Raw genomic sequence first — 271,477 nt, forward strand, 5'->3', positions numbered from 1 at the left:
AAGATTGGCCCTGAGCTAACATTTGTGCCCATCTTCCTCTAGTTTATATGTGGGATGCCACCACAGCGTGGCTTGATGAGTGGTGCACAGGTTCATGCCTGGGATCCGAACCGGCGAACCCCAGGCCACCAACGCAGAGTGCCCAAACTTAACTACTATGCCACTGGGCTGGCCCTATAAATCTTATATTGCCAACAGTTGTGTGAATAATGTGCAAAAAGAGTAAAAGTAAAATTAGGGTCTTTTTTTCTGTAAAAGGATTCAGTTATTCTGTGCCCAGATTGGTGGAGGTTTGTTTTTCTCACCAAAATATGTGTTTATTCTCAATGCTTTCTGATATATTCTTAAATCATTTTGAAAAGATTCCTCCCTACTTTTGAAAAAATTTAGTTCCTCTTACCATTGTTGTCTATTGCTATGTTTTTCCAAGGTTGCGCATAAATATTTCTTGTCTTTAGATACTTTTAACTTAATTCTTGTCTACTCTAACAAGTATGCTTAATTTTTGCTTTTTCTCAATTTAGGCTCCAGATTCAGAATAAACTCTCATCAGGTCTCCCCAAATGGCCATTAGGGAACAAAAAGAATTGCTCTTTTACCCTCAACATGAAAGGACAATCAACATAATTAGGTTTTTCTAGAATTGTTTAAATTTTAAAAAATTATTATGAGAAATCATTGTTTACAAAATTTAGGGATCAAACACATAGCAACAGAGATTGGATTGGTGGTTACCATGGGGGAAGGGGGGAGGGCAAAAGGGGTGATTAGGCTCACACGTGTGGTGATGGACTATAATTAGTTTTTGAGTGGTGAACATGATGTAATCTACATAGAATTTGAAATATATTACGATGTACATCTGAAAGCTATATAATGTTATAACCCAATGTTACCGCAATCAAAAAATAAAAATTAAAAAAAATTTAGGGAAAAACTGACAATGCAGAAAAGAGGTTCATCTTCTTAGGTTAGTGATACATAAACAATTTCTGTTAAGAAAAATATCTTCCTATGATTGTGTATTTTTCAAGTGAAAAGAAGCCTGTCTATCAAAATATTTTGTTTCCAGGATCCTAGATTCAAAAATCCTTTTTTGTTTTTGTTCATGAAAAGTCTGATACTTTTCATGGGGTAAAAAGCACTGGGGTTACTGACTTTTCAGAGGTTTAGTCCTTTTTCAGTCTTTCATTACATCCAGGGCACCCATCTTCCCTGAGAGCCGTAATGAACACTAGAAAAACACGTGCAAGCTTCAGGTGATTCTCCTAGGGTCTCCATTAAACCTAATGGTTCCCCAGGCCACACAGACCTTGTTATTGACCAAAACCTCTCAACACTTCTCAGCAACTTGCCTAACCTCCTACAAAATACTGTTGTTTCCCTCACACACCACTAGCCATTACTACCACAGTAAACTCAGTCACCCTCCTTCCCGTCCCACAACGAGAATCCCGTCGTTGCTCACCTCCGTTGGGAAACCGTCCATAACACACACGCGCCTCTGAGTCTCTCTTGGATGTCTCTGATTTAATTTTGTTGGTTGATGGTTCATGCATAAAAAGAATAATTAAAAATTGCCAAGAGGGCTATGCTATCACATACTGAAATTTACCTTTAAAATATAAGGCTCTCCCAGAATTATATCATTTTGGATATCTAATTTCTCTTACCTAAACTTAACAGCTGACAAAAGGTAACAGTATGTATGTATGCATTTGTAAAAATACACATTGTGTGTGTGTATATATGTATACATTACATATATATGTATATATATATATTCCAAAACATATATATATATATATGCTTTTGGATAAGTCTGTAATCTTGGAATGCTTTGAAAGCAAAGAGAACCCCCGACCTCTATCGTAACCTCTATAAAATGTTTAAAACATTTAGATGCTTTGCTATTATCTAACGATAAAGCAATTATAAAAATGGATTTTAACAAGAACGCATCATGATGTTAAACACAATAGCAGAGATAAGTTGACCACAATATGGAACCACCCCTAGCGGGGTAATTGTACAGGAATTGCTGAGGATGTTTCCATCGTGCATCCTATCAGCCAAGGACACAATCTGGGCAAGACTGTACAGGTAGGAAATGACGGAAGACCACGCCTCAAGGCCCCTTTGAACGCTGCCCAACGGATTTTACACAAATTCCTCTAGCGAAAGGCTGTAACTATGTTCAGGTTGTTGTTCGTTTATTCTCAGAATGAGCAGAGGTTTTTCCTTGCCGGGGGAGCTATGGCTTCACACCCTAACCTTCCACAAACTTTAGGAAAACTAAAGAGGATGAATGGAATCCTAAACCTAAAATTAGCAAAGCGCTCAGGAAACTTTGAACTTCTGTGACTTGTAGTATTGCCATTGGGCTTGACAGCAATAAGATTTACCTTCTCAGGGACCCACAGCTTATCCCCTCAAGAGTTAATAGCCACCTCCCTCCCCCACCCTCCCAGTGCCCCTTGCATTTGAACAATTTACTTCCAATCCTGGAATCCATCCATCACGGACTAACATGAATAAACACTACAAGTGATTACGATGCCTCCAGAATTATCACTAGCAGGTTCAGGTTGCATTTCTAAAATACCTACTTAACGGACCTTCCTGATCTTGACAAATAGAAAGGGCAAGCAATAGGATATATTGGAGTATATGAGGAAGCCATTTGGTGTAAACCTAATTCGGCCTGACTTTGTTTTTTCCAAAAACACAATTTATTCCCAAAGATGGACTGTTCGGTCACGTTATAGACTGAATATTTGTGTCCCCACCTCCCTTCACATGTTGAAATCCTAGCCCCAAGGTGATGGTGTTAGGAGTGAGGCCTTTGGGAGGTGATTAGAACCACATGAAAAAGTCCCCAGAGAACTCCTTTCCTTTTTTTTTACCACATGAGGATGCAATGTGAAGCCCAAGGTCTATGAACCAGGAAGCAGGCTCTGATCAGACAGCAAATCTGCTGGCATCTTGATCTTGGATTTCCCAGCCTCTAGAACTATGAGAAATAAATTCCTGTTGTTTATAAGCCACCTAGTCTATGGTATTTTCTTACAGCAGCTTGAATGAACTGAGATAGTCATTGTTTGTATATGAAATAGGTATCATTTGCAGGAACTGGAGTTGCTTTTCCTAATCCATCACAAAATCTTGACTTTGTTGAACTCATCTATCCATTTATTAATCTAACATTTTCTTTTCTTTTTTTTTAATGAAGATGGCCCTGAGCTAACATCTGTGCCAATCTTCCTCCATTTAGTATGTGGGATGCCGCCTCAGCATGGCTTGATGAGCAGTGTGTAGGTCCATGCCCGGCATCTGAACTCATGAACCCCAGGCCACCAAAGTGGGGTGCAAACTTAACCACTACGTCACTGGACTGGCCCCTAACATTTTCTAAGAGCCAGTAATGTGCCAAATAATGTGCTAGACACTAGGGTATGATGACACAGGTTTATTGCTCTTTAGTTTTGTAGGGTGAAGCAAGCAAGTAAACTAATAAGGGCAGTCAAGTACTATGGGGTCCTCTGATACAAGCATGAATAGAGTAGACAGTGTGGCGGATAGATAAGAAAGTAGTAAGTTCTTCATAGCGTGTGCGTTTGGGGAGAGTTTCAGGAAAATACCATACGGATGGGAACATTTGCAGAGCAGACAAAAATTCTCAAATCTAGTTGCAAAATGGCCATAGATAGTCTAGGAAATGAACCACACACTTCTGTATCTATAGCCCTCTGCAGTGCACATAACCACAATCTGATTCCTTTCAAAGCTGGTCAAGGAATTTGGTTAAGTGAATCACAAAGTTGGCTTTTTTTCCTCTCTGCTATGGTAAAAGGAATAAAAAAAACATCATGGGCCCCATAGGATATGTTTGATTTAAGGTATACAGGCCACAGCATATTGAATTTATTTACTGCTTCCAGCACAGCAAGGACCCCCTTGAGCCTTCTGAGTAAAAAGTCAAGTAATCTGAAAGCCTTCTAATTGGGACAGTTGGACTGTGTTCTCCAATCTTCCCATTAGCATCCTGGAACAGACCCATATACACGTAAACCTGGGGCTGGTCCTTAAGGCATAGCAGTTAAATTCCCAGCTCTGCTTCAGCAGCCAGGTTGGCAGTTCGGATCCCAAGCGAGGACCTACACCACTCCTCAGCCACGCTGTGGCTGGGACCCACACATATAGGGAAGGAAGACTGGCACAGATCTTAGGTCAGGGCTAATCTTCCCCAGCAAAAGGGTGGAAAAAAACCCCACATAGCCCTTTTTGCAGTTGGCAGGCAGGGAGGAAAAGGGGCCAGGATGGAAAAAGTTATCATCTAGAGAATTAAGGGGTGAGATCCAATATATATAATACATTGATTTGCTAGGTGCTCTCACTCTCATCTTATTCTCACAGTAACTCCACTTTCTCCATTAACCAACTGATGCCGTGAGAAGATATGGAACTTGACCAAGGTCAAACAGCAGCTAATAAACGTCGGTGCTCGGGACTGGTCTCCGCTGGACTCAGTCTCTTCCACTACGTGAAGCCACCAAAACCAAAAAAGCACCCCCAAACCAAACCTCTCCCCAAACCTCCTTCTAAAGGGGCTTCATGGCATCCCTACCACCTGGAGGCCATTTGCGAGGCCCAGATGGAGAGGAAACCCTAGGGCGCCGCACAGCTTTTGCCCAGCTCCATCCTCGCCCACGGAGGGACCCGAGCGCCGGGCCACCCTCGAGGCGGGCCCTGGACACGGACAGACACGCACCCTCGGGAGAGCCGCGCGTTCCTTCCGCGCAGGTGCGCGCGCACCTGTCGCCCGCCGCGTGCGCGCCGCGGGGCAGGAGGTGCGTGCCCGACGCGCGTGCGCCGGGCCGCGTCCCCGTACGTGCGCCGTACGTGGGCGCGGTGGCCGTGCGCTCCCAGTTCCGCGCCGGGAGTCGGCCCGGGGCCGAGGGGGAGGCTGGGAGGGGCGTTTTCCGGGGCGGTCTGGGCTCCCCCTGGCGGCGGCGGCCGGGCGGCGCTGGCGGCGCGCAGTCAGGCGTTCTCTGCGGGCAGCCGGCGGCGGGGCCTCGCAGGGCAGCGCGGGGTCCTCGGCGGCCTGGGTGGCTGCTGGCCCGGCTGCTGGCGTAGGCGCGGGCGGCTGCGGGTGCGGCGGCTGGGGGTTCGCGGCAGCGGCGGCGGCGGCGGCGAGGGCGCGGCGGCGGAGGCGGCGGGGGAAGGAGGAGGCCGGCGCGGCGGCGGCGCCCGGGGCCGGCGGCGGCGCGGGGGGGGAAGATGGCGGACGTGCTCAGCGTCCTGCGACAGTACAACATCCAGAAGAAGGAGATTGTGGTGAAGGGAGACGAAGTCATCTTCGGCGAGTTCTCCTGGCCCAAGAACGTGAAGACCAACTATGTGGTTTGGGGGTGAGTGCGGCCGGGCGGTGGGCTGGGGGCGGCGTGGGGCGCCCTCAGGCGACCTGGGTCCCAGCCCCTCCCCCCGGCTCCCTAGGGGACGGGGAACGACGGGTGCTTTGGGTGAAAGTTTTTCTCCGGAGCAGAAGTTAGACTTTTCGGTGAGGAGGGAAAAGGGGGGAGCAGCGTCTGGAGTGGTCCATCCCTTGAAGTCTCGGGAAGCCCCAGGGGAGGTAGCATGGGAGTTTGTGGCTTTTGGGATCACGTTCACCAGTAGGGACTGAGTGGTGGTAGTGTGTGAAGGTGCATCAAGGAGCACACCGTCCGGTCCCCGGGACGTCTCTTTTTGTTCTTTAGTTTCTCCTCTGTCTCCGAGGCTGCCCTGCCTTGTAGCTCTCTCTGCTGGGCTTTGCAGCTCCGGGTCTTGTTCCTTCTCCTTTCGTGCTTCCCTCCAGAAGAGCTGGAAGGGGAAGCACCTCGGTGGAGTTAGGACGGGAAAGAGGTCTGATCGCGTCGGGAGAGTCAACAGAATCTGTGTTAGAGGTGAAGGCAGGAGTTTCTGCAGGGAGAAAGTTGTTGTGAAATGGAGCGGGCTTTGCAGGTCTAAGTCAGAAATGGAGGGGGTGCGTGTTTGCAAGAGAAATGTTTTGGAACGTTGAGCCACGTGGGGTTTTCCGAATTGAAGTCATTAAGGAAAACGTGGAGAGAGAGGTCTGGTTGGCAATCGTTTGGGGTCTTTTTAGTGATGTCTCTCTCTCTTTGGTGTTTGGTTTGGATGATTAGAACCGAGGGCCAGAACTGCCATAGTCGTTTCGTTGGATTGGACGGGAGCAGTGGGGTTTATGAAGAGTTGATCAAAAGCAAGGGGAAATTTACTTTGTTGGTTGGCTGTTAGTTTTTTGTTTTGTGGCCTTGAGGGCTTATGATTTATTTAGCTGTGTGAAATGTTGATGAAATAACGTCATTCTGAGTTTCCTGTATTTTGTCCTTCCGAGAGAGTTGGCACAGACAGAATTACATTTGATTGGAGTCTTAACTTTTTTTTTTTCTTTCTCTTTAAAAAAATGGTTGAGTACTCCAGGTGTAGGGCAGCTCAGTTGAGAAATAGAAAAAATTGGTAGGACTCTGGTCCCTCTCTCAGAGGAGGAGAACTTAATCAGAATAGAGGTGATGAAACATAACTTGATCAGAATTGCGTTCTAGTTCTTAAGAAGAGAGCAGTCACTTCTAGCTTGGGGCATCAGGGAAGGTTTCATATAAGTGTGTTTTGCATGTCAAGATGCTACACATTTTTCTTGAATAAGTGAGAGAACAAATGAATAAGCCTTAAAGAATGGGTGGGAATTCTGAGGGTGAAATAAGGGGTTAGGTCCAGGACCAGGGAACTGTAGGCCTTAAAGGCGTGAGAGCTGGAAAGGAAATGTTTTGACAGCGGTTCAGTGAAGCCAGGAATGAAAAAGGAATGCTTAGAATAGTAGATTGCAACCTTTTAGGACAGTGTATTGCAGCAGGAAATAGGTTTTCATTTACTACTCATCCCTGTGTGCACGTGTAACCATGTACACATTCGTAACATTAAACAGCACTTACGCTTATTGCATGCAGTGCATTCTGTTATTTTGTTTTTCTATATCTTAAAAAAAAACCTGGTTGTTACCCATATGTTAGATTTCAGAGTACAATAATTGATAGTGGCGTGTGGTTTGAAATATGGTGATCTAGAGGAAAACTGGAAAGAGAGGCTAGGAAAGTAGGTTTGGGGCTGATTATACTGAGCTGTCTTCAGATGAATTCAAATACCGTGTTGATATTTGTAGATGGGAGAATGTAGTAGGCAGCATGGAATTGGACGCTAACGTTTGTTGAGCGAGTGGTAGTTTGTGCTTCTGTTACAGAGCTTGCACCCCGAGACACCATTGCTTTATCACAGGTAGAATTCCTTCTGGTTTTACACCACTGGTTTAATTATACCTCTGAAATTCATTATTATGTTTACTGTAAGAATGGTGTTAAGGATGTTGTTCTGCAGTATCTTACTTAGGAGACAGGATAAATGTCTTGTAAGCTTCGCACTGGTAATAGTGCTCTTCTCCTAAACAGGTTGATTGTCTTCTCTTATGGATCCTCTCCAGTCTGTAACATTAGGTTTCTCTCTCTGTTGACAAAGCCTAGAACCTAATTTGGGCCAAATTCTAAAAAGTGTGTAGTACCTTTGAGTATGAATATGATTTGCTTTCCTTACTTCTTGCTTTTGTTATTGTCTATGTTTGTGTTTCTTTTGCCCTAAGGACAGCTCCACTTATTAGGTTTCATACTTTGTGTGTTTTCGTCAGCCATGTTAAATCCATTGTTGGATGGTGAAGAGTATAGTTCAGTTAATACATACAATAGAGCCCAAATAGTTGAATTAGAATTGTGAGTAAAAAATTTTGCCTTCGGGGCGGGCCCTGTGGCTCAGTGGTTAAGTTCACGTGCTCAGCTTTGGTAACCCAGGGTTTCGCTGGTTCGGATCCTGGACGTGGACATGGCACCGCTCATCAGGCCATGCTGAAGCAGCATCCCACATGCCACAGCTGGAAGGACCCACAATAAAAATATTCAATTATGTACTGGGGGGATTTGGGGAGAAAAAGCAGAAAAAAAAAGAATTCCTTCAAAAAAAACTTTATGCCTTATTTCAGGACTGGAAAGGAAGGCCAACCCAGAGAGTACTACACATTGGATTCTATCTTATTTCTGCTTAACAATGTGCACCTTTCTCATCCTGTTTATGTCCGACGTGCAGCCGTAAGTAGAATCCATTTTAAAACTTTTTTGATTTGATAGTAGGTATCATTTGGCATGGATAACCTCCCTCATGGGTTTCATATTGAAGGAAGGAAAGGTTCGTCTGTATGAAAGTCTCCTGGAGGGTCAAAATTAGGCCACTGTGCCTTAGGCAGATTTTTAGTCTGTGACTTTTCCATGTAAAATCTGGGTAATGTGTACAAGAACAGAAGTTTTAACGACGTTTATAGAGATGTTTTACAAAATTATGAGCTTGTGGAAGGACCCTGATATTCAGAACTCTAGTTTAATCTCAAGAAAACTTTTTTTGTTTGGCATCAGAAAGAATCAAGATTAACAGACAACTTTTTAAAATTAATTTGCAATCAATTTAACAGAATTCTTTCATACTTTATTGATGAATTCGTTTTCAATTTTGCCTGCTTTGTGCATCTCAGTGTTTGAACACTGCTTTTCTGAACAAGAAATACATATTTAGTGTCAAATACGTATAGAAAAAATCATACCTAGGGGGAAATAGAAAAATAGTGGGATAAAATAGCAGCAGCTCGCTCTATAAAGCTGTAACTCAGATCTCTAAAAACTGAAAGAGGCAGTAATTTGGATATTTCGTTGGATATATCCATTCACTTTGGGGTGGTATAGATGATCCCGACAGTTGGTTTGGATTTAGAGATTCTCTTCTTAGGGAGTGGTTGTAGCACATGACTAGTAGCTATAACTGATACTGTGGGCCTTGGGACCCTTGGTCACATAAGATTGATCTCCTTTGCTTTTCTTAAATACATGATAGACTGAAAGGACAGAATTCTAAAATTCGAGGGTTCTACCAATTTTTTCTCCTCACTCCTTTTTGTTAGTTGCTCTTTGTTGTGGTCAGACCATTTCTGAAATAAGTTTTCCTGACCCGTAGCTCCTGTTTAGTGTGAGTAGACGTATGTCTTTTTCACTTGGCTGTAATGGGTATGGAATTCATTAGTGACTAAATGATGAAGTATGTTATCAGACTTAGAAACAGTAATTTAAAGAAAATTAATTCAAATCTTTTCACTATGATATTCCATGTAGAGTAGTTTTTAAAAACAAGTGCGAAAAACCTGTAGAGTCTTAAATGTTTATACTCATAAGCAGAAGTTAAAATTTAGCCTACGCTAAAAAAAAAAGAGTAATTTTAAGTGATTAAACATAGTTCAGGGGCTGGCCCTGTGGCCGAGTGGTGAAGTTCGCAAGCTCCACTTTGGCGGCCCAGGGTTTGGCAGGTTTGCATCCTGGACGTGGACGTGGCACCGCTCATCAGGCCATGCTGAGGCAGCATCCCACATGCCACAACTAGAAGGACCCACAACTAAAAATACACAACTATGTGCCAGGGGGCTTTCGGGAGAAGGAAAATAAAATCTTTAAAACAAAACAAAAGCATAGTTCATCTCTATCATGAGGGAGTGTGTACAGAATGGTTGGTGTGGTGCAATGTAATCAGTACTCAATATAAGATAATTAGCTAAAGATACCACGGGTTCCTATTGCTTCATTGTTTATATAAAGTGACAAAGGGATTTTGACTATTTAATTCTGCAGCACCAGTTTTTCCTGTTCTCTGTTGTTTGTTTACATTATAAAAATGATATAGGAAATTGTCGTAATTACAGGATTCATTGAATTCATGGCCTGATGATGATTTGGGGCCTCAAGTATATAGGTTTCTTTGTTTTGCACGCCACTTTACAAATAACTAGTGTGGAAGATTAAAGGAAAATTACCCATTTTACCAAAATAGATACCTTTTCTAGATTTAACTTTTTAATCTTTTTTTTCTGCTTACAGAATTTATACACACCCAAGAATAAAAACGAAATGTGTAATGTAGAAAATAAATCACCATTAACATTTTCCTGTATTATCTCCTAAATTTTTTCCCATGCTTGAACAACACATGCCTATTGTTAATTATGAAAATAGTTTTAGTGTCTATATTAGTTTATTTAAAGGGTTGAAGTAAAATATTTTGAGAAGGTCTAGTTTGTGTGAGAAAAGAAAGCACTTTGGAAGCATTGCATATGATGAGCAAGCAGTGGGACTAAAAAGATATTTGCCTCAAATATGCAAACCATCATGAGTAAAATTAAAAAATAGAGTAGGCTGAGGGAACAAAAAAGACTGGGATTGATAGTTTAAAGAGGGATAGGGTCACTGTTTTCATTTCTAATGATTATCTTTTGTATATCTTACTCGAATTTCAAGAATAAAGTTACCAAAAATTAATACGCTTAACATTTTTCAAGATTTCTGTTAGTTTCTTTTTAGCCTAGTCATTTTCTACAAATGTAATTGTAAATAAACGTTATCAAGATGTGTTGGAATACAGTTGAGACATTACATGATGTGTATCTTTACCAAGTTTCTTACAATTGTTATTGATTTGATGTTTAATTTAAAATTTTGACTGCAGACTGAAAACATTCCTGTGGTTAGAAGACCTGACCGCAAAGATCTGCTTGGATATCTCAATGGTGAAGCATGTGAGTGACTTTTGGATTGCTCCCACTCTTAAAGAGATGTTGTTTCTTTTTCTCCCCTGTAAGAAATCAGAGGCAGTGGGAAGAGAATCTGTATTCCTCCTGAAGAATGAACCCCCGTGCAGCTGTGTGCCTGTGCTCTCCTTTCCAGTTGTAGTGAATGCACTGTCTTTTCTCCTGAGGCCAGACACCCCTTCCTTGGGTCTGGCGTCCATCTCCTTTCGCACGGGCAGAGACTGTCTTTGTAAACTGTTGCTGCTTGCTTGCATCATCAGTTTTCTCCTTTCTTCTACCTTGTTCCCTTGAGGGATCTCTCGTTTAAAACAGTTTTTCGACCCAAAATTCCTACTATCTACTGCTCTGTTTGTCATTGTCTTTTCACTGCGAAATTCTTCGCAAGAGTTGTGATATCACTGCTTCCTCTTTACCTCTGCTTCTCTCTTGAATCTGCTCCACTCGGGCTGTCTGCCTCACCATCCCACCAAAATCACGCTTGTAAGGCCAGCACTGACTTAAGGATCGCTGGATCCTGTGGTCTCTCTTATCCACAGCTTACTTGACCTCTCACCAGCGTTTGGTACTGTTGATCGCTGTTTTGGAAAGCGTGTCTTCACCTGGCATTTGAGGCACCAGACTGTTGGTTCTCTTTCTACTCGTTGTCCACTTCTCGTTTTGTTTTGCTTACCTCCTTGTCTCCAATGCTGACCTGTTCCTGAGCTCCAGATTTATGAATTTACTGTCAGCATATTCCCTTGGATATTTAATAGGCAGCTGAAATTGAACATATCCAAAATAGAATGCCGATTTCCTCCTTCCCTTCTCCCTGCAAACAAAACAACAACAGTGAGTCTGTTCTCCTACTGTTCCCATCTCAGTAAATGGTATCCCATTCATGTAGTTGCTTAGGCCAAAAACCTGGAGAATTTCTCTTCTCTCATGTCCTTTTCATCAGCAGGTCCTTTTCTTTACCTTTAAAAGTCTGATAACTTGTTTACCTAGTACTCCCACCCTTCCCATCCTTCCTCTTTAGACTGTTTCGTAGCCCTCTCACAGGTCCCCACTCTGTATTTTCTACGGTGTAGTCTGCACCCATCAGTTAGAGTGACGTGTTTTTGAAAAAGCCTGTAAATTTGATCATGTCAGTCATCTGTCCAAGGCCGTCCTGTGGCTTCCCATCACACTTGGAATAAAGCCCATGCTCCTTGTGCTGACACACCTGATCCTGCTTCTGCTTAAATCTCTGTGACCTCCTCTTCTGCCAGTCTTCCTTTGCTCACAGCAGTCCAGTGTCCCTGGGTCTTTGAACTGTTCTGACGCTTAGAGCCTTTGCTCTTGCTGTTCCCTCTGTGTTCACTTCTCCTTCTCTGCATTGTCACAGGGTCACTATCATCACCTCATCCAGATCTGTGCTCAAGAATTGTTCTGTCAGAGAGGACTTACGTGACCACTCTAAAATATAAAGTAGTATTGCTGTCCCCATACTGCTTTCTGTGTGTAGTGCCATCCTGGTTTATTTTTTATCAAAACCCTTGTGTTGAGCTGAAATCTCATACTCGTTTGTGTGCATATCTATCGTCTGTCTGCCCCACTCGAGGGTAAACTCTAGGGGGCAGACAGTTGAATACCCAGCGTTGAGAACAGTGGTTGACAGTAGGTGCTCACCTGAGTAAGGGGGTCGTTGTTAATTTGCTGTCTTACGGAGTATGAGTAAATTGATGTAACAGAACTGTTGAGTCTTACCTTCCCTGGGGTGGCGTTTACTGCCTTTAAGGAATCAGTAGCGGTCTTGTCACTGTTCTGCTCCACAGTGAGATTGATTTGCCCAGAACCTCGTGCATGGTGGAAAGAGCATCGTCAGGAGTGTCTTCCTGTGCTGTCCTCATTGAGCATACAGCAGGCACTTACTGAGTGCTTATTTTCAAAGGCATCGTGTTGGGTGCTGTACAAAATGCAAAATCCCTGTCCTGGGCATGTTTCCCGTCACGCAGGGTAGACTGGTAAACTGATGGTTAGAACCCTGGGGAGGGTTCGGGAGGGGTCCTGATCCTGCTGCGAGGAGGATGGAGGTGAGGAGGATAGGCAAAGACTTTTTTTTTGAATCTCATGGTGCACTTGTTAAAACTAGATTTTTTTTTTGCTTCAGAAAATGTGTCATAGAGTTTCAGATTCTCTGTTTTTAGTGAGTATCTCAGGGGAGCCTGCTCCCTGGGCTAGTTGGGGGCACTGCTTTAGAGCAAATGGGTTTTCTTTTCCGAATCCAGAAAAAGAGTTGCCCTTTATCCATCCATGTCATTTCCTGTAGTTTCTATAGGACAAATAAGTTGTCATCAAGTACACTGCTTTGCTAATTTTTAAAAAATGGCTACTTTAATGATTTAATGAAAAAGTCAAGCAAATCTTAAGACATTCCATGTTTTTAGACAGGAGTACATAACAGCTTAAAGGTGTCAGTTCCTAACATAGTTTATACGTTTAACATGATCTCAATACAAATCCCTACAGTTTTTTCTTGAGGGAAGGGTGGAACTAGAGAAGATGGTTCTAAAATTCATTTGGTAAAAAGTTTTATAAAAATTTGGAGAAGACCAGTGAGAAAATACTAGCCATTCTAGAGTTTAGCACTTATAATAAAGCCTTCACAGTGTGAAAAATGTGAATGGATAAACTGCTGGAACAACTTTTTTATTTGTTACATGTTAAATTATGTGAATTTCACATGATTAACAAGACACGTCAAATCAGTGGGGAGAAGGTGGGATTGTTCAACTAATATGTTAAAATTGGAAAAGTTCTTCATTATATATAAAAGAAGACATGACAAGCTGGGAAAAGATTTCAACTCATGTAGTAAAAGGGCCAGTCTCACTAATATGATGAAGTGGTCCTCAAATAGATATGTAAAAGGTCTCCAACCCAATGGAATTATGACCATACAATTCACAGAAAAGGTGATAAATCATAGGAAACATGCTTAATTTCGTTTGTAAGAAGAGAATTGCAAATTTAAACTATACAGAGATAGCAAGTTTTTTTTTACCTGATAAAAAACTAGAAGTTCGGTAATACACTCCAGTGAGGCTATGAGGAAACAAATATTTTTGTGTACTGTTGATTGTAGTGTCAATTGATATAACCGCCACTGAGGAAATTTGGCAGTAACGTATCATCACAAATTTGACATGGAAATCCTACATCTGGGGCTTGTCCTAGACGTGTGTTTGGAAATGGGTGAAGCAGTGTGTATAGAAAGTTATTCATTGTGCCACTGTTTGTAGTTGCAAAAGTCTGTTTGAATTGAGCTGCTCATCCATAGGGAACTAGTAAAATAAATTGTTATTAATCCATACAGTAGAATACTGTGTAGCTGTAAAAAAAAGAAAAAAAGAGTTAATATGTAATGTGCTATCTTTTGTGTAAAAAAGGGGAAAATAAAAGTATCAGTTTGTATTTCTTGTATCTACAGAAAGACACCCTGGAAGGATATGTGTATAAAAGATTTAACAGTAGTTATCTAGAGGGGTGGCAACTAGGGGGATGAGGACAGGTACAGCCCTTTGTTATCATTTCATTATTTGAACCATTCAAAAACTAAATGGTTTTAATTTAAAAGATACGTGAAATTTTTTTTTACCAATTGTGAATAACTAAAAATTCCATTTTTAGAGTGAATGCTAACTTAAAAAAAACTTTTCCCTTATATACATATGTTTATTTTTTTTTAAAAAATTTATTTTATTTTTTTTGAGGAAGATTAGACCTGAGCTAACATCTGCTGGCAGTCCTCCTCTTTTTGCTGAGGAAGACAGGCCCTGAGCTAACATCTGCGCCCATCTTCCTCTGCTTTATATGTGGGACGCCTACCACAGTGTGGCTTGTCAAGCGGTGCCGTGTCCGCACCCGAGATCCGAACTGGCGAACCCCTGGCCGCCAAAGCGGAACCTGCGCACTTAACCGCTGTGCCACTGGGCCGGCCCTGTGTTTATGTTTAGATCCATTTTTATGTGCTTGTGTTGTGGTATTGGGGTATGCTCTTTGAAGTGACCAGTTGATTTCAGGCAGATTGTCTCAACAATTTGTAAGTTAAATTGTTAAAAACAGTTTGTCCTCTGGGCCGGCCCAGTGGCGTAGTGGTTAAGTTTGCACACCCCGCTTCAGCGGCCTGGGGTTTACTGGTTCACATCCTGTGTGTGGACCTACCCACTGCTCATCAAGCCATGCTGTGGCAGGCATCCCACATATAGAATAGAGGAAAATTGGCATAGATGTTAGCTCAGGGCCAATTTTCCTCAGCAAAAAGAGGAAGATTGGTGGTGGATGTTAGCTCCGGGCTAATCTTCCTCCAAAAACAAGAAAGTTGTCCTCTGATAGACTGTCTAATATAGATTAATCGTTTATAATAAAATGCTTTTACAAAGCTACTTTTAAAAGTTATTTTTTACCGGGGGAAATCACCATGTATAAAGTAAGAAATATAACAAATCTTGAGCATTTCACTTGTAATCATATCCAACATATGTGTTTAAATGTTGACCTTCTCACGTCAGTCTTTTTAAATCTTCAGCAACATCGGCAAGTATAGACAGAAGCGCCCCTCTAGAAATAGGTCTGCAGCGATCTACTCAAGGTATGTCTTACTCAAGGTAAAGTTGATCTACTCAGGTTTATGTTGGACTTTCAGAAACCTATGCCAAAACTGTACCTTTATTTACTTCTTTTTTCTTTCAGTCAAACGAGCTGCAGATGAGGTTTTAGCAGAAGCAAAGAAACCACGAATCGAGGTAACGGAACTTTAAAGGTGACGCGTGTTGTTACGGAAATTGGGATTGTGTAGCAGTAAGAATTCTTGCTTCGTGGTGGTCCTGGGAGCTTTTTTCTGGAAAAATTGTAGTAGAATGAAGAGTTGGTTAGTAAGTTAGCTTGGGCTGTAGTTTAAGATCTCTCACGTACAAGCTGTGTGATGCACAAATCGCTTTTTCTTTGCCTTTATATCCTTACTGATGAAAGTCTTAGGCTAGATCAGGGGTCGGAAACCTTTCTTTGTAAAGGGCCAGAGAGTAAATAGTTTAGGCTTTTCGGGCCATTTAGTCTCTGGCCAGCTCCTCCCGCCTGCTGCTGTGGTGTGACAGCAGACGCAGACAGTACATGAGTGCGCAGGTGAGGCTGGACTCAGTTCACTTGTACCACGCAGACGGCGGGCTGGGTGCGGCCTTTGGGCTGTAGTTTTCCTCCCCCTGAATAAGGTGGTGTGGGAGTTGGCTTCACTCTTAAGAGCTGTGAACATGAAGTGCTTGTTGTAATTACTGCTTAAAATATTGACATATCAGTCTACATATTTCTTGTAGCATTTTATAGCCAGCAAGTGAAATATTAATATTGGTAAATAAGGATAGTTCATGTGAAATAGAAGCCACCTAAGAAATGCAGTTACCTTTGGAAAGAAAATTTCTTGACCCATTGATGCACTGCATAAAACAGTTAAACCTTAGGTATTTTAATTGTACGATCATGATACTATTTAAATTTGTAAGAAGCTCCAGATCTGTTACATATAAAACCCCCTGAAATGGAGGACTATGCACTAGAGGCAACTGAAAATCTGAGAAATGACTAAACTGGTCACGTGTCAATTAACAATATAGGAATAACACTTGTAGTCATCACTAGTGTTAACGGTCCCATAAATCTTTTCATTTCACACTAGCATAAAAACCAAATAGGTGTACATTTGCCTGCTACCTAAATAGCAAAGCATCCACTATTAAGGACAAGAAAGGTAACTTCAAGGGACAGGCTTGGTTGGTAAGTACACACAGTAGAATCATTGACAACCATTGATACTAAAGTAATGTAATTTTAATTAAGCATACTCTGAGACATGGGCCTGAGTTTTTTTAGGTAAAGAGAATAATGGTAATGAGCTCATTGTTATTCCTCTGTGCTAGGTGAGGTTCTGTGTACTTTAACTCATGTCATCCTTACCACCTCCTGAAGTTGACAGTTGCTCATCTGTGAGCAGACGGGCTCAGACAGAATGAGCGACTTGCTGAGGTTCACACAACCAGGAGTAGAGCCCATTCTGCTACACTGGGTACAAAATTTTGTGGCAATAAACTGAACTCTCTTTGTATGAAAGGAGGTTATGACCCAGTATGAGCAAAACGAGTGAATTTATGGATACTATTTATTTGGCAAAACGTGAAATTCACAGTTTAATTATTTGAAAAAATTGAACATGTCATAAATGCTAATTTACTGGGAATTCAGTAACTTGAAAAATCAGCAGGAAATAGCATAATAAAATATCTTCTAGAGCATTTATAGAGTTAAACTGAGTTATGTAAACAGCTGTCTAAGATAAACAGGTTTCAGTTCAGCAGATACGCATTGAGAACCTGTGAGGCTCTACTGGGAGAGAGAAACCCTGAGGGCAGGGTTCCCATCTGATTAAGGTCTGGACTCCACTTGTCTGTAAAACCAGCCGTCTCCTAAGGAGCTTGAGTGATTTGTTATACTTTTATACAAAAGGCAAAAATTTAATGCGTTTGCTAAAATATTATCTTTGCCTTCGTGTCAACAATATGTCTGTTTTAAGAGTTTTACATGATAGATTAATATTAGAGCATGAATTGGAGCACATCTTTGTGGATATCTCGAATATAGTGATGCTTTTTCATGCAATTTCATATCCCATTAGTCTCAGACTCTGACTCTGATCCTCAGTTTTCTCATTTGTTGAATGTGGCATTGAACTAGATCAGAGTTACTAAGTTTGATTTTTAAGTAACCAAATGCTTTTCAGACCAAATTTTACCTGAAATTCTAATCTGCACATTCTCAAAGCTGAGCTACCAGTGTTGGATTCAGACAAGAAGTGACCCATTGAGCACTGTGTAGGAGCTCTTAATGTTCTGAGGAACGTGCTTTCAAAACCATTAAAGTTTCGTATCTTTTGTTTTGATCTCTGCTGATGGGTTCGGGACCTGGGGCAACAGATGGAAAAGATGTAGGTCCAAAAATGAAATTTTGATTGTGGTGAAGGCTTTGCATAAAATTTACTTATGCACTTTCCTGAAGAGCAGGCATTTATTTGTTGTATGATGTCTTTCTGAATAAAGATAGCCATGATATATTATGGGAAGAACATTTAATCATAGAAAAAAGTTCACTGAAGTTTTTTGGTAAGCTTATAGTCATTTCTACTCTTATGTTATCCAACATACATTTATTCTTGTTCTCTTTATGTAACTAAAAGTAATTTTAAAATTGACCCAAGGCCAGTAATGCCTGGAGCTTTATAAGTGGGAATTTATGTAAGGAAAAGTTATGTGCAGTGTTTCTTTCATTCTAAAGTTAAATAAAAATGTAAAATATTCACTAACCTCAGGATGAAGAGTGTGTGCGCCTTGATAAAGAGAGATTGGCTGCTCGCTTGGAGGGTCACAAAGAAGGGATTGTACAGACTGAACAAATTAGGTAAGATTTTCTTCAGTAGAAAGTGGGCAGTCAAGGTGTATGTAAGTGTATACGGAGCAAGCGATATTACTGTGCTGTCTACACTTAATTACCTCTTGCGCTCATGATATGCCTCTGGGCCTTAACTTCAAAAGAAGGTATGTGGGCATGTTTTATGATGGGGGATTGGAAGCCATTGTGCTCATTATACTTCTGGAAAGCTGCCCTCTTGATTCTATTACAATATTGATCTTTCCTCTTTAAAATTACTCCATAATCCAAGCCACTTCTTTATCACATAATCGTTTGTTGATTTACAGCAGAGGTCAGCAAACTTCTGTAAAGTGTCATGTGTTAAATATTTTTGGCTTTGCAGGTCAAGTTTCTTCTTTTTGCAACTATTCAAGTCTTTTGTGATAGGGAAAGCAGCCATATGCTGCTTTCATTCATAAATGAATGTGTGGCTGGATTTGGCCTGTGGTCTCTATTTTGTTGACCCCTGATTTTTACTATAATTTAGAATCACTTCATGATTTTTTTCTAGGCACAGTATATTGCTTTTGGAAGTTTTATCCAAACTTGAAAATTCAATGCAGATTTTTAAAAGCTATATTGAGGATAATTGACATGCAGTAAACTGCACATATTTAAAGTGTATAAGTTGATAAATTTTCACATATGTATATGTCTCTGAAACCATCATGATAATCAAGATAATGAATATGACATCCTCCCCATAAATTTCCTGTATGCTTTTATAATTTCACACTTCCATCCCTACATCCTTCTCTCACCAGGCAGCCAGTGATCTGCTTTACCATAGATTAGTTGTTTTTTTCTAGAGTTAAATATAAATGGAATTATGTAGTATGTACTTTTTTTTGGATCTCATTTCTTTCACTTACAATTATTTGGAGATTCATCCATGTCATTGGATGTGTCTGTAGTTCATTCCTTTTTATTGCTGAGTGCTCTTCCATTGTATGGATGTAACACTGTTTTCCCAGTCACCTGTTGATGGACCTTTCATTTGTTGTTTTTTGGCTCTTACAGCTAAAGCTATAAACATTCGTGTACACATTTTTGCATGGACATAGGTTTTTGTTTCTCTTGGGTAAATACCTAAGAGAGGAACGATTGGAACAGACAGTATTGTAGATTTAACTTTTTGAGAAATTGCCAAACTGTTTTTCAAAGGGATTGTACCAGTTTACATTTCTACCAGCAGCGTATAAGACTTCTAGTTTGCTCCCATCCCTGTCAGTGCTTGGGATGGTCAGGCTTTTTAATTTTAGCCGTTCGAGTAGCTATGAGGTGCCATCTCACTGTGGTTTTATCTTGTACTCACCTCGTGATTGATGATGTTATAAGTATCTTTTCATGTGCTTATTTGCCATCTTATATTCATCTTTGATGGAGTGTCTTCAAATTTTTGTCTTTTTTTATTGGATTTTTCTTTCATTACTGAGTTTTAGAAGTTTGTTGTATGTTCTAGATACAAGTGCTTTTTCAGACATATGCTTACAGTCATTTTTCCTGGTCTGTGACTTGCCTTTTCATTCTCCCAGCTGTGTTTTGAAGAGTGGAGTATTTTAATTTTTATGGAATTTCTCATTGTGTTCTTTTGTGAATTGCATTTTGGTATTGTATCTAAGAAATCTTTGCCTGAACAAAGTCCATAAAGATTGTCTCCTATATTTTCTTGTAGAAATTTTAGTTTCAGGTTTTACGTTTAAGTCTGTGATCTCCTTTCAGTTAGTTTTTTGTGTATGGTCTGCGGTATGGATCTAAATGCACTTATTTGTTGTGAGACAGGGATTGAAGGTCAGTCTCATGCATGTGGCCAGCCAGCTGCTTCAGCACCGTGGGTCTCCAGTGAGTTGTCTTTGCACTTGTGTGAAGAATCGGTTGTTCCTTCGTGTGTGGCTCTGTCTCTGGACTCATTCTGTACCATTGATTTGTCGTTTTGCCAGTACACACTATTTTAATTACTGTTTCTTTATAGTAAGTTTTGAAATCAGGTAATGTTAGCCTTCCGTCTCTGTTCTTCTGTTTCAAGGGTGTTTTTGCTATCTCTGGTTCTTTGCTTTTTGATATGAATTTTGGAATTAACTTGTCAGTTTCTACAACAAAGCCTGCTGGGATTTTGATTGGGATTGCATTGAGTCTGCAGACCAATTTGGGGAGCATTGACATCTTGAAAATATTGAGTCTTCTGACTTATGGACAAGGTCTATTTCTCCATTTATTAATGGAGAGAGGTTTAGGTCTTCTTTAGTTTCTTTTAACAACATTCCATAGTTTTCATTGTACAGGTCTTATACATCTTTTTGTCATATTTATTAACAAGTGATGCTACTGTTAGTGGCATTTTTAAAAAATCTCAATTCTTGATTGTTTATTGTTAATATAGAAATACAGTTGATTTTTGGGTATGGGTCTTGTGTCCTGCAATCATGCTAAACTTATTGATTCATTCTTGTAACTTTGTTTGTGGATTTCATTGGCTTTTCTACATAGCCAATCATGTTGTCAACACATAAAATATATCTTTACTTCTTTCTTCCCAACTTGGATGCCTTTTATTTCTTGCCTTGTTGCCCTGGCTGGACTCGCTGATCCAGTGTTGAATTCGGCAGTGAGAGTAGACATTCTTGTCTTACTTCATCTTAGGGGAAAGCAGTCTTTCACCAGTAAGCGTGTTAGCTTAGGTTTCTATGTAGATACTCTTTAACAGGTTGAGGCAATACCCCCCCCTTTTTATTTTTGCTGAGGTTTTATCAGGAAGGAATGTTAACTATTGCCAGATGCTTTTACTAATTCAATTGAAATGATCATATAGTTCTTCTTTTTGGTTAATGTGGTGAATTAAATTAATTTTTTGAATGTTTGCATTTCCTAGATAAATTCTCCTTGGTCCTTTTATTAGTTATGTATTTTGCTGCGTAACAAATTAACCCAAAACCTAGAGGCTTACATGACCCACGTTTGTCACCTCTCAGTCTCTGTGGGTCCGAAGTCTTGGGATGACTTAGGTGGCTTCTCTGCTTCAGGGTATCTCTCAAGGCTGCAGGTAAGGTGTTGGCCAGGACCGTGGTCTCCTGTGTAGACTGGATTGGGGAAGGATCTGCTTCCAAGCTCCCTCCTGTGGTTGCTGGCAGAGTTCAGTTCCTTACGCTCCAGTTCCTCAGATGTTACCTAGAGGACTCTGTTCGTTCTTTGTTGCATTTGGTCTCTTCATATACTATTTCACAATATTGCAGCTTGCTTCATCAGAGTGAGCAAGCAAGAAGGCAAGAGAGAGGTCAAGCAAGATAGAAGTTACGGTTTTTTATAGCCACATTTTTAGAGTGACACCCTGTCTCTTATACGGTACAGTCCTGCGTCACTTAACAACGGGCACACATTCCGAGAAATGTGTTGTTAGGTGATTTTGTTGTGTGAACATCAGAGCGTGCTTACACAAACCTGCGTGGCACAGCCTCCTACACACCTAGGCTATGTGCTGCTGATCTGAATGGGACCACCGTTACATGTGTGGTCTGCTGTTGGCTGAGATGTCAGCATGGGGCACGTGACTGTCTTCCATTCATTAGAAGCAAGGTGCAGCTCACACACACGCACGGGGAGGGGCTTACATGTGGGTGTGAATGCCGCGAGGTGGCTATCGTTAGTAATCATTTCAGAAGCTGGCTGCTACAGTGATGATGTATTACGCTTTTTACATATTATTGAATTAGATTTTAAAAAATTTATGTGGAGTATTATGAGGGATGTAGTTTTCTTAGAATGTCTTTGTCTTGTTTCATGTCACGATAATTCTGGTCTCAGAATGAGTTGGAAAGTGTTTTCTTCTCTTCAGTTTTCTGGAAGACTTTGTTTAAAATTGGTATTTTTTCTTCCAACATTTGGGAGGATTTACCACTGAAGTTATCTGTGCTGTAGTTTTGTTTTTATATATTTGTTTAAGGTAAAGTTTTTAACTACAAGTTTAATTTCTTTAATAGTTATAGGGCTATTCTCTCATAGTGCTATGGTTCTCTCTGTTTTTTGAGTGTTTCTTTGAAAGAATTTGTCCATTTCATGTAAGTTGTCAACTTTATTGGCATAAAGTTGTTTGTAATATCCTTTTATTATGTCTAGAATCTGTAGTGATGTCCCCTCTTTCATTCTTGATGCCAGTAATTTGTGTCTTTCCTGTTAGTTTCCTTATTAGTCTGCCCAAAATTGATCAATTTTATTGATCTTCTTAAAGACTCTGATTGGAGTTTTTTCCCTCAGTCTTTTTTTTTTTTCCTCTTTTTTGATTCTTTGATTTCTGCTCTGATCTTTATAATTTCCTTTCTTCTGTTTACTCTGGGTTTAATACACTATATTTTTATAATTTTTTTTTTTTAAAGATTTTTATTTTTTCCTTTTTCTCCCCAAAGACCCCTGGTACATAGTTGTATATTCTTCGTTGTGGGTCCTTCTAGTTGTGGCATGTGGGACGCTGCCTCAGCGTGATTTGATGAGCAGTGCCATGTCCGCGCGCCCAGGATTCGAACCAATGAAACACTGGGCTGCCTGCAGCGGAGTGCGCGAACTTAACCACTCAGCCACGGGGTCAGCCCCTATTTTTTTTATAGTTTTTATGGTGGAAGCTCAGGTCATTGATTTCCGTCTAAGCCCTGCTTTAATGGCATCTCATAATTTTGATATGTCGTGTTTTCATTTTCATTCACTTCAAAATTACTTTCTAATTTCCCTTGTGATTTCTTCTTTGACTCTTGGATTGTTTCAAGTGAGTTGTTTAATTTCCAAATATTTGGGGATTTTCTAGAGATCTTTCTGTTATTGGTTTCCAGTTTATTCCAAAATATGGTTATACTTTATATGACTTAAATCCTTTGAAATGTGTTGAAACTTATTTTTTGCCCCCAAATGTGATCTGTCTTGATAAATGTTCTGTATGCACTTGAAAAGAATGTGTACAGGCACACCTCATTTTATTGTGCTTCACAGATAACTGTATTTTTTACAAGACCCTCCACCAGCAAAAAGATTACAACTCACTGAGGGCTCAGGTGATGATTGGCATTTTTTAGCAATAAAGTATTTTTTAATTAAGGTATGTACCTTGTTTTTTAGACTTAATGCTATTGCACACCTTATGGACTACAGTGTATGTAAATGTAACCGTTATACGCAGTGGGAAACCAAAAAATTCGTGTGACTCACTTTATTGCCATATTTGCTTTATTGTGGTGGTCTGGAGCTGAACCCACAATATGTCTGAGGTATGCCTGTCTTCTGTTGTTTTGGAGTGTTTTACAAAGGTCAGCAAGGTCAAGTTGGTTGATAGTGTCAGTCAGTTGTCTTCTATATCCTTATTTGTTTTCTGCCTTACTTGTTTTATTAATTGTTGAGATAGGATTGTTGAAATCTCCACTCATGGATTTCTCTGTTTTTCCTTGCACTTCTGTCAGATTTTGTTCTACCTACTTTGAAGCTCTGTTATTATGTGTAAATGTTTAGGGTTTGTGGTGTTCTCTTGATGAATGAATCTTTTTATCATTATGGAATGACCTTCTTTATCCCTGGCAATATTCTTTGTTTAAAAAATCTACTTTTACTCGTGTCATTTTTGCAACTTTCTTTTGGCTTATGTTGTTAGCATAGTATGTCTTTTTCATCCTTTTACTTTTTAAAAAAAATTATGGTAAAATACACATAACCTAAAATTTACCATCCTAACCATTTTTAAGTTTACAGTTTAATAGTGTCAAGTACTTTCACATTGTTGTACAACTATCTCCAGAACTCTTTTCATCTTGAAAACTGGCGTCCTTTTACTTTTCATCTGTATGTCTTTATAGATTAAATGCTTTGCTTGTATGTTTAGATTTACACTTAATGTGTTATTGATATGGTTAATTTTAGTTGATCATTTTGCTATTTTCTATTTGTGTCTTCTGTTCCTTGTTCCTTTTTTTGGACTTTTGGATTAAATGAATATTTGTTGTAATTCCATTTTATATTTTTGTTGGCTTTGTAGTTATACCTGTTATTTCAGTTTGCCTATGGGTTTTTAGTATGCATGGTTTATGGCATGATAGTCAACCTTCAGGTGTTCCACCACTTCATAGAGAGGATAGAAACCTTACAATAGGATGCTTCCACTTCTCTCCTTTTGGCCTTTGTGATACTGTTGTCATGCGTTTTACTTACATATATGTCGTAAACACCAATATGCATTGTTCTTATTTTTGTTTGAAGTTTTGTTTGAAGTATTCTTTTTAAAGAGATTTAAATAATAAAACATTCTTATAGATGTACAGATAACATTTCCATTGCTCTTCATTCCTTTATGTAGGTCCATATACCCATTTTATTTTCCTTCTGCCCAAAAGATGGCATCTCTCTTTTTTTTTCTTTTCTTTTTTTTTCTTTTTTTTTACGGATTTTATTTTTTTTTTCCTTTTTATCCCCAAAGCCCCCTGGTACATCGTTGTATATTTTTAGTTGTGGGTCCTTCTAGTTGTGGCATGTGGGATGCTGCCTCAGCATGGCCTGATGAGTGGTGCCACGTCCGCACCCTGGATCTGAACCAGCGAAACCCTGGGCCACCGAAGCGGAGTGCATGAACTTAACCCCTCAGCCACAGGGCCGGCCCCAGCAAAAGACTTGTCTTAACTTTTTTTTTTTTTTGGTTGAGGAAGATTGGCAGTGAACTAACATTTGTTGCCGATCTTCTTCTTTTTGCTTGAGGAAGATTGTCCCTGAGCTAACAATGGTGCCAGTCTTCCTCTGTTTTATATGTGGGACACTGCCACAGGATGGCTGGGTGAGTGGTGTGTAGGTCCGCACTTGGGATCCAAACCCGCCAAATCCACCAACCCTGCATTGCTGAAGCAGAATGTGTGAACTTAACCACTCTGCTCCCAGGCCGGCCCCTAACATGTTTTTTGTGTGCAGGTCTACTGGTGATTAATTCTTTCAACTTTTTTATTTCTGAAAAAGTCTTTGTTTTGCCTTTTTTCTCTTTTGAAAGAAATTTTCACTGGGGTATAGAATTCCAAACTATATCTTTTTAAGTACTTTGAAGATGTTATTACCATTGCCTTCTTGATTGCATTGTTTCTGATGAGAAGTCTGCTGTCATCCTATTTTTGTTTCTTTTTAATGAAATGTATCTTTTTTTCCTCTGGCTGCTTTAAAAGTTTTTACTACTGCTGGTTGCGGGTCATCTAATTATCACATGACTTGGGGGAGTTTTTGTCATGGTTCTTGTGCTTGAGGTTCATTGAGGTTCTTGAGGGAATTTTTGGGTTCATAATTGTCATTGAATTTGGAAAATTTTTGGCATTGTTTCTTCAGATATTTTTTGTTTCCCTCTTTGTGGACTCCAGTTACTCCAACTCTGCTTGAAGTTGTCCAACAGCTTGCTTATGTTTGTTTCTTTTTGTGGATTCTTTTTTCTATAGTTACTATAGTTGTATAGTTCACGATATTTTCTTCTGTAACTGTATTTGCGGTATGTTTGCAGTCTCTAACATTGTATTTCTTATCTCTTGAAGTTGGTTAAATATGTAGTCCATGTCTCAACTTGTTGAACCTCTGAAATACAGTTACATTAGTTATTCTAATGTCTTTGCTAATCCTACATCTGTGTCAGTTTGCAGTTGGTTTTGATTTAGAATTCTTCTCATTCTGGCTCATATTTTCCTGCTCCTTTGACATGCCTTGTATGTTTGGATACTATGCATTTTACATTTTACCTTTTGAGTGCTAGATATTTTTGTATTTCTCTAAATTTTCTTTAGTTTTGTTTTAGCACATAGTTAAATCACTTGGAAATAGTTTGCTCCTTTTGAGTCTTGATTTTAAGACTTGATATTTCAACCATGGTACTTAGGGTAATTGTTCTGCCCCCACTGCTGAGGAGAGACTGTTTGGAGCACTCTCCCCAGTGCCCCATGAGTTTGAGGCTTTTCTTCTGGCTGGTGGCAACAGGTGCCGTTCTTCCCCTGTGTGAGCACCGGGTGTTGTTCTCTCTGATCCTCCGGGATGATTCTATACCCGGCTTTAGTTTCCTCTTGCTGGTGTGCTAATCAGTATTCTCTGGAATACTCGCAGAGGACCTTCTGTGGGGCTCTCTCTTCTCAGGTGCTCTGCCCTGTCACTCCCAGCTGCCTGGTCTTGCTGGACCCTCAGCTCCATTTTCTCGAATCAGGGAGTGCGTTGAGTTTGGCCTGAGTGCTCCTCCCTGTGCCCTGTTGGAAACTTTGAAGCAGTAAGCGGCAGCACTCATCGGGCTCATCTTACTTGGTTTTCATTTGTCAGAGATCACTGTCTTTGATCGCTTGATATCAAGCATCTAGAAAACTATTGTTTCATGTATTTTGACTGGTTGTTTCAAGGCAAGAGGATTAATTCAGTCCCACTTACCTCGTCTTGGCTGGAAGTAAAAGTCTGAGTATGAGTCCCATGTATGTTTGATTATGAATTAGAAGAGTATTTGAATTTTACTCAGGGTGTGCTGGTGTGCTTTAGATTTGGAGGGAAAGTGCACAGTATTATATAAAATGCGTCAAATACTAGATGAATGTTAAGCATCTCTTATAAAGGACTTTAATACCTAATACAAATAAACTGGTATACTATATAATACTACCACAGTTAAACCTACAGGAATTCCTGTCCTTTTTCCAGATATTGTTTAAATGTATTTCAGGATTGTCATCTTGTGATTAGAGTAATAATTTTGTCAACTGTTGTTAAGGTACCCAAACACTCTTTAACTCTTCTTCTCATTTTACATTGTGAAAAACGACAGTAAGCTTAAGATTATCGTCTTAATAAAATCTATACTTTCAGTGTTCAGTCTTTTTTTTAAAATAGTTCTTAAAGCTATTTTGCCTGTTGTTTGAAAAGCAAGTAAAGGAAAGAAAAAGAAAACTTCAAAATATGGTTTCATCTTCCAGACATTAAAAGAAGTATATATTTATGTGGCATATAAAAGTCTCTGTCACGTATAAAATTGATATATTGTGCGTTGTGACTTGTAGGTTTGAAACCTTGAAATAAATTTCAAGGAAAACCTAAACTTTGAATTCTTTACAGAATGAATTTTTCATCCTCCTTCCAGGGTGGCACGAGCACATGCATGTGTGTATGTGTGTTTGTATAATTTGCATAGATAGGACATTACCAAATAAAAGGCTCAGAAAATATGAAGACAGTGAGTTCTGAGACCATATTAATGAGCTCTGCTTTTTTGAAGGGGAAGAGATTAAAAAGCATGAAGATTTTTGTTGCATTGATCCTTCTAAGAAATTACAAGTTTGCCCATAGAGTATTGTTTCTACATGGACTCTTTTATCTGTAAAAATCTTATGTGATTATAAAATATCAAGTATGTCATTTTTGTAGGTAAAAAAACCTTAAGTATTGCCACTTAAAGTGCTTTTACCAGAAACTTATAAATGTAACAATATATTTATGTTGTGCTCAAGAGATCCTTGCTGTGAAAATTAAGAAAAAGAAATTGCTTTCAGGTCTTTGTCTGAAGCTATGTCCGTGGAGAAAATTGCTGCAATCAAAGCCAAAATTATGGCTAAGAAAAGATCTACGATCAAGACTGACTTAGATGATGATATAACCGCCCTTAAACAGAGGAGTTTCGTGGACGCTGAGGTAGATGTGACCCGGGATATTGTCAGCAGAGAGAGAGTGTGGAGGACACGAACAACTATCTTACAGAGCACAGGAAAGGTAATTAAAATATTTTACCCATTCATTAGAGATTTAACCAATCTGTGATTGGTTACAATTTGCTATTAGGAGGAGGTTTCAGATTTTATCTCTGAAAGATCAGTAATACTGTAGATTTTTCAGTGGCCACGTTTACCATTCCTTGCCAGCGTATCGTTGGTCATTGGTCTCCAGAGAAGCTGATGGAAAAGTCTGGAAGTGCAGGCTTCTTGATTTACAGCTCATCTGTCAATTCAAAGAGTCACCCAGTTTTCTCATTTATCTCATTTTTGCGTAAACCTAATAAATAGGAAATAATGATGGCAGGCTCTCTGGTCATTAATATCATTATTAATTTTTTCCCCCAAAAAGTAAAGAACTTATGAAATCCATCAGCAAACATTTATTGTGTGTGTATTTTATACATTCTAGTGTGTAGATGTAGCAATATTTATTTATTAGTTCCTTATTAATGGAAGTTTTCTTTTTTTTGTTTTTTTTGCTATAGGATTGTGGGATTTTCTTCCTTCCCTTTCTCCTCCTTTCCTTTCTCCTCTCATCTCCTTCCCTACCTTCCTATTCACGATTACAAATAATGCATTAAAAAATCCTTGCACATATACCTCTGTGCATTTATGTGTGTACAGCAAAAGGGTTAATTCCTAGAAGTGAATTGCTGTTTAAAGGAGATTTGTACTTTAAATTTTGAAAGATAATAATTTGAAAGATATTGGATGTCCGTTATCTTAATGGATCTCAGAAAGTTTGCGTGGATTCTGTTTCATTTATTTATTTTCACCTGTCTTTTCCTCCCCTCCCTCCTGATATTCTTTTAAATGTTTGTTTTCCCCCGATGCACAGTTGTTCATGGTGGGGATTTGGTAAGCAAGTTTGTAAAAGTGTGTAGGATTCCTGATGAAAGGGAACTTCAGCATTGCTTTAGGCAGACTGGGTTTGTTTGCAGATTTTGGATTCTGGCCTTAAATTTATGATGCCTTTTTAGTAGGAATAAAAGCTGCAAGGAAAGAGTGTATGAAGGAAAGAATTCTTTTTCTTTTGTACTTTGCCTTGTTTTAGAAAGTACTTGAGGTCAAGATTAAGAATTATTCTCCAGAGTAGAATTATAGAGAAATCTGAGAACATGAGTAAACTTTCATTTTTGTATTTACAATAAAGTGATCTGTTGATACTCATTTTCACTGCCTAATATAGCTACTAGTTGAATATTGTGACTTATATTGTTCTACCAGTGTTCATTGCAATTGTTGAAAAATCTGAATTTCATACTAAAGGAGTAAAAACAGGTGCTAGGCCTCACCTTACTTTTAGACCAAGCATGAAGTTTTCAGGTAACTGAGGTTGAACAATTTTCCTTGAGCTGTAGGTGGCAGGATTGTACCATCCTTTCAAAATTTAGCATTCTAATTTAATTTAGTGTTGTTTGCACCACTGTATAGTTTTAAAAGTAAGTTAAGTTAATAATTAAAGAATTGTTTGGTAGCTAGATTCGCTTCTATGAGTATTAATATTTTAAAAAATCAAAAGAACTATTTTGACTGATAGCCTCTCTGCGTACTGTTTCCACGTGCTAAACTCGAAAAACCTTTTAGGTACTCACAGCCCTAGAATGCTGTAAGATTTTAGACAGACCTTTATTATTACCAGGTATCAGGGCCTTCTTATTTTCTGAGTTTCCAGAATAAAAGGCAGGTTCAAGATCCCATGAGAAATATAAATACATCCTTTTGTAGTTATATTACTCTAGCAAGCAACCCACATAAAACAACCTGGTTTTATAGTGCCATTAAAAACACACTTTTAAGCGTATATAAATTATTATATGTTTTTAGTTGAAAAATGATAAAGAGAGATCACTAAAAGGAAGATAATCACCTGTAATTTGACCACACAAAATTAGGTAATAACATTTTGATTGATTCTTCTGGAATTTGTGTCTCTCACGCAATACTTTATTATTTTTAAAACAGTGAGATTTGATTTTCATATGTTTTCATGATAGGATTAAGACGTTGTTTGCGTGTGCCACCGCGTGGATCTTTGCGCTGCTGGTGCAGGAGCAGTGCTGGTGTAATGCCTGGCATCTTGGCCTGAATCAAGGCATTGGCACCACACTTTACTAGGAGACCTTGCATTCTTCATCCACTAATGATGTCCTTGATGAAAACAGAAATTACAAAATTTGTTAAATCTTGACTTTTGAGTAATGTCTTTCTATATTTTGTGTGGTGAAATCGGAATATATAAAGCACTTCCGCATACCAAAATCTGATGGCTGTCTCCACGAATAGCGCTTGTGCCATTGTTTAAGTTGGGTGTCAGACCAGCTGCTTATTCACAGAAAACCATTTTGTATTTGAATAACTATGTTATTCAGACTTGCATATTTGACATTTGTTTTTCTGAAAATGAAGGAAGTCTCTTCCTTCAAGGAAAACAACTGACAGTATTTCTTGCCAATAATAAAATGTTAGCTTTTATGAAAAAATTAGAATTTTGGGAAATTTCTTTTTGCTACCTTGACCTTACCAGCTTCCTAATTCTTAAAGACTTTTGTGATGAGTTCTGTGATATTAACAAATATAATTTATTGATAATTGTATAATACATGTGTTAATATTTGGAAAATCTTCATAACTCAGTGATGGGTATTTTCCAGATGACCAGGGTTTGCTGTTACAAAATCATGTGTGCATTGAAAAAATCCGTTTCAACTGCAAAAGAGACCAATGGATTTTAAAGTAACAATGCGAAAAGTTTATGGGTGTGGTCTCCGCATTGCAGTAACCTTTAAGAAACTACCACTTACTGAGTTTTAGTGTGATATCAGGGAACACCCACAGTAGTGTCTGACAAGCTTTTATAATACTCCTCCTTTTCCAGCTCTCTCTGTGAGGCTAGATTTTCTTTATATACTTTGACCCAAACAAAGTATCACAACAAATGTTGAATATAGAAGCAGATAGGAGAATACAGTTATCTTCTGTTAAGCTGGACAGTAAGGAGACTTGCAGAAATTTGAAGTAGTACCACTCTTTCATGTCATTACTTTTTGTGCAATTTGGAAATTAGTTTTTCATAAAAATATTTATTTTTACATGGGATAGTTTTTTTCTTATATTTGAAGGAATTAATACAGTCATGTATCACTTAATGATGGGGATATGTTCTGAGAAATGCACCGTTAGGCGGTTTTGTCATTGTGCAAATATCATAGAGTGTATTTACACAAACCTAGACGGTATATCCAATACACACTTAAGCTATATGGTACTAATCTTATGAGATCACTATTACATATGTGGTCCATCATTGACTGAAACGTCATTTTGTAGCGTGTGCCTGTATTTTAAAAATATCTCAGTTTTAGTTTCTAATGTGATGAATATTGTAACCTCTGTAAACCAAAGCTCTCAGTTGGGGGGGCAGTAATTTTTAAGGGTGCAAAGTGGCTCTGAGACCTTTATTTGCTGTCCTGAAGAACTATAGGAACTAGCAAGTATTGTCACTGGGGCAGTGGTAACAGTTATGTTTCAAGCTATGTCTCGTTTTGTATGCATATTTATTTGACATCTCCAAGCCAGGCCCTTCGTGGGCACTAACTGGACGTGCATTGGTTCTAGCTGTCACAGAGGTTATATTTAACAGAAGACAGAAAATTAAATAAGCAGTAATTGTGACATACGACATTGTAAGGTAGGCACCCAGCAAAGGCAGTCAACTTGGTCAAGAGTACAGGGGAGAGAGTGATAGGTAAAGAATCAAAAGGAGTGAGGTAGGTGAAGGAGTGAGGTGGGACAAAGTGGTCCAAACCGAAGAAACAGTATTCTTAACTGTCTAGAGAGAGAACTGCTGTTGCATTTGAGGTTTGTGAGGGCAGGGACCCGTGTCTCCCTTGGCCATAATTTTATCTGAGTGTCAAGCAGGGTGTTTGGCTTATAGTAATACCTATTGCTTAAAATGATAAGTAACTGATAAGCAGAATTAGAAGAGCCCCAAAGGAACTGTCAGACATTAGAGCAAAAACTAAGGGAGAGTCTGGGAGGTGTGAAGGAAGACTTTCGTGAAGAGAGGAGTAGTCAGATGAGTCAGCATTGTTGAATGTTGCTAAGACTTTTTTTTGTGGTTCATGCAAGAGTTTATTAAGTTTTTGAAAATACTTCCCAACGTATGAGTCTTTGAAAAGTGCACAGTGACTCCTAACAAATAGTATCTCAAAACTTTGAACGTCTCATAAATTGTAGCAATCTGAACTTAGCGCTGGAGTTCGTTATACCTAGAAGAGGGTGTGGTAGTTAAGAAGGCTCTTTGGACAACAGATCTGTCATTTTTATTTTACGTAAATGTTAACTGTTTCCTGGTTACGTGTTTGAATACATGCACAATATGAATAAATTTATAGCCGATTATGCAGTTTAAGTAAAATGAAAATAAATGAATAGCCCTGGGTGTATAATAATCGGTCTTTGGCTCAGTTTCCCAGTAGTAGTCGATTTTTAGTTATGTGTGTAACAGTAATGCCTCATCATGATATAGTAGGAAAGAATTAATAGGAAGAAAACTTAGTTTGAAATTGTTTATTAAGTAAACTTACTATCTTTGAGTATGTAATTTTAAGTGGGCTTAATTAAGATTCATTTATGTTTTAGAATTTTTCCAAGAATATTTTTGCAATTCTTCAATCTGTAAAAGCCAGAGAAGAAGGGCGTGCACCTGAACAGCGACCAGCCCCAAATGCAGCACCTGTGGTAAGAATTAGTACTGCTCATATAGTAATCTTGAGGGAAATGATGCTTGTTTTTCAGTAGCGTTGTTTAGAAGACATTGCATCTTAAAGTTTTGGTCAGTAGGTTCTAAACCTTTTGCTGCTTCAGCATACTTGAAAGATGTGAAAACTCTCTCCACCATTGAAAGCTCCTTACGTCAGCAGTAATTCTTAACTGGGGACATAACTGGGTCAGAATCTGCAAGAGGTTAATTAGGAAAAGCCCTCTGAGTAACTGGGTAAACTGTAGCTGGCCTTCTCATCATTGCTTAGGAGAATCTCTGACCATGGTGAGAAGTGTAAATCCCTATTACCATCCACTTCGGGGCTGTTTTTGAAATCAGTGGTGTCTGTGACTTCTTGGTGACTGTATTGTCTTTCTCCTGATCACAGGTCATTTGGTCCTTTCATTGTGCCTTAGTTTTAGCTATTTGGGGGGTTGATTGCCTCACCTTTTGAGGTGCCACTTAGGACTCTCCCAAAGTAAATTTCATGTATGGCGTATACCTCTATTTAAACTCAAACATATCCTGCAATTTTGTTGAAAATCCTTCCATTTAGTTTCATGTGATTCAACAAAGGAAAGAAACCATACATAGAATTGTTTTTATTTTATATGGAATTTAAGAAAGTATATCAAAATTTGGTAGAGTACTAACAGTCTTTGCAAAATCTAGTAGTTTTGTTTGTTCATGAAATCTTTCGTATTTAACCTTTTAGAGGTAGTGAATTTTTGCTGGTATTTAGAAAATACTTTCAGTTGACTTCCTAGCAAATGTTAAAGTGCCTAGTATTTGTCAGGCAGTGTTCTGACAAAGGTACAAGAGATACAAGAATGAAAAAGGTCCACAGTCCCCTCGCTCTTTGAGCTTACAGTCCAGTGGGATGTAGAGATGAATGAAAAGGTAGTGGGACCAGTGTTGTGATGGTAAGACACAGGGTGCTCATAATTATGAACTGGTTGACATTTTGAATAGCAGCTGGTAGGAAACTTATGTCAAATCTTAAAACAGTTTAACCATTATTATCTTTGTGACTCTGAATCTTCTCTGTATTTCCATAATCATTAAAATATTTGAGGAGTTTAATGGTTAGCCTTTGACTCTAGAAGTGTATACCTAGTGACAGTCTTGAATAACTATCTTTTATTTGGAATAACACCAGGGGTAGCATCCTGTTGTATCAAAATGAAAAGTATTTTAGTCTTCCTGAATACCACAAATTTCTCAAGCAATTTTGGAAATATTCTTTAAATGTGCTTTTTCTAGGTTATTACAGACTGTGAGTTTTGGATAAAGTATTTGTGAATTAAATTATACGTCATTAGATTGGCAACTTTTTCTAAGTATTTAAAAAAATAACACTAGTCTTACCCCGTACGTTTTCAATGGGTTTGTTGTCATAGTTGTCATATTCACTTAATTTAAGGATTAACAATTTGGAGAATGACTCAGTTTAAAAGGTTCTAAAATGTCAGCTCAATAAAGTCTGAATTAAAAGGTTATTTTTTTGTTAAAAAAATTCATAATTGGAGAGTTTATTTCATGAAGAAATTTAAGTAATCAGAATGAAATTACTAAGTACATCTGTTTTATTTCTGCAGTTCCTGAGAGTTTTGTTTTTTGCCTTGGTGTAGGTTTACTTGGGTACCTTTGCCTTCGTCCCTGATAGAGATGGTAATTTTCTAGCAGTAAACAGTGTCTTGAAAATAAGCATCAAATGACTCCCTGCTTTTGTCTACTTCCCGCTTTTGTCTTACTAACTATAGTAAGAAAAAAGCTTATGAAATAAAATCCTTCTTGTGGTTAAGTGACAATTTAAAATATTAACATGTAACTCATGAATTTTTCTACAGGATCCCACGTTGCGAACCAAACAGCCTATCCCAGCTGCCTACAACAGATACGACCAGGAAAGATTCAAAGGAAAAGAAGGCAAGTGACTTAATTTTTATCTTCCTTTTCCTGTGATTGTACTGAACTTAAGAGGCCGCGTGGCCTGATGTGTAAGAGCAGGGGGCGGCAAACGAGTGTGGGCAGGCCACACCTGGCCCACCACGTAACTGTAAATGAAGCGTTGTTGGAACACGGCCACCCTCATTCATTTGTGTATTATCTGTGGCCCCTTTGGTGCTGTGACAGTGGAATTGAGTTGTGACGGAGATTGTATGGCCTGCAAAGCCTAAAAATACTATTGGTCTTTTACAGAATAAATTTGCCAGCCCCTGGTTAACTGCATGGATTCTGGATCCTTAGTGCCTGGGTCACACTTACTTTTTGTGTGAATTTTGATAAGTTACTTTAACTGCATTCTCTCTCAACTTCCTCCTGTGTAACGTTAAAAAACTTGCAGTAGTAGTACCGGTGTCTTAGGGTTATTGTGGGGATTAAACTGGTTAATAAATACAAAGTCCCTAGAATAGTGACGTGTATATCATTAGCTATCTATGAATATTTGCTGTTATTAATATTCTGTTTCTCAAAAGTTTATTGTTGAGTGGATTTATCAAATCACATTTCCCAAATTCTGTATAAACTTGGGAAGCACAGGTTGGAGTAACCATGAGGACTTATCTTGTGAGGGCCTGCGTGGTCTACTGGCTAATGCAGTAGTGAGCCACTTCCACGTTAGCGAGGTCGTTAGTGAAGTGTGGGACTCATGTCAGTGTAACTTCTCTTATGTCTCAGCTTGAGTCATGAAAAAATGACATAGAAGCAACTGGAAGTTTAGCGTTTATGATTTTTTCTGCATAGTCTGAATTCTCCATTTAAGTTTCATTAAAGGATGTATTGCCTTGATGTAGCGAATTTTGTGTGCTGACTTCATTTACTGGTTAAAGGCATGTACTGCATACATGCCGAAGAAAGACAGCGGTCTGTTCTTTTATTCACTGCAATGTTTTTCTTGTGGAGTGAATTATATAAACTAGAGGTTGGCAGATTACAGCCCACAGACTGAACCTGACCCTCCACGGGCCAAATCAGGCTGTGTCAATTTGGTTACATGTATTATTTATCCTGCTTTTGCACTACAACTGCAAATTCAGGACTTGTGACAGAGACTTTGTGGCGTGCAATATGTAAAATGTGTGCTATATGACCCTTTACAGAAAAGCATATTTAGTATTCTGGAATTTACTGTCTGTCCTGGAACATTTATCCCTCGTGTCAGTGTTGCTTTTCTACAAATCATATAACATATGCCTGTCATTGTAATTTTGGAACACAACTTTTTATAAGTTAAGGACTTCTCATGATATTAGATGCTTTTAGTGGTACTATAATTGAGTATTAGGAGTAAATAATTTGGGGGTTATAAAATATTTTATTCAATCTAGTGTTTGATATTCACAAACAACTATATGATTATAGAACACAGTTGTAGAGATAGTCTTAACCAGCTTCTACATAGTGGGCTTGTTGGTGTGTACCAAATATATTTTTGAAACTAGTATCCCTTTAAGATTTTTCTCTTCGCAAGTATGTAATTTAACTTTAAATATGTAGTAGATTCAAGGCTTTGTTATACTTCATTGAACTGTCAGATATAATGTAGATTATTACTTGTTATTGATCGTGAAATACTTAAAATCTGATAGTACACCCTGTTTGTTTATAGAAACGGAAGGCTTCAAAATTGACACTATGGGCACCTACCATGGTATGACGCTGAAATCTGTAACGGTAAGTTCCTCTGACTGCGGAGCTGCTCTGTTCCAGGAATTTTATGTGAGTAGCAGATGTTGAAGGAAATCTCTGTTCTCTAACATTTTCTATTTCATACGTTTATCTTTAATACCCAGTTGTACTGATAGATCTGTGTGGTGGGTATTTGATTCATGGATGTACTTTTTTTAACTGAGTTGAGTGTGTGTAAATAAAATCTGTTTTGATTAACTTGCAAGTAGGATGCATGCTACTTGGTTAGGGTATTTAAAGCCAGTGAGGAGTTACAGGGCCCAGTTTGGGAGAGTTCTTTGCCATAATATCTTTGGGTCTTTAAAATGTAATGCCGTATGCTCTTTAAACAGACAGATTGCTTTGGTTGAATTTCATACTTGGCAGAACCAAGTATGTTCTTGGATGTCCATGATTATAAGCCTTTGCCTCACTTTTAGCAAACTTTCTTTTTTATTTTTTAACCCCTGACAGTTATTCCTAGATGTTCTGCTCTGACTAAGCCATATTTAACCCTTTTAATTTTTATTTAGTCGGTGATAGGACTTAGTGATTTGGAGCAGGAATTCTGTTTACTTCATTTTGCATATTTGCATTATTGGTCATTATACCTTTTGTACTTTAAAATACTTTGTGTACGCCCTAACTAGAGTACCTGTGTATTTAAAACACTAATACCAAACTGGCTTTGTCTTTGTGAAATCATCAGATCTTTGAGGACCCAGTATGACATGGAATCATTAAGTATTTGCTGTGATTTCTCAGAAGTAAGACATATCTTGCCATGCTTTCCTCATTTCCAGAAGCAAATAGCAGATAACTGTGGAGAATCTGATTTTAAAAGTTGACTTTTTTCTTTCTCTGGACTTCAAATTGGAATTGAGTATTAGATATTTTGCTGATACACTTGTTTTTAAGTTGTCATCAGATTTATTTCTGTGTTATTGAAATTGTATGTGGACTCATGAATTCATTCAACAGATGCTTATTGAGCTTGTTGTGTTAGACTCTCTTCTGGTTGCTGGCACTGCAGCCTTGAGTAACACAGACAGGGCTTCGTTAGATAGCGTAGTGAGTGGGCTCTCTGAGGCGCTGGCAGTTGAGCAGAGACGTGGCAGAAGAGCATTCCATGAAAGGCACCGCAGAGCAACAGCAGGAAGGCCAGTGTCTCCAGAGTCTAGTGAGTGAGAGGAAAGAGGTCAGAGATTAAATACACCTGTCTTATGAGAGATCTGCCTGACTTCAAAATGTAACTCACAGCTGTAAGAGTTCACTTGAATTCTTTGAAGATGTACTTATTGGCATTTTCTTGGGTTCAGAACTTGCCTCTGTCCATTCCCCAAGTGGACTGTCGTGGAACTGAGGTGGCGGTGTCCTTAGGTATCTGTCAAAGTAAGTGTTTTGTGGTTATTGTTGTTGTCATTGTTCTTTTTACTTTTGTCTCGTCTGAAATGCCATGAACTTGGTTCCATTACTGAGCTTCTGTGCGGATGATTTTACAATCGGGTGGTTTTTGTAGAGATGCTTTTTACAGAACAGTTTTTCTAAAATCCAAGGACAGCTTCTTAATTAAACAGTATGAGAATGAGATGACTCTGCTTCCTCATCAGAGACTTTGTTCCTAAGTATGCTTAAAAGAGATGAATTTAAACAGATTTATGGTGTGTGATTTTACAGAAAGAATCACAAAAAGACATTGTGTAGCAGTGCAACAGAAAGACTAAAAATGGTCAAATTGTTAGTGCTTTTAATATTTTAATACTTAGTTTGAATCATTGTGCTGCTTGTGACCTGATTCGTTTTAGCAGTTGATAGAAGAGAATGCATAGAGAAGTTTGAACTTGAAAGCTTTGAAGTAGTCCCATAATAGTTGCTTTTTAAAAGTTGAACCTCAAACTTATGCTTCTAGTTTAATGTTTTTTTCCTCTTCGTTTTTTCTTTTGGAATTAATACCTATTTGTGAACTTGTGAGTTTCACCAACTTTCTAACTTATTCTTTAATTAAGAGAGTACTTAGACGTACAGAGCAGTTAACTGTATGTTAAAGGCTTTGTTGCACAGCTGTGGCTTCCTTTCTCATTTATGTGTAGCTCATTTTTGCTACCATTGTTCTTCAGAGTTTTGATATGCCTCGTTGATACACAGTTACTCAAATTAGGATTGATCTACATATCTTTTAAGTTCAAGACACCAGAGTTCTGTTAGATGTAAGACTAAATAAATTGACTTACGCAGACAGCTAGAAAAATTTTATACAAATGAGTTTTTTTATATATGTTATAGAGAAGTGGTGTGTGTTTTGATATTTCATAAGAATCATAAGCTGTTGAAACTTACAGAAATTAAGGCCCAGGCAGGATATTTTGGTAATATTTAGTAGAAATACATTTCATAGTAAAGGTTCTAGAGGCACAAGACATGAATGTTTAAGAGTTGTTAGAGGGCTTTTCTGAGTGGTAAGCCTTTCCCCAAAATGTGTTACTTGGGTCCTATAATGTTTTAGAAATAGTAGGTTAAACAGATTTCGATGTACAGGAGTCTCATTGTTTTTAGTATGTGGATATCTGAGTTGGAAGACGAGAGTATGCCCTCTTTCCCAAGCTTGTTTACCCCCAGAGTTTGCCCTCTCCTCCCTCCTGTGGAGAACACTAGAAAAGAACTAGTGTTGTGTAGAATTACCGTAAGGGAAGCTATCTTAGGTGTTATGCATTAGAAGTAGAAACCATTCAGTATGGGGAAAACCAGAATATATTTTCCTGGGTTCCTTTTGTGAAATGGGCCATTGTAGACTAAGAAAATGCTACTTGATGATGCTTTTCAATATATAGTAAGAGGAGATGAGGAAGACCTCTCTCTGTTAGGTAGTGGCAAGGAGCTTGCCTATGGTTCCACTCGAGAGGCAGTAAGAAGATGGCATCACACTTCGCTATTGTTATTTATAAGGATTTGGTAAATAACTTTGAATTGAGAACTGTTTCATTTTAACCTCCCAGTCTAGCTTGTTCCTGTTCCGGTGGAAAGGACACATACTTGAGCCTTTATTTATTCTTTCTTCTGTTCTTATGGAATATCACTGACTCTTGATTATCTTGCTGTCTTCATTTTTGAGGAAACATTTTGCACTCTGAAATTGTACAGAATGCTTTCCTTGAAGATCATTATTTGAATCGACCCCAACAGACATTGTAGTTCCTAGAAGTCTTTTTGGGGAACCATTTTCCTGATAGTAAGTACACTTGGGTGGATTTTCAGTATCTGTTTCAGAGGTGTAATGATATCACCATCAACCTTCACTTTTCAGAAGGATCTGGAATCTCAGTCTCTCTGTGAAGTTACATTCTTAAGCAGGAATGTGTACATGAGTGACTTCCCCACCCCTGTTTTATGCAGCTTCCCTCATTCTCTTTTGGGTGTTGATGCACTTGGTCGTCTCTGCTTCCAGTGGTCTGGGAGGGCTCTGGTTGCCATAGTGCTTTGGAGTAGGGTCTAGAGCCCAGGCCAGCAGAAGATGGAGACGATGGTTAGGGCTTTCTTACTGGGACTCGCCTTCTTCCTTTCCCTCCTTCTTCCTTTAGCAAATATTCGTTGAGTGCTTGCTGTGTGCCATGCACTGGGCTAGGTGCTGCGACATCAAAGACGAACAAAGCCAGACTGTTCTCATGGACTTGATTTGTGGTCTTTTGGAGGAGAGGCATGTTGGTCAGTCACTCAGATACCAAATTGTGACTGTGCCGAGTGTGTGGAGATACATTGTGCCAAGGGAACCTAAAATTGGAGGATTTTTTGGTGGGAGGCAGAATGCTTCTTTGAGGAGGATATGCTTGCAGTCAGATCTGAACTTTGAGCAGGAGTTAACTGGAAAATTGGAGGAAAGCACGTTTCAGGAATAGAGTACAAAAAGCAGGAGTAAATGCCTGGTGAGGAGAGCATGCTGGGTAGAAAGATCTGGAAGAAGACTGGTTATTGTGTAGATTTTAAGGATGCCTCTGGGAAGATTTTGCCGCAGCCTGCCTGTTCATAATGCCATGCCTTGACATCATGTGCCTCTCTTAGCAGACTGCTAGGGTCCTTCACTGTGCCAGTCTAAATGGGGCCCAGATATATTTTCTTAGGCATCCTTTGTGATTTAAAGTTGTCTCATTTAAAATTGTATCACCAACATTAAAAAATAAGAGTGTCACATAAACAGTCTGGATTTCCAGCTTCTTTCAAGAAACTGGCGTGACTGAGTCTACAGTCTAACAGAGCAACAGCCACGTGGATCTGAGTAGTGGCTGTCTTCTTGAGATGGGATGTTTTCTCCAGGTTGCCACCGGTCTCACTGCTGTTTCTTTTATCTAGCCTTCTGCACTTATTTATACTACCTTCTTAGACTGTATTGGCTTTTCACTTTGAAATTCCTGGTCTAAATAAAGGCAGTGGTAGCTTGTTAAAGAGAAGTTAATCCGTTGGAAATACTACAGATTTGGGCCTTTGAAGTCAGTCCTGGCTTTGAATCCCAGCTCTTCCATTCATCCTGTCACTAATGAAGTTGAGAAGGTTGTTTAACCTTTCCATCAGTGATCTTGTTTTTATTTTATAATAAAGATAATAGAAGTTACATTGTAGTATTGTTGAGGATTAAAAGAGACACTGTAAAATGCCTAGCACAAAGAGGACTCAACAAGTAAATGATGGCTACTTTTATTATGGATTTATAATTTTATGTATAATCTCAATTTGACATATATAAATTTAGGCAACTATAGCTTCATTGATGTATTTAACATTTCGTGTTTAATGATGGAGTTTTCATTCAAAGTTATGAAGACTTGTTTATTTAGATATTATAGAATTTTTTTCCTCTCTAGGAATTGGGATATTTTTACTATAGCCTTATATGTTTATCTTATAGTGTAGAGTTCTTTATCCTTTGAGAGAAAATTGCTGCAGAGAAGTTACCATATAACGCGTGTGATAACTTAGCTAAGTTAGGCTTTTTCATCTACCTGTTGGGACTCAGATATAGAAAGAAATGGAATTTATTTAGATTTAAATTATTTATTTGGATCCAAAAAAGTATAGAAAGCGTTGGTATTTAATAATGTGGTCACAGAATTATCAGTAGGCATATTACTTTTATAGTTTATGATTTTCGGCATTCTGCATTTAGATTGACAAGTGAGTCTGTTTAAGAATATTGTATTAGACTTGAAATCATTTTCAAAACTTGTTCACTATCTTGATGTTTCAGGGAACAGGGTGGTTCTGTTCTGCGTCAGCCTGAGCAATAGAAAGGTGTACCCCCAACAAAGGAAACATTATTTGGTTTCTATCAGTAACCCAGTATATGTCTTAAGCTTTGAAAGTTAATTTTATATGTTTCTGTCTGTTCCATGAAGTAATAACTTGTGTTAATGTATTAATATTTTGTACACAGTTTTTTATTATATGTGCATTTTCATGAACTCTTGTAAGATTCCAGCACTAAATGGAATGGACAGTACTTTTTTGTCTGTTCTCAAAACGTCCCCTATATCCCTCTTGTAGTAGTTTTCCCCTAGGGATTTTTCCAGTCTTCTGAGGGTTTTTTTGATAATGTGCTCATAGATTTGGACCATTGCTTGATACAAGGGAGTCACAAGAGACAGCCTTCTGTTATAATTTGGTGTCCTTTTTGTTGCAGCAAATTATGCATCGGTTTTCTCCTCTGAAAAATGGGATTATAATAACTTCCTCTGGGATTTGTCTTAAGGTTTAAATGTGTACAGGTATACCTTGTTTACCATTGTTCCTTTCAGTGCTCTTTGGGTGTAGCACTGAATTAATTGTAGTTCTTGCAGAAATACTTTTATATTAAACATATTTTATAAACTTTTTTTACTGAATAATACAGAAACAGCCCCCCCCCCCCTTTTTTAGTTGGGTATTTAGTGTGAACACCTGGGTTGGTATTAATCTCCTTACACACATATCTTCTTTGTGGTGAGAAATATTAAAATCTTATTTTACCTTAATATTTTGTCAACATAATCAGCATTTTGATGCTAATATACTTCAAGAAAAGTGAATTAAAGCAATAGAACATATTAATAGGTGTCAGGGAATTTTAATTCATGTAAAGTAGAAGTTTTATCTCACTGAGATTTATTAAAAATCAATTGCAGAGGCCAGTCCTGTGGTGTAGTGGTCAAGTTCACCATGCTCTGCTTAGGCAGAGTGGGTTCGCGGGTTCAGATCCCAGGCATGGACCTACACCAGTCCTCAGCCATGCTGTGGTGGTGACACACATATAAAAAATCAGGGAATATTGCCATAGATGTTAGCTCAGGGCTGATCTTCCTCAAGCTAAAAAAGAGGAAGACTGGCAACAGATGTTACCTCAGAGCTAATCTTCCTCACCAAAAAACAAGAAAAGAAAAAATCCATTTCACAATAAATAGTACTTGTGGTGTAAGTCTGTAAATTAGACTCCATTAATTTAGCTTTGTATTTCATTGAAGAGTAGTTATTGGTTTATATGAAATATCTTAGAGATTTTAATAATGTCTGTAACATACCCTTTAGGATTAGTCTTCCAATGACCATGTTGTTAATGCCGTGATTACAAAACTCCTGAGATTTGTCTTTGAAAGAAGCGTAGATAAAGTTATTGTTGGTCATATGTCAGAAGTAATTAAGTCATTGTGTAAATTTTAATAAAAATGTTAACGTCACCTTGTTTCAAAGTATTTTCATATTGGTCATTGTAAGAACAGGAAACAAACCATTTTGGAAATATAATGGTATTTTGTTAAAAACATGGTAAAAATTTGTATAATGAAATTTCAGTTTGATTGTATATGCTCTGTTAATTGTAGTTCCATGTGTAATGCTATAGTTATGTATGACTCAGATATGCATAAAAGGTAACTTTAATTTTCTTTACATTTAATATTCTCTCTTGGACATACTACAATAAAGCTTTTTATTTCAATGTCTGTATCTTCATCAATACAACTTTAATCCATTCAGTTTTAACAAAATTAGTATCAGCATTAAATATATTTCATCACTTTTAAAATCTCACTCCTTCTTAGTATATTTTTAGACTAACCAACACTGTTCTTTAACATAGACATGATTTTATTTTATATATTTCTCTTCGTTACTTGGAGGAAACAAGATTAATATTTCCTTTAATTTCATGACAGATGATTTGAATCAATTCACTTGTGTGAAAAAACCTCCTGTAATGGGGTGTTTAGATATATTCTGGATGGGTACTTTTCTTTTGGCTGTTGTTGGCTCTTTTAGTTTGCTGTATCAGTTTCTAGGTCTTCATAAATTGGTTTAAATCTTCAGTAAATTTCCAATCTTTTATATAAATCCTACATTCAAATTTTATTTTGAGTTTAACATTTTTGTCTTAATATTCATTGGATTGTCTAGTTAGTTCATCCCCTCCCCTTGCCCGACCCTGCCAGACCTCATTTGATCTTTAATTCTAAGTTTTGGTTTCTTTTCCAGGTATTTTTCTTGATGGATGTTTCTTTTAGTGTTGTTGTTCTTGTCTTTCCTGCTTCTCAGTTCCTCTGTGAGTGACTGTTCCCATGTTTATTTTAAATATCTGTTTTTAATTAAACTCTTACTTGCTTCTGGTCTGGACAAGTCTTACTATTTAGAAACTAAGTTCTTGTTTGAAATTTCAGAATGGTGCTTTGCTGTGAATAAGTTGAAGGCATGTTCATTTGAAATGCTAAGGAATTAAAGCTGTTTAAGATTTTGATTTTTGTTTTAATTGGAGACAAAAGTTATGGAACTCAGGTAATTGTCTAACTGCTGTTCTTGTCATATTTTATGTTGTCATTCAAAAAGCATTTGTCCCTTACATTTAGACTTTTGCAGTAGTATATAGGATCAAACAGAATTATTTTAACATTTTCACAAATTACAGTTTAAGTCAGAAAGAATTGATTCAGTATTTTATCATCATCTGCAAACAGTGAATTTTGGACACTATCGACCTAATCATTTACCTCCTTAAATTTGATATTTTTAGATAGATGCGTCAGTCTTCTTGCAGTGTCTTTTTGTCATTTATGTCTTACGTGTGTTGCCATGAACATTCTGGAATTGAATTCCTTATATATTTTAATCTACCAAACTTGAGAATTAAAATTAAGCAGGACTTTGACCTTTCAGAAGAATTTAACTTCCTTTATGTAGAAGGCTTTTAGTTTTCTTTATTAAAAAACACCAAAAATTCAGCTGCTGATGTGATTAGAATATTATCATTCATCTTAAAAGGCTATCCAGAATACTTCATAGTGTCCTTCAGAATTGAGTTTTTACATAGAACTACATCATCATAGCCAACCTTCTGATAGTAAATTTGTGGGTGCAGTATAATTCATCAAGAACTTTGGTATAATCACATTTTTCCCCTATAAAAGTTACTTTAACAGGAAAAGTAAACATTAAAAGCTTAACAAATAAATTGCTTTGGGGAACATTTTCTCTTTGGATTAAATGTAATAGATATAATTGACCTAATACCTTCTAATAAATTGATAGATACCAATATTTGGGAGACCTGTAATAACCATTTGATTTATTTCTAAACTTCCAAAGGCATTATTGGTATTTTTGAAGAGTTTGTGTGATTTTCTTTTAAAGCTTTCCGTATCAGCATAAAGGTCATAGTACAGTCAATCTTATAGGAACATGCTGGAGTATGGCATACTGGTAGTATTACATTTATATTTTATATTGGAACCCTCTTGTAGATCACTGAAGACCAATCCATAGTCATACAGTCTGGTTCTAAGTGTCTGAAGAGTTTTCATCACTGTTATATAACAGATCAAAGCATAAATAACTGCTGGTCATGAGCATAGTGCAGAAGTGATGGTCCCTGGGAAAGATCAACTGAATGGATCTCAAGTTGCCTAATAGGGTGGCATTTCCTGTGGCCCAGGAGAAAGCTGAGAAACTGAGTAATATTAGTATACCATGAGAGATTGATTCATTATTTAAGCTGATGAGAGTAGCATTTGAAATGCTAAATGTTAAATACTGATTTATTAGTTTACAGTGAGAAATGTAATTGCCAAGGCCACTGGACGCTCAAATTCTCTATCTAGCACTTACGTGTTCTCCATGTAAAGAAGCTACATGAGAACTCACAGTCTGATCATATGTTTGCACAGTGAGCACATATTAAATTGTATCCTTCAAATGTTTGATGGTATTAGAGTAAGATGGCTTGATATTTGCATCTCCTCAACAAAGACAGCCCTGTTGCAAGGCCAGGGAATCTTTTGCCTTGGTCACTGCATGGACAGGGTTTGTCATCATTTGCAGCTGCGACTTCCATTCCTGATTGGCCTGGCTGAGTAATCCCTCTCCAGGTGGGTATGATGTCTTCTTCAGATGTTGTGTCAATGACTGATTCAGCTTTAGGACTAACATCTCATTCTGTTCTGTTGGATGTGTTGAAAAGTATTAGTGAGGGAACTACCTCTTTCGAGTTTAAAATTCATAGTGTAGATGTTGAAAGGATCTGGTTTGTCACTAGAGAGGAGAGGCGGTGGTAGATGACCTGGCTGGCAGTCTGAGCTGTAGGTCTAGTCCCATTTGGTTTTGTTGATTTGGAAGGGGAGACATGGGGCAAGGATTTCCTGCTGGATTCTGGAAATCACTTATTTCTGTCTTTCACTCGTTCTCACAGGTAGATAATCAAATTAATGAAGCTTACTTAAATCCCACCCTCCTGATAAATTCAGTAATTTCAATTCTACATTTGTTTGTAATTACACCTACAAACAGATTTACACTTTGTAATTACAATTGCAAACAAATTTACAGTTGTTTTCTTGACATTACAATTTGTTTTCTTGACGCTGTGTAAAAGCATTTAAGATTTAGAATGCCGTCAGAATGAGTACAGAAACAAATATAAAGTCAAATAGAGAGGTACTAATATGAGTACCATTATAGAAGACTTTGTATGTATATAAATAGATACGTAATTCTGTCTTGGGATGAACATTTTATACAGCTCAGTGCTACCTTGGCATATTTATTTGAAAGATGTGAATATGTACATAGTATAATCCAAAGTATGAGGGATTTTTTTTCATTGAGTTCATTATTGTTTACATCAATGTGAGATTTCAGTTGTATATTATTTCTTGACTATCACCACATAAGTGCTCTCCTTCACCCCTTGTGCCCACCCCGCACCCCCCTTCCCCTGGTAACCACTGAACTGTTTTCTTTGTCCATGTGTTTGTTCGTATTCCACGTATGAGTGAAATCATCTGGTGTTTGTCTTCCTCGGTCTGGCTTATTTCGCTTAGCATAATTCCCTCCAGGTTCTTCCATGTTGTTGCAAATGGGATAAATTTGTCTTTTTTTTTTTTATGGCCGAGTAGTATTCCATTGTGTGTGTATGTGTATATATATCACATCTTCTTTGTCCAATCATCATTCACTGGGCGCTTGGATTGTTTCCATGTCTTGGCTATTGTGAATAGTGCTGCAGCGAACACAGGGGTGCATATGTTACTTTGGACTGTTGATTTCCAGTTGTTTGGGTGGATACCCAGTAGTGGGATAGCTGGGTCATGTAGTAGTTCTATTTTTAGTCTTTTGAGAAATCGCCATACTGTTTTCCGTAGTGGCTGCACCAGTTTGCATTCCCACCAGCAGTGTATGAGGGTTCCCTTCTCTCTACACCCTCTCCAACATTTGTTATTTTTAGTCTTAGTGATTAAAGCCATTTTAACAGGCGTAGGGTGATATCTCAGTGTTTTGATTTGCATTTCCCTGATGATTAGTGATGTTGAACATCTTTTCTTGTGTTTATTGGCCATCTGTATATCTTTGGAAAAACTGTTTGTTCATCTCCTCTGCCCGTTTTTTGATCGGGCTGTTTGTTTTTTATTGTTCAGCTGTGTGAGTTCCTTATGTTATGGAGATTAACCCCTTGTTGGATATATGATTTGCAAATATTTTCTCCCACTTGGTGGGCTGTCTCTTTGTTTTGATCCTAGTTTCTTTTGCCTTGCAGAAGCTCTTTAGTCTGATGAAGTCCCACTTGTTTATTTTTTCTTTTGTTTCCCTTATCTGAGAAGATACAGTATTCAAAAAGATCCTTTTAAGTTCAGTGTCAAAGAGTGTAGTACCTATATTATCGTCCAGGAGTTTTATGGTTTCAGGACTTATCAAGTCTTTGATCCATTTTGAGTTTATTTTTGTTTATGGTGTGAAATAGTGGTCTACCTTCATTCTTTTGCATGTGGCTGTCCAGTCTTCCTGGTACCTTTTATTGAAGAGACTGTCTTTTCTCCATTGTATGTTCTTGGCACCTTTGTTGAAGATTAGCTGTCTGTAGACGTGCAGTTTTATTTCTGGACTTTCGGTTCTGTTCCAAAAATTCCAGTACCGTGTTGATTAAGAATGGTGATAGTGGGCATCCTTGTCTTGTTCCTCTTCTCGGGATGGCATTCAGTTTTTGCCCATTGAGTATGGTGTTGGCTGTGGGTTTGTCATATATGGCCTTTATTATATTGAGGTAATATCCTTCTATCCCCATTTTGTTATGAGTTTTTATTATAAATGGCTGTTAGATCTTTTCAGATGCTTTCTCTGCATCTGTTGAGATGATCGTGTGGTTTTTATTCCTCAATTTGTTGATGTAGTGTATCACATTGATTGATGCGTGTGTTGAACCATCTGTGTCCCTGGTATAAATCCCACTTAATCATGATGTATGATCCTTTTGATGTATTGCTGTATTCTGGTTGCCAAAATTTTCTTGAGGATTTTTGCATCTATGTTCATCAGTGATATTGGCCTGTAGTTTTCCTTTTTTGTGTTGTTGTTGTCAGGCTTTGGTATCAGAGTGATGTTGACCTTGTTGAATGTGATAGGAAGTGTTCCATCTTCCCTAATTTTTTGGAATAGCTTGAGAAGGATAGGTATTAAATCCTCTCTGAAAGTTTGGTAGAATTCCCCAGGGAGACCATCGGATCCTGGGGTTTTATTCTTTGGGATGCTTTTGATTACTGTTTCAATCTCTTTCCTTGTGATTGGTCTATTCAGATTATCTGTTTCTTCTTGATTCAGCTTTGGGAGGTTGTAAGAGTCTTAAGAATTTATCTGTTTCCTCTAGATTATCCATTTTGTTGGCATATAGTTTTTCGTAGTATTCTCTTATAATCTGTTGTATTTCTGTGGTGTCTGTTGTTATTTCTCCTCTTTCATTTCTTATTTGGTTTATCTGAGCTTTTTCTCTTATTTTCATTGTCAGTCTGGGTAGGGGTTTGTCAATTTATTTTCTCAAAGAACCAGCTCTTTGTTTCATTGATCCTTTGTACTACCTTTTTTGTTTCAATAGCATTTATTTCTGCTCTGATTTTTATTATTTCTCTCCTTCTGCTGACTTTGGGCTTTATTAAATGTTCTTTTTCTAGTTCAGTTAGGTGTAATTTGAGATTGCTTGTTTGGGATTTTTCTTGTTTGTTAAGGTGTGCCTGTATTGCGGTGAATTTCTCTCTTAATGCAGCTTTTGCTGCATCCCATATGAGTTAGTATGGTATGTTAGCATTTTCATTTGTCTCCAGATATTTTTTGATTTCTTCTTTAATTTCTTCAGTGATCCATTGCTTGTTCAATAGCATGTTTAGTCTCCACATCTTTGTCCCTTTCTCAGCTTTTTTCTTGTAATTAATTTCTAGCTTTATAGCATTGTGATTGGAAAGATGCTTGTTATTATTTCAATTTTTTAAAATTTATTGAGGCTTGCCTTGTTTCCCAGCATATGGTCTGTTCTTGAGAATGTTCTCTGTGCACTTGAGAAGAACGTGTATTCTGCTGTTTTGGGATGGAGTGTTCTATATTTGTCTTATTAAGTCCAACTGGTTTAGATTTTCATTTAATTCCACTGTTTCCTTGTTGATTTTCTGTCTGGATGATCTGTCCATTGATGTGAGTGGAGTATTAAGGTCCCCTCCTATTATTATGTTATTAATATCTTCTTTTAGGTTTGTTAATAGTTACTTTATGTACTTTGGTGCTCCTGTGTTGGGTGCATAGATATTTATAAGTGTTATTTCTTCTTGATGGAGTGTCCCTTTGATCATTATATACTGCCCCTCTTTGTCTCTCTTTAGCTGTGTTATCTTGAAGTCTGCTTTGTCTGAAATAAGTATTGGGACACCTGCTTACTTTTGTTTGCCATTAGCTTGCAGTATCAACTTCCGTCCCTTCACTCTGAGCCTGTGTTTGTCATTGGAGCTGAGATGTGTTTCCTGGAGGCAGCATATTGTTGGGTCTTGTTCTTTAATCCATCTCTCTACTCTGTGTCCTTTTATTGGAGAATTCAATCCATTTTCATTTAGTGTGATTATTGATGTATGAGAGCTTAATGCTGTCATTTTATCACTCGTTTTCCAGTTTTCCTGCATTTCCTTTGTTTCTCATCCTGTGTGTTTTGGTCTACCCATTGAATTATGTAGTTTTTTATGATGTGTTTTTTTGTTTCCTCCTTATTTATTATTTGTGTCTCTACTCTGCTTTTTTGTTTACCTTTGGTTACCTTGGGGTTTGTATTCAGAATCTTGTGTATAAGATAGTCCATTTTCTGATGGCCTCTTATTCCCTTAGTCTAAACTGATTCAGTCCCTTTCCTCCTCCCCTCCTAAGTTGTTTTTCTCTCATCTTATTCCATCTTGTGTTGGGGGTTTGTGGTTAAAATGACAGGATTATCTTTCTTTTTGCTATTTTCCTTCCCTTTAGCTTAATGCTATACTTGAGTATGTACTTCCTATTCTGATTCTGTCTACCTATTTATCACCTTACTCTGTGTTTTGTAACCCTTTTCTGCCTTTTTTTCTTTTTTCCAGTATGAGGACCTTCCTGAGGATTTCTTGTAGGGAGGGGTCTTGTGGCTACAGACTCCCTTAGCTTTTGTTTGTCTGGGAAAGTTTTTATTTCTCCCTCATATCTGAAGGATATTTTTGCTGGATAGAGTATTTTTGGCTGAAAATTTTTGTCTTTTAAAGATTTAAATATGTCATGCCATTCTTTCCTAGCTTGTAAAGTTTCTGCAGACAAATCTGCTGAAAGCCTGATAGGGGTTCCTTTGTAGGTTATTTTCTTCTGTCTTGCTGCCCTTAGTATTCTTTCTTTGTCATTCATTTTTGCCAGTTTTACTACTATATGCCTTTGCAGTAGATCTTTTTACACTGACATATCTAGGAGATCTGGAAGCCTCTTCCACACAGATTTCCCTCTCTTTCCCTAGGTTTGGGAAGTTTTCTATTATTTCTTTGAACACGCTTTCTGCTCCATTCTCCTTCTCTTCTCCTTCTGGAATACCTATAATTCTTATAATGCATTTCCTAATTGAGTCAGATATTTCTCAGAGACTTTCTTCATTTCTTTTTAGTCTTAGTTCTTTCTCCTGCTCTATCTGGAGCATTTCAACATGTCTGTCTTTGATTATGCTGATATGCTCCCCTATGATGTCCACATGAGCATTCAGGGAATCCGTATTTTGTTTTATGTCTTCCATTGTGTCTTTCATCTCTGATATTTCTGATTGATTCTTCTTTATAGTTTCAATCTCTTTTGTGAAGTAGTTCCTGAACTAATTTAATTGTTTCTCTACATTCTCTTTTACCTCGTTGTCTTTTTTGATGTTAGCTATTTTGAATTCATTGTCACTTAGATTACATATTTCTTGTCCTCAAGACTGAATTTTGGGTACTTGTCATTTTCTCCCTGGTCTGGAGATTTGATATAGTGTTTGATATTGCTAGAGGAGGTGGGGCAGATCTTAGGCATTTTGATATTATTTGTTTGCAGTTACCGCCTATCACCACTGGGTGGGGGTCAAGAGCTGCATATTCTGAGCCATCTCCCTTTAGCCGAGATCCCAGGCAGCGGAGTGGGTGTGGGGCAAGTGGGGGCTGCGGTGCTTTCTCCTGCATCCTCTCTGGACTTTCTCGCTCTGCTCTTGCCATCTCGTCTCCTGTGGTGTTGGCTTGATGAGGTCACCCCTCGCGAAAGCTCTTGCCCCGCTAGAGGTCGCTCAGCTGCAGGGGCCCTCAGGAGTCCTTTATGTTCCCATGAACGAACTTCCCCTCCCCTGTTCCTTCCCTCAAGGAGCCTCCCATGGTCACTTACTGCAGTCTTTAGGAGAGGGAGTGAAGTTCTCTCCTGCCCCGTTCCAGCTCCTCTGAGAGGGGCTCCAGCCTCTCCGCCCTCTGTCGTATGGCTGTGTGTCTCTCCGATGTTTTTATGTTGTGTTAGGATGCCCTGTGTTGGAGTATGGATGCCCCTTTTCCTTGTATGTTGGAGGGGAGAGAGTCCTGGGCAAGTTCACTCTGCCATGATGCTGATGTCACTGAGTCTGCAGTGATTTTAAAAAAGCTTAAATGTAATGATTTAAATCGACGATTGGCAGACGTTTTCTGTAAAGGACCAGGTAGTAAATATTTTAGACTTGCAGTCCTATAGGCAAAATCAAAGAAATTATATAGATACTTATGTAACAAGAGAGAAATCAGATCTCTCCAAATTTTTAATGACAAATAAAACAATAATACAAAAGTAAAATTTTTTGTAATAATGATCTGCTAATGAGAAGAATGTAATTTCTTGTGGTGGCGGGATGACATTTTGTGATTCACAGTGTTTGTTCTCTATTACCAAAATTGATTGTAAATGTCAATCTGTTAATGCTGATCTGTAATGAAATTTTATGTATTTCATCTTTGAAAAAATGTCTTTTCATGCAGATAGATACTTCCAAATACTGATATTAGTCCATGAGTGTATGATAGTAACTGAGCATCTTCATCACTTGGAATGCATTTCTAGAATTCTCTTTGGTTATTTTCTTGATGTTTATCTTTTTAGCATGTCATTACATTTCAGATTGCACTGTCATTGAAGTTTAGGTGGAAGTTCCACAGTTGCACAGTAGACTTCAGATGTTGCTGTGTGGCAGAATATGTGGCACACAACATGATGTGTTTTGCATTCATTCAGCCTATATTTGTTGTGCACCTGCCGTATGCTGGGCAGTATTGTAGGTCCTGGGGATACAATGATAAACAGGAGGGGGGACAAACAAACGGAATAACGGTGATATATGCTGTATAGAAAATTAAAATAGGGTGACCAGTATAACTGCATTCTTGTGATTTGTAGTGTGCCAGTCAGCAGTGCCAAACTGTGAGAGTGCCACATAAGGTCTCTGTCTCAAATACTTAACTCTCTGTTGTAGCCCAAAGGCAGTCATAGACAATATGTAATGAATGAGTGTGGTTACATTGCAGTAGAACTTTCCTTATGGATACTGAAATTTGAATTTCATATACTTTTTACATGTCAGGAAGTATTAGCATTTTTAAATTTGAAAAAATTTTTTTTATTTTTAATTAATTTTTTTTTTTTTGAGGAAGATTAGCCGTGGGCTAACATCTGCCACCAATCCTCCTTTTTTTGCTGAGGAAGACAGGCCCTGAGCTAACATCCGTGCCCATCTTCCCCTACTTTATATCTGGGATGTCTGCCACAGCATAGCTTGATAGACAGTGTGTAGGTCCGCATCCAGGATCTGAACCAGTGAACCCTGGGCCACCGACGCAGAACATGTGAACTTAACTGCTGTGCCACTGGGCCAGCCCCTTGATTTGTCTTTCAACCTTAAAAATGTAAAAACCAGTTTTGGCCCAGGGGACATACAAAAATAGGCAGTGGCCTGGGTTTGGCCCACATCTGTAGTTTGCTAACTTTTGGCTTAAATTTTTTTTTTTTAAAGATTTTATTTTTTCCTTTTTCTCCCCAAAGCCCCCCGGTACATAGTTGTGTATTCTTCATTGTGGGATCTTCTAGTTGTGGCATGTGGGACGCTGCCTCAGCGTGGTCTGATGAGCAGTGCCATGTCCGCATCCAGGATTCAAACCAACGAAACACTGGGCCGCCTGCAGCGGAGCGCGCGAACTTAACCACTCGGCCACGGGGCCAGCCCCTGGCTTAAATTTTTATCAACTGATATAGAAGGCAATAAATTATCTGCTAGATCAAGTGATCAATACTTGAGTTGAGGAGCTGACTCAGTGGCATAATGGTTAAGTTCGTGTGCTCTGCTCTGGCAGCCTGGGGTTTCCAGTTCAGATCCTGGGTGCGGACCTGCACACCACTTGTCAAGCCATGCTGTGGCAGTGTCTCACATAGAAGAACTAGAAGGGCTTACAACTAGCTCATCCAACTATGTACTGGGGCTGTGGAGAGAAAGAAAATACTTGAGTTGAATTTTAGGTTCTTAGGAATTGATATTTAGGTGAATTTTAGGAAGGATGCTATTTAAACACACACCTGGCATGTGCATTAAGTAAAAATCCAACTTTAACGATAAATTTGTAAGATTGGAGGTATTTGCATAATGGGTATTGTTTATGTACTGTGGTTAAAACTATTTCTATTTGTCTTAGGAAATGCAAGAATGTTAAATGGAAACTGGTAATGTTGGATTTGGATTTTAGAATAACGGCAGTGAGAAACTGTGTTACAGTATAAGATGTATTTCCTAGTACTAAGGAATTAAAATTTTATTAATAAATCTTTTATAATCAGGAATTTTCGATTGCTTAAAGCCAAATAGAATAGATTTTTGGTATTTTTTTTAAAAGGAGGATTTCTCATAATGAATAAAAGTATCGATTTTTGTCAGGTTTGTGACAACATATGCTATTTGGGAAACAAAGTGATAGGGTGTTTTGTTTGTCAGCCAGGCTGAAGAGCCATTACACGAAGACAAAGGAGAGGTTGATGGGAGTCAGCTGATTAGAAGACACTGAGGAGAGCAGGACGGTGTGACAGGCCTGGGGAAGCAGAGAGGGTTGGCCGACCCACCTTCCTGCTGGTTGCAGAGCCTTGTTGGCGTTCCCCCCTTAGATGTGGGAAGCCCGAGAGGCATAGAGCCCGCTCTAGTTACACGAATGGAAAGGGTTCCTTTTCAGGGACAGTCATGTTTTTGACAACCTGGGAACCGTCTTGTTTGGTCCAGTTGCCTAGATATGGCATCCTCTGACCCCTATCCAATTTATTTGCTTTCTACTGATTGTGAAGACTGTAGTGACCTGGCATTGCATCATTTATGTGCATTTGCAGCTACTGTGCAGCTTCCCTCCTCCTCCTTCCACCCTAGTCACCCGAATTTCCAGATCTTCCTAAGTATAAATCTAAACTGAATCAGTACTTGTTAGCTTAAGACTGTAGCATATTTTTCCTAAACGATCGCTATTTCTAATGCCAAGAGTGCTAGTTTGATCAAGGACTAATTTTCTAGGCCCAGACGGCTGATATAATGGGAATAGGTTCTTTTTCCTTTCAGGTGAGTGCCATTAGACAGAGAGCACAGGCGCATAAGATATGGCTAATACCCGAGCGGCTTCCTACTGTCTTCCCTGAACAGAATGGGGGAAAAAAGAGGAAAATCCCTATTTAGTTTCCACCCTTATCAAATCAGGTGACTTGGTCTAGGACATCATCAGCCTAGAGGAAGGGGCATCTTTCTCTCCTTTGTTCTCCAACAGACAGTACCTCTTTGTAATTTTTTTTCCTCTAGGGGACTCCTTTTTGCAAAGCAACTGCCAAATGCTTTCCCCCCTTTTCCTTCTTAATTATGAAAAATTTCAAACATAAATATAACCAGAGAAAATAGCTTATGATTTTCTATCTGCCCATCACACAGTCTAATTATCATGTTTTCACCACTCTTATTTCATCCCTTGCGCATCTCCCCTTTTCTCCCAAGTATTGTAAAGCAAAACCCAGACACTGACATTTTGTTTTGTACTTTGCACTTGTAAAAAACATGGGCTTTTTTTTTTTTTTAACCTAGCCTCAGAGGCATTATCACACATAAGAAAATAAATAATAATTTGTTGCTATCATTTAATACCCAATTCATTCTCCAGTCTCTTGAGTTTTTCTGAAAAATGTCTTTTTGTAGTTCATTTGTTGGAAATAGGATTCGAACAAGCACCAAAAGTTGCGTTTAGTTGTTAGGAATCTTAAGTTCCTTTACTTTAGGTAGAGGTTCATAATCTTTTTTTGTGCCATGGACCCATTTGGTAGACTGGTCAATCCTATGAGTTCTCTCTGAATAATCTTTTTAATGCATGAAATAAAGTATGTAAGATAAATAAAACCAACTGCATTGAAGTATAATTATCAAGGTATTTTATTTTTTCTCTCTTTTTTGTTTATTGAGGAAGATTAGCCCTGAGGTACCTGCTGCCAATACTCCTGTTTTTTTTCCTGAGGAAGACTGGCCCTGAGCTAACATCCATGCCCATCTTCCTCTACTTTATATGTGGGACGCCTACCACAGCATGGCTTTTTGCTAAGTGGTGCCATGTCCCCACCCGGGATCCGAACTGGCGAAACCCGGGCCGCCGAGAAGCGGAACGTGCGAATTTAACCACTGCACCACCGGGCCAGTCCCATCAAGATATTTTAAAAATGCAAATTTATGACATGGTAGTTTGTGCTTCTTTACTAAGCTCTAGCAATAAATCTAATAAATGCCAGAATTTTAAAGTCACGTGTCGCTTAATGACGAGGCTGTGTTCTGAGGAATGCTTCATCAGGTGACTTTGTCATTGTACGCACATCATAGCGTGCACTTACATGAAGCTCAATAGTATGGCTTACTACACGCCCAGGCCACATGGCACTAATCTCATGGGACTACCGATGGATATGCGGTCCGTCGTTGACTCCAGTGTCGTCAATGCAGCACGTGACTCTACGAGCATACACAGTATTTCAGGATATGTGTACCAGTTTTAATGTGATTTGAAAATACCTGATTTCTCTTGGTGATAGAGTCACAACAGTTGTTAACAGTACTGTTGTTTGTTGCCCTCATTCTTGAAGGAAGGAAATGTTAATTTCTCTTAGAGGTTGGTGAAAATAAATAATACGTTTTTCCCCCCATCCAAATTAAGGGCTCTCTGAATTTTATCCACAGCCCCCTGCTCTAGAGTAAAGGTGTTAAGAAAGGTCCTCACTGCAGTTCTAATTCACTGGGTCTTTTCTGTTTTTCTACACACTTGTCAAGTTCTTCTCAACCTCCTAGCCTTTGTTTTTGCAGTTCTGTTTGCTTCAATCGTCCTTTCTCTTGCTCATGATGACACTGGCTCCTCATAATTCAGATCTCCATTCAAAGGTCACTTTCAAGAAGACCTCTCAGTTTTTTCTTGTAGTAATCTTGTTTACTTTGACGATTTTCTTTGAATATGAGAGTCTGAAGGGAGGAACCACGTGTTCATTGCCCTCCGTTGTATCCCCAGTGCTGAGAACAGAGTACTGGGCATGTAGGTGTTGCTTGAAAAGTATTTATCAAATGAATGATTCTTAAGCTCATACTTTTTAGTTACTTTCCATTCTTTCATATGTGTATAGAGTAGTAGTTAACATTTATTATTATTGTTATTGATTCTTTGTAAGACATAGGCCCCCCCCAGTGCCACTTGACAGGCTTTTTATACATTTTTGATGGCTCTTTATTACTTTATCCCTGGTGAATCAGGTTCTTCTTGTATAGTGTTTCCTCTCTTGGTAAATGGTGCCGTCATCCCCTCAGTGCCCAGGCAGGATCTTAGGCTTCATCCTTGCCACTTACCTCCCTCTCCCTCACCTCCAATATCCAGATGAAGGCCTGTTGACCGTACTCCTAATGTCTCTGGAATGCCTTATCTCCATATCACTACCATCCTTCCTGGTCCAAACTGTTCTGTTGTCTTGCCTGGATTGTGGTCTCGTAATTGGTCTTCTCACATCACTCATATGTCTCTTCAGTCTGTTCTTCACATTGTAGCTAGTGTGCTTCAAACTTCAAGAAGGTAGAAGCCATTAGGCGTGAAATAGCCTCAATTTTTTTTATTTCCCAAATATTACTATATCTTGGCTTTCTGTTACTCTTAGGATTAAAAAGCATAATTCTTAATAGGCACTACAAGTCCTCCTATGGCTTTACCTTACCCTTTCTTTCTTTACCTTTCTGGCATCAGCTCATGCCAGTCTTCCTCTTTATTGTTGTGCCATGGTTTTTTCTCACCTCAGGGCCTTTGTACCTGTTGTTCCCTCTTCGTGGCATTGTTCTCCTTTTGCCTGATTAACATCTAGTTATTTCTTAGATGTTAGCTTAAACATTTCCTCAGGGGAGGCTTTTCTGACCACAGGCAACAGAGATTACCTCAGATCCCCTGTTACGTGCTTGCTAAGTACTGGGTATCTTTCCTTCATGGCAGACAGCACATTTGTCCTTTCCGTTTATTTGTATCAAGATTTGATAAATGGCTTTCTCTGTCAAAGGAGTGTTATCACAACAACTTAATGATTGTTTTTGTTCATCAGTGTATCTACAGCTCATGTCTCAATGCCTGTCAGTAAATATTTATCACATGAGTGGACTTTTGGATGTTTCTTCAACTTGTAAGGAGAACTGGGCTCAAGAATGTCGATTAGCCTAATGTTAGCATTCTAGAATTTAGAGTAGTAAAACTGATCTGTTTGGGAAATGATGGCTAGCAGTTTCATCTGTATTGATTGCGTGAGGAAGGTTAAGCCTCATTTCCTGATCTTAAGTGTCATACTCCCTGCTTAGAAATGCAGTGTAATATGAAGGACCTTAACACATATGTGGCTTTTGGTAAGTTTGATCATCAGTACTTTCGCTATTGCTTCCCTATACATGATTCAGTTCCAGTAGCTTGTTTGTAAATCTATTTTTGTATAGTCCAAGATGATTGAGAAGGATTTAAAGTTTGTGTAACTGATGATAGTTATTATTTTCAGAATACTTGTACTTTCTTTTTGTCAATGTATATTTACTTATATGTTGCTTTATTTGTGCATATCCCAATCAATGGATGAATCTTGTCACTACAGAGAAAGATTGACTTGATACCTTAAAAAAGTTTCTTTTCAAGTAAGATGAAAATGCTTTAAACCCAAAAAAGTAAGGCTCTTTTATTGAGTCAAATTTCAATTCACTGTTTTTAATCTAGGATTTTTGTTTCTTTATTGCTTTTAAAATCAATTTTGAGAAAGAGAGGGTAATTTATAGAATGAAGTAGAAGGCAGGAATGCCATCAAGTGATTGAGTAGTGAGATTAGCCTTCAGGGAAGAGAGTCATTCCTGGGCCTTGAGCTAGCGCGGGATTGCAGGGATTTTGGTATTTATTGTGTGAGCATTGGGAAGCTGTCGAAGCTGTGAGATGATGCGAATAGCTTTGTGTTTTGTAAGTACTGTTCTGGCTATAACATGGGGAACACAGTGCAGGAATTTGAAAAAACCAGCTGTAAAGGGATTGCAGCAGTTCAAGTGAGAGATCCTCATTGGAACTACTAGAGGGGTAAGGTGAAGAGAAGCAGATGGAGTCCACTGGGAATCCAGGTTTTGGGGAGAGATAGATATGGATGAGAACAAGAGAAGGAACTGGCAGAGATGACTCCTGGTATTCTGATGTGGCCGCTGACTGGAGATAGCCATTCGCTGAGACATGAAATGATGAAAAGGTCTTAAATTTGGAGATGAGAAAAGATAACTTGGGTTTAACAATATACTGTTAAATGTCTGTGTGCTTGGCAGACAAACAGACATACGAATACTTTAAATTTGGGGTTATGCATTGAACTTTGATTAAAAACTTCATTTTATTTTTTTAAAAATTAGGTTTACTTGTCTTTTTTTGCCCAGTTGTTAGCTTTCTTTCTTCATTGTAGAGGACTCCTTCATTCTTTTCCTTCTTTTACATAAATCTATCAGGAAGAAGAAGTTTGTAGCTTTTTTCCCCCCTTGTCAGGATATCTCTGATAAAGGAATGCAGTTTTAAATGGCAGATGTGAGACCTGGCGGACTAGTCCTCTCTGCTCACTGATTTCTAAGCTTGGACAACATTTTACAGCGTATCAGGCTCAGGCAGTCAGCATTTGCGGTTGCTTTGGAGACCTGTTGGCTCTCCCTCATTGTGGGGTGACTTTAGGAACACAGCTCCCAAACCCTGTTGCCCTGGTCCTCCTCAGTAATAAGGCGTTTATAGTACTCTAAGTCTCGGCTGTATTATGTTGTACGCACAAAGTCTGCGTTGTTGCTCCTCTGAGGCTTGGCCATGGATATGGATTATGAACAGCTGTGAAATTTTCAGCCTGTTTTCTTTAACAGAGAAGTTGTTCTTGGATTCCTTTGGCCTCCTGATTTGTTCGGGTGAGAGAGCACACAGAGGGCATGGTCTTCTAGAGCGTCATGGAATCATCATAAGAGCTAGGAACCGTTTTATTACTGCACAATTTGCTGGTAGTAGGTTTTCTGTCAGGATTCTTTGGTGACAAGCAAAAATTAACTAACTGAAGCAAAAAAAGAAAAAGTATTGGACAATTTGGATGAGCTCGTAAAATTGAAGAACCAAGAGGTTGAAGGGACAGGAGCCGTATCAGCTCTGGCAGTCTAGGTAGCAAGAGTTAATAGATAATTTCTTCACGGTGCTCAAGTTCAAATGAATTAGTTCCGGCTATTTTCTCTGTGAATGTGCGTGTGTACCTGTACCTGAGTGTGTGTGTGGGTGAGCGTGCCTGAGTGTTTGTGTATGTTTCCCTCAAGATTCAAATGACTAGAAGAGAGGGTCTCTGATTATCTTAGCTTGACCAGTGCAAGGCAGGGTATCTTGATTGAAAGTCTTCCTAGAATTTTTTAAATTGAGTGTAGAGTCTCTTCCCAAAGGAAAATCTGCCAGTGCTGGAAATTTTCTGGAAATTTTAAAAGATCATGATTCATTTTTTAGGAGTATGCCATCTCCAGCTGATGGAACACCAATCTTCTGTAGGAGTAGAGTTTAAGAATCACTATACACAGGAGTAACTGAAATTTGGTGTCCTCAGTTTTATCTTTTTTCTTTTTAATGACCTAAGAGGCAGCTCATCTTTAGTAAGTCTCTGCTCTGTTTTTTAGTAAGTCTTTGCTCTCTTTTTCCATCCATCTTGAGCCTAAGATTTTTGTAAGCTTGCTACTTCTTGAAAAAGAGGATTCTCTGCTTTTCTCTTGTTGAGGCATGATAGTTATCCAGATTTGAGTCTGCTGTTTTTCCTTTTCTGATGCTCAGAGTTCCCCCTAATTCTCTTCCTCTTCCTCTTCTCCCTGCTCCCCCTGCCAGCTGTGTGTGTGTGTAACCAATGCACCTGTATTCATTATTTCTTTACCCCATTGTTGGTTACATGGTGGTATTCTTGAGAATAAGTAAAACTATTCTTTTTCGGTAACTCTGGTTTTCCACATCTATTCTAGTGAAGACATAAGCACAGGGTTATAAGTGGAGAGAAAATATTTTCTTAAACAATTCAGTTCATAGCATTTCCTAACCGTATTGGCATAATTTCTTGTTTGAGCTTATATTTCAAGAATAACTTCAAAATAACAATACTAGCGTTACTATTTACCATAAGATAGTTGAATGCAATTACATAGGTTGTGGTGTGCTTTGATTTAAGCAGTGCCGTGTGGGTGGACATTTAGGTTGCTTTCTGTCTTCTGCTATTACAGATTCTTGCCTCGATTAGTTTTATATGTACCTACTTTATTTCATATCGTTATCACTGTATTTTGGGAAGAGATTCCTAGATGCAGAATTGATGAGTAAAGAGTGAATGCTTATCTAATTTTGCAGGGTGTTACCAAATTCCCCTCCATTAAGAGTTCTACCATTTGCATTCCCACTAGTATGTATGAATGTGCCTATTTCCCCGCAGATCTATCAAAAGAGTATGATGTTAGGCTTGATTTTTGGTTAATCTAATAGGTGAAGAATGGTTTCTCAGTGAAGTTTTCATTTGCATTCCTTTTATGGCCAAAGTTGATCATGTTTAGGGGTCATATCATTTCTTTTTCTGTTAAACTATTAATACTTCTTCCCCATTTTTCTGTCAGAAGTTTGATTTCCTCCTTCTCCTTCTCTATGTTTATCTTTCTCTTTTTAATATATTGAGGATATAAACTTTTATAGGTTACAAATGATCTTTTCCCAGTGTGTCATTTGTCTTCTGTTTTTGTTGATGTTGTTTCTGTTGCCATGCAAGAGTTTTGTCCCGAATTTTTATGTAATCACAGTTATAAATATCTTACTGCTTTTGGGTTTTGTTATATTTAGGAAAGTTACTTCTCCCAAGTTATAAAGGAATTCACTTTTTTCCCCCCTCTAGAACTGGTTTGTTTCATTATTTACATTTGAATCTTCGATCTGTTTGGAAATTATTCTGATATATGGTTGATCTAATTCTTTTTTCTTGTGGCTGTTGAGTTACCCAAACATCGTTTATTAAAGATAGACCATATCTTGTCTGATTATCATCATAGTGTCTATACCTGACAAATTGTAGGCTCTCAAAAAATGTTTGAATGATTGAAAAAAATTTCTCTTAAAGATCTTCTAGTTCACTTTATCAAAACTTTGATTATCATCTGTAACTCTAGAAATTCTTTAAAAATATTCGAAATTTATTAAATTTGAGTAGATTCAGTGAATATGTGCCAGTTATACAAGATATAGGGCAAACTTTGGTATGATGCTAATCAGCTTGTTAATGACTATTTTTCATTAATTGTAAACCTGGAAAAATTGTTAAAAACAGAAAACTATGAAGAAGAAAAGACCCATTATTCCATTTTCCAGAAATCACCATTTGTTTTTTATGTATTTTCTAGGATTTTTTTTTGAATGTGTCTGGTTGTGGAAAATGAACCGTGTTACGTTGTTTTGTGTCTTGATTTCTTTTTTTGGCTTAATAGAATATATGAGTGTTTTTCTGTTATTAAATAGTCTTTGAATCCAAATTTTAAATGACTATAATATTCCATTATATAATTACCACAGTTTATTTAATTTCTATTTTGAGAATTTAAAATTTTTTCCTTGTTTTGCTTCCTTGATTATTGCCTGATAATAGATTTTTAATTGAGGGTGGATGGTTGAAAGGCTCTTGTTAAATATTTTTAAGTTCTTTTTCAGAAAGGCTTTACCAATTTACACTGCCATTTGGGGTACTTTCTCATTTTCATTACCTGAATAGACTATTACTTTAAAAATTACCTTCCGATTTGAAAGATAAAGATGGGACCTGGTGCATTCTAAGTGCATTTATCTCACTACTCTTGAGGCTGAATATGTTTTATTTATTGGATAATTTCATTGTTTGTGATTTATTTATGACTTATGATTGAATTTCTTTTGGAGTATTGATGTTTTCTTCTACGAGTTCTTTATCAAGACACTTACCCTACTGTCCATTATTATAAATATTTCCTCAGTTTGTCTTTTACCTTTTGTCTTTTAATTTTGTTTATGGTAGAAGTTAATTTTACGTAGCGGTTAGTATTCTGTTTATCTTTTCCTGCTTGATTTCTTTCTCTCTCTGTTTGAATTCCTTCTTACTCTGTGATCAGTAAAATAGTCCCCTGACCCCCGCGTGATAAGTTTAATTATTAGTACAGTATTGTACTTATTTTGCTGCACCTGGAATTTATTTTTGTAATAGTATGAGGACTTAACTTGAATTCTAAAAGATTAAATCCTAGACCTTAGCCAGTTTTCCTATTGAATAATGAAATAGTAAATTCTAATTTGTTCATAATACCAGGTTACTATAAATGGTACGGTCTCTTGCAGGTCTAATTTTTTTTTTTAATTTAACTGCCTAATTCTTGTACCAGTACAAACCAAAATCATTGTTGCTTATGGAAGTTCTTTATTGTCATTTAGAATATTTTCTTAGCTACCGATACTTTTTTTCCGTATTACTTTTATAATCATTTTGTGATTTCCATTCACACACTCTAGAAACTTAAAAAACTATTTATTAAGATTTGATTGGGCTTACACTGACCCTATATATTAAAACAGCTTTTCCCCCTAGAATATTTAGAAAATGCAGATGAACAAGATATCTTAATTGGGGGAAGAATGTCCGTTTTAAAAGTAGGTATTCTTGTTACCTAAAAACAAGTCTCACCTTTAATTGTCAGAATTTTTATATCTCTCAGTAAAAGTTCAGTATTCCCCATAGAATTCCCTCTTACTTGTTGTAGTGATTATTCTTTATTTTTAAAATGTTGTTTTTGTGAGTTAATTTTTTTCCATAGTATTGTATAATGGGTTATTATGTGTAAGACTCTTGTTTTAGTGTTTTAATCTTGTTTTTGACTGATTTTCTGAGTTCTTTTTATTCTTTGAGTCATTCGCTCTGTTGGGTGTTATATAATAATTAAATATATATTTTTTTCTCTTTTCTGTAGTTATATTTCAGTTCAAGAGTCATTAAGATCTCAATTAAAAAAACAAAACAATAGAAACTCTTTTCAAATGAACTTTGACATAGAATCTTTTCATGTATCACAGAAAAGTGCAGTTGCTGTTAAAGTGAGGGCGGGACTCTAGAATGCCACTCTTGGGTTTACTAACTATTACTGAAACAGCTAAGGAAATTAGTTTGGAAACTACTGTTAAATCATAAAACAATGTCTATTTATGGCCTTAGTGAGCGTTCTTATTTCTACTCTTAACTTTTTCTGACAATTAAGTATGATTTTGGGTATGGTTTACAGTGATTTCCTTTAGTTTTAATTTTCTAATAGTATTTACTTTTTAAATCACAAGTGGGAAAAGTTTTATTAAATCCCTTGAAAGAAATTTATTGTGGTGGTTATAGTGTGATTTTATTAACTTGTTTCAAATCTTCAGTGTGTTAGAAAATTCTCATTGCTATCAGAATCCCATGTTAATTCTGTTTTTATCTATATTCTAATGTATTTTTAGTAGCATTTTAGTTATGACAATGAAGCATACAACCCTTAAACATTTCATTGAAAACTCATACAAACATGAATTTAAGATTTTGCTATAATATTTATAGCTTTCTGTTCTTTAATATTTGTTTTTTATGATGTTATTGATCCGTTTTCCTTTTTTTCAGTGTTTAGGATACTAAAGTGAGATTCAAATTTATAATCTGTAGGATTCATTTGGAAGTTGAAATAACTGGATTAATACACAGACTAAGCAACTGCCTTAGCCCCCATTGTCCTCCAGCTCCGACATTGGCTGTGGTAAGGGAGAGGAGATTCCTGTAGGTGCAGAAACGTTTGCCTGCCTCCTCTGGCAGATTGGATCTGGAACGTAGTAAGGTTTATGTTACAGCATGCTTGGAGGAGGGTGTGCACATGTGTTGATGGAGTGTACAGTGACAGGTTTCTTCCTGAAACTCAAGATGTCCCTTTTTAGTATTTGATGTACATTACCTGTCTTCTGAGAGTAATGTTTAAGTGATACACTGTTATTCTGGGAGGTATATTAGAAATGTGTAGTGGGGATCTTTTTTGGCTTCTTAAATCTTAAGTTTTGTAGTTAAGCAGTAAAAACTGAAAACAACCCCCAAAGCTTGAATCAGCTGGCTGAAAAGATTTTACCACCTTATCAACAAAACAGAAGGTGACTAACCAGAAGCACGGGTAAATACAGTGCTGCCTTTGTCTATTAACAATGATCACTTGTGCTTCAGAACAAGCACCTTTTAATAATTTCTGAGTGCCACCTGCGTCTTGTTTACAGATGTGTCTCAGAGCCCAGAGGAGCAAGAGATAAGCCGTAATTCTTAGGCTTTTCTAAGGTTTTGGCCACCAGTCATCACCAACTACAAAGGAGAAGAAAAGATAACTGAGGGATCGGATTTCCTCTCCTTCCCCTTCTCTTTATTTGCCCCTAACATCAGATGCCCCTCCAGCGTGTGAAACGGTTGTGAAGCCTGGAGGCCCTGGCAGAAGATGAAGAGTAAGTGGAGAGTAGGAGAAGAGACAGGCCATTTTTGTTGAGCTTTTTTAGACCTTACAGCAGGTGTCATGTGTGAAATATCCAGCAGAATAACATAATGGCTGAGAGCATGGTCTTTGAAATGGAACCCTGCTGCTTTCCTAGCTGTGTGATCTAGATATTCAGCCCTTTGTGTGAGTCTGTCTTCCCTGTCTCTCAGTGTTTAAGAGGATTACGTGAGATCATGTCTGTAAAGCGCTTTAACACAGTACCAGGCACACAATTATGCTCAGTCTACTGATAGCTCCTGCTGCTGCTGCTGTTATTTCTACAGGGGTTTTGGATAATAGATATTAACTAAGATTCCAGTTGAGTTATATGTGATTATGTTGTAAACTAAGGTGAGAAATTTAAATTACTTACTTGAATTAGAATTTCATCACCTATAATGTTGGTCAAGATAACCTGTTGTAAATATTGAAAGTTTTGGTATTTTTATCTTCTAAAATATCTGTTAACACTTTGAGTATAAAGATTACATAGTTGATGTTCCTATAATTTTTTCTTTGACCAAGTGCAGTGCTGTCATTTAAAATTATATTTTCATGCGTAGTAACTACATAGTAGGGCATGAAAAGGCACAATTAATACTTGGTGAGATATTTTTAAATACCATAATATTTGCTGAAGAAATCAGCTTGCATATTGTTGTAGAAGATCAAAAATAAATTAATAGAATATTTATTTTAAAATAAGGGTTTTCAGCAGTATTAAGAAACTTTATTTGATTCAGTGCTCTTTGAGACCTCTGAGTGTCATCAGATCACCATCAGTTTTCCAGATATTTTATCAGGAATATAGAAATGATTTTAAATTGATGTCTGAGATGGGAGGAATTTGTTAAGAATTCTGTTTTTCATATGTCAACTTTTTAAACTTGAATTTTTCCAGAAGGAAAGTGCTATCTTTTAAAGATCCTGCACTGGAATCGTAATTTGGACAAACAGCACCTGCATTCTGTTTCTTGTGCCTACCTGTGCTTGCACATGCGTGCACATACCCTCGCCCCCCCCCCCCCCAAGCTTCTGAAGTATAATTGAGAGCATTATTCTACACTGAGGGAAGATTCCTTCTGTCTTTCATCAGACTTGCTCATCTAATTTGATACATCCTCTAATATGTGACTTTTATTTAGTAATTGTAGTCTTTTTGTAATCATATCGAATAAATTAAGTGAAGAGCAGACTTAACCAAGAGCTGGGGATGTTATATAGCTCAGCTTTCAAAGTTACTCTGTGTAGAATAGAAAACGTAGACTGCCGAATTGAAAATGGGAGATAAATCGAGTATAAACAGAATTCAACATATTAGTAAGTACTTAAATAGTTTCTGTGATTCTGAACTTCTGCAAATGTTAAAATTATGTTTTGGTGCAATATCTCTTCAAAATAGAATCAAGGATAAAAATGATTGTCTTTAAAATTAGGATAAGTAACATCCTGACTAAATTAAATTCATAAATTTTACATACTTGTATAAAATAAAAACTATGTTAAAGTTAGTGGGTTAGTATTTCTCGATTTTAAAATATATAATGGAGCCAAACAAAATTACTGTGAAAATATTTGTACCATAACACTCAGTAAAGATTTTTCGTTTACTTTTTTTTATTAAAAACTTGATAAAAGTGCATTGTATACATTGTTCATTCTAGAATCAAGTTTTCATCAAACATTGTAGTTTTCTCCCATCCCTCCCAAAAAGGTTTTTAATTGGTGATGTGGAATATTTGTCATCTACCAAGTTAAAAACTGCAGGTTTGTAAACTTGGCACTCTGAGAAAGAAGTCGGTGCCATGAAATGATGAAGTATTGGCATGTGTACACCTGCTGTCAGGAAATAAACTTCCCATATGGTGCAGTTTGGCAGACATGCATCTTAAAAATGTATTGAATGAAACTGCTGCTTCGCTCTTTATCCCTTATCTTTTTCCAACAGTACATTCTCTTTGTGCCTGTAAGTAATCACTTCTACTTCAGTTCGAGGAACATGATACACTTTTACAGATACGCTTGAAGTGAAGTGGTGGTGCTCCTTAAGAGTGCAGTAACTGATCTAATTGGATAACTCATTGAAATACTAGCTTGGCCCTTAACACCAACAAGGAAACAAACTTTGTCTATTTTGAAACATTTAAATTTTTTTTTATAAAAACTTGAGCCTGAGACACATTGATTTTTCACATTTTATCACATCATGTCAAAATAATTTTCCCAGATATATGTGAGTATTAATAAAAGAAAATATTTCAGATGTTTTTAAAAAGTAAGGACTTAGATGAGAACTGCATTGATGAAACATCTGAACTTTATAAATGTGTTTATGATATTCAACTAAATCTTATTGCATGGAATATAGCTTTTAGAACCCTAGAATAGTCAGGTCAGAAAATTTGTCCTTTGCACAATTACAAAGTTTCCTTAAAATTGACAGTGATGTTTTATTTACATTTAATTATTTATGTGATATGAAAAACTGAATTTAAAATGAAGGGTGTTTTGAATGTCTCCATTTCTTAAATTAAAATTTATGTGGACGATATATGCAAATACATCTTGTTGGCCCCTAACATAAATCTTGAACCATTGATGTGTGCATGCTTGTTATTGCATGTTAATACACAGAATCCCTTTATACAATTTTTTTAAATAGATTCTTTTGGGATATCTTTTTGTTATATAATGTATTTTGGAGAATTACCTTCTTCAGAAATTAAAAAAATAATTTTTTGAATTCCTGTATGTGATGAGTTTTAACTAAAACTTGTCCTATGGATGTAATCAGTTTTAACTATACATGCTTTTAGCAATATTTTACAGATTGCACGTTTGAAAAAGAAAGTTGTCTTTCCTAGTGTAGTTTACGGTGGCGATACCTGCCTGCCTTTTCTTTTGCTGCGTTGGCACAAGCATTGTGCTTATTTTGTTGTAAATGGTTCCAGTATTTTATCAGTTCACTAGGCTGGAACTGATGAGAGGTAATTAGGTGGCTGTATTTACAGCTTGAATAAGAAACTCGCCAGTGGTTGAACACAAACTCATTGGGAGGGGGCACAGGATCAATTCTCAGCTTGGCAAGACAGATCCCTACATACACATCTTCCAAGTGCAAACGACGGATGCTTAAAGAAACTTTAAATATCTTCTCTGCTAGATCACCAGAGAAAACATAACCAGTCCCTGAACAGAAGACAGGGTAGCGCTCACTTGGGTAGAGTTCTGGTGGCATGTACCACTTGCTGTCTTTGTTTCGGTTGGGTGCGTATCCTCTCATTAGGTAACCAGTGAAATAGTTATGTCTGGGAGGCAGGTCTGGCTTCAGTAACTTATGTATTAAATATTCAGTGTTGACAAACATGTCACTGTCAGTTTTCATGACATATGGAATATGTGGACAGTATGTTGCAACCCAGTTCATGCCCATTAGTGTTTTAATGGTCAAATTATAGTATGTATCTAAATATTCCTGTTGAATTATATCATGATATTGTCTGCTTTCTTCCAGTATTGCACGTTGAAGGTAGCCATTTAACTTAATACTTACGCCCAACAAAAAAATCCGTGTCACTTGGATACCAGGTGCTAGACTTTCGTTGCCCCAGGTTTGCCGAATCGCTCTTCTAGCTTCTATCTGTCCAGGTTCTGCAGCTATTAGTAGTATTAAAAAAGGGCTTTTCTCCTGGCATTTTTCAGGTTCATTGATAATATATTTGAAATGGTAAGAATTTGGATGTCCAGTACCTTTCTCATTGTAGATACTTCCATTGGCACTAAGTGTGTTCTCCAGCCCTGTAACTCCTTGTGGAGACAAGTCTGTGTTATTGGAATTAATTGCTGTTTGAGGCCTCAGAGTTTGAGGGACTGTTTCTTTCCAAAGGTTCCGAAGAGAGCTGTGGTTTGTCTCACTTTTTGTAGAACGAAATCCTCGGAAAGTGTATGTTACAGGGTTTTCTTTGAATCCAGCTCTGCCTGGCAGCCAGTCGTGATGATTGAAAAACAAAAACATAGCAAAAAGAAACACTAGAGAAAGTACACCAATAAGATGGGTACGGAACAGAGACCTCTTGGCATTCCAGCTCATCTTTGCAAAGCAGCAGTGTCTTCTCCTCCACTGAAGCATGTTGTAAATATCCACTAATGAGATATGCAATATTGGTGGCTGAAAGTGTTTTCTTCTCCTGAATCAATACTGTTCTTTGGTAATCATTTTCTAATTCGGTCACATTGTTTCCCTCGCAGTCATTCTGTAAAGATGAAGCATAAAAGTTTATAAAATGGTAAATGTTACAGAACTGCCTGAAAGAGACTTTGGATGCTAGTAAAATTAGGACACATGAGAATATTTAGGCTGTGAAAATATAATAACCTGGGGACAAAGTTTATAGTTTGTTTCTTGTTGGCAACATTCCATCACTGAGAACAGGATTAATTTCATTAAAAATGTACCTTTGTCGCACAATGAGCACTTTAAAGAGAAGTGATGGATTGATTTTCTTCCACTTATTTCATTGTCTCAGCTCTGATGATCATTTATACTTTTGACCCGAGTTAAAGATTTAGTTTTATGCATGTAGAAGAGAAGAATGTTACTGGATTCCTGAGAGAGGCCGTGTAAGAAGGCCTGAGAGCAGATGGAAAATTTATTGGCATTAATTAAAATGGATTTGACATACCATTGGTGGTATGGAGCACAGTCAGTGGCCTTTTTTGTAAAATGGTCATGTATCAGTTGTGGGACAGACGGTGCAAGGTTGATGATGGCAGAGTTCTGTTAGTCACAGTACACTGCTTGGCGTGTTTCCATTGGCCCCTACTGTGTTGAGAAAGTCAATGAGAAGATGCACCTGTCAAAATTAATTTTCAGGGTCCAGTAACTTCAGTGCAGTATTTTAAGACAGTAATAAATGATGAACATTTTCAAGCACTCTTATCTAATTTTTACCTTCCATCTCAAATATGAGGTATTCAGGAGATCATTGTCCTTACTTAGACTTAAGATTGATTTTTAAAATGTGGCAGCTAGTTATCACTAGTTATCTGTGGCCTTGGCAGAGCGCTGTCATGTCTCAGTTGAGTCTCCATGTTAGAATTAAACAAAGAGTTACTTTGAACGGTCTTCAGATTTATTATAAAATTATAGGCACTAGGTACTATCATATCCAACTGTTTAAAATGGAAATTTCACAAAATGCATTTTTAAAGATTTCTTGAGTTGTGCTGTGTTCTGAATTTGCATGTAGAGAACGTGTTATTTTTAGGACTTCTGCTAGCATGACACTTAGAGCCTTAGATTTTTAAAAAGATATGAGATGTCAATATGGAAGGTTCATGATGCCACATGTTAAGAACTGGTTGTGTTATCTTTGAACAAGGTTTTTCAGTGCATAGCACAAATTTGTTCATGGTTTTCACTTCTAGGTTTTTGGATCAAGGCGTGGGGGTTGAGGTGGGCAAGGAGCTGTAGTTTTATTTCTATTGAGAGAAAAAACTTTTTGGGAAGGTGGCAAATGTGTAATTTTAATTTTTTCAACTTTTTATTGTGAAATTATTTCTTTAAGCAAAAGAAAACTAGTCAATTAAAAAATATAGGAACATTTGTTTATTTGAAATAATAATGTATACATACATACGTATCTGTTTATTTAGCCTGTGGTATTGGGAGATTTATGGTTGATACCACATTTGTTTAACTTGACATGACGTTTAATTACTTTTGGAAAATAATGGCATTTACATGCAAGTCCTCATATAATTGAATAATTGTAGACTAAAAATCACGTATATAATGTGAATTACTTTGAAAATATTGATTGAAAGTGTTAAGACATACCTATGAATGAAAGCACTACTATTCTAGTAACAGCCACTAGGAGGAGCAAGTAGATGGGAAATGGGACGAATTTCTAAAGTGTAATAGGACAGGCGCCAGCTTTTAATAATTTCTAGTATCTGAAATTATGTAGTACTTTTAGAAGTTATGGTATTTCTCAACTGTAAAAAATTATTTAATCATTTTGTGAGCTAGGAACAGGGATTTTTTTAAGTTTGGGATTTTAAAAACATAGAATCTACTTTTCTATTTATTAGAGTTTATTTACATGAATTTTAATTTCACATACTCTAATGAAGACCAAGGCGATTGACTGTATGAGTAAAACATAGTTCTGCTGTGAGCTAAGCTGAAGGTAATAGAGCTGAGTGTTCTGATGTAGAAACTCATGTTTTTCCTTCTTGCACTTATAAATAGTTTGCCATTCTGTTTGGACCAGGACACAGTTTCTAAGCTTTTATTTCAAATGAAATATTTGATAAATAGTAATGATTCTTCCTTCACCTCATAAAAAAGCCAGTAGATGTAAGGGTTATGTGTGTAAATTTAAAAGAAACAAAAACTGCTTTATAAATTGACTTGATAATGTATTTTAAACATTCCAAAGCTAAATTAAATGTATCAGCTCTCTGTTAATGTAATAGTGCTTGGAATCTGGTTGAAGTCCAATCATGTAGATCTTTTAAAAGTGTAAATTTGGTGTTAGGAAGCAGTAAATACAAGGGCAGCTGTTTGAGTGAATGTTTGAATAAAGGACTGAAGAAATGAATGAAAGTAAATACTATAGTAGTAAATTGTGATATTTTTATGAAAACAGTATACCTGAAGTGATGTCTCTAAAGTATTTCAGTGTTATAGAAAACAGCAAATTATTATATGTTGTAATCTAGCACAAATACATAGTTTATGGTCCTATGTGATTTTGTAGCAATAGGTGATAGAGATGCATCTTAATTTAAATTCATCATATTTGTGTGTTTGTAAATATTAAGCTGCTCAGGCTTGAAATCCATGTACTATTTGTTAATCTCCCATTGATAAATGAAGTGCATGTGTCTAGCCTTAAAAATTCTTTCTTAAAAGTTTCTCAGGTATTTATCATAAAATTTTGTTAAAAGGAGAGTAAACTAAAAGTAAACTGTTCCTCCTTTTATTAAATAATAAAATTATTCTCTAGTTACTGCCTGTTGTATTTAATTCTTAAAAGTAGGAACAAGACAAGAAAGTTACAGTATTTTGGTTTTCTAAATAGTTTGACTTTTACATCTCAGCATGGAAGTAGCTTTGATTTATCTCCTGAGTTTTTTATGGCAATATTTTCCAGTTATTAATGTGTATTTACATCTTATGGATTGAAGTTCATGGAGAGAGCGTTACTGTAAAATGTTCAGTGACTTCACACACACAGAGTTTTCATTATTTGGCTTCTAAAAGTGTTGATATCTTTAGTCTGTTTGAACAGTTTTAGATCTAAGTGGCGCTTGAATAAAATAATCCTATACTTTTGAGATATCTAGCTTGTAAAAATGATTGGTGACTTTAATCTGAGAGACTTGAGATTTTTTACAACCATATTTTTTTGTTTAATACCATCTGATTTCATTCTTTGGTGGAATAAAAATTCATGGTATGAGCGAGTTGATGTTGCGATGTAATAATAATAGGGCCTGATAAGCTCGTTTAATTTTAGAATGGAATGCTTACATATGTCTTAAAATTGTTTGCCTTTTGTGGTTATTAAATAAGTTATTGAGTTGTGCTGTGAAATTGAGCAAAAATCAGGATCTTTGATAGATCAGCAAGAAATACTAGAAATATCTTTGAGTTCCTGAGCCATGAGTTGCTATTCTAACTATGATTGTTGCTAAAATAGTTTATTAGGTTTATTTCTGCCCTGCACACACATAGCATGGCAGTAGTTCCTTACTACATATTAATATAGCCTGGAAGCACAGTAACTACGTTTATGTTTAATATTTTGACCTTGTATTGCTGTTCATGTATATTTTTATATCAAAGTAATTTTATACTATGTTTCTGATTTCATTTTAAAAATGTTCACCAAGAACAGCCTCATATTTGCTCATTCAGAATCAGTCTGTTGCTTAAAATAAAGGCTCACTATTTCAAATGAGGGAATCTTTTAGCAACTATTGATATTTCTTTGTTTAAAGTTGTCTTCATGGACACTGTGATCACATGCAAATCTACTGTGGTCTTGTCCTTTCCATAAACTCAGACTGCCTTATGTGATCCTCTGCAAATGCTTTCTTTTTAGTATCGTATACCTCGATAATACTTAAAATTTGTTCATACTCTCTTAGTTTGTGTTCTTTATCTTTATTTGGGGAGATACTGGAGGGAAGATTCTGTTACTAAAAGCTGTTATATATTAAGATTTTATTTTAAAAGGACTTTGAAAAAAGCTCTTAATGTTAAGATCATCTTTGATAATATTTAATGAAATTTCACTGCATTGTCTCTTTTGATAGCCATTTTTAAGAAAGCACTTTAATTTACTAGATAGGATTCAATGTGACCTAATTTGTTAGAGGATTTCTGTGTTTTCTTTAGAGGGCTACAGAGTTTTTTTTTTTTAAGTTTAATTTCTCAGAGAATCCTTTAAGCACATCTTGTTACTATTTGCTTTTTCTCTCTCTTATGTCTACTAATCCGTAACTACTCCAAGCTACATATTTACTTGAATAAACCAGTGACAGCTTGTTTTCTAAACAATGACAAATTTTAACATCATAAATTTAGAAACCCTGTCATAGTTTCAAGGACAGTGAACTGTATGAACTTGTTTATCAGATATTAGTGCCTCCAGGGCAATGAAAAGGTAACAGACATTTCACTGAATATCACACACAAGATATCGACATACCTTCCTTGGTCAGGCCATTTATGTGGAGAGGATTATGCCCACTGAAAATACTTTTGGCACGCCATCACTTCAGCAAAAAAGATGCTATCGAACATGCGCACATCCCCCAGTAGTCTGCCTCCTGCGATTGCTTTTCACAGTATCCAAAGTGTCCATCTGTCTGCTTGTCTTCAAGTTACCCCCCTTGTTCATAGGGGTCCTAGTCTTCTGAGGTTTTTCCTTTCTTTCATTTTCTTTCTCTTTGTTTAAACAAAAGAGCTGCAGTTGCTCGTTCTGTTTGGAGCACTGTTGACTCTCCCCGACAGTTGATGCATCGAGGCTTTTCACATCTGCTGTTTTCCTGGTCGGACAATGCAGTGCTGTATTCTCTTCCCAGTATCCATATTTCTAGTAATAACACTGAGCTGCAATGTAAAGCAGCCAGAGCTAGAATGTAGGGCTTCGATTGTCTTGGAAAAGAAGAGGGTTTAACTCTCGTTGTTGCCTGGCAGCTGCAGGAAGGATTTTAAGCAGTTTTACTGGGGTTTTAGTCTGTAATATGAAATCCACGGTTCCTCAGCTGCTGCACAGGCAGGCAGCAGTTTAAATGTGGGCTTGACAGATGCTCTCTCTGACAGAGCAGAATTGAACGTCACTGCTTGGCTGAATCCCACGTGATTGTTTGCATTCATTTTGACTAAAATCCTAAGGTAGGGAGAAGCTTAGAGATTCTGCTTCTATGTGATAAATTATATATATTCAGTACAAGTGCAGTGATGAGTGAATAATACAAGAAAGGGATGATTATGAAATGAATGGTTATAATTTTATTTTTTCCAGCTTATTTCCTTTTTTTTTTTTACTTTATGCTTAAGCACAGGCTTTCTAAATGTTTTCAGTGTTAGATGCTGGTTTTCATGTTTCTTACATGATTTTATAGGGCATAAGCAATTTAAGCTTTTATATGTAACTTGCTGTAATTTAACCCCTTACTGTACTCCTTCCTTGAAGTTTTTTTCCTCGCATTGCTCTGATTTTACTAATATCTAGGTAGGACTCATAGACCTTTATCTGTAACTTAGACCCTCTCTCCCACCCCCCTATTCTGGGTTTTGTAGAAACCAGCTGATGGATTGCTTTACTGACATGTGATGTGATAAAGCCCCCTCCTTGCTTTCTCTCTTAGGGTTTCTAGTGGTCTTAAAGGCAGCAAAACTTTTTTTTAAATCACTTTTTAATGTCAGCATTTATTATTTATTTATTTTCCCTTTTCTTTAAAACTTCGTGTGTGGTAGAATTCAACAAATACAGCACACTCATACAGGATCTTCTTGGTGGGTGATCATATTTACTTGTCCTAATATTTCAGGGTGCTTTAGTAACTTGCCATGAGGCAGATTTTCAGTAAGCAGTAGATACTCACCCTGAAGTATTTCTTTGTATGGTTAGTCTCCTGGGCACCTTGCTTGCTTCTCTTTTTCTAGAGAATACTGAAATGTCTCTCTCTCTTTTTTTTTTTTAGGTAGCCTGAATTATCTTTTTCCTCTGAGACTTCAGGGACATTAACTCCTAGAAATTGATCGCGTTGGAACTTAGGCTGTATGTTTGTAGTCATGTGTGCTCTTCATCCTACCTATCTTCCCCAGTAATGTCTATTTCAAGTATAGATTTACATTTTCTCTAATATTTTAAATTTTTTTGTCCTCATTATATTTTTTAATGTAGCTGATGGAATGTGCTTTGGAGTTTTAGGAGTCCTATGACTGTTTTATAGGAGTGTATGTGATTTTCCTAGAAATGTCAAAAGGAACATTAAGAATTTTATAAATGGGAAACCTTGGGCTAGAGCTTTGACTTTCCCTAGTTAAGTGTGGAGGAGAGAACTAAAACCCAGGTTTCTTGGCATTTACTACAGAAATGTCCACCCATGCTATGTGTTCACTACTCTTTTTTTTTTTTTTTTAGATTAAACTTAGGTAACAGAGTAATGCTTAAGTGCATACTTAAAATAATTTTTTTTACAAAAGTAGAAGTGGATTTTAGTAGATTAGTATTTTTCAGTAATTCGTTATATAAGATTTGGCTATGCAGCTATCAACAGAGACCATTTCTTGACTATTTATCCAAAGTCAGATTGCAGTCTAAAGCTTTTTGAGCTGTTATATAAGTGACTTTTTTTCTTCCTAATAGTTTTATCATTGTAATACCCATTTTAAAGATGAGGAACCAGTGCTTAGAGTTGTAAAATAATTATCCCAAATACCAGCTAATGAGAAAGATTCCAGCTGGGAATTAAAGCAAGATTATCCAAGTCTTTATGCTCTGTTCTTAACCATTGTGCTACATGGCACTGCTAGAGAAATTGTGGGATTTTTTTGTAGTACTGGCACAGCATACCCAGAAATCATTCATAGAAGTATATTCTATGTATGGATGTTTATATTTTCACTTTAAACTTGTTCAACAAATACATAGTGATCAACTATTGTGTGCCAACATTTGCAGTTAGGGATACAAAGATGGTTTAGACACATTCCTTACCCTTTCTCCAGGAAGGATTAAAACAGTTATTTTTGCCAGTGCTTTTGATTGAACTCTCTTTTGATGCCCCGCTGGATTTATTATGGATCTTGAATGTTAAGAGAACTCCATAGATAACCTGCTGCTTAGTGGTTCTCTCCAGTATTGGGTTGAGCCCCAGAATTCCCAGTGGGCTGTGGTCTCAGCTATGCTTGCTATGAGGCAAGTGTTTATACAGCAAGAGAGACCTCTGAAAACTAATAAAAAAGGTGCCTGTGTACTTAATCAGAATTTGCTTTAAACTTTTAGGTATACCTGCAATCTGTTTCTTAAGTTTAGGTTAAGCTGGTTAAGAATTTTACATAAAGTACAGAAAAACTGAGCAGACTTGAGAGAACAGTTCCTGTAGGGACTTTTTCTAGCAACCTACGTATTTCCAGCCAAGGGAAACTAAAAATCTTACGACAGGCAAGCTTGTAGAAGTTCTGCCTTTAGTCTAGTTTCTTTTAACATCTGAATTCTATGCTTAAACTTTCTCAGTAAATGTGACAGTTTCCTTTGTCAGATTCTGCAAACTGGCAGCTGTTGTGTTAAGTTTTATAGTTCTAACTGTCTTGTAATTTTTACTTGCATAGGTCTACCTTTAAATCTTATAACACGTTCTCGATGCGAAAGTAGGTAGTCATTACTCTGTGCCTTATGGCCAGAACTGTCCTGGCTGGCTCTAGAATTTTCTTGGGCATGTCTGAGACAGCCCTCAAGAAGCCGGAATTTGAAGACAGGTTTTGCAGCACCTCCTAACTCTTAGTTTCTACTGGGGACAAAAGTATTACTTTATTCATGTACTTAATAGTTTTGGAGTGATTATCCCAAGATGAATCAGGTATAGATTTGCTCACTGTCAAATAGTAAAGACAAGTACTTTCATGGAGTTCTAATATCATATAAATTCAACTAAACATCCTCGGTGAAAAGAATGAGGGAGACGGGTGTGGGGAGAACCCGTCAACCGTGGCAGGTGATTTCCATTCACTGAGAATGAGCAAATATTGTGAGAAGGGAGATGTGAATCTGGTTTTTGCTATGTTGGTCTCCATTCCTGTTTGTGCTTTAGTGTGAGTAGTTGGCCCCTAAGTGCAAGCCATTGATTTCAGCTAGGGCTCACCTGAAGAAAATGCTGGAGAAAAATCTTGATATTGTGGATCGGGTGTAATTCCCACCATAGTACTCTGAAGAATGCCATTTAACATAGTTGTTTAGAGACCAGTTTTAGTTTTATTGAGATCAACAACTTTGCATAGTAATGTTTGCTATATCTCTTCACTGTTTTGACTTAAAATCAGATGAAATTCTTTTCATTACGTAAAAGATTTGGATGAATGGCATATTTTTGGTTATTTACTATTAGTAGTTTTCCCTTTTTGAAGAAAAATTATTGTGTTTATTAAGAGTTTAGAATTTTCCTTTGAAGCCAGTAGATGATTTATGAACCAGTTTTACTTTTCTTTGAATTCACAAAGCAGGAATTAGCCTGGTTGCAAATTAGCAATCTCAGAATGACCACAAGTGTCAGTGTTCGCCTGCCTTATTTTTTCCCAACTTGTGCAGCAGATACTCCTATTGTTTAAGAATTTCATTTGACTTGAAAGCAGAGCTAAATTTAAGTGTCTCTTTCAGAACTAATTGTAGACACCTTTATCTATTTTAATTCATACAAACTATTAATGATCCTAAGGGAAAATGTAAGCATTTAAAATCAACAGTGATTTGGTAAATCCTTTAATAGTGTGCTTGCGTGTTCTTTGGTTTCTCAGTAGCATGACTGTTTCAGTTGAGCACAGATCAACTAGACCGTCTCAGTTGTTTGGCACACCAGGGGCTCTTGGTTAGAGCTGTGGTTCTCAGTGGGGGTGGCACTGGGGGTAATATTACTTTCTAGGAGGTGTTCTAGAAGTTTATGAGGGTGTTTTCGGTAGTTGAAACAGTTGAAGGGGATTTAGTGAGTGGGGCCAAGGAACATAGTCTGTAGTGTGTGGGACAATCTTTGAAAACAACAAAGATTAGTCCCATGTTCTGGAGGGCTTCTGAATGTCCCATTTGGATATCTGTGTGTGGGTGAAAGGCCTTCTTTATAATTAAATGAACCTAAAAGCATAATTGGAATGCCAAGTATACTTTGTAAAGTTTTAACCTGTTCTGAATTTTCCAAGTGCTGTAACTGCAGTGTACATTGAGGGAGGGTCTAGTTAATTTTGTTCTGAGCTTTGCCAGTAGTTCACCATTTGAAGAACCATGCTGCCCATGGCACTGATGCTCGTAGTAATCAAATCGCCGGTACAGTGTACCAGTCTGGACATTGGAATGGTTACATTCACTGTGATTTTATGTGTATGTGCTACTGTCTCATTACTTCCTTGTGTCTTCTGGTGTGATCAGGTCTGAGACTCACATATTGAAATGCATATTGTTATCATAAATCTCTTAAAATTTCTCCTTTGTACTTGTTAGGGTATTGATTTTCATTAAAAAAATTACATACATAGGTTGGTTATTTTATCTGTGCATTCATTCAGATTGTTGGAGGGGTCAGTGTAAAGTATTTCTTACGTAAAGCGGGGTGTGTTGAGTTTCATAGGGTTGTGCAGCCCACTAGGTCAGCATTTGAATAAGTCATCTCAGCTGCCTTACTCCGTGCTCCCCAACACACTGACAGTATTTAAGTATTTTAACACTATTAATTCATTACAGAGTATAACAGACAGTTTGTAAATACAGGTAGATGTAATATTTTGAAGCTTAAAACTCCACTAAAACTTCACAAAGAAGCATAGTTACCCACATATAAATTATTAGTATCAGAAAATGCTTCTTATTTCATTGCTTTAGTAGATAAAAGTCAAAAGTAAATAAATAGAATGTTTTTCCTAAAGGGCGTTTTAATTGTATTTTATTGAGGTTATATTGGCTTATAACACTGTAAATTTCAGGTGTACATTATCATACTTCAGTTTCTATATAGACTGCATTGTGTTCAGCGCCAACAGTCTAGTTTTTATCCATCACCATATGTACGTGCCCCTTTACCCCTTTTGCCCTCCCTGTACCCTCTTCCTCTCAGGTAACCACTAATCTGTTCTCCTTATCTGTGTGCTTGTTTATCTTCTACATGTGACTGAAATCATACGGTATTTGTCTTTCTCTGACTTATTTTGCTTAGCATAATATCCTCAAGGTCCATCCATGTTGTTGCAAATGTCAAGGTTTTCTTTTTTTATGGTGAAGTAGTATTCCATTGTGTATGTATACCACATCTTTCTTTATCCATTCATCCGTTGATGGGTGCATGGGTTGCTTCCAGGTCTTGGCTATTGTGAATAATGCTGCAGTGAACATAGGGATTTATAAATCTCTTTGAATTGTTGATTGCTTGTTCTTTGGAGAAATACCCAGTAGTGGGATAGCTGGATCATACAGTATTTCTATTTTAAAATTTTTGACAAATCTCCCTGTGTTTTCCATAGTAGCTGTACTAGTTTCCATTCCCACCAGCAGTGATGATGGTTCCCTTTTCTCCACATCCTCTCCAACTCTTGTTATTTCTTGTCTTGTTAATTATAACCATTCTGATTGTTGAGAGGTGATACCTCATTGAAGTTTTGATTTGCATGTCCCTGATAATTAGTGATGTTGAGCATCTTTGCACGTGCCATCTGTAGATCTTCTTTGGAAAAATGTCTGTTCATATCCTTTGCCCCTTTTGGTTGGATTGCTTGTTTTTTATTGTTGAGTTGTATGAGTTCTTTATATATTTTGGAAATTAGCCCCTTGTTGGATATATGATTTGCAAATATTTTCTCCCAGTTGGTGGGTTGTCTTTTGTTTTGTCGATGGTTTCCCTAAAGGGCTTTTTTAAAGAAAGCTGGGAGCATTGAGCGTGCTTGATTCTGAATTCATGTAGCTATCTTCAGAATGATTGTTTAGGTCCCATTGGAAATAGGGATATTAGTATAAAGGAAATTTGCAAAGCAGAAAAGAGGCAGGCAAAGGTTATAGGATTTAGGAAGGGGGAATGTTAGACTTTAGGATTTGAATCACCCCCCCAACTTCTTAGAGGATGCCTAAGTTATTCACTTACATTCAGATCACATTGAGCATATTATATGCAAGTTGCAAGGGCATATGAGATACATCATTAGCTTCCTTTCTTTCAAGGAATTGATAGACTTGATGGGATACCTAGATCATTTTAAAGATAGCAAAATAAGTGGAAGTCAATGTTCTATGGTTAGTATTTAAATTTTTATCCTTCATGGACAAATTGTCTAGTGCAGGTCATTGTGGGATCGTTCACCTCGCTGCTTTGATACTTTGATCTTCCCAGTTGTAGTGGGTTTGTATTACATTTCTCTCCTTTTAATTTTTCATGCATTTCTAATAGTTTTATCCTCTTTAAATAAGACGAGATCTCACAGATAATTATAGTTGCTGAGTTTTAGTGAACCAAAATTAAAAAATGAAAATTTTTATATTTGTTTGGACCCTCCACTTTTGATTATCTCCCTGATTGCTTGTTAACGTATTGAGTCTCTTTTTCATAAATATCTTCATAGTTGACTTTGAGTTTTATCTATATTTCCTTTGTAACTTTTCACAGTTAATATTTATTAATATCTCTAGAGTTTATAATGTTCCAGAACATTTCTCTTGACTGTTTCAGAGTGTGTGTGTGTGTATGTATGTGTATGTGTGTAGTTTCAAATAGTTAAGTATGTACAGGTCTTTGTTTTGTTTTAGCTTCTCCAGTCAATTTATTGAATCATATTAAATGGTAAAACATTGACTATATTCTTTCAAAGCTTACAGTATTGTTATTTCCCTTTCTACCTATTTTGCTAGTATCTATAATTCTATGATTCCCAAAACAACCAAATTAATATCTAACTCCAAACATGTATCCTTTGATAGAGCTCAGCAGCAGAATATTATGTGTTTATTCACATGGAATAAAAGAAGAGCAAATTTATATGGCTGTATCATAATCTTTGAAGAAACCCATATTGAATTATGTCTTCAAACTTAATGAGTTAATCGGACACTTCAGGTTCTATTGTAATGGCATTGTTCCTAGTGAAAAGGCATTACTCACATTAGAATAATGGGATTTCAGAGCGGAATTGGACCTTTGAGGTCATCTAAAAATCTAGTTTTCTCACTTTACAGGCAAAGTAACTAAGACCCTGAGAGGTTGTGGTTTTCTCAAAGCTCTGCTCTTACTGTGGCAGAGCCAGAACTAGAACCTAGAGCGCAAGACTTCTAAATCAAGTTTTTCGTGGTATTCATTTTTAGTCCTTGGACCCATAAGCTATGCAAAAGGGTCCTCCAGACCTTCTACCTCATCCCTGTCCCTATGCCACTCTAAAAACAGTTCTGCCAGTTTTAAATGAGAAAGGTAGTGCTTTTATTAAACCTCAGTGAGATACATAAAAGAATTGTTCATCTGCTCCAGAAGGTAAGTTATGTGATCATTTTACAGACTTTGGTATTAAATGAGATCAATGCTCATGGTTTGTTTCTCATTGCTGTCCTATGATTAAACGTTTCCTCTACGTTCACATGGAGATAATTTTTTTATCTGTAGATAAATAAATGAAAAAACCCCACCATTTTCCCAATATACAAGATTTTAAGGATTTTGTGTTCTCTCTCAGTGTCTTTTCCTCTCTTTGGATTCAAATTTTAATTGCTGTATTAGTCTGAGTTCTCCAGAAAAACAACCAATAGGATGGATGTATGGATGGATGGGTGGGTAGGTAGGTAGGTAGGTAGGTAGATTATAAGGAATTAGCACACATGGTTATGGAGTCTGAGAAGTCCCAGGATTTGCTGTCTTCTAGCTGAAGACCCGGGAGAGCTGATGGTGTTGTTCCAGTCCGAATCGGAAGCACTGAGAACCAGGAGAGCCAGTGGTGTCAAGTTCCAGTCTGAGTCTAGTCTAAAGGCAGGAGAATACCCATGTCCCACCTTGTCTACAGCCAGGCTGAGAGCGAATTCTCTTTTCTTTTTTTTTTCTTTCTTTTTTTGGAGGAAGAATAGCCCTGAGCTAACATCCACTGCCAGTCCTCCTCTTTTTGCTGAGGAAGACTGGCCCTGAGCTAACATCTGTGCCCATCTTCCTCTATTTTATATGTGAGATACCTGCCATGGCATGGCTTGATAAGCAGTGCATAGATCTGCCCCTGGGATCTGAACTGGTGAACCCCAGGCTGCCCAGGCAGAGCGTGCGAACTTAACCACTGCACCACCAACTGTGCCACTGGACCCAGCCCCTACTTTACCTTTTTGCTCTGTTCAGTCCTTCACTGGATTGGATGAGGCCTACCCACATTGGGGAGGGCAACCTGCTTTACTCAGTCTACCAATTCAAATGTTAATCTCATCCAGAAACATCCTCACAGACACATCCAGAATAACGTGTTAGCCAAATAGGCAGGCACTCCATTGCCTAGTCAAGCTGACACATAAAATTAACCATCACAGTTACCTTCATGCATCTTACATAGCTTCTGCCAGCTAGAGCAGTGTACACCCTGATTCCGTGACACATAGAACAACTGGCTTAGCGTGTTAACTGCTTTAGGATGTGTTTAGTGAATCTGTGGAGATGAGATTTTCGTGATCCCTCTATTCTTCCTTAAACGCTTGGTTTTTATTTTTGTCAAAAATTAATTTATACTTGTCTCTTTTTGTTCAATTCATTCATTTTTGAACCAGTTTAGTTTTCAGCCAAGAAAGCATTCTACAGAATGAGGAATGGAAAAGCTGGTATTTAGTTTTTAAATTAGTGAATATCATTTCTTATGTTACTCATAGCACTTGTATTCCAATTTTGTCTGTGACTATAGAGAAAATGAATGTTACATTCTCAGGTTGAAGTTTTAATTACTGTGGGTAGATTTGGGTAAGAATAGAATTTTTCTTTTTCCTTCATTGAGATTAAAATATTTACTTTAGTGTAGTCCCTTTTGGTTTCAAGTAGCAGAAGCTTACTCAAGTCGGCTTAAGCAAGTAAAGGAAATATATTATAATGGTATAGGAATATTCCTCAGAACCCAATTCTGAGAAGTATGAATTGGCCTTTAAAAGAACACAGTGAGAAATTGGAAAACTGTCAGGAATCAAGGACGCTTTTCTCTCTTTCTAGCTGATGCCACGTGATTACTTGTCGTTTTGTCTGCGTCTGCACACCAGCTCTCTGGTCTTTGTGCGCAGTCTTCCTTAAAGCCGACACCACTCCAGGTGACTGTAGCCCAGACTGCTTGGCATATCTTAGCATGGATTGCAACCTCCCAAGGAGAGGAGGTCTGAGTGGGTCTGCTTAGTTCATGTGTTTGTCCTTTGTGGGTAGTGTCCTGCTCTGATGTTGGCAGATAGGTTGTTTTCTGAGCAGCCCTCCCTCAGAGTCTGCTGCAGCTTATAATTGCACTTTGTTTATTCTTTTACAAATATTTTTTGCTTTTTAAAAAAACTTTTAAAATTGTGGTAAAATATACGTTAAATATACCATTTTAACTGTTTTTAAGTGCGTACAGTTCAGCGGTAATAAGTACATTCACAGTGCTGTGCATCCATCACTGCTGTGTATCTCCAGAACTTCTTCCTCATCCCAGACTGAAACTCTGTACCCATTAGAAAATAATTCCCCATTGCCCTCTCTCCCCAGCCCCTGGTAACTACCATTCTACTTTGTATTTTTATGAATTTGATTATTCTAGGTACCTCATGTAAGTGGAATCATACAACATTTGTCTTTTTGTGCCTAACTTATTTCGTTTAGTGTAATGTCTTCATGGTTCATCCATGTTATAGCATGTATGAGAATTTCATTCCTTTTTATTTTATTTATTTATTTATTTTTGAGGAAGATTAGCCCTGAGCTAACTGCTGCCAATCCTCTTTTCGCGGAGGAGGACTGGCCCTGAGCTAACATACGTGCCCATCTTCCTCCACTTTATACTTGGGACGCCCACGACAGCATGGATCCGAACCAGCGAACCCCGGGCCGCTGAGAAGCGGAACGTGTGCACTTAATGGCTGTACCACCGGGCCGGCCCTCATTCCTTTTTAATACTGAATGATATTCCATTGTCTGTATAAATCACATTTTGTTGCTTTTTTCCCTTCTTTTGACTGTTGTGAATAATGCTGCTGTGAACATGAGTGTACAAATGTCTAAGTCCCCGCTGTCAATTCTTTTGGGTATGCATGTACCCAGAAGCGAAATTGCAGGATCGTATACTAATTCTATGTTTAGTTTTTTGAGATACTGCCATTACTGTTTTCCACAGCATCTGCACCACTTTACATTCCCACCAGCCATGCACAAGGGTTTGAATTCCTCCACATCCTTGCCAGTACTTGTTAATTTCTATTTTTTTTTTTTGTTTATTTGATAATAGCCATCCTAATGAGTGGAAAGTGGTATCTCATTGTGGTTTTGATTTGCATTTCCCTAATGATTAGTGATGTTGAGCATATTTTCATGTGCTTATTGGCCATCTGTAGATCCGCTCCAGAGAAATGTCCACTCAAGTCCTTTGCCATTTTTGATTTGGTTGTTTTTTGATTTTTGAGTTGTAGGAGTTCTTTATATATCCAAGATATTAATCACTTTATCAGATACATGATTTGCATATATTTTCTCCAATTCTTTGGGAGAATTGCCTTCTCACTCTGTTGATAGTGTCCTTTGCTGCAGTCCAATTTATCTATTTTTTCTTTCGTTGCTTGTACTTTTTGGTGTCATGTCCACGAAATCATTGCCAATCTAATACCATGAAGCTTTTACTCTGTGTTTTTTCCTAAGCGTTTTATAGTTTTAACTTTTAAATTTAGGCTTTTGATCCATTTTGAGATAATTTTTCTATATGATATAAGATAATGGTCCACCTTCTTTCTGTTGCATGTGAATATCCAGTTTTCTCAGCCCCGTTTGTTGAAAAGACTGTCCTTTCCCCCTTGCATGGGCTTGGCACCGTTGTCAAAAATCAGTTGACCATATATGTGAGAATTTGTTTCTGGGCTCTCATTTCTGTTTCATTGGTCTATATGTCTATCTTTATGCCATACTACACTGTTTTGGTTACTGTAGCTTTGTGGTAAGTTTTGAAATCTGGAAGTTTGAGTCCCCAAAATTTGTTCCTTTGCTTTCGAGATTAGTTTGGCTGTCTGGGATCCCTTGAGATTCCATATGAATTCTAGGATGGGTTTTTCTTTCTGTAGAAACACCATTGGGATTTTTTTGGGGGGCAAGATTAGCCCTAGCTAACTCCTGCCAGTCCTCCTTGTTTTGCTGAGGAAGCCTGACCCTGAGCTAACATCCGTGCCCATCTTCCTCTACTTTATATGTGGGACACCTACCACAGCATGGCTTGCCAAGTGGTGCCATGTCCGCACCCAGGATCTCAACAGGCGAACCCCGGGCCGCTGAAGCGGAACGTGTGCACTTAACTGCTCTGCCCCCGGGCTGGCCCCACACCTTTGGGATTTTGATAGGGATTGCACTGAATCTGTAGATCGCATTGGGTGGTATTGAAATCTTAACACTATTAATTCTTCCAGTCCGTGAACTTAGATGTCTTTCCATTTATTTATGGCTTTAATTTCTTTCAGCAATATTTTACAGTTTTCAGTGTACAAGTATTTTGCTTCCTTGGTTAGATTTACTCATAAGTATTTCATTCTTTTTAATGCTATTATAAATGGAATTTTGTTAATTTCCTTTTCAGATTGCTCATTGTTAGTGTGTAGAAATGCAGCTGATTTTTGTGTGTTGATTTTGTATCCTGCAGCTTTGCTGAATTCATTCATTAGTTGTAACAGTCTTTTTGTGAAATCCTTAGGTTTTCTACATATGAATCTTGTCATCTGCAAACATAATTTTATCACTTCCTTTAAATTTGACTGCCTTTTATTTCTTTTTTCGCCAAATTGTTCTGGCTAGGACTTCAGTACTATTTTGAATAGAAGTGGTGAAAGTGGGCATCTTGTTCCTGATCTTAAGGGAAAAAGTTTCAATCTTTCATCATTGAGTATGATGTTAACTTTGAGTTTTTCATATATAGCCTTTATTATGTTGAGAAAGTTTCGTTCCATTCTTAGTTTGTTGAGTTCTTTTTTGTTTTTTAAATCATGAAAAGGTGTTGAAGTTTGTCAAATGCTTTTTCTGCATCAATTGAGATAATCATGAAGTTTCTTTCTTTTTCTTTTTGTTAATGTGATTAATTCCATTCGTTGATTTTTGTATATGTTGAACCATCCTTGCATTCCAGGAATAAATCCCAGTTAGTCCTGGTTGTACAATCTTTTTAATATGCAGCTGAATTTGGTTTGCCAGTTCTTTTCTTCTTATATAGAGAATGTTTCTTCTTGGGAAGAAGATGGTTTAACAGTTATTAGTCTCTATTTTGGGCACTGATCTGAATACACATACACATATATACATACATACATACATGTTTACAGACAAATACACATATGTGCACATTACAAATAACTAGGTTATGTTTATAATTATAACTTTTAAACTTTCATTCATTCATTCAGTGGCATCCTCTGTGAGATTGCAAACCTCATGAGAGCAGGGACCACCTTGCTCTTGTTTATAATGCTGCATTCAAATTCTTGTTTGGCACTCTGCTCTTGATGAATGTATGTGGAATGAATGAATGAATGTTGTTTAATTCTCTGAGTAATCTCTTCTGATGTTTTTACCATCTTCATTTAACAGATTAAAATAGTTTAACCAGTGTAACAGTGGTGAATCAGTAATGCTAAGGCAAGTGAATTTGTTTTAATTAATTAGTTAATGTGTATTTATTAAGCATCTACCATGCACCTGGCTCCCTATAACTGGCATTGGAGGTGTAATAGACAGTCCTTGACTTCAAGTAGTAGCTTACAGTCTGGTTGGGAGAAGTGGACAAGTAAATAGAGAATTATATAGCATAGTGAGGGATTTCATAGAGGTATCAAATCTATATATTTTATAGATATACTTTATTTTAGAAATGAGTTAACTATTTTCTGTGTTGAAAAACATTGTACACATATACCTCCAGGTTATGACAAGTCTAAAAATATTAATTGTGCTTACAATCTGTGTTGAAGTGTTTTGCTCCAGAAATCTTTTGTGTTTTTCAGCCTCACTGTGATTTGTCTACAGAGTTAACAGTTTCCTGTTAGTTTTTCCGAAGTACTTTCTTTTTAGAGACTCACTCTCAGTGTACTTGAAAATTCAGATACTTTAAAAAAAAAAAAAAAATCCTAGTATCTGAGAATTCTAAATATCAAATCCAGATTTCATGGGAATAAGTTACTTTTTAAAAAGGCGCAAACATGCAAGGGTGCAGTTAGTATTTATTTAATTTTTAGAACATATGTTACTTTTGCTCTCATAAATACAGTAGTCAAAAATGTAGATTATAAACTCCTAGAGTCTGCATGTATATTCTGTATGTTTTCTTCATTAAGAACTTGCAGTATTTTACTGTTTCATATAAACAGCATTTTTCAATATTAACTAAATATGGTATATTCTTTTTCATACTGACACTTGTAATAAATGCTTATTCTTATGATATCATATATTATGGTATTATTTCCTACTTAAGTAGCAAATACCAGTATTCTCTCTCCCAGTACCAGATGATTTTAGATTGTCTCATTTGCCAAAATAACGCAAGTAAGGAATGTAAACAGCAAGCCTTGTTTTGACTAGTTATGTTTTGCAAATGTGATTCTGTCGCTAGTTCCCCCTTCCATTTTTATTAGTTGTTTCTTTTCCAGAATGCCTCAAGTTTTGGTGAAATTGTAATGGTTCTGGCTTTTCAAGAGAAAGCAGGGTTTCCTCTCCAATTAGCACCCCTTGTCAGCTCTTTTAGTTATTTTTGTGCTGGTACCTTTCTTTTCCCAGCTGGGTAATATTTTTTCCCCCAATCCAAATATCTTTAAAAAAAAGGAGAACTCTCAGTTTATTCCATATTACTGCCAATTATTATTCCTGTTTCTTAATATATGCCAGATGTTCTGCTGTGTAGCCTTTGAAAAACTACTTCACCTCTATCTTAGAGTAAAGGGTGAGGGGATTGGATTCTGTGATTTCTGAGGTCCTTTATGCAATGACTTCAACAATTTTATTTCAAAACAATGCAGATCAGAGTAGAATGAGCTTTTAGCTCTTAGTGTTGGCTAGAGAGTCCTGGAAATGGACGTGAACTAATGACATGATTGGCAAAGACTTTCCCATTTTTCTTTCAGTAGCTCATAGTCTACTGTTGCATCATAGCTGTGTAGCTTTTTGTGTATGTGTGTGTGCATGTGCATGCTTGTGTTTATTTGTGTGTATTTACTAACTCCAAAATTAAAGTTATATGAGTGACCTTTGCAACTCAAAACTTTCAAGAAACCCGAGAAGATAAAATTACTCTTTCAGTTGCAACTAACAGAAATTCTTCAACTAATTGAGACAGACAAATGTTGGGAGGACGAGTGGTGAGATGAGGGGCTTTAATGGCTCACATAATCAGAAAGGGTTAGGCAGGGAACAGGCCCTGCAGGCTATTAGAACTAGATTGTAGGTGTTCTGAGGGATGTTGTCTTCCACCTCTTTTCTTGCATGCCAGCTTCATTCTGTCCTTCTGCACATGAGTTTTCTCCATCAGTCAAGAGACATGATCATCTGTAATTATAGGCTTAACTCCTTGTTGCCCTGTGGCTAGAGGTCTCACTAGCTAGTTCCAATTCACCAAACAAATCCCAGAGAAGAGCTCTTGACTGACCTAGCCTAGGACATATGCCTTCCCGAGTGACCAGGGGCTAGGGCTTATTGCCAAAAGGAATGATTTGGAGCAGGAAAAGATTGCTTACTTGGTAAACAGAGAATGCCTGTTATTGGTATTTAAAGGATTCTAGTTTTGAGTTTATTTAAAAGTAGAAAAAATACTTAAGCATTATTATTTGTAATGGAAAAGAGTTTTTTTATATTACTTATCTGCTTGCACCTTTTGCTGACAAAAGGTTGCTTTTAAGAGCCATACTCTTTATTCTTATAGTGTAGGCATATTTTAGTAGTCAGCTGAATCAGTTTTGGTTTGGATGATTTTCTTACTATGCATACAGTGCTGTATTCTAGTGATTTTGAACTTAGTTAACTCTATTCAAATGAAGAGGGCTTTGATTTGGGTCTAGCCAACCTTATAGTCAAATGGAGACAGAAGGATGTCTGCATATCTATGTGCTCACTGTTTTCCTTCCTGTCTTATTTCCTTTATTTTTTTCTCTCTTTCTCTGTGTATTTAAACCACACCCCATGAATCAGTATTTGCATGTAAGAATTTGTAAGTAATATGGTTAAAGTTTACTCTTGTTATTTTAATATGTAATGTCTAGTTGATTTTGTGCAGAAACATGGGATAGCTAAAATTTGTTTAACTGATTTCTATTTAATGATTACCCCTTGGCTTCTTACTTTTAAAAATCTAGACTCAGTTCAGCACAGCAAACATTTGTTGAGTGTCTAGTATGTTCTAGGTACTAGATTTACAAAGAAGTATAAAAGCAGTTATGTCTCCTAACGTGAACTTAGAGAAAAAAATAAACAGAAAATTTCAGCACGTTATAATGAAGTTAAACGTGTAATATGCTCTCCACCTTAATAAGAGCTCACCTTTTTTACATTTAAAATTTTACTTAAATATAATTTACTTGTAGAAAAATGACCATATCATAACTAAGCTTGACAAATGTTCACAAACTTAACACATCAATGAAACCAGCACCCAGAGTGACTCAATTTTAAATACACCAATATATAACTAAATGCATAATAGTGAAAGTAGTGGAAAAGGATTTTCTGCTGTCCTCAGGTGCTTTTTTTTTGTTTGTTTTTTTCTTTTGCTTCAAAGAGTATTTGCTAGTTGCTGCTTCTGCTATTGTGTCTTCCGATAAAGAATGATTTCTTTGGTATTTTAGCTGAATGCTAGCAATACCACTGTATTCAAAGTGAAAAATGCATTCTCTCTGTCAGTACTAATTTTCATAGTCATTTATTAAAAAAAAAGATGCTGTGGGATAGTCTACCATTCCAAATGGCTTAACCATGTAAAGTATCAAATTTTGAGGAGAGTATAATGTGATTAAAATTAACATTATTTAGCAGGATTTCTTTAGAAATATTTCTGTGATTCTAACATTGATTTTTATTATTGTGGATTTCTGTAACTTCCTGATATTTGTCAGATTTCCTTCAGTTGTGTACTAGCGTAAAATCTCCATGAATTACTGTTTTCCAATTTACATTTTTAGTTTTCTATAAAGGAGCATATTTTAATGAAAAATTTAGGGTGAGTATAATCGAAACTATTGCACTAAAGATAGACAGTTTTTTAAGTATCTTGAGCATTTCAGAGGCATCTCTTCCTGAGTATCTAATTGATATACCTCAACATTTAGCGTTTTTCCTTGTTGAGATTTGTTACTCAGTTTTTAAGATATTTTCAACCACTCTTAAATGTGTGATTATTTTCCCTGAATATTTTAAAGACATTTAATTTGAAATGTTTGTGGGATTTTTATCCACTCTGAAGTAACAGTGTTTACATCTTTCTAATGTGAGGTTATGTGTTATTTATTCATTTTGAGTCTGTGTAAGGGAAAAAGCTTGGCTTGATTTTAAAACCAGTAGTGACACTTCTGAGAATATTAGAATTGTCAGCAATTAAGCAAATCATTGAATATTTGAAAAATATTACCTTTTTACAATAACTGCTCTATGGTAACAATTTAAATTTATTTTCCACTATAGAGTCCTATTATTACCTCATGATGAATAGCATAAAAGATAAGTAGTGTTTTTCTTAAAAACTCTTAGGATGATAGTGTGTTAGTGGAGTGATTGAATGAGAGATAGAGAGATATGGAATTTCTTTGCCCTAATTAAATGAAAGTGTTTAACTATTATATAAAGGAACTTTGACATCATATATCAATTTTTGTTCTTTTAAAGGAAGGAGCATCGGCCCGTAAGACTCAGACTCCTGCGGCACAGCCAGTAGCGAGACCAGGTAAAAATAAAAAACTTTGGTTTTTGGTTTTTTCCCTAAATGATCACAAGAATGAAAATTTTTTGATATGTATAATGCTTTAAAGGAATTGAAATTTTACTTAAAATATTTCTAAAGTAATATCATAAGAACCTTTACTTGAGTAAATAGGTATATTTGAACAGTTAAATCTTTTTAGAAAATATTTTTAAAATTTTAGAAAAATGTTTCAAAAAGCTGTTTATATGTAGCCATCCCCTCACCGGTTCCTTCTTTGAATTCCGTGATAGTACACGTGGATGTGATTTTTTTGTCCCCTGTAGAACCATAATTTTAGTAGACTGATATGCAACCTTGATGCTTAGAATTTCAGATGTCTGTGTTATTGAGCGTATAAGGTTCTGTAATCATTTCTTAAAAGTGTGTGTTTAGCAAAGGTCATATTGAAGCTATTTTAGAAATATTTTTCTTCCCTCTTCTTCCTAGTACATAAAAAGATTGAACTTTATAAATGCACCTAGATACCAACACTATATTCATTTTAGCTGTTTTAGGTTTGGTTTTGATGTATGTTTGTTTTATTTTTGCATTCAGCATAATTTCAGTGCTAGGCTGTACCACCTGTCTTTTCTACTGCATTAGCGCTGTTGAAAGTGACTGAAGAGAATGAGGAGGGTTGGAAGGGCACGGGCAAGAACTTACCTGGGTGACCTTCCTCTCACATTTGGCAGTATCAGTAGTGCAGATTTGGATATCTGTTATTCGTAGTATGTTCACGCAGGCTAATTCTAAAATTGTGTAGATTATAAATATTAAATATTTCTGGAAGCACTTTTAAAGTGTAGTATTAAGATTATATGGGGCTTGTACTGGAATGGTTTGTAGGCTAATTCACTTTGTGCTGGATCCATATGCTTGGATTTTGACATGACTAGTATTTACTTCTTTTTCTTCCTTCTGTGAGGAAGATTGGCCCTGAACTAACGTCTGTTGCCAGTCTTCCTCTTTTTGCCGAGGAAGATGGTTCCTGAGCTAACATCTGTGCCAGTCTTCCTCTATGTTGTATATGGGATGCCATCACAGCATGGCTTGATGAGTGGTGCATAAGTCTGTGCCTGGGACCCAAACTCGTGAACCCTGGACCACCAAAGCAGAATGTGTAAACTTAGCCACTATGCCATGGGCCAGCCCCTTACTTTGTTTTTTTAATGACAGTGGGTTTGTTTGAAATCTTTGTCATTCTTGATTTTGAGGAGAAGTGGAGAAGAGGAGTTCTGTCAGCCACATGAAATTTGGAGCACACTGGATCTAATTTATTTCAGATGACAGGACTGTCGCCTATTTTTAAGTAGAGAGAACCATACCAAAAGCCACTATGAGAGTATAAGGAAGAGCAATTAAATTTAGTAAATATTACTTGAATGCCTTCTGTGTGCTCAGTGCCAGAAACTAGGAGAAGCTAAAGGAGCTCTTTTCAGGAAGGAAGAAAACGATGAAGGAGATAGGGACGGGCCGACTGAGTTGGGCCCTGAGAATGCAACCTACCAAGCAGAGGCCTGTTGTGGAGGCAGTTGGATGCCAGGTGCACAGTCGTTTGTTTTTCTTTGGAAAGGAGGGGTAGGAGACTATAGTTGGTTAGTCTAAAGAAGATCACATGAGACACTCAGAAATAGTGTAAAAGGGGAGAAATTCCCACCCCAGGATTCTAACCCAGTTTTGTGTTGTGTGATGTAACGTCGTCTCCACTTGGCATTTTTTCAAAACCATTTGGCAAACAAAAGGAAGGGGTGGGGGAGGCACTATTGCCGAAATAAACCGGGCTGTTCAAACCAGCTCGTCCAGGGAATGTGGTCCTGGGGAAGACCAGATATAAAGTAGGAGCTCTGTGTCTTTTCAACTCTTAATATCCGATCATTCTTTTTCACTCCTGCCGAGGTGCACTGGCGATTGAACTGATAGAAGTTAATCTGAACTCATGGCTCCTGATATAGCAGATATTCTCATGCCTTCCATGTGCGGTCTCCTCTTCCTTCTTCCGCTTGCTCCTTGACTCTCATAGGTCCGCAGTCCCTACCCGCCTTTCTAAAGGCGAAGATTATTTTATAAGCTGTTAGCACTTCTTTGTCAGTAAGACCTGATATAGGTGGGTGTTAGCAGTTTGTCATCTTGGTTTTGGTTAGTGAATTTTTGTTTTGCTGCAGAAATGTTAAGTGTATTTGCTTATGGGGTGCTACCCAATTTTGAGGGAAAGTTGTATGAAATGTGACATGTTCACCCTGTGTTATCTTTTTAAAATTGAAAAAATGTCAATGCATGAAACACATCTGGCAAGGTGATATGTTGTAGATGAGAGATGATAGCTTTATGCTGCTATTTGTTAGGTGGAGTTGGAATCATTTGAAAATGGGGGATTGAACCACCTGTTCTTGTTTCCTTCAGTGAAGGAACTCGAGGATGGAGTTCCATTTTTGATCATTTTTTGTTTTTAATTTTTCCACCGGCTGGCCCCACGTGCATATGTATTTTTAACCTCGTCTTCTGCCACCTTCTTTTGTCCCTGTCGTCTGCACATCCGCAGTTCCATAAGCACAGCAGTTTCTTGTGGCCTTTGGCGTTTGCCCACATTCCCATCTCTTATCTGGACTGTTTGTCCACTTGTTCTTTGCAGGTTGGCTCCTTTTCATCCTTCAATCTCAGCTTAAATGCCACTTCCTTTGAGAGGCTTTTTCTAAGCGTTCTGTCTACAGGACACTTTTCTGTCAGTGTACACTCCTTTGTTCCTTAATATTACATATTCAGATTTGTTTATTTGTATGTGTTCTTTGCTTCTTTGTTTATGGTCTGACTCCCTTACTTTGCTGAAAGGTCTTTGAAGGAAAAGGATTATTTCTGTTTTATTTATCATTATAATAATAAGAACCTAGCAGAGTGCCTTGTACTTAGGCTCTGAATAAATATTTAAGTGAAGACTATGATTATATTTGAAATCAAACATAACAACAACAGTTGCTTATCCTCAGCTTGTAAAGTGTGCGTCGTTGCATTTGCTGAAGTCGTGGTAGTGTTCGTGGTGCTCCAGGCAGTCGCATTTAGCATCAGCTGTAGCCACAGGGTCAGTAAATGGTAAACGCGAGCCAAGACCCGGCTAAGGACTTAACGTGCGTTGTTGTTTTTAAAATTCTTACAGCAATAGCAAGATGGAAACAGCGTTATTTCTGTTTGACAGTTGAGGACAGCTGAGGCTGAGCAGTCAGTCAGTTCAACTTAGGAAGTGGCAAAAGGGGGATGTGGGTTGAGATCCCCTGAGTACAGCCTCTTGCTTTTAATCTCTCAGCTGTAGAGACCAGTGTTACTCTGCCTTCTCCTCCCCGCCCCCTTAAGTCAAGCTTATTTGTGTGTTTGTCACACTGGCCTGCTTTGGTTCTCACTTACCAGGGAATCTATTTATAGTCTTTTGTAGTTACTTTTCACCAAGCCTCTAACTTTATGTTTAGTACGTGAGCTTTTATATTTTGTCTTTTTCTTACATTGGGTCTTCTCAGCCTTGATTGTAGTGCATCTTTTCCTAAATTCCTGAGTGTGTTGTGCGCTCACTTACCAAATCAATAATATTTCAATCAAAGATTTCTTTTCCCTTGTTCTCCTTAGTCATTCTCATAGCAACTTGTGTCACCCGTTTATCTGTATGTCTGTCCATCCTGTCATTCTTTTATCCCTCTAACAAGTACCAAATATTTATTTGAGACTATATTATATTGCAGATGATGTTCCGTCAGTCCTCTGTCTAAAAATGATTTAAGAAAGTTTTAGTATTTTTTTCTCGGGAAGAAGAAAGATGAGAATACTATAATAAGTATGTATGTATGACCTTGTATTTGTGTATATCTTTCTCTGCTTTATGTAGCTGGAAGAATCATGCTACTGAACTTGATAATACTTTATCACAATGCAATAGCTATACAAAGAAGTACAAAGTAATAGTTCAAATGTAGCATTTTTCTGCTTTCAAAATGGAACATATTCCAAAAATGTGTGTGCTTCCCTTTAAGAGTGGTGTCTGTTTCTAAGAACTTATGGTTAAATTAGAATTTTAAATCTCCTTAGTTTTCATCTATTTTTGTGATTAAAAAAAGAGAAATTCTAGCACAGCACATGGCACATAGAAGGCAGTCAGTAAATTTTTATTGTGTGAATAAATACAGAAAATTGAACATACAGCATTTTTATCCTAAAATATTAATCTTGAACTAGGCTGATATTATCTCAACAAATATTTATGTGCATTAAACAGTCTGTTGTGTATACATATAATAAAAAGATAGGAATATTTATATTTTTATAACATATATTTACAATTGTTAATAGTGTGGGAAATTCCAGATAATATACACCTTCACATGACTCATTGCGTATAATGTTCTCTTCTAATAAAAAAAAAATTTTAAAGAGAGAAAAAAGGTAAGAAATATTTTAGATCTTAGCTCTCAGTAATTCCTTTCTTTTTCCTCTGAAATGGCTAAGCACATTTCCCCCTCCCAGCCCTTCTGCCAGTGTTGTGTGCTCTTGTAGTACCTGTTTGTGCATTTATTACAGCAGCAGTCAATTATTTATTTGCTTCATTTGCTAGATGTTAACATCCATGAACAAAGATACTCAGCGCCTAGCAATGTAGTATATCCACTTTCCTTGTCCTTACAGATTGTTGACTAATGCTAAGGCGTTTTAATGTTTTTTGTGAAGCAGAGATGTAACAATATTATTTGAGAAGATTGCAATACCCTTTAAATTTTATAACTAGTGATGATGTAAATACAAATAATTTTTAGGCCTTATTTGCTTTGTAAGTTTGAAAATAAGAATATGATTTTTATAACTCAAAATTTTGCTTTTTTCTCATACAGTTTCTCAAGCAAGACCTCCTCCAAATCAGAAGAAAGGTGAGGTTGTGCCTGTGATTCTAAACTTACTGTAAAAAGTACATCCGAATAAGCTAGATGACAAACCCAGGGCTGCTCTTATGCTTGTGCAGGTGTGTCACGTGATTGTGCTTGGGATCCATTCTGATTTGTCAGTGCTCAGGTCCTGTTGATTATTCAGTATTTTCAGTATCACTGCTGACTTAAAATATTTTTTAGCTCAAAAGAGTTAAAATTACAAATTTATAAACTTTTAATTTATAATTGGGAAACTAACTATAATTCCTTTTATAGTAACATATTTGCTACCTTGAACCTTTTGTCTTCACAGGGTCTCGAACACCCATTATCATAATCCCGGCGGCTACTACTTCTCTAATAACCATGCTTAATGCCAAGGACCTTCTGCAGGACCTGAAGTAAGTCATTCGTTCCACTGTTCTTTTCAGAGGACATGGAGACTCCTTATTTGGAGAACACACAATTTCCGTTCCTGTGCTTTACAGATAGTCTGAAAGACAATTTTCCAAATAGAATATATTCTTTAATATCTGGACCCTGTGGGGAAAATTATAGAAACTTTTGGCTGAAGTCCTAATTAAAAGGATGCTGTTGTATTAATTTTTAGTATGAATTGTTTTGTTTTGATTTTGCCCTGAAGAACTTGAAGAGGTTCTAAAACAAATTCAGATTTTTTTCCCTCTCCCTCCCTCCAGGTTCCAGTTGAAGAATGGGAAAAGTGATATGAACTTCTGTGTGTTAGCTGTAAACCCCGGGGGAAGAGCTTAGGACCGTAGTTTTCTCACCTAGACATTAGTAAAAGTTAGTTGAAGAGTGGAAATGAAACCATATACTATGTTAAAATTTCCAGATGCTCAACTTTCTGAAAAAAATTTTTATTGAGGTATAAATAACATGATTATTATTTTCAGGTGTCCAATGTAACGATTTGATATTTGTATATATTGCAAAAGGATCACAGCAGTAAGTCTAGTTCACATCCATCACCGTAAATAGTTAGAATTTTTTTTCTTGTGATGGGAGCTGTAACGATGTACTCTCCCAGCTCCTTTCATACATGCAGTACTGAATTAGTAAGTACAGCCTCCATGCTGTGTATCACGTTGGGATGACTGACTCATGACTGGAAATTTGTGCCTTTTCATTTTCTAATTGGAATTTTGCACTTGAAGTTTTTACTGTCTCTCCTTTCTCATTTCCTCTTTAAAATGAATATAGTCACCATTGTACTCAGTTTGTTCTGGTAAACATGCATCATGGTAATGGGTACAAAATAAATCTTTTCCCCACCCAACCAGCTCCACACTTAAAATATCAGTAGTGTACCTATTTTCAGCAGCATTTATCTTTATATTAATTAATATGAGTAGGCGTGCTGCTTTTAGAGATCATGACTTTGTTTTAATCTTTATACTTCTTGAATTGGCTGTTATTCACAGAAGAAAAATGGCAATGTTAAAATTGTTTCAAATAATTTTCAGTGATTTGTGCATTAGCAAGGTTTAAAATGAGCCACAGTTAAATGACTTTCAGAATGCTGTCAGCTTTATTAAGGTTATTAGCAGCGTGGCAGATGAGTGGTGCGGTGATTTCTGGATGTCTGCTTGTGCTCGTGACGGAATGAGGCCCACCAGGCCCTCCTCTCATTTTGAATTTCGTGTGCCGGTTCTCAGAAGGTGTTCGTGCTGTCAGTAATGTGCTGTTTGCGTCTGAGTTGTGGATGGATCTTGTTCTAGGTCATTACATTTTTACATAGTATATGTTAATTTCAAATTAACTATCTTTTTTCACTAAAAACTGAAAAGTGTGTGTGTGTTGGCAAGCCTGTGCACGGGGCACATGTGTTCCCAGCCACCTCGCTCAGGTGCGTACTGTGTTTGCATCCTTTTTAACAAGTTCCCTTTCTCTTTGCCAATGGTGGTACTAGGCTTAATAGGTTAAATACAGTAATTTTTTTTCTCCCTTAAACATTGGCACCTGAGCTAACATCTGTTGCCTGTCTTCTTTTTTTTCCCCCTTATTCTTCTCCCCAAAGCCCCCCAGTACATAGTTGTGTATTCTAGTTGTAGATCCTTCTAATTGTGGCATGTGGGACGCCACCTCAGCATGGCCTGGTGAGCGGTACCATGTCTGTGCCCAGGATCTGAACCGGTAAAACCCCACGCTGCTAAAGCAGAGTGCGTGAACTTAACCACTCTGCCATAGGGCTGCCCCTGAATGCAATAACTTTAATACAATATTTTCAAGGGGTAGAATGTGTTTTTCCTTTCCCCACATGTAGGCACATGAATTAAGACAAGAATAATTTATAAACATTTGTTGACATAGTATAAATATAGTAAAATGCTATTCAAAAGAAACAGTCACCTTAGCCTTTAAATAAGTAGTGTTTCTCAATAAATTGTTTTTCAGTCATCCTGATTTTTAAAATGGGTAAATATTTTACGTATCCAGTTAAACACTGCTGGGTGATTTAGGGATTTAAGATAGTTCATTCTGCTTTTGATTGAAGAAGTGAAATAAAAATGGAGGAACCCAGCGTTATAATATATCATAGTTTGGAGGCCAAGAGAGGTATCGTGGTCTCTAGTTGGAGAGAAGGGGGCTAAACTGTATTCTGCGATGCTGTTTTCCTGGCGTTTGGTGCGTTGTTATGTGAGGGACCTCTTAATTAAATGGAGGTTGTCGAAATTGTCCAGTTATGTCCTCGATCATTAAACCTTGGCATTTCGTGTGAATTTGGACTTTTGCTCACTAAGCTTTAACATGGCTTTCTTTGAAGCAGTCTTGGATTGAAGGCACGCCCTTACAGAGTGACTTTGTGCTTGCTTTGCCAGGTGCCTCAGGAATATTCCAAGTCTAACGTTGATTGTTTCATTAAGTTCTCAGCTTGGGGATTTCTGGTCCCCCAGCATAGTATAAATTCAAATTGAGGTCCGACCTGTGTGGCATTTGGGTTGGCCCGTGGCTGACAGGTTATCTAGGATCCCTTTTTCTTCCCCTGCTTTAGAGCCAGATGAAGATGGATTCGCTTCCTTAACAGTTGAGTGGAATTTTTTTTTTTTTTACCTAGTTGATCCTTTGGTTGATTGTGCACCTCTTCTGATGTTCCAGTTCTAGCTCCTTTGTGCCCTTCCTCATGTGGGTGGAAAAACCAAGTCTCAAGAAGGCATGCCCCATCTTCCGTTTTCCTCTACTGTAGCATGAGTGATTTCTAGCCCATTTCTGTTTTCTTCCCAGCTCAGCTGTGCATTTCAGGTGTGTGTTGTTTTTTTTATGCAGCGTTTCCTGGTGTTTATAGCGGGAGGGTGTTTATAATGTGTGGTACGCTGCGTTATTGGAACTGGAAGTTTATGAGGTGTATTTAATCTAGCTTAGTAGCAGCTCTCAGTCTGCCACATGTACATTAATCTGTTAAGACAACAGCACATTTCTTAATTCATTCTTCTTAATTGTTTGAGTTCTGCCTCAAACTTTCTAGAAGTTGAGACCTGAAAAGGAATATGGAATACAGTAGCTTGACCCACTCTCATCCTCAATGAAAATGCTGAGAGAGAACCTTAAAGGCTCCTCTGGAAGGTAGTTGCTTAGCAGGAAATGCAACTTGCTCTCCCAGTGACCAGTTTCGTTGTTTTCACCTTTGGACAGTGGAGATTCCTTTTTTTTTAATTGAAGTCATAATAGTTTAGAACATTGTGAAATTTCATTTGTACTTTATTATTTGTTGTTCATCACCCGCCTACCCTCTACCCTCCTCCCCTCTGGTAACCACTGATCTGTTCTCTTGGGCAGTGGAGATTCTTAATGAACGTTCAGGTAGAGAAATTAGCTTTTATTTTGGACTTGTTTTGGGATAACTCAAGAACAAAGCAAGCTCTTCTTCAACATTCAAGACGTTACGTTCACTGTTAGAATTACCATAATATTTTGTAATTCTAGTGGTCTAATGTTGAAAGTTCTTGTTAAATATTTTTAGTGATAACTAGGAACATATTTTCACTCAGTAACATAATTAATATCCAAAAGAAGAATGTGAGTGAATACTCTGCCTACTTTCTCAGTAAAATAATAATGACAGTTGTTGAAGAAAGAAAACAAAAGCAACCTCACCTCTGAAACAAAATCACACTGCTTTGAAATAATTTATGACGAATTAAAAACAAGAAGCAAAATAAGTTGTAATACTTGCCCGTTTCAGGTTTCACCAAACGCAGAATCAAATTTTAGTGCTTATGACTTAAGTGGATGTATAAAAATCTATGTAACCTGGCACGTACAAGTATATCCATATATTAAGCATGTTTCTTTAGTCCTTTTATTATTTTATTTTATTTTATTTATTTTGAGGAAGATTAGCCCTGAGCTAACATCTGCTGCCAGTCCTCCTCTTTCTGCTGAGGAAGACTGGCCCTGAGCTAACATCTGTGCCCATCTTCCTCTACTTTATATGTGGGATGCCTGCCACAGCGTGGTGTGCCAAGCGTTGGCATGTCCGCACCGGGATCCGAACCTGGGAACCCCAGGCCGCCGAAGCGGAATGTGCGCACTTAACTGCTGTGCCGCTAGGCTGGCCCCTCTTTAGTACTTATGAATGAAATTTTCAATGAACTTTTTTCCTTTAACAGTATGGAAAAAAGGAATTATGTTTTATATTTTAGTAGGCTGTTACAGTGAAGTTTAGTGTTCTCACAGTGTTGTGGATTACTCAAGTAATTCCTGAAGTAATCTACAATTGCTCAAGTAATCTATAACTGGGTGAATAAGAAATATAATCATTTTGGCCTGCCTCTTGAAATAGATTTGACAGTATAACTGAGACTGTGTCAGACCCAGGCAAAAATGGATTTCATTAACTGCTTTAAAATAATGTTTAGTTTTGGTTCGAGCATTTATGTATCTCCTTTACTCCTCCTAATCAATATGCAAGAGTAGTTTTTCATCATTTATATTCTTGGAGATATGATACGCATCTGTTTTTTGTTTTGTGCTGTAGTCTGTGTCCTGAATCTGATACCCAGTCTTTCCAACTAAACTGTGAATTCCTCAGAGAAGGGGGCTTGTTGTTGTAGTTACTTCTGTCTCCTGTATTTTATCTCCTGTACCTTTTCCAGTGTTTACAAAACACTGAATTTTAAAACAGTGTTTGCCTAATGATGGTATTAAGTAAGTGTTTAGGAAGGAAAAGAACAGAACGGGGGAGCACAGTGAGAAAATTGGAAAATGACAGACTTGTGTATCACATTCAAACTTTGTATTTTTGTGTCTGTGAAATCATTGCGTGCATGTATTTCTAATTTTAAATCCATTTTTTGGTATATGGTAGTTGGATCTGCACTGGGACCTGATTTGCGTTCCCATGGAGCATCGTTATACTTGGTGTTGCGGTGTTGGCACTTACTGCATGGTTGGGTGTTGCTTAATGACGGGGATGTGTGTTGTGTTAGCCAGTTTCATCGTTGCGTGAACATCATAGAGTGTACTTACACAAACGTAGATGATATGGCCTACTACACACCTCGGCTGTGGTGCTAATCTCATGGGACCGCCATTGTATATGCTGTTCATTGTATATGCAGTTCGTTTTGCAGCACATGAGTGTGTTGGGATCAAGTGATCTTTAAGGCCCTTTCTAGCTCTTTGGTTTCTGTGATTTGTGAATTTGGTATTTCCAGTTCTCACAATTTTTAGTAATTGACAACTATTTATATTTTTTATAAATATATCTGAATGGTTACAGAAAATTTACAGGAAGTTTTTGAAATGGTAAAAAGGTTCTGTCTTTAAATTTTCGTTCTCCAGAAACTTTGTTGTTCATCTGAATGTATTACAAATCTAATACTTAAATATTGTTTAATAATAGAAGAGAGTAAATACAGAGCAGGGAGATCACACATTTTGGCGTCTTTCTCCTTCGTCTTCCTGTAGAGAAGACAGACAATCAAACAGAGCACAGTCCTAGGATGGACCAGGCCTAATTTTTCTTCTGAGTTTCAAACGCTCCCTTCATTGTTTAACACCTCATTGCAGCTGACATGTCCCCTACAATTTGAGTCAGCTGGAGGCTTTGTCGTGTAATTAATGCATAATTGAATCCTCCTCCACACAGTTAGAGTACTGGCTGAAACCAGTAGCTCGTGTTGGCTTAGATTCTATTTGGTTTCATGTAAAACTGAGGATTCTTCACTTTTCGAGCCCTTTAATAAGTAAATGAAACAAAACAAAATAGAGCCCATCTTAACCTTTAACATCCTAAATAACAAAATTAAGATTATATTATAAAGTATTAAAAAGCACATTGTACATTTCTAAGCATGATCTTAAGAGAAGTTTTAGTGAGACTGTAAATTTATTTAAAATAAACTGATTGGGTGGCATTTGTGATTCTGGCCATGACGGCAGCCTCACAGGGCAGAGTTCAAAGAGGAGACGTGCACTGCGAGAGTGCTCCAAAGATGTGCGGAGGGCTCCCCTTGCACTGGTCAGATACTGTTGAGCACGCGTGTGAGGAAACTCCTGAAGGCCTGGGCAGGGGCAGGGAGAACAGGGGACTGGAGCTCACCCTAGGCCTGAGGAGTTCACGCTCGCAGCAGCCACAGGCAATGCAAAATGATTCAGCCACTTTGGAAAACAATGTAGGAGTTTCTTAGTTTTTTATCATTGCATTGAAGATGTTATTGTACTATTTTCTAGCTTTCCTTTGTTGATAATATAGGTCAGCTGTTAGTGTGATAATCAGTCATGAAGGAAATCTGATTTATCTGGGCATTTTAAAGATCATTTTAAATTTGTTTATCTGCTATAACTAGATGTAGATTTCTTATATACCCCACTTTGGGATTTGTTAGAAGTAAATCTGTGGATTTGTGTTTTTCTTCAGTTCTGGAAGTCTTGCCCCTTATCTCCTTAGATATCACTTCTTTCTCCCCTCCTCCCCTTTTTTTCTTTTTCTCGAACTTAAATGAGGCATCTGTAGAGCTTCTCATTCCATCACCCATGTCTCTTAAGCAATCCCCGTCTGTTTCTCGTCCCCTGGAATTCTTGATCGTTTCTTGAGATTTGACGTCTAGTTGTCTGTCTCTTTGGCCATGCCTAGTCTGGTGTTAAGTCTATCCATTGCATTTTAGAATTGGGATATCTTACTTTTCAATTTTAGTGATTCTGTTTTGTTCTCTTCCAAATCTTTGGTCTTTTCAAAATGATTTTTATCCCTGTACATATTTGCGAGCTCATCTTAGGGGCTTTGATCTCTGACAGTTGTGTCATTTGAAATCCTTAGTTATCTTTTTCTTTGGACTGTTGTTTCACTCATGATACCTCATTTCTGTGTGTATTTAGTTTGTTACTATTCATTTAATGTTTTTTCATTTACTCATTTACTGTTCATTTTCCTTGGAATTTTTTCCTGTGGAAATTCTTTGATTTCCAGAATGAAGGTGGAAGTACTCCAGAGAAGACTTGTATTTGTGTCTGCTGAGCACCCGGGAGCATTGACATCAAACATTGCTTTTAAATTCTCAGTTTGAGATTTTTTAATATCCAGATATTATTGTTAATTCCTTTTTTTTTCAAATTTCAATTTCTTTTATTTAAGAAAAAAGAAAACTATATTTTTAACTTGGGAAACATCCATAAACTTGTTCTGTTTTCAAAATAATCTTAAAGTCTAGAACTAATCTTGCTATATCGTCTCATGTGCATTTTTTTCTTGGACAATAGTAATAAAGTTATTTCAGTAGAACTTTGCTTGTTTAAACACTAATGACTTAACCATATCACCCATACTCCTTACACTCACGGAATGTAAAGTGGAATAAATAAATGGCAAATATTGGATAAGTTAGTGGACTTCACAGTATTTCTCCAAATCACGTTTGTCCATTCACCATATCAATTGTCCAGTCTCAGTTGTGCAATTCTGGTTGTATTTGTTAGACACTTTTAGTTGTAAGTGATAAAAACCAACTCAGAGTAGCTTTATCAAAAAATAATTTATTGGTTCAAGATAACTTGAAAGTCCTGGCTTCTGATACAGCCGGACTCAGTGCTCAAACGATGTAATCAGGAGTTGGTCTCTCCGTCTCCCAGGCAGGTTGTCCTCCGTCAGGGGCAGAGGTGACTGTCAGAAACTCCAGGTAGGCAAACACAGAAGACAGACACTGCTTGTTTCCCAGTACTTCCAGCAAAAATCCCAGGATTAAGTTTCATTGGCCTCGCTTGGAGAACATGTTTATTTCTCAACCAGTCACTGTGGTCAGAGTTGTTAATTCTGGCTTCAAGTCCAGGTGAGGTACAGTTGCAGTTCTGAGGTTTGATTTTCCTTACGATTGCCAGGGTGTTAGTTAGGGCTGGGGTGAGGAGGGCAGGAAAAAGAGTGGGCAGTGGGTTTGTTTCTAGTTTACCATTATACTGAACTTGACTCCTGAGAGTCTTAGCTTTTTAAAAGATGGAACTGCTGTTAGATTCCCTACCTTGAGCAGAATTTGGCCTTGTTTCCTATTTCAGGAGCCCAGTGAAATAAAGTAAAACCAAGGCTTAAGTTTAATTAGTTTGCCAGTACCTTTTATGGATAGAAGTTTGCAGTGTTATTCTGACTTCTTTGGGTTCCCTTCTTTACTCAGTCTTTGGTCCAAGAATTCTTAACTTCTTGCTAGCTAGCTTAGAGATGCCTTTAAGATGTTCTTTATACTTTATCCTACTTTGGAAAACTTTATGACAGTTTCGTGTAAAGTTAAATGTACCCTATGACCCTACAGTTCCACTTATAGGTATTTATATAAGAGAAATGAAAACATATGTCCACAAAGAGACTTACACAAGAATGTTTATAGTAGCTTTATTTGTAATAAGCCCAATTTTGGAACCACCCAAATGTTCACCACAGGAGAATGTATAAATATTGTGGCATATCCACACAATAAAATTCTTCTCAGCAATAAGAAAGAATGAACTACCTCTATGCCCCACAGCATGGATGAATATGAGAAACATTAAATTGAAGGAAAGAAGCCAGGCACTAAAGAGTATGTCCTGTACAATTCCACGTACATGAAGTCATAGAACAGGCAGAAGTGATCTGTGGTGATGGAAAGAAGAATAGTGGTTGCCGATTCGGGGAGGGAGGATGGGGATTTACTGAGAGGGGCACGAGGAAACTTTTCTGGTTTCTTGCAGATATTCTGTATCTGGATTGGAGTGGTGCTTACTCTGGGTATACGTTGATGCAAACTGATCTGTTTGTGAATTTCACTTTGTGTAAATTTTATGTCAATAAAAATGTTGCTGTGTATGCAGAAATACACTGAAATGAAGCAATGAGGCATAAATTTGATATTTGTGAAGCGTATATTCCTTGCAGGAATGACCTCACTCCCATGTTTTCTTACAAAGCAACAGCCAAGTGCATTATGGAACCCGAGAAAGGAAGATCCCTGTAGATGAAACTGTGTTGCTTTCTTGTTCCTGAGATGCATATGAAGGGATCAAGCAGTACATTTGAAGCCAAGAGAAATGACGAGTATCTGTCCCTACCCTCCGCCCGCCCCATAATGCCTCTAATTTACCTGGAGTGTCATTAAGGCATTATCCTAGTTTAATTGGGAGTATTTTTTTTTAATTCTTTCTTAGTAGTACAAAATGGCATATCCAGTAGTCATTGGGGCCTTAGGTTTGATGAACTACAGTAGGAAGAATGGCTAAAATTCGTATTGACTAGATGTGTAGTAGTTATCTTTTTAGTGGACTCAAGTTTAGGGGAATAGGTAGGAAGTCTGTCCTTGTTATCAAATGAGATCAAGGCTGAAAGGCATTTTGAAATACAGCTACTTTTTACTGCTAACAGAGAAATCTACTGTTTTAAGGAAAGGCCTAGATATATGCAGAAATTAAAACACTAGAGCATGTAAAAATTCTAGGACTATAGTTAAAGAACCATGTTAGTGACTCTGAACTTTAATAAAACTTAACATCAACAAATAATATAAACATGCAAATGCTGTATCTCTCATTTCTTATGCATTAAAAGTTGAATTTGCTGTGTAATAGACTTTTTTAAGTTGAATATTATAATAGATCACTCATTTGTATATATAATTCATTCATTATTAAACTTTATAAGTAATTTTATACCTTTACAACATTAAAGTTCAAAAGCTAGAAAAGAGGGAGATGCAATATTTAAGAATTTAAACATTTTAATCCCATCTAAATATAGACTAAGATAAATTAAAGCAAAGCGCCTTTCTCTTGGCAGTAAGACCCGTCTGTTCTGTGTGTCTGAAACATGAGCCTCAAGAGGGCAGGGGCTGTATTTGTACAACTGTGTGTATTGTGTGATGTAGCACAATGTGTTGCGTATACTCTTCACGTAATATGTCTTTGTTATTTGTGTCTTTATATTAGGACGGCTTCCATCAATGCAAGTCTATTAATTTCTAAAAAAATTCGTTATTCAAAGTGTTAGTATTGTATCTGGCATTTTCTAAGTGGGCTTGGTTAATAAGTAACCGGAATCCATCAGGAGTAAAATGATTATCTGGGAGAAATTTTTAGTGATACGTCTGTCAGTCTTAACTTTTCCATCATATGTGATATGGATGTGAAAACAGTGAGCTCAGAAGTGAAGTTCAGTATAATCCCAATCTCCATGTACTGGTTATCACTGCATGGTGAACCAGGGTGTGGTATTGAAGTTTTTCAAAGGACCCTGCCAAGTGCAGCCTGTCATGCATCCTCTTTTGTCTCTTATCCTTAACTTTAGAAGCAGAGTGCTATTCAGTGCCGTGACTGCATTGCCTCCATTAAAGTGGAGAGGTCAGACCATAGCTAAGAAAGTATGCTGATACATTGTGTATTAGAAGTGTGTATGTTTAAAAAAAAAAAGTAAGACTGTTTTAAAGTACTTTGTGAGCACTAACAAATCTAGAGCTGGCAACAGCTCTGCAGATTGCTGAACTATTTTTGAGAATATCTGTTGATGGTACAGTAGAGAATTGAACCACAGAGTTGGTAATTTACTGAAATAGACAATTGACATACACTGATTTAATTTCCTTACTTTAAAATTTGTGAAGTAACCCTGAAATTTGATGGCATTTTTCTAGTTTTGCTGAGGTATAAATGTGAAAAGGAGTGTTTTGTGAAGCTCCTGGATAGGCTAAGACACCTACCCAGGAAGAAACCTGGCTAGCCACATAGCTTCATTTCAGGTGACCCGTTGATTTATAGGAAAATTTCCCTCTGAGAGCATTTGAGAAGTCAAGGGTTAGTGTGGTCGTTCATGTAGGCTTGGAGAAGGCTGAGCGCGAGATGAATAAATAGAAATCGTGTGTGTCTGTGTGAGAGACAGACGCAGAGAGAGACACATACACACACATACACACACGCACGCACACACACGCACACCCACGCACACACCCACGCACACACACATACACACGCGCACACACATACATGCACCCACGCTCACACACACACACACACACGCGCGCACACGCACACACACGCGCACACACACACGTGCACACACACACACGCGCACACACACGTGCACACGGGCTTATGTGCAAGCAAAGCCCCATACTGTTCAGGCATTATAATCTGTACATGCAGAGTGGGTTTATTTTAAAAATAAACATTTTTGGTTCAAAACCATCAATATTTAAAAAATGATTTCTAAATATAATTTATTTTCCTATTTGTATCACATTGAAGCACTTGACTTTTTCTCATCTGTGTTTTTTCAAAGATTTGTCCCATCCGATGAGAAGAAGAAACAAGGCTGCCAACGAGAAAACGAAACCCTAATACAGAGAAGAAAAGACCAGATGCAACCAGGGGGCACTGCAATTAGTGTCACAGTTCCTTACAGGGTAGTAGACCAGCCCCTTAAACTTATGCCTCAAGACTGGTAAGATAATCTATATTGTTTACATAGTCATTAATTTTTTATACAATGAACAAATATCCAGTTTTATGATGAAGTGTTAGAACCCGTCCTTGAAAGCTATGTTACTGTCTCATTTAGTCATCAGTAATGTTAACATTCTAGTACTACGTAAATGAGTTTATATTTTGGATACCTAAACTTCTGTTTTACTTATAAGAAGAAACGCTTCTGGAAAACGTACAGAGTAAAACTTCTTTGCATTTGTCCATTTGTTCTGAATAAGCTTTTAGAACAAAACTTTCAAACAGACTAATGTTATTTTGAGGGCCTATATTTTAGATTTTTGATTTGGAGAATTCAGATTTTCTGATAGGAAATGTTAAGTGAAGGCATTGTTACTTTTATTGTAAGGGAATAATTTAATAAAAAGAACGTTACCCTGGTTTAACTCTTTTATTGCATTAAAATGTTTAAGAAAATACTAAGCTATTTATAGTATAAAGTACCTATAAATTTGTATATATGAAGTATCTTAAATTACTTCGTTAATCGAAGCTGGAGTGAAAATACAGGGTCTGAGAGTGCATCTCTGTGACAGAGATGCAACGCATTGGTGCATTAAATGAAATTGGCCTTTGAAGTACTTTTTAGTCTTCAGATATTAGGAAGTCAGCCGTTGAGAATATTAGTATGTCAGAAATTTACTAAAGAAAAAAGGGTCTTTAACAGAGATACCTTGAGTAATATATGAAGTGAATAAGAAAAATTTTAGATACCAAGTTTAAAACGTGTGGGAAGTAGGAAAGTTACACCATTTGTATTATATGTTTGCAAAAAATGACAGTACAGTGTGTACAAGCGCCATCACTTTGCTACAAAATATTGCTTATGTATGTGAGTTAGGTTCCTACCCATTGGTGTCATGATCTAGGAATAATATCTCCCTTACCTTTCTTCTTTTCTTTTCTGTTAATTGTCCTTTCAAGAATTCACTGGGAAGAGTTTTTGTATTCTCTTACTCCTCTACTAGCCCTATGAGACCTACTAGGAGCCATGTGACCCCTATCTAGCAAATTCCCTTTAGTTTGGCAGGCATCTTGGGCTTTCAAGTATTGTATGGTACAAGTTACATCATGAAGTTGAGGCCATTTAATAGTGTGCTGCATTACCAAAGATGGTTTTGGCAGTACGGGGCATATATCCCGTGAAAGGAGGAAATTTTTTATTTAAGATTTGATTTTAACCTTAGGGACTTTGAGAAGGTTAAGATCTAAGCTGTGGTTTTTCACAGTACCTTTGATCGTTCCCATAGGTCTTTTACTTGAGTAGAAGGTAACCATTGTTTAATGTTTTGTTGAGGGTAGAGAGTCTCCATTTAATGCAGTGTTTATGAAAGTGTGGTCCATGGACCTCTGGGCATTCCCAGGACCCTTTTAGGGAGTTGTGTGGTCAAAACTATTTCCATAATAATAGGGCTTTTCTCATCGTTTGCCAGTCCTCCCTCAGGGGCAGTAGCATAACCAGTGCACAGGCTTGATCATTTATTTCCCTCTCCTCACACCCTCTCTCCTTGCCCCGCTTCCCCCCTCCCTTGCTCTTCTGGCTGGTGGACTGTTCTCTGGTATGCCCGTTCACTTCTGCTTCCTCACCTGTGAAATGGGGATGATGATGCTACTCACTCCTTTGGATTGTTTTGAAGATTAAATGTGTTAACAGAAGGAACGTGTAAAGTGCCTAGAACAGCACTGGCAGCTAGTAAATGCTCGGTGATCTTACCAATGTTAACTCTTCCTGTCGATGTTGTGGTTTTGTCCCCACCTCTTTACTTGTAGGCTTAAGCTGTTTATGGCAGTTAGACGTATTATAATTTCTCAATTTAATTAAATATATTGTAATCGAGTGAAATATGAGGGCCTAGAAAGAGATTCGTTCTTTTAGGAAAATGAAGTTGAATCGTTGGAGAAACAAGTTACTTAAAAAAAAACTTACAGAGTTTAGGGTTAGTGAAATAGCTCTAAAACAGTTGGAAAAATTAAAAAATCTAGATGATTTCTGTACTCAGATTACTTTCCAAATAATTGGAGGAACTTAAGAGTAAGGCCTTGGGGCTTCATAAAATGGTTGGTGAATTACTATAGAATTACCTTACTATATAAGGTTTTTAATGTAAAATATTTAAGATGTCTTTAAATTTTTTTAGTGAAGTATAATTGACATGCTATTATTATGATTAGTTTCAGGTATACAGCATAGTGATTTCGTATTTTTATAGATTATGAAATAGCACCACGCCATGGCTAGTTACCGTACGAAGTTATTCCAGTATTGTTGACTGTGCTCCCTGTGCCACACTGCAACCCCATGACTTCTTTATTTGATGACTGGAAGCTTGTACCTCTTGGTCCTCTTCACCTATTTCACCCATCTCCTCTCCCCGCTCCGCTCTAGCAACCGCTAGTTTGTTCTCTGTATCTAGGAGTCTGTTTCTGTTTTGTTTGTTCATTTGTTTTGTTTTTTAGATTCCACATATAAGTGAAATCATGTGGTATTTGTCTCTGTCTGACTTATTTTCATTTAGCATAATACTCTCTAGGTTTATCCACATTGTTGCAAATGGCGAGAGTTCATTCTGTTTTATGGCTGAGTAATATGCCTTTGTATGTTTCTACCACATTTTCTTTCTTTATTCATCGATTGATGGACACTTAGGTTACTTCCATATCGTGGCTATTGTAAATAATGCTGCCGTGAACATAGAAGTGTATATATCTGTTCAAATTAGTATTTTCATTTTCTTTGAATATATACCTAGAAGTGTAATTACTGGATCATGTGGTAGTTCTATTTTTAATCTCTTGAGGAACTTCCATACTGTTTTCCATAGTGGCTGCACCAATTTACATTCCCACCAGCAGTGCCCAAGGGTTCCCGTTTCTCCACATCCTCGCCAACACTTGCTCTTTGTGGTCTTTTTGATAATAGCTATTCTAACAGATGTGAGGCAGTATCTCATTGCGGTTTTGATTTGCATTTCCCTGATGATTAGTGATGTGGAGCATCTGTTCACGTGCCTCTTGGCCATCTGTATGTCTTCTTTGGAAAAATGCCACTTCAGGTCCTCTGCCCATCTTTTTTTTTTTTGAGGAAGATTAGCCCTGAGCTAACATCTGCTGCCAATCCTCCTCTTTTTGCTGAGGAAGACTGGCCCTGGACTAACATCTGTGCCCATCTTCCTCTACTTTATATCTGGGACACCTGCCACAGCATGGCTTGACCAGTGGTGCATAGGTCTGCACCCGGGATCTGAACTGGTGAACCCTGGGCCACTGAAGCAGAACGTGTGAACTTAACCTGTGTGCCACCAGGCTAACACCTCTGCCCATCTTTTGATCGAATGCTGGGTTTTTTTTTTGAGTTGTATGAGTTCTTTATGTATTTTGGATATTAATCCCTTATCAGATAATATCATTTGCAAATATCTTCTCCATTCAGTAGGTTGCCTTTTTGTTTTGTTGCCAGTTTCCTTTGCTGTGTAAAAACTTGTTAGTTTGATGTAGTCCCATATGTTTACTTTTACTTTTGTTACTCTTGCCTGAGAGGGCAATCCAAAAAAATATTACTAAGACCAGTGTCAAAGAGTTCACTGCCTATGTTTTCTTCCGTGGTTTCAGATCTTACATTTATGTCTCTAATCCATTTGAGGTTTTTTTTTGTATGTGGTGTAAGAAAGTGGTTCAGTTTCATTGTTTTGCATGTAGGAGTCCAGTTTTCCCAACAAAGATGTGTTTGAATTTTAAATGATTTTCTTTTAAAACCAACTTTTTTGATGAACAGATCAACTGCTGTTCCCTATTGCATAGGAAAAGTGGGCTCTTACTCCAATTCATAGAAGGGAAGAGAAAAAGGCTGAAAAGATCACATATAAGGATTGTGCGTATAATTATGTTTAAAAGACTTATGCGCAAAAAACCGATGCATGGGCAGTATAGCAGTCATTAATGCACTCTAATGGTAACGGCGTAATGAACAGTTCTGGTAACGTACTTGGCTTGCCTCAGAGAAGTGTTGACAGGAGGCTGCATCACATGCGTAACTATGAGACTCTCCTTAAGGACTTACCCTGACCAGAGCTCATGTTTGAGATGTTCTCTCTCCACTCCCCCCCCCGCCCCACCCCTCTTCTATGTTCAGGGACCGAGTTGTGGCAGTTTTTGTGCAAGGTCCTGCGTGGCAGTTCAAGGGTTGGCCATGGCTTTTGCCTGATGGATCACCAGTTGACATATTTGCTAAAAGTAAGATTCTCTTTATTTTTACTGCTTATCCAATATAGAAATGCTCTTACTTTGTTTAAGAGAAAGAGCCATCCACGGCTCTGTGTATATGTGTCATATCAAAGAATTCCTATTAAGTAGCATGTATAATGTTAATTTTTAAGCACTTGTGAAATATTTTTAAAGCCTTTTTTGAACATTAATATTTCCTGTGTATTCATATCTAAAAATGAATTAGCACCTATTCCCCAACATTAATAATTACTTTTTAGGTCACTTAAAAATCATTAATATTGTTGCATGTCCATACAGTTTTATTAAAATTGATGGCCAGTTTTTAAGTGGATTGACTTGCTGAACCATAGTGTGTAGCTGTAACTTGAAGTGCCGTGTGACTTTGCCAGCTCTCCCATTGCCTGGCATGATTATAGCTGATTGGCTGCTTCTCTTCGTTCAGGTCTCAGCTCATGTATTCTCTCCTTTTAAGAACCCTTCTCTGACCGCCCTGGAAATAGCCATCACCTCCTCCCAGTTACTCTCTCAGCTGTTTCATTTTCATGATAGCACTTAGCAACGCTTCATCTTACCCGTTATTTTTATATCTTTGTCATAAGTCTTCCCTGGTTAGAATGCAAATTCCAAGGTGGAAGGAGCCTTCTCTGCCTTGTGCGCCCTTGTATCATCAGCACAGAAGAGTGCCTTCAGTGGATATCTGTTAAATGACTGGATTTCATGTGGCTTATCTTTTACTGACATATATTTTTATATATTGGTATACCAGAAGTAGATGAAGGTAGCCTGTTGTTTTGCTGGTAGGGGTATTCCAATTATTATTCAATTCAGGTACCCAATTAAGTTAGTAATATTAGTAAAATTACTTTTTAAAAAGCATTCTCATAAGACAAATATGTTTATTAGAAACGACAGCTTTTAGTTATTATGAATGTAGATTGTGCTTTGAAAGCCAGCCCTGTTTTTGGCAACTTCAGGTTTTGTTAGTGGTACTACCATTCTTTCCAGGCTAGAAACTGCCCAGGCTGGAAAGTTTGAAACATTTATTCTCCTACCTTCATTCATTTTTAAACATGAATTCTAATACTACTAATATTATGATAACTTTTTATATGTTATTTCTGAAACTTGAGTAGTGCACAGAGTTGATAAATAGAAAATTAAAGATATAGAGAGAATGAGAATTTTAGTGAAAGTAAAATATCAGTGAACATGAGTGTTGTGTTTAGTCTGCTTGCTTGCCTTGTTGAATAGTATTGTAGTAAGAAATGATCAGAATGTCTTCAAGATGTAAATGCTCTCTGAATTTCATTAAGAATATAACAAACTGTTTTGTTCAGATTGTTAGTCTTCTGATTTAGCTAAGAACTTAGAGACTTTTTTAAAAGTTATCAATTATAATTTTCTTCTATGAATTATTCTTTCTCTTCAACCTTCCTCGTTTACTGATCCTTTCTATCATTATTTAAGATGAAGATATTCTTGCCCCTTCCATCTCAAAACAAACAAACAAAACAAAACTCTTTCGGAGCTTGACCTCCCCTTTCCTTCCAGCTCATTCTCTTTTTCTTTTACAGCTCAGCTTTTAAGAGAATTGCCTCTGCTGACTCACTTTGTGTTCAATTCTCAATCCACTGTAGTCTGGCCCTCTTGCCATCCACCGAACTGTTCCCACCAAGCTCACCAGTGACCAAATGTTGGCTGCTTTTGACCTCCTCATCCGAGTTTGACTCTCTTGACCCATTTTCTCCTTTTTAAAATGTTCTTTTCCAAGAACTTATTATGCTTTCTCAGACTCTCTAGCTACTTATCCTCTGGCTTTCAACAACATATTTATGTTCCCATATCTCTTCTCTTTTAATTATAATTACTTTTTCAAGGAGATCTGATAGCTTTTAATCACTCGTTCTAAAAGTTGTGTCTCTAGCTTGATATTCTGATCATCTCTCTCGATGATTATCAGATAACTCCTCTGTGAGGTCGCATTTGTACATCAAACTCATCCTGTTCCAAATGGAATTGTCTTATACTCTCTGTCATCCCCAGACTGTTTTTCCCTCTCGATTAGTTTTTTAAGTAATTTGCTTAAGCTAAAAATGTAGGAATATATTATGTCTTAGCTTTTAGTTGGTCGCCTTGCTTTCACTCTTGCCTCTTCCAGCTTCCCACCCTTTTCCCTGTAACACACGTTGAGAATGATAATGTCCATGTAGCATGGTGGGGCTGAGGGTATTTGGGAGCATCTGTATAGGCCTTGGTAAAAAATTGTATTGTACATAATAATAAAATACAGGAAAATAATAAAGTACATAATAAAAAATAAAATAAAATAAAATGCAAAATAATAAAATAAAATAAAATAAAAGATACTAAACATTGAATAGTATAAAATTGCCAAATAAAATCTTTTCAAAATTATAATGAGAAATTTAAGCTTGTAACTGGATATAGCTTTTTTCAGTGTTATCTTTTATTCTTGAGATGGCTACGTACATTTGTTGATCAAGATTTTTAAATGATGATGTCTTCAAATTTTTGCTACTTATCATTGACAAAATTTTTTCATTTAATAATCTTCTGTATTAGATTGTTCTTTTGTCGTTTGACATGCCTTCATTTTATCTACTAAATATTATTCAAGAGCACTGTTTCTGTTTCTTTTTGTTCCCACAAGAAAATGTTGACACGGTTCATGCTGTTTGCAAAAAATGAACCATTCTGAATTGTGTGAAGTATTTTGCTTTAGTATTCATTGTGCCACCAGATAACTGGCTAAGTCATATAAAAGAACTTTGTTTCCTTTGTTTTTTACTGAGGCTTAAAAACTTTTAAGTCTGTCTGGATAAGAAAGATGTTTCATAGTAATGTCTTGGTGTAAGTTTGCGTGCCACTATTGCTTCATGCTAACACAGTATTTTCTATGATGAGAGAAATCTTAGGTTTCCTCATTTGTGACTTAAACTTTTTGGACTGTGATATTTTAGCTTTAATTTTAAAAGATCTCTATTCTGGTGGGGAAATAAATACTATATAAACTAAATCTATTGAAGTTTTTAAGGGGGACTGTAGGCCTTTGTAGCTTTAGATAAATCATTTTTAAAAGTCTAACTCATATATTTTTAAGAATGGTTTAAAGTGATCATATTGGGAGAATAGAAAAGTGAAACGTGGGGCCAGCCCGGTGGTGCAGCGGTTAAGGTCACTCGCTCCACCTCAGCAGCCTGGGGTTCGCCGGTTCCGATCCTGAGTGTGCGCTTATGCACTGCTTCTCAAGCCATGCTGTGGCAAGCGTCCCACATATAAAATAGAGGAAGATGGGCATGGATGTTAGCTGAGGGCCAGTCTTCCTCAGCAAAAAGAGGAGAATTGGTGGCAGATGTTAGCTCAGGGCTATTCTGCCTCAAAAAAAAAGAAAAAAAAGAAAGAAAAAGAAACATATAAGCAGGATAAGAAGTATTGAGGTGTTGCTTTTATTTAATTTAAAAATTTCTGAAAATTCAAAAAGTATTTTTTACGTACATAAATATTTTGAAAATGAGTTTTCTGAAGCCATAACATATAGCCCCTGTAGTGAATTAAATTCAAAATGAATACTATATCTGATGAGGGTACCTTTATTTATAAAAGCAAATAATTTAGAAATAATCCTTATGTCTTTTTTCGTGGGCACGACTGATTCATTTTGGATTTCCGTCAAGAATTAGACCTTTATTAGTTGTTAACATCAAAAGCTACGAAGCCAGCAGCAGTATGGAACAAGCAACTCATAAATAGCTATCAGCAAAAACAAGAAATAAACCATTTTCTTTTTAGAAACTCCTAATACTGGCTGATAGTGATGATAGTAACAGTCATCTTATATATTAGAAAAAAAGTAAAAAGTTGAAAGGAAACATCTTACATGTGCACGTGTAAAACAAAACTCCGCTGATGATAAACTGATTGCAAATGCAGTAATCAGCTAACTAGCGTGATTCATCACGATGATCAGGGAGCGAGATGGAAAGTCAGTGTTTGAAGGCCCACCTACTAACCTTTCGCAGCACACGCCAGTTGGGAAGTTTTGCCCAACTGTCTTTTATCTGCCCAACACCCAGAGTTATCTTTTAAAAATAAAAATCAGATCATTTAGCCTTCTTACTTTAAACTTTCCAGTGGTTTATTATCTCATTTGGAATAAAAGACAGATTTTTTTTACCATAGCTGAAGCGTTTCTCCATGCATACAGAGCATTGCCTACAATACAGGTTATACTTGTTTGTAGGGCATTCTGAGGTCGTTTCTATCTCAGGGCCAGTGTATCAGCTGTTCCCTCTGCCTGAAATCCTTGTCTCCTAGGTCTTTGCTAGATTCACTTTTTATATCATTTAATTATTATCTCCTTCTGGGTAACCTTCTCAAGAGGCTTTCCAGTTTCTTCTTTTTCCCTTTTCATCATTTCTTACCAATTTCCATTTGTTCTCACTCCCTAATTATCTCTTGAATCTTTTTCTTGCTGTACATGTATCTTCTCCTCAGTTGATCAAATCTGTCTCTTCTCTAGATTACTAAATTGTATCATTAGTCTCTGCTCAACGCTTTTTAGCGATTCTCCATGTCTCTGAGGTTGAAAGTCGAACCGTGTAATGTGGCCAACAAGGCCAGCATTGCTCTGAGCCTCTTTGGTCTTCCCTCTTTCCGTTCCCTCCACTCCTTTGCACAGTGCGGTTCCGTTCAGTTTCTTTGGTTCCAGACTGACCCGTTCTCTCCTGGAGCATGCTCTTCTTGCTAACTGGGTCAGCTCTGCTCTGTGTTTGCCTAATTCTTCCTTCACCTTTAGGTCTTAGGTTAGACATCACTGCCTGTGCAAGCCTTTTCTGAATTCCATGGTCTGGGTAAGGTACTCTTTTGTGTTTCTCTGATACCCTACTACCTTTATCATACTGTATGTGAATAGTCTTTTTCTTATTATTATCCTTCATTGGACCATATACATTTTATCTTACCTTATTCCTCATTTCAGTCGCCAGTGGCTAGCATGTGTAAACCCTCAGTAAATACTTGTTGGCATTAAATGTTTTTGAGGATACCATGGTGCTTAGCATCTATTTCAAAGATTTGGTTATAATAGAGCTTCTTGTGGTGAAAGATTGTTTTTTTGCTTTTGTTCTTTTAGTTAATGTTTGTGTTGGGTATTTTTATTTTTATAAAATATTTTCATAATTTTGATTGCAGTGTGAATAAAAAATATTATTTCCCCCCATTTAGTTAAAGCCTTCCATCTCAAATATGATGAAGTTCGACTAGATCCAAACGTTCAGAAATGGGATGTAACAGTATTAGAACTCAGCTATCACAAACGTCATTTGGATAGACCAGTTTTCTTACGGTTCTGGGAAACATTGGATAGGTAATTCTGATCCTAAAATGCACTTGCTTCTGCTTTATTGTAGTAATTTTCCTGTCTCCTCAGTTAGATTTTAAGTTCCTTAAAGTTGTGCACCATATCCCCCAATTCCCCTTTTCGAAGGTTGTCTAATTTAATGCTGATCTACAGTAGATAATTAACAAAAATCTTTGGTATGTTGACTTTAGCAACAGATGGAGAAAGGGCTTCTAGCTTAGTAGAAAGAATACCACACTCTGACTCAGAAGACCTAGATTTTAGTCTTGGTTTTGTCATCTGGCTCTAGTGAGCTATGTGACCTTTCTGAACTGTTTTCTGTCAATCCAAGGAGCTTGAATTAGGTGATGCCGACATTTTTGGCCAACACCGAAGTCACTCTGACTCTAGATTGCGTTATGGGTAGCTCATGAAAGGAATTCAGGTTTTGAATTTAATTTCTAATATAAATAGAGTTCTTAAAGCCCTTTACAACAATACCGGTTTTGTAATTGGAAAATTTAAGAACAGTACATGATCATAATTAATACCCCTGAATCTCTTGTTGTTGTTGAGGCGCCCTTTAAAATCTGTAACTGTCTTGGTGTAATAAGTCTTTCACTGAATGTTATGGGTTTCCTCAAAGTCAGAGGTGATTGGTATGCATTATAATTGATAATAGATTAAATTATTATAATTGATATAATTGTTAATATTATAATCAATAATATAACAATTATAATTGATACTATATTATATTATTCTAGCCAGAAGCTCTTACATTATAGAATTTAATAAGGGGAATGTTTAGGTTACTTCAGAAGTTCTTGTATTCCCAAAGGTTACAGTGTCAGGTTTCTAGTTTTTTAGAAAACAAAACATCCTATTCCACTGTAGATTGTGAATTTTAAAAAAATGTCAACTTATTTTTACATATAATATTCTAAAAATTCTTAAATTCCTATTATCATTATAACCTATTATAATATTATTTTTCAGGTACATGGTAAAGCATAAATCCCACTTGAGATTCTGAATTGGTTGGTTTCCCCTTTTTCTGGAAATCTGGATTAAGAAGCATGGATATACCTTGATCAAAAGACTGAGACTCAAGCTTTATGAATTTATCAAGAACTTACAAATGAAGAAGGTCACAGATCGATCTTTTCTAAGACCTTACTTGATGCTTTATGCTTCAAAGGGATGATGCCTGTCATCCATATAAGCAAACTTTTTGGCTTATAACTATTTTTTTAACATTAGCCTTCTAGTATGTAATGGAAATTGTATATTTTGATAGAAGTTTTTTCTCCATTGGTTAAATTAGCGTTACTTAAAATTTGTTTCTTTAGAAAATAAATACAGGTTATAAATGTGTATAAATTTAGAGGTTATAAGGCTCTCTCAGCCGTCTTGCTTCTGATTTTTCATTGCTCTATAATTCCTTTTATTGAAGATACTATGTGATGAATGGTATTAAATTTTGGTCTCTGGAACTTCCAAAACCAAGCAAAGGGATGTGACTATTTTGAATGAATCAAAATGTCAACCTGTATGTATACTATATCTAGACTTACTCTTTATTTAAAAAGGAATAATGAAAAATCGAGAACAATTCTTCAGCTTTGGTTGAACTGTTCAGCCTTTTCAAGCCTTCTTTACTTATAATGAATACATCTAATGAATGTACATTCTTCTCACTGACTTTGGTGATTTTAAAACCTAGAATGGTATATTTCTATCTGTGATATCTTTCCACTTGAAAAATCTCAAAACACAGATTAAAAACCTAGTAGGCTATAGTACTTTTTATTTTGGGAGCCAGAGTATGATTTGGGGGAAGGAAATGTGTTAGTCCTACTGCAGTATAAGTTTAACTTCCTTAATCTTTTCTCATAAGCCCACCTTTGATTCTTACTTTATATGGCGTAGGGTTTTGAGTCTCCTATTTCTAGGCATGTTGATCTTGGAGTTCTTATCATCTGTTTCCCCTAAATATTGAGAAACTCTCCCAGGCACCAAAGAACACATTTGCTTAACTAAGTGTCTGAACAGAAACAAGATAAAAACACTGGTATTTTTATGTGCGTATTCAATATCATATAAAATATGAAACCTCTATTTTAACCTAGTAAAATATTTTACTACTTCTCTAGTTTAGACAGAGTGGTGTTGCATCCCAGTTACAATGAGTGAACGTTTTCATTGAGTCCTGATTTCACCTGTTACATAAAAGCAGCTTGGAACCTTTACTTTCCTAAAGAGTTTTTGTCATTAGGATTGTTGCTGATCATTCAACATATGTCATTTTTTCTCTGTTTTCCCCCCAGTGATCTCTCTTAGGTTAACATAGTTTTTGTAGCTCCTCCTTATGTTAAGCTGACGTTAGCTGGCCTCATTTTGAAATTTAATGCTATCAGAAAAATGAGAAGCACTTATTATTTATTTTTTATGTAGCCACAAAAATCCATGCCAATAGTGAATAGAAAAAAGTATTTATTCATATGGAAGTCACTAGGTTCTTCAGAACAAAAGCAGCCAGCATTTTAAATTATTAGATTTTAGGATATTTATAAGGTTTGAACAGATTCTGCCCCCATTATCTTCCTTTCTCTGCATCCTCTCTTCTTGAAAATAAAAGAAAACTTGAATTCGTTCACATTAGAATTTGTCAGCATATAAATCTGTTTTCAAAATAAATTCTGTATTGTATAAACGTTCTCCATGATGAAATAGTCCAGGACTAGAGTCTGTGATATTTTAATGTAAGCTTACTTGTTAAGACTACTGCAGGTGGCCGTGAACTACCTTTCTAGAAAGATTTTTAGTATTTATACGTATGTGTGAAATTTACTTGATACAGAGTATGGTTCAAATTTGAAACATCTACTTTAAACAGGGTTTATTTTTCTATCTTGAATTTGCCTTATGTATATTCAAAGGCTTCTGGAAATACTGTAAGGAGCGTTAGGAAAAGTACAAATATGTGACGTATTTTAAAAATGAGACCCTTAGTATGTTCTTACTTTGTCTTTTTCTTTTTTTGGCAGTTCAGTCCCTTATTTAGGTCCGTGTGATTAATTTCATAGCCATTAATTCTCAAAATAAAACCTTTCGGCCCATCACTGTTCATTCTCTCGTGACTCCAAGTCCTGTAGCAGCCCCTGTCACAGTGCCTTGCACATAGTAGGCATTCAGTAAATGTTTCTGTGTGTGAGTGAACGATGTGTTTTCAGTGTAACTGATTTATTACAAAAAACTGCTTTGACTGTACTTGGTCTTGGAGTTTGAAAATAGAGACCTACAGGGAATGAAGAGGCATATGCAGATATTTTAATGGAAATGAAGTACAAGTTCATAAACTTGACTTACCCATAATTTATTGTTAACTGTAGCCACCCTTGTCTTGTCTTACCTGTAAAAGAGAGCTCCATGCCTTTATTCATCGGGCTCTCTTCTAGTCAGGCTTGTAGGTTTCAGTCAGTCTCTCTCAACCCTGACTGCGCGTTAGACTCATTTGGGGACCTTTTAAAAATTCTGATTCAATTCATCTGGGACGAGATGCGGTCCTCAGTACTTTTTAAACGTTCTTCAGGTAATTTTATGTTCAGAAAGGATTGAGAATCACTGGTTTAATTTGTTACTGAAAACAAAACCAGTATTAAATGTTGTGTGTCCTCCTGTTTTTCTTCTTCTTTTTTTTTGTCGCCACCCATTGCACTAGACCATCCCCGTTATTGGTGGTATTGGCTGATAGATCCACATGACAAATTCAAGTCTTATTTATTTAATATAGGAGTATTTTGCTGTTTAATATTTAAACAATGTTTAATATATTTCATTATAAACTAGTATCATAGTTTATGATCTGTTTCCCATGTGTCCATAGTCTTTACTAACTTTTTTTTACCAGCAGCATGACAGCAATCCATACAGAAATAACTAATTCATAATAAGGAAAATTTTATAATTAATTTTTAAGTAGGAAGAAAGTAAAGTATTAATTTCTTATCTGCCATGCAGAATTAGACAAATAGAGTTTGCTTATGAAAGGAAAGAGGCATACTTTTTAATTGGTCTACAAAGAAAATTAAAGGTAAATTATTCATTTAAATAAAATTCATTATCTAATAAAATTGAAGGAAATATTTTTCCTAAATAAAAATTTTTGTGACTCTTAACAAAATGAAAGTGATGACATTGTTCTTGTTTGAGGGTGGGAAGGTGGTATTTAGCTGCCATATTTCTTGCTATATAACCATTCCATTTTATGGGTGTTAACAATAGGAACGATGATAGAATTTATACTTGGGGCCAGAAGTGAAGTGCCACTTTGCCAGGTAACCATTATCTGAGTCTTAGTTGTTGAACTAATTAGTTTATAAAATTCTTTGAGACCAAAAGTATATTTTATAATATTACAGATACAGCAATTACAAAAGCTAGTCAAAATTAAAACATGAAAAATAAATTTAATTATATTAGCCTTAATATTACTTGACTGGATTTTTATTATTCACTTGGATTTAATAATCAACTGGTTACTCTAACCATAGTATATTACCTTTAGGAATAAAAGGGAGAGGAATGACTGAATTTCACATAAGAATTGGATTAGAGATTTTGAGATGCCATGTCCTGTATGTTCTGGCCCAATTCATTGTCGCATTTGGATTTATATTGACCCCAGCATGGTTTCTATATTAATACGTTGGAATAATAACTAAGGAAAAATTGAAAATGTATAATAGGTGTATAAAGAATTATATTTAGTAAATGCATAATAGGTAATTAATAATACTTTCAGGTTATTGATCTGTTTGGGTTTATATATATTATTTTAGGTAGTGTTTATAAGAGTATCTTGGGAGTTATAAATGTGTGCCATTTAAATGAGTAAATCTAATGAATAAAACTAGTTTTATTGCCAAAATCCAAAAAGTGGGATGATACTATGTGAAATTTAAGTAAATGCTCTCTCTCTCTCAGAATTTTGTTTGCCGTTGAAATTTCTTTCTATCCACTTTAAATTTACTAAAAGCTACTTAACCTCCAAGTTTGATTATAGTGCTTAATAATGTAATGCAATTTATGTGCAGCGTGTAGGCACTATAAATGATTGTCTAGCCACCAATTTGTACTGTTTCTCAAATTGAAGCGGTTCTTGAATGGAGCTTAAATTTGGGCCATGTGACCTGATAAATGTTACACTCATTCTGCTTCCATTTCAGTGGATTTTTACATTTCAGGTTTAATTGTAAATAAAACATTTTTAGCACTTTACATGAAGAGTCTTGGGGACATTCTCACCCCCGCCCCATCCCCTAACCTCCCAACCAAAAACATTGCCTTTAACCAGGAAGACAGAAACTATATCGTGGGGTAGGATATGGATGACGGAAGTCTTTACATAAAGTGATTCCTGAGGTTTTCAGGCATTGTATTTCTCTGTTTTGGAAATAAATGCAGTATAAGTTTTCACTTTAAAAACGAACGAGTTAAGTACATTTGTAGTATTCTTTTCTGTTAATGAGTTAAATAATGTAAAGAATCATAGTTCTTCATAAAGATAACAAGCTACATGCTCTGCTGAACTTACAGTTGGGTTATGGTCAAATTTCCTGTGTCCTCATTGTTGTAATAGGATGAAGAGCGTATCCTGGCAAATTATATTATCTTTACAGTTTGAGGTCCTGATTTTAACATTTTATAGTTTCAAAACAAACTGTACTCCCATATAATCAGATCATTAACAGCGTCATCATATTGGTGGTGCCAGTAATAATGTGTGAATCTTCTGCAAGAGAATTTCTTTAATGAGGAGTTTAATGGGCCATATTCGAACTTAATTTCCATTCAATTCATAAGTGCCCACTAAATATGTATTTTATTCTGCTCTTCTGTTCCTTTGATCATCTGCTCTTGAGTGAGCATCCACATAACTGAAATTGATACAGCATGAGTTGTAAATGCTGTTGGACTTTTTTTAAGGCTCAAAGGTGCCAGTATATAAATAACAGCACATTGCCAAATACGCTTGTTTCTCTCGTTTGCTAAAACACTTTCCTTTTATATTTAATCATGTAATGATCAGCATTTATGGTGGGTTGGAAGACTTTTCCTCTCAATTTTCTTAAATGACCATTAAAAAAAGCCTGGAAAGTACTCTGGATAAGGCTGTGTTGTTGGGTCTGTCTCCTGCTTATTTGTAGATCTTGGGCACAGAATCAGTTATAGTTTATAATTCACCCTCATCCAGAAAATGTTGATTTATGTCACATAACTAATGTGAGTAGGGCTGAGGACATATGAAACAGAAGACATCTGAGAGATTGTGTTTATCACATTTGGATATTTTATTGGGCTGTGCTCCATTTGCCAAAAAATTCCAAGTGGAAACACATTGGGTTCTACAACGTTCGCTGTGATAAAATGTGGTAATGTATTTTCCCAGAAGAACTGCCCTCATGGAGTTTACAGTGTTAAAAATGTAACTATGGTAATGGCATCTGTTTCTCTTTTTAAAATTGTTAAATAATGTGAACATCTTTTTCTTGGAATAGTTTGAAAGTTTATCAAGTCCTCGTGTGTGATGGTTGGGGGAGATGACATGAGCTTCCTCATGGCTCGTTGTTTCAGCGCAGTTGGGCATCACTAATGTTGATGGCAGTTTTGACTGTAAAACAGTTTTAAAGTATTTGTATTGTTAGTTATGTATTTTTATTTCATAATGCGCCATTGAGCACCAAAGGGAAGTGTGAGGGTTACTGATGGTGAAATGAAATAAATGGAGGAGCATTAATGTAGTTCAAAGCAAGTTGATGTAGGAATTTGAGGAGAAGAAGAAATTATTGGGGAACTCCAACTCAAGGAGAAAATATAGTAGGATTTGAGCAACAATGTACCTTTTTGGGGTTTTGGTCATAAATTTAAGTGGAACTAGGCAAACTTGTGGTATGATTTTCCTCCAGAAGCATTTAGCTGCTTGACTGCAGATGTAGAGAAAGCACAAAGCTAGACTTTTAACTTCTGAAGGAAAGTAGAAGCAGCCCAGGGAGTTGAAGATATTCCTAAGGTGATGATTATACTATCGAATCATGGAATCCAAGCTGTTCAAGGATTGAAGGATCGAAAGGAGGCGGTGGCTTGTGAGAAAGTGGTGCTGGCCCAGGAACTGAAGCTTCGATGAAACGAGGCTAAAGTGAGCCTGAGAGATGAGAAGGTCAGAGGGTTGTACGTGTGAAATCAAGGTTTCAGAGGTCAAAGAGTATTGGTGAGAAAAAGTCAAGACTAGAATTGGCTGAGATAGGAGGAGATCTTTGAAGCGAGTCAAGGATCCGTTCCTGTGAGTGCTGAAGTAACTGAAAATGACAGGAATAGGGGTGGCAGGAAGACAGCCACAGGCTAGTGACTCAGGTTGATGGCATCAAGAAGATGGTAGCTGGATGGCATGAGCTTTCAGGGGTCCGTGCTCAAACCAGAAATCTTTGTCATTATATCAAGAGATCCATGAAGGTTCATTTAGACATTTTAAGATTTTTAAAAAAGGGATAGATCATTTCAGTGCCATCTTGAACATGCTTTAGAGAACATTTATGTCCTTGTCCCATTCTCACAGATGGAGAGGGCTTTTACTGTGTATACTAAGTGTAGGTGCTTCCTGACGGCCTTCCTGCCTTCTCCGAGTCTTCCTGTCTGCCTGATCTGCTCCTGCGTGTGGCTAGTTCTCGTATTCTTTTCCTCTCCTGTAGCCCGACGGTACTTGGGTTGGGTCCAGCCCTTGTTGGAAGACCTGAGCTATGCTCTCTGGAGGATTCATAAAGTACCCGAACCGAGGTCACTTCCCCTCCCCCTAGTTGTATGTGCCTCTCATTACTGAGGGAGAACACCAGGAACGCTTGCCAGACTGGGCCCGGGAGCTGGACAAAGGGAGTCCCTGGAGATACTGGTGGCGGGAAAGGGTTTTTCATTGACTTTCTCAGGCAGCCTCTTATTTCCTTAGTTTGATTTATTCTGGATTTTGGATGAGAATTCTTAGAATGTCGTCAGCTTTGTTTTCCTACCGTGAGGCCTGGGTTAGATGCTATTTTGAGCCTAATCTAAATCTTACCCGAATCTGTGTCTTTCCTTGGTTTCCTTGTTAGCTTGAGGTTGTGTCCCTTTTTGTGTCAGGTGGCTGATGATTTTATTGTGAGTTTTCCTCCTCTGCCACTCCCCACCAATTCTTTATTTGTTAATCGTGATCCAGCTTCATCATCTTCTCCCAGAAGTGACCTTACCTGTTCTTGATAGAGGAAACGGAAGCCATGGACTTCCCAGTACTGCATCTCACAAACATGTCTGCATGTAATAAGCATCCTCTCGTTCCTCTTACAATGGTTTAAATGTCCTGTCACCCATCGGGGACTGTCCATTCATATGTGTTCTCCTACAACCTCTCCCACTGTCACGAGCTTTGCACTATTGCTGTTTCCTCTCCTTCTTGTATCTATTCTGTCACCGTGTACTTATCCCTTTCCACCCACATTTAAACTTGGTTGCCCCTTTCATGTTAAACAAGGTTCTAGGGCGATGGCGTGACTGTGTGAGAGCCTCGATCTCAGCGGTCCGTGGACTTGGAGGAAAAGCACTGCAGTCCAGGTGGGCGGTGCTGGGAAGACCAGCTTCAGAGGACCTGTTGGGTTGCTGCCTGATGGGCTCAGTTCTACATCTTCCCGTGAGGCTGGGACAGGGCAAGTTCTTGTAAAAAGAGGAAACAAGGTGGAAGACATTTTCCTCCTGTCTGTTGGGGCCTGGTAACATGATCGGCCCACAGAAACAGAGAGAACTGGCTTTTATTGCTCATGGATTTATTGCCACTCAGAGTATCTCGCAGTTTGACTTGAGTCAAAGGGAGAATGAGTAGACAAAGGAAAATAGGCTAAAGAAATCTAAAAAACAGCCTGCATCTAGAAAGAAAGAACATTAAGAAATGAGCGGTGGTGAAAATTGCTGGTGGAGATGGAAGACAACTTTAATCTTGAAAAAGCACATGAGGAAGTTCAATCACAGTGTAAAATCAACTTTCCTAGAAATTAAAAACCCAACACGTTAAACAGTGGTAGAAAAAAAGGGAAATGGCTAGTCCTGAGGACCGAATTAGTGACTTGGAATATGTGTAATGCTAGTTATCTCCGGAAAAGCAAAACCCACAGATGTGGAGATGGTCGCAAAAATGAAAACGCCTTGAAGACACGTTTAGGATATTTAATGTGAGTAAGTGAAGAACCATGAGGAGAAAAAGGCAACAGAGTTGGAAGGCGCAATGACTAAATACTAGAGGAAGATGTCACTAGTTTGAAAGAGCTCTCACTGTGTAGGTTCCAGGCAACCTCAGGGGAGTAGAAAGACACCGAGGCAGACATTTCATTCAAGTATTTATTGTCTACCTCGTGTCAGTGACCAGCACTGTTTCAGTTGCTGGGATTACAGGGTGGACAGAGCGCCTGGGCATGCTCTCATTGAGTTTGGAAGAGAGACACAGTGAGTAGACAAATATGTCAGATGGGAACAAGTGATACAGAAGAAAATGAAGCAAGTAGAGTAAGGTAGGCCCGTGTTGTGATCAGGCGGAAGCAGGGTTTACTATTTTATATGGGTGATCGGAGGCGCTCAGATGAGGTGACGTTTGAGCAGGAAGTTGAAGGAAGCAAGGGAGCCAGCCTTGTAAAATATCTGGGGAGAAGGCGGTCCAGAGGGGACAGAAAGTTTAAAAGCCCTGAGGTGTATCTTAGCTGCTGTTCCAAAGACTGCAAGGAGGCCACTTGGCTAGAATGAGGGAGCAAGAACAGGGAGAGCGGAGTGCAGAGTGGCAGCAGGAAGCAAGTCCCGGGCGGGAGCTTTGTAGACCGTCGGCAGGCCTTTGGCTCTCATTAGGGAGTACGGGCGGAAGCTGGGGGACCAGATCATTGGGTATTGCGGTAATTCAGGTACGAAATGATAAGGGCTTGGATCAGTGTGCTATCAGTGGAGGAGTAACAAATGGTCAGATTCTGGAAATACTCTGAAAGTAGATGGATTGGGTGTGGTGTGTAATAATAGAGTCAACAAGAAGTTTTGTTTTTCTTTGGCTAACTAGAAGGATGGAGTCTGCCTACTGTGATGGGAGAGGCTAAGGATCAGCTGTGGGGATGGTAACAGCTGACGGAATCAGGAGTTTAACTGGGAATGGTGAAGTTGGTTGCTTAGTACACGCGCAGGAGGAGATGCTCAGATTCCTGCATGTCGGGGTAAAGAGAGGACTTTATAAAGGGGAAAAAGAGAGAGGGAAAGAAATCATCTCTCCAGGCTTTGGAGAATGACTACAGGTAAGAATCCCTCTCCCAGGGAAGGCCCTTTATCTTGAGGATGCGCAAGGACCCAAAGAATTTGTCTCCCACGTAACTTCAGTTGGGGAAAATGCAGTAAGAACGTTAAACAAACAGCAAATAAAAACACAGATTTGTGTTTTGTGATAGAGTGACTGGAAGTTTGTAACGTTAAGTGTTAAGTATTCTTCAAGTAGGAAAGACGTGCCACATGGAAAATCGCACGTCAAGAGCTGCCAGGACTAAGCTGTGAGCAAAACCCGGAGTGAGGGCCGAGCGGGAGGTAAAGGGAGGAAGAACAGTTTAAATTTCTCATCCCTGGAAAGAGGAACGACTCACGGAAGATGAACAACACTTGTTCTTGCAACTGATCAAAAGTTATATATTTTTGACAAATAGCTTTCTAAAACCCACTGAAGCACTTTGGAATATTTTTTTTAAAAAGTATTAAGGTTTTGGAGATTTTTAAATAGGTCAGGAAATTATTTCGAGGTTGTTAAATTGTGAAGATATGAAAATTTTGATAGATATTATACTTATGTTTTCAGCCGGAAAAGCACAAAACAAAAAGATATTTCCAATAACCGTTTTCAGAATGTTCTTCCCATAACACAAGTTTTTTCCAACAGTAACTGCTTTCTCATTCACAGACTCCTGGTACCTGATTTCATGATAATTTTAAATTTCATAATTTGGCAAAGAGCTAATTTAGGTTTAGGAGAAAGGTCAACTGTCGTTTTCTGGTTCTCACGTGCTTCCATTATTACTGTTATCTTTAACGTGTGGGTGTGTTTTTTTCTCAGAGGTCTTTTTATGCCACTGTTCGTTCTGTAAAGCGTCCGTAGCGTGTGTGTGTCACAGTATGCTGGAGGAGGGAATGGCAACTTCACGGTCAGGTCTGCTCTTCCCTCAATTCACCTTGTATACAGATCAAGTGAAGACATCTGTATCAATGCGTATATTAACGATCAATAAAGCTTAATTTTAAACACAAAGAGATTTTAGTGTCTTCTTCCAGCACCCCGCTGAATCAACTTGCCTGCTCCTTGGGGGGTGTGTGCCCTCCCTTGGAGACCGACAGCATTAGGTAGAAATATTCGTAGACAGTGTATTTATCAAATAGTGATGTGTGGATCGGGAACATGAGCTTCCCACGGTGGGGGCGGGGCAGGCTGTGCGATTGTTAAAATGCAGATTCCTTGACCCTTGTCCCAAATTGACCGAACAAGTGTTGTTGGGCTATAGCCTAGGAATCGACGTTTTTAACAAGATTCTCAAATGGTTCGCCGATGCGCTATTTTGACAGTCAATGACTTTGAAAACCTGAAGCCAAATGATCTTTTCCACCTCGTCTCATGCTTCCGTCCCAACGACTTAGGGGCAGACAGCTGTCCCTTCCACACCTCCATGTCTTAGTAAGTGTTCCTCTCCCTGCCTGGAAAATGCGTTCTTTCCTTTCCCGACTCAGTTCAGGTTCACATCTGTACATATCAGATAACACATATGTTTTTTGTGACTTCTTCAGCCCATTGTGAGCAGCATAAGGAATTCGCCATTGTTAGTATTATCCCACATGAGAAAAAAATTCAGACCAGACCTAATGCTCTTGAAACCAATTGCACCAAGCTATGTTGGCATCAATGTCATCTACATACTGACTGATTTAAAAACAAAACCAAATCGTCATTTCCCACACACATGATACTACAACTCACTTTAAAACCTTAAAGAAATCTACACGTGTGAGGATTGTCACAGAGACTGTCTCTGGAGAAATGACACATAATAAAACTGAAACAGAGAAGACAAGTGAAGGTATACTGATAGAATAAGGAGGAATTAAGAATTCACGTTTTCCTCTTCTGTCCTTTCATCGCTCCAGCACGCCCTTCTCTCATAGCACTCATACACTACAATTCATCGTATTTCAAGATGGCGGAGTGAACCGGTTATCAACTTATTGTCTCTCTTCTCCAAGTCCACCCTTTGTCCTGCTTTGTAATGTTGAAACGACCCTGGACAGGTTTCTCCTTTGCCAGCAGGCTTGATGTTAGGCTTTGTCACTAGAGGCACGCTGTAAGGCCATAACAAGGAGAAGGGGCTTCTTTCTCTGGCTGTGGTGCGCTGCGTTTGGCCTGCCTGCCAGCAGACTGGCACACACAAGGTCCAGTGGCGCCCACTCAACAGCCTTCACAGATCAGCTGCAGCCTACACCTTCCTGCACATCGCTCTGCTGACTGTGAGCCGGCCTCCAAACTGGCTGTGGCCCGCCCACAGCCTCCAGTGACTCCACCACCTGCCGAGGTGCTCCAGCCGGGCCGGCCCTGGCCCTTCTGCTCTAGCACGGTTCTTCCATCCACGGGCCGTGTTCCTGTGGCACCCATGCCCCCTCCCATGACTTTGAATCTCAGTCCTCGGGTGGGCATTGGGGGTGGCTCTTAGAAGTTCTTAGTTTCTTTTTACTCTCCTACAACCACAGAGGGAGTAGCTGCTTTCTGCCTTATTTCTGTATCCATTGGAGCCGTCTTTTATCCCTGTTAGTAGTTAGGCACCTTTTGTTAACAGTTCTGTATGTTGAATTTCCTCTATTGAGATGACGGATGGGGTTTCTGTCTCCTGATTCGATTCTGCCTGATGGATGCGGTATGCTCCTCAGGAGAGATTTCTTTCAGCCTGGGGAATGAACTACTTCTAGAAGCTGTGTGGCATCAGGAAGGGCCAAGTGTTAGAGGGAGGGCTTACAGGAATGTTTGCTGTGTCACAAGGAGCAAGTGAAGAGGGAGATAACATTGTGGTAAAGCAATTATGTGGAAAGCAGAGCGAGAGAGGGTGAGAGGGACTGATTTAATAGAGTTTGGTGGCAGCGTGCGTGAAACCTTGGTGATGGACGTGGGGACCTTTAGATCAATAAATATTTATTCACATGCCACACAAGGCAATTCAAAAGGTACTCAGTTCCTTCTGCTGGAGGTGATTACTGTGTCAAGATTCCTGGGAACCTTCCAGAACTTTTCTGTAGATAGGTGAACCAGTATATAAATACATCTTTTTTTTTTTTTTAAACATATTTAGCATTCTTTTGCCTCTTGCTTTATTCACCTAATAGTATATCTTGGAAATCACTCTGTTCGTTCAATTATTTGTCGTTTCTTTAAAAAAAATTTTGTTGGGACCAGCCCGGTGGCATAGTGGTTAAGTTCATGCATTCCGCTTCAGTGGCCCAGGGTTCGCAGCTTCGGACCCCGGGCACAGACCTAGCACCACTAATCAAGCCATGCTGTGGCAGCATCCCACATACAAAATACAGAAAGATTGGCACAGATGTTAGCTCAGCAACAGTCTTCCTCACACACACACACACACACACACAAATTGTTAATTGAAGTAAGTGTCATACAATAAATGTCTTTTCCTTTTACCTGGCTGCATACTATTTCACACTATGGCTGTGCCAACACTCTGGAGGGGCATCTGGGTTGAGTACAATTCTTTACCATTATAAGCAGCGTTGCAGCAAACATTCATATATATATATATGAATATATATAATATATATATATATATATATGTGTACACACATGTGACTATATCTTGGATAAATTCCTAAAAGTGGTACCACTGGCTCAGGGCTCATGTATTTTTGTTTTAACTTTTTATTTTGAAATAATTATAGATTCGTAAGAAGTTCTCAAATTACTACGGAGAGGTCCAGATCCTGCTCACCCAGTTTCTCCCACTGGCAGCATCTTATAAAACTGTCATACAATATCAAAACCAGGACATTGGTACAAGCTACAGATCTTACTCAGATTTCACCAGTTTCCCAGGCCCTCATTTGTGAGTGAGTATGTGTGTGTGTAATTCCGTGCAATTTTATCACCAGTAGATTTGTGTAACTGCCACCACAGTCAAGATGCGAACCTGTTCCATCAGCGCAGAGATCCCTTGTGCCAAAGAGTCACCCCACCCTCCTCCCTTCACCACTACCAGTCCTATTCCTGGCAACCAACGCATCTGTTCTCCATTGCTACAATTTTGTCATTTGGGGAATATTATATAAATGGAATCAGACAGCATGTACCCTTTGAGATTGGTGTTTTTCACTTAGCGTAATTCCCTTGAGATCCATCCACGTTGTTTCATGTATCAGTAGTTTTTCCTGTTCATTTCTGAGTCTGTTCAATGATACGGATGTCCCACAGTTTTTCTAACCATTCACTGATTGAAGGATATTTAGATTGTTTCCATTCTTGGGCTGTCACAAAGAAAGCTGCCATGAACATTTCTGTACACGTTTTTGTGTGGACACAAATTTTTATTTCTCTGAGCCAAATGCCCAAGGATGCAGTTGCTGGGTTGTATGGTAAGTGTATCTTTAGTGTTTTTAAGAAACTGCCAAACTATTTTCCAGAACGATGGTACCGTTTTACATTCTCACCAGCTGTGTATGAGAGATCCAGTTTCTCCACATCCTTGCCAGCATTGGATATTGTCACAGTTTCCTTAATTTTAGCTGCTCTGATAGCTGTGTGGGATATATCATGATGGTTTTCATTTGGTTGTCCCTAACGGCTGATGATGTTAAACATGTCTTAAGGTACTTATGTGCTGTCTGTATATTCTCTTTGGTGAATGTCTGCTCATATCTTGCCCATTTTCTAATTGGATTTTTTATTTTTACTGTTCAATTTTGAGAGTTTTTTAAGCAGGCAGTTCTCACTCTGCACAGTTCCTATATGCATAATTTTTGTTTGTAAGAGTTCTTTTTTTTCCAGCTTTATTGAGAGATGATTGACATATAACATTGGGTAAGTTTAAGGTGTACAGTGTGATAATTTGGTACATGTATGTATTGTGAAATGTTTACCACAATAAGATAGTTAATGTATCCTTCACCTCACTTAATTACCATGTTTTTGTTGTTATGGTGAGAACATTTAAAAAATACGTTCCTAGTAACTTTCAAGTAAACAGTACAGTATTGTTAACTGTAGTCACCTGGCTGTACATTAGATTCCAAGAACTTATTCCTCTGGAAGTTTGTACCCTTTGACCAATATCTCGTAATTTCTCCCACCCCCCTAGTCCCTGGCAACCACCCCTAGTCTCTTTCTCTGACTTCGGCTTTTTAGATTCCACATATAAGTGACATCATACAGTATTTGTCTTTCTCCGTCTGACTTAATTTCACTTAGCATAATGCCTTCAAGGTTCACCTGGGTTGTCGCAAATGGCAGAATATCCTTCTTTTTTATGGCTGAATAATATTCATACACCACAACTTCTTTACTCACTCATCCCCTGATGGACATTCAGGCTGTTTCCATGTCTTGGCTATTGTGAATAATGCTGCAATCAACATGGGGGTGCAGATATCTTTTAGGGTTAGTGATTTAGTATCCTTCGGCTATTTACCCAGAAGTGAAATTGCTGGACCATATGGTAGTTCTATTTTTAATCTTTTGAGGAACCTCCATACTGTTTTCCATAGTGGCTGCACCAGTTTGCATCCCCACCGTCAGTGCACAAGAGTTCCTCCTTCTCCACGTCCTCACCCACACTCATCATCTCTTGTCATTTTTTATAATAGCCATCCTAACAGGTGTGAGGGGATATCTCACTATGGTTTTGATTTGCATTTCCCTGATGATTAGTGGTGTTGAGCACTTTTTCATGTACCTGTTGGCCATCTGTAGGTCTTCTCTGGAAAAACAGCTATTCAGGTCCTTTGCCCATTTTTTAATTGGATTACTTGTTTTTCTGATGCTGAGTTGTATGAGTTTGTTATGTATTTTGGATATTAACTCCTCATCAGATATGTGCTTTGGATATATTTTCTCCCATTCAGTGAAATGCCTTTCTCCCATGAAATGCCTTTTCATTTTGTTGTGTATTTCTTTTGCTGTGCAGAAGATTTTTAGTTTGATCTAGTCCCGCTTGTTGGTTTTTTGCTTTTGTTGCTTGTTCTTTTGGTGTCATATCTAAAAAGTCATTGCCAAGACTAATGTTGAATTGCTTTTCCCTGTGGTTTTCTTTTAGGAGTCTTAAGGTTTCAGGTCTTGTGTTTAAGTCCTTAGTCCATTTTGAGTTAATTTTTGTGAGTGGTTTAAGATAGGAGTCTAATTTCTTTCTTTTGCTTATGGATATCCAGTTTCCCAGCACCGTTTATTGAAGAGACTACCTTTCCCTAGTGAATCATCTTGGCTCCCTTTATCAAATATTAGTTGACCGTATATGCATGGGTTTATTTCTGGGCTCCTGATTCTGTCCCATTCATCTATGAGTCTGATTTTATGCCAATACCACTGTTTTGTTTACTATAGCTTTGTAATATACTTTGAAACCAGGAAGTATGATGCCTCCAGCTTTGTTCTTTCTCTTGATTGCTTTGGTTATCTGAGTTTTTTTGCAGTTCCATAAAAATTTTAGGGTTATTTTTCTATTTCTGTGAAAAATGCTATTGGAATTTTCGTAGAGATTGCATTGAATCCGTAGATGGCTTTGGGTGGTATGGACATTTTAACAATATTAATTATTCTGATCCATGAACATGGGATATCTTTCCATTTATTTGTGTCATCTTCAATTTGTTTCATCTAGATCTAACAGTTTTCAATGTCTACATCTTTCACTTTCCTGGTTAAAATTATTTCCAAGTATTTTGTTGTTTCTAATGCTGTTTTAACTGGAATTGTTTTCTTTATTTCTTTTTCAGATAGTTCATTGTTAGTAAATAGAAACACAACTGATTTTTGTATGTTGATTTTGTATCTTGAAACTTTACTGAATTATTTTATTAGACCTAGCAGTTTTTTGGTGGAGCCTTTAGGATTTTCTATATATAAGATCTTGTCATCCGCAAATAGAGACAACTTCACTTCCTCCTTTCTGATTTGGATGAATTTTATTTCTTTTTCTTTCCTAATTGCTTTGGCTAGGACTTCCAGTACTGTGTTGAATAAGATTGGTGATAGTGGACACCCTTGTCTTGTTCCTGATCTTGGAAGGATGGCTTTCAACCTTTCACTGTTGAGTGTGATATTAGCTGTGGGCTTGTCATATATGGCCTTTATTATGCTCAGATATGCTCCTTCTATACACACTTTGTTGAGAGTTTTTATCATGAAAGGATGTTGAATTTTGTCAGATGCTTTTTCTGCCTCTATTAAGATGATTGGATGAGTTTTATCATTCATTCTATTAATGTGATGTATCACATTTATTGATTTATGTATGTTGAACCATCCTTGCATCCCAGGGATAGACCCCACTTGATCATGATGTGTGATCCTTTTAATGTGCTGTTAAATTTGGTTTGCTAGTGTTTTTTTGAGAATTTATTCATCAATATTCATCAGGGGTATTGGCCTGTAGTTTTCTTTTTTTGTGGTATCCTTATCTGCTTCTCATATCCCGGTAATCCTGGCCTCGTAAAATGAGTGTGGGAATGTGCCCTCCTCTTCATTTTTTTGGAAGAGTTTGAGAAGGATTGGCATTAATTCTTTAGATGTTTGGTAGAATTCACCAGTGAAGCCATCAGTCCTGGGCTTTTCTTTATTGGGAGGTTTTTGATTACTGATTCAATCTGTTTACTAGTAATTGGTCTGTTCAGGTTTTCTATTTCTTCATCATTCAGTCTTGGTAGGTTGTATGTTTCTAGGAATTTATCCATTTCTTCTAGATTGTCCAATTTGTTAGCATATAATTGTTCATAGTAGTCTCTTATAATCCTTCATATTTCTATAGTATTTCTTATACTGTCTCCTTTTTCATTCATAATTTTATTTACTTGGGTCCTCTCTTTTCTTGGTATTTCTAGCTAAAGGTTTGTCAATTTTATCTTTTAAAAAACCAACTCTTCATTTTGTTGATCTCTTCTATTGTTTTTCTATTGTCTATTTCATGTATTTCTACTCTGATCTTTCTTATCTCTTTCCTTCTGCTAACTTTGGACTTAGTTTATTTTTCCTTTTCTAGTTCATTGAGGTGTGAAGTTAGATTGTTTATTTGAGATTTTTTTTTTAAATGTAGGCACTTATTTACAATAACCTTTCCTCTTAGAACTACTTTTGCTGCATTCCATAAATTTTGGTATGGTGCCTTTCCATTTTCATTTGGTTTAAGGTATTTTTTGATTTCCCTTTTGAATTCTTCTTTGACCCATTGGTTGTTCAGGAGTGTGTTATTTGACCTCCTCATATTTGTGAATTTTCCAGTTTTCCTTCTATTATTGATTTCTAGTTTCATACCATTTCGTTTGGAAAAGATATTTGGTATGATTTCAGTCTTCTTAAATTTGCTGAGACTTGTTTTGTAACCTAACATATCTTGGAGAATGTTCTGTGTGCTCATGAAAAGAATACGTAATCTTCTGTTGTTGGATGGAATGTTCTATATATGTCTGTTAGGTCCATTTGGTCTAAAGTATAGTTTAAAGTTTCCTTATTGATTTTCTCTCTGGATGACTTATCTGTTGTTGAAAGTGTGGTATTGAAGTCCCCAACTATTATTATATTGTCTGTTTCCCTTCAGATCTGTTAGTATTTCCTTAATTAATTTAGGTGCTCCAATCTTAGGTACATATGTATTTACAGTTGTTATATCCTCTTGATAAGTTGACCCCTTTATCCTTATATAATGGCCTTCTTTGTCTCTTGTTACAATTTTTGACTTAAAGTCTGTTTTATCTGCTATAAGAATAGGTACCTCTGCTTTGCTATACTTTCCATTTGTATGGAGTATTTTTTTCCATCCCTTCACTTTGAACATTTGTATGTCCCTAAAGCTGAAGTGAGTCTCTTATGGGCAGCATCTAGTTGGGTCTTTTTTTTATTCATTCAGCCACCCTATATCTTTTGATTGGAGAATTTAATCCATTTACATTTAGAGTAATTACTGATAGCTAAGGACTTAGTAATGCCTTCTTGTTCATTGCTTTCTGGCTGTTTTGTTCCTTTCTCCCTCTCTTCCTGTCTTCCTTTTGTGAATTGATAATCTTTTGTAGTTATATACTTTTATTTCCTTCTCGTTAACTTGTGTCCATCTACTGTAGGTTTTTGCTTTGTTGTCACTCTGAAGCTTACATGAAACCTCTTTTAGATATAATAGTCAATTTTGAGCTGAACATCATAACTTTGCATACAAAAACTCTACTGTTGTACACACACCCTCACATTTTGTATTTTTTATGTCACAGTTTAAATATTTTTATGTTGCATATCCATTAACAAGTTATTGTAGCCATGTTATTTTTAATTCTTCTGTCCTTTAGCCATTATACTGAAGTTAAGTAATTAGCACATCACCATATTACAGTATTGGAGTATTCTGCATTTGACTGTGTACTTACCTTTACCAGTGTGTTTTATGTTTTCATGTTACTAATTAGTGTCCTTTCATTTCAGCTTGAAGAACTCCTTTCAGCATTTTTTTGTAAGGCAGGTCTAGTGGTGTTGAACTCCCTCAGCTTTTGTTTGTCTGGGAAAGTCATTTTTGAAGGACAACTTTGCCAGATAGAGTATTCTTGGTTGGCTGTTTTTGTTTTTTTTCCCCCAGCACTTTGAATATATAATCCCACTTTCTCCTGGCCTGTAAGCTTTCTGCTGAGAAATCTGCTGACAGCCTTATGGGTAAGTGACAAGCTTATTTTCCCTTGCTGTTTTCAAGATTCTTTATGTTTGTTTCTTGACACTTTTATTATGCTGTGTTTTGAAGTAAATCTCTTTGAGTTGAATTTGTTTGGAGACCTATTAGATTCATGAACTTGGATGTCCAAATCTCTCACCAGTTTTGGGAAGTTCTGAGCTATTATTTCTGTAAATAAGCTTTTCCCCTCTTTTCCCTCTCTTCTCCTTCTGAGACTCCAATAATGTGTGCATTATTTATTCTATTGGTGTTCAATTAGTCCTGTAGGCTCTCTTTATTCCTTTTTTCTTTTTTTCCTTTTTGCTCCTCTGACTGGATAATTTCAAATAATCTTGTTTTCAGATTTGCTGATTCTTTCTTCTACTTGGTCCCTTCTGCTGTGGAAGCTCTCTATTGAATTGTTCAGTTCAGTCATTGTATTTGGCAACCTCAAAATTTCTTTTCGTTCTTTATGTTTTCCATCCCTTTGTTGAACTTCTCATTTTGTTCTTTTATTGTTTTCCTTGTTTCATTAAATTGTTTATCTGTGTCCTCTTATAGCTCTCTAAGCATCTTTAGAACAATTATTTTGAATTCTTTGTCAGGTAATTCATGGACCTCTGTTTCTTTGTCCTCATTTACTGGAAATTTACTGTGTTCTTTTGGTGGGGTCGTGTTTCCCTGATTCCTTGTAATTGCTGGAGCCTTGCATAAGTGTCTACACACTTGAAGAAGCAGTCACCTCTTCCAGACTTTATGGACTAACATTGGGAAGGAAAGGTGTTTATGTGTGGGTGGGGGCATGCTGGAGCATGCGGTGACCTCAGGTCTAGTGGTGCATGGTGTTAAATATTGGGGCATGTGGCAGCTCTGGGTCCAGAGGAGCATGATGTTTTTTGTTTTTTAAAATTTTTTTGTGAGGAAGATTATCCCTGAACTAACAGCTGTGTCCGTCTTCCTCTATTTTGTATGTGGCACACTACCACAGCATGGCTTGATGAGCAGTATGTAGGTCCACACCTGGGATCCAAACCCACGGACCCCAGGCTGCTGAAGCAGAGTGTGCAAACTTAACCAGTACACCACTGGGCCAGCCCCGGGGGCAGGATGTTTCGTCAGCTCAGGTTGCTAGGGTCCACGGCATCAACAGCTGTGAGATGCTTGGTGAGTGCTGTGGGGAGTCCACAGTGGCTGCAAGAGCTGTTGGAGTCCTCAGTGGTGCCTCCAGGTCCAGTGGCCAGGGACTAGGGCAGGCAGCAGTGATGGCCAGAGCTGGTGGTGTGCACATACTTGGCTGCAGGGGCCAACTGCAGGTGCCTAGGTAGTGGCAGGGGCCTGTTGCCAACACACACATAGTGGGGAGGGCCAGGGCAGTCAGTAAGGGCCAGGGCCAACTGTGGGTGCCCAGCAGCTCTGAGGTTCCTGGTTGTCAGCATGTACTCCTGTGGCTTCAGGGTCTTGCCATGTGCATGTGTATGGAAGTGGAGGCCTGTGATGGGAGTCGGGCTGGCAAGGTGCAGGTGCACAGCAGCAGGCGCTAACTGCAGGTGAGTCCAGGGATGCAGGCCAGTGATGGGAGAAAGGTCCAAATCCAGGCCCACAAGCAGCTGTGGGGGCTTTGGCTACTGATGTGCACTCCTGTGGCTGCAGGGTCTCACCACAGATGCAGCCTTGGCACTGGAGGCTGGTGACAGGAATTGGGCCACTGGTGTGCAGATGCACAGCTGCAGGGGCCACCCTTGAGTGCATGCATGGCGATGGGAGTCAGCTGATAGGAGTCTAGGCTGGCATCTTGCACGTGGGCAGCCACAGAGGTTGGGGCTGGCTGCCAGTGCAGATCTGAGCTCCAGTGGGGAAGTGGAGTAGAGAGAGACTCAGGCATCTGACGTCTGCAGACCTGAAAACCTGTGTGGTGAAAAGCTCAGTGGCAAAATCTGCAGAGAGTCTGAGGCAGCCATGTTGTTCATTGGTTTCTTCAGGGGTGAAGAGCAGAGCAGACCTCTGGGAACTGTGATTGCTCCCACGTGTGCCTGATACTGGTAGCCCCTGCCCTTCTTCCTTGTTCCTAATATCTCTATACTTCTCAGCTTCGCTGGTCTCTGGGTGGGGTGGAACCAAAGTGGGTGCTTCGTGCAGTGCCCTGAAAGGTTGGGGAAGCTTGGCGCTTACCCTACCCTTTCTTTCCCAGCGAGGAAACTCTTTCTAGCTGAGATTTTCCCTCTGGGCACTGGGCAGTACCGGCCTGGGGGATGGGATAATGCAGGTCAAATGAAGCTGTTCTTCGTTTCTTTTATGTGAGGTTATTTTTTTGTTCCACTATGTTGCTGAAGCTTCTTAAGTGGACTCCAGAGCTCTCCCAGGGCTGTTTTTGGTCATAGTTGGCTGTCTAATTGTTGATTTTTGTGGGGGGACAGAGGCTGGGGTCTCCCACTCCGCCATCTTGGTGAGGTTGCTCTCTATGGATGACTGTCAGTTGCCATGGTTTAGCTAAATAACGTGGTTCAGGTTTCAGTTACCATGGTATGCTAACAGTGAGTGGTTACATGAAGTACAATCTTTGTTGCTAGCTCTTTGGTCACAGATTGCAGCATGAATAATAGATGCGCATCATGGTCAATGACCAATCACCCCACTTCTTCCAAAGTCTTGGTAATTGATCATTGCACATTTCTTATTCAGACAGAAAGCAAAATGTGTGCTTGTGTGGCGTCCTTGTCTCCCAGTGATAAGCTGGGACATTTTACAAAAGTGGGTCATTGAAAGGGGGAATTGGCCAAGAGAGATGCAAGTTCAGCAGAGAAACAAAAAATTATCATACCAGAAATGAAACTCGAATTACCCATAAATGGAATTTTAGAAGAACTAGCTGACTATGAAAGCGTTGATGCTGCCATCATGCAAGAGACTCCAGGTATGCAGCCAGAGGAATTCAGTGACAGCAAACCTCTTGATGTTAATGAGGAAAGTGGTTGTGAAGAAAGGATGAGGATGTCCCGGAGGAAGTGGCAAAAATCTTGACATTAAAGGAACTCTCAGGGATATTTCAAGACATTGAAAACAAAAGGTAAAATGTTGGGAGGTGATCCAGACTAAGAAAGGATTATGATAGTTCACCAAGGCAGAGAAAAGAGCTTGAACGGTATTGTAAGTTGTATCCTGAGAAGAAGGTAAGCACTGTTCAAACTACTTCTGATAAGTTTTTAGCAAAGAAATAAAATGCTTTAAATTACAATGTACTACATAAATGTTTTCGTACTTTTAAAATTTCCCTATAGATTTATTGCCAAAAATAAGAAAGTTTTTAATGTTTTGACAAAAATGTTTAAAAGTTGTGGAACAGTTGTTAACTTTTCCTGCTGAGTATTAAGATTGCTCTGTATGGTTTTAAATTGTGTGGTCATTGTTATGACTACTGTGCAAAGTCCTGACTGCCTGTGTATTCTAGATACAAATCCTTGGTTGGATCTGTGTTTGCAAAGATTTTCTCCCAGTCTGCTGCTTGTTTTTTCATCCTCTTCACAGGATCTTTCATAGAGCAAAAGTTGGTAATTTTGTCGGAGTCCAATTTCTTGATTTTTTTTTCCTCTTATAGATTGTGTTTTTGGTGTCATATCTAAGAACTCTTTATCTAGTTGTGGGTCCTGAAGATTTTCTCTTATGTTTGCTCCTAAAAGTTTTTTAAGTTTATGCTCTGCCTTTAAACCTATGACCCATGTTGAGTTAATTTTTGTATAAAGTGTGAGGCTCATGTCCAGGTTTCTTTCTTTCTTTGCCTGTGAGTGTCCAGTTGCTTCAGCATCATTTGTTGAAAGGAATCATTTCTATACTCACATTCCTTCCTTTGTACCTTTCTAAAAATCAGTTTTCCATCTATGTGCGAGTCTATTTCTGGGTTCTCTGTTGTGTTCCGTTGATTTAAGCATCTAGGCCTCCACTGATGCTGCACTGTCCTGATTATGTAGCTATATATTAAGACTTAATATTGGGTCAATCGTTGCTTCCTATTTTATTATTCTTTTCCAAAATTGTATTAGCTAGTCTGATTCCTTTCCCTTTCCATACAAATTTTAAAATCAGCTTGTTTATATTTACAAAAAAAACTTGCTGATTTTTGGATAGGAATTATGTTAAACTTATAGTTGAATTTGGAGAGAACTGACATCTTTACTATGTTAAGCCTTCTAATCCATGAAAACAGAGTGTATTTCCACTTATTGAGGTTTTCTTTGATTTATTTTATCAGCATTTTATAGTTTTAAGCATACAAGTTCTGTTAGATTTATACCTAAGTATTTCTCTTTTTGTAAGCAATTATAAATAGCATTTTGTTTTTAGTTTGTCTCGTCATGTTTATTCCTAGTGTATAGAAATACAATTGATGTTTGTATTGTGATTTTGTATTCTGCAACCTTGCTAAACTCACTTAGTAGTTCTAAAAGTTTTTTTTTTTTTGGTAGATTCATTGGTGTTTTATGCATAGATCCTTATGTCATCTGCAAATGGGGCCAGTTTTATTTTTTCCTTTTCAGTCTATGTACTTTTTATTTCTTGCCTTCTTGCATTGGTTAGAATTTCCATTGATATGTTGAATCAAAGATGCACTCTTTTTTTCGCTTACTCCAATTTACTGATGTTCTTTATTTATGGCATTTAGGGCACAAAGCTTTCATTGTGACAATATTAAAAGGTAAACGTGTTGCACACTGGCTGTTCCTTTAAGGGCAAATGTTAAATATGGAACTGTGGCGTTTGATGTCCTCAGGCTCTTGTCTTCTTCTCTTCCTCCTGCTCCTCCTTCCCCATCTCCGCCTTCCTCCTTTTGTTGGGTAAACACCCAGGAGTGGAATCGTTAGATGGCAAAGTAAGAGTATGTTTAATTTTGTAAGAAAGTGCCAAATTGTCTTCCAATGTGGCTGAGCCTTTTTTTTTCCTTCTTCTCCCTAAATCCTCCCGGGTACATAGTTGTATATTGTAGTTGTGAGTGCCTCTTCTTGTGGCATGTGGGACCCCACCTCAGCATGGCCCGATGAGTGATATCGTGTCCGTGCCCAGGATCCAAACCAGCGAAACCCTGGACTGCTGAAGCGGAGCGCGCAAGCCTAACCACTCGGCCACAGGGCCTGGCTAAGCCATTTTGCATTCCCACCAACAATGAATGAGAGTTCCTGCTACTCCACATCCTTGCCAGCATTTGGTATTGTCAGTGATTCACATTTTAGCCGTTCTAATAGGTATGTAGTGGTATCTTGTTTTTATCTTCAATTTCCAAATTACATATGATGTTGATCATCTTTTTGTATGCTTATTTGCCAACTTTATATCTTCTTTGGTGAGGTATATGTTCAAATCTTTTGCCCACATTTTTTTTTGAGAGGGAGATTGGCCCTGAGGTAACAGGTGTTACCAATCTTCCTCTTTTTGCTTGAGGAAGATTGTCACTGAGCTAACATCTATGCCAATCTTCCTCTATTTTATGTGGGAGGCCGCCACAGCATGGCTTGACAAGCGTGCACTCATTTTTCTAAAAAAGCCTACAGTCAAAGTCTACACCAGGGATTGTGACCTGAAATACTTTGAGGACAAAGCAAATAACATATATGTAGATTGGGCTGATGAAGATCGTAGAAATTGGTGGGAATGTAGCATACTGGAGAATATGTGTGCTCCTAAAGAGAATCAAATCCAAAGACTTACAAAGCACGAAAACTTTTTGTTGCTGGCCAAACAAAATGTATTTTCAAACAGGATTTGGTGGAAGATAGTCCTTGGTCTGAGTTCTCTGCATGGAGTTTCCTTCAAAGAAAACACAGATCAAACTCCACAGGCTTGAGTAATCATTTAGATTGTACATGTACCAAATAAGGGCCCTGCTTTGGGGAATTACACTCAGATCGTGTTCTTGACATGAGGGTAAGACTAAGTTGGCAGTGGATGTTATATTGGTTAGTTGTTCATGCATAATATGCCACCCAACCATTTATTCTTGCATTTGTTATTAGTCTGTGGGTCGCTTGCTCACTTCTGGGCTTGCTGTTAATCGGGGCCCTGTTGGGCTGACCTTGGCTGGGCTTGCTTGCGCATCCATATTCAGCTGGCAGGTTGGCTGCAGTCTGGCTAGTCTTAGAGGGACTGGTTCTTATGTGTGGAGTTGGCTGGCTGACAACCAGAGCAGGAGTGAGTAAGTAGGCTGTGTCTGCTTATCCAGTGGGACATTGTGGGCATGTTCTCCTGGCAAAGACTTAGGAACCAGAGAGAGCAGAAACATGCAAGGCCTCCTGAGGCCGGGGCTCAGAGTTGCTCCTCTTTCCCTCCCACCGCTTTCTGTTGTATGTAACAAGTCCCAAGTCCGGCCTGGATTGGAAGTGTGGGGAAATAGATTCCACCTCTTGAGAAGATTTGCTTCAAAGGCCTGTTACACGTGGTGTGGATACAGGGAAGCCATTAATTGGGGCCGTCTGTGCGACAGTCTACTGTGAGCATGTGGCGTCTCCTTAAGGTTAGATTCATTTCGTCTCCTTACCTGGCAAAAGGTTAGGTTCATTTCATCTCCTTACCTGGCAAAATGCCTTGCATATTGTAGTACGTATTCATCTGTATTTGTCTGTGTTTCTTAGAACCCTATGGAGGTTCTTATGAGGCTCTTATTCGCATTATGTGGGTAAAGCAAGTAGGCACTGAGAAGAAACTTGCCCACAGTCATACAGCCAGGAATCACATTTCCCGTGTATTGTCTATAATTATTGCCGTATCTGATGAGTATTATAATATTATTGATAATAGTTGTTGTTTTCCATTTCCATATCCAAATAGATGCCATTTGACTGAAAGAGTTGCCATTCTATTGTGAAAATGTAGGAGCTTAAGTTGACTATTTGCTAGCTATGGCTTTGCATGTTCGTATGGGAGTGACAACAAAGATGCCACCAAGTATAGTATATGTCCCCTGGCCCCTTCCCCAAAATATAGCTGTGAGTCTGCTTAAGAACTTGCATAAATCCTTGGTTAAACCACATCATGGAAGTGGAATTAGAATTAGCTTAAAGTATTTTAAGATAGGTGTTTACACCTGACCTTATCACCTATGCGAGAACTTCAATATGCGTACTGTGCAGTTAGTAAACTTTCTGACAGAACTTCCTGAATAACTTAACTGAAGAAGTGTCCCTGAGTTAATGAGTTAATTGGCCTGGTGACTGAATTTATTAAAGACAGTCCATTAAATGTTGGCTAACGCCTATAAAACACCAGGATTTTAGCTTGAGCGAGCTCTCTCTTTAACGGTAGCTGTGCCACAAGTCCAATGCATTTTAAAAACCCTTTCTAATCAGAGACAAATCATGTCATTTGAGGTTTTCTACAATAGTTGAACTGCTTCCCATTCACTAACTGTTCTGAGTTGTTTGCCGAAACACTAGAAACAAGTAGAAAGTAGACTGTGAATTAAAATTCAGTCCCAATCCTGTGTGATATCAAACCTGATTCCTCTGGTAGCAGGTGGGAATGAGATTTCCAATCTGGCCCCAGCAGGATGTGTTGCTGTTGACTCCACGGGAGCCCCACCGTGTATCCACACCTGAGTGATCAACAGAGATGGTTCCTGCTTATAGAATCAGAGAGCGGCGATAGCTCCAAAGGGCCGTAAATATTTTCTCAGAGCAAAGCCTGCAAGAGCCGTGATGAATGCGAGAACAATTGTACTTGAGCCTGTGTTTTCATACTTGAGAGGGAAAAGAGAGGTATAGTGGGTCAAGGCAAAATTTTAGAAATGCACTTCAGCCTGAGCAGATTTCCTGCAAATTACGAACTCCCTCTTCTCTCCCTGTTTGTGTGTGTGTTGTGTTAGTTTTCCAGGGCTCCCATGCAGAGTCCTCCAGACTGGGCAGCTTGAATAACAGAAACTGATTTTCACTATTCTGGAGGCTAGGAATCCAAGATCAAGGAGTTGGCAGGCTTGGTTTCGTCTGAGTCCTTTCTCTTTGGCTTGTAGATGACCGTTTTCGTCCGGGGTCCTCACATGGTTTTCCCTCTGTGTACGTTTCTGTGTCCTAATCTCGTCTTCTTATAAGAACACCAGTCAGATTGGAGTGGGACCCACCCTAATGACCTCATTTTAACTTACTGACCTCTTTAAAACCCTATCTCCAAAAACAGTCACATTCTTAGATCCTGGGGGTATAGGACATTGTATGAATTTTAGGGGACACAATTCAGCCCATAAGAAGTGTTGAATACAAAAAGTCGTTGTACTTTCCTACAGCCCCTTAGAAGCTCTCCACATCTAAATATTTACAAAATGTATTTCCGTAATAGCATATATGAACTGAACATATTAATATAATCAATATGTTGAACAAGCCCAACCTGTGATGCTGTCAAATTGCAATTTTTTTGTGGGTGATTTTTTCATTTTTCTCCAGATGAAACTTTCAGCAGGCCCTTTGCTTTTGTGCTCCCTCTTACATGACAATACTATAGTTATTTAAGTCCTGAACACAGATATTAAAATGTGCAATCAATCAAAACTCAAATGGATTTAATGCCACACCCCCACCTTCTTTCCTGCTGGTTGGAAGCGCTGACTGGGGAGGGGCAGTGGTTGGCGGCTTCTCGGTTTCTCCATTGCCTCCCCTCTAGTCCTCTCCCCTCTTCATGCTAACTGCCCCAAGCCTGGAGCTCGAGAGAGGAACGGTAAGAACATGGAAATTCCTATAGGAACTGGTGCCCTTGGGAGCTGACTTGAGACTCTTTGAGCCCGGCCTAAGTTTGAAGCAGGATTTGGGTCTCGCACGTTTCTTTTGGGGACTCTCAGAGTGCTTGCTGGGTGCCTCTCTCCTGCAGTTCACGTGGCCTGGGGAGCTGCCTGTCTCTGTTCCTGGTGGCCTCTTCAAGTGCCTTCCTGCACTCCCAAGAATACAGGGCTCACCTCCAGCTTTTCGTTTTCCAAGGTCACTCTACTTCTCCAGGAGACAACCCACACCAACTCCTCCTTCCTTGTGGCCCACATCTGGTCCATGGGACACACGTGCCCAGCCGTGGCTTAGGCCACCATCTGCATTAGCTCTCTCTGGCGTGAGGTAGCACGAGTTCTCTAAAACCTGCAACTGCAAGAAACGTTGTTCCAGTTCTCTTGGGGTCCCATGAGAACCCCCATCACTGTCCTTGAAGTGGGGGGAAGTAGCACTGCCCCCTACACCTCAACCTCTGTTAGCCCGTCATCCTCGCCCCCCAGTCACAGCATGGCCACCAACTCTGGCTAAGGTGATCCTCTCAAAGGTATGTCTTCTCTGCAGGTCCTTTGACATTCTCTTACCGGATGAGGCAGTTCAGGACTCCAGGACAATGTCCCAGTCCTGCCTTTGCAGACTATGCAGATGATGGTTGGACTTTGGAATTGCACGTCTATTGCATCTTCTGTCTCAGTCGGAACTTTAATTTTAACATCCTGGTACATCATTACCGGTCTTCCGCAGATGAAAATCATCAGAATGTCTAACGTTGTCAGTGTGGATAATAGGAGCTGAGCCGAGCTCTCCTAGGCTACAATAAGAGGCGTAGGATACAATCTCTTCTGGGCTATAAATGAGAAAAAAATGTTCTTTCACTGCAAAGCCCAGAAAGTATTATTAGTGGCTTGTACCAGCTTGCATTGTACATGGTCACGCTAATATTGCGTTCTGAAGCGTTGGGAGATTAAATTTATTATTTGGCCTGCCAAATGGGATGATGGAAAAAATTCAGTTCTTTGCCTAATCATGCCTCGCTTTTAGGATCATTTCTAAGAGAAGAGTCTGATTTCTTGGTCACTTGAGAAAACAAATCCTGCCTATTATCGCAAAACAATGTCTGCTTTAAAATGTGGAAGTTAGCCATCATCTTAGCAAAGTTATCAATAGTATTGTTCTTTTCCGTGCAACATATTTTTCCAGAAAAATGTAGTTAACCTTTTTTTTAAAAAAAAAAAAAGGAATTCCTGGGCCTTTTTTTCTTTTTTTTAAACTGGCACCTGAACTAACATCTGTTGCCAATCTTTTTTTTTTCCCTTCTTCTTCTCCCCAAAGCCCTGCAGTACATAGTTGTGTATTCTAGTTGTGGGTCCTTCTAGCTGTGCCATGTGGGACGCCACCTCAGCGTGGCCTGATGAGTGATGCCATGTCCGTGCCCAGGATCCGAACTGGTGAAACTCTGGGCTGCTGAAGCAGAGCACACAAACTTCACCACTCATCCACCGGGCCGGCCCCTTAACCTTTTTTTAAATAAAGGGTATTTTGATTAGTCCTGTAAAGAATTTGAAGCCCTAGAATTTAAAATTAAACTTAAAAGAGTCATCTAAGTTATCTTGTAAACCCCACTCCAATTTATTACTATGCTTTTCCAGTTATTTTATTTCTAACTTCAACCTAAAAGATTTCTCACTGCCTCAGTAGCGTGCCAGCAATTTCATTTCAGAAGAATAGAAGCTTTTAGTGTATAACAAACCACAGCACAGCTTAATGGTTAAAACGATAACCATTTATTATTTTTCATGATTCTCTGAGTTGGCTGAACAATTCTTCTGGTCTGGGCTGGCTTGGCCAGCGCTGGATGGTCTACAAAGGCATCACTCACATGACTGGCCATTGTTTGACTGGTTAGTCTTGGTTAAAAGCTTCTCTAGAAGCTTCCTTGGTTGGAAGCTTGGTCCAGTTGGGGGAATGGGGCTCAGCTGAGACACCTTGTCTCTGTTCCATGTGATATCTCATCATCCAGTGGGCTATCACAGGCTTCTTCACATGGTGGTCTCGGGGTTCTAGAAAACAGCAAGAAAGTGCACGCCCTAATGCTCAAGCGTTTTTCACACATCTGCTGACATCGTGTATGTCGATGTCTCACTGGTTGAAACAAATTACGCACCTAGGGTTAAAATATGAAGATGTCGGCCATATTTCTGAACGGGAGGAGCTGGGAATTCTCACTGCTAAGGGGAGGGCATATGGGAACAGAGAGTTTGTAGCCGTTTTCATAATCTACCACAGATGTCTTGGCCTCATTTTCTCTCCTGGTTTTATCATGAGGCTGTCACTGGAAAATAACCAAAAACAACACCTTGGTAAAGCAAATATACTCAGTTTTAGAGTGTGTATTTTTTGCCTTCTGAATAAAGTCATATAATCTCATTACCTATTCTGTGCTTTCCTTGATATCCACCCTTAATCAGCTTATCTCCTTGATCTTTGCAGGGTTTAGAGCCCATAATCCATTAGTAATTATGATAACCACAATGAAGCTGTAGTACTTTTTTTCCCAAGTACTATAGGGTGGCAAAAATAAAATTTTGATTTACAGTTGAGTTAGAAAATGAAAATAAAAAATTGTAGTAGTTGTTTTCAGACACCATGTCTTCTCAGAGAAGGGAAACAATAGAAAGAATAAACAAATGGGACTTCATCAGAGTAAAGAGCTTCTTCAAGGCAAGGGAAAACAGGATTGAAACAAAAAAACAACCCACTAACTGGGAAAAAATATTTGCAAGTCATATATCTGAGAAAGGCTTAATATCCATAATATATAAAGAACTCTCACAACTCAACAATAAAAAATCAAACAACCCGATCAAAAAGTGGGCTGGAGACATGAACAGACATTTCTCCAAAGAAGATATACAGATGGCCGATAGGCACATGAAAAGATGTTCATCATCACTGATCATCATGGAAATGCAAATCAAAACTACACTAAGATATCACCTTACACCCATTAGAATGACAAAAATATCTAAAACTAATGGTAACAAATGTTGGAGAGGTTGTGGAGAAAAATGAACCCTCATACACTGCTGGTGGGAATGCAAACTGGTGCAGCCACTATGGAAAACAGTATGGAGATTCCTCAAAAAATTAAAAATAGAACTACCATACGATCCAGCCATCCCACTACTGGGTATCTATCCAAAGAGCTTGAAGTCAGCAATTCCAAAAGTCCTATGCACCCCAATGTTTATTGCAGCACTGTTTACAATAGCCAAAACGTGGAAGCAACCTAAGTGCCCATCAACAGATGATTGGATAAAGAAGATGTGGTATATATATATATACAATGGAATACTACTCAGCTGTAAAAAAAAGAACAAAATCGTCCCATTTGCAACCACATGGATGGAACTTGAGGGAATTATGTTAAGTGAAATAAGCCAGTTAGAGAAGGATAATCTCTGTATGACTCCACTCATAGGAGGAATTTAAAAATGTGGACAAAGGTGGGGTGGGGGGTGGGCACAAAGGGTGAAGTGGTGCACCTACAACACGAATGACAAACATTAATGTACAACTGAGATTTCACAAGATTGTAACCTATCATTAACTCAATAAAGAAAAAATTGTAGTAGTTGGTAAATCTGCTTAAAAACTACTGTTTTTAAAAACTGTATGCTGAATCTACCCAAATGAGTTTCAGTCAGTTGAACAAATATTTATTAAGGCTTTCTGTGTGCTAGACACCGTTCTAGATGCTGAGAATGTACTGAACCAAATAGACAATGACCCTGTTTTCACTAAACTTCATCTGGCGACAAAGGCAGATAATAAGCAACTAAACAAATAAATGAGTGAGATCATTTTATAGTTTTATAAGATAAACAATAAAAATAATGCTGGAGAAAATAAGAGTATGAGATACCCCTGCCATGAATAGATCAGGTGCTCATTAGATTTACTAGTTGAATTGCTGATTCTATAGAAAGTTGAAATGTGCAAAAGTTAATTTTGGATTTACACAAGTAAAAAAAAAGGCCCAACAAACAGAGTCACATAGTGCTGAAAATAATGGTTTCTTATTCCTGTTTTAGGGAATCTAAGGAAATAAAAGATTACAGCTGTGTATATAGTAAGCATGTTACATGGAACTTAAAGCTTACATTAGTGTTCTTTGGTGGTAAGCAAGCAAAATCGATTTTAATTAGCTTAAGAAAGGGAAAAAGCTTGGAGGGGCATGGGGGAGCTCACAGAATTACAGGGAAGTAAAGAACTAGAATGAGGGGGCTGGCCCAGTGGCACAGTGGTGAAGTTAGCATGTTCTTCTTCGGTGGCCCGGGGTTTGCCGGTTCAGATCCCGGGTGTGGACATGGCACTACTTGGCAAGCCATGCTGTGGTAGGCGTCCCACATATAAAGTAGAGGAAGATGGGCACAGGTGTTAGCTCAGGGCTAGTCTTCCTCAGCAGAAACAGGAGGATTGGCGGCAGATGTTAGGCTCAAGGCTAATCTTCCTCAAACGAAAAAAAAGAAGAACTAGAATGAGGAAAGAGGAGACGCTGAGGAGCTTGGGTGGCTTTGGGTGGTGTATGTAACAGATAGATTACATTGATGGCTGGGATTCTTCGTCTCCTCTTGTATCGACGCCCCTTGCAATGTAACATTGCTCTACCCTCCCACTACAGATGGGGCTTTCTCTGCCCCATTCCATCACTTTGGGCTCAGTTTTGGGGCTTGTTTCAGTCACTGGGATGTTAGTAAATGTGACATAAGCAGAAGCTTGAAAAGTGCACAATAATGCTCGTTTCATCTTACTACTCTGTCGTCACCGCGAGAACACACCAGGCTAGCGTACTGGGAATGAGTCACATAGCCCCGTCTCCTGTTACCACGGTTAACAGCCCGCTCCCTGCCAGACGTGTGGACAAGCTCAGGCAAGAGAAGAAGAACCACTCAGCCAAGCCCAGCCTACATCACTGATCTGCAGGTTTATGAGCCAGATAAATGCTTATTCTTTCCAGGATTGGAGGTTTAGAGTTCTTGGTCACACAGCATAGTCGCAAAAACAGCTGATGTAGAGAGGATCTCAGAAGAGCGGCTGATGGATGCCCATTTTGGGCACAGCCTAATTTTCAGTCCTTTTGTTATTTTTCTCAGGATTCAAATTCTATAAATAAAGAGATAAACTGACCTGGTTTGGGTCATGTGTTCACGCTTTGGCTCGAAGGGAGCAGGTCACCTTGAGTGTCATTCCCACCAGTTTTTATCCGATGGAGAATGTGCTAAATCCCCTAAAAATGGCAGAATGAATATTGGTTTGACAAAAATACTTACAGAGGTCTTTACTGAATAACACTGAGTTTTTGTTTAAAAATTGGTTTAGGATATTGACAAATATTTAAATGTTAGAGTGTTTAAAAAAGAAAAAGGATGATCTTTTTTTGAGTCAATTTGATTAGGAATTCATTTATTCATTTAACAAGCACTTATTGACTTGGTTGGATAAGGCACTTTGCCATTGCTAGAGATCCAGAAATAGCAAATCTGTATTTTTTCTATTCTCAGTACCATCACCATTTGGAGAGAGAGGCAATGAATCCTATGATTATATTGCAGTGGAGAGCTAAGGTGAAACACGTATCGGGTCAGATGAGAGAAGGGGGTGGTGGGTCTTGTCTCAAGCTAGGGGTCTCAAAGGAGGATACAAGAGAAAGTGATGTTGGACTGATCTTAAAGGGGCATGAGAACCAAGAAGATTGTTCCAGGCAGAGGGTACTTCATGTGTAAACACAAGAAGGAGTGAGAGAAAACGGTGAATTGAGGGAATTCCTTGTATGTGATATAACCAGAGTGATGTGACCTGATTGACAATGAAAAGCAGACAGTGGGCAGATCATGAAAGAGCTTGCTTGAAGTGTTAAGGTGTTTTGACTTTGTCCAAAGGTCATAGAAAACTATTGAGGAATTTTAAATAAAAGTGGCATGCTCATTGTTTTAAATTATGATAAAAACCACATAACATAAAATTTACCATCTCAACCACTTTGAAGAATACAGTTGAGTAGTAAGTATGGTCACAGTGTTGGGAAACAGATCTTTTTTAGCTTTTGCACTTTGCCAGTCTGAAACACTATACTCATTAAGCAACAGCTCGTCTTTCCCCCTCTTCCAGCCCTTAGGAAGTTCCATTTTACTTTGTGCTTCTATGAGTTTGACTTTCTTTGATACCTCATATAAGTGGAATCATACAATATTTGTCTTTCTGTAACTGGCTTGTTTCACTTAATGTTCTCAAGGTTCATCCATGTAGTAGCATACGACAGAATTTCCGTCTTTTTTAAGGGTGAACCATATTTCATTGTATGTGTTTGGTTTATCCATTCATCTGTCAGTGGACATTTCTTGGCTATCGTGAATAGAGATGCTGTGAACATGGGTGTGCAAAGACCAGCAGGCTCGTTTTAAGAAAGCACTCTGGCAACAGCGCAGTTGGAGGATAGACTGGAGTGGCTGGCACCTGGCCATGGGAGGGTGAGCTGGTGAGTTCTGAACTCAGATGGTGGTAGCTGTAGAAATGGACAGACTGGGACAGAATTGAAAAAGACTTAGGCTTATAGAACTGAAAATACTTCCAAATTGAACAACTGGATGTGGGTGGGAGGAGGGAGCTTAAAGGAGGGATTGCAGTTGGCTGGTGGGTAGAGTATGCGTGAAGCCGTTGGGTTTTGACGCCTATGTCAACCTAGGGGTAGATTTGTGAGAAGCAGCTGTACCTGACGAAACAGGAAGAGGAAAACACTGGAAAGAAACAGGGGGACCCCCAAGTTCCTCCAAGTCCAGGTCTAATTTATGTGCGGGGTAAAATATAGTCACAGGAACGAAGGGGTTAGTGGTGGCCACATTCTTTTTGTGAGCTTGCCACATGAAAGGAGCACTTAGAGGAGAAATATCAAGGGAGGTTTCTGCACTGGATGAAGCAACTTATAGATAGTCTGGGGTGAAGTGCTGTTATTATAGGATCGAAGGCTGCGTATAATGCCAAAATACTCAAGTTTATGCCGAGCTTTGAAACTTGTGAACCTTAAATGTGCGTAGAGTATTGGAGTAATCCTAGAGATCATAAATCAAAGAGGCTGCACACATCAAAATTATTTTAGCTGAAGTCATGCATGAAAGCTGGAGTGGTCTAGGACTTAGGAACACCCGTTGTGTAGAGAAGTTAGCATCCTAAAAATGTACATTTTTTTTTAATATTTAAAGTTTTGCTGCATTAATCCTTTTCTGTATATTTGGATTTTAAATAAAGATTTTTATCTGGAAATAATTTCAAATTTTCAGGAAAAGTGCAAGAAAAATATTAAGAAAACCCAAATGTCCTCTACCCAGATTTACATAATCTTGATATAGTTTAACATTGTTAACATTTAAATGCTTTAACATTTATACTCTCTCCCTTTCTCTCCCCTCTCTCTAAACACACACACACAGTTTTTCTGCCATTTGGGATTAAATTGTATGCATTATTATCCTAGAACTTCTGTATGTTTGTTAAGAATGGGGATATTTTCTTATAGAACCACAATACAGCTTTCAATGTAAATAAATTTAGTATTGATGCAATACTTTTATCTAACTGCCATCTATATTCCAATTTTGTCAATTGACCCGATGATGTCCTTTTTAATACCATTTTTCCCCTCCAGTGCAGGATCCTATCTAAGGTCATATATCAATTTAGTGTCCTGACTCTAAATCTTCTTCAATCTGGAAGAGTTCCCCAGTCTTTCATGACCCTGACAGATTTCAAAAATACAGTCACCTTCTTGTTTCAAGTAGAATGCTCCTCATTTGGGGTTTGTCAGATATTTCCTCATAATTATGATCAGAAAGTATTCCTCGTAGGAATCCTATGTAAGTGATGCTGAGGTTTCTCAAGGTGTCACATCCGGAGGCACACGATGTCCATTTGTCGCTCTTTGGTGGGCACTCTCTTGATCACCTGGTCAAGATGTTGTCCACTTTCTTCACCATATATTTACTATATTTTCCTCTTAGATTTAATAAGCAGTTTGGGGGGACATACTTTAAGACTGTGCAAATATAGTGCTTCTCATCCAGAATTTCCTCCTAGATTTAGCAGCCCTTGCCGTTTCTTGCCTGACCTAATCTTTCTCTTGATGGTTGTGAAATAGTAGTTTTCCAACTCCAGCTCTTTCTCCACATTGACCAGCTGGCACTGAGCGCTCTACTGAGAGCTGAAACAAGAGTCCTTCCTTCTCCCAATTGTCTACTTAGATTGAATCTATTCATTGTCAGTTCGGACTCATGGAGTCGTGTTTTTTCAATGGCTTACAAGTCATAGTGTCCCACATTTGGGATTTCTTGCACCCTGTGTCCTGTGTCCTGTGACATTCTCCCCTCATATTTTTGAGCAATTTCTTAATTTCTGGCATAAGACTCACAAGAATTAGGTTTGATTGTCTCAATCATGCAATTTCATAAGTCTAATATAAAATCTAATCATTTGTCCACATATGGAATTGTCGTGGTGGAAATTAGCAAAGAGCTGCGTGCGCTTAGGCGCCCAAAGACAGACAGACTGTCATCTGGGGATCTATTGTTGCTGCGCCAAGCTTAGAGCAATCGACAGAAAGATCAGCTCTGAATCATAGAATAAGAAAGTATTTTAATAAATTCTTGCTTTGCAAATGCTAAAGTTTTTATTTGGTGGCCCAATTTAAATAGCTTATTGCCTATTTTTAAACAATCTTTGTAGAAATGTCATTAAATAAACAAAGCTTTGAAGGTAGTCTTTCTGGAAAAGGGCACTGAACTAGTGGGTCGCAACACAGAAAAGTCTTCACCTTGTTTATTATTCTTCTGTCTTATTTGGCTATTTTAAGCAAGATATTTGAGACTTCTTGCGAACTTTTGCTCCAGATATTTCTTTTTACATTTCTGTAATTCAACATCATATCAATATTTCACGTTAATTGTCAGATGCTTCCATCTGTGTCTTTTTATTTCACGCTCTTGCTTCTCTTCTCTCAACACATTTTCCTGTCAACTTTGGCTACAAGAAAGAGAAATCAAAGTTATCGAGATCGGAGGTCCTTGTCAGAGGTCTTATTTAATGGAAATATCCCTTGTGTTAAATTATTCGGATAGTGTTTAGAGTCAGTTCTTCAGAGAAGTGTTTTCTTCTTGTGTTATTCTTTTTAACTCAGTTCATAGTATGTTGAGCAATTTTCTAACTGCAGCAAGATGAACAAATGTGCAATAATATGCTCTATAAAAATGCAGCTTAAAAAATTAATTCAGCAAGTATTTATAGAGTGCTCACCATGCACTCGGCTACATGCTATTTTAGCGGCATCAGAAAAGTTCTATAATATTCATCCCCATGCAAAGCTTAAGACTTTTGGGAAATATAAGACAATCACAAGGAATATTAGGTAATAGTACCGCTGAGAACCACTGGGTTAGATGATACAGTAGGGCTGCTACTTTGAGAGGTTGTGCTTGAAAATCATTTTCAGAGTGTACTACTTATCTGTTGGTGTATAGCAAAGTATCCTGAAACTAAGCAATTTGAAACAACGAATGATTATTATCTCACACAGTGTATGAGGGTCAGAAATCCAGGAGCGCTGTAGCTGGGTGGTTCTGGCTCAAGGTCTCACTTGAGGTTGCAGTCAAATTGTCAGAGTGGGCTCCAGGCATCTCAAAGTTTAACTGGGGGTGGAGAATATGCTTCCAAGATGACTCACATCAAGATGGGCACACCTCAGTTCTTTGGTGGCTGTTGGCTGGAGGCTTCAGTTCCTCCCATGTAAACCTCCACAGAGGACTGCTCAGGACGTGGCAGCTTGCTCCCCCAGGGAAAGAGAGTGGGCGTCGAAGGTGGAAGTCACAGTCTTTTTTATAACCTAATCTTGGAAGTGACATATCCTCTTGGTCACACAGACTAATCCTGGTAAAATGAGGAGGGGACTACACAAGAGGGTGAGTACTGGGAGGCGGGGTTTATTGGGAGCCATTATGGAGGCTGTCTACTGCACAGAGATGGGTCCACTGTGGGGAGGAAGCTTTGCTCGTCATCTAAGGCAGCTGGTGGAGTCCCTTCCTGTGTGCTCACGGAAAGGCCTCAGAGATCTTATGTGTTGGCAGCTGGACCATTTACAGTGGTCTGCTTGGGCCCCAGGAGATGGTTGGGTGAGACAGCCTTAATTCCAAGAATCTTGAATAGGTGTGGAGCGTCCAGTAGCAGGAAGTTGGACATAGAAGATTTGAACCATCCCTTTGGTCTTGCCTTTCTCTAGCACCATAGCTTTTAAGAAACCTGTTTCATATTTAGTGTTCATATTTAATGAACCTTGGGGATACAGTGGTGAACAAGTAGAAACGATTTTGATCTTTACAAAACTTTTAATGTGATAGGTGAGATAGTGAACTAATTTCACAGATAATCATTTAATTGAAATTGTGATAATGGCAGCAGTTTTTTTTTTTCTTTTAAGAGTCCGTGGACAGTGTCAACTCCTCTCCCCCTGGGCGGGGACACAAGGTCAGCTTGGAGCAGATCTTTAGAGGCCTTATAGTTAAGCAGCCTTAAAATGAGTGGACAGCCTTCCCTGGGGTTTAGAATACGAGGGGCTTTTTTGGTCGAGAAGGGGCATTGCTTCAAGGTGTCACATCCGGAGTCACTTCTTTTGTTGGTGTGACGCCTTCTGAGAAGCCACCCAGAGGAGTTCTGAGAAGCCACACATCCTCTCCTATGACTCGACCTTTAGGTTCTCACTCTATCTTTAGCATGTTGAACAACAGTATTTCTGGGAAGACTTGTAATTAGAGAAGTGTGTTTCTGTTCAGAACACATAATTTCTGCGGCAGTCCTTAGGCACATTAAAAAAAATAGATTTTAAGGGTCCGACCTGGTGGTCGAGTGGTTAAGTTTGCATGCTCTGCTTTGGTGGCCCGGGTTTGCAGGTTTGGATCCTGGGCGTGGATCTCGCATCACTCGTCAAGCCACGCTGTGGCGGCATCCCACATAAAAAAGATTGACACGGATGTTAGCTCGGTGATAATCTACCTCACACACACAAAAATAAATTAATTAATAATCCATTAAAGGGATTGATGCTCAGGCAAATAGTTTATTTAATATTTGATATGCTTCATATCCTCTAGTTTATTCATATTAAAAAAAACCTCAGTTGAGATTTTAGTCTTTTTTTAGTGCATTAAGATTTCGTCTCAAACCTTTTAGGTTTATTGGTCACAGTTCTTTGTTTCCATGATGGTGTCATGATGGTATCTTTTTTTTATTTACTTATCCATTTATCCATCGTTTTTCATTTTTAGATAAAATAAATATTTTGTATACTAAGAAATGTACAAATCTTAAGTGAACTGTTTGATAAGTTTTGACATAAGCAGGCACCTGTATTACCCACATCTTTTTTTTTAATCTAATTAATTTTATTGGGATTATAATGGTTTATAACATTGTGTAATTTCAGGTGTACATTATTGTTCATCAATTCCTGAAAACAGTTCATTGTGCTCACCCCCAGTAGTCTAATTTTTATCCATCACCACACGTATGTGCCTCTTTGTCCCTTTCACCCACCCCCCCCAGCCCCCTTCCCCTCTGGTAATCATTAATCTGTTCTCTTTATCCATGTGTTCCTTATCTTCCATATATAGGTGAAATCATGCAGTATTTGTCTTTCTCTGTCTGGCTTGTTTCGCTTAACATCGTACCCTCAAGTTCCGTCATAATGGTATCTTAAATTGTCTTCTTTTGATAGAGATGTGCTTTTTTGTATCATAAATATATAGGAATATTTTCACATCCTGAAATAAATATGCTTTTCCCATTTTCCTTGAAACACAAAGGTGCCTGGTCCACCTTTTGTTCCCCCACATCTGAGAGAAACAGATGTAAAGAAATAGTACACCTTTTTCTTGATTCTTTGAAAAGAAAAATGACAGTAAACCACACTGATAAGTGGCAACTGACATTTGGCCTCAAGTCAGAGAGGCAACAGGGACTAGTAGGGACTGTGGCAAACTGGAGGGTGCTTGCCGTGTTCAAGGGAGCAGCTGCTACTCAGCCTCACCCCATTATTGCCATTTGGGAATGTGAGTCCATTGTTGGAAGAGCTTCTAAAGTTTCATGAGAAGCTGGAATTCCAGATTTTCATGTGAAATCTGGCATATAAAGGTCAGTCGTAACAGACAGACAGAAAACATCATGTGAGGCAAACAAAATGTATCTACAAGCTGAGTTTGACTTGTGGGCTGCTGCAAACTGGAGCTTAATAGGATGTGGAAGGATCGATACAGGTAGCCGAGGTTCCAGCACAGTGTGCTTGTTTGGAGAATGATAGCTGTGTAGGGAAGCTGAACCAAATCTGGGTGCCACTACATGTGGCCAGATACTGGATCCACAGGATGAGGCCCAAGCTGTTTGGGTCCAGTCCTGGGCAAAGATGCTAAAAGAGAGAGAGGAGATGCTGTGGTGGGCTACACAGACCCCAGTTTGCTCTTCGCTTGGAAGCAAGCACCTTTGGACTGACTGAACCCCAATGTTCCTGGATCATTTAGAGGAAGACCTCAAGAAGGAGACGGTGGACTTTCTTCCTAATGGTGCTGGTGGGTTCCTGAGCAGTTAACTGGAGAGAGAGCGAAAAGAGACTGTGTTTAGATCTGGTTGATGAAGCAGCCTGTGAAGAAGAGAAGGCGTAACTGGAGGATAGGACCCAGTCTAGGGGATGGGGAAGCCTCGTTGTGAAAATAAATTTAAGCTGAGATCTGAACAGGGGCTAGAAGTTAACCAGGCAGAGGGCAAGAGAAGAGACCACCAGGTAGAGGGAGCAGGTGAGGTGGCCTCAGGTGGGAAGGATCATCATAAATTTGAGGAAACGAAAAGTATGCAGAAAGGGAGAGTGACTCATGATGTTGGAGCCATGTTGTAGAGGTAATGTTGTAATGTGGTAGTGTTGCAATGGTTTGACTTTTAGTTCTAAGACTAATGTTAAATAGGAGCATGGCATGATCAGATTCGTGTTTTTTTTTTAAGTAGACTTTTTGTTGAGGTATAGTGTATGTAGAGAAAAGAACACAAATCATAAGTGTGCAACTTAATGAATGTTTACAAAGTGAACCCCCCATAGCCAGTGCCCAGATCAAGAAACAGAAGCCCCAGTATGCCAACCTTTCCCCTTCCAGTCACTATTTCCCCCCAGGGTTACCAGTATCTTGACTTCCAACATCAAAACTGGTTTTGCTAAAAGGACCTGAATAGATGTTTTTCCAAAGAAGACATGCAGATGGCCAACAGGTGCATGAGAAAGTGCTCAACACCACTAATCATCAGGGAAATGCAAATCTCAACCGCCCTGAGGGACCGCCTCACATCTGTTAGGATGGCTTTTATAAAAAAGACAGGAGATAACAAGTGCTGGTGAGAATGTGGAGAATAGGGAACCCATGTGCACTGTTGGTGGGAATGTAATTGGTTCAGCCACTATGGAAAACAGTATGGAGGGTCCTCAAAAAGTAAAAAATAGAACCACCGTGGATTCAGCAGGTTCATTCCTGGGCATATTTCCAAAGGAAATGGAAAGAAGATCTCGAAGAGATAGCTACACTCCCATGTTCATTTCAGATTTATTCAAAATAGCCAGGATATGGAAACAACCTAAGTGTCCATCAGTGGATGAATGGATAAAGAAGATGTGGTATACGTGGAAATTCTGCCATTTGTGACAAGACGGGTGACCTTGAGCGTGGGGAATCTTGGGGGGAAAAAAAGTCAAACTCTTAGAAACAGAGTAGAACGGTGGTTACCAGGGGCTTGGGAATGGGAGAGATGGAGAGATGCTGGTCAAAGGGTCCTAGTCTTCCATTTTAAGATGAATAAGTTCTGAGGAGCTAATGTACAGCGTAGTGTCTAGAGTTAATAATACTGTAGAGTATACTTGAGATTTTCGAAGAGAGTAGATCTTAAGCATTCTCACCACACACGCACACAAGAGGTAACTATGTGAGGTGATAGATATGTGAATTAACCTGATTGTGATAATCACTTCACAAAGTATACATATGTCAAGTCATTGCATTATCCACTTGAAATATATACAGTTAGGTCAACTATACCTCAATAAAGCTGGACGAGAAAAAAACAAGTTGGTTTTGCCTAATGTTGAACATTACGGAATTATAAATATGTATTTCTTTATGTCTACTTTACTTCCCTCAGCATCATGTTTCTGACATGCATCCCTGTTCTTGCTCCCAGTTGTAGCTCATTCTGCTTTCTTTGCTGTGTAGCATTCCAGGATGCTCTTTTTACTGTTCTGGACATTTGTGGTGTGTAAGTTTGATACCAGCGCAAACGAAGCTGCAAGGAATGTTCTTGTACGTGCCTTTTGGTAAACATAGTACATTTATGGATTTCCATTGATTGTAGTTAATGTTTTACTTTTTTATTGCAGTAACATTGGTTTATAACATTATATAAATTTCAGGTGTACATCATTATATTTTTATTTCTGTGTAGATTACGTCATGTTCACCACCCAGAGGCTAATTACAACCCATTACCACACACATGTGCCTAATCACCCCTTTTGCCTTCCCCACTTCCCCTTTCCCCTCTGGTAACCACCAATCCAATCCCCATTGCTATGTGTTTGTTTGTCGTTGTTTTTATCTTCTGCTTGTGAGTGAGATCATATGGTATTTGACTTTCTCCCTCTGACTTATTTTGCTTAGCACAATACCCTCAAGGTCCATCCATGTTGTCACAAATGGCTGGATTTCATCATTTCTCATGGCTGAGTAGTATCCCATTGTGTATAAATACCATATCTTTATCCATTCGTCCCTTGATGGGCATCTAGGTTGCTTGCAAGTCTTGGCTATTGCGTATAATGCAGCAGTGAACATAGGGGTTTCGTGTATCTTTACACATTCCTGTTTTCAAGTTCTTTGGATAAATACCCAGCAGTGGAGTAGGTGGATCATATGGTAGTTTTATTCTTAATTTTTTGAGGAATCTCCATACTGTTTTCCATAGTGGCTGCACCAGTTTGCACTCCCACCAGCAGTGTATGAAAGTTCCTTTCTTTCCACATCCTCTCCAACATTTGTTGTTTCCTGTCTTGTTAATTATAGCCATTCTGACGGGAGTGAGCTGATACCTCATTGTAGTTTTGATTTGCATTTCCCTGTTAGCTCATGATGTTGAGCATCTTTTCATATGCCTGTTGGTCATCCGCATATCTTCTTTGGAGAAATCTCTGTTCAGATCTTTTGCCCATTTTTTAATTGGGTTGTTAGTTTTGTTGTGGTTGAAACATATGAGTTCTTTGTATATTTTAGATATTAACCCCTTATGTGATATAGGGTTTACAAATATCTTCTCCCAGTTGTTAGGTTGTCTTTTCACTTTGTTGATGGTTACCTTTGCTGTGCAGAAGCTTTTTAGTTTGATGTAGTCCCATTTGTTATTTTTTCTCTTGTTTCCCTTGCCCCGTCAGACATGGTACTTGAAAGTATGCTGCTAAGACTGATATTGAAGAGCATACTGCCTATGTTTTCTTCTAGAAGTTTCATGGTTTCAGGTCTTACAGCCAAGTCTTTAATCTATTTTGAGTTAAATTTTGTGTATGGTGTAAGATAATGGTTACTTTCATTCTTTTGCACATGGCTGTCCAGTTTTCCCAACACCATTTATTGAAGAGACTTTTCTTTGTCCATTGTATGTTCTCAGCACCCTTGTCAAAAATTAGCTGTGCATAGATTGTGTGGGTTTATTTCTGTGCTCTTGATTCTGTTCCATTGATCTGTGTGTCTGTTTTTGTGCCAGTGCCATGCTGTTTTGGTTACTATGGCTTTGTAGTATATTTTTGAAATCAGGGAGTGTGATGCCTCCAGCTTTGTTCTTTTTTCTCAGGGTTCCTTTGGCTACTCAGGTCTCTTGTTCCATAAAAATTTTAGGATTCTTTGTTGTATTTCTGTGAAAAACGTCATTGGAACTTTGATAGGGATTGCGTTGAATCTGTAGATTGCTTTAGGAAGTATGGACATTTTAATGATGTTAATTCTTCCAATCCAAGAGCATGGAATATCTTTCCATTTCTTTGTGTCTTCCTCAATTTCTTTCAACAATGTTTTATAGTTTTCAGTGTACAGATCTTTCAATGTTTTAAAAAGGCTATTATATTATGTTATATGACAGCCTCTGTGGCAGAATGAAATGGAGGGAAGGCGAGAGAAGCTGTGGAGAGGTGTGGAGGATCTTTTGTAGTTGTTTTGGTACTGAGGGGGTGGTGACTTGGACTAAGGTATTGGCAGTGAAGATGTCAAATTGATGGATCCTAGAGCGTTTAGGAGCATTGTCGCAACTTAGTTACTGATTGGATATGGAGGATGTAAGCAGGGCAAATGTCAGTCGTACCCGCAAGATTTCTGACTTGTTTAGTATGGAAGGTGGTGTTTAATTCATCATTAAGCCATTCTGGTTTTACTAACTTGGAAGCCATTTGTGAAAGTATATGAATTATCACGGCTTGAGTTCAGAACTTTGAATTTAAAAAAGTAATGATCTTAGAAAGTCAAGTAGGGGCCTGCTCCATGGCCTAGTGGTTAAAGTTCAGCACACTCCACTTCGGCAGCCTGGGTTCAGTTCCCCAGGCATGCAGCTACACCACTCATCTGTTAGTGGCGATGCTGTGGCAGCAACCCACATACAAAACAGAGAAAGACTGGCACAGACGTTAGCTCAGAGTGAATCTTCCTCAAGCAAAAAGTGGAAGATTGGCAACAGATGTTAGCTCAGGGCCAATCTTCCTCTGCAAAAAAAAAGTCAACTAAAAGAGGGTATAATTATCTGCGTGCGATTTTTACAAAAATCTGATTACTGTAATCTTACATTTACAGAATAGATACTTATATATTCTCCCTGAAGTGGTTTTAAATGTGCTCGTTAGTGATATTCCAATTAAAAAAGTGTTCACATTAAAAAACATGTAGATGGGTAGGGAGTGGATTTTTATTCCTGAGAGAATTCAAGCATTTTTCTGTCTTGTTGTGGTTTAATAGAAATTGAATTGTATCACTTGGTGGCTGGCTATTGTGTAAAATGAATTGTTCTCAGTGCAATTTCTTGTAGACCAATGGCTTCGTCCCCTAAATTGCTATTGCAATAGCTACCTTATTGGCAGTCTTAGCAGCTGAGGCTGAAGCTGAACGAGCAGAAACTCCATCATTGGTTTATCCCCGGGCGTGGATTGGGATACAGGGTAGAAAGCTTAAGTAGAAAGTGGTGTGGGAACTCCCAGACCTCAGCTGTTGAAACAAGGGTTTCCTTTTCACAGCATCAAACTACATCTGGTACCTCCCTAAAATTCAGGTTAATAAGAATGATATGTGATGCCAAGATTCCTAGAGTCCCATTTGATTGTGCTCATCTTTTTTCTCTTTCCTCTCTCTTGAAATGATGGTACCTTGTAAGTGGAAAAAGAAAACAGCTAAATTTAAAGACAGCTGTAACCTTTGTTTTAGGTATCCGTGATGTTATTCCTTCAGTGTAATATCGTCATTGAAAAGACTTCTAATATTCCTCATCTTTAAGTCCAGCAGCTGGTTCTGGTTTAATTTCATGGCCCATCTTGTTTTTATTGTGTTTCATTTGTATTCTGCTTTTTCATCTGTGACACGTCACTTCTGGTCCTTGCTTTGCCCCTAAGATCCCTTGTACCATTCCCTGTTTCTTTTCACTGACATGACTCATTGGGCAGAGTACTGGCTGCCAAGGAAGATACGAGTTACGGAAACCATCATCTTTGCCCTCATGTTCTCCAGCTTTAAATGTCCTTCATATAGAAAGCCAGAATAGATTGTTTGAAAACGTGTATTCTCTGCATTGATAAAAGGCTGGCTCCAAGGTGTGAGATGCTGTTATCGTGGGTGTCATCTGGGGCTCCCTCCACCTCAGGGCAGCTCCGTGGACAGAGCCCCAGAGTACAATCAAACCTCAGCAGGAGTGCCAGGGGGGTGGGTGGCTAGCCATCTAATCTTTTGACAAGTCTCAGAGACGCTTTCAGCCTTGGTTTCGCCATCTATAAAATCAGGATAGTAGCATCCGCTCCAGTGACCTGATGGAGCTGTTGGGAACATCCAATGAGACACTGAGAAATGTTTGAAAAATTGAGATGTGCTATAGGAATGTACCATGAAATTGACGTTTCATAATGATCGGTTGTGTTTGTTAAATTATTGTTTTGACTGCTTGCCACAGAGACCCGAATTAACAGTGCCTTGAAGAAGATTGAATTTTATGTCTGTCTCATGGATCAGTGTGATCTGCACAGTCGCTGGGTGATCAGCCTTCTTTCGGATTGTTGCTCTGCCATCCACAGGCTTTTGTTCTCATTTGCAAGGTCAAAGGTGGTTCATTATTTTGTCTAAATTCCAGCCAGTAGTGAGAATGAGGCAAGAGGAATGACAGGGGACATCCTTTCTCTTTATTTATTTATTTCGTGTGTGTGTGTGTGTGAGGAAGATTGTCGCTGAGTCACATCTGTGCCAATCTGTATTTTGTATGTGGGATGCCACCACAGCATGGCTCGATGAGTGGTGCGTCGGTCCGTGCCGGGGATCTGAACCGGCGAACCCTGGGTCACTGAAGCAGAGCATGCGACCTTAACCACTATGCCAATGGGCTGGCCCCCCTTTCTCTTTAGAGACCACCCATCACTTCCTTTCATGCGCCATTCCCAGGGTGAGGCCGGGGGCCACATGCAGCTGCATGGAAGGCTGGGAAATGTGGGAAACATTTCTAAATCTGCCACAGGAATTGAGAATAATAATAACAGGACTGAACTTGAATAGATGCTTTGTAGAACAACCTTGTCAGACGCATAGTTTCTAATTTTCTAGTAGCCACAGTACAAGGTAAAAAAGAAACAGGTGAAGTTAATTTTAATAATATATTTTATTTAACCTAATATATCCAAATTATTATCATTTCCATATGTTAATAAGTATAAAAATTGTTAATATGATATTTTACCTTTTTTTCATACTAAAACCAAGTGTGTAATTTTTACTTACATCACATCTCAATTTGGACCAGCCACCCTTTACGTGCTCAGTGGCCACGTGTGTCTAGTGGCTACTGGATTGGACAGTGCAGCTCTAGAAAGAAGTATTGACCAATGTTAGATGATAGCAGTGGGGGAGAATAAACCATATGTGTCATTTCCTGCTGTTTTTACATATCATGAAATTTTCTGTGTATTCATTCTACAAATATTTCGTAAGTATCTACTACATTCCAGGCTGTGTTAGGCACTGGGGACACAGCAATGAAGAAAACTAACAAAGTCCCTGTGCTAATGGAGCAGACATTCTAGTGGGGGAGATTCAAACAATCAACAAAGAAACAGGTAAATATTTGGTATGTCAGAGTGTAACAGAGAGAAGAATATGGAGAACAAGCAAGGTAATAAATTAAGTGAAGGAAGAGCCGTGCATATCTGGGAGAAAATTGTATCAAGTAGCAGGAAAAGCAAGTGCAAAGGCCTTGAGGCAGAGAGTGCTTGGCAATAAACTGGAGAACTGCTTAGGCCAGCGTGGATGGAGCAGAGCTGGTGAGAGGTAGGATGTAGCAGAGGAAATCAGAGAGAAGTATGAAAGTAGGTTTTAAAAAGATTCCTATGGCCGCTCTGTTGAGAGCACAGCAGGAGGTAGCAGAGAAGTCAGGAAGAAGGGTATCACAACAATCCTGCTGAGAGAGAAGCCTGTGGGCAGAGGTGATAAGAAATGGTAAGATTCTGATGTGTTTTGATGGTAAAGTTAAGAGAATTTGTTAATGGTTTGAATGTTCGAAGAAAAAAGGAAAGCCAAGAATGCCTCTGGGTTTTGGTCAGAGAAAATGGAATATAGAGTTACCTTTTACTGAAATGGTGAAGACCATGGGAGGAGGTGGTTTGTGACAGGTGTGGGGGGGGGGGGCGTGGGGCAGGGGGCAGTTTAGACTGGTTAGGTTTGAGGGGTCCATTAGACATCCGAGTGGCAGGCAGGCAGCTGGACATATGGGTCTAAAGCTCAGGAGAGGTTGTGGCTGGAGGGATGAGGCTGTAGAACTGTATTTAAAGCCATCGTTCTAGAGGAGATCGTTGGGAGAGACGAGGTATGTAAGGATAGAGATGCAAGGACTGCACCCAGGGGCTTTCCAACGTCTCCAGGTGGTGTCGACGCAAAGGAATCAACAAAAGGGGCAAAGAAGGAGTGGCCAGTGAGTGAGGTAGCAGGAGAACTGAGAGAGTGTTGTGTACCAGAAGCCAACGAGAGTTTCAAGAAGGTGTGAGTTGTAAGAAGAGGGTGAGAGCTTACATTTTGGATTTACCAAGGTGGAAATCACTGGTTGTTCTTGGGGATTGGCTGGGTCAAGAAAGAATGCTCTTTCCAATGCTTCTGAAATGAGTGTCCTTCTCTGTACATATTGGGTCCATCTTTCGGTTGTTTCCTTAGGATCCGCTCCTACATTGGATTGCTAGACCAGTGTGGTCACTGAGAAAGATTTTAGAAAGATCCTATCATAGGTGTCATATCATGGGTGATCATATCATAGATAGGGAGATTTCTTTTTGGTACAAAATTATTATTTTTCTTTTCTTGTTTCCTGCCTTCTTGCCCCAGTCACCCCCTGCCCCAACGTAATGTGTTTCAAAAGCTTAGTATGTATTCTCCCATATTTACAATAGAAAAAATTAGAAACAACAGAAAGGATAAATAAATTATGCTATATTCATTTCTTGGAATAGTATGTGGTTATCAAGATGATGATGTAGGAAAATATTGAATGACATGAAAATTTTACAAGTTATAGTAAATGAAAAAGCAGATTATAAAACAGTACCTGTTAGAGATTTATTTAAAGAATTGGAAAGATAAATATCAAAATTTTTAAGTGGTTTTTTAAAATTTTCATTTTTTGAGGAAGATTAGCTCTGAGCTAACATCTGCTGCCAATCCTCCTCTTTTTGCTGAGGAAGACTGGCCCTGAGCTAACATCCTTGCCCATCTTCCTCTACTTTATATGTGGGACGCCTGCCACAGCATGGCTTGATGAGTGGTGCCATGTCCGCACCCGGAATCTGAACCAGTGAACCCTGGGTGGCCGAAGCGGAATGTGCAAACTTAACTGCTGCGCCACTGGGCCGGCCCCTTAAGTGGTTATATTTGGATTGTGGAATTCTAAGTTGTTTTAATGTCCTTCATTGTGTTTATTCATGTTTTTCAGTATTTTCATAAGGAAGATGTATTACATTTGTGGTTAGAGAAGAAAGCTTGAAAAAAATATTAATGCTGTAACAGAGAAAATAAAGACAAGAGGCCAAAGATTGAGAGCTGAGTGGAAAGGTTTTATAACGAAAAGCCAGGCTCTGCAGGATGAGGCTTGGCTGAGCAGACTCATCTTTGTCTCAAATATAAAGCAGAGCCCTGGCTCCACTTCGGTGGCCCAGAGTTGGTTCCCGGGCACAGACCTACACCACTCATCATCGGCCATGCTGTGGTGGTGACCAACAGACAAAATAGAGAAAGATTGGCACAGATGTTAGCTCAGGGACAATCTTCCTCAGCAAAAAAAAAAAGGAATCTCTGAGTGCTGCCGATGGGCTGGTGATATCTGGGCTTATTGACTAGGGGGAGTCTGGGCTGGTTGGAAGTGGCTTTTGCTGTGTATGTTAAGTGCCTGCCTGAGAATGACAGCATCCAGCTGCCTTTCATCAAATGAGGGCCCTGATTCGGGGTCATGGGGCTCAGCAAGCATTTTAGCTAGATGATCAGGTCATTGTTCCTCTAGGAGAATTTAGCAATTAAGACAAGGAGTGTTGGCAGCAATGGCCAAATGGAATTAGATCTAAAATGGGGGATGGAGGGGGGGATGGTTAAGAATTTGCTATATCACTAAAAGTGAAGAGTTCAGATTAGAGTAAGAGGATGTTACATCATTAGAGAGTCTTTTTTTTTTTTTAACCAAAAATAAGCAGATGCTGTGCTTTCTTATGATTTTTGCCTTCTTGGAATTTCTTCATGAAATTTCCAAATGTCTTGCCTGTAATTTTTGTTTGTTGAAATGTTTGCCAATAAGACCAACTGTATTTGTGGAAGCACGGGGGAAAAGGTATTTTCCTCATTTGTTTTATGAAGTTCTCTTATTTGTGGAAAGGAAGATTCCAGCGGAAGATAAAGATAGGTCCGGCGAGACAGTTTGGACTAATTCATTGCTGATCAGGCACAGTTACTTGGGTTCTAAATACTCTTTCAGTTATTTCAAAATATTTTCAAATGAATTAAGCAATGCATGTGAAATGAGATCAATATGGTAAGAAATTGTCGATGTTTTGCTTTGACATAAGCTTGGTTTGCTTTGTTCATTCCTCGTCAGTCCGTTCTTTGACCTACTCCTCCCATATACTTGTCCCATGTTACAGTGCTGGGCCAAGCATTATAAGAATTATTAGAAAGACAAAGATGAGTAAGGCTCTCCTTGCCCTTAAGAAGCGTGTGGAAGAGACAGAATTATTAAACAATGTAGAAGCATCGTCATGGAGATGTACACAGGGTATTAAGGGTGTGACAGACAATCTGTGAAGGCTTCTTGGAGGAGACGTCAGTTTCAGTCTGAAAGGATAACTGAAGATTAACGTGGAAACTACAAAGCGGAAGGCCATCTCAGGGAGAGAGGGAGAATTACTTTTTGAATCATTCTGTTTGAGGTTCAGGAAGAAAGAAATTGCTGAGCCTTGGGTCTATGCACAGAGAAGTAATTTATGCCTTCTGTCAGTATTGGAATCTCATGTGCATTTGCAATACGTAGAAAAAATGGAGTCAGAGAGTTACGGTTCAGAGGTTATGCGTTCTGAGATGTGTTTTTGTTCATATGTTTTATATTTTTTTCTTTTTTATGCTTTATTTACAGAAGAGAGCCTTCCAGGCAGTTCCAGATACATTTTAATAATAATAATAAACATTTATTGAGTGCTTACTGCATGCAGGCTCTGTTCTGAATACTTTCTAATTTTAACTAATTTAATCCTCACACGCAGCCTGTCATATACATGAGACACGAAGACACAGAGCAGCAATTTGGCTTCTTCAAGGTCATCTATTAAGTAGAAAATCCAGAATTTGAACCAAGGCAGAATTTTACTGCTGCGTCTCATCGACAGCCTTTATTAAAGCTTCCATGAAGAATAATAGAACATGAATCTAAAAGTATGAAATCACTGAGTTTTAATATCCCTTGGTGTGCTAATTTTGCCATTCGTCTTTTCTGACAGTGATAAATGCATGGATAAAGCTTGATTGGGAGGGAAGTCTTTTATTGGAAAAAAAAAGTTGAAGAGAAAGTGCATTCGAATTAAGTCCAAAGTGGCATTCAAGGGGCTGTGGAAAGCTTTCTCTTAGCACAATGCTCCTCAAACTGCCCGTCACAGAAAACCTCCAAAAGGAACGTGTCGGGAGGGGGAGAGGGGACACACGAAACCTGTGGTCACTCTAACTCCTTTACCCAAGAAGAAATGGGTTTGGAGAGCTACAGCGTATCAGATGCTTGTCACAATATCAGCCTGTGAGAGAGCTTGCCAAGAAGGAGCTTGACAGACTGTCTGCTTGGGGGAGCACAGGAACCAGACATTGTCACGCACGGGCATGCAGATAATGGCGACAGAGACTAAAACAAAGTATTTCACTTGAAGAAAGTCTAATCCAAAAAGAAAACATCAGTGTGTGTCTTTATACTACGTATCTCCCAAAGGAAATGATGCTGTCAGGTATTAGACACATTCCCCAATCGAAATAAATTTCGAAGGGAGAAGATGTTCTAAGTCTGTCTTGTTACAAGTTATTAGGCATAACATTTAGCCTAAATCCTGTTTTTCTGCATTGGTTTCACATTGATTTCAGTTCAGTTTGGAAGACTGCAATTTAGTAAGGATAAAGCACACGGCAATAAAGATTCACAATCCCTCACCTGGAATCCCGAAACCTAAAATTCTCTGCAAAGTGCAAGTTTTTCGTAAGTTTGGCATCACAATGCATTTGGGTATAAAACCTGACCTGCACTGACATGAGGTTATGTATGATTTCATTTGTCATGCTCGGGGTTGGCCAGGTGGTGCAGTGGGTTAGTTCATGTGCTCTGCTTCGGAGGCCTGGGGTTCGCCAGTTCAGATCCTGGGCACGGACCTATGCACTGCTCATCAAGCCATGCTGTGGCACGCGTCCCACATATAAAATAGAGGAAGATGGGCACGGATGTTAGCTCAGGGCCAGTCTTCCTCAGCAAAAAGAGGAGGATTGGCAGTGACTGTTTGCTCAGCGCTAATCTTCTTTAAAAAAAAAAATTGTCATGCATAGTGTGAATATTCATACATTTTGGTGCAAAAATCTTAATGAGTTTCATTCTGTGGTGCTTTTCTAGACCCTGCTGTGAATGTTACATAATAAATAGTGTATGTATCGTATTACTTTTCTAAAATCCAAAAATTTCTGAATTCCCAAATGCGTCTAGCCCCATGGCTTTCCAGTGAAGTATTATGAACATGCACGGGCAAACTGGGTGCAGTGTGGACTTCCTGATTCTAATTTAGATTACTTTCATGTTCCACTCCTGCTTGCTCTGGGAAGAAACATTATCTATCAAGAGTTAAAACTCTGTGGAGCAACCATTTGCAATCTTTATGAATCATTCATATCAACAAAGCCAAGATAAAGTACTGAAAAATGTTGAAACATTGTTGAAAAGAAAAATGGACTTTTTCTTTTTCTTCTGATGACGGGAATTGAGTTAAAAATGAGCCACGTCTTCAGATCTTTGGTGAAATAGATATTAAAACCTTAGATACGTGTTAAAACAAATTTCTCAGACACGCAGATCTTTTACTACCTGCCAGAGTTTAATTTAACTCTTAAAAAGGAGACCAGTAGAAAGATCAAAAGAGCTGTTCCAGAGGGTATTTGAAGGCTAGGCATAGATACAATTGTCCTGGAAAGGATAGTCTAAATAAGATTGTTAACCTGTATGCTAGTCTGGTGACCGTTTAACAGATCTGTTAGGCTATGACACTTTAAAAGTTAAGTTTCCCTAGGGCTATAAAGTTTTATTGTGTTCCTGCCAGTTAAGCATTTATTATTCATGAGGGCTGTAAAATAGTTGCACGCTTATCAGTTTTAGATTGTGGGTCAAATATATGAAGAAAAGGTGACCGGTGTGAACTATGAACTCCACATGGCACAAAGGACTCGCCCCAACCCTGTGCTTAGAGACTTGATCAGACTTTAGTCTGGCTTCCGCTTGCACTGTGCCATGTTCCTAACAGAGACCCCAGCTCCCACGCTGAGTTTTTGCTCAAGAAAACAATGCTGCCAAACCACAAAGTGTCCATTGTCCTAATCCACCTCACCAAAGGTGCAAAAATCTTTGGTAATTCTCCATTTACTCCCTTTCTGTAATTTTCCATTTCTCTCTTGTCCCTCCTCTGTCCGTTTTTTTGTTCCCTCTCTTTTCTCCCTTTAAAAACCTCCATCACCAATGCCTTAATTGGAGGTGAGCTTGATTTGTGCTGGAGTCTCTCCCCTGCTTCACTGGCCTGAATTGAATCTGTCTTGCTGCCTTTAACAAGTGTCAGTGCGGTTCCTCTTTGACGTTGGTTTCTGGTCCTGCGTGTAAGGAACTTGGAAGTTGTCACTCCCTCCTAACAAGTAAAAGACTGAACAAACTGAAAATCAACAACTCTTCTTGGATCTGTCAGGGAATTGAGGCCACAGGGCAAACCATTGCCCCCCAAATTGGAGAGACAGATAGGTCGATACAGAGAGTCACACTTACGGAAGCAGAAACCCATGAGCAGAGACTTCCATGGGAAGCAGTGCTCCAGTAGGAAAATCTGAACCGTAATTGGTGAATTGCTGGAGGCTCAGTGTGGACAAGTCTGAAAGTTAACTCCAGTCTTAGGAAGGCCCCATACTGTTGTGAATTTTATCTCCAGGAGCCCTACCAGGTTCTCACAGGGGAGGTTGGAGAAAAACCCCATCCTGCTTGAGAGGGAGGGGAAAAGGAGTCATTCTGAGATAGGCATTGTTTTCTTCTTAATAAGTCCTGCCCTCAAGGGAAACTATTTTACTGGAGCCTAACCTACTGGTGGGAATGCAAAATGGCACAGCCACTGTGCAAGACAGTTTAGTGGTTTCCTACGAAACTAAACATACTCTTGACAATGATCCAGCAATGGTGCTCCTTGTTATTTACTCAAAGAACTAAAAACTTCTTTCCACATGAAAATCTGCTCATAGATGCTTATAGCAGCTTTATTCATAATTGCCCAAATTTGGAAGCAATCTTTATTTATTCCTTCTCTAAGACTTTCTTTCTTTATGTAGATTTGAATTTCTGACCTATATTCTTTTTCTTTTCTCTGAAGAACTTCTTTTAATATTTCCTGCAGGGCAGGTCTACTGGCAACAAATTCAGTTTTTGTTTTTCTGAGACAGTCTAATTATCTTTCTCTTTTGAAGGATAATTTTGCTGGATATAGAATTCTAGTTTGGTAATTTCTTCTTTCAACACTTCAAATATTTCATTCTACTCATTTCTTGCTTGCATAATTTCTGAGGAGAAGCCCAAAGTAATTCCTTTCCTTGTTACTTTATAGATAAAGTGTTTTGTTTCATTGGCCTCTTTCAAAATTTTCTCTTTGCTTTTGGTTTTCTGTGGTTAGAATATTATATGCCTGGGTATAGAGTTTTTTGGTATTTATTCTTGCTGTTCTCTGAGCTTCCTAGCTCTGTGGTTTGGTGTCTGTCATTAATTTTGGAATGATGTCAGCTATTATCCCTTCAAATATTTCTTCTGATCCATTCTCTTTTTCTTTTCTTTCTGATATTCCCATTATACATATGTTATACCTTTTGTAATTGCTTCAGACTTCTTGGATAGTCTATTTTGTTCTTTATTTTTTAAAATTCTTTTTCTCTTTGCATTTCAGTTCTATTGCAACTCAATAGGAAGTTTCTATTGAACAACAGGAAGTTTCTATTGACATGTCTTGAAGTTTACTTAGTCTTTCTTTGGCCATGGCCAGTTTACTGATGAGCCCATCAAAGACATTCTTCATTTCTATTATGGTGTTTATGATTGCTAGCATTTCCTTTTGATTCTTTCTTTGAGTTTCCATATCTCTGCCTACATTACCCATCTGTTCTTGCATATTGTTTACTTTTTCCATTAGAGCCCTTAACATATTAATCATAGGAGATCACATTGCTGATTATTCTAAAGTCAGTGCCATAATTGAGTCTTTCAGATTTTTTTCTAGACATTTAATGTGTCTTGTAATTTTTTGGTGAAAGCCAGGCTTGATGTACCAGGCAATAGAAACTGAGGGAAACAGGCCTGTACTGTGAAGTTTGATGTTAATCTGGCTAGGACCTGGGCTCCATTTAACCTCTGCCATAGCTGTAGTTTCCGGTAGTGTCCTTGTGGTTTTCTTCCTCTGTTGTCTTTGGGTTTCCCTAAGAACTCCTTCTCAGATAGAGTCTGTCTTGTAGCCCTATTGTTTGTAATTCACTGTTAGTCTGGAGCCCTGTTGATGTGGTGATAAGGTGTAGGGAAAGAAGAATGTTTTATAATCTTATGATTAAATCTCAGTCTTTTGGTGTACCTGAGTCCCTGGGCTGAGACCTTCATAAGTGTTTCTCAGCCTTTTTGTTTTTTCCCTTAGGTGAAACAGGAAGATAAGGCTCCCAGGCACATAAGGTTCTGGTAAAGTGTTTTCCCTTGAACAGCAAGCCTTTGCTTTGTAGCATGCCCTGGATTTATTAAAAATGGTTACTTGCCACCTCTCCCTGCCTAAAACAGGAGGGCTTTCCCCCTCATATCTTTACTGTGAGAATCTGATGAGGTTCCTGGAAGTAAAACCTACAAAAGACTGGGCCCCCAGGAGTTTCTCACTCTTCAAACTAATCCACACTGTGCCTCCAGCAGTTTGTCAAACTTACTGATTAAGTGTTCCTGTCAGTTTATGGCTCCAGTGTCTTCTGCTCCAGGTAAGCTGATGTCAGCTGATATCCTCTGTATTTGACCCTCTCTTCAGATTTCAGGTTGGTTATTTCCACATGACCTTATTTCTCTAATTAGTTTAAGAAAAGTCATTGATTTGCCTTTTGTTCAGCTTTTTTGTTGTTCTAAGGACAGAAGTGACGACTTCCAAGCTTTTTTGTGGTGGAGCCCAAATCAGAAGTCCTCTGTTGCATTTAAGAAAACACTATCCAAAGATTTTTTTTTCCCCAGGTAGAACCATTTCAGTTAAATTGTGCAGTAATGGGAATTATTCAAAGATTGAATAGGCTGAAGTGATCTTGAGAAAATGTTACTCTTTGCTGAGTTAAGGAGTTTACTTAAAAATCAAAGTGGAATCCTGTATTTTAATGAAAAGTCATTTTGGGCTTTAACTATATAAATATATTTTTGAATAAAATAATGACCATGAACACAAAAATGTCAAAAACAGACCATTGATAACTGCTATATTCCTTGTAAATTACCAAGGAGATATGTATATAGATTTTAATAATTATGTAGATTTTTTTTCTTTAATCAATCCACCCAAGTTTTTAAGTTCATTTGCCTGGCAGTGTCGAGGTACCTGTCATCAAGTACATTACAATCTAATTGGGAAGCTAAAACTAATATGAAACAGTGAGCCATCAGGTGCAACAAACTGAGTTGAACAAAGAAATTATAAGAGTTGTGACTGACTAGACATAGGAGACAAATGCTCAAACATGGCTCTGATTTGGAGATGTACGTGTTTCTATGAGATATAGTTTATTTTCACTATTTCCCTTTGGTAGCTCAAAACATTTAGGTTCACAAGTAATGTAGAGTTGGCACACACTTCATGTACTGAAATTCTGTAAAGAGCTGCTCCCCTGAGTCACATGCATTCCCTCCCCACAAACTCTGTCCGTTTTCCCACTCCCCTAGGGTCTCCTGGCCCTCCCTGTGACTAGCAACTGAAGCGTTGCCTCTAGGATCTGGTTCTGGACCCAAGGCCTTATGGTTGGCTGTTGTTAAATATGTTGAATAGAGTCTTGTCCATATTCTTTTGACTTATCTAAAAGATGCCAAAATATTCACACGCAAAAAATGAAATATTGAGTTTATCATTTGGATGCTGAAGAAAGCCAATCAGATGGTTGGAAATTTCCAGTGACATAGCAAAAAGACGTAAACGAAGCTATGGTGCCTGCTGACTTCTCCCTGGGAAGGCTGCTCACAGGAGAATTTGCTCTGTGTCCGGATCTCAGAGTGACCAGGGATGTGGTGGTGAAAAAGGTAAGGCAAAATCATCTCTCCAGCGATGTAGGCAAACCTGGCTTGTCATTAGGAAGTTGTAGGATGCTGAAGTGCATAGAATTTGTTTCAGACCGAAGAAAAAGAAATCCTATTGGCTTTCATTTTTCTTGTATAGTATAAATCAGTGGTCCACAAACTATAGCCTATAGGCCAAGTCCAGCCAGCTGCCTGGTGTTGTAAGTGAAGTTTTCTGGAAACACGGCCATGCCCGCTTGTTTGTATATTGTCCCTGGCTGCTTTTGAGCTGTGAAGGTGAATAGGGTAGTTGCAACCGAGATTGTATGGCCTGCAAAGCAAAAAGTATTCATGAGCTGGTCCTTTATAGAAAAAGTTTGGAGACCTCTGGTTTCCATGATGAAAACATCCTTGTTAAAGCAGCCGATCGAGCACACCACCTGCCCCAAGAAAGCTTTAAACAAGTCTTTTCAATTTTATAAGACATTATTTTTGTTGAAACGATTACCAAAGGTTTAGTTATCTATGTTTTGCATTTTTCTCTTATCAAGAAAAGTTGCTACGCATGGCTTTTTTAAAATTTAGTTTTTGGTGCTGGCCCTGTGGCCGAGTGGTTATGTTCGCGCACGCTGCTACGGCGGCCCAGGGTTTTGCCAGTTTGGATCCTGGGTGCGAACTTAGCACCACTCATCAGGCCCTGCTGAGGCGGCATCCCACATGCCACAACTAGAAGGACCCACAACTGAAAATATACAACTATGTACTGGGGGCTTTGGGGGGAAGAAGGAAAAATAAAATCTTTAAAAAGTAAAATTTAATTTTTTTCTTTTTCTACCCTTTCTACCTAAAAATTCACCTCCTAGACTAGTTAAATAAAATATTGGAATTCAATGCCATGTCCACAGTTCCTCTTAAATTTTCACTGACAATAAAATGCATTTTGTGCTATGACATTTATTGTAAGAGCTAGGTATTAGAATAGCAGATAAAATATCAGACGGCATCTAATGGCCAGCTTTATCTAGCAGAATCCCAAAGCATTCCCTTGAGTTCGGAGGTGAATGGATATTCTAGATAATGGAACAGCAGTTCAGAAATTTTTATTTTTTTCTTCTTCCTTCTAAAATAAATACTCCCTTCACGAGTTTAAATAACCCTATGAGATTATCTTTAAGGAAATATTTTATTTTAAAAGCTAGAAGCCTTCACCCAATTATACATTAATTTTATTGTTGTCATTTAATACAATGCCTGGCAATTTAAAATTAAGGATGTTAATACAACTGTATCCTAGGAAGTAATTGAGTTGTAATACAACAGTCTTTTCAAAAAATTAAATTTCCTATCAAATGTGAATCAACTGGAACAACCAAATGCTTATGTGCTCTTGATTAATATGTAAGGATCTCTATGAATACATTTGCATGTGTGTGTATTATGAAAACATTACACGAAATCAGCTCTGATTCGAAATAAAGATTTGGAGCAGAGCATTTGTATGCCTCCTTTTCCACCTTATATTATAACAAAAAGGTAGCTTTTCAATCAAATAAGGAACTCAGATTATTAGAACCGTGTGATTAAGTTTAAATCCACTGATTGTTTTTCATATCCACCAAATCTAATTTAATTATAATTTCCATGTGGTTTTTTTTCTTTTTTGAGGAAGATCAGCCCTGAGCTAACATCTGCTGCCAATCCTCCTCTTTTTGCTGAGGAAGACTGGCCCTGAGCTAACATCCTTGCCCATCTTCCTCTACTTTATATGTGGCCACAGCATGGCTTGACAAGTGGTGTGTAGGTCCGCACCTGGGATCTGAACCGGCGAACCCCGGGATGCCAAAGTGGATGTGTGAACTTAACCGCTGTGTCACTGGGCCCACCCTAATTTCCATGTGTTTTTTTTTTTTTTTTTTTTTTTTTTTAAGATTTTATTTTTTCCTTTTTCTCCCCAAAGCCCCCCGGTACATAGTTGTGTATTCTTCGTTGTGGGTTGCTCTAGTTGTGGCATGTGGGACGCTGCCTCAGCGTGGTCTGACGAGCAGTGCCATGTCCGCGCCCAGGATTCGAACCGACGAAACACTGGGCCGTCTGCAGCGGAGCGCGCGAACTTAACCACTCGGCCACGGGGCCAGCCCCTCCATGTGTTTTTAATAAATTGTTATAAGCACACATCCGATATTTGCTCAATGATTTTAGTGCAGATAATTGAGTATTATAGAAATTAGTAAAACATGGTTTCTGCCATCAAGGAGTTTATAATCTTAGGAAACAGATGAATTATCTATAAAAATAACCATCTATTCATTCAACAAATCTGTACTTAGTATGTACTTGCTGGATGCTTGGCATAATCTGTGAGCAAGGCCTGAGGGATGCGACAGTGCACAGTATAACGTTGCTTTCATAAGATGTAATATAGAAAAAGCTGAGTGAAAAGGCCCTAGGACAACTAACAAAACATGCTAAGAGAGTCTAGAGCAGAAATAAAATGAAATTGGGCTGTTCAGGACAGAAGTTGGAGTAGAAAACTTCATGGGAGATGAGGCCAATAAATTGCACCCAAAAGGATGGTAGAATTCAACACAGAAGCATTGGAAGGGCATTCCAGGAAGTGAGAGGAGAATAGATCGGCATGCAGAACTGAGTAAGGTGTATGTGGTATGTTTAAAGAATGGCAATTATAGTATAATCAGTGTGGCAACCTGTTTGCCACTTTCTTTTTTTTTCATTTGTTTAATTTTTTTATTTAGGTAACATTGGTTTATAACATTCTGTGAATTTCAGGTGTACATCGTTATATTTCGATTTCTGTGTTGACTACATCATGTTCACCACCCAAAGACTAATTACCATCCGTCACCATACACACGTGCCCTTTTACTCCTTTTGCCCTCCTCTTCCCTTCCTCTCTGGTAACCACCAATCTAATCTCTGTATTTATGTGTTTGTTTATCGTCCACATATGAGTAAAATCATGCAGTATTTGTCTTTCTCTGTCTGACTTATTTCGCTTAACATCATCCCCTTGAGGTCCATGTATGTTGTTGCAGATGGCAAGGTTTCATCTTTTTTATGGCTGAGTAGTATTCCATTCTACATCTTCTTTATCCATTCATCCCTTGAGGGGCACTTAGGTTGTTTCCAGGTCTTGGCTATTTACATAATGCTGCAATGAACATAGGGGTGCAAATATCTTTTTGAATTAGAATATTCAGGTTCTTTGGATAACAACCCAGAAGTGGAATAATAGCTGGATCGTATGGTTGTTCTATTCTTAATTTTTTGAGGAATCTTCATACTGTTTCTGATAAAGTTAAACAAATACCCTCCCCATCATCTAGCAATTCCGCCTCTAAGTATTTACCTAAGAAAAATGAATGCATATGTTCACAAAAAGCCTCATAAGAATATTCACATTAGCTTATGAATAATAGCCCAAATTCTCATCAAAAGGAAATGATAAACAGTTTATATCTATATGTAATATATATCTATATCTATATTTATATAATAAAAATAAGTGAATTGTGGATACATGCAGCATAAATGTGTGGAAGGTTCTTTTTTCTTCTTCTACCCCAAAGTCCCCCAGTACATAGTTGTATATCCTAGTTGTAGGTCATTCTAGTTCTTCTGTGTGGGACGCCGCCACAGCATGGCTTGATGAGTGGTGCTAGGTCCGCACCCAGGATCCAAACCGGTGAAACACTGGGCCGCCGAAGTGGAGCGTGTGAACTTAACCACTTGGCCATGGGGCCAGCCCTGTGTGGAATGTTTATAGATGAATCTCATAAGCATGTTGAGCTAAATAAGTCAGAAACAAAAGAGTACACACTAAATGGTTTCATTTAAATGAAATTCTAGGACAGACACAACTAATCTATGATGATAGAAATAGAATAGTTGTTTCCTGAAGGTATGAGAGTAAATTGTCTGGAAAAGGAGCACAAGAGAACTTTCTAGGGTGATGGAATTGTTCTATATCTTTATCTGGATGATGGTTACGTGAGTGTACGTGTTTGTCAAAATTCGCGGAGCGTTTATGCATTTTACTATAGGTACATTGTACTTCGCTGCTAGTATAAAAAAAGACCAGCAAGTAAGTGATCCATTTGACTAGAGTATCGAATACATGGCAACCTAGTGATTTTAATAGAATAATAAAAATTGTAATAAAGAGCACGAAAGCAGTTGTCTGTTCCCGCTGGTTCTTGTTTTATCTGAAGCACAGGAGGAGGCAAGATCATCTCCTGAAAGGAGCAGGAATTGAAGATTTAGGCAGAGAGAAAGTTTAGGAAGGGCTGAATATGGAAGGGAATTATGACAAGATGATAAGATCAACTAGTAACTTTTTATGGGGTTTTAATGGCATTCATGACAGTTTGAACAAGCCGTGTAGACTGATGTAGTCAGTTGATTAGATCATGGGGAAGATGAACCCTGTCTCGGCAAAGACTTGACTTGAAGAAAAACAAATTAACAGATAAATAAATCCTGGACTATCTGACAGCAGCTTCTTGCGTGTGCTCTTAACGTTCCACCTGGATATAAATCAAGTCTCATCACAGTGGTGCCACTTCTTCATTAATTACGGTGTGGAGTTGTGTCTTAGTTCTGTTGATGGTGTTTCATTCTGTGTCTCATTTTTCAATTAGTTTCAAAGGAAAGAGTGCAGCAAAAATGACTTTACTCTTCCGTTTTTAACCAGAAGTCTCCAGAAGTACGTTTTTACATTAGCATTTCTCAGTGCAGGCTGCAAAAGCGTGCTGGAGATATTTGTGATGTCAATTGCTTAGCATCGCTTACGGAAGATGTTCCTGAAGAGTTTTCATTAAAATGCTTAGGAGACACCTGGGATGCTGGCTTCGGAGCTGGGTACATCCGTGTGGCGTTCAGTAACTTCTCTTGGTTTCAACTTCCTTATCTGTAAAATGGATGTATCCAATAGTCACCTGTAGGGTTGTCTTGAAAACTAGAAATGATGTGTGTAAAGTGGCCACCAGACCACATGGAACAGAGTAGGAACATAATAAATATCAACCATCATTATTAAGCGGTGAGTTTGTGAGGTCTTTTTACAACTATAAAGCTTGAATCTTATGCCTACACTCTACAGTTCTTCAATTTGATTTGGCTTTGGAGATTCCTACAGAGTTATTTTATTTTAGTTTCTAAAGAACGCTAAAGAGATTGTCCTCTTTTTTTCCCCAGAGCATTAGTTACATGTTCTAGAGTAAGAGTCAGCAAACTTTTTCTATAAAGGGCTAGATGGTAAATATTTTTGGCTTTGAGTATCATACAGTCTCTGTTGCATCTACTCACCTCTGCCAGTGTGGCCGAAAAGCAGCCTTAGACAGGACACAAAGGATGTGGCTATGTTCCAATAAAACTTTATTGACAAAAACAAGTGACGGGCCAGATTTGGGCCACAGGTTGTATTCTGGTGTCCTAGATACCGGCAGTTTCAGTATTACACCACAGTTGTTACCTGTTTGGCATTTACTTACCTCACAACAATTACCTCTAATGATTATATAGATGATTATATATATTATATATTATTGTATATAAATGTATTATATATATTTATAGATGATTTATAGATGATTATCATATAATGACTTATAGATGAGGTTCCTTATATTTTTGGGTGGTATTTCAAACATGGAATTTTTTTTTAATGGTCCTTGAAATGTTCCGTGTATTTCCCCCCAGCTTTGTTAAGGGATAATTGACAAATAAAATTGTAAGCGATTTAAAGTGCACAGTGGGATCATCAAACATGGAATTTTTGTTTTGAAAATGTTTACCAAAATATCCCTTACAGATAATTCACCTAAATAATGCAAAGAAATAATATGCAGAAAAAATTCAGTTATGACATAATAGAGGTCAGCTCCTAATGTCCCAATCTAAGAAATAATAGTTTGCGAATCCTATGTATAGAAAAAAGTTGTGTATCTGTGATATATTGTTAAAAATTTTAATGTCCATAAGCTTTTAGGATTTTTCTCTATTTAAGGACCGTTTTAAGAGAAATTTCTTTTTTAGTGGATTTTGGATTTCTGGCTGTATTTGAGTTCATCTGAATCCTGGAAATAGAAGAGTGGTGCTAGTCTTCTGAGAAGAGACCACATGCAGAGTCCCTGAACAGTCCTCTCTGGCATCTCTGCCTTGAACTTGAGAAATGCTACAGGCATTCCACAGGGCTCACGTATTCAACATGTTGTATCATAGAATAGACAGTCACCAAGAGATCCTCACGTTTACGTGATGAAAGGGAAAGACGACACGTGTCCATAAATGTCTCTCTTAGGCCATCGCTACCCTGTTCCCAACTGCTGATCCTGTCATGAGTCCATCCCTCAGATAGTGATGATTACCATATGCTTCCAGAGAAATGCCCTTGTGTGTTTTCCTTTCATCACAGGAAAATGGAAATAAACCAAGGAGCTCTGTGTTTGGGTTGGACCGTGTAGGCTGTCACTGACAGCTTTTTACAAAACCTGCCACTTGTTTCTCTCTTTTCCGTAGAAGAGATTGCCCAAGATTGTGGTATGAAACTGAAATCCAACAAGAGGTGAAGCCCTTCCTGTCTCAGGTTTATTTAACTGAATTGGATGCTTTAATGTAGATTTCACCTTTCGAATAGATATTTTTTCAGTATTATCATGTAACTACTATAATGTTATACATACGGTAGATTGTCAGGAAATACTTATGAACTCCCAGCCTTATAATCTATGGAGCTAGACTGTTAATGTTTATATTAGGCCTATGTGACAATATGATTACTCAGTAAACTATCATTTCTAGGTTTGTTTGTTTGTTTTTTGGTGAGGAAGATTGTCCCTGAGCTAACATAATGTTCTAATCCTCCTTTATTTTGTATGCAGGATGTCGCCACAGCTTGGCTTGATGAGCAGTGTGCAGGTCCGTGCCCGGGACCCAAACCCATGTACCCCTGGCCACCGAAGCGGAGTGTGCAAACTTAACCACTACACCGCCAGGCTGGCCCCTATCATTGTTAGATTTTAACGTCTGTCTGATAGAGATCAAAACTACTGTACAAAAATGCCCCCACATATTTGTGCTCAAACATATCTGTGACAACAACCATAAAAATCTACTGCAAATGTAACGTAATAGCCGCAAGAATCATTTTAGTGCACATTAAGCTTTCAGGAAGAACATAGTTTATTTCTATGTCTAATAAGATGACAGTGTCATCACTCAAAATGCAGAGCATCCATGAGAGAATTTTCTTCACTTAATTCGGATGGACAAGAAAACGCGGTTGGTGATTTATAATTGATGGGAATTGAGAGAGAGTACCTTGTCATCCTTGAGTTAGTGTTAGTGGAGTAAGGGAACGCGGCCACAGGCACACGTTTCCTAAATTGAGTCAGTTCCTTCAATAAATATTTGCATGCCTTTTTATGTACCAGGAACTATATTAGTTACTGGGGATTCAACTTTGAACAAGACAGAAAACCAAGCGCCTGGTCCTCATGGACCCACAATCTTATGGTGAGGCCGTGGATACCTGGGCTGTGCATACACATCATATCCTGGACTAAGTGACAGTTAAGCTAGAACATAAATTGAAAATTTTAGGAAAAAGGAGATCTAGCGGCATTGTCAGAAACTCACAGTGAGCATAAATCAGGAGAATTTGGCCTTGTGTGTAGACATGCGGAGGGTTTCCTATGGCTGGGTGCTTTGCTATTTACATCGGTGAGCTCAATTACTCTCAGCAACAACGCTCTGCAGTGTGTCTGATTATTCACATTTTGTAGATGAGAAAACAGGCTGTGAGAGCTTGAGTGATTTGCCCAAGTGTCAGCCAAGAAGAGGAAAAGCCAGGACTAGAGGCGAGTCTGTCTGTCCCAGCTGAGGTCATGAAAAATGCACAGACCAGGAGGCATCTAAAGAAAGAAATGCCTCGCGCTCAGAGCCAGTCTGTTGAACTCAGAATTGTCAAAGGGCTTGTATAAAGCTAGAAGAAGGAGGTAAGGTGTGAAGGACCAATACCCAGAAGAAACCTGGGCTTTTAAGGACATCTTGACAGAAAATCCTCTAGGAAAGCCTAATAAACAGAATAAACTGAAGTTTATGCAAAAGGTTAGAATGTTCGGGTCCCACCAGAATGTCATTCCTCTAGAAAGTCTACTTTGTGAGGGGAGGGACTTTTGTCACCTTTAAGCAGTGCTGTGTCCACCTAGAGAGGTGCCCGGCCTGCACCAGGCGCTCACAGTGGGCACGACAATCTCAGCTTCAGCACAGCCCCTGGAGTCAACCCGTCCTTTCCTTATGGCCTTGGGGACAGGATGGAGAGATGTGATTCGACCCGTAAAACTAAAGAGATTGGATGAATGGATTGATACAAAAATGGATGGAAGTCTCTCGATTTGTCCCACAGGGACCTCTTGGCCCTATACTGGTCAACTTTTTCATGAATGTTTTCCGTAAAGAAATACAGAAATTCCCGGCAGCCTCTTCCTTGCCCTGGAACTTCGGGTATAGAACATAGCTTAAACTGAGAGGTGGAGAGCAGTGGCAGACTTTGAAAGTCCCTCCACTCTCCAGTTGCTTATAAAGAATCATTTGCTCCAATGGGGTAAAAATATGGAAGGCGTGCTTGTAAAATACGTGGGTGGCACACACATCTTGGAGGGAGAGATCAGCCCCATGTGATATGAATGAATGAGGGATAAAAAAGATCACAAGAGCCCAGCAGGTTGGTCTGAAGCCAACAAAGAGTTTTGAAAATACAAGATGGAGAAAATTTGTTTTGACAGTATTGTATGTGAAACGTCTTTGGGATTTAGTTTCTTGTAAACTCTTTAAGAGCCTATTATAGGAACTGGCTGTTCAAATTAATCTAATCTTTTTCTTAATTAATTAGAAGCAAAAGAGATAGGTGAATTCAGGTAACAGACCCGTTATCCTAGGTGCCAGAGGATCACATCCTGGTGTTGTGTCCCGGTCAAGGTGTTCTGCTTTGAAAGGGACATTTACACACCAAGACGACATGAACCTCACCCTCGAAGGGAGCCTGGTCTAGCTGTACTTTAGGCCTGTGTCCTAGCTTGCCTGGATTATTCCATAGCCTTATTCCCATCTCCCTCTCTAAAGTTTTTCCTTCTTCAATCCATCTTTTAAAAAATAGACTTTATTTTTTAGAGCAGCTTTAGGTTCACAGCAAAATTGAGCAGAAAGTACAGAGAGTTCCCCTATACCTCAAGCCCCCACACATGCACACCCTCCCCCACCATCAACATCCCTGCCGGGGGAACATTTGTCATGATCGATGAACCAGCACCGAAACGTCCTTATCACCCATAGCCCGTAGTTTACGGTAGGGGTCACTCTTGGTGTGGTCCAGCCTATGGATTTTGACCAAGATGACGCCCTGTATCCACCGTCCTAGCATCATACAGAAAGGGTCACTGCCCTAAAGATCCCCTGAGCTCCGTCTGTTCATCCCTCTCTCCCCCTCACTGATCTTTTTACTGTCTCCATAGTTTTGCCTTTTCCAAAACGAATCCATTTTTCACAGTGTGGCCAGAGTGCTCTTTCTAAGATATAAGCTTCTCCTTCACTTGCCTGACTCTCCACTGTTCTCACGGTCAGGACTAAACCCTGTGCTGATCTGACCATGAACTAAGTGTTCAGGGTCCTCCGTTCATGGAGACTTTTCTCTGTGTGTGTGTGTGTGTGTGTGTGTAGGGAGACCAATCAATAAATGGTGAAACCAACAAATAGTAAGAGTAGCACATGTGGCAGTAAGCACCACAAAGATGATAAAACAGGAATGGGACAGAGTGTTTGGAGCATGGGAGACTTCTCTGAGGTGGTGAGATCTGGGCTGAGGAGTGAACGATGAGGAGTTAGCCAAGAGAAGATCTTGAGGCACAGGAAACAGCAAGTGCAAAGGTCCTGGGGAGTCACCAATCCAGGCGGGTTTAAAGAACAGAAAGAGGTCAGTGTTCTGGAGAGTAGTCAGTAGGGGAAGTGGTTTGATGAGCATTTTCAGTAACACCTATGGAAGAGAAAGAGAACTAGCATTTACTGAGGTTTTTTATTTGTTATCACCTTTAATTTTGAAGGCCTCGGAAATGACCTCTTTTTACCAATGAAAAGAAAAGATCATAGAAGTTACATAACTTGCCCAGGTCCTCACAGCCAGCGGCAGAACTGGGATCTGAACTCAGTTATGTCTGATTTCACACACACTTCCCACCTCGATGTAATTTCCTTAGTAAGAGAATTCAGGATGTTTATCTCTGCTGAAGAGCTTGTGTGCCTGTCCTTTTTCATTTTTATTTGCATAGTAGTTGTCTCTCTTTATACATGTGATATTATTCTGCTTTCCAAGGTAAACTACCAGGAGACATGAACCATTTCCGTCTTACATTCCCCATTGTACTGAGTCATGTTTAAATATAAACCCATCAGGACTGCGTTTCGGTGATAAATAAGGGAGTTAATGTGCCTCTCAGCTGAACCTCCCTTAGGAGAGGGTAGCAATTTAGGACTCACGAGATAATGGCTCATTATATGCAATCCTCGGGTTTATAGTATAGTTTTTTTTGTGGATGATGCCGAGGAGTGTAGCAGTATATGTCATACAAAGCGGAAGTCTTACATTTTAAAGAGATTTCCATGTTCCTTAGGTAAAATGAGCCCATTTACATTTTTAAAATAAAAAAGCAATGTGTAGGGGCTGGCCCTGTGACCTGGTGGTTAAGTTCGGTGTGCTCCACTTCCGGGGTCCCAGGTTCAGTTCCAAGTGAGGATCTACACCACTCACTGGCGGCCATGTTGTGGCGGCCACCCACATACACAATAGAGGAAGATTGGCAACAGATGTTAGCTCAGGGCAAATCTTCCTCAGCAAAAAAAAAAAAAAAAAAAAAAGCAATGCATAGACTATACTATACTGAGATATGGTGGTTCAACTGTAAGATCTGTAGACATGGTGGTCCCTCAGGTTATCCCAATGTAAGAGAATGTGATGAAGACTACCGTTGGCCTCATAAACTTCCGAGTTTGCAATTGGGCCTTGGCTAGGGAAGAATTCAAAAGCAAGATGAATTTTTAGGTTGGAGTGTCTCGTGTTTCCCGTTTCTAAAGAAAATCCTCTATTGATGGCTCTCTTTTGATAACGGTAATTAATATAGCAATTGAGACGTCGTAGCTGGAGCAGGCACTTTGCTCTGGTATGAAACCCCCTGTGTCTCCATTTTGTTAAAGGAAGAACACAGTGGCTCTTTCTGATGGGTGGGAATAATTTAGAGTTAGTTCTGTAGTATGTTTAACGATGGATGGTCAGTCTCCGCCTGAGCTGGGGGAGCCTGGCTGTGTGCAGAAATGTCACAGGGGACGGTGGAGAGGGAGGGTGGAAATTTTGACCATGAAAATTGGCTCTGCAGGGATGACATGAACCTGCATTGGAATTTGAGGCAGCTTGTGGACTGTGTTGTAAGAACACATAACTAAAGGAACCCCAGTGAAAGGGCTGTAGGAGCAGCAGTCGTAAAAATGTAAAGGACAAAATAGGAAATAGGTCAGGCAGCGTGGAAGCGTGGAGGGGACGGGAAGGATAAATATGTAAGCCAAGTGCAAGAAGCCAATCCAGAGGGTCAGAAAGCTCTGGAAACCGGTTAAAATCCACACAGGAAGCCTGAGAACAAAGCTAAGAGAATCAGAGGGCAGCTGGAGATAGATTGCAGTCAAGTCAACAGACAGGAAGTCATGGCAGCCCCGGGTCAGGGCGGCCTCCGCGATGGAACAGAGCAGGGAGGGAGAAGAAAATAGCGACGAGCTGTGTGACCAATTCCTGATTTCTCGTCTCTGAACTCTTTGGGTTCTTGGTAATAGATCTACTATCAGCAGAAGCACAACCTTTCAATGCTTCTATTTAAAAATATGGCTTCCAAGAGCAAGGCTCGGAAAACAAATGAAAGATTGGCTGTTTCAAAATAGGTCACCCTGTATGGTCCCTTTCGCGATATAGCTTATAACCTATCTTGAATTTTCTGTTTTGCTTTTTCCTTTTAGTGAGGCCTTTTGCATGTTGTCAGATGGTGCATTGTCAGGCTGCAAAGTGCGGCCGAGAACAGACTGGCTTTTAATTTGCGTGCTATGGTTTTTGTTACTTAAAGTACTAAGGCGTTCGTTATTCATCAGATTGATAGATGGACCGAATGTTCCAGGCGCTGGGAGAGAGGGTGAGGCGGGAAGTGGTTTGTGCTTTGGGGCCGATTGCTCTGCAACAGTTATTGCTCTTCTCAAGTTCCTTTTTTCCCCCCGTTTTGTTTTGCCTCTGTGGCAGTAACCACAAAGCACGCAATCTGTTGGTATCTCATTTCGTGACACAGCAGGTCTTCAGTGCTCCTCTAGTCCCATATATAAATCACTTAAGCTTTTGTATGACATTTACTGTTTTCAAATTCCACATAAGTTGCTGCTTGACAACAGAATTGACAAGCCCACGTTATCCTGGGAAGCGTCTGCGATAGATACAGGCGTCCTCGGCTCCGCCATTCTCGGGCCTGCCTCCTGCCAGTCACTCAGCCGCTGGGACAGGAGGCTCCGCACGGAGCAGTCATCGCCAATGTTCACACCCAGGAACAAACTCAGGGAGAGTCCCGTGCTTGTTCTGGGATAGGCCACATGCCAATCCGATGAAAGCATCTTGGCATCTTATTTAATAAGGGAGAAATGATGGTGTGGGCCAGATGGGGTTTTATTTGAGCAAGAATGGCTTTCGTGCTGTTTTGAGGAGCTTTGCGTTCCTATGTTCTGTTGTGTCCAGGTGTGCTTTCCCTCCCATTTTTCTGCACTTCCTTGCACGCGGCGTCACGAAGAGAGATGTGCCTCCCCGCATCCTCCCGCCCCGGGGCCGGGTTCCCCATGGTTGTGGCGGATTAAGGGCCATTGTGCAGGAGGGGCCAGGGTGGGAGGGGAATAAAGACTTTTTTTTTCTTCCAAAGAATGCAACCTCAGGTTCATGGATTTTCCCAGCATTCTTTTCTCTTCCAGCTATGGCGGGATAACAAAATGTCCCTTCAATAGTCAGCTCAGAGTTGCTTTTCAGGAGACGCCTGTTGTGCTTATGGATAAGGCCAAGTAGGCTGCCGTGGGGGTGGAAGGTAAAGTCACAGGGTTATGATCTGGAAAATGTGTCACAGTGAGTGGGGAACGGCTCTGCCAAAAGAGGTAAGAGGACTTTGTGAAAGGGGGTAAACAGCCTGAAAAAGAGGAGGAGGTCAGAGGAGAGGAGGAGAGAGGCCACAGCGTGATGGATTTCTTCTCTCAGAAAGGAGCCTGAGATGGGGCTGGCCCCGTGGCCGAGTGGTTGAGTTCACGTGCTCCGCTGCAGGCGGCCCAGTGTTTCATTGGTTCAGATCCTGGGCGCGGACATGGCACCGCTCATCAAGCCATGCTGAGGCGGCGTCCCACATGCCACAACTAGAAGGACCCACAACGAAGAATATACAACTATGTACCGGGGGAGTTTGGGGAGGAAAAGGAAAAAAATAAAAAAAAAGAAAGGAGCCTGAGAGAAAGCTGGGTGGAAAAGTGGTCCAGACCCTTCCAGAGCAGGATTTACTATTTGACTTTAAATTATTGACAGTGATGTAATATAAACTCCTTCCATTGCTGGAAATTTTTAGTCAAAATCTGCCTTATAGGCAACTTTGTGTTAGTGGCATTTTGGGGAGCAAAGAGATTAGGGGTGGTGGCCAACACGAGGTGATGTAGTGTGTGAAAAGGATGCCACGTGCCTTGTGGCAAGATGTTCCCAAATGAGTATGAACCGAGGGAGCCCAGACAGTTGGAGCCAGATGTGACTAGGAGAAAAGTGCCATTTCTCCAGAGAGACTGTAGGGCCACCCGCTTTCCTGCAGTAAGGGAAATGGGTTTTTCTGTTTGTTCATTTGAACGCAAAAGCAAAGTGACCTTGGCTGACATCTTGCTTTTTGGCTATACCCGTGACCCATTCTGCATATTGCAGTTCAGTTCACATAGTAATCCAAGTGCTACTTAATCTTTATTATGGTTCAAAGGCACGTGGGGATACAGGGTACATGAGCAGGGGGCCCGGGGGGGTCTTTCATGGGGAGGCCAGGTGGGGTGTCCGTCTGTCTGGGTGTGCCTGGTAAACTGGAGCGGCAAGGTCTGTTTCTATGAAGAGCGGAGCGGCCTCCTGGGTGAGACCGCCCCCTCACAGAGGGGCATCAGGCAGGTGATCCAGGAGCAAACCCTCTGAGGGGCAGTGAGAGGGCACAGCAGAGTGTTGTCACACACCGTGCTTGCCCTGGTTCCTGTGAACTCCGCCCTGGTCCCCAGGAAGAGGGAGAGATCTGTGGGCAGACACATTTTACACTCTGAAAGGTGTTAGGGAGCAATGCTGGCTGCCTGGGTCACTCAGAAAAGGATGCAGCCGTCAAAGTCAGAGAAGGATGGCTTCACTGCCTGTGCCCGAGAACCACACCCAGGTGTGGGGCGCTGAGGGCTGCAGGGCACCATGACAGCTGCCTCGGGGGTGGTGGCACTCATCGAGAGAGGACACGGTCACCGTAATAACAGTGATGGAGAGCTAATCCGTGCCAAGAGCTTTCTATGGTGCTCATTTAATCCTTACAAAGCAACCCTGTGTGGGAAGTCCTGTTACTTAACATTTCTCAGTGCATTTGACAGTTAAGAGGATTGCACAGCGAGGAAGGTGCAGAGCATTTCCACCCCAGCCCATCCGGTTCCAGAGCCTAAGCTCTGTCTCTGTACTGTGCTCCTCTCTGGGCACGATGCTTGGTTACCAGCACTGAATAGGGGCTGTGGTGGGGGGTTGGAGGGAGGAAGGGCGGCCTAGACAGCTAGGATTCATTTATTCATGTCCCGCTGTAACCAGACCAGCAAGTGCATAAGCGACATTCCCTGGAACCCCTCACAGGGCCCATGTAGGGATTTGTGCTTTAGCATTAGGAGGCAGAGGTTACATAGTCACTCAACAAACATGAATGCGCAGCATTATTCTTAGGGTTGTGGGACCTCAGTTATGAATCACACAAGGACCCTGACCTCAAAGAACTCAAACCCCACATTTGTGTTTTAGCACATCTGGCTTTGTCTTGCCCTCCTTATTGACCATCACTTCTTGAGACAGATAGTGCTTATGATGTCAGAATTCAGATACACCACAGTAAAGGGGCATGGGACATTTCTCAAATGACTTGTGGGGTGACCCATACCAGTAGGGGAGGGGAGTGAAATGGAGGGGTCGATGTGATTTTAGGGGGTCAAGACCTAATCTACAGAATAGGGAACTGACCTGAAAGGGGTATGCCTTTGCAGAAATCGTCAAACTTCTTATTTTTTTTTTCCTATTGAAATGGCACTTGACACACATTGATTAAGCATGCACTGAGTACCAGGGGCTGTTCTGGTGTCTGGTCCTTCCCTGGCCTCCTGTAATTGGATTTCAGCAGGACAGACAGAATTAGCAAGTACATAGTAATAAGCACTATGAAGAAGACAGAGGGAGAGGATCTCTTAGCTTGGGGAGTCAGGAAGAACCTCCATTTGTGGGTGACATTTGAGTAGTGACCCAAATGATAGGAAAGAATGAATCATGTGAGGATCTCAGGGAAGACAGTTTTAGAAAGATGGGATATTGCAAGTGCAAAGGTCCTGGGGCAGGAACGAGCTTGGCTTAGCTCAGAGGCAGCAGAAAGGCTGGTGGGAGAAGGACCAGTGAGCAAGGGTAGAATGGTAGGAGGTGAGAGAGAAGCAGGCAGGGCCAGTTCATGCACGGCCTGCTAGGTCTTGCTCAGGTGTTTGATTTTTTCCCCTAAATGTGATGGGTAGCACTGGGACAGCTTTATGCAAAGGAGTGACAATGTGACTTACACCTAAAAAAAGGTCAGCCTGACTGCCATGATTATTGTCTTTTTTTTTCCTCTAACTTGCAAACACTTCCTAGATTTGTGATAGATGTTGGAGGAGGTCATTGAGAGGACGTGACCGCCAGCTGACTGGTGAGCTAGACCCGGGCAATCGGAGGTGCCTCACCTTCTCCCCTGTCCTTGGAATGTACGTTCTGCCCACTGTTCTCGTACTAGGAGCTGCTTCAAGGATGCAACCTTGAGTGTGTCATTGAGACCATCTGGACCGTAGACGTGACTGAACCCCATTAGGCATCTATATCAACTTCCAAGATTCTGGTGGGCGGGTACAGAGATCTGCAGGTCTTCCTTGACTACGATAGGGCTCCGTCCCAATAAACCCATCGTAAATTGAAAATATCTTAAGTCAAAAATGCATTTAATACACCTAACCTGCTGAACAGCATAGCTTAGCCTCGCCCACCTTAAACGTGCTCAGAACACTTACATTAGCCCACAGTTGGGCAAAATCATCTAACGCAAAGCCCGTTTTATAACAAAGTGTTGGACAGCTCATGTAATTGATTGAACACTGTACCGAAAGTGACCGAACAGAACGACTGCATGGGCAGAATGGCTGCAAGTGTATCCGTTGTTTGCCCTTGTGATCGCGGGGGACAGGGAGCTGCCACTGCCCAGCATCACCAGAGAGGATTGTGCTGCACGTCGCCAGCCCTGGAAAAGAGCAAAATTCAGACTATGGTTTCTGCTGAATACGTATTGCTTTCGCACCATCGTAAAGTTGAGAAATTGTCAGTCATGGCGTTGTCAGTTGGCGACCCGCCCTGCTCTTCTTGGAGCCGCCCAAGACCAGCCTTGTAAGTTCGTTCCCGTTTATTCAACCTGCCACCTACCAGTCTGGAGCGGGCTGCCTCTGGCTTTGGTGTCGCCTTGCCCTTCTTGTCTGGGGGCCAGTTTTGATCTGCAGAGGTTGCAAACCAACAGTCGGGAAGGCAGGAACCAAAGGAACTCTCCGCCATGCTTTGAAACCTCTGTCTATTAAACGATGGGAAATTTAAAAATTTCATCAACCCTATTTAGGGCTTTTCTTACACTGGGGTAAGGTGGTTTGTGGTGAAAGCTAGGCTCTGCCTGAGTAATTTCAGAAATGGAAGCTTCTTTTCTCTGAGTGGTTTGTGAGGGTCAGTGGGTATAAAAGTCCCTCCTAGGATGCTCTATAGGGGTCTTTTCCCCCCTTGACAAGAATAGAGATTAAGGCTCAGTAAATAACAATTTCGTCTTACAATGGAATAGCAGATCTGTTTGGGGGCAGTTATTTAAAAACTATACCACAAAGTTGAATCATAAAAGAGCCTTCATTTTCGTAAATTCGTTAGTGAGGTTCAGGCTCCTCGGAACATTGGTACACAGATTTAAGGAGAATTGGATTCTAGGAACGGTTCTGTTGTTATCTCTGCTTTGGAACCCTTCAGATGTGATTAGGAAACATTTAGTTTTCCAATTATTTTGAGAAATAAAATAGTAGCTTACATTTGCCTGAATTTTTCAATTTTTTTCTTTCTTTTTGCTGAGGAAGATTGGCCCTGAGCTAACATCCGTGCCCATCTTCCTCTACTGTATATGTGGGATGTCTGCCACAGCATGGCTTGCTGAGCAGTGCATAGGTCTGCACCCAGGATCCGAACTGGTGAACCCTGGGCCACCGAAGTGGAGTGTGTGAATTTAACGGCTATGCCACGGGGCTGGCCCCTCAATTTATTTTCTTTATGAATGAAAACAGCTATTTGTAATTGAGCTGTTAGCTAGTTACCTTAATGAATTAGTCCTGTAAGGTCTTTGCTGTGGTGTCTACTCCTTAGGCATTAAGTAAAAGGGTTAATGTATATAAAAAAGAGGCTGGCTTCAGCAGGCTGTGCCGCTAATTTGGGGTTGCTCTTTTTGTATCAGGAATAAAACGAGTCTAGGGAAAATTATCCCACTGCCCTCAGAGGTTTATTAAATAGTCATTTAAAGGTCTGTGGCATATTTAGAAAATTAAATCTGGTGGTAAAACTTCCCACTTCCACTTTGCGATGTGTGGTTGAGTACAAAAGGAGCCGCTGTTCTCATCTTTTTATATATCAGGTTTTAATCGTCTGGATCAGGATCGGCAAGTAGATTTCATTTGGTGTGCCAGTGCTTCTCCTCTGTTGTGATTGCTGCAGATGACATACGGGGAGGATTCCGCAGCTCTGTTCCTGGTCCCTGGGCGAGAGGACAGTGCCGTGTGAACGACATCCTCTCGGGCCGAGGAGTCAGCGGGGGCGTGGTGCTGGCTGTTTGCTGGCCCTGACTTGGATCCTCCTGCAGACCTGTGTGTTGTCAGGTTGTGAGTGACCTGTGAGTAGATTGTCTGTTCCTAGGACCACGGCTTGCATTTTAGAAACTAGTAATGGCAGTGTAGTGTAAGTACCATAGTGACAATTAGAAGACCTGTATTCCAGTGTCAACTAAAGCAACGATAGTGGGCATTCTTTTTAACAGCTTAAACAACACATTTATTTTTATATACTTCTGTAGTTCAGAAGTCCAACATAGGTCTCACTGTGCTTAAAATCAGGGTGAATATTAACAACTTCCAATTTTTCTTTATAATGTATTCTGGTAACAAGATCCTCTATTAATAACATTAAAATTGAAGCTGCATTTTTTATTGAGGTATAATTGACATATAACATTATGTTAATCTCAGGTGTACAACATGGTGATTTGATATTTATAAATACTGCAAAATGATCGCCACAATGTCTAGTTAACATCCATCACCACACATAGTTACAAAATTTTTTTTTCTTGGCGTGAGAACTTTTAAGATCTGTTCTCTTAGCTACTTTCAAATATGCAACACAGTGTTATTGACTTAGCACCAGGCTGTACATTACATCCCATGACTTATTTATTTTATAGCTGGAAGTCTGTACCTTTTGACTCCCTTCTTCCATTTCATCCACCCCCCACACCCTGCCTTTGGCGACCACCAATTTGTTCTCTGTATCTATGAGCTCATTTTTTTTTTGTTAGGTTTCACATATAAGTGAGATTACGTGGTATTTATCTTTTTCTGTCTGTCATTTCATTTAGCATAATGCCCTCAAGGTCCGTCCATGTTGTTGTAAATGGCAAGATTTTTTTCTTTTTTATGGCTGAAAAATATTCCATATATATGCCACATTTTCTTTCTCCATTTATCCACTGGTGGACTCTTAGGCTGTTTCCGTGTCTTGGCTGTTGTGAATAATGCTGCAGTGAATGTGGAGGTGGGAATACCTTTTCAAGTTGGTGATTTCATTTCCTTTGGATAAATACTCAGCAGTGGAATAGCTGGATCATATGGTCTTTCTATTTTTCATTTTTTGAGGAACCTCCGTACTGCTTTCCATAGTGGCTGCACCAGTTTGCACTCCCACCAGCAGTGCACAGGGTTCCCTTCTCTCCGCATCCTCTCCAACACTTGTTATTTCTTATCTTTGTGATAGTAGCCATTCTGACAGGTGCGAGGTGATATCTCATTGTTCTTTTGATTTGCATTTCCCTGATAATTAGTGATGTTGAGCATCTTTTCATGTGCCTGTTGGCCATCTATGTGTCTTCTTGGGAAAATGTGTATTAGGTCCTCTGCCCGTTTTTTAATTGGATTGTTTGTTTTTTTGCTATTGAGTTCTATGAGTTCTTTATATATTTCAGATATTAACCCCTATCAGATATATGATTTACAAATATTTTCTTCCATTCAACAGGTCGCCTTTTCATTGTGTTGATGGTTTCTTTTGCTGTGCAGAAGCTTTTTAGTGTGATATAGTCCTACTTGCTTATTTTTCTTTTGTTGCCTTTGCTTTTGGTGTCAAATCCAAAAAAAAATCACCAAGACTGATGACAATATTTTCTTCTAGTAGTTTTATGGATTTAGGTTTTCCATTCAAGTCTTTAATCCAATTTCAGTTAATTTTGGTGTGTGGTGTAAGATGATGGTTCAGTTTCATTCTTTTGCTTGTGGCTGTCTTGGGCCTTCTTTTCTTAGTCCTGATCTTAAAACAAAAGCTTCTGACATTTGCTGTAGGCTTTTCTAGGTACGGTGATGGGCAGAATAATTGCCAACCCTGCCTTCCTTCCCACTCTCCCAAGATGTCCACATCCTCATCCCTGGACCCCCTGAATGTGTTAGGTTACACAGGAAAGGAGAGTTAAGGTTGCTAATCAGATGACCTTGAGATGGGGAGATTATCCTGGATTATCTGGATAGGTTCAATATAATCATATGGGTCTTTATAAGTGGAAGAGGGAGGCAGAAGAGAGAAAACAAGAGAGAAGGCGGATGACAAAGATTCATCCTTTGTTGCTGGCTTTGGAAATGGAGGAGTGGGCCACGAGCAAGGAATGTGGGTGGCCTCTGGAAGCTGGAAAGGGCAAGAACAGATTCTCCCCCAGAACATCCAGGAGGAACAGCCCTGCTGATGTCTTGATTCTAGCCCAGTGAGATGCACATCAGCCTTCCAACTTGTGTTGTTTATGCAGCTAGATTTGTGGTAATTTGTTACAATAGCAGAAGGAAACAGATTTTTTTTCAGAGTTCTATAGGTTGGGCCCTTATATTTAGGTCTACGATCCATTTTGAGTTACTTTTTGTATATGATATGAGTTGAGGGTCAACGTCATTCTTTTGCCTATGGAATCCAGTTATTCTAGCTGCATTTTTTGAAAAGACTGATCTTTCCACATTGGGTGGTCTTGGCACCCTTGTCACAAATCAGCTGGCCATAGATGCATGGGTTAATTTCTGGACTCTCAATTCTATTCCACTCATCTGTACGTCTATCCTTATTTCAGTACCGCACAACAGATTACTGTTGCTTTGTAGTAAGGTCTGAAGTCAGAAAGGGTGAGTCCCCCTTTTTGTTCTTCCTTTTCAGGATTGTTTTGCCTATTCTGAGTCCCCTGAGTTTCCATATGAATTTTAGGGTCAGTTTATCAATTTCCACAAAGAAGCCAGCTGGGATTCTGAGAGGAATTGTGTTGAATATGTAGCTCAATTTGGAGAGTATTGCCACTTTAACGGTATTAACTCTTTCTATCCATGAACATGGGATGTCTTTCTTTTTATTTAGGTTTTTTTTTTTCTTTCAACAATGTTTTGCAGTGTTCAGAGTATAGGTTTTGCACTTCTTTTTAAAAATCTAATCATGAGTAATTTATTTTTGATTATGCTCTTATAAGGGGAATTGTTTTCTTATACAGTTGATTTTTCCTGTATTGATCTTGTGTCTTGCAAGCTTGCTAATCTCTCTTATTAGCCTTTTTACTTCTGGACTGAAGTGCAGGTTTTTGTTTTTGTAAAATGGCATCATTTGAGCCATGTCCTAGTCATGTCTCAAAATGGTGTGACCGCCCCGAGGTTTAGTTACCCTTATGCTACCCTTCCTATTGAGAGGGTGGCTTTCTCTGGTATCTACTCTTAATTCTTCTTTTTGAAGACTAACTCGGTTACCTATGTTCTTGATCCCATACTCTAGAGTCTCTTCTCTACTTTTTTCTATTAGTTATCCTTTCTCTTCAATGTCTTCAGTCTCTCCTCTACTAGTGGCTCCCTCCCCTCAGTTTAGGAACATTCTCAATGGCTCCCAATAACCAGAAAACCAAGCAACACATCTCCCTTGACTAGTCTTTCTATGCCACATTCTCTTCCCACCCTTCTGTACCCCTTCCCCTATAATCACTATGCTATCGCCCTGTCCTCACCTTCTCCTTTGAACTTAAACTTCTTAAAACAGTCAACACTGAGAAGCTCCACATCTCTACCTCCCATTCGCTTCTCAACTCACGGCAATTTGGCATCTGCTCCTAAGTGGCTTCACTAATGTTACCACTGGCTTTCCAGTTTCTCCACCAGTCAGAAATTTCCAGTTCTTGTCTCACTTGACCTTTCTGTAGCATTTACCATTGCTGACCACTCCTTCCTGGAAGGTTGGTCTTCTCTTGGATTTTGAGATGCCACTTTCCACTGGTTTTCCTGGATTCTCTCTGACCTCTTCTATTTGACAACTTCTCTTTTTTGGCCAGCTCTCGAAATATTGTTGTTCTCGAGGCTTCTGACCTTGGTGACGTTTACCCACAAATGCCTATATGCTGATGATCCTAAATCTATTTCTCTATACCATCTCTCTTTCCTAATGTCTAAGACCACCATATTCAGCTCTCCCAACCATATCCACTTGGCTGTCCTGTTAGCATCTCATTCCAAACTTGCCCCAAACTAAACATATTTGCCCAGTAAATAGTGAGTATCTACTGTGCCCCCAAGATATACATATTCTAATATTTATAGAGTTTATGGTTATCCTCCTTTCTTACTACAAAAAGAAACTTTCTTTTTGTTCTGTATTTCTTATGTCAGAGAGATGAATCACTATTATCCTTCCACTCAATGAAGCCAAATGCCTAGACTTTTCCTTAGACCACACATTCTCTCTAAACTCCTACTTCTAATTTGTTCTCAAGTCCTGCCATTTCTACCTCCTCTTAATTTTTTCCCCTCCTATTTGCTGGGTCATTGCTGTGGCTCAGGTCCTTATCGTTTCTTCCTAGGATGAAAATAGCACCTCCTGACTGGTTTTCCTTTTTTATCACTCCTCTCTTGCAATTCTCTACATTACTATCATTCTAACACCACGACTTATTTCAAACCCTTCAGAGGCTTTCTGTTGCCTTGGTTCGTACACAGTCTTCATTCAGTTCTTAGTTGCTGCCATCTTCCCCCAGTCTTATTTCTCACTTATCCAGCACATTCTCCCTTGTGTAGGTAACAGATTTATTGAAGAATTACATCTTATTGGAGTGCAAATATGAATTCTTGAATATTTCCTTATGACACACCCTGTCAAGTTTCCTTTTTCCATTGGATAATCATTCTTAAAAACTTTTATCAAGATTCCACAACTTTCTGGCCATCTTTATTAGAACAGCCCAATTTCAGTACCTAAGAATCAGTCTGGTCTATTTAAAATTTTTTTGCCTCAAAATAAGTTCAAAGTTTGCTTCAAACCCTCACTGCAAGTCAGCTGGAGAAAGGTGTTGTGATCTGGCTCTGGGATATCTCCTCTTGTATCTGTCCTAAGCACTAGCTACTTTAGTGTTTGGAAGAGGGAAGAAGGACGGAAGAAGCAGGGGTTGATCTGATTTAGTTTGATGCTAGTGGTCATTGCTGATGTGGTTTCCATGTAGGTTTCACCTGGCCCCTCTGTCTCTGAGGAACTTCCCTAGAGGAGCAGCCATGTCTTATTCTGGCACCTCCAACATTATTTTCTCCAAAACTTTCTTTGGGTTGAGAATACCATTGCTTGGTCTTATGGCTGCCTGAGTGGCTTCATGGCTTCTGTCCCTCTGTTAATCTCCACATTCCTTCATATGGAACTACCGAACTCCCAAGGTCCTCTTTCATACTCTCCCAATTTTGTGGAGAACTTTTGCCCCCTAAATCCTCCCAGACATGCTATACCTTAGTCTTTTCAGGTCCTCCCAACACAGGCTATTCCAACAGACCTACTGCCTCCAGAAAACTCTAAGCCAGGATTCAGCTTTCGTTTCGTTGTTCAAGTACTCTGCCAAATTTGAGGGTACTTGTGGCAAGCACCACCTTCTTCCTTTCAGTGGGGCACAGGGCTGGAAAGGACCTCTAACATCTAGGCTCACAGAAACCCTCTCCCAAGATCTGTTTCACAACATGAGTGTTGTTACCTTAGTGATCCAGAAATCAATGAATACGTTTAAATATGACTGGAGGTTCATGGCAGTCATGATTGCAGAACAATGTGAATGTGTTACCATCCAAGGGGGGGTCCTCTGCTCACTGCCAGACATGCCAATAGTCAGGAGGCAAGGGGGTAGGAGACAAAGGCTTTCTTTATTACAGCTTGCCAGCAAGGGGGAAGATGGCTGACTAATGTCTGAAAGAACCATTTTACAGAATAAAGACTACAGGCCAGTTATATACGGAGCTGGTTTCCAGATGGGGGAGGTGGCTAGTCTCTGGGTGGGAGTAGACCTCTTGTCCCAGTTCCTGATACTCCTTTGTTTTACTGGATATGCGTCAGAGAATGGAACAACGCCCCATACCTTGATCTTTCAGTTGTCGTTGATGATGGCTATCAGCATAGGCTCTCTGCCAGGGAGTCATCACATTCCTGGAGAACTCAAAAGAGCAAAGTTATCATCTTATCACAGCTGGGAGGGGCCATAAAATCTATAGAGCATGTTTGGGTTAGTTACTCAGAGATCATTTAAAGTTATAATATGGTTTCTTTTCTACAATATGGCTTCCCTTATGTCAACCTTGTGTTGAGCCGGTATCAAATGTACTTAATGCCACAGAACTGTGCTTAAAAATGGTTTGAATGGCAGATTCTATACTATGTATATTTTACCACTTAAATAAGAAACTACTTAAATGTGAAACACCAGAAGGATGGGGCGGGGTGGGGGGGGAGGGGAGGTTTGCCATGCAGGAGGCTTCTAGTTGAAAAGAGAGACGCCAGCTTTCCTTTCTTACAGATTCCCCAATTGTGTTCTCTTGGCCCTGTCTTTACTTGGCTTGCAGTGAGAGAATGTGTCTCCCTTCCCTCTCCAGTAGGAAAGGGAGGAAATAATAACCTTCTCGACAGGCACTGCATGCCCTACAAGGCTGATGACTTATCTCTCCCCAAGTTTCCTTTTACATTGTTGGGAGACAGCATGTTTGTTTCTTGATTGGGGCCATTCTGACCTGGATGCTTTCCATAATTCCTGGGGGCGGGGGGCAGGAGAAGCCCATCTCCTGGGGCTAGGGTCTATTTAGAACATGAGGTACTTAGTATTTTTTATTCTCTGCTTTGGACATTAACCTCAATTCCAGAATAAGATAATCTCACTTGACATTCTCTTACATGAGTTTGTGCTGATATAATAAAGTATAAAATGGGAAATGCTGTAATAGAAGTTATGAGAAAATAGAAAGACACAGAAATTTGATTTCTCCCATCACCTTGTCCTTTTAGATAAAGATTTCATATCTTCCTTTGGAAGTGAGAAGAATAAGGAAGATCTCTCCAAAAATGCATGCTTCTGGTTCTGATTTGTGTATTTTTCTCCCTCCCGTATCTGCCTGCATTCAGTATGTAATTGGTCTAAGATCTCAGGCTGAAATTTGGGGGCAGAATAGGGTACCAACTCCTGTAAGTGAAGCTCAGCTCCAGATGTTGAAAGTGGGGCAGGGTACTACTATGACAGTATACATGGATGTGTCTCCTCCTTCTTTACACCTTAGCACTCTTGTTCTTGCAAATTTGGTTCCAAGAGAGGACACTTGGTCTGAAATTGAGGTAATTCTGTAGTAATCAAATGGAACAGATAGAGTCCTAGCATAGCTAACTTGGGTCCTCACAGATGTTTAACTGACTCTCAGTCTTTATCAATTTAGGGAGGTGGCCAAGGTCCCATCTGGACCTTAGAAGCTTCTAATAACACAGACATGCTCTCTTCCACAACTTCAGATTGGGGATGTTCTTGACTGTGGAAAATGAGGAGACAAGCAATAGACGTGAAGAATTCCATGGATCCAGATGGAAAGCTGTAAGTGCAGCCACTGCCTTGAAGCCTCATGAACTTCTTAACCTTGACTGTGTTTCATTCTGCTGCAACGTCCCATGAATCAAGTTTGACCATTTGGAAGAAGCAGTTATTAAGAATCCTGCATGTGCTATGCCAGCTGTATGTCATTTTTAGAATATGGCTTTAGTTCTCTATTTTGAGAAGGCATTTTATTCAGTTTCCAGTTGGTCAGCATTACCGAGAGACACTCAGTTCATCAGAGGTTACTTACAGGGCAGGCTCAGTTGGGAGAGAGAGATGCAGTGATTCTAAAACATTATGAATGCAGTCCTTTCAAAGAGAGGCAACTTAGTTTCAACTTGAGATGCCCCCATGTTCTACCAGACAGCAGCTGCCATCCCATAGTTCTGTTTTTTTTTTTTTTTTTTTTTTTAATATATTACTAAGGAGGGGCTGGCTGGGTGGCGCAGTGGTTAAGTTCACATGTTCTACTTTGGCAGTCCGGGGTTCACTGGTTCAGACATATGCACCACTCGTGAAGCCATGCTATGCCAGGCATCCCACATATAAAGTAGAGGAAGATGGGCATGGATGTTAGCTCAGGGCCAGTCTTCCTCAGCAAAAAGAGGAGGATTGGTGGCAGATGTTAGCTCAGGACTAATCTTCCAAAAAAAAAAAAAAACTTTATAAAAAAATATATTACTAATGAATTCTGGAAGTATTGTGAGTTATTTCAGAGATTTTTGAAATGATGTTCTTCATTATTCTAGGAACTTACTTGGTAGAAGCCATTGTATATCCTCATGAAAGAGACTAGGTCCAAAGTGGATAAACCTGTCATCAAGGGGTAACTTATAGAAAAAGCAACATTTTCTCCCTGTTATCTCAGATGCTAGTTTTAACACTCAGAATGGTGTATATTCACACTTTTAGCATAGAACTGAATTATGATAAAAATGAGTTTCTTTTTTTATACAACACTTTTTATTGAGGTGAAGTTTTCATAGAGTGAAATGCACAGATCTTAAATATACGCAAAGTTTGATGAGTTCTGATAAATGTATCTTCCTGTGTAACCATTATTGCAATGAGGATTTAGAACATTTCCATCACCCCAGAAAGTTTCCTCCTTCCTACTTCTATTCTCTCTGCTCCCTACAGGCAAACATTGTTCTTTTTGTAACCGTAGGTTAACTTGCCTGTTCTAGAACTTCATATAAATAAACTCACATAGCGTGGACCCTTCTATGTCTGGCTTTTTTTTTTTGCCTGATGTAATGTTTTTGAGGGTCATCCTTATCATTGCATGGATCAGCAGTTTTCTGAGCTTGTGGATCTGTAAGTTAATTTTTTTCACCAAATCTGGAAAATTTCAGCCATTATTTCTTTGAATATTTTTTTCCATCCCATTCTCTCTCTCCTCTCTTTTTGGGACTGCAATTGCATGTGGATAGACTGCTCGATATTGTCCTTCATGTCACTGAAGCTCTGCTCATGTAACCGCCCAACGGGGTCTTCCACTCATCGCAAGACAAGCCAACAGGCAGGAGGCAAGGTGGTAAGAGAGAAAGGGTCTTTTTATTACAGCTTGCCAGCACGGGGGAAGATGGTGGACTCATGTCCTAAAGAACCTTCTTAAAACTACAAAATTTTGAAGCAGTTCTAGAGGGCAAATGGTCCAAAAAGGGGGGTGGTCTCAGGATGTTTACCATCTGGAGCTGTAGTCCTTGAGATTACAGAGTGTCCCTTTCTCTCTTCATTGGCGACAGATAGCAGAATTTTTTTTTCCCGTAGGTCGTTACATCCCTGGAAAAGCTGGAAAACAAAGTTATTGCCTTATCGGAATAGGGAGGTCTATGTATAAGCCACGGCTACAAAAATAGCAGAGCAAGCAGATGTGTACTTCTCTAAGCTACGCGCAAACTAGAGCATTGCTAACAAGGAAAAGGGGGTGTCTTGTTATAGTCCCAACATAGTTCCCCTCTATAAGATGGCTTCCCTTATGCTAACCTATGTTAACCATTGGCTATATTTATCTTAGCTATTTACGTGGTGCTAACGCTCATTTTTCCAATTCTTTTTTTCGCTTTTCCTCAAAACGGATTTCTATTGATATTTCTTCAAGTTCACTGACTCTTTTCTCTAATCTGTTCTTATATTCATCCAGTGAAATTTTTATTTCAGAGATTATCATTTTCAGTTCTAGAATGTTCTGTGGCTTTTTTCATAGTTTCTATTTCTCTGTTGAAATTATTATGACTTATTTTTTACTTTAAGTCCTTAAACATATTTATCATAGCTCTTTTAAAGTCTTAGTTTGCTAATTCCAACATGCAGGCTATCTCAGGGGCTGTTTATATTGACTGTTTTTTAAATTCTTGATTATGGGTCACCTCTAGCCATTTTTTAATGGGTAGTAATTTTTGGTTATATACACAACACTCTATATAATGCAGTATCGAGACTCTAGCTTCTATTATCTTCCTCTCATGAGTGTGGAGTTTTTGGTTTAGTAGACAGTTCAGTTACTGGTTTGTCACCTCCATCTTAGGTATGATTGGTCTTGTGCTTTGTTATAACGTGTCTCTGGAAAGCTCTTAATGGGTCTTAGCCATCTAATTTTGTAGGACTCCAGCTCCAACTTTGTCTCCCCAAGTGGTGTGCAGTAAATAAATTCTCTGCTCAGCTCTTTCAGACTTCCAGCTGACTCTTTCTTCTGAGCTCAGTGGAATTGCTCTTCATTATGCGCAGTTCAAGGGTTAGCCAAGAATTTTCAGAGAATTTGTATGTAGGTTTTAGGGACTTTCTCTTCTTTTTTGGATTTCCCCCATCAAATTCCGGCCATTCTTGGAGCCCTGAACTCTACCCACTGACTACTCAATCTGATAATGCTGTGCCTTTCTGCTTGAGTCCTCTCTGCCAGCATCAGATGTGGACTGGAAAGCGCCCCCAGGGGAAAAGTCATGGAAATGAGGACCTCACACAATGACTAGTTTTGTTCCTTTTAACTATCTCATCTTCTACGGTTCCCATCTGCTTATGATTGCTCTCTGGGGCCTTCAATAGGTTTTTAAACAAATTTATTTTGCAGAGAGATATAATCGTTATCTTTCAGAGGCTTCGTCAAAATACTTCACCACTACTAAAACTTCAAAATGAGTTTCACCATGAATATTTTGTATTGTGAACATAATGAAGTATGAAATTTGGGAAATGATAAGGTAAAAATTTACACATGTGTTTTCCTTTCTCTCTGGCTTCATCTTATTTCCCCTTCCCAGAAGATTGATGTTTAGTACTTGTTTTCAGGCCAGTCTCAGCCTTTTGAGCTGGAAGCATTTTTTCCATCCTGCATTCCCAACCTTTGCTTGGCACTTTTCCTGGCCGCGGTGCTCTTCACACTACATTGTGATAATCAATTGACTTGTTTTTATGCCCCTTTGACTACATGGGGGCATGAGGGCTTTCCCTTGTCTTATATCGAACTCATTATTTAGCACGTGGTAGGCACTTAACACCTACATATATTGATAAGTGAGTACGTGAATGGAAGAATTAAACGAAAGGGAAAGTCTGAAATGGAAATGTGAAACTGAGATTTTTGTGAAACATCCATTTTGGGGGAGGTCTTTAAATCGTGATTTTCCTCTACTGAATTTTGACGTAAGATATCACTATTTGGGGTTCAATCATTTCAACATTCATTAAATGTTTGCACTGAAAAAATATATAATTTGATGCACTTGGAAAGGCAGAGCAAGGCCCAAGTTTGCTGCTTCAGGCAGGTGGAAGGTCAGAGGCAGGTCAACAGGGAGGGGCAGTGTCAATCCTGAACTCATCCGCTCTAATTTCTCTTAAACTATAACGCAGAACAGGACCCTGGAAAAATATTAACACACTAATGCATTCCAGAAGAGTGAGTGGCAGTGGTTTTATGCCCCTTTATGTCACACAGTTTACATTTTAATCTATGATGAAATCTCCTTTGTCAGGTAAGATAACCTGAACCAGCTTAGACAGAAAATTCCAGTATGATGACATAAAAGGTTAACGCTAATAAATGGTTTGCTCTTTCTTTTTGAAATAAAGGTGGCTGAGAAAAGTGAAAAGAAAGGTTAGGAGGAGCTCTGGACCTATCTGCTCATTCATAACCAAAAGGGATTGAATTTAATTATTTTGTGTTCTTAAATTTTACTGTAACATTAACTGATAAACCTGTTTATTCCTTCATTTATTTATTCCCTCATGCACAATAATTTTTTATACATGTACTACATACCAAGCATGGGGCTAGGACTCGGATATATGTAGATGAATAAGACATAATCCCTCTTCACAAAATCCTCACAGAAAACTATAATATACTTTGAAATAATTAAATATTGACCTATAAACAGAGTGCCACAAGAATCCAAGGAAGGAATGTTTAAGTTTGCTTGAAAAGAGGCAGGGTGTGTACGTGGGAGGAAGAGACTCATGAATTAGAACTTAAAAACAAGGTCAAAGATTCAAAAAAGAATTTTTAAACCTCATAAAATTGATGCTGTAAAAAAAAAATTGAAGCTGTAAAGAAGAAATGGAATGAGGAGGAAAGAAAGGCCTTCCACTCAGAGAACAGGAAAAGGAAAAGCGTGGAGCTAATATCTTAGAAGATAAAATGGTGATAAGGCTGAAGTAATTATAAATCAACGTGGCGAAATGTGAAATTCAAGTCCTTTGGGGATTATTAGATTGTCAATTCATTCAGTGCGATGAATGGCTTTGGGCCATCGAGCATCAGTTGATGGTACAGCTGTTTATCTCTTCCTTATTACCAATGGTTTAATCATTAGCATCAACCACGCTACACTATGCAGCTATGCTTGGGGCAAGAAGAGCAAATTTAAAGGATTCGGCCCGTGGATGTGTTTTATTTGGCCGGCACATTTAAAATTTTTTCATTTGAATGTATTTCCCAGTTTGCAACCACTTCCACATCTCTTTAGTGCTCTCTGTGGTGCTTCACGCACGTACGTTTTCTTGCTGACCCCTCAAGGTATCCTGGTGTGCCATCCTTAACTTAGAAGCTGATTTTATGATCATTTGAAAAACATTTCCAACATAAAACATAGTATGAATAAATAATTGGATTCAAGTGGATTTCAGAAGTTGTCCTGGTTAGCATAATTATATTTGAGTCTGGGAAAATTCTGTTTCTTTGGACAGTATAATAAAGTCCTTTTGGTTTCGATGGATGGATTATTGGGCATTAGTTCAAATTATCTAGCAAGAAGGGTTTAAATTACAAGGGCCTAGAAATTGGCTGGGACACCTGCCTCTGCAGTGACCTTGGGAATGAAGTTACTAAAGTTGGCAAAGAAATTGTGTTGCACAGTATCATGCTTGTAGGAAGGAAAACAGCGATAATAAAACAACAATAACACAACATAGTTATTTCAAGGGAACTGTTTTCCTTGACAGAAGCAGAACAAAACACCCTGTAGGATTTGAGTAAGGGAGATCTTGGAACAGAATCTCAAGAGGTGTGGTCCTCAGTGTTTTCTCCTGGAATTGTACCATCCTCTTAATTTCTGTCACTTTGTCTCCTGCATTGATGACCTAGCTCAGCCCCCCAGGGCTGTGCTTTTCTCCCTAGAAAACTTTTGCCCCTATTTGGGTGGAAATCCTTTGTGTTTTCTCCTTCAGCTCACCTGAGACATAGAGAAATATTAACAGGTAATTCTCTTACTATTAAGGGGTATATATATAAATATATAAAACTTGTCTTTTTTTTGAGGAAGGTTAGCCTTGAACTAACATCTTCTACCAATCCTCCTCTTTTTTCTGAGGAAGATTGGCCCTGAGCTAACATCCATGCCCATCCTCCTCTACTTTATATGTGGGATGCCTGCCACAGCATGACTTGACAAGTGGTGCGTAGGTCTGAACCAGTGAACCCAGGCTACTGAAGTGGTATGTGCAAACTTGACTGCTATGCCACTGGACCGGCCCTATTGGTTTTTTTTTGTGAGGAACACAGGCCCTGGGCTAACACCCATTGCCAATCTTCCTCTGTTTTTGCTTGAGGAAGATTGCCCCTGAGCTAACATCTGTGCCAATCTTCCTCTATTTTGTACATGGGTCACTGCCACAGCATGGCTCAACAGCAGTGTGTAGGTCTGTATCCAGGATCTGAACCCATGAACCCTGAGCCACCACAGCAGACCACGTGAACTTAACCACCATGACACCAGGCTGGTCCCTAAAAAATTTAACAGCACAGACTTGTTTAAAATTTTTTGGCATAGTTTCTGATTCTCACATAACTACAGTGCTGCCTCCAAGGGCTCCTGCAATCCTCCTGGCTTCCCTTTTTGTCTACACCCCGACTGGATGCTCCAGTCTCTGCCCCATTAGAGTGCCCTCTGAGGATCCATGGCTTTGTCATCCTGGCTCCCAGGGACTTCTCTAGTGACCCATCTCGTTGGGATCTAGACTATTGTGAAAGACTTTTTCTTTTAAATTGTTAAGTTTATGTCCTGCCAGTGTTGGGATCATTCACTCTGTTTTGGCAAACAAGAGACAGTCTTCTTTTTGCAGTGAATTTGCAGCCCTGACAATTGACATTTCCATCCATCAATGATGGAGCCTTTTGAGCTTAGGTGATTGGCCACACCTACTTTTGGCACTTTCTAAGATTCGTTCATAAGATAAATTGGGGTAGGACTTGACTCGTTTCGGGCTTACCGTAGTTTCTAATCATACGATAGAGCAAGCATTCATGGGAATAATAGAAGGCTCAGCTTTTGGCCACAGTCAGGAAAAATAGCAGCATGTAGCACAGTTTGCCTGTGTTGTATTGTCATTACTGTAGGCCAGTTGAGCAAGCTTGGTAAGCCAATGCAATGGCGGCCCCGTGCTGGCACAAAGGTCTAGACTGGTGACGTGAAATAACCATCAAGGTATTCCACCTAAACCATTGCTGACGCTGTACTCTAATGTTTCTGCAAGGGCTGCTGTTGGCTCCCAACCATTGATGAGTTAATGATATGTATGTGTGTGCGCGCCCTTGTGTGAACGCAGGGAGAATTAATAGCTCAATAAATTGTTACACTAAAAATTGATGAACAGTAGCTGTTAGTGTCCTGCCTGCCAGGTGTCCCATTATAAATAATGTGGCCAATAAACTAGATAAAAGTCTGTTTCTGATAAGAGTTATTTTTCAGTAAATATAACATGACTTTTACATTCAAATAAATATTGTATTCAGTGAAAAAAAAGATTCTGATGTTGCCGCCTTTACTTAAAATGTTTTAGAGACTTCTTTGTAGAAATTGCCTTCAGAGCTTTCGGCAAATGCTTTTGCATATTTTCAATAGTGGCAACTTTTTATCGTTTCTGAGTGGGTTTGATTTTTGGAAATAGCTGAGAGTTATGTGGTGTGAGCTCTGGTAAATAAAGTGGCTGATCATGCTAGGTATTATAATTTTGCAGGAGGAAATAAAATTGGGTGTGATGATAAGTAAGTTTTTCTTTTAATCTAACTCAAGCTGGCTGCTTCAGATCTTCCTCTGCTTGTCTACACAGCTAGAGAAGGAACGGTCGTGTGAATACCAGCCTGATACTCATGGTGCCTGAAATGCCTCTGACAAATTGTTTTCCAACCAGAAGGTTTTAATTTTAAACTCTCTCATAAAAATGAGCAAAACCTGAGCCAACCCAGTGGCGCAGTGGTTGAGTTCGCATGTTCCACTTTGGTGGCCTGGGGTTCACCGGTTCAGATCCCGGGTGTGGACCTATATGCTGCTTGTCAAGCCATGCTGTGGCAGCCGTCCCACATATAAAGTAGAGGAAGATGGGCACGATGTTAGCTCAGGGCCAGTCTTCCTCAGCAAAAAGAGGAGGATTGGCAGCAGATGTTAGCTCAGGGCTAATCTTCCTCAAACAAAAAAAAAAATGAGCAAAACCTCCTCTCTCTCCAAGGTGCTCTATTGTAACCACTACCAGGAGACATTTCGTGAAAGGATGGACAATGTTCTTTCTGCTCACTTTTGTATCTCCCACACCTAATACTCCACATGCCACGTAGTGGTGTATTCAATAAATATTTGTTGAGTTAAAATGTAAACATATCGACTTTTCTCTCCAATAAACATTGGCCCTTCATACTATTGGTGAAAGCAGTTAGCAAGATAACTTTGAGATAATTATAAATTGAAAATGACGTATAACTAAGTTTATACTACAGACAGTCCCCAACTTATGATGGTTCAACTTAAATGGTTCCTCCACTTTACGATGGTGCGAAAGCCATACACGTTCAGTAGAAATTGCACGTTAAATTTTGAATTTTGACCTTTTCCCAGGCTAGCCACATGTGAGTCAATCTTCTCTCATGATGCTGGGCAGTGGTAGCAGCCACAGCTCCCAGTCAGCCACGTGATCATGAGGGTGAACAACCCGTACCTCACCACCATTCTGTACCCATCCAAGCATTCTCTTCTTCACTTTCACTGCAGCGTTTGATGAATTGCGTGAGAAATTCAACGCTTCGTTTTAAAATAGGGTTTGTGTTACATGATTTTGCCCAACCGTAGGCTAATGTAACTGTTTTGAGCATGTTTAAGGTAGACTAGGCTAGGCTACGATGTTCTGTAGATTAGATGTATTAAATGCATTTTCAACTTACGGTATCTTCAATTTAGGATGAGTTTATAGGGGTGTAATCCTATCATAAGTCCAGGAAGGTCTGCATTAATTATACATTATTTTTGCATATATTAATATATTTTGAAACATAATGAAAGTTTTTTTCACAAGGGTCACCTAAGATTATTTAGATTTTGCTATGGTCTGACAATATATGGCAAGTATTCTTAGAAATTAGGATGATTTTCATGACGATTCCTGCTCCTCTACTAAGCTAGCAGAATGATCCTGCTAAAAGTTAGAAATGCTTGTTTTTTGCCTCAAAGCTTCTGCTGGGACCACATATGCTAAGATATGCTCACTCCAAGGGACTTTGGGCTCACTCTTCCTAGTCCCAGAATCCTCTTCCCACATGGCCAAATTGTTTATTGTCTGTAAGTCATAACTACAAACTGTAGGACTCTAGAAGATGTTTCTTCTAGTTGTCTCATTGATCTTATGAGTCTTTTCAGGAAAAATTAGGTTCAATTTTGAAGAACGTAATTTGAAATAAAATGGACTAGGATAAAAAAAGACAACTCAGAAATGATATCAATAGGCAGATAATTCTGTTCAAAGTCCTCATAGGTATATTTAAAAGTCTGTCTTCACTTTGTGGGACTTCATGCCTTTTCAATGAAAGGAAAGTTGATGCAGAAATATGATGATTTTCTAATCTATTTGCACTGGTTGATTATTGAACGTCTCAGTTTTTAAGTATATTAATATTATGAGGTGACAGATTAATGGTCCTTCAAAATTATTGTCACTTCTCTTTACTTCGTTATCAGTTAGGTATGTATTCTGTTTCATATTCTTAGAGCCACATTTGACTAATAAGATGTCTTCTGAGCAATGCTTCGGTGTTATTTTAAGGCTGGTATACTTAGCCCAGAAGTAAATAAAAGAGCATCAGCATTTTAGTAGATGCCACTGAAAAAGTGGGAAATAGAGAGATGTTTGCCAAAGGACAAATATTTAGCAGAAAGAAAATTTCTTATTTTCTGGCTGTGTCTGGGAGTTTTAGGAAAATGCAGGAAATTTGCAAAAGGTCTTGTGGAGAGTGTATCTTGTGGACTTTTAAAGTAAATATAAACTTTAAAATCAAAATACTAATACACACCCTTAAGTGTAAATTTCACTTTACAAACTTATGTGATCTTAGTTACGTGGGACATTAGAGTTTTATATACTCTTGTTATCACTCCATTTTCCATCGAGTTATGAGAACAGTTTCTATTAAAAGGATCCAAATCTGATTCTGATTTTTTTATCCTTGTCTCTCGCTTGGATTATCTATGGGAAACCTGTCCCCAAGAGGGCATGTGTTGCATTATAGTTTTACAAGGCAAGATTTAATGCTGGGAATCAAATAGGAGCTGTTTCAATAAACTCTAAGTTAATTTTTGACCAGAAAGATCATTTTCACTGACTTTGGTTTGAGAGTTCAACTGTGCTTCATATTTTCGGTACCGCGGTGATTTATTGCTGGTGTTTTTACAGAAGGGAGATTTGTAGAGGAACACTGAGGTCAGAGGAGTTTGATTTTTGATGTCATTGCATAGAGTACGTAGCACTGAGAGAAAAGGTGGTTTGCAACTGAATTTTGGAGGAGGATGGTCATTTATTAGGTTTTTTTTTTGATATGAGAAATTTTTACTTATTATAACAACATTGTCACAAATCAAACAGGAGTCTCCCCGTAAAGCTTTGTATGTTCTCTTCTTCAGCATATCACTCTTCTATTTTAAGCTTAGAGTAAAAATGTGATTTCAGAGTCCCAATGTTCCAATACCTGACTATATAGTTCTTCCTGGGGTAGATGAAATGTTAAGATCAGATTTGTATCAGCTTCCATATTATTGGTTTTCCTCTCACTTTCTACTTCGACTTTGGAAAAACAGCTGCCAAGGCTGGTTTGAGACCTTTTATGACGTCTCTCTCATGGATTCAACTATTTTAGTGTTGACCTTTGTCCGTCTCTGAGGGATAGAGATAACTTGAAACTACTAGTCACAGGGAAGAAAACCGAACATCAAGGAATGAAGGAAGTAAACGAGAGAGAAGCAATATCTGTGAATTTTAAGGGAAAAAAGAATGGAAATTCCCCCTGGGTCTTTCCACACAGAATCAGGTTATAAAAGTGGATAAAAATGTTTTATTGTTTTAGTTTCTTTGTCTGGAAGCATAAAAAAAGCTGAAGAGATGGAGAGCCATAAAATCTTCCTTGAAAAAGAGCTCTGATAATCTTGTTAGGCTGAATTTAGATTGTTGCAGAAGCTCTTTTTTTCTTTTTACCTCGTCTGCTTGTAAATACGTTTCTAGGTTCTTGCTGAATTTTGAGCATCTGTGTTTCACCTGAAAGCCCAAACCAGACAACTGAACAGATGCTGATGCTTTTATTGCTAAAACATTAGTCCTTCTTCCACATCTCCCCAAATATGTATGCCCCAATTAAGGGATAGTCCCATAAAAGGAGCATGCGTATAAAGACGTCATCTGTGTGTTACCACCATGATTTATTTTTATCATGACATTTATCACTCTTTGGTATGTTCTTGTTTATTTCTTTGTTATTGTTTGTGCCCTCCCATTTGATGGTAAATTTTATGAGAGAGAATGGCCATTTTATAAACCTATATTCCTGTCACCTGGAGCTGCATCAGGCACACAGTAGGTGTTAGATTTTGAATCAATGGATAAATGCGTCACCCTAGGCTGATATCTTCCACAGTGAAATCGTGCCCTGTCTTGATTTTGCAGAAATTTCTGACCACCCCCATATGGAGATCCACGCCCGTATGTCCAAATGCCTGCTTGACTTTTCCTCCTAATTTCTCAAACCAGATCCATTCTTAGTCAAATCCGTGTCTTGTCATCTCAAGTAAATCGTTACTTCATTTCTTTTTTGCTTCACTTATGGTGTATAATCCATCAGTAAGTTCCGATAGCTCTACATCCAAAAAAATCCTTAAATCTGTCTGCTTTTCTTCACCTTTCCATTTTCTACCTGAACAAGCCACCCCTGCCGTCACGTGGACATCTGCAATAGCCTCTCAGTGGTTTCTCTGTTTCCATTGTTGCTCTCTATCATCCATTCTCCACTCGTTACTGAACCAAAGTGGGTTCACTTCCTGGCAAGTTATGATCACACTCTCCACCACAAGTAGTTGCCACACAAAGCAGAGTTTGTTGGCAGCAAATAGGAGACCCTGCAGAATCATTTCCGAGTCGTGGCTCTTCCTGAGCACGAGACAGCAGGGGCCTTTAATCTTGGATGGGGAATGAATATTCAAAAGGGGGGAGTGGGTATTCACTCACGCAGGCTCAGTTGCAAAACATGCTTCCACATCTGCGCGGGGGGCTGCTCTCTGGTGGGGCTCAGTCTGGATCAGGGTGGTTGGTGATTGCATCTAACATAACAAAAGGAAAAACACAGTTTGGAGAAACAGTTAAATGCTTCTGAAACCTCCCTTGTGTTCCTTGGGGGCAATTAGTCAGTGACACACACGGCAGCAAAAGTGTTGTTTAAAATGCCTTCCCTCTACCAATAGAATAAAATCCAAACTCTGTTATGGCTTTAAGGACTTCCCTATTCTGATTTCTGCCTCCTCTTCCACCTCATCTCTTTCTACCTTTCTCACTAACCTCCAGCCACAGTGACCTTCTGCATGTTCATCAACCAGGCCATGCTCACTCCTGAGCCCAGGGCCTGTTGAACTTGCCATACTCTCTGTCTAGAACGTTCTGCTTCCAATCTTGTCATTGCTAGCTCATTTTGTCATCCAGATATCAGCTCCAATCTACAAAAGTGGCCCCAATCATGCTCCATCACATTCCCTAATTTACTTTCTTTATAGAACTTAGACTATATAAAATAATTGTATGAACTCATCTTCTGGAACAGAAAGCCCATGAAAGTTGAGAACTAAGACTTTGTGTTTCTTATTCCTTATTATATCCCCAGGGCCTAGAAGTGTGCCTGGCATATAGCAGCAGCTACAATGAGTGGATATGTAGTGACATATATTCACAAAGGTTAAAAAGACAGCCAATGACCATCGTTAACAATACCGTGTTGTATATCTGAAACTTGCTAAGTGAGTAGATCTTAAAATTTCTCATCACACAAAAAAATTTGCAACTATGTGAGATGATGGCTATTAACTAAACTTATTGTGGTATTCATTTGGCAATATATACATGCATCAAACATTGTGTTGTACACCCGAACCTAATACAATGTTAAATGCCAATGATAGCTCCCTACAAGTGGAAAACATAATCTATTTTTAGGCTGGAAAAAAAAGATAGCTAAAATATCCTTACTTCTCTTTCCTTGGATGTGGAAAAGTTTCAGACTTGCAAAAACTACCAACTGACAGAGAGATAAGAAAGGGAGCAAAAGACAAATAGTTTTTTGAGCTCTAAGTTTACTGGAAGAAAAGCAGAGGTGGGGAAAAAGCTGTGCGTTCAAGTGAGTGGAAAAGAAGCCACGCACTGGTGTGAGTGGTTTTGTTATTAGTAGGAACGTGCAAGTCTGCGTATTGCTGTGCCTTCCTGCCAGCTGCCATTTCTCTGGGCTGTGAGGGTGTCCACTTGAAAAGGCTACTTTCTGTAAATCTTACTTAAGTAGGAATCAGTGCCTTTTCTTTAAAAAAGCGAACATTTCAATTAAGTTTTAGAAAGTAAGGCTGTCTTTGAGATGTATAGAATATATTAACATGGTGCTCCACTCTAAAACGCTAAGTACATTAATTTGGAATGTGCTGAGCTGGTGGTAAATTGATAGCCAGCCTGCAGTTGCCAGAAGAGAATTTTTGTCTTGTCTTCGCACAGAAGAGAAAATGCAAGGGAGTCTGGGTCAATTAATTGCCTGCCGGGGTACTGCCCCATCTATTTCGGGCAGGGAAAACTGGAGAGGGCTGGCTGGTTTACTCTGTAAGTAGTTTCTTGCCGAGGGAGCTTGGTTTCAAAATCCTCGAAACCATATGTGTTAGTTTAATCAGAGTTTGGCCCCGAGGAGAATTAAAATGAAAGGAAATTCCACAATTAGAAGGTGTGGAAGTGGGAAGCCGACTGAATCCAGCCCTTAGAGAGGCAATGTGGGTTGGTGAGATTACATTCTTAGGGTGTATAACAGGCCAAGGTTTTAATTCCCAGATTCTTTCACTTAAGAGCTTCTGTGTCTGAATTCTAGTGGAATGGAGGCCCCTCCATTATAAGGGTCTCGCCTTTGTGTTCGTGGCTACAACTGTAAAAGGGGAGAGTCCCAAGGTAGCAAGAGGTCTCAATAGAGGTTTGTAGCAAAGCCCTGGACAAGAAGTCTGACTTTACAAGAGGCTTCTTTCTCCTTCTTTGCCAGTGTTTGTTTCCTATTTTGTCAGGTTGGCTTGTTGTTAAAAAATCAGAGCGATGAAGAGAAGAATGTCTCACGGAGGGTCATGGAAACCACTGTTTATAGTTCTTTGGGGTCTTTGTGGGGAACTTCTGCTAAAAGGACTTGGTTACGAGATAAGAATTGTTCATCGTAAATGAACGTTGACACATAGGTGTGCATAGGGAAGTGGTTGAATCAGATGGAATGGGACTAGGGCAGAGCCTGGCTACATTCCCAGCAGTGATGGAGAGATCGAAACTGAATTTAGAAGTCTGAGGGATAAATGGGTCTCTAGTCATAAGAAACCCAGCACCAACATATGGTGGCTCTAGTTTTAATTTTTTGAGGAACCTCCGTACTGTTTTCCATAATAGCTGTACAAATTTACTTTCTCACCCACGGTGTACAAGGGTTCCCTTTTCTCCACGTCCTCACCAGCATTTGGTGTCTCTTGTCTTTTTGATAAAAGCTACTCTGACAGGTGTGAGGTGATATCTTCTTGTGGTTTTGATTTGCATTTCCCTGATGATTAGTGAAGTTGAGCATCTTTTCATGAGCCTGTTGGACATTTGTATGGCTTCTTTTGAGAAACGTCTATGCAGATCTTTTGCCCATTTTTAAATCAGGTTATTTTTTTTTTTTTGCTATTGTTTGTTTCTTGTATATGTCGGATATTAACTCCTTATCAGATATATGGTTTGAGAATATTTTCCCCCATTCCATAGTTTGCCTTTTCACTCTGCTGATTGTTTCCTCTGCTGAGCGGAAGTGTTTTAGATGATGTAATCCCACTTGTCTATTTTTGCTTTTGTTGCCTGTGCTTTTGGTGTCATATCAAAAAAATCATTGCCAAGACCAATGTTGAGAAGCTTTTTCCCTATTTTCTTCCAGTAGTTTTATGGTTTGCGGTCTTACATTTAAGTCTTTAATCCATTTTGAGGTGATTTTGTATATGGTGTGGGATAAGGGTCCAATTTTATTCTTCTGCTTGTGGCTGTCCAGTTTTCCCAACACCTTTATTGAAGATATTGTCCTCTCCTCATTGTCTGTTTTTGGCACTCTTATCGAACATCAGTTGACTGTAAATGAGTGAATCTATTTCTGGGCTCTCTGTTCTGTTCCATTGGTCTCTATGTCTGTTTTTATGCCAGTACTGTAATGTCTTGATTCCACTTTTGAATATATATTCAACAGAAATTAAGTTAGGATCTCCAAGAGAAATCTACACTTTCATGTTCACTGAAGCCTTATTCATAATAGCGAAGATATTGAAACAATCTAAATGTTTCTCAACAGATGAATAGATAAAGAAAATGTGGTGTACACACACACACACACACACACACACATATATACACACAGTGGAATATTATTCAGCCTTAGAAAAGAAGGAAATCCTGCCGTTTGTGACAATATGGATGAACCTGGCGGATATTATGCTAGGTGAAATAAGCCAGACACAGAAAGACAAATATTGTGTGATCTCAATTATATGTGGAATCTGAAAGAGTTAAACTTGTGGAAGCACAGAATGGAATGGTGGTTGCCAGGAAGTGAGTGTTGGGGGAATAAGGAGATGTTGATCAAAGGGCACAAAGTTCTAGTTGTGCAAGATGAGTAAGTTCTGGAGATCTACTGGGCAGCAGGGTGACTATAGTTAGCAATACCGTATTCTATACTGGAAATTTCCTAAGAGGGTAGATCTTAAGTGTTTTCACCACACACACACACACACACACATACACACACACACACAAATGGTAACTATGTGAGATGATGGATGTGTTAACTAGCTTGGTTGTGGTGATCATTTCACAACATATAATATATCAAAACATCAAGTTGTACACCTTAAATATATACAATTTTTGTTTGTCAGTTATACCTCAAAAAAACTGAAAAAAAGTAAAAAAAAAAAAGAAAAAGGAAACCCAGAAAAAAAGCTTGATGTGGGAGGGACACAAAGCAAAAAGATAAAAACAGCACCAAAAGAAACAACAGCTTGGGCCAGCCCAGGGGCATAGTAGTTAAGTTTGCGCTCCACTTCGGCAACCCAGGGTTCACTGGTTTGGATCCCAGGTGGGGACCTACAAACCACTCATCAAGCCATGCTGTGGTGGCATCCCACATACAAAATAGAGGAAGATGGGCCCAGATGTTAGCTCAGGGCCAATCTTCTTCAGCAAAAAGAGAAGGATTGGCAGTGGCTGTTAGCTCAGGCTAATCTTCCTCAAAAAACAGAAAAAAACCCTACAACAGCCCACTAATAAACAACTAGTAGATGGTCTATACATGATTCATACTATTTACATATACTTTGGCCACCTCTACCTCAGGAACTTTATTCCAGAGCTCATTTCCTTCCCCACTCCTTCCCTAGGATCCTCCAAATACAGGAATAGCTCCTCAATTCACAAATGATTTTCACTTGTACCATTTGCTGTGTTCTGGGGATACAGAGATGAAGAAAATCATCTGTACCTCAAGGAATTTCAATAATCAAGGTAGGTAAATATACATGTAAACAAATTCCCTAGTATACAGTATTTAAGTATAATATAAGTATGTTCAAGGGGTAGAGATAGCATTGATGAAAAAAATGCTTGAACCTATATGAGATAGGTGATGTGTTAAGGCTGAGATGATTATTTTTGGCATGATTTTCTTTCTTTATCAGAAAGCATAAAGATTACTTTAGTCCAGCTCTGTTCTATTCTATTCTATTCTATTCATTTCTGAGACCTCAGCCTGTCAGAGAAAATTTGAAATCAATGATAACGTCGTATTTACGTAACTCCAATATATTAATTAGAACACAAACTTTTAAATAAGAATGTCAGTGACATAAAAGAGGTTCTTTTTGACACAAGAGATTAAAATGATAGTCCACTGTTTTTTTGCATAGTTTGTGAACTTTAATTTTTGTTTGTATTTAAGTCTTCTCTTTTGATCTAGAATCAGAATGTTTTAGAAAAGAAATGCGCCAATGTACGATAAAATTCACTTTATAAATGGGCTTACACCAGGAGTCGGGTTCGATTAGTTTGTTCAAGCTAAGCTCCTTTGAATTCTAACTTCTGTGCTGGATTTCAACTGCTTAAGCAGAGATTTATCTGGGCCTGGTGCAAGGAACTAAAATTGTTATTAGATTACCTTCAATCAAAACTATGTGATAATTCTTGTCGAAATTAGAAGAATTTGAAGTGAGTGCTTCTTTTTCCTTTTATTCAGTAATGACTTCAGTTTAAATTATGTTATTCAAAGGGTACAGGAGCTTTCATAAATTATTCATTTGCAAAGACCTAGCTGTTTCAAGCCACATCCCCCGAAACAGAATGGGTTGAGTAAAATGGTTTCATTTTGCCGAGGCATTCATAAATATCTCTTTGCCGTACTTCCGCAATGAATTTGGATGTCTGTTAGCTTAAGGCACATTTCCTGCTATCAGGTTATCTCATCTAATGGTTCCCCTTTCTAGAACAACTTGGGAGTGAGCTTTGTCTCATTCTGATTGTCCCACTAACTTCAAAGTGGAAAGAAAAAATTAACTGCATCTGTGGGGATTTCAGCAACTCTTGAATCTTCCCATGCAAGCCAGGCTTCTCCTTAATGTTTGTGATCTCATGTCTTTTGGGAGAAGCAATAGTTATTTTGTTTTTAATGTATCTTTCTACTTAAATAGGTTACTATAATAATATGCTTATTCTCAGAGATACTCCTATTCATGCATTTTTGTTACAGTTGAGATGACTATACATTAATTAGGAATATTTCTAACCTTGGTATTTTCTGGGTAGATTTTCCTCAGTCTGGACCAGCTCTGTCTATTATTGGACACAGATGCTCAGCTGGTCGTCAATCAGCTATAATTACACTTTGGAAAAACCTCATATGCAAAGATGTTCAACTTGTCACAGCTATAATTTGTAAGTAACTCTACAAAATTTATATTCTGTAATCTCTTTGAAAGATTAACTCAGGGACTGAAAGATTGCTTCTCTTCCTGATAGCAAGCAATATTTAGTACAAATGGTGCTAATTAGTGCAATATCATCAAGCTTTGTCGAGTTTGAAGTTCTATGTCATTTATCCCTTTTCCTGTCCTCCTCATTCCTGCAGAACATCTCTTGATGGTAGTTCTTCCCTCGATTGACCTTGTGGTAAGTGAGGCTCGGAGACAGGTGGGAGGTAGGTAAGAATGGCTCTACAGTAGCCCAATAGGAAGAGGGAGCGGGTTCAAAAAGTCATGGGAACTGAAGCCAGAGAGCAAAGTAAGAGTGAATGGGTGGTGAGTAAGCGCAGCAAATGCAGATCGACTAATTTTGCAGGAAACTTGATAGTGAAGTTAAGGAGAGCAAAGCATAGTAGCTAGAGAGTGGATTAGCAGCGAGAGCAGACTTGAGCATGTCTACCAGAGGAAGAAGCCAGTGAGAATGGAGAGATTGATGAGACAAGAGAGAAGGAATGATTGTGAAAAATTCTTGGAGGAGACAGAAGAGGGGAGGTCAAGAGCTCCTGTGGAGGGGTTAGCATTAGCAAGGAAGCAGAACGCCTCTTGAGAGACTAAAGTGAGGTAAGAAAGACTTAAGAAGATAATTCATAATTAGGAATTGTGATGGCTAATTTTATGTGTCAACTTGGCCAGGCTATGGTACCCAATTGTTTGGTCAAACACCATTCTAGATTTTGTCGTGAAGGTATTCTTTTAGTTGCGATTAACATTTAAATCTGCAAACTCTAAGTAAAACAGATTGCTTTTCATAAGGTGGGTGGGCCTCATCCAATCAGTTGCAGGCCTTAAGAGCAAAGACTGAGGTTCCCCAAGAAAGAAGGAATTCTGCTTCCAGACTGCTTTTGGACTTGACCTGCAACATCAACTCTTCCCTGGGTCTTCAGCCTGTTGGCCTGCTCTGCAAAATTTGGACTTGCCAGTCCCACAAATGTGTAAACTAATTCCTCAAAATAAATCTCATTCTCTCTCTATCTGTTGGTTTGCAACCTTGGGCGTTTCCCTGGGTGAAATCTGTAGCTGGTCCCCATATACAGAGGGCAAGGAAAGACCGAAGAAAGAGGCAGACCACTCCAGCTTGGTAGGTGTCAGGTTTAATATGCAAAGAAACCTACTTATGAGGCTTGTCTTGGGTGGGCTCAAGAAGAGTAGATCTCTGCACCCACCTGCCAGAATCTTAAAGTTTATGCAGAGGCCTTAACAGAGTTCAGTCACAGTCCAGATGGTCTCAATTACACATTGGTCTCTCAAGGCTGCATTCTTGAAGTGGCTCCTAGTGTAAGAATAGTGGGTACACCATACATTCCAAGGATGGGGGCAGGGTAAGGCGCCTCTGATGGCTCGAGCCTAGCTTGAGGGTCACCTGGCAGTCACATCCTCTCAATGACCTCCTCCAACAATATATACACATCCTACTGGTTCTGTTTCTCTGGAGAACCCTGACTGATACATAGATTCAGGATGGAGTGGAAGGGTTTTGAAGATGCTCATGTTAGCGATGTCAATATTTTTTGGTAAAATGGGAGACTAAGATTTATGATGAAAGTGAGGAGTAGGCTTGAAAGTGGAAGAGTTTCCAAAGAATTTTTAGGTGGGTACAGGAGACTATAAATTCTTCCAGAACAGGGAGCCTATGTTATTCCTTTTGTATCCTAAAATCATAGCACAATAGTTGGCATCATGAAAGTGCTCCGCAAATGTTTGTTGTCTGTCAAATAAGCTGAACCAAAAGCTAAGACTAGATGCTATGAATTCATGGTGAATAAATTGTCACAGCTTTGCAACTTTTCGCAATAACACTGGTTCTCTGGAAGTTGGATTAGAAAAAGTGAACCGTGGGAATCAGCACAATGAGAACTACTGAGAGTCAAGAGATGGAGAGCAACCAGTATGGTACTGAGTGGACAATGCTGTGTGAAAGTGACTGATGGCGAGGCCCAGGCTGGGTAGAGAAGTGAAAGGAGCCAAGTTGGGATTATTGGTCTAGGAGAACTGGAAGGAGCCAAGGGATTAAACGAGTTAGTGAAGACAGGGAGGATGTTTAATGGGAGAAGTAGAGAGATGGGAAGAAGGGAAGTATTTGTCTGTGAATTTCATAGTTCTCAAAGTTATGGTGGAAGACTAGTTTGGAGTGGCCAAAGTAGGGGTGAGATAAAGATTAGGACCATTAAAAGAGTATACTTTTATTTTTTCTATTTATATGTATTTAATTCCTTAGCATGTGTATAATTTAAGAAGGTTTTAACGAATAGAAAATATAGTCAGTAACTGCATTTCCTACTTTAATTACAAAAAATTATCCACAGTGGCAAGATACTTCATTAGGTGCTGGGTCCTTCTAGACATCAAGCATGGAGTTGAGTATTTAGAGCACTGAACTTAGAATTAAAAGATGTTATAAGCCCAGACTTTCCTATTTGCCAGATGAGTGAATTTGGGCAATTCATAGACACTCATGAATGTTTTATCTTCCAAAAGGTGAATGATAATGATACCTTTAGGATTATTGTAAAGATCAGATGAAATAGACAAGGCCTCTTTTCAACTGTAAAGTTTAAATATTAGGCAATATTTTAAAATATTAATTAGACATGGTACTATCCTTTGAGGAACATTCAACTTGAAAAAGATATTTAAGGGTTAATTTTTAGTTAGACCCTGGCATAATTAGATTAAAACATCTTATGTTCATTAATTTTATTATATTTAATAATTTCAAATATTCAACAGGACATTATGTATTGTTTAATACAATGTAAGCCAAAATACAGACTTAAAATGTGCCTTAGTGTACCTTAAATGTTGTGATTTTCCTTGTTTTCAAAGGGACAATTCTTTTTTTATTGAAGTATAGTTGACATACAATATTATATTAGTTTCGAGTGTACAACATAGTGATTCAACATTTATGTACGTTACAAAATGATCACCCTGCTGAGAATAGAAACCACCTGTCATCATACAAAGTAATGACAATATTGTTGACTATATTCCTTATGCTGTCCATTACATCCCCATGACTTATTTATTTTATGACTGGAAGTTTGTACCTCTTGGTCCCCTTCCCCTGTTTTGCCCTTTCCCCCTCTGGCAACCACCAATTTGTTCTCTGTATCCATGAGTCTGTTTCCGTTTTGTTTGGTTTGCTCATTTGTTGTTGTGGTTGCTGTTATTTTAGATTCCACATATAAGTGAAATCATACAGTATTCTTTTTCCTCTGTCTGTCTCATTTCACTTAGCATAATACCATCTAGATCCGCCCATGTTGTTGCAAATGGGAGGGTTTCATTCTTTTCTCTGGCTGAGTAAGATTCTATTTTATATATATTCCACGTCTTTATCCATTCATTTACCAATGGACGCTTAGGTTGCTTCCATGTTTAGGCTATTGTAAATAATGCTGCAATGAACATAGGGGTGCATATATCTTTTTGAATTAGTGTTTTCAGTTTTTTCAGATAATACCCAGAAGTGGTGTTGCTGGGTCGTATGGTAGTTCTATTTTTAATTTTTTGAGGAACTGCCATACTCTCTCCCACAGTGAAAGTGATAATTCTTATCATTCTTGGTATTCCCACCCCCGAGAGCAGGCATGGCGTAGATTTGTGTGTGTGTGTTTAACTTACGTTCAATTAAAAAAAAAAATCCTAGGCGTAGAAAAGTAATTATAAATTGTATGTCCTCTGAATGCAGCTAAAGTTAACCCAAAGGATTCATTTCATATTAGAATTTAAGTCAAGAACCAAGAAAAAAGTAAGTATGCAATTACACAATTTACATAATTTTTTTCACTAAATGTTAATGTATTTCTTATAGTTAATGTTGTGAGTTCTGAGATCCATGCTCCTAATAGAATTCCTAGGCAGATGTTCAATATCTATCCCTAATTTACAAATCTTAACTTGAGCATTAGGCCCCTGTGTAATCCACACAACATTTAGTATAGAATGTTTGAACAGTTAACGCCCATCATTATCTGAACCTCAGGTGATATTTAGCGCATTGTGCAAGACATGGAGCGACAGGGAGTCCTTACTTTGGACTCTGCGGAGGAAGGAACTGTTTCCACCCACATGGCTTTAAATGACTCCCCATACTCTGGCCCTCGATATCACAGAGAGCAGCGTAACCCACATCTTGACAGGAAGCAAGAAAGAGAATATAATGCACAAAACATTTGGGTTAGAGAAAACGTCAGTTTGGGATTCTTGCAGCCATTCTTGAGAGCATTATTTAGGATATAAGCTGAGCTGTTCCTACAGAAAACCCCCAAAATATAGGGGTTTAAATGAGACAGAATCTTATTTCTCTCTCACGTAACAGAGAGTAAAGCAGGCGGGCAGTCCAGGGCAGGTAGCAGGCCCCCATCAGTGAGGCCATCCAAGGATCCTGGATCATGGGACGGCTTTGGCATCATCAACATGTGGCTTCTTTCTCTAGATCTAAGGCAGCTCCTTTAAGTGTCCCATCTCCCAGCCATCAAGAGGCGTGAAAGAGGGAATGAAAGGCAAGCCTCTTTTTTGTGTGGATGTGACCCAGAGGGTGCTCACATCACTTCCATTCACATCCCCTTGTGAACTTACATAGTCACGCTTTACTGCAAGAAACGTTGGGTAATGTGGTGTCTAGCTGTGAAGATTTGTGCCCTAAAATTGGTGGTGTCGTCCTTTCCTCTTCTCTCTCCCACCATCAGTGTGTAATCTATACGTGAGTTCTGATAGTTTGACTTCCAAACGCTTTCCATTATTCTCCATATTCCTAACAACACTCTACATCCCTTGCCTGGCCCACTACAATCACCAAACTGGTCTGCTTGCTTCTACTCTTTTTTTCTGTTTTTGAGGAAGATTAGCCCTTAGCTAACATCTGCTGCCAATCCTCCTCTTTTTGCTGAGGAAGACTGGCCCTGAGCTAACATCCATGCCCATCTTCCTCTACTTTATATGTGGGGTGCCTACCATAGCATGGCTTGACAACTGTTGCCATGTCGGCACCCAGTATCTGAACTGGTGGACCCCGGGCTGCTGAAGTGGGCTGGCCCTGCTTCCACTCTTGCTTCACTAAGCCATTCCTTACCTAAGTCACTGAATTTTAGATGTATAAACCAAATCTCATCACTCTTCTTTTTAAGCCCTTTAATGTCATCTTATTTCCACAGAATAAAGTCTAAACTCCTCACCATGAGCCATAAGACCCAGCAATGAATGATGCCCCATTCTCATACCACACTTTCGCCTTGTCATTATGTTCTGGCCACTAAGGCTTCCAATTTTTTCTAGAGGATGCTGATCCCTTCCTGACCTCAAGCCTTTAAACCCACCATTCCTTGTCCTGGAAAGACTTTTCGCTGGGATCTCTACATGGCTGGCTCACCCTCATCTCTTGGCACTAGGCGCAAATGTCGTCTATTCTGAGAATGTTTCCTGCCTGCCCTTTCTAAGCAGCGTGTCTTGTTCCCTGTTACTCTTTATCCCATGCCCTTGTTTATTTCCTTCATGGCACCTATGAAATTATATAACAATCCTCTTTCCTTACTTATTGATTGATTGATTGATTGGTTCCTCTCAGCAGTAAGTAATCGTCAGGAAGCAGTCTGATTTACCCCTGATTTTCACACTCTGGCACATAAGAACTCAATAAATGTCTGTTGAATGAGTGACTAAATGAATTCGGTGGATTTCATATGTCTCTTACAAATAAGAATCTGGTACCTATGGTGGAAAAATCCAGTAAAAAGAACCTTGGATTTGCCTCCTTTAGCTTCACATCTGACTTGGGTGTACATGTTACACCCGAGCCGTGAATTTATCAGCCTCAGTTTGTGTTTGAAGTTATGGCCATTCTCTGTAGTAGCTTGAATGGCGGCCTCCCAAAAAGTTATGTTTATGTCCTAATACCTGGACCCTGTGAATGTGACCTTATTTGAAAAAGAGTCTTTGCAGACTTAATTAGGTAAAGGATCTTGAGATGAGATCATCTTGGATTAAGTTGGTGGGCTCTAAATCCAATGACCTCTGTCCTTGTAAAGACGAGGGGAGATTTGAGAAATAGAGGAAAATGTTAGTGAAGACAGAGGCAGAGATTGCAGTTATGCAGCCACAAGCCAAGGAAGGCCTGGCTCTATAAGAAGCTGGAACAGGCAAAGGCAGACTTCTCCCGTAGAGTGTATAAATCTGTCCCGAATATACCATGGAAAGTATTAGACTGAAAAAATACTTGTTGTTTATCTGAAATTCTAGTTTAACTGGGCATTCTGCATTTTGATTTGCTAAATCTGACAATCCTACTCTAATCCAGAGAATATTGGAAAATAAAGAATTGGCTAGGAGTGATATATAGATTCTGCCAAGTAAGAACTGGCACCAAATTTTTTAAAAAGTCAATTAAGTAACTAAAGAAAGTGAAATTGGGGTCATGGGAGTTTTAAATATGCTACAAAATCCTGAAATTTTGCCCAGAAAAGTAACTAAGCAAAATGCTTGGAAATAGAAAAGATTTTAATGTTTTAAATCTGATCTAAAAGTATCTTGGAAGTGGGTCATTTGTTTCTTGTAACTGTAAAAAATAACAAAATTCCACCTATTCTTGACAATTTTTTTTTTTTTAAATCTCTCGGGAATTAGCATTGAATTAGGCACTGCCTCTTATTTCTACTACCCACAGTTTATTAGATGCAGCTTGAAAATGGGTAAATTAAAACACAGGAATTAAAAAAAAATTAGACTGAAAACAGGTTTGGATGAAGCCCGTTAAAATAGGTTCTTTCCTAGCGGCCTGCAGGTGTTTCCAGCCATGAGCGAGAAGCCTCAACAGGCCCCTTTGTCCTTCTCACGCCTCAGGAACAACTAATATCACCCAGGAGGTAAAATTCCTCTCTCTAAATTTCTTCTGTTTAAATTTTGTATTCTTAACGTTCATAATTACCTTCTTTTTTTTTTTTTTACCTTGTGAGTTTTTAAGCACAAATATCATGTAGGCTGTTAAATAAGTAATTCAACCCATTTCAGCATCAACTGAACAAGCAGATGGGATGAGGGCTGCAGTGAGGAGAGAGAGAGAAAGAATGAAAATAGAGTAAGAGAATTACCCCAATCCATAGTGTATTTAATGAAAGACTAAGTGAATTGGGTGTATTCCACGTGTCTCTTACAAATAAGAATCAGGGGCCGTGGTGGGCAAACCAGGTCAAATGAAACTCCTGTGCAGAGACTTTCCTCTATTAGCTTTATTTCGGACTCCAGTGTACCAAATGAGAAACCGGAGCAAGGACAACCTCACCTCCCCAGTTGCAACTGAAGAAATTAGACTCTATAGGAAGAGGGAAGTCCACTTTGAACAAACAATAAACGGCCGATGACGCAGGTGCTGCGCAATGTCCTGGAAGCCCCCGGAGTCCCCAGATGCTCCTGGAGGCCCTGGATGATCCTCACCCTCCCCCCGCCCCGCCCCGGCCCCAGTGCTCCTAGAGGCCCGTGATGTTCCTGGAGGCCAGGATGCTCCCAGAGGTCCACCACACTCCAAGATGCTCCTGGGGGGCCCACAGATGTTCCCAGATGTTCCTGGAGGCTGGGATGTTCCCAGATGTTCCTAGGAGCCCCAGATGCTCCCGGGGGCCAGGACACTCCCAGAGGTCCGGGATGCTCCGGGGTCCCTGGAATGGGAGGCAGTGGCGGCTTGCACGCAGGTTTCTGGCAGCAGCGTTCTGGGTGGGGGCTGAGGCCACAGAGCTCGCAGAGGCAAGCTCGAGGACAAGGAGTGGATCCCTGTCACTAAGGTGGGCCGCCTGGTCAGGGACATGAAGATCCAGTCCCTAGAGGAGATCCATTCCTTCTCCTGCCCATCAAGGAATCTGAGGTCAGTGACTTGCTCCTGGGGTGTCCCTTCTGGACGAGGTTTTGAAGATTATGTGGGTGCGAAAGCAGACCCGAGCTGGCCAGCAGACTAGGCTCAAGGCATTTGTCCCCATCGTGGATTACCAGGGACGTGTGGATATGGATGTTAAGTGCTCCAGGAGGCATCCATGTCATCCATGGCGCCATTATCCTGCGAGCTGTCTGTCATCCCCCAGTGGCAAGGCTGATGGGAACGAAATGGGTAAGCCCCATGTCATCCATGCAGGGGGACAGGTGCTGTGGCTCTGTGCTGGTGCGCCTATCCCCACCCAAGGAGCACTGGCGGCCTCTAGGCCCCTATCCCAAGAAGGTGCTACTGATGGCCGGCATTGACAACTGCTGACATCAGCCAGGGACTATACCCCCTGGACCACTCTGCCAAGGCCACCTTTGATGCCATCTCCAAGACCTCCAGCTTCTCACCCCTGACCTCTGGAAAGAGAGCGTGTTCACCAGGTCTTCATACTAGGAATGCACTGATCATCTTGTAAAGACCACCCCAGTCTCCGTGCAGAGGACTCAGGCCCCAGCCATGGCCACCACATAGTTTCTATACAAGAAAAATAAAGTAATTAAGCCTGTTTAAAAAGAAAAAGGAGGGAGGCCTGTGTGTGTGTACTGGGGGGGACATGGGAAGGTAGTGTAGGTAAAGAAAGTAGAGATTTTCCAAAGAAGCATCACAGGAGAAAAGCAGAGAATTTGGGAACAATTTTCTACCAAAGACAGAGCAATAGGGAGTCACTGATCAGTGCCAGAAGAAGTTTCTGGAGGGCTTGATATTCATTCATTAACTTATTCCTCCATCATTTATAAGCTACTCAGTCTGTGTCAGGAATTGGGTTAGATGTGGGGTTTCTCCAGGGAAAAAGCGTTAGTCGCTGACTTTAGAGAGTGGACCGCAGAGAGAGAGGAGAAGGACATGATGAAAAAGAAGTAGAATAAGGTCTAAGAGCTGTCACCATTCAAGTGCTTATAGGGTGGAGAGAGCATGCAAAGGAGATGGGTGTGGAAGGGAGGGAAGAGAAAGTGGGTATCAGAGTCTTTACCATGCTGGTACCCAGATTAAACTTCAGTGATTTATTAGCTTAGAGAAAGCTGTTCTCTGAGGTTAAGCACGTGTTTTAAGCTTCTGAGAATATTAACTAACATAATCGTATTCACGAACAGATACCCTTTACCAGGTGCCTCTTACATGCCAGGCTCCGTCTACATATTATGTTAATCCTCACAATAACCTTATGAAGTAGAGATTCTTACCCCATTTTACAGATGAGGATGCTCCAGGTCAGAGGGTTTGAAGAATTATCTAGATTAGCGCAGTTGCTGAAGCAAAAGGCAAACTCTTGATTGCTTTGTCTTCCATTTTGCCTTGCTGCTTGTGCACTCGAAAATATGTGTATTCATAGTTGCTCCAGCATGTCCTACTTAAATGGTTCATGATTTAAGAATTAAATCTCAGTTGTTTTAATGAAGAGAAACCTATTTCCTTGATAAAAGTAAAAGTTGATACTCTCTGATTTTTGTGGCTCTGCTCCCTGAGAGAGCATCACAGTCTATGTGATGTTCAAGGCCAGCTTTCATGGAAAATCCCCAAACGGAAATACAGTTAGCAGAGAATGCAGTGTATTGATTCAGCATACAAATCAAAAACGTTATATTTATTACCCACAAGGATAAACGAATCCGATCAACATGACTTTTGATATTTAGGTGTCTTTTTGCTGCATCTACCTATGTCATTAAGAGATGGCTTCTACAGGCGTCTTTTGGGTAGGACGGCTGTGGGTGGGTCAGGGCAGCGGCTCTGAAGCGTGCTTTGGGGCAGTGCTCCTCCAGCATTAATGTACTTTGTGGTGCCCTGAGGAGCTTATGAATCTCCAGGTCTGAGCTGGGGCTGACATTCTGCATTTGTCAATGTAGATGCTCCTGGCTGATGATCCACAGACCGCACTTTGCACAGCAAGGGCTCTGGAGGGAATGGAGACCATCCGTCTGATTTAGAACCTGCCTTGATCTCATAAGCCCATATGACTTGGCCGACTTATTAGAAAATAATTATGGAGTGCCTGCAACATATAGACACTGTGCACGTTCCAGAAGATATATATGTGAAAAAGTATAATTGCTGTGTATTCTAGATACGCACCTCTGTATGTGAGAGTGGCGAGGAAAGAGGGAAAGATATTATTTTTTTATTCTTGCTTGCATTGTGTCAAAAGTTGCAATAAGTATATATATTTTTTCTCATTAAAATAAAAAAGTTAAGAGGAGTGTATATTGTAGTTGGGAAGAGAAACAATTAACACATAACATGTTAAGGCAATATTAAGTGTTACTATGAGTATGTGGGGGAGACTCTCACTCTGGGACTTTTATTTTTGCTTTATTGTTTTGGTGAGGAAGATTGTCCCTGAGCTAACATCTGTGCCCATCTTCCTCTATTTTATATGTGGGATGCTGCCACAGCGTGGCTTGATGAGCCGTGCATAGGTCCGCACCCAGGATCCAACCCTGTGACCCCCAGCCCACTGAAGTAGAGTGCAGAACTTAACCACTATGCCTCTGGGCTGGCCCTGGGACTTTTAACTTTATTCTAAAACAAATGGGGATACATTAGAGGTATTTTTGGGGAGTGGAAACATGATTACATTTGATTTTAAAATGATAGTTTAGAATTGAGACTGATTTGCAGAGAATAAGGCTGGAGGCAGGTAGAGCGGTTAGAAGGCTGTCGCTATAAACTGGGAAAGTCGAGGTTGAAAGAAGGTAGTGGATTTGAAAAGGAGAATCAGATAGTGATAGATTGCACGTAGGGAATGAAGAAAAGAGAAAAGCCCAGGATGACTCCCGGTTTTCTTGTGTGGGCAGTTGAATGGATGGTGGTCCTGTTCATTGAACACTAGAGGAAGAGATTTTGGGTTTGAAGTCAGAATGGCGCCTCTAAGTTAAGAGGTCCAGTGGGTCATTGCAGATAGAGGTGTAGGACTGAGGAGAGGTGCGTGGGCTGGAAATAAAGACTTGGATGATGATTGAAGCCATGACACTAGTTAAGCTTATCTAGGGGAAATATCTATTGCTGAGGCTTCTTAGCTGGAGAGCACATGCGTGGGCTTCAGTGAGTCCTGAACCTTCACAGTTTGTTTGATAAATTTAACTTTTATGTGCATTTTTCTGGGGACGACGATTCTGAGGTTTTGTGAAATTCTCAAAGGGGCCTTTTGCTCTGACGAGCTTAAGAACCATGAAGGTGGAGGGTGAAGACAGATCAGGATGGAAACTGAGACACTGACAATAAGGCCTGGTGTCTGGAACACTGGGCCACAAACACTGCTGAGGTTTGGGGGTAGAAATAACAAATTAGGAGTGAGAGGACTAATGAGCATTTAGTTGAATTTCAAGCCTGGGGATTTTTGGAGAGACTATTCTTAGAATTTCCCAAAACCTAAAAATTTCCAATTACATCCTCAGTAGAGAAAATTAATAAATGCAATCCCTTTAGTATAAAGAATTCTTGTCCACAGAACGTGTAATTGCTTTTTATTCATTAGGCTGTATGGAGTAAGATGAAAGCAGAGACCAGCCTTGGCTTCACCTGGTAAAATTAAGATAAAGGATCAAATGTCCTTTGAAGTACAAATAGAATATTCATTTTTGATTCATGTTCTTGCAAATACATTATGTTTTGGAAGCTTTTCACACCAGGTGGGCTCAGAATAACTGAAGCCTGATCCTGTATCTATCTTGTTTTTTTTTTTAACACTAACAACACTTTAACTTTGTCATCACAACTCAATTTGCTACTTGTCTTTATAGGTTTAGGGGAGAAACTCAGGAACTTTGTTAGTGAGTGCTAAAAATAGATGATACCAGTAACCAGGAAAGAGAAGGCATAGGACTCTCTGTCATCAATAATTTTCTGACCGGACTATTTACTCATTGGCCAAATATTGTGTTTCTACCCCAGTTGATCATCTTTGTGTTGGTAACTGCGTTAGTTTTCTATTGCTGTATAACAAATGAGCCCCAAACCTAGTGGTGTAAAACAAGCAGTTATCCCATGGTTTCTGTGGCTCAGGATTTTGAGGGTGGCTCAGCTGGGTGATTCTGGCTTGGGGCCTCTTGGGAGGTTGCAGTCGAGATGAAGGTTGGGGCTACAGTCATCTGAAGACTTCGCTGGGCCTGAGGATCTGATTCCCAAGATGGCTCATTAACATGGCTGTTGGCAGGAAGCCTTAGTTCCTCGTCACATGAACGCCTCTGTAAGATGCTTGAGTGTCCTCATGACACAGCACCTAGCTTCCTCCAGACTGAGTGATCCAGAAAAGCAAGATGGAAGCCTTGATGTCTTTGGTGACTCAGCCTGGAAGTCATACTCTGTCATTTCTGCAACATCCTCTTGGTTCCAAATGTCTATTCTTTGCAATGTGAGAGACCATACAAGGTTGTGACTACCAGATGGCAGAGATTGTTGAGGGCCCTCATGGAAGCTGGCTACCCCAATAATGAAGGCTATCTTTTATTATTATTTTATTTTTATTTATTTATTTGAGGAAGGTTAGCCCTGAGCTAACATATACTGCCAATCCTCCTCTTTTTGCTGAGGAAGACTGGCCCTGAGCTAACATCCGTGCCCATCTTCCTCTACTTTATATCTAGGATGTCTGCCACAGCATGGCTTGATGAATGGTGTGTAGGTCTGCACCTGGGATGCAAACTCGTGAGCCCCCGGCTGCCGAAGTGGAACATGCACACTTAGCTGCTAGGCCACCAGGCAGGCCCTGGAAACTATCTTTTGAAATAAATATTCCCCTGGAGTACTGAGATTATAAATTCCATTAAAACTATCATCACCGCTACTACCACCACCAAGCATGCTGCCTTATATTTTTCCAGTTTTGTTGAGACATAATTGACATATAACACTGTATAATTTTCAGTATACAATATAATGATTTGATGTATATATATAATGAGAAATGATTACTATACTAAGTTTAGTTAACATCTGCCACCCATGCGTACTGCTTTAGAGAAATGTCAAAAGTCTGCATAATCACTAATTAAGATTGAGATAGTTAGGTCATGGGATAAATCTGATGTCAATAACATTGCTTTAGCCGTGAAGAGAAGCAGTACCTATGAATTTTGACTTCCACTTTTAACGTAGCCAGTGACCTCTAAATTGGGAACCTTTCTCCTTGTGAGTCAGCTTTAATGCATGGTAGGGCCAAGCAAAGTTAGGGTTCAGCAGAATAGTTAATGGATATATTTTCAGTAGATTGAATTTGGCAAGGTCTCAGTTGCTTTTAGTCAACAATTTCTCCCCATGAGGATTAAGCCTTTGTTTCATGAAAAATAATTACTCCATCTCTCTCTAATCCATACGATCTATAAAAGGCTAGTCTATGAAAAGTATTCCCGTATAAGAAATTCCATAACCCTTTGAAAAGTCTTCCGTGTTTCTCTTCCTTTTTGAGCTTCCAAAAATGCTACTCTTTATTCAACATTCCTTATTCAAATATGGTTAAATTCTAAGACAGCTTGTGCCAAATTGTAAACTTAGGATTAATGTAGGTTGTGAACTTAGCAAGATGCTCTTTAAACGTCCCATTAGTGGTTAATAAAGACATAAAGTACAAAGGAGGACTCAGAATAGAAGATGGTCTCGAGGGCAGGGTTAGACCTCATTCTGTAACCTCTCTCTAGCAGCTACTTCCGGCAGCTGTCTTGGGCCACATGACAGGGAGTCACTCCATTCTGTAAGCATGACAGTCACTTCCAGGAGCTCTCATGGGCATGGATGGAGATCTTTCAAACATGGTGGATTCCATCCTTTTGTATCTGGAGGAAGAAGTTAATTAACAGGACAGTGTGTGGGGAGAGATGTCTTCTGAGGTCCTTGCTAGCCTGTATGTTAGTGAAGATTAAGGAGCACCCTTCTGAAATTTAGAAAGCAATCTTGGTTATGGTTTTATGGTAGTTTTTTGTTCTTTCAAGTGACTTAAGTGCTAGTTGTATTTGAGAACAGTTTGATTTTACCCCCTGAGGAATAAATCAAGGAGACAGGGGCATTTAAAATGGGCGATCTAGGGAGCAAAGCAGCGTTGACTAAATCTCGAACACTCCAGGGACCCTGCTTGTGTTGATTCTGGAATGTAGAGGTGCAGCTACATTCGCTTTAACTTCAGATTATTACACAGAAATTCACACCTGTTTTTATCCCTTTATTGATAAAATAATGCAAATATGCCTCAAATTCTAATGGGAAACCAACTCCCTCTTTGAAGAATTTACTGCCCGTTTTGTGAGTAGGGTAGTTGTACGATTCTAGAAAATGTTACCTGAGTGACTCTTAGAACACATCGATAAAGTAGAAGAGTGGCAAGCAGGAGCTCTCGCATCTGTCCCTGCAGGTAATTTAATCAAGGTCACAGTTACTCATAGACGAGGAGCTGCATGAGGTAAATATTGGTTGAATAAATGGATAAGACAGTAGCTTCAAGGAGACTGTTGCCTGAAAAGGCAAATAAGATATGTACAAAAGGACCTGTAAGTGCTAAAAGATAATTACAAACCTTTACGATGACTCCGCAGAAGAGGAGTTTCTCTCACTTGGAGAAATCTGGGAATGATTCAGGCAGCTTGGGCGTGTTGAACCTTTCTCCAGCAATGCTCTATAGCTGAACCCTGGCAGTTGGTTTATCAACTAGGCGACTAGTGAGGATCATCTGTCCTTGCCCTTTTGAACCCAGGAGATTTCCCGGGTTGGATAAGCCCAGTTGGGTGAAAGGTTACAGGCCTGTGGATTCCAGAGAGCTAGTGACGACATCACTGAAATGGTTGAGATCCGCAGTGGCCAGCAGGCGAGCCATCTTGGAGGGGTGTGGTAGTTGGGAGAGGAAAGGACGCAGATTCAGTGAGCTTTAACTAGGGTTTTATTACAGAGGCGTGATTGGTTGAGCTTAAGCCCCAGCCCCTCTCTGCTTCCTGGAGGCTGGGCTGATATCACCTCACCCAAAGTCCCAACCCTCTAATTACAGGGTTGGTCTTTGGTGTGTCAAGGCCCCATGCTGAGTCATTTCCTTAGTATAAACTATCTAGGGGTCCCCTGTGTGACTTCATGAGCATAAACCAGTAGGGCTCCCTATAAATCCTAAAGACACTGGTCTATCTGCTTAGGGATCATTTGGCGCTAGAATCTTTCTTGGATAAGGGATATATTTCTTCCCTATCTCATTTCCCCTTCCCCCGCCTGCCTCCTGTCTACTGTATTTTTTCAATTTTAATTATTTTAAATCATGAAATTCATTCAGATCAGATCTAAAGAGTCGTCTTGTGGGAACATCAATATGCTGATTCATTGGTGTTGTCACCCCTACTTTTATGGTCACGATGGTGATTCAGGTCACGGTGGGCTGCAGTAAAGTGATGACAGCGTCATTATGATGGCGAACGTTGAAAGAGATGGTGAAGATCCTGTGAGCTGGTAAAATCTGATGGCTAGAAATGTTTTTATTCTGCTTTCACTGTTTTTAAAAAATGGTTTGTGTAAACATTTGTTATTCAATGGTGATTTAGTATAAATTCGTACTAGCATATATTGACTGTAAGATACATGTAACACTCTATTTTCAAGATAAAGTAAGATGAAAACCAGAAAATCTATGACAATATCTGTATCTGTCATCTATTTAGCTATAGATAGCTAGCTAGATAGTTATAAACTACTGTACATAAAGACGAGTAGAATGAATAAAATGTGAAAAATCTTATAACACTCATTGATTACAATAATTAAAAAAATGTTACTTGGGTTTGGAAGACATTTTTAGGACCCCATAAAAGTTTTTAATGGTATCGGTAGTGAAGTTTGTTTTTATTTTTTCCTCTGAAAGAACATAACCCTAAAAATATTCTTTATTACTTAAATTTCTTATATTCTTCCTACTCAGACATTGGTCTTGCAACAACCTCCTACTTGCAGAAGAGCATTTCCTACATGATTCTTGTGAGATGACACAGGGTCCTGCAGTCAAGTATGTTTGGGAAGTACCGGGGTATTTTTCACAGTTAAAAACACACTAAATTGTCTTGTGAATATCCAAGGCTAAGGAATAAATAGCATGCGGCATTTTACAAATGTATCTGCCCATGCAATTCTTTCACAGTGGAATATCCACTAATGCCCCCGGGAACACCAAACAGGGCAAAAATTTCCAACAAACAAACAAGGAAACAAATAAAACCCCCCAAACTCAAAACGCACGTCTCAAAGTAGCCCCTAACCAAAGACACACACAGCATTCTGGACGTTTTCACACACAAACGATTTGACTTATGTTTCCCAAGCAGTTCTTAATACTTTGGCTATTTCATTTCCTAGTTAATATTTTTTGAAAGATCGAGGTAGGATAGATGTAGTGTGAAATAATTATCAAAAGCCAAAACATCAGCAAGACTTAACAAGAGTCTAATGCTGAACGAGGAAGCAGAAATACAAAAAACGGACATAGAACTTTATTTTTGCAAAGAGTATAACAATAGATGTTCATGGTATGACTCTGGCATTAAGGAAAAGTTAGGTTATGTTTATGATCTTTGTATAAGAACTCATTTTTGGAAAGGTATCTGTAAAATGGTTTAAAAAATCCTCTGTTTAACATTTTTGTTTTGCTGGTAAACTTCAGTTATCTGGAAAATTACTTTATTACTAACAGTGCCAGGTTATGAAGGGGAGATGCAGCTGTGATGGGGAGGAGAAAGAACTATGATGAAGAAACCGGAGCCACTCATCAGCTTTGTCACTTTGGATACAACTTTCAGTTTCTTGGAACCTCACTTTTTTCAGATGTAAAATAGAGATGGCAATGTCTGCTTCCCGGGATTATTGTGCGAATAAAATGAGACCAAATATATGAAATCATCTAGCACTCACTTGGAAAACACAAGACTATAATAAAGATTCTTTAAAAAATTATTGGCTATTGGGGTCAGCCCAGTGGGGTAGTGGTTAAGTTCACATCTTCTGCTTTGGCAGCCCAGGGTTCACCGATTCGGATCTCTGGCACAGACCTACTCACTGCTCATCAAGCCATGCTGTGGTGACATCCCACACAGAAGAACTAGAAAGACTTGCAACTGGGATGTGCAGCTATGTACTGGGGCTTTGGAAGGAGAAAAAAAAGAGGAAGATTGGTAACAGATGTTAGCTCAAGGCCAATCCTTCTCACCAAAAAAAACCCCCCTGAAAATCCAGTAAAAAAAAATTTACTGTTGTTATTCAAAATCTAGAAAGTGCCTGAATCATTTAATTTTCCTAAGCCTTTATCTGTTGATGATCCAGCAGGTTTTGAGTTTTTAAAAAAAGTGAACTGTGGTTAACAGGGCCAAATACTGAAGGATGGTGGGAAGATGAGGTCTGAGAAAGGAACCCGATTTAGCGATTATTGGTGATTTTGAAGAGAGCGACTTCATGAGTGGTGAGGGTAGAGCCCAGATTGCAGGATGTGAGTATCAACAAGGAATTCCTTTAAGAAGCTGGGAGGAGAAGGAGAGGAGAGAGAGACAGGGCAGAAGACTGAAGGGTACTAAGCAAGGGATTTTGTTTTTCCAGATTGGGAGAAGACAATATCCTTCAATTTCTTGAAGGTCAAGAAGAATAAAGAGGAAGACAGTGGAGAGAGTACAGGTACAGGTATGAAATCAGATCTGTTTCAAGTTCAGGCTTAGTCACTAATTTCCAGTGTAACCTTGGGCATCATCTTCAGCCTCTCCGAGTCCTGGTGAAATGGAGCTGCTAATCTCTGCCTCGTCTTCATGACTTTGGGGCAAGGATCGTTTGAAATAAAGCCTATAAAACACCTTGAAAAGGATAGCGTATGTTATCATACAAAATAAGTATAAAGCCATCTTTTCAGAGGATGGTTTCGCCATATCCCAGACACCTACCTTGATGGCCGAGGCTATGAAAATTTTCTTGGACTGTTTATGAAGGGCAAGCCTGACTTTGGGGAAGTGATTATTGATCCGAGTTGAATTGATCCAGCACTAACATGGCAAATGCACTTTTAGATTACAAGGCGCGTCACCCCCTCCTGTTTGCAAGCTCAGGACCCTTCTCAGCTCTCTTCGGACATGCTAACTTGGTTCTTGTTTTCATTACCTACCAACTCCTGTGCAGCCTGTCACTTCTGTGTTCTTCATCTCACACCGTTGAACCATACCTCTCAGCAATTCTCTGACTGAAAAAGCTGCCTGCTCTTTGTTTCCACTGCGGTAAAATGGTCCCCTCTTAAGGCCCATTTACACGAGGAGGAAAAAAAGACTGTTGAGAAATCTAGAGTCAAATGTAGCTTTTTCAAACCATGTTGTGTTTTGAACACTGTAGTATCAACAGTGTCAAAAGTTAAATTTTTTATTTTAAGCAGAGGGACTGTGAAAGCTCTTCTGGAGCCTGAGGACGTTAAATATAAGCCCTTAAATTCTGATTTAGTTTACACTTCAGCTTTCGAATTTATTTTTGGCACCGTGTATATTATGCGGGGCCAAGGGAAAAAAAAATATTTTCAAAGAATTGTAAACTCTTGGATTCGTTCCTCAACCAGGCAGCATGCTAGACCTGGGGAGACAGAGATGAACAAGACAGGGGCCGGCCCCATGGCCGAGTGAGTGGTTGAGTTCACATGCTCCACTTTCGCGGTCCAGGGTTTTGTCAGTTAGAATCCTGGGCATGGACATGGCACTGCTCATCTAGCCATGCTGAGGCGGCGTCCCACGTAGCAGAGCCAGAAGGACCTACAACTATGTACTGGGGGTGCTTTGGGGAGAAGAAGGAAAAAAAAATGAACAAGACGTTATGTTGTTCCCAATGAACTTTGGCATATAGGAGAATAATTCCAGTTCAGAATGATAAATGCTATGGCAAAGATGTGTGTAAAATCTAGAGATGGTATAAAGGAGAGCCATGGAAACCGTGTAGGGGAGCAGACATGGCCAGTGGTGAGTTGAGAGGATTAAACAGCAGAATCTCACGTCTCACACATGGCTTGCGGGATGGGGGACTTTTAATAAGTTGGGTAAGTGGGGGGCCCAGAAGGACAGTGTGACCAGAAGGACAGTGTGACCAGGAGGACTTTTAAATTTTGTTTTTGGCTTTAATCTTTAATTTTTTTTCTACAGCTTGATTGGGGTAAAATTGACATATAATCAACGGCACGTATCTAGATATATTTTGACCTATTTCTGTACCTGTCAAATCATCACCACAAGCAAGATAATGAACATACCCACCACCCAAAACATTTCCTGTGTCCTTTGGTAATCTGTCCTTTTGTCCCTTTTTTCTCCCTCTCTGAAGTAACCACAGATCTGCTTTCTGGCACTTTAGATTAGTTTGCGTTTTCTAGAATTTCAGGTAAGTGGAATCATACAGTCTGCACTCATTTTTCATCTGGCTTCTTTCACACACCAAAATTATTTTCATCTTCATCCATGTCACCATGTGTATCAATATTTCATTTCTTTTTTTTCTTTTTTGTTTTTGAGGAAGATTAGCTCTGAGCTAACATCTACTGCCAATCCTGTTTTTGTCGAGGAAGATCGACCCTGGGCTAACATCTGTGCCCATCTTCCTTTATTTATATTTGGCATGCCTGCCACAGCATGGCTTCATGAGCAGTAGGTATGTCCGTGCCTGGGATCCGAACCAGTGAACCCTGGGCCGTTGAAGCGGAGGGTGTGAACTTAACTGTTATGCCACTGGGCCAGCCCTTCTTGTTTCTTTTTTTTGCTTAGTAGTGTTGCATTGTATGAATATGCCACACTTTGTTTATCCATTTACCTGTTGATGGACATTTAGGTTGTTTCCAGTTTTGGGCTATTGAACCTAAAGTTGTGAATATTCCTGTGCAAGCTTTTATAAGGGCATACATTTTCATTTCTCTTGGGTAGAAAGAAGTGGATTGAAGGCTTAATTTTTTTTTTTTTTTTGAGGCAGATCAGCCCTGAGCTAGCATCTGCCAATCCTCCTCTTTTTGCTGAGGAAGACTGGCCCTGAGCTAACATCCATGCCCATCTTCCTCTACTTTTTATATGTGGGACGCCTGCCACAGCATGGCTTGATGAGTGGTGCTACGTCCGCACCTGGGATTCGAACAGGCGGACCCCAGGCCGCAAAAGCGGAACGTGCGTACTTAACCACTATGCCACTGGGCTGGCCCCTAAAGGCTTAATTTTTAAAGAAACTACCAAGTTGTTTCCTGAAGTGGTTGTACATTTTACGTTCCCACTAGCATTGTATGAGAAGTTTCAGTTCCTCCATATCCTTGCCAACACTTGTTATGGTTAGTCTTTTTAAAAATTATAGCCATTCTGACAGATGCATATTGGTATCTCACGTGATTCTATCTTGCATTTCCTTGATGTCTAATTGTGTTGAACATCTTTTCATGTGCTAAGAGCCATTTGTATATCTCCTTTGGTGAAGTGTCTATTCAAAGTTTTGCCTGTTAAAAAAATTAGATTGTTTCTTAGCATCGAGTTTTAAGAGATCTTTATATATTCTGGGTATGTCTTTTATCAGACATATGATTCGCAAATAGTTTTTCCTTATTTGTGACTTTTCAGTCTTAGCTGTGTCTTTCAAAGAACAGAAGGTTGTAATTTTGATCATTTTAATTTATCAATATGTTGTTTTTTAAAACAGCTTTATTGAAGTATAATTGATATACAAGGAGTTGCACATACTTAATAAATACAATTTGATGAATTTGGACATTATGCAAACGTCTTTGATACCATCACCACAATCAAGGTAATAGACATTTCCACCACCTCCCAGAGTTTCCTTGTGTCTTTTTTTCTTTTTTTAGTAACAACACTTAATGTGAGATTTACCCTTTTAACACATTTTGAAGCACACAGCACTGTATCGTAAAGTATAGGCATCGTGCCGTATAGCAGATCTCTGCAACTTATTCCTCCAGCATAACCGAAACTTTATACCCATTAACAACTCCCTCTTTCCCCCTCCTTCCAGCCTCTGGCAAACCATTGCATTCTCTGCTTCTATGGGTTTGACTATCTTAGATGCCTCATATAAATGGAATCGTGCAGTATTTGTCCTTCTGCAACTCGCTTATTTCACTTAGCATAATGTCCTTCAGTTTTATCCATGTTGTCACAAATGGCAGGATTCCCTTCTTTTTTAAGGCTGGATAATATACCATTGTATGTATATACCACATTTCTGTATCCATTCATTTGTCAATGGACACTTGGGTTGTTTCCATGTCTTGGCTATTGTGAATAGTGTTATAGTGAACATGGGAATGCTGATATCTCCTTGAGATCCTGATTTCAATTCTTTTGGGTGTATATCAAGACATGGAATTGCTGGATCATATGGAAGTTCAATTTTTAATTTTTTGAGGAATTTCCATATTGTTTTCCGTATCTGCTTCAAGTTTGTTCTTTTCTGGATGGTGCTCTTTGTGTATATACAAAAGCTTTGCCTAAGCCAAGATTACAGAAACTTTCTCCTGTGTTTTCTTCTAGGAGTTTTAAAGGTTCAGGTTTTAAATTCAGGTTTGTGATCCATTGTGAGTTAATTTTTATGTTTGGTGAGGCATGGATTGAATTTTTTTCATTAGATATTCAATTGTTCCAGCACTATTTATTGAAAAAGCTATCCTTTCTCCACTTAAATTGCCTTTGCGCATTTGCTAAGACTCAGTTGTCCATATATGCGTGGATTTATTTCTGGATATTATAACATGTTGCATCGATTTATTTGTCTATGTTTAAGCCAATACCATAGTATCTTGATTACTGTAGCTTTAAAATAAGTCTTGGAATCAGATAACATTAACTTTCCAACTTTGTTCTTTTTACAAGTTGTTTTTTGGCTATTCCAGGTCCTTTGCATTTTCATATGAATTCTGAAGCAGTTTGTCAATATCTACAAAAAAGTCTGCTGAGATTTTGGTGTGATTGTGATGGGCTAGAAATCAATTTGGGAGAACTGAAATCTTCCCAACCCTGAGCGTTCCACCTCATTACATGGTGCGTCTCTCCGTTTACTTCAGTCTTCTTTAATTCCGCTAGCAGTGTTTTGTAGTTTTAAGTGTACAGGTCTTTCTCATGTTTTGGCAGCTTGGTTTATCCTTCAGCATTTCATGTTTTTTGATTCCATCTTTTTTAAAAAATAGGAATTTTTAAAGACTATTTGAAGTTCAAAGCAAAATGAAGCTGAAAGTGCAAGCAGTTTCCATATGCCCTTTGCTCCCACATTCGCAGAGCCTATCCCACTGTCGACATCTCCACCAGAGGAGTACGTGTGTTACAGTTGATGAACCTAACTGACACCTCATTATCACCCACAGTCCATAGTTTACGTTAGGGTTCACTCTTGGTGTTGTACATCCTATGGATTGTGGCAAATGTATAATGACGTTTGTTCACCATTATAGTTTCATGGAGAAAGTTTCATTGCCCTAAAAATCCCCTGTGCTTTTCCTATTTATCCCTCCAGTCCCACCAACCTCTGGCAAACGTTAATCTTTTTACTGTCTCCATAGTTTGGCCTTTTCCAGAATGCCATATAGTTGGAATCACATGGTATGTAGCCTTTTCAGATTGACTTCTTGCACTTAGTAATATGCATTTAAGATTTCTCTGTATCTTTTCATGGCTTGATAGCTCATTTCTTTTTAGTGTTGAATAACATTCCATTGTGTGGATGTACCACAGTTTATTTATCCATTCACTTACCAAAGGAGATTTTGGTTGCTTCCAAGTTTTAACAATTATCAACATCCTTGTGCAGGTTTTTGCGTAGACATAAGTTTTCAACTCCTTTGGGTAAATACCAAGGAGCACGATTGCTGGATAATACTGTCAGAGTATGTTTAGTTTTGTAAGAAACCTCCAGACTGTCTTCCAAAGTGGTGGTACCATTTTGAATTCCTACGAGCAATGAATGAGAGTTCCTGTTGCTCCACATCCTTGTCAGCATTTATTGTTGTCAATGTTCTGGATTTTTGCCATTCTGATAGGTGTGTAGTTTTATCTCATTGTTGTTTTATTTTGCAATGCCCTAATAGCATAAGATGTGGACTGTGTTTTTGTATGCTAATTTACACCTGTATATCTTCTTTGGTGAGGTGTCTGTTCAGATCTTTTGCCCAGTTTTTAATTGAGTTGTTAATTTTCTTGAGTTTTAAGAGTTCTTTGTATATTTTGTAAGAGTTCTTTATCCGATATATGTCTTGCAAATATTTCCTCCCAGTCTATGGCTTGTCTTCTCATTCTCTTGAATGAGAAGCTTATTAACTCCTTCTTTCATGAATTATGCTCTTAGTATTGTATCTAAAAAGAGTCATTGTCAAACCCAAGGTCATTTAGATTTCCTCCTATGTTTTCTTCTAGGAGTTTTAGAGTTTTGTACTTTACATTTAGATCTGTGATCCATTTTGAATTAATTGTTGTGAAGGGTGTAAAGTCTGTGTCAATATTATGTTGTGCATATGGATATCCAGCTGTTATCATTTGTTGAAAACACTCCCTTTTCTCTGCTGTATTGCCTTTGCTCCTTTGTCAAAAATCAGTTGGCTATATTTGTGTGGATCTGTTTCTGACATCTCTGTTTTGTTCCATTGATCTATTTGTCTGTTCTTTTGCCAGTACCACACTGTCTTGATTACTGTAGCTTTCTATAGTAAGTCTTGAAACGGGCTAGTATCAGTGCCCTGACTTTGTTCTTCTTCAATAATGTGTTGACTGTTCTGGGTCCATTTGTTTATTGCTGGTATATAGGAAAGTAATTAACTTTTGTAAATTAACCTTGTATCCTGCAACCTTGCTATAATTGCTTATTAGTTACAGGAATTTTTTGGTCAGTTCTTTTGGCTTTTCAACATAGATAATCATGTCATCTTTAAACAAAGACCGTTTTATTTCTTCCTTCCTAATCTGTATACGTTTTCTTTCCTTTTCTTGTCTTATTGCATTAGCCAGCATTTCCAGTATGATGTTGAAAAGGAGCAGTGAGGGGGGAAATCTTTGTTTTGTTCCTGATTTTAGTGGGAAAGCTTCTAGTTTCTTACCATTAAATCTGATATTAGCTGTAGGTTCTCTGTAGATGTTCTTTAACAAGTTGAAGAAGTTCCCCTCTATTCATAGTTTGATGTGAGGTTTTTTTTTTTTTTTTTTTTTTTTTTTTTTTTTTTACCATAAATGGCTGTTGGATTTGTCACATGCTTTTTTTGCGTCTCTTGATATGATCATGTCATCTGTCTTCTTTAGCCTGTTGACGTGATGGATTACATTAACTGATTTTCTTTTCTTTTTTTCTCCCCAGCTTTATTGAGGTGTGACTGACAAATAAAAATTGTACATATTTGGGGCTCACTCTGTGGTGCAGTGGTTAAGTTTGCATGCTCTGCTTTGGTGGCCTGGGGTTCACAGGTTTGGATCCCAGGTGTGGACCTAGCACCACTCATCAAGCCACGCCACGCTGTGGTGGCATCCCACATAAAATAGAGGAAAATTGGCACAGATGTTAGCTCAGCAACAATCTTCCCCAAGCAAAAAGAGGAAGATTGGCAACAGATGTTAGCTCAGGGCCAATCTTCCTCACCAAAAAAAAAGTACATATTTAATTTACATTGTACATATTTTTTAAAGATGTTCAATGTGATGATTTAATATATATATGCATTTTGAAATGATTACTATGATTAAGTTAATTAACAGATCCATCACCTCACACGGTTACCTTTTTTTTTGTGGTGAGAACACTTAAGATCTACTCTCTTGGCAAATTTCAAGTATATAATACAGTATCATTAGCTATAGTCACCATGCTGTACATTAGATCTCCAGCACTTATTTAGTTTGCATAACTGAAATTTTGTACCTTTTGACCAACACCTCCCCATTTCCCTCACCCTGCAACCCCTGGGAACCACATTCTACTCTGTGGTCTATGAGTTTGGATTTTTTTTTTTTTTTAGATTCTGCATATAAGTCAGTTCACATAGTATTTGTCTTTCTGTATCTGGCTTATTTCACTTAGCATAATGTCCTCCAGGTTCATCCAGGTTGTTGAAAATTGCAGAATTTCCTTCCTTTTTTATGGCTGAATAATAATATTCCACTGTGTGTGTGTGTGTATGGCATTTTAAAAATCCATTTATCTGTGGATGAACACTTAGGTTGTTTCCTTATCTTGGCTATTGTGAATAATGCTGCAGTGAATATGGAGTACAGATATCTCTTTGAGATACTGATTTCATTTCCTTTGGATATGTTCCCAGAAATGGGATTGCTCTATCATATGGTAGTTCTATTTTTAATTTTTTGAGGAATCTCCATTCTGTTTCCATAATGCCTGTACCAATTTACATTCCCACCAACAGTATACTAGGATTCTCTCTTCCTCACACCCTGGCCCACACTTGTTATCTCTTGTCTTTTGGATAATAGCCATCTAACAGGTGTAAACTGATATCTCATTGTGGTTTTGATTTGCATTTCCCTGATGATTAGTGATGTTGAGCACCTTTTCATATGCCCTCTGACCATTTGTTTGTCTTCTTTGGAAAATGTCTAGTCAGGTCATTTACTTCTTTTTGAATCAGAATATTAGTTTTTTGTTTTTGCTGTTGAGTTGTATGAGTTCCTTATATATTTTGGATATTAACCCCTTATCAGATATCTGGCTTGAAAATATTTTCTTCCATCATGTAGGTTGCTTTTATATTTTGCTGATTGTTTTCTTCGCTGTGCAGAAGTTCTTTAGCTTGATGTAGTCCTGCTTCTTGACTTTACGCTTTTGTTGAGTGTACTTTTGGTGTTGTATACATTCATTGATTTTTGAATGTTGAACTAGTCTTGCATGCCTGGCATAAATCCCACTTAGTAGTGAGGTATGATGTTATTTTCAATGGTCATTTTTAGTTTCTAATTGTTTGTTGCTAGTGTATAGAAATACATTTGATTCTTGTATGCTGATCTTGTATGTTGATCCTGTAGCCTTGCTAAACTGATCTATTAGTTCTAGTGACTTTTGGTAGAATCCTTGGGTTTTCCATGTAGACAATCATGTCAGTATTGATGAGTATGCAGCTGAAGACTTGAGGGGGACTCTCTTCAGTCTTCAGCGCCCTCTTTCTGTGCATCATTCTACTTTATGGTACTCTACCCTACAAACTCTAGCTTCCTTGACCTCCCAGACTCCCAGATCTGTCTTCGTATCTGGGGGAGCTAATGGGCTCCATCTGGGTTCCCCCACTCTGTACCATGGCCTGGAAATGCTCTACAGTAAGGTCATAGGATTATTACTTGTCCCTCAGGGATTATTGCCCTTCGTGCCTGATGTTCAATGTCTTGAAAGCCATTGTTTTGTATATTTTGAGTGTTTTTTGAGTTGTTTTCTTTTGGTGGGGAAGGGCAGTGTAAATCTGGTTTCTGTTACCCCATCTTGACCAGAAGCTAAAACTTGCAGATACTTCCTCATCTAAGTATATATTAATATATCTCAATTTTTATTAAAGGAAGCACTATATTTTGTGTTTATGTGCCATAATTTGTTTAACTATTCTCTTATTGAAGGGTTTTTAGGTTATTGTTTTTTTCTCTAGAACTGAGATGTAATGCACATCTTTCTCAATTTTGTCAGAATTGCACTGAATTTTGCACAATCAATACTTTTTGGGAAACTTAAAATTATATACATATCAGCAAAACTGAATGCCTATTATACAGCCAGAATTGTATTAGGCAATGTGTATAATCCTATTGAGAATGCTTATTTAAAGATACAACATTCAAAAGAATTAAAGCATAAAGTGAAAGAATAGGAATATACAGCCACATTCAACTCATCCAGAGTTCTAGCGGAATTAAGTATTCTGGATAAATGACATTTCTGGATATCTGAAAAGTAAAAATTGAGCTAAAAATGATTTGATTTCAACCTACTTATATTGAAATCCTAGAAACTGTACTATATACCTTCTAACTTTAGTATAAAGAAGGAATTAAATAATTTAACCATATTCCTGATGATTCAAAATTGTCCTAAGGAATGTTTATATTCTGATGCAGAAGATGTGGGACATCGAGATGAATCAGTACTAGCAAATGCCCTCAGGATTATAGAAGTAGAATGGGCATGCATTGGAGCTGACTTCCCGAGGGAGTGACCCTTTCTTCCTAGCACTCTTGTAGTTATTTTTTCTGTAGCCCTATTATATCACTTATCAGAGTCGGTCTCTTCAGAGTAATTTCTCTTCATATTTCTTTAGTCTACTGGATCTGTCGTTCCTGGAAGGCAGAGACATCCTGTTCTTCATGTTTTTAAACTCCACAGTGCTGGAGTAAGTATTGGATACAATTAATTAAATCAGGTGCACAAAGGACATAGGAAAGTAAGACATTTCAAACGCTCTTTGGATGAATTGGGATATAAATAAATATATGATTACAAACAACAATATTTAAAAGGCCAACAGTCCAATATTACAGCAAGACAAATCTTCTGCATCTTAATTTAAAATTTATCTCTGTACCTGTGAAGAGTTTAGTAATGTGTATGTGGACCAGCAAGAATACACAAAGAGAGCCAGCCCTGATGGCCTACTGGTTAAAGTTTGGTGCTCTCACGGCTTTGGCGGCTTGGGTTTGTTTCCCAGTTGTGGAACCACACCACCCATCTGTCAGTTGCCATGCTGTGGTGGTGGCTCACAGAGAAGAAGTAGAAGGACTTACAACTAGCATATACAACCATGTACTGGGGCTTTGGGGAGAAAAAGAAAAAAAAGAAGAAGATTGGCAATAGATGTTAGTTCAGGGTGAATCTTTCCCTGTGGGGAGTGGGGGGGGAGGCGGTGACCCACAAAGAGAGTGAGAGATGAATAAAATGGAAAAATGATTCTCTCCAGTAACTCTAAGCTTGAGGGAGAAGTTTTACCTTCTTCTCAGAAGGAAGAGGGAAAAAGCTTAGGCTTGTGTGTTTTGTGTCTTCTTTCCCATCTAATGTATTATTATGAAGCCAGTGAGAGAGGGAAATCCTTGAGAGTCCAATATATTAATTAGTTGATTGAACAAATGCATACATTGAGCCCTTACTATTCAATGATCACTTTGTTAGCAAAATTCAGGATCCGCTTTTTAGGTGCTTGCTAACTAGACATAGTCTATTTCTTCTGAAATGGAATTTTTCTTTGGGGTCAAGAAGATAAACCCCAACAAGGCTGGATTGAAATTAAAATATAAGGCACATCTCAAAGATTTTCCTTCACGCTATGAATAATTCTTGCTTTGGCTGTTCACAAAGTGAATGTGGAAAAAGGATAGCAAGCCCTAGTTTGAGTGAGATAACCTTTAGGAAGATTTGGATGTACTTTGACAGAATTACCATCTGCATTTTAAATTTTATCTGTAATTTATAATTGCTAACCTTGCCCACTTTCCAAGCAAGGTTTAAACTAAGAGGAAAATATTTTTCTTCCTCTTTTCTGTTATCTTATGCGTATTGAAACAGTTGTATTAGAAAATTGAAAAGTACGAAAGCATAGCTGGATCTTTGTTTTTTCTGGGGATTACTTATGCATCCCAGAGAGTGGAGTGAAGGAAGCTATAGAGAGTATGTGCTGTGGAAGAAAAAAACACACTGAGAAGCTTGTTGATATTGTTGCCAAGATTTTGACCTTATAGTTTGGAGGAAAAAATGATCTTAGAAAAATAATGACGAATACTAAACCCAATACTGTTTTTTCTAATCTGCTGACTTCTAAGTGCAAAAGATTCTAATATTAGAACAAATCCTTCTCTGACAAATATTCTTTCCTGATACATTTTGGTATGTGGTTCATTTTATGAATTGCTTAAAATATAACATCTTTCTATTTTGGTAACTCATTGAATCAATTTCGTAACAATGGAACCAAGGCCTTGAATAAAAGGGTAATAAAGATGAGGTAGGGTAAGAATAAGTACTCCAAACAGAGAAAATGAATTATTTCAACACGTGCTGTTCCTGCCACAACACACTCAAACGGACATATTCTGATGTTGACCCTCTGAAAATGTTATGGAGAAATAAAGCAACAAGTACTACAGACAATTATGCCATTGTACCTTTGGCCAACGTCTCCCCATTTCCTCCTCCCTCTTGCCCTTCAGTCACCCTTCTACTCTCTGCTTTAATGAGTTTGACTTTTTTAGATTGTGTACATAAGTCAGATCAGACGTTATTTGTCTATCTGTGTCTGGTTTATTTCACTTAGCATAATCTCCTCCAGATTCATCCACGTTGTTGCATATGGTAGGATTTCCTTCTTATTTAAGGCTGAATAATAGACTGAATAATATTCCGTTGTGTGTGTATGTGTGTGTGTGTGTATATTATATGTCTTTCACGTCTTTATTCATTTATCTGTTGGTGGACATTTAGATGGTTTCCATATCTTGGCTCTTGTGAATGGTACTGTGGAGAACAGAGGAGTGCTGATATCTCTTCAAGAAGGTGCTATTATTAAATAAACCCTTTTGCTAATTAAAAATGTTTACACATCACATGAAGAACATCATGGCTAATACCACCAGCATCGTCACTCGGTCTTCATTTTGTTTAGCCATTTGGACTGTCACTCAACATCGACAGCATCATTGTGGCTCATGTATCAGGTCAGTGGAGATCACTGGTTTTCAAATGACCGTCAGTGGCATCCTGGGGTTCTGTGGTTGGGCCTTAGGTGTCACCAAAGGGGAGCAGCCAGAGGCTAAGTGGGCAGCTTGGTGCCCTGCCCAGGTTTGAATTCGAGCAATTCCACATGTATCTGTTTTATATGTTGGGGTTCTACAAAAATATTCCTTTGAAAAAAGTTTTCCTTCTTCCTTTACATAGAAGATATTTGAAAACCCATGATACAGATGCACTGCCATGCTTTCTTTATCTCTTCTTTTTTAATAAAAATTCATCCACAGGTAAAACTAAAATGAGAATGGAAGCAAATACAATATCAGCACCAAAAACACTACGATGATTCATAATTGCTATAGTTATTAACGGCATATCGTTAACGATGGCTTGCTAAGGGATGTGGCAGAGGAAAAATAAATTGCAGGTTACGTCTAATTCTCTCTACCTGCGGCTTCAACAATTTCTTCCAATTTTAGAAAACAGATAGGAAAACAAGTGAGACAGTGGAGCTATTCTGGGGATAACCTTGATTCTATTCTAATTTATGAGAGAAAGTAAACCATTTGTATGATTGACATTCTAATTATTGCTGTTGAAATTATTTCACTACCCCTCATTACTAATGACATCACACTGGTTGAGGATTTTCCATGGTAAGAAGGTGATTAATAAATTGACTGAAACAAAACCAAATGGCTAGTTTGTAGGAACATAATCCTGAAGGTAGAGGTTTGTGAGAGATTCAGGTCTGCAGAAAAGTGGCATTTGTGACAGAAATCTGATCAAGAGGATAAGAGCCTGTAGTGCTACTGGAACTTAGTAGGTCAAGGCTGTGTATTTTCTCTTCAGGAATAGCTCACGTTCATGAGGAACTTCCTTAAACTAAAACTGTCACAGATGAACTGTACCAGTTAGCTATGGCAGCAGTGAGTGTGGGCTGGGCCTGGGGGTATGATATGTAGAGGGACAGTGACATGGGGAGGAGACCTTCAATAATCTGACCCACCTCCCTTTATTTTAACAAGGGGTTGGTGTGAATGGGCTGGGCAGGGGGAGGGTGTGGAGAAGCCCTCTAAAGTAAACAGTTAAGAGGTGAAAAACTTCAAGAGAGAAGATGCTTCTAGGCCTCCTTTCTTCACAACCAGTATTTCTGGAAACTTCTTAGTTGCTACTTTCAACTGTTGTTATGTGCCATCAAGTCAGCCCCGACTCCTGGTGACCCTGTGAATGAGGGACGTCCACAATGTCCTGTTCTCACAGCCCTACTCAGCTTCTGTGGACTCATTCCTATGGCTTCCTTCATGGAGTCAACCCATCTCAGGTTTGGTCTTCTTGTCCCGCTGCCTTCTACTTTTCCAGCATGCTTGTGCTATTATTCAGTTGCACACGCAGAAATCCATATCACCAATCCAATAAAATTAGGCGTAGTGACTCTTGTCTGTATCTATAAATCAACACTTGTTCTCAAGGAATGACTAAATGTTGAGAAACTTCAAGCCACTAGCATTACTTACAGGGATCCCAGACCTTTGCATGAATTTTGCTTCAAAGTCTGAGAAAAAATTGCCCAGGACTTGTTTTACCACGTCAGGGTGTGCCTCGAAGGGTAGAGAATAGCTGACTACTGAACTTTGAAGCATTCACGGACCATGCCAAAGGAGTGAGGTGAGAGCATATTTCCTATATTTGAATGAAGAAAACGTCCCTTCTATTAGTTATGTCATTGCTTTCTCCTTTAGGAAACCAATATTATGGCCAAAGATCTGGCTCTGTGGTCACACAGACCTGGGGCTGAATTCCTAGCTCGTCACTCACCTTGTGACCTTGGATAAATTATTTAGCCTTGCCAAGTCTCACTTCCCTTATGTCTAAAATGGCATAATGATGTATTTTTCGTAAGATGAGGATTAAATAAACTAGTACTTTCAATGTTGCTGGTAACACATTTTGTTCTCTTTATTATGGATAATGACCAAAATGATATGCAGGATCACAGGAAGCTACTGAAATGTGAGAAGTCACAAAACACAGGTGGGACCCCCTCATTCTATGCGGCCGGTGGGGTAAAGGGAGGGAATGTAAGAGACCAGGGGCACAAGGAGGGCTTTCTCTAAAGGTAACCTGTTGTCCCCCTCATCAAAAATATGTGGCAGATTTGGGAGAAATGATAACATCGGCCTGAACCTAAGACAATTTCAGATCGTCTAGAAAACTAGCATAGCTGACCGTTGGCGGTCTGTTTGCTTGGGGTGTGAGGGGCATCTGAGAGAGAAGGAGGAACAAAGGAGCAAAGTATGGTCCTGACAGCAACGTTTGTTTGTTTTTTGCTGGTCAGGTTTTGCATGTTACTCTTGAGAGACAGAATATAGAAACAGACAGTGGCCAAAGCACACATGACAATAGAACTCTGACCTACACAAGAAGCCTGGGTGCCAAACCACAATTTCTTTAGCAACTTTTCCCTGAAGCCAAACCACAACCCATGCAACAAATGGCCAGAACGGTGAGGACTTGGCCGGTGACCTCCAGCTTCCCTGCTTTTTGCTCCAACTTCCAACTCAGGACCAACCAGAGAAAGCCAAGTATCACATAAGCTGCCCTGCTTCCATTTAGCCCGCCTCCCGTGTCCCCATGGCAACAGCCACCAATCAGAGCACGCCTGAAGCGTTCCCTTTTTCTCATGGCAATGCTTCCCCACTCCCCTGCCTGCTTCTGAGTCTGCCAAACACAAGAGATGGGGTGACTCCCTTGCTATAGCAAGCTCTGAATAAATTGCCTCTGTTCTCTTTTGGGTTGTTTTCATTTATGACCACATGCTATAGCATGTATGTTTGTTTTCATGAAACAATACTGTTTACCATTAATGTGTGAAATCACCAGTGAGTAAAATGAATGTTTTAGAGTGGTATTGTGTTTAATCCTGTACCCTGGGTGTTCACAAGCCTCGGTTTGAAAAGCACTGACTTAAGTATCACAGGATCTTTTTTTTTTTTTACAATTTTATTGAATTACAATTTACATACCATATAATTCACCCATTGGAAGTGTTCTCCCAGTCTGTGTTTATATTTCATTTTCTTAATTATATCTTTTGAACCATAAGAGTTTTTAATTTTGATGAAGCTGAATTTATCAACTTTTTCTTTTATGGGTTATGCTTTTGGTATCATTTGTAAGAAATCTTTGCTCACTCAAGGCCACAAAGATTTTCTCTTATGTTTTTTTCTGGAAGTTTTACAGTTTTAGCTCTTACACTTAAGTCTATGATCATGTGGGTTGATTTTTGTGTACGGTGTAAGGTCAAGGTCTAGGTTTATTTATTTTTTAAAATTTTTTTCTAAGGAAGATTCACCCTAAACTAACATCTGTTGCCAATCTTCCTCTTTTTTTATTTTATTTTTTTGCTTGAGGAAGATTCACTCTGAGCTAACATCTGTGTCAATCTTCCGTTTTTTGTATGTGGGCTGCTGCCACAGCATGGCCACTGACAGACAAGTGGTGCAGGTCCGTGCCCAGGAAATGAACCCAGGCTGCCTAAGTGGAGTGCACCGAACTTAACCACTAGGTGACGGGGCTGGCCCAAAAAGAGAATTTTTATAAGAAAAAGGACCTCATTTGAACCCACAGGCTCATTGCTAGGGCAAGGTTAAAAAAAGAAGAGGTCAGAGTCAGTGCCGAAATTGTCACATCCATCAAACTAAGGAACATAGAGAATTTCTTCTTATCGCCCACAAACATGTGAATTGACAATAAATAAATAACACTGAAGTTGAGTTAGGAGCTGCTGAAAGTTCATGGGATATTTTCTGAACAGTAAATCAGATGGGAAGTCAATTAGAAAATGCAAGTGAGGAAAATAAAAAAGAGACTAAATGTGGAAAATTTGGAATTGATCATTAAAAATCAGAGTAAGCAATTTCTGGAACAAGTTCTTCTGTGTGTTAGTTAGATGGATGGTTCTACCAATGGGGATATTTTTAAGATGCTTAGAGCAATTCACATCTCTGCTGGAAGCAGGAAGACCCCATATACCAGCACAGAAAAAGATTGCTTTAGGTTTAAAGTGGCCATTTTCAAACTTTTACTGCCAATATCAAAAGACTAGTAAGTAGGGGATGCATACTTTGTTAAAAAGAAAATATATGCACTGTATATATTATACTATGTATAAAATGTACTATGTATGGTGGTATTTTGTTTTATAGGCTTTCATGGAGGGAGAGGAACTATTAGTATGCAAATGTGTGTAATTTGTTTATTTAATAATGAATTTATAGGATCAAATGAAATATTGTATGTCAAACTACAAACTGCCAAATGAATATCAGTTATTGCTGCTACCCTTTGATTACTGGATGTAGGTAGATACAGGTAGAGATGTGACACCCACTCTATAAAATTGAGGAATATTGGGGGCTGGCCCAGTGGCGTAGTGGTTAAGTTCATGTTCTCCGCTGTGGTGGCCCAGAATTTGTAGGTTCGGATCCTGGGTGTGGACCTACACACAGCTCATCAAGCCATGCTGTGGTGGCATCCCACGTAGAAGAACTAGAAGGACTTACAACTAAGATATACAACTGTGTATAGGGGCTTTGGGGAGAAAAAAAAAGTGAGAGAAGGTTGGCAACAGATGTTAGCTCAGGGCCAATCTTCCTCACCAAAAAGCATGCCTCGAAAAAAAAATAGAGGAATTTCTCGTCTGGACAATTTTGTTTGTTTGCTGCCTTTCAAAAAAGTGATAAAGTGTCCTTAAGATACCATCAACATTTGTTGGGTGCTTGTTTATGAGGACATTGTTTGTGTTTATGTCTGATCCAAGATTCAGGGTTAAAGTTTTCTTTTTCTCCGAATCTTAATTTTTTAGAGAAGGGCTTTAGGACTGCTGAAAATTAGTTAAAGGAAGTAAGTATGTGGTCACACTTTGATCCAGAAATCTCAGCAATTAAGGATCAAGGGAGTAAGAATTTGGATCAATCCCAGGAGAATTTTGTATATAACTCTAAACAGGAGTGATGGAGCCTTACCTAGTCATGGAAACCGTAAATTCAGCAAAAGGGAACAGAAAAATACCTTGGAAAAGATATGAATGCATATGAAATGGATGGTTAATAAGAATAAAGATGCGATTTTAAATGGCTGAGTTTTTCATTAAAATTATGCTATTTTAAAATCACCTAGTTTGTAAATAGTTAAGTGATTCTGATTTCTAGTGCTGTTAGTTTGTGAACAAACCCAATAGTCAATTTATACTTTTAGTTCAATTTTTTAATCGATGACGTTTTTTCATCATTGCTAAATCAGAACCCAGAGAGGCTAACTTCTTTGATCTCTAACTCACTTTATTTTTTTGAGGAAGATTAGCCCTGAGCTAACATCTGCTGCCATTCCTCCTCTTTTTGCTGAGGAAGACTGGCCTTGAGCTAACATCCATGCCCATCTTCCTCTACTTTGTATGTCAGACACTGCCACAGCATGGCTTGATAAGTGGTGCATAGGTCCGCGCCTGGGATCCCAACCAGTGAACCTGGGGCTGCTGAAGCAGAACCTGTGAACTTAGCCACTGTGCCACCAGGCTGCCCCTGTAACTCATTTTAGCAGATACTATGTTTAAGTGAAATATTTCTGCAATAAAATTCACCAGAAGATCTTGGAAAGCTGTTTCTTTTATCTTCCTAATTCTACATTCTCTGCTAACAACTTTGACTTCTCTAGAGAATCATTTCTTTTCATTCTCTGAAATGTTCTTTTCTGCTTTTGTCCTTTAACGTGGAAGTACTTCTTCAACGTCACATGAGCAGTCACATCTGTTAGAGTGTATCTCCAACGGTTTCATGGAGGGGAGCAGGAAAAAAACAGGATTATCCCTTTACTAAATAGGAATTCATTATGTCAGTAATCTGAAAATGACTGGAAATGTTGAAGACAGTAATATATATATTTTTTATTTTTGCAAAAGAAAGTAGGGGTAGAAATTGTCTTCTTTATAAACATAGATGGTGTTCATAGTAAAATGGCTCCTTTTGAGAAGAGAAGAATGTATGCATAATACAGCGGGTTATGAATGGCAGGGAAAAGGTGGGGCTGTGATCGATTGCCAAGCAACTCACCAGCTAGCTAGTCTTGAAGGCAAGGGGAAAGATGTGTGGTTTTGAGCTTGCCTTTTACAAGAGGTGAACTTCTGTTTTTCTTATTTAGCTGCTATTTTTTAAAAATCAACACATGAATTTATTAGTATTGAAGTTTTTGACAAAGTGTGGAATTTTAAAAAATGGAAAAATTTCAAGCAGCTTTAGTAGAGCACTTTAAATGCAGTAGACATCCCACCAACATTTAGAGCTGATGATATAGCATTTATTTTACTTAAAAAAATTATGATACACTTCAGTGTCTATTTCATATATCAATATAAATTTTGCACCAGAAAGAGCAAATGCAAAAGCATTCATTCCTTCTCTAATAATATGTATGCACTGATAGGAAGGCAAAACAAATCACCTCAGGATTAAAAAAGCAATTGTGGGAATTTGAAAATAATTTCCTTGAGTGGAAATAAAATAACCAACTCTCCAAGCATAGTATTTTATTCTTTTCAAGGAATCAAATTCAAAACGTGTGTAAACCAGTCTAGTTGAGTATGAAGTAGGCGGCGTCACTTTATACTGACTCTGTAATTTTCTTGACATCTTTTATTACTTGGGGGGTCTCATTGCTGACGGAAGAGGAAAAGCAGAAATTGTAGGCTTTGAAACAGTTGAGTACCATTCATCTAGTTGCACTATAAATAGACTATAAATACACCAATAGTGTTAATAGCCATCAATTAATAGGAGTTTCCTGAGTTTGTGCATAGACTTCCATACATGAATAAGTATATATGTGAATACATGTATTAGGTGGTGAAGTGCTTTAGAACAGTGCTTGGCTCACAGTGAAGGACTCAATGTTAATTCGTTAGTATTATTTGGACATATTAGTGTTCCATCTTTATATTATTTGACGGTATGTTTATTAAGTAAGCAGAGATAATCCTGCTGCATTAGTTATAAATGGAGGTAGTTGCTTGTCAGTCTGAACTTTTGACTCTGGTAATACCCATTTCAATAGTCAGTGTGTGGGTGATAACCATTAAATGCTAAAAGGTCAATGCTTCTCTCAGCATTGAATGTTAATTTGTGTGTGTGTGTATGTGAGGAAGATTGTCCCTTGAGCTAACATCTGTTGCCAATCTTTTTTTTGCTTGAGGAAGATGGTCCCTGAGCTAATCCTCCTCTACTTTGTATATGGGGTGCTGCCACAGTGTAGCTTGATGAGCAATGTGTAGGTCTGCACCCAGGATGTGAACCTGTGAACCCTGGGACGCCTAAGTGGAGTGTGTGAACCTAACCGCTAAGCCACCGGGCCAGCCCATAAATGTTAATTTTGACACCATCTTGCCAGGGAAAGGAAGAAATGTGACATGAATATTTGAGGTAAAAGAACCAAAAAGAATGATCCTAGGAAAGTGATATCCATTTTATATTACCAACTGCTACCTTACATTTTCTCCTTTAGCATAAGTTTAGACCCTTTGCTGATTACATCAGTTGGCTTTATTGTAAAACAAATCATTTTTTTTGGTTGGAGATTAACTCTCTAGCAAGGGATCATGATTCCATATGTATTAAGTATAAGGATAAAAAATGTTATTTGGCCTACTCATTTTCATGACAAACGTGTGAGTGAACATGGTAGGCAGCCTCTGACATAACTCCCAATGAACCCCTCTCTTGGTGTTCACATTCTTGTGTAATCCCTTGCCCTTGAGTATGAGCTGGACCTAATGACTTGCTTTTAATGAACAGAAAAGGCAAAAGGCATGGGATATCCCTTCTGTTTTTGGGTTGCTAGCATTCTCTGTCTTGCATTTCCTCTTGCTCTCTTGCTGACTATCATATTGTGGGATGCTCGGTGGAGAGGCCCATGTGGCCGGGAACTCAGGGAGACCTCCAGAGAACAACTCATGAGAAACTGAGGTCTGAGTCCAACAACATCTTAGGATCTGAATCCTGCTGACAACCACATAAACCATCCTGAAAGTGAATCCTTTCCAGGAGAACGTTGAGATGACTGAGCCTTGAGTGATGCTCCGAGCTGGAATATCCAGCTCTGCTGTGCCTGGATTCCTGGTCGAGAGAAACCAGGAGATAATAAATGTTGTTTTAAACCACTAACACTCTGGGGTAATTTGTTACACAGCAGCAGATAACTAAAACAATGAGTAAATTGAATATTTACTTGATGAATTTGGTTTGTGGAGACATACAATTTTGTTCATTTGACTCCAATTATCTGAGATATTATATAAAATGTCTCTGAAGAGTTAAAAAGAATTATACGATATTTTGAACATAAATTATTTTTCTAATAATTCTTCCTCTTCCCACTCCACGCCCAGCCTGAGCTTCAATGATCTACTTACTTTACATGTGGTGAAAAAACTGTGATCCTAGAATATTTCTTTATACATAATTACTCACCAGCCAAATGACAAAAATAAAATAATTTGACAAAAATGCTTGGCATGTCATAGCTCCAGGCTATGTCATGTCAAGGAACACGAAATATAACATATATTTATAATATATTCATTACCCACGAAAAAAGTTACTTCCCATGGAGTGTTCTCGGCAGAGTGCTCCTTTGACGTGATGTATCTGGATCGTGCCAGTCATGATGACTTACATCATACACGCGGAAGAGAATGAGGATTGCCACTGTCAAATGCAATGTGCCAGATGGAAGTTGTCAAAGGAAATTTTCTTTGAATTTACATGATACCAATTTTTCACTGCTTCCCCTCACCCTAAGTAATTTGTGATTCAAGAAGCAGATTGTGAGCAGGTTGACATCTGGAGAATGTGATTAAAGATGTTGTGTCAATTACATGACACGATAGTCAGGAGTTCGCCATATTTTCTTCCTGCAACTTCGAGCCAATGTGTCCAGGTGAGGAAGAGTCTCTGGGAAGTAAGGCTGAAGTTTATTAAGCCACTTTGCGAGCAAACGAAGTGAAATTTAGTGGTGTTTCTGGTTTCACTTTATTCCAGGTGTAACTTAACGGTTTTGTGCAAATTTGAGAGCTCTGGTTTGAAGTTTTCTGTTAAGTGTTGTGGTTTTCATCTTCTGATGAATATAGCTGATTCTAAATAATTTAGCTCTGAGCTTAAGTGTGGTTTTGCACGATCTAGATTCTTTTCTTATTCTTCTGTATTTAGGACACTGCAATTAAGCATTTCAACCAGAAGCCAGGGGCTGGATCAGGTTATCCTGTGGTTTGACTGTTCTGATAAACAGGGTTAGTGGACGAGGAAGTTGAATGTAAGAGAAAACATCCGCTAATTTCAATGATCCCTATTAGTTTGGGTCCTGTTAACAAAGGAACCAAGTGTTGACTGGTTTTAAATTTCAACTCCTCCCAAGTCAATAAAACTGGTCAAGATATAACAGGAAAAAATATTATTCACTAGAGCCAGAATTGACCCTAATGATAACTGGTCTGGAGTTCCATAATTGAGTGTTATAAATACTTTAACATTATTGCTATGCGCAATTGGATAAACATAGCCTATTAAACCAAGAGTCAAATTTACTTACTTTCTGGATATCTGCTGCTCTGTTTAGAGGGAAATTGACCTGGATTATCTGTTACTTGCTCAGATTACTTGTCATCACTCAGGTGTAGCAAGTTTTTCTGTATCTAGACACACATAATCCTGACAAAGTCTGCTTTTCTCAGGCTTCTACTGGCTGTTGCTTTCAGGTGTCTTCGAGAAATCATTCTTTCCAACATTACATAAAAGATGAAACATGCTCTGAGTAATTTGGCAGTGGTGGAGAGAATGGTCAAGTATTTTTAGATATTTAACTTTAGACTTAATATGACTCTATTATAAAATCATCTAGATAAAAACTCTCTATTCTTTCAAGAGTAAAAATAAGTCTATGGGATGTTTTTTTGTTTTGGTAAATTAAGACGTGCTTAAAAAATAAAACTCTAAGAAAAAAGCGTACACAGGATATTGCATTGTCTTTCAACGTTTTAGAGGAAAAGAAAAACATGTGAGTGAGTCAGAAAGATTATCCTATTTGCAAAGTCTGTCATAGATATGTGTGGTTGGGATGAGGAAAAATGCTTCTTTTATAACATTTGTGTGAAATTGGCTATAATCTCATGGATCAACATGCCTTTATGCATATTAATTTTTATGAAAAAATGCATTCATTATTACAAAGTAATGCTTATTTATTATAGAACAAAATAGGAAATTAATTTGTTTGAGAAATCTATAACTTCACCAACCAAAGATTGACCTCTAATCCTTTATTTATTTACATAGTTTCCAGACAAACACACACACATCATTTTTTAACCAAGAGGGCATCAACAATTATGCTATTTTACTCTGATTGTAATGTGCTTTTTAATTCAACAGTATTTTGCTAACACATTTCTTTTTGATACATATGTCATCATTATTATTCTTGATGGCTGCATTAATATGTCACTATATGGATGGTCCATGATTTGTTTAACGAGTTGGCGTTGTTGGCCATGATACCCTTTTATTAACCAATCCTCAAAGAAACCTCCCTATTCATAACGTTTTTGAGCCCTTGTCAAATTCTTTCTTTAGGGTACATTCCTAAAAATAGAATTTCAGAATTAATGGCATGCATTTTCAATGTTTTGATGGTACTCTAAATTTATTTTGTCTAGTGAAAATTTCTGTTTTCTTAAAGGACATTTTCAGGATCCTTCTTGTTATTTGATCGTTTTGTACTTTGTAATACAAACAGCTCTTACTTCACATGCCAATGTGTGTCCTGGATGACCACGAGAGGTCATCTAGGAAATTAAATATCCCACCTGTGACTCAAATTTTTCAGTCAGAGATTGACCTTTATGTAAATCAAAGAGAAAAATAGTCTTGAGGTAATGCTTGCTAACTCTAATAACATTTAGTATTAAAGTCACATCTCTTTCCTTCCTCCACACCACCACCTCCTGCTTTAGAAAAGTCACTTTATGGAAGATTTGACACATTTGGTCGTATTTTCTCTGTGGCCTTTGTTTCGGACGTTTCTTTTTCATGATTTTTCTTATTGCTTTCACAGATTTTGCTCTCTTATAATTATTTGAAATTAGTTTGTCAAATAGTGAGTCTAAGAAACCTCGGAGTCAAAATGGCTGGTATAAAGTATTTTGAGCCTGTTTTATTAACGTGGCCAGTATTTTTGCTCCTGTATTCTTCCCACCCCTGTCTCATGAGCTAGGTTATATAAGGATGTGCTAGAGTGTGTTGAGCACTTGGCATTGTTTTGTTAGTATGTTTTCATCTTGATGGATATGTCCTCATCATTACCATTCTTGAAAGCTGTGGTAATTATGCTTTTTAACCATTTAGCCTTGGTCTAAGTATGTGAGAATTATTTCTTTCTTGGCTGTACCATTCTATCCATAGGGGTAAGAAAGCAGAAAAGATTAAAAAACAAAATAAAAATAATGAAAATTGAAAAAAAATTTGTTCTAAAAATCTTCTATGATTAGTTTGAAGATAGACTGACAAACACCATGTAAACACGCACATGTTATATGTAAGGTCATTAGTTTGTATTCTGAGCATTTAGATAGCTTGCCATATATCAAGAAAGTTGTCACACTGATCAAGTGTACTTCTTAATTTCTTCTCTGTCATAAATTTCTTGTTTATTTGAATTATATCTATACATCTCTCATAGTATATAACATATACTATGATATACAATATAATATAAATTATGTATAATTTCATTATGGTTATATTTTTACGCACATACACGTACCCTTCTTTTTCTTTAAAGTTAAAGGCTCATCACGGTTTGTAGTGAGCTCAATTCTTCACCCTCTTTTAATGTACTATGTTGAAAGGTTTCCTCGACAATCTCTTAAAATATGGACTCCTATTAAAACACGTGCAATCAAGTCTCGTGATAAAAGCCTTCAACTTTTCACTGCCTAATTCCTATTCCATTCTATTCCTACACAATTAAAACAGTCTCATAATATCACCTGGCAGTAATCTCTTGGAAGGTCTTTCATCAGGGACGAATGCCTTCAGTTTTGGTGAATTTGTGATAGAAATGACACTCGGTATCAGGGTCCCCGGATAAGGGTCAAGCTAAATTCACTGAAAACCATTCCTTGTATCACCTTGTGTCCTTGCCTAGTCTCTTGTAATGACAATAGCATAAATACTATGAATGTTCTTCAAGGGTCTCAAGCTCTTGTTCTTAGGATCCCTTTAGACTCTTAAAAATTATTGAGGGCCCCAAAGATCTTTGTCTAGTGTCATGTGTAGTCTATCTAGAGATGTTTAGTCTATTCACACTTAAAACTGAGAAAATTAAAAAATATGTATCGATAATTTATATAAAAATAACAAACCCATGACATGTTAACATAAATAACATTTTCATGAAAAATAAGCTTATTTTCTAAAACTAAAAAAAAAAAAACCAAACCTTAGCAAGAAGAGTGGCACTGGTTTACATTTTTCAAGTTTCTTTAACGTCTGTCTTAATAGAAGGCAGCTGGGTTCTTATATCGGCTTCTGCATTCAATCTGTTGTGACATCACAGGTCATGCAGCCTCTGGAAAACTTCACTGTGGGATCTTGAGAGAATGAGAATGAAAAAGCAAATAATGTCTTTGTGTTATTATGAAAATAGTTTTGACTTCATGGTCTCCCCGAAAAGGTCTTGAGGACCCTCAGGGGTTCCCAGATCCCACTTTGTGAACCACTGAGCCAGATGGTAAAAACATGAGTATCTTCATACATCTTTATTGTGGAATGAAAACTTTGATGGGGACTATTATTGCAGGGTGATATCAGAGTGGTCAGACTAGGGTGTGAAGAGCAGTTCTGTGGTTCAACTGCTTTGTTATCCTGGGAGAATTAAACTTCCAAACCTCCATTTCCCCATGTGAAAAATGAGTATAATAATGTTTACTTCATGGATTTTGTTGTTTTTAAGTAGTTTTGTTGGGATTATAATGGTTTATAACATTGTGTAATTTCGGGTGTACACTATTGTTTATCAATTCCTGAATACACTTCATTGTGCTCACCCCTAGTAGTCCAGTTTTTATCCATCACCATACATATGTGCCCCTTTTGCCCATTTAGCCCACCCCCAACCCCCTTTCTCTCTGGTAACCACTAATCTGTTCTTTTATCCATGTATTTGTTATCTTCACATGTGAGTGAAATCATGCAGTATTTGTCTTTCTCTGTCTGGCTTATTTCGCTTAACATCATACCCTCCAGGTCCATCCACATTGTTGCAAATGGGACCATTTTGTCCTTTTTCATGGCTGAGTAGTATTCCACTGTATACATATACCAAATCTTCTTTATCCGTTCATCCATAGAAGGGCACTTGGGTTGTTTTCACATCTTGGCTATTGCGAATTGTGCTGCAATGAACATAGGAGTGCATCGTGGGGTTGTTTTTAAGGATTGGCATTCTTAGTTACCTACAATCTCTTTGTGGTTTTAGTTATTATACTGTTATTATTGAGAACCTGGTGAACTCTGGGTTTATTGATAAAGACCACTTTCTGTCCTGCAAAGGGAAGAACCTGCCTCTGTATTGTGGTAAATTTAGAAAACAAATGAATGGCTGAAAGAAACGGTGGCATCTGTATATAAAATTAGTGCTGCTGCTGTTGGTATTGTCTCTGTGTCAGAGTGAAGACACTGAGGGCTGCAGAAGTCAGGTCACCTGAGCAAGGCCAATGCTGGCAGAAGTGGGATGGGATTCTGTGCAGTTCACTTCCAGACTCCACACTCTTAGCCAGTACCCTACACGGCCTCTCTAGGTGGTATTTTGATTGTCACACTCCAAATTATGGAATTTGAATCTAGGATTTGATTCTTGTCATTTTCTTTTTTTAAATTTTTATTTATTTATTTTTTTAGGAAGGTTACCCCTGAGCTAACATCTGCTGCCAATCCTCCTCTTTTTGCTGAGGAAGACTGGCCCTGAGCTAACATCCATGCCCATCTTCCTCTACTTTATATGTGGGACACCAACCACAGCATGGCTTTTGCCAAGCGGTGCCATGTCTGCACCCAGGATCCAAACTGGCGAACCCTGGGCTGCTAAGAAGCGGAATGTGTGAACTTAACTGCTGCGCCACGGGGCCAGCCCCTGATTCTTGTCATTTTCTGAGTGCATTTTACATTATGGAAAAAATTATTAAAATTTACATCCATTGGTGGATTAATCATGGGACCATTGCAGTAAAATAAAAGATGCCTAATATGGATTTTTTCACTCACTGGTAGTCAGTCACTACTTCATATACTCAGGCATATTCCTGTGTTAACTTTAGTTGTAATTGCTTTTCTTTGCATGTGGTTCGACTTGGTCAGAATTTCATGTCACTGATTGTGTAGATGTTTTCTTGTAATGTTCTTTCTGTCGAGTTTCTCACCCACCCTTGATTGTGTAAGGAATAATTTTCATCATGATAATTATCCAACTGAAATACACTTTTAAAATTTTTAAATAAAGAGAACTTTTTCATTTGTTGGATTTCATGAATGAAGTATCTGAAACATGTTTTTGTTCATTTAAATTAATTTTATGTTTTGAGGAAGATTAGCCCTGAGCTAACATCTACTGCCAATCCTCCTCTTTTTGCTGAGGAAGATTGGCCCTGAGCCAACGTCTGTGCCCATCCTCCTCTACATTATATGTGGGACGCCTGCCACAGCATGGCTTGCCAAGTGATGTGTAGGTCCGGACCTGGGATCCGAACTAGCAAACCCTAGGCTGTCGAAGTGGAATGTGCGGACTTAACTGCCGGTCCCTAAATGAATTTTTAACTGTACCAGACCATCTTATTGTATCAGTGACATCCTTCTCCAAAGCAGTTGAAATTGGAGTGATAGGTTTAATTTGATTTTCTCCTACAGATATTTGATACAAAAATTATATTTTTAAATTTGTGCAGCAATCACGTGGCTGATTTAGATCTCAATGTAAGAGGGTAAGATTAATCTTTTCTGATGGATTCTCTGTCTTTCAACAGAAAAGAAGCTTCTCTGGAAAGCTGGACTGCTACTATTCACTGTTTTTCTTGGATAGAGTTCTGTGGCGCAATTTAGGTGATATGTGCAATTTAATTTGTGTTAATAAGGGTCAGCATTGTCATCTGGACTCTAAAATAAGGCTGCCTCTTGAGGAAAGAAGTGATCTAATTTCTAAGCTCATTCAATGGTTTCCTTTTAACAATATTTATTTCATTATGATATTGAAGGGAAATTTCGTTCTTTGAGAGTCGGTCTTAAAAATATCTCATAACGTCGGGCCAGATGCTGCGGAGGAACGTGGCTTCAGCAGGTTGAAGAAAGCTCTGAGCGAAGTGAGAGAAGCTGGAGATTGATCATAGTTCCTGTGTCGGCTGGCTCCGACTGCTTGAAACATTTCTGGCTCCCTTTGCCCCCTCATCTCCTCTAACATTTTGTTTTTAATCTCTTTTTAACCCTGAACTATGTAAGTCTCGCCTCTCCAGGGTTTCTCATTGATCAAAGGCATCAACATCTTTCTTCCTCTAGCACTAATTCTCTCTAAAGCAGACAGACCCCTACCAGGCTGAGTCCATAAGGTTTCCAGATCGTTCTTTGTATATTTCCATTTCTCTCCACCACACCCTTTCCTACCTGACTCGCAGCCCGTCTCCATCTATATTTGCTATTAGGAAGCTGGCTCCTCTTGTGTCAGATTAAGTTCAAACACTATTTTATAAGGTAGTTTTTTTTTTTAAAGATTGTAGTTTGAGGTATAATTCTTTGTTGTTTTAGACAACAATCCTTCTGATGGCCCCCAAATTAATTGGGTGATGTTAAATTTTATATATCAGCCTCTGTAACATGGTAGAATGATTATATATCATTCTTGTATGTCTTGGGATTGTTAAATCAAGCATGTTTTTAAACAATTTCCAGCATAAGTGATTTCGAATAGGGCAGATCTAAATATTCAGCTTACAGAAACATTGAAAAAACCCTCTCAGATGATTTGGTTTACATATCGGTGATGGGTTTTCATTTTAATGAATTATTTCAGCCTCAGCCTAGACGATAAGAAAGAAAACACAATTAGCAGTAGACAGGAAACTTTGCAGGTGAACAATGTTTTTGATGTCCTGAAAGGATTGCTTGTTTTACACCTGGGAAAATGACCAAGGATTTTAAAGGTCTGTTTTCCCAGGAATAGCGGGAAGAATTGCTTTGCAAAGGGCCACGCACATGGCAGGGATTTCAGGATTTCTGCATCGAAGTCCCAGTGGGGAAAAGAACCGGAAGCACAGCCCTCGGAAAGGTATAATGCAGTTACGAAAACCACGTCTCAGATTAACACGGCCTCCCATGTGTGGGAGTCAGGGTCTTTAGTGCTTACAATTTCACCTTTTTATTCCGTCGAATGAGTGCGTTTTACCATGCTGAGGTGGTACACACGACATTTTTCTTGCAAGTGAGTCCTGCACTTGTCCTCATGGTTAAAGTCTCTCATAGGAAGGAAATGAGAATTGTCACATGAAGACTGAATGGTTCAAGAAGCAAATGTGGCCAGCGTATTTCTTCCTAAAATACTTTTGGATTCATACCACTTTTGAGGCTTGAGGCTATTCCAAGGGAATCCTCTCTTCATCTCCAATCCGGATTGTACGGAGGGCGTCCCGGAAGCAAACACCGACTCTTTTTCTGGGTGGAAGGGATGAAGGTATCTATTGTTTATTCATCAGTTAATCTATTCTTTCTTGTGGGCATCTACTTTCTGCCAGGCATCCTTCTAGTGCGGGAAGATATAGGAGTGAATAACAGACAGTATCTCTGCCTTCTTTTGGCTTAGTTGAGGTGAGTGGCAGCATGATGGGAGAAAGACAACACGTTGGGGTAATTTCAGCTAGCAATAAATGCAATATTGAAAATAAAACAGGGTAATGAGTTGCAGAGTGACTGGGGAGACTACTTTATTGAGAGTTAATGGAAGGCCTTTTTCTGAGAAGATGACTTCTGATGTAAGACTTGCCTGGAGATGGAATTAGACCTGCATGTATGTGGGGCTTGAGCATTCCAAGCAGCAATAGCAGCATGTGCAAAGGCCCTGTGGCAACAGCCAGCTTGAACAAGAATAGTGTGGCTAGAGTGCAGGGAGAAGATTGAGTGTGTAGGAGGTGAAGTCCAAGAGGAGGGCAGGGGCCAGACCATGTAAAGCCTTTTAGGCCATGGTGAGGATTTTGTTTTATTCTAAGTAATTGGAGAGGTTTAAGCAAGGAACTAGTATGATAAGATATATGTTTTCTTTTAAAAGATTACCCTTACTGCTCTAAGGATAATGGATTGTAGAAAAGATACTGTATTGGCACTTTACTGTATTATTTTTAATCTTCATTATCTACCAGTGAAGGAGCTATTATTATGATTTCCATATAAAACGTGAGAAAACTGAGGGGCCGGCCCAGTGGTGCAGTAGTTATGTTTACATGTTCTGCTTCGGTGGCCTGGAGTTCACTGGTTCGGATTCCAAGTGCAGACCTGCGCACTGCTTATCAAGCCATGCTGTGGTAGGTGTCCCACGTATAAAGTAGAGGAAGATGGGCATGGATGTTAGCTCAGGGCCAGTCTCCCTCAGCAAAAAAAGAGGAGAACTGGCTGCATATGTTAGCTCAGGGCTAATCTTCCTCAAAAAAACTTGTGCAAAGCTTGTAAATAGCAGAGCCAGGACTTGAGAACCAGTCTGTCTGTAAAGTCTGCCCTCTTTTTAAAAGGTGGCTACAGTTAGGAGAATAGAGGAAAGAACCACAGAGGAAAATGAACTCCATACTTGCTATGTCAAAGTTGGCTTTTTCAAGTAAAGTTATTTTATAGTCCTGAAACATGCATTCAAAAAAAGTGCATGATCATAAGTTCACAGCTCAAGGAAGTTTTACACAATTGACACACCTGTGTTACCATCGCCAGCTCAAGGAGCCTCCTTTGTCCCCCTTCACAGGTGCGACCACTCCACAAAGGTAGCCATTATTCTGATTTCGAGCACCATGAATTAGTCTTGCCTGTTTTGACCTTTATATACGTGGAATCATTATTCTTTGGTATCTGGCTCTTGTGATCAACATGGTGTTTGAGAGTTTCATCGGTGTTGTTGTGTATAGTAATAGTTTCTTCATTGCTGAATATTATTTCCTTGTGAGCATACAGCCTGATTTATTCATTCCCCTATTGATGGACACTTAGGTTGTTGCCAGTTTCTGGCTTTTATAAATTTTGTTGCTGTGAGCATTCTTGTATGTAGCTTTTGGTGAACATATATACACATCCGGGATTATAACTGGGAGGAAATGCTCAGGGTTATGGGGAAGGTGTATGTTCAGCTCTAGTCAGAGGTAAGATGGAGTGGCTGGTACCACCAGTCTCACAAGAGTTGATTTTGCAAATCTCTTCCCAAATTTCTGTTCAGTGATGTCACATCAATATCTTAAAATTAGCCATCAGGGGACTATTTACCTATGGAAATAGGCAAATACTACAAATTAGTCCCCCCTACCACTCCCCTGAGAATCAGTTAAACATTTACTGGCACATCACTGACTTTAGTAATTATTTTCTTACGATTTTCCAACTTGGTTTTTACCCATTTACCAGTTTATACTCCCGTCAGCAATAGATGAGAGTTCATGTTGCTGTACGTTCTTACCAGCATTTGCTGTCTTGATTTTAATTTTCGCCGTTCTGGTGAGTATGTAAGAATGTCACCTTGAGTTTAACGGCATTTGGAAAAGTTTTGAATTATTCAAATTAGCTGCTACCTAGATTTGTAAACCCAGACATAACTTCTGTGGGCAGCTCTTCCTCAATGAAGAAAGGAACAGTTGAACAAATAGAATTATTTACTGAAAGCTCATGCTATAGGAGAAATGCTTTTATTCTGCAGAAGATTAGAAATGCTCCTAAAGCTTAGAGGGTTTTCCTTCATTTAGAGACATTTGAAACTTGATTTGAAACTTTCTTGCTGCTTCTTTTACTTAGAAACTTCTGGGTTAATTTTGATATCAAACGGAATTTACCAACGCCTATAAATAAAAAATGACATAGTGTGATGTTGACATAGAAGATGAATTTCTTCTTGAGTCCTACTTGTGTGGTCCAGCGGGGTGACAGATGGCTGAACAACAGTAAACTATTAGTTCTAACACCACACCAACTTCTTCATGGTTTTTTTGGGGGAGAAAGGGGGAATTTTCAGCCTGCATCACTGCTGTCAGCTGGCTTCTAACTGGTGATTTGTGGCGAATGCTTCAGCCGCTCCAGCTTTATCTAAGTTATATGTTCTTCCACACCGGGCAACTGACTGATGGTAGCGGAGCTTAAAATAACTCAGCACATTTGGATCTGAAAAGTTAAAAACTCTTTAAACAGTATTTGCTGCTATATTCGAGAATGATCTATCTATCCAGTTGGACAAGGCACAGTAATATGCTTATGCTACATTTCCTATTATTTCTTTCTTTATTTAGTAGTGGAAAGTAGATGAGAGGATATAGGAATATATAAATACACACATTTTTCAGAGAGGTGACATGCTCTATAAAGCATTGGGGATATTATACCCAAGAAACAATTTGAATGCCACACTGATAGAAAAAGTGAAAGTGGCGTGGATGGAAAAATGAGTGTCAAGACCCTGTAAAGAGATGCCGAGGAAAAATATGTAGAAAACTATATGTAGTCATTCTCCATCTTGCTACTTTTTATTTTTGGCCACCTTTAATTTATCTTTTGTTCTAAAATGTTTTGCTTATCGCATTATATTGTATAAGCAAAATTGTAGGACTACCTGTTAAAAACAATCTCTGTATTGAATTGGCAGGGCAGTCTTTGCAAACGCTTGTGTATTTAGGAAAATAAACAATTCTTTACATGAAATTCTTAGGGATTGTAGAGCAGATGGGATGTGCTAGTGGTTTAAATCTGGAAAGAGTTTCTGGAGGTAGAGGGTAAGTGAATAGAAAGGAGTAGCTCAGAGATGCTGAGGTTGAGAGGAGGTTAGGGTGCTGGAGGATGGCGTTTCCGAAGCTTCCACCAGTACCTGCCTCCGCACAGGTAGAAGGTGCGTGTACGCACCTTGACCTGTATCCACGCGATCTTTTGTCCTCTCTTGTCTCTCCTCATATCCGATCCTTCAGTTGTGTTCTGGACCCCATCCATGCTCCTCATCAACCTTCTTCTTTCCCCTGGACCTTCCCAATCCTGTCTGCACACACACATGCTCTGGGCTTTCCTGTCTTTGGAAAAAGCCCCCAAACCTTCTGGGTCCCCATGTTCCCTCTAGCAGTCTCCCCATCCTCCGCTCCCCTTTCAGAGCTGCATTTGAGAGAGTCAGAGATGTGAGGCTCTCTTTCCTCACTGCCTTTCTCTCCTACTCATTCCAGAGACTCTTGACGCTGAATCTTCTATTCTACTTTACTGAACCTACTATAGTGAGTGACATCCGTAACACTGAGGTTGCTGAATCCACAGGACATCTTTCTGTCCTCATTTTTCTCTCCTCTCTCTCAGCAGCATAGCTTATAAGGCCCTGATAGTGTGAGCCCTGCCTCTTTCTCCAGCCTCATCCTTTGCCCCTGTCCTCTTTGCTCACCAGGCTTCAGCACACTTGTCTTCTCTTAGATCTTTGCACACATCTAGCTCTTTCCCTTCTCAGGGCATATATGCTGCTGGAGTCTTGGCAAGAGAGAGCGTCTCTCCAATCTTTGCATAGATAATTTCTCCTTCTTAGGTCTCAGCTCTAATGTCCTCTTCTTAGAGACGCCCCTCCCAACCGTTTTGTTTAAACTCATCCCCTAATTCTTCTCTATCTTAGCTACTTGTTTTTTCTATTTGACACTTACAATTTATTTTATGTAGTTGTGTATTTATAATCACGTGCTTACTTCTCGTCCCTCCCCTCATCTCCCTTACTGGAATATCAACTCCATAAAGACAAGATCCATGTCTGTGCATCGTTCACCGTGGTATCCTTGTTACTTAGACCTGTGCTAGGTATTATCTATGAATGAGGAAAAAAGGGACCAAATTATAGCTTCTCTTAATCTTACCATGCTTTCATTCCAATAAATAGGTGTTTGTTTTGAAGTCAATTGTTAATGTTTTGAATTCATTCTCAAGCATTTTTTTTACAACGAGTTTTATTTTTCATACATATGCTCCTGCTATAATTTTCATCCAAAAAATTTTATGTAACATTTAAAAAGCTTGAGATTTCACCATAAAAGCTCTGTGTAAGAGAATCTGAGTGCTTGCATTCAGTTTAAGTTAAGGAAAGGTGTGTGTCTTTAGGCACTATGATGATGCTAAAATCCCTTTACTCTTTCAAATCCGCTCCTCCCTCTCTGTGGTCCAAGGTCCTCCTTCCTTCGGGGCTTTAATGTCACATGACTCGGGTCACTCCCCTAAGTCTTCTTAGCTTCCTCTTCCCAGTGTAATTGCAACCAGAAGTGTAGTGTAATTGGAATGCTTTTGATGCAGATAGCTTTGGATAATCTTTTATTAATGTAATTAACTTGGCTTAATTAAGGGTCAAACCTGAGGGGCTTCTCCAGCCATTGCTGTTCTATCCCCTGCATTAAACGCTTTTAGTTTTGCCCGGGGTGATTCCATTCCAGGACAGATGAATCCCAGCAGAACGTCTGACCTGGTTCTGTCCCCAGTACACATGCACAGAGAAACTCAACTTCAGCTCCAAAGTCCTTGTGTTTTTGATTTATTAATCTTTTCCAAGGCTGCATGGCAGGGACCTTGCTTCTATCCTGTTTTCATTTTATTTTCTCTTCTTAACCCTCAGTTTTCTTTTTTTAACACTGAAATCAAACCAGTATCTTCAAAAGCTGTAGATAACTACTTATACGTCTGGGAAGAGGGGCAGACCCTGACCGGGATGCGAGACTTTTCCATTTCTCCTCTCCTTTAGTGGAGAAACTCTTGTAAGAATTTCTTATCATTTAGAAATTTTGGCAGGCATAGAGAGTTACAGGAGAGGAAATAGAGAAAAGATAATCCTCATTGATAGGGAAAGAACT

At 38.9% G+C, this 271,477-nt stretch overlaps 2 protein-coding genes and 1 pseudogene across 5 annotated transcripts; 2 read left to right on the forward strand and 1 right to left on the reverse strand.

Annotated features, from left to right (window-relative positions):
- Positions 1–5,038: 5,038 nt before the first annotated feature.
- Positions 5,039–220,684, forward strand: CDC73 (cell division cycle 73). 3 transcript variants are annotated; one of them, XR_011434179.1, is made up of 17 exons: positions 5,039–5,411; positions 8,081–8,186; positions 10,636–10,705; positions 15,264–15,326; positions 15,428–15,480; positions 18,087–18,175; positions 27,694–27,910; positions 32,557–32,655; positions 34,528–34,606; positions 36,291–36,355; positions 91,527–91,584; positions 96,465–96,500; positions 96,811–96,898; positions 108,244–108,405; positions 218,082–218,205; positions 219,499–219,627; positions 219,821–220,684. XR_011434179.1 is itself a non-coding variant. In XM_023632511.2 (17 exons), exons 1-17 carry the CDS (start codon positions 5,281–5,283, stop codon positions 119,063–119,065), a joined length of 1,596 nt encoding a protein of 531 aa, XP_023488279.1. In that variant the 5' UTR covers positions 5,039–5,280; the 3' UTR covers positions 119,066–124,194. The 3 variants fall into 3 exon arrangements, 2 of the variants coding, with proteins under 2 accessions (XP_023488279.1, XP_023488280.1); XM_023632511.2 differs by lacking the exons at positions 218,082–218,205; positions 219,499–219,627; positions 219,821–220,684 and adding exons at positions 112,576–112,676; positions 117,915–118,056; positions 119,029–124,194; XM_023632512.2 differs by lacking the exons at positions 218,082–218,205; positions 219,499–219,627; positions 219,821–220,684 and adding an exon at positions 119,029–123,519.
- Positions 66,834–74,599, reverse strand: B3GALT2 (beta-1,3-galactosyltransferase 2). Of its 2 annotated transcripts, XM_070255770.1 has the most exons (3): positions 73,967–74,556; positions 69,923–70,062; positions 66,834–69,493 (listed from the first exon to the last, which is right to left on the reverse strand). In XM_070255770.1, exon 3 carries the CDS (start codon positions 69,367–69,369, stop codon positions 68,101–68,103), a length of 1,269 nt encoding a protein of 422 aa, XP_070111871.1. In that variant the 5' UTR covers positions 69,370–69,493; positions 69,923–70,062; positions 73,967–74,556; the 3' UTR covers positions 66,834–68,100. The 2 variants fall into 2 exon arrangements, with proteins under 2 accessions (XP_070111871.1, XP_001915859.1); XM_001915824.5 differs by lacking the exon at positions 69,923–70,062 and having other exon boundaries at positions 73,967–74,599.
- A 6,380-nt stretch (positions 220,685–227,064) lies between the features above and the next one.
- On the forward strand, positions 227,065–228,198 carry LOC138921528 (small ribosomal subunit protein uS5 pseudogene; annotated as a pseudogene).
- Positions 228,199–271,477: the final 43,279 nt, after the last annotated feature.

This window comes from Equus caballus, chromosome 30 (assembly GCF_041296265.1).
Source record: "Equus caballus isolate H_3958 breed thoroughbred chromosome 30, TB-T2T, whole genome shotgun sequence".
Classification (NCBI taxonomy): Eukaryota; Metazoa; Chordata; class Mammalia; order Perissodactyla; family Equidae; genus Equus; species Equus caballus.

Coding starts and splice junctions, on each gene's coding strand:
- B3GALT2 (XM_001915824.5), bottom strand. CDS start 69,369: ATGCTTCAGTGGAGGAGAAGACACTGCTGCTTTGCAAAGATGAGCTGG.
- CDC73 (XM_023632511.2), top strand. CDS start 5,281: ATGGCGGACGTGCTCAGCGTCCTGCGACAGTACAACATCCAGAAGAAG. Junction 18,176..27,693: donor GTACAGACTGAACAAATTAG/GTAAGATTTTCT, acceptor AATTGCTTTCAG/GTCTTTGTCTGAAGCTATGT. Junction 27,911..32,556: donor TCTTACAGAGCACAGGAAAG/GTAATTAAAATA, acceptor TTTATGTTTTAG/AATTTTTCCAAGAATATTTT.